General features: G+C 42.0%; 2 protein-coding genes across 3 annotated transcripts; both read right to left on the bottom strand.

Annotated features, from left to right (window-relative positions):
• Positions 1 to 20,643: 20,643 nt before the first annotated feature.
• On the bottom strand, positions 20,644 to 149,935 carry CATSPERB (cation channel sperm associated auxiliary subunit beta). Its single transcript, XM_065402639.1, has 26 exons — positions 149,851 to 149,935; positions 147,753 to 147,850; positions 145,698 to 145,850; positions 144,281 to 144,341; positions 142,226 to 142,321; positions 139,153 to 139,302; positions 78,710 to 78,802; positions 77,613 to 77,731; positions 74,762 to 74,794; positions 74,098 to 74,164; positions 70,840 to 70,886; positions 69,901 to 70,053; positions 68,755 to 68,907; positions 67,978 to 68,122; positions 67,336 to 67,487; positions 65,861 to 66,015; positions 64,220 to 64,413; positions 56,757 to 57,116; positions 52,861 to 53,000; positions 49,715 to 49,912; positions 45,799 to 45,909; positions 35,329 to 35,439; positions 33,844 to 33,982; positions 29,900 to 30,000; positions 27,457 to 27,531; positions 20,644 to 20,853 (listed from the first exon to the last, which is right to left on the bottom strand). The coding sequence occupies exons 1-26, from the start codon at positions 149,933 to 149,935 to the stop codon at positions 20,644 to 20,646; spliced, it is 3,399 nt and encodes a 1,132-aa protein (XP_065258711.1).
• A 32,807-nt stretch (positions 149,936 to 182,742) lies between these two features.
• On the bottom strand, positions 182,743 to 203,841 carry TC2N (tandem C2 domains, nuclear). 2 transcript variants are annotated; one of them, XM_065404212.1, is made up of 11 exons: positions 203,775 to 203,841; positions 202,913 to 203,143; positions 199,030 to 199,197; positions 195,465 to 195,556; positions 194,787 to 194,862; positions 192,997 to 193,097; positions 191,735 to 191,851; positions 188,621 to 188,812; positions 186,999 to 187,113; positions 186,312 to 186,511; positions 182,743 to 182,853 (listed from the first exon to the last, which is right to left on the bottom strand). In XM_065404212.1, exons 1-11 carry the CDS (start codon positions 203,839 to 203,841, stop codon positions 182,743 to 182,745), a joined length of 1,470 nt encoding a protein of 489 aa, XP_065260284.1. The 2 variants fall into 2 exon arrangements, with proteins under 2 accessions (XP_065260284.1, XP_065260285.1); XM_065404213.1 differs by lacking the exon at positions 188,621 to 188,812.
• Positions 203,842 to 242,215: the final 38,374 nt, after the last annotated feature.

The raw sequence follows: 242,215 nt of genomic DNA, 5'->3' as shown, positions 1-242,215 counted from the left end.
GTACAAAAAGTTAAACAGCTTCTGGTACAACGGCTGTTGGATTCACCAGACAGAGATGCAATCCAACAATTGCAGTAACAAACAGACGCTGTTGATTCTCTGCTGCTGTCAACATCAGAGCATATGTCTGACAGATTTTTTTTGAAGGCTGCATCAAAATTGAAAACAATATGCAAAAACACTAGAGCTGTGGGGACCTTATAGGCCCATCACTGTACTGGGAGAGTCTATTGCAAGACACATTCTAGCTACACATGGGAGCTCAATGTATTTTATTTTTTTATTAAATGGATGTTTGTATTTATTAATAAAATGCATTTTGCTGGGTCTAATGTGCCACAATCACAGACTAACAGGTTATCTCACCAATTAACAGTTACTCAGGAGGAGGTATCCAATCACCAGTATTTCCACATCACTGTCATACATTTTTGTTTGGCCCTTTATAGCTAACCACAAAATTTATATCCATATGTGAACTCTTCCAAAGTCCAGTTGTGGACATTTAGTTAGGGCCCACCTCTAGGTTTCAGCAGGGATCCAATTGTGGATTAGAGCTGGCTGTGACGATATCTCTGTCTACACTATGAAGACAAGCATGTTAAAAAAGCATCCATAGTATGGCTGAAACTGTACCAGAGACACAGTTGTGCCATAGTTCTCTTGACTAGTGAATATAATGTGTTATTTGTGTTTTGAGAACAATGTGTTGTGGATCTGTGCCCAGGGGAAATCCTGGAGCAGGTGCACAGAAATGCACACTACCTGTAAATGCGTAGGCCATCCCTGAAGGCACTTGTGTAGCCAGGTGTGGCACTGGAGTGGAGTTCCACCTTACTTCCCCTGATTAGTCATCAATAAGATCTGGACAAGGAAAAGCCAACACAAACTAACAAAATAGTACGTGTACGTCCCCTTTTAATAAGGTTTCAGGACAGGCACAATTACATGAAACAATGCATAACGTCCTCACCCTGGTTCAGAGCTCTCACACGAAGTATTAGAATCTAATCAGACTAGTCTCCTGAAACACAAATGGCCTCCTGCTGCAACAAACATAACTTCTACTTCCTTCTCTCTTGCCCAGCTTCCTGTTTAAATAGCCAATCCCCATGGCAGGGCAGGGCTTCCTTAATTACACCCAGGCTATCCACCTTCTATAACCTCCACTTTGATAGAAGGCTTGAAGCTCGCACAATGCCACAAATATACAGGGATGGTCTGGGAGGCACAGGGGCCAGTCTAACCAAAGATGTGCTACTTCATTACCTGTCCCAAGCACCCTCTGTCAACAGGGCTTCTGTACAGAGTCCTGGCTGGAATTTGAAGTTGCTTTCCGCCAAAGGAAAATCTGAGGGAGAGCAGTGGTTATTTGCAATTTGCACCCCTTTGTGGCCATGGGAATAAATGTGGACCCAGGTTTATTTTATTATGGTTTCTTTGTTTCAGTTTTTGGCAATTACAGAATGGTATGCTCAAGCAGGCTCCACGTGGAGTCTATAAACCTTTAATTTCTTAACTTTTGTCTTAAGTTTCTTTATACCAGACTCTGTTGGGTTTTTTTAAATCACCCTTCCTGAGTCTGTGTCACTGCATTGCCTACTCTCACATTTGTTTTTTCGTGACGCCTCAGCTCCCAGATTCATGTGATTACATGAGAATCTCAATTTTATAAGTAAGTTTCTAGCCCTCATGATAGCAGAGAAAAGCTCAAAAATGTGACTAAAGACCAGCAGAGACCAGCAGAGGAGCTAGCAAATGGGAGTTTTGCAAGGGAGTTCTCCAGGTGAAGAAATAAATAATAAATTTGTTAGTCTCTAAGGTGCCACAAGTACTCCTGTTATTTCTCCAGGTGAAGGAGAAGCAACTATATGACCCTTGGGGTGAGTTTGTTGTCTCTTAGTTTGTTGTTTGAGAGCTTTCTGCTTGCCTGAAGCCTACAGTGTGGTCTGTTTGGGGGGAGGGCGTGGCTGAGCCTAGTGGCCTGTTAGGCAAGGCTGAGAATTACTTAATGAGGCTTTGATCTGTAATCCCTTTAGGATCGGTTAACCAGGGAGTGGGGCTACTCAGGGAAAACAGAGGGTTAAAATGCCAGCTCCTAAGTGACCAAAGGAGCTAGTGAACAGAAGCAGCAAACAGGATTTGTGAAAGAGTATAGAGAAGGAGCATGAGAGCCAGCTATACTTGATGTTCTTTAAACTTGGGCCAATATTCACCCCTCTTGAAACCCCCCCCAAAAACAACCCCTCCCCCAATAAAAGCTTCAGGAGTAAAAATAATGCAGGTAGAAGCCCAGCAGCAGAGCTGGGCTATCTAGCTTATTGTACTGAACACAGCATGCATGATTACCTACCTTGTGGACAGGTGGTGTATGAGTGCACTCGGTGCAAGCAGCTCATGGACCTCAGGGACGAAGTATGGGCTCTTGAGACCGGAGTGACTGAACTGGAGGAGCTAAGGGAAACAGAGAGGTACATAGACAAGACTTTCTGGGACACAATAGAATGGTCCCACCCCCAGTCTGACAGCCTCTGTGCTGTTGAGGAGGATGAAAGTCTTTGGGAAGGAGAACATCAAGCTGGAGTGGAGAGAAATGATCACATAGTTGGCACCCTCCTACCAAATGATGCCATGGTATCCTCTCACACTGAGGATACCTCTCCAGGGGAGGGAACCCCAGTTATTAGTAATGGGGGATTTGATCATCAGAAATACAGATAGTTGGGTTAGTGATGACTGGGAGAACCAGATGGTAAATTGCCTTCTGGGTGCAAAAGTTGTAGATCTCTCTTGAGTAATTTAGACAAACTTATGTGCAGTGCTGGGGAGGAGCTGATAGACGTGGTACATATAGGTACCAATGACATAGGGAAAGATATTTGAAGAGAGGGGTCCTGCAGGCTAAATATAAATCTAGGTAAGAAATTAAAGACCAGAACCTCCATGGTAGTATTCTCTGAAATGCTTCCAGTTCAACGCACAGGGCCAGTTAGACAGGCAGAATTGCAGAGTCTAACTGTAGGAAGGAGGGTTTTAGGTTAGGAACCAGGGAACCTTTTGGGAAAGGAGGAGCCTATACAGGAAGGATGGGCTCCTCCTAAACCAAAATAGAGCCAGATTGCTGGCATGTAAAATTAAAAAGATCACAGAAGAATTTTTAAACTAAGGGCTGGGGGAAAGCCAACAGGTGTGGAGGAGCACACAGTTTGAACAGAGACGTCCCTTAGGGTAGGATCTATTAATGAGGATTTTCTATATCCTAGAAAGAGGAAAGGATAGAAGTTGATCAAGTACAGGTAGGAACTGAAAAGAAACAGTCAAATGAAAAAAAGAGTACCATTCAGTTATATCACATGAAGGCAGACAAATAAATATTGACAAATTTTATAAGTGCTTGTATACAAACGCTAGAAGTCTAAATACTAACTTGAACAATAACTTGAGTGCTTGATATTAAATGAGGATATTGATATAATGGGCATCACAGAAACTTGGTGGAATGATGATAATCAGTGGGACACAGTAATACAACGATACAAAATACATAGCAATCACAGAGTAGGTCATGCTGGTGGGGGAGTGGCATTATATGTGAAAGCAAGCATAAAGTCAAATATTGGAAAAATTTTCAAAGAATCAAACTGTACCACAAGATAGAAATTCCACACTTAAATAATAAGAAGATAGCAGTAGGAATAAACTACCAACCATTTGGCCAGGATGGCGATGGTGATTGTGAAATGCTCAGGGAGATTAGAGAGGCTATAAAAATAGAAAACTCAATAATAATGGCATAGGTGCCGACTCCGTGGGTGCTCCGGGGCTGGAGCAGCCCCGGGGAAAAATTAGTGGGTGCTCTGCACCCACCAGCAGCCAAGCTCCCCTCACCCTCTGCCCCACCTCCTCCTCCTCCTCCTCCCCTCTCCTGAGCGCGCTGCGTCACCGCTCCTCCACCTACCTCCCAGTGTTTCCTGCCCGGCCACCACCAAACAGCTGTTTGGCAGTGTTAGCACACTCTGAGAGGGCGGGGAGGAGTGGGAATGTCAAGTGCTCAGGGGAGGAGGCAGGGAAAAGGCGGGGCTGGGGCGGGGATTTGGGGAAGGAGTTTGAATATTGGCAGGGAGGGGGCGGAGACTTTGATGAAGGGGTTGGAATGGGGGCAGGGAAGTGTGGGAAGAGGCGGAATGGGGGTGGAGACGGGGTGGGTTTGAACACCCACGGGAAAGAGGGGAAGTCAACGCCTATGATAATGGGGGATTTCAACTATCCCCATGTTGACTGGGTACATGTCACCTGAGGATGAGATGCAGAAATACAATTTCTAGACATCATTAATGATTACTTCTTGGAGCAACTAGTCCTGGAACCTACAAGGGGAGAGGCAATTCTCTATTTAGTTCTAAGTGGAGCACAGGATGTGGTATAAGAGGTGAATATAGCTGAGCCGTTCACTAATGGCAACCATAATGTAGTTAAATTTAACGTCCTTGATGGGGTGTGAATACCAAAGACCACCACCACACTAGCATTTAACTTCAGAAAAGGGGAACTACACAAAAATGAGGAAGCCAGTTAAATGGAAACTAACAAAACTGAAATGCCTGCAAGCTGCATGGAAACTATTTAAACACATCATAATAGAGGCTCAAATATAATGTATGCCCCAAATTTAAAAAAATAGTAAGAGGACCAAAAAAAAAAAAAGTCACCATAGCTAAACACAGAATAAAAGAGGTGATTAAAGCCAAAAAGGCGTTCTTTAAAAATTGGAAGTCAAATCCTACTGTAGAAAATAGAAAGGAGCATAAACTCTGGCAAGTCAAGTGTAAAAGTATAATTAGGCAGGCCAAAAAAGAACGTGAAGAGCAACTAGCAAAAGACACATAAACTAACAGCAAAAAATTTAAGGACATCAGAAGCAGGAAGCCTGCCAATAATTAGTGGGGCCACTATACGACCGAGATGCTAAAGGAGTGCTCAAGGAAAATAAGGCCATTGTGGAGAAGCTAAACAAATTCTTTGCATCTGTTTTCACTGCAGAGGATGTGAGGGAGATTCCCACCCCTGAGCCATTCTTTTTCTAGGTGAAACAGCTAAGAAACTGTACCAGACTGAGATGTCAATAGAGGTGGTTTTGGAACAAATTAATAAATTAAACAGTAATAAGTCACCAGGACCAGATAGTGTGCACTCAAGAATTCTGAAGGAACTGAAATATAAAGTTGCATAACTATGGTGTGTAACATATAGGTTAAATCAGCTTCTGTACCAGATGACTGGAAGTTAGCTAATGTGATGCCAATTTTTTTTAAAAAGGCTCCAGAGACAATCCTGGCAATTACAAGCCACTAAACCAAACTTCAGTACCAGGCAAATTGGTTGAAATATAGTAAAGAAGAGAATGATCAGACACATAGATGAACACAATATGTTGGAGTTTAGTCAACACAGCTATTATAAAGGGAAATCATGCCTCACCAATCTATTAGAATTCTTCAAGGGGGGTCAGCAAATATGTGGGCAAGGGTGATCCAGTGGATATAGTGTACTTGGACTTTCAGAAAGCCTTTGAAAAGGTCCCTCACCAAAGACTCTACGCAAAAGAAGCTGTCATGGGATAAGAGGGAAGGTCCCCTCATGGATGAGCAACTGGTTAAAAGACAGGAAACAAAGGGTAGGAATAAATGGTCAGTTTTCAGAATGGAGAGAGGTAAATAGCGGTGTCCCCCAAGGATCGGTACTGGGATCAGTGCTGTTTGACATATTCATAAATGATCTGGAAATAGGGTTAAACAGTCAGGTGGCAAAATTTGCAGACAATACAAAATTACTCAAGATTGCAGTCTACTTTGGACTTAACTAAGAGTTTCAAAGGGATCTAACAAAACTAGGTGACTGGGCAACACAATGGCAGATGAAATTTAATGTTGATAAATGCAAAGCAACACACATTGGAAAATAATCTCAATTATACACAGGGCCGGCTCTAGGGTTTTTGCTTCCCCAAGCAAAAAATTTTTTGGCTGCCCCGCCCCCCAGCCCGGGGCTCTCTCTCTCCCCCCACCCCCCAACTGCACCCTCCTGCAGCCCCAGCCCTGGGTCACTGGTAACTCACTCCCAAGGTGGGTCATTCAGCAGGAATTTTGGATGTGCACAGAACACAGACAGGATTGGTTCCCATATGGTTACAGAACTGCAGTAAAGTAGAACAATTTTCAGCTTGTGTGATTGAAGGATATCTGGATGCATATTATAAGACTGTCCTACATAAATGAGGAAAAGTTGAGGTGCCTTTATTCTTTTGTTCCATTCTTTGTTTCTATGGGGAATTTGCCAATGCAATATCACTGTCTTCCTTTTAAACAAATAAAACTAAAAGCAATGGCTGTTGAAAATAGCAATTCCAGTCCTAATAACCACTGGGAAGCATTTCTTGCTCAATTTATTCTACTTTTTCTACAGCAAGTTACAGTGGATCAGTATATTTGATTTGGGAGAAATGAAGTAACAGCTGCCCAAATTGAGCTTGAGCACTCCTGAATTTTGAGGGTGTTCAAATCTGGAAGGCAGGTGCTAGATTCCCTTTCTGAATATTAGCTAAATCTGGAAAAGAAAAGTCAATTTCTGCTTCCATGGCTCAGAAGTGTAAATCCTCCTACGTGCCTGGTACTGTATCTAAAGCTGCCCAGGTCCTAGTAGAGCCTCCCCTCCCTTACTTTTCATTTTAAATTCAAGTCGGATCCACGTACCTCCCTTGCTAGGCTTCAGATAGAGAGGTGCACTGTCCATTTAGTCCACCCAATTCTTTCTTTGGGGGAGAGCCTAGGGCTGGGGCAGCAGGACGTGGGGGGGGGGGCGGCAGAGCTGGGGCGGCAGGGGGTGCAGGTGTGTGTGGGGGAGAAGAGCCCAAGGCTGGGGCAGCAGGGGGGTGCGGGTGGGGGGAGAGCCCAGGGCTGGGGCAGCAGGTGGGTGCAGGTGGGGGCCAGAGCTGGGGCAGCAGGGGGTGTGGGCGGGGGAGAGTCCAGGGCTGGGGCAACACGGGGGTGCAGGGGGAGCCCAGGGCTGGGGTTGGGGGCGGCAAAAAACCTAGAGCTGGCTCTGTCCCTACCATTCACAGCAAGCTGCAGCATGAGGTTTCAGTTCCACACTCCTTCCCCCTCCCTTTCCTGTTAATTGCAGCCAAGGGAATGCTGGGAAATGTAGTTCTTTCCCTGCTCCAGGCAGGGATCTAACCAAGGAACTACAGCTCCCAGGGCCCCCTGTTGGTTCTCAGCTCCCATGCTGGATTCTTGCGCCCCTGCAAATTTGCCGCCCCAAGCAACTGCTTGCTTTGCTGGTGCCTAGAGCCAGCCCTGATTATACATACAAAATGATGTGGTCTAAGTTAGCTGTTACCACTCAACAAAGAGATTGTGGAGTCATTGTGGTAGTTCTCTGAAAACATCTGCTCAATGTGCAGCGGCAGTCAAAAAAGCTAACAATGTTAGGAACCATTAGGAAAGGGAAAGATAAGAAGACAGAAAATATCATAATGCCCCTATATAAATCCAATGCTCACACTTTGAATACTGTGTGCAATTCTGGTCGCCGCATCTCAAAAAAGTTATACTAGAAATGGAAAAGATACAGAGGAGGGCAACAAAAATGATTAAGGGTATGGAACAGCTTCCATATGAGGTGAGATTAAAAAGACTGGGCCCGTTCATCTTAGAAAAGAGATGACTAAGAAGTGATATGACAGAGATCTGTAAAGTCATGAATGGTGTGAAGAAAGTGTTATTTACCTCTTCACAGAACATGAGAAACAGGTGTCACCAAATTAAATGAATAGGCAGCAGGTTTAAAACAAACAAAAGGAAGTACTTCTTCACACAATGCAGTCAACCCATGGAACTCATTGCTAGTGGATGTTGTGAAGACCAAAAATATAACTGGGTTAAAAAAAGAATTAGATAAGCCAATGGTGGTTAAGTCCATCAATGGCCATTATCCAAGATGCTCAGGGATGCAACCTCATGCTCTGGGTGTCTCTATGTCTCTGACTGCCAGATGCTGGGACTGGACAACAGGGGAATTATTGCATGATCCATCACCTGTTTTTTCATTCCCTCTGAAGCATCTGGCATTGATCGCTGTCAGAAGGCAGGATACTGAGCTAGATGGACCATTGGTGTGACCCAATATGGCCATTCTTAGGTTCTAAAAAGCACCCAAAGTATCTCATGATGTTTAGGCCAATCTCATGATTTTGGGTACTGTCTCATGATTTTTGAATGCTTGGGGTTGGCAGTATTGGTGCCATAGTAAAAGTAAAGAAAAGACACAGAGCTGATACAAAACTAAAAATTTGTTTTGTATTAGAAAGAAGGAAGGAGAACAGTTCCCTGTGGTTCAGTCTGAAAAACAACTAATTCAACCAAGATGATTAATTATACAAGTTAAAAGATAGACAGATATGGGATGCCGCATAACCACTACCCACCCCAAAAGACACATATCTGAAACTGGTGTATGTGGGATGTTCAGGCGTCTCTGGAGGAGCACTTTAAGCCATCCAGCATGCTGATATACATAAGTTATAATTAGTACATCAATGAAAGAGCATAGTGTGGGCTCCTTCCCCAGGTCTCATCTGAAACAGCCTTGAGGAAGGACACTTACCTTCCTATAGTTTTTAGCCATCTGGTAGTCATCCCCTGTCTTCACAAGCAGCTCCACTGGAACTAGGTGGAGAGGCAGGATGGGGAAAACTGGCTGGACACCATAGAAGGAACCAGTGGCCTGTCCCTCTGGCAGAGATGAGCCCATACTACATCTCCTAATATAGGATGCTAGAAGGGAGGGAGAAAAAAAAAAAAAAGATAGTAAGGCAATATACAGAACACTGAAAAGTACATATAAGGTGAGAACAAATGACACAACAGACCAAAGGAACCACAGAGTAATAGGCAGGATCTCCCCAAACACTATCACCCTCATGCCATGCCCAGAGGCAAGGCATATAGAATCATAGGACTGGAAGGGACCTTGAGAAGTCATCTAGTCCAGTCCCTTGCCTCATGGCAGGACTAAGTATTATTGACCATTCCTGACAGGTGTTTGTCTAACTTGCCCTTAAAAATCTCCAATAATGGAGATTCCACAACCTCCCTAGGCAATTTGTTCCAATGCTCAACTACTCTGAACAGTTAGGAAGTTTGTCCTAATGTCCAACTTAAATGTCCCTTGCTGCAATTTAAGCCCATTACTCCTTGTCTTATCCTCTGAGGATAAGAACAACAACAATTTTTCTCCGTCCTTGTTATAACAACCTTTTACATATTTGAAAACTGTTATGTCCTCTCTCGGTCTTCTCTTTTCCAAACTAAACAAACCCATTTTTTTTCAATCTTCCCTCATAGGCAGGGCCGCCCGGGGGGTGACGGGGGGAGGGCGCAAGTGGGGCAATTTGCCCTGGGCCCCGCAGGGGCCCCCACGAGAGTTTTTCGGGGCCCCTGGAGCGGGGTCCTTCACTCACTCCGGGGGCCCCGGAAAACTCTCGCGGGGCCCGGGGGGTCCTTCTGCCCCGGGACCTGCCGCCGAAGTGCCGGGTCTTCGGCAGCAATTCAGCGGCGGGGGCCCCCTGCCACCGAAGACCCCAGGCCCCCTGAATCCTCTGGGCGGCCCTGCTCATAGGTCATGTTTTCTAGACCTTTAATCATTTTTGTTGCTCTTCTCTGGACTTTCTCCAATTTGTCCACATCCTTCCTGAAATGTAGCACCCGGAACTGGACACAATATTCCAGTTGAGGCCTAATCAGCATGGAGTAGAGCGGAAGAATTACTTCTCGTGTCTTGCTTACAACACTTCTGCTAATACGTCCCAGAATGATGTTTGCTTTTTTTGCAACAGTGTTACACTGTTGACACATAAGCAATATATCTAACAGCATTGGCAATTGCCATGTAGGACTGGACCATTTGAGATCCAGGAGAGATCAAACGTACAAATAGGAACTGGTATACTCTACAGACCTGTGGAAATGTGCAACTAAACCAGGGAGCAGAGCAAGGTAGGAAAATAAGCCAAAGGTTTACCCCATTTCCTGAGACTGGGGTGCTGGATACTAGGAAAGACAGCATAGAGGTGGGATGGTGTGGAGAATGGGGAGTAGCGGAAGATGTGAGAAAATTAACATGAACAAGGTGCAGGTTGCTATTTGTGTTACTGTAGCACCTAGGAGCCCCAGTCATGGACCAGGACCCCATTGTGCTTGGCTCTGTAAAACACAGGACAAAGACAGTCCAAGCTCTAGAGAGTTTACAATCTAAGTAGAAGACAAGAGACACTAGATAGATACAGATATGCAGATGAGGGAGCACAAGGAAACAACAGAGCAATGTTGGTCAAGTCTGACAGGCAGTGGGCTCAGCATAACAATGGCCTAGCCATTGTCAAATTTTTTGTAGGCATCTCACCAAATCCCTACTTAAAACTCTCCTTTGAAGGTGATAATGAGTTCGTTTTGTGGATATTTACACGGAGATCCTCCGAAGTATCAGGGGTGTCCTAGAAGAAAGTAGAAAGGTGCTTGTTTGAAAATTTAACAAATGGGTAATGGAGACTGGCATCATGAACTGATCGGAGGCAGGAGTTGACATCTCAGTAGTCAATAAGAGATGATAAATAGCATGGAGAATGACTGTTGTGGGTCTTGAAAGTGAAGATAAGCTACTTACATTTAATGCAATAGAGAAGAGAAGAGGGAGCCAGTGGAAGGATTTGAAGAGAAGAGTGACATGGTCAAAGAGATGAGCTAGAGAATGATCTTTGCAGAATGGACATGAGCATTCATCAAGGCCAGAGATCAAGATACAAGATTATGAAAACTTGGATGAGAGTTTTAGCTGTGTGAATAGATAGGAAAGGAAATATTTCTGAGATGTTTTGCCAAAAGAATTGGCAAGATTTAGAAATAGCCTGGATGTAAGGACCTAGAGAGAGGTCCAAGTCAAAGATGATGCCCAGGTTACAGGCCTGAGTGACAGGCAGGATGATGATGTTGTCCAGAGTGATCAAGAAAAGAGGTGGAAGGAAGGCTTTGGGGGGAAAGATTTAAGAGCTCTATTTTAGCTATGCTGAGCTTGAGCTGATGGTTAGACATCCATAAGGAGATGTCAGAGAGGCAGGCCAAGTTTTTAGTTTTGACCAGGAGACAGGTTACTCTCATTGCCAGGGCAGCAAATCTCAAATGAGATAAGAACTGGCTAACTGACATATCAAATAGTAGTTATCAATAGGGAATCATTATTGAATGTGGTGTTTCTAGGGGGGTTCTGCAGGGATCATTACTAAGCCTAAGGTTATTCAACATTTTTATCAATGATCTGGAAGTAAATTTAAACTCATGGTGTATAAAATTTGTGGCTGTCACAAAGATTGGCAGCGTGGTAAATAATGATGCGGCCAGAGCAGTCATATAGAGTAATGTGGATCACTTGTTAATCTGGGACCATATAAATAAAATGCATTTTTGTACAGCGTCATACATTTAGGAACAAAGAATGCAGGTCATACTAACAGAATGGGGGACTGTACCCTGGAAAACAGTGTCTCTTAGACTACAATACTAGTGACTGTACATGTCTCCATGTGCATTGTTGTGCCATAGCGCTCTCTCTCACACACACACACACACACACCCCTAAATCCCTGAAGCATGAGTCTGCAGGCGAGTACAGGATGAGGAAGCTAGCATGCCTGAGGGTGTGGGTATGCACGTGCCTCCACTGTAGCATGGACCTGTACCCATGGTACAGTGTAGTGTGTGGACGGGGCAAGATCCACATCCCAAGTTTCAGTATTCCTCCAGACCCATTCCTACAATGCAGTGAACCTTTTCTGCTTGACCCTTACCACATCTATATAAAAGCCTTGTGACTCTGTTACCAGTGGTAGTAGCAAACTGGGCTGACCACTTCAGAACAGTTTTCTGCTGCACTCTTTTGATGAGTACAGGTGAACATAGATCATGTTCTGATTGCAGCCGCATTGTCTGCCAAGCATACCTGGGCGTGGATCACAATGTGCGGTTAGACTACACCATCCTCTAGGACTTCTCCCAGAGCAGCAGGAACATTCACCTGAGCTGGGAGATTTCAAGGAGGCAGGAATTTACAGCAGCCCCTGGTAGGCAAAAGATGTAATTGCAGTGCCTCCACAACAGAATCTATTATTCGGGGGGGGGAGGGAAGGGGAAGAAGAGAATCTGCAGGGGACATGAATTCTGCACTTGCGCAGTTGCGCTAAATTCTCCCAGGAGTACAACATGCATCTTGGCCTTTAGCAGTATGATCATGTTTTTCCCCCACAGTGCATGTGATTCTTTTATTAAAAAGTGGTGAGGGGGCAGGGGGAGGGCATGGGCCCCTGATTCCAGCACAGGAGAGCTCATTCAGACCCTGCTTACACATTACTACAGGTATCTTACTATTATTAACCTCTGCTCCTTCCTAGGGGACTGCAGAAGTCGGAGACTGAAGGAGAGTGTAACAGTCACATTCCTGAACTGCTAAAAAGTATCAATATTGAGGCCTTTGGCAACACAGCTATGTTGCATGGAAGGATTTATTAGCTTCCCTCAAAGGAAATAAAAATGTAATGCTACCCTTGCCTTTGAATTGGCAGGAATTTCCACTGCCAAATGAAAACCATTTCTGCAAGGAGGGCAGGAGCAGCACCCCAGAGACAGATGAAGGAGGACCCTGGAGGTCCTGCCCAGTGGCATGGACAGGAGAAATCAGGAGCAGTTTGAGTTCCTCAAGGCTTGGGAGTATGAGACTCTTCGGCAGGAGAAGGCACTGATGAACCAGTTCCTGAAGCAGGATGCATGCCTCAAGGAATGGAATCAAGCCCTGATGTAGTCACTCATTCAGCTGGTAGCCAAACGAATTTGGGGCCCCACCAGCCAGTGCCACTGTGCCTCTCTGGGAACTGGCGCCATCTCCTTCTCCTCCTGCTACTTCTCCTTCAGCTGCTCCCCAGGGCTCTGTGGAGGTGGAGGACACAACCTCTTGAGTGATAGGGAGGATCCTTCAGGACTCCTGGCACAACACCCTCTACCAGCACCTGAAACCCCTTACAGGGGAACCCCCCTGAGCACGCAGGAGAGGAACAATGAGCCTGTGGCACTCCCTGAAACCCAGCTTGTGTCTGCCTCTCTAACTCCACACAGGAGATGTCCCTGCCTGGACAATTTTCCACTGCCATTCCCAGGAGTATGGGGAGGGGGAGGGAAAGGACAAGGAGACAGGTTCACCAACAATAATGGGTGCACATTGCTCAGGGAGCCTGGCCCATTGTTTTTGGATTTGCAGTTCTGTCAAGATTCCCCCCCCCCTTTAATGTTCCATGTGTCACTTGTAACATTACTGTTCCCTTGACTTGTGTGTAGGCCCTCCTTTCTAGTATGATCAGTGGGCTATTTTCTCCAGATTTGGCATTGGGCCCAAAAATACACAGCACATGACTGACTTCCATAAATCACTGCAGCCCTAACACTGCAAAGAATTCCCTCTCTCCCCCATGCCCGCTCCCTGGGCCCTAAATATCATAATTTTAAAAAGCCCACCAGCAGAATATGAAAAGTAAAGTGTGATCAGAATGCTGGATACTTTCACTAGCAACAGAATAAAACATATAGGAAAAGTTTACATACATATCTTTGTGGCTTGGTTAATATATTAATTTAGTATACAGAAAAAGGAAACAATTAAATTAACAGTAAAGACATCAGACACCAAACAGTGCTTAAATGGCCCCTCCCTCCCCCAAACTCCAACAAACCTTGACCACTTTAAACATTGGGCGTAGTCAGGCATAACAGCTGATAGCCTTGCCTATAGCATTTATCAGCGAATGGTGAAAAGAAATATTCTGAAGCCCCTCACAACCACTTACAGAACTGTTTTTAAAGTGGTTTACAACTAATTGACTGCTCTTGATAAGGAACTTCTTAACAGAGGTGTTGCCATAATTGTGCAATGTTTTGTATTATGTTAATAGAACTGTGTCAGCACTCTCCGCACACAAACACATGGCTAAAGGTGTTAACCTTGAGGAGGTGCCCTCACACAATTGCCTATGGTCAATAGGTACAGAACGTTGGCTGTAGGAGATCAAAACCTACAAAAATGTATGTTGGCTCGCAACTCTATGCAAGTGTTCTCTAGTGCTTTAAAAGTGGCTCCACAGGGTGAGATAGTGACTTCTGCCTCTGCTGAGGGCACTATTTCCCTCCCTGTTGTTTCAGGATGTGAGACTGTATTGCATCCTGGATTTCACTTGCCCAACAGGAACCAGGACTAGTGTTCACATGGATGGAATCCAGTTGTTAGTATAAGCTTTGCAAACTAGTTCTGTCCTGTCACTGTGCAGGTGTGGCAGAAGCACCCTAAAAGTGTGTGTGTGGGGGGGGGACCATAGGCGCCTGAACGATGGCCATGACTCTGGAGGCCCTGCCCCACTCCTCCTTCCTGAGCCCCTACCCCACCCCTTCTTCTTGAGCTGCCACTCGCTTCTCTCCACACCCTCCCCCTATTGCTCACCCTTATGACCAGTAAAGGGTGGGGGCATGGCCCTTCTGGTCCTATGCCTACTCCATACTGAAGTATTTCCCTTCACATATGTCTTGAGGGGTACAGCATGTCACAATTATGCAAAGGGCATTGGCCACAATGGCATCCAGACAGGTATGCAGACATTGTCAATGAGCTTTCAGCTGCCCAAATGCACACTCTATGACCATTCTGCAGCTACTCAGTCTGTAACCAAATTCCCTTTTTGTTGGATCACTGATGTTGGGGTTTTGTTACATTAGCCAAGTTAGAAGTGGGTATACGGGGTTCCCCAAATTAACTGCTGGTACAGAAATACCTTAGAGAATCATGTGGTTTCTGGGGAATTAAATCTCTTCTTCCCTTCTCAAGTACAATTCCACTCTCTTGAGAACCCTGGCATCATAAACCTTTCCTGTTTGTCCAGCATTGGTGTTCACAAACCTACCTGTCACCATTCCAGTCTGACCCAGCTCAGCCCCTTGCGGGCAGGCACAGTGTTGCAGACAAGCCCTTACCCTGACCAAGGGGAAAATCAAGTATCAATAAGTCCAAATAGCCAGATAAGTGCTAAAGAGGCCCTTGTTGTGGAGGGTCTAATTTATTAGCAAAAAAGCCAATGCAGAACATAAACAAAACTTTCACCCCAACATCCCAGTGGGGTGACCAGGTCATTCTTAGTCCATGTTCCTCACCTGAGTCACATTCACCTCTACCCATGCTCTTCCTCCCTGGTTCCAGCCTCTACCCGTGGCATTAGGTCTCTTGCCCCTACTAGAGTAATGTTCTTCTCTGGAATCTGGGTTCCAGGGAGGTCTATCCTCTGCAACTCTTCTCCAGGGACAAGCCAGGCTGGGCTTGGAGGCATGAATGGTAAAGCCTTCTGTCTCGGAAGCTCCCCTCTCCAGGAGCTACTCTTACAGACTCCCCAGCCTGACAGGTTCCCCAGAGAGTTTACCTTCTAGGTATTCAGCCCTCTGGCTCAGGTTCCTCTTGAGAGCTCCTCTCTATGGGAGCCTCTTGTCTCCCTCTGGAGTTTCTCTAAATGAGCTTGGGTAACCATTATTAGATCCAGGTGCTTATTTACTAATCAGCCACCAGGGCAGTCAATTATCCTACAACAAGAGTATAGACTACTTGTGTGCTCCAGAACTAGCAGTTCCAAGAAACATTCATTGCTTCTCCAAACTGGGTCCCAACATGACATTTGAACACAAGGGATGAATTTGGCTCTTTGGTAACTTCAGGGATTGACATGGATGTTCCCTATGGATTTTAACAGGCCTCCATTATTGTTTCACTATTTATACTATTCACTTAAGTCATGTAAATATGTAAATATTAGAAAATTGCTAGTAAATGAGGTTACATGGATCATGAAAATAAAAGCTTATTAGAATGTTAAATCATTCTCAGAAATAAAACTTTTCCAAAATGTTACTACACATATGATTTCTGTTTACAGAACTTTGAATCACTTATTTATATTGCCTTGGACTGTTGCAGCTACATTTGAAAAATGCCTAACTTTCCATGAGTGATTAACTTTTTCTTATAGTATAGTTGCTTATTTGATAGGTTATTCCATGCCTTTATGCAAATACACATCCACAATGTCTCATCTTTGAACTTTGAGTAGAACTTTTAGAAGCACTCAGTGTTGGCCTAAATTTGCTCCCATTACAATTTACACACTCAAAATGCTGTAAAACATTAACTATTTATGCCTCAAAACAGCCTGTGAGGTTGGTAGGTAATTATCACTATTTTAAAGATAGTAAAAGCTACTGGGGAAACTGAGGAAGAGATAGGTTATTTGACTTGCTCAAGGTCCCACAGCAAGTCAGGGCATGTCTACACTGACAAAGTTACAGCGCCGGCAGTTACAGCACCTCTCAGAGAGTGCCGAAGGAACACCGCTGTTGTGTTCACACTGACAACTGCCTGCGCAATAGTGTGTTCACACTTGTGGCGCTATTCGGAGTGGTGGACTCGGGGCAGCTATCCCACAGAGCGCCTCTTTCTCTTTTGCTGCTAAGACTTGTGGAAAGGCAGAAGGGGTCATGGGGCATCCTGGGTCCTGTCCCAATACTCCATGATGCATTGCTTCATATCCCAGCAATCCCTGTGCTTCCATCCGCATTTGGCGCCATCTTTCAACAGTTTGTGTACTGCGCGCCCTGCCCTGCCTCTTTTTGGCTGCAAAAATGGATCCCAAGCTGTTGACAAGAATGCTGTTTGCACTGACCAACATGTCACGAGTGGCAGTGGAGTTATTCCTTAAACTACAAAGGCAAGAGGAGTGCGACATTGATCTTGCCACGCGTAGTAGCTATGACACGAGATTTCTTGTGGCATTCATGGAGGTGCTGACAATTGTGGAACACCACTTTTGGGCTCGGGAAACAAGCACTGAGTGGTGGGATCACATCGTGATGCACATCTGTGGGGACAAGCAGTTGCTGCAGAACTTTCACATGAGAAAAGCCACATTCATGGGACTGTGTGATGAACGCGCACCAGCCCACCTAGCCACCGAGTACATTAATCGCAAGGGGTATTTCTCAATGTTTCTCCAGGCACTTGTGGATCACTGTGGACGTTTCACAGCCATTAACGCAGGCTGGTCCGGAAAGGTGCATGACACATGCATCTTTAGAAACACTGGCTTGTTCAAGAAGCTGTAAGCAAGGACTTTCTTCCCAGACCAGAAGATCACCATGGGGGAAATAGAAATGCCCATTGTGATTCTGGGAGACCCTGCCTACCCCTTAATGCCGTAGGTCATGAAGTCATACACGGGGCAACTTGACAGCAGCAAGGAGCGGTTCAACAACAGGCTAAGCAAGTGCAGAATGATTGTGGAGTGTGCATTCGGCCATTTAAAAGCCTGCTGGTGATGCCTGTATGGGAAGCTGGACATGGCCGATGATAATATTCCTATGCTTATGCTTCCTATGTGTGCTGTGCATGCCATAATATTTGTGAAGGGAAGGGTGAAAGGTTCACTCAGGGCTGGACCGCAGAGGGTCAGAGCCTGGCGGCCAAGTTTGAACAGGCGAAGACCAGGGCTATTAGAAGGGCACAGCACGGGGCCATAAGGATCAGGGATGCTTTAGGCAGCAATTTGAAGCTGAAAGCCACTAATATTTGTTGCTATACTTGGGATTGCAGTGCTTGTAATGCTAGGAGGTGATTGGTGCACGTGATGCAAGAAGGGGCCTTAACATAGCTGTATGTATGTTGCTTTGCAGTGCTCTTTTTGCTTTCACTTAATAGAATAAAGATTGCTTTCAAACAAACACAATTCTTTTATTGAAAGATAACCAGAGGAGAGAGTCAAATGAAAAAAATCATCAGCAGGGAGAGGAATGGGGGAAGGGGGGGACTGGAAGGAATGGGGGAATGGAAGGTCTCAAGAGGAGGAGGGGTCCCAAGATAGCTACAGATTTGTGTATGTCCAGGGATCATACCCAACCTTCTCCTTTGGAGTATGATGCAGCGGGTGCTGTACTTCAGCAGGGCCAAACTGCAGAGGGATGGGTGTTGAGTGCAGTGGGTAGTGGGATTCCACACTGCTGGACTGTGAGGAGGGAGGAGAGGAATGCTGTGGGTAGAGAGTGGAGCCAGGAGGTTGATAAGAGTGTGTTGGCAGTGGGTGGGGGGAGGGTGCATGGGAAAGTTTTGCGACAGCAGCTGCAGGAGAGGGTGGGCGCGGGGCTGCTCAGTTTGAAGAGCTAGTATCTCCTGTACCGTGTCCGCTTGGCGCTCCATAACTGTTAAGAGCCGCTCTATGGCTTCTTTCTGGTGTGCCGCATTCTTGTTTCGTTCCCTCTGACAATACCCAGGTGCAGTACTGTGGCCTACTGTATTTGGAAAATCTTTAAGGAAAGCATGCAAGATTGTTTCAGACCCATGGTTTACTTTTCCCCCAAAACTGGATAAACATACAAAACCTGCCAAGTAAAATCATTTACCATATACATATATGGAACTTCCATAATATTAAGCATTACACTCAGCTCTTTGAGCAAGGAAGCACATTGTGTCATTCTCCAGCTAACTCATCAGGCTAATATATTGAGTACTGATGGTCTTCTTTTAGGTTAATTTAAGGAGATCCCTCCTCAACCAGACCTCTACTGTAACCTAACATGCCCTGACCTCCCTCATTACCTCCAAATATACTATCTTCTCCCCTCTTCTAAATGCCTTCATGTATTGTCATACCAGCTCCTTCTAGTTCCCTTTTCTTATCTCCCACTTCCTTGTAGTGCACATCGCAACTAGGGCTGACTGGAAATTCCATTTTGAAAAAAAATTCAAGATTTCAACATTTGTTTTTGTTCCACATCAGAATGAAAATGAGACCTTTCAAAAAAATTTCACAAAAAACTATGACAGACCCACCCCAGAATAGCTCATAACCATTCCAGATGAGTTGTCTCATGCCAGGTGAGCCAATAACCATAGCTGGGGTGATACCAACCCCAGAATATCCAATAACCATCCCAAGGGTGTGCCCTAATCACTGGTCTATAGCCTCAATCTCTCACCCACTGGAGTTGTTCCACTTTATATTAATGATATAAAGGGGGGGGGGCAGGGAGAGGGAGAGAGAGCATTCATGCAAGGGAGAACATTGTCTCTATAGCCCAGTGATGAGGATACTCAACAGGTGTGTGGGAGATCCCAGTCCAAGTCCCTGCCGTGAATTAGGCAGAGCACGGACTTGAACGTAGATCTCCAACAATCCAACTGAGTGTCCTAATCACTGAACAATTGGATATTATGGAGGTGGGGTGTGTGCATGCCTCTCTTGATTGAAATTCTATCCTTGACAAATGTTTTGTTGAAACCAATATGTTTCCACAAAAAGTTTTTGGTTTTGACAAATTGGATTTTCCTATGAAAAATGTTTTTTGTCAAAAAATTCCCAACTAGTTCTAATCCCAGCCTTCTTTCTCTCTCCCTATTTTAAAAATTATGTTGTTGGATCCAGCTTTTCTTCTACTGAGCTCCATGAATCCACTTTAAAACTCAAACACCTAAATTTTATATTGCACTCTAAAGTATATTCAAGCTCCAATACTCAAGATTTAAAGTGAAAGTGATCAAGTCCCGCTGGAGAAATAGGTGAACCACATATTAGATTTTATTGAATAGATAAAAGTAACAAAATGCCAGAAACTTGTGAGGATTCTCAAAAATAATGAACTTTAGCTATGAATCTTGAAGGAATCTTTATTCACCCACTACTGGTAGTTACTCACCCACTACAGGTTTTATTTTTTCAGTTTTAGGAGTGCGTTTAGTGCTCATAACAATAAGGACCAACAAAATCTTGAGACTTGGATAGTGCAGACAGGATTATGCTGCAAGCTGCAGCAACATGCAGGGCATGCACACAACAAGCACATCCAACCACTGGATGGAAGAACACTAATTAGCCAAGTCTGTTCTTGTGTCTGCCCTTTAATAGCCAAATACAACAAGTTTGAGTAATTTATACAGGTTGAACCTCTCTAGTCTGGTACCCTCGGGACCTGAGAATTTGCTGAACCACGGGAGGTCAATATTGTAGTGAGCGGGTCTCTTTTTATTTTTATTTCGCCGAGGTGAATAAACGGAACAACATTTGCAACGCTGCCTAGCCAAGGCTTACCAGCACTCTTCATAACAAAGTGTAAGTGTTGTTACACACTTTTACTGTATTGGCATTCTCACTTATGTTAAGTAGTACCTTATTACAAATGAATTTCTTTACAACATCTGAAAACAGTTTCCTAATAAAATAATTTGAAAATGAATAGATTTTCCTGTAGATTTCAATACATACATTTACAAAGAAACCAAATTCTGATGGAAAAATTACATATGTAAAAATATCAATGAAGGAAGATAGATAACATAACAATATTAAATAGGAAATTACTTTCAGCGAACGTCTTGGGAAATGTAGGTAAGAGATAGATTTAATAAAGGGGGATGGAATAACTTGCTATTGGGTGTCACCTTGTATTTCATTTAGAAGTGTGGTTGTCCAACCTAGGAAGAAGTAGAAGTAACAGTTGCTGAGGTTTCAGACACCGATACTTTGTTCTTTTTCCTCACTTTACTTTTCACTTTGTTCCATATGTTTATTTCATACATTTGCATCATAAATATGACAAAGATGATGCCTCCTACTAATACAGCTGTTATTGTGCTAACAAGATATTGTCCTGGGAAGGCCAAAGGAGCATCATCAACATAAATCTGCAACAGAAAACATTTAACATATCCTTATATTGTCTTAGTCTAACTACTAAAATACTATATCAAAGTTTTAACATGTCCTATTTATTATTTGTTAATACTGTTAGTGTGCTCAACAAAGAGAAAGAAAAGGGAGATTCTGTTCCCTGGGAGCTGACAATCATAGGACCCCGTTCTGCTCCATTGAAATCTGCAGAAGTTTTGCCATTGCTTCAATGGGACCAATGTTGGGGATTAAATTAGACAACTAAACAGTTCAGATATAATATTTTGGACTATATAAAAGTGGTCTAACTTCAGATTATGCACATGCCTTCTTACTTTGATGTATTAACAAACCCGGATAGGCTTCACAGAAGGTTTACTGGGTCTGATTCATTCCTGGCATGACTCCACAAAAGAAGTTATACCAGGGATGAGTTTGGTTAGTATACTCTAGACTATCATTTTTTGTGAAGCATTATTTTGCATTTGTTATGCTCAGGACAGTCTTTTGTACGATATAAAAGGAAATACTTTTCTCCTACAGAGAACACTGATTTTAGATATTATTTTAAGGACCATAATGTCCTTTAATGCAGTGATTTTCAAACTGCGGGTCGCGACCCAGTACTGGGTTGTGGAATATAAGGCACTGGGTCACGGAGGCTCTGGTCAGCACCACCGACTGGGCTGTTAAAAGTCCCATCAGCGGTGCTGCTTGGCTAAGGCAGGCTAGTTCCTACCTGTTCTGACACCGCACTGTGCCCTGGAAGTGGTCAGCAGCAGGTCCGGCTCCTAGGCAGGGGGCCATGGGGCTCCATACGCTACCCCTGCCCCGAGAACTGGCTCCGCACTCCCATTGGCCGGTTCCTGGACAATGGGAGCTGGGGGGCGGGGGGGCGGTGTCTGCAGGTGAGAGCTGCGCGGAGCCACTTGTGGGCCTCTGCCTAGGAGTCGGACCTGCTGCTGGCCGCTTATGAGGTGCAGTGCAGTCTGCAGTGCTAGGACAGGCAGGAAGCCTGCCATAGCACCCCCACTGCACTGCTGACCAGGAGCCGCCCGAGGTAAGCCCGCGCCCCAACCCCATGCCCCAGCCCTGTGGCCCCCCCACCCAGAACCCCTTCCTGCACCCCAAACCCCTCATCCCTGGCCCCACCCCAGAGCCTGCACCCCCAGCCCAGATCCCTAACCCCCTCCCACACCCTAACCCCCTGCCCCAGCCCAGAGCCCCCTCCCACACCCTGAACCCCTCATTCCTGGCCCCAGCTCGCAGCCCTCACCCCCACACCCCAACCCCCTGCCCCAGCCCTGAGACCCTCCCACACCCCAAACCCCTCATCCCCAGCTCCATTGGGTCATGGGCATCAACAATTTTCTTCAACTGGGTCGCCAGAGAAAAAGTTTCAAAACCACTGTTTTAATGAAAGCAATTTGCCATGGCTATGGCTGTAAATATATTCTAGCAATTGCTTCAGTGAAATAAGAGTCCACACTTTAAAAAAAAAAAACCCAGCAATTCTTTTACATAAAACTCCATGCTTTCAACCTTTCACTAGTTAGTTAATGTTTGTTAAGATCTTTGAAGTTGTGAAACAGTGTCTTAAACAAGTATAATATTTCTTTACACTCATCTCTCATAAAAATGGTTTCCTTGGCTAAATATTACATTATCTCTTCCTTCATCATCAGCTTCCTCTTAGAAATTCTGCTTAGCCTATGATTCATCTTGACCAGCTACACAGAGGTAAAATTACATCTTGACATGACTACACTAGGACTTTACAATGTGTTACCTATCTTGCTGTAAAAAAAAATACCTATTTTTCCAACATGTCATTGATGCCTATCAAATCCTAACTATAATTCTTAAAGATATAAAAGCTGTTGCTATCTAATCTGACCACCTAAGTATTTCTAACACACTCATGACCATAATATCCAAGCACAAATGTATGGTTAGTAAATATAATCTTTCTTTCCGGGTTTTCCATCACTGAAATTGCTTTGGTTCTCTAAGCAGCTGCATTGGAAGACCGGCAAAACTGCCCTAAAAACTTAGTTCTTAATCAAGCAGTGCCATGAACTGAACTGCGTTAGGAACATAGCAACAGATTGTACTCATGATCTGAAACCCTCTCTGCTTTGCCCTTTCTTCCTGACTGTCACCACCATCACCAGCCTCCTCATTGCTCACTAACCTAAGGGTCATCTTTGATTCCTTCCTTTCTCTTGACCCGCACATCAAGGCTATGTTCAAACCCTGCCACTTCTGCCTCCATCACATTTCCAAAATCTGAACATTTCTTTCTGCGCTAATGCTCTGACCCAGGCTCTGAGCATCTTCCATGTTCACTACTGCAACCTCTTTTTCTCTGGCCTCCCTCATACTCAAATCAGCCCCCACCCCTCCCCAGTCTGTACAAAAAGCAACTGCTAATGTCCATCTTCCTTGGCCATGGCTTTGACCACATCATCATCCCTTCTTTGGATCCTTCCTACCATGAGGCTCTCACTTACAGGGGTGCTGGAACAATTTGTATAGTGCGGGTGCTGAGAGCCATTGAACCAAACTGTAAACCCTGTCTATGATGGAAACCACTTCAAGCCAGGGGGTGCAGCAGCACCCCCAGCACTCCTAGTTCCAGCACCTATGCTCACTTAGGGTATGTCTACACTTACCCGGTAGTTCGGCGGCGAGCAATCGAACTTCTGGGTTCGACTTATCGCGTCTTGTCTGGACGCGATAAGTCGAACCAGGAAGTGCTCGCCGTCGACTGCGGTACTCCAGCTAGACGAGAGGAGTACCGCGGAGTCGACGGGGGAGCCTGCCTGCCGCGTGTGGACCGAGGTAAGATCGAACTAAGGTACTTCGAACTTCAGCTACGTTATTCACGTAGCTGAAGTTGCGTACCTTAGTTCGATTTGGGGGGTTAGTGTAGACCAAGCCTGAGCCACTGTATCAAGTTCAAGTTTCTTGTTCTTCCTTTCAAGACCAGTTATGGATCTCCCTCTCCCTACCTATCTGCTCTGATCTCGGATTGCATCACTCCCTGCCTCATCTGCTCTTCCAGTGATGCCAGCTTCAAGGTCTCATATTCAGCTTCTCAGACAGATGTCTATACACTTTCTTCCACTTTGTTCTTTAAACAGGGAATGCTCTTCCTAAGCTGATTCATAAAGCCACTACTCATCCCTTCTTACAAATCTCTCTCCTAGACCCATCTCTGTCACAACACCTACAACAAATATTCCAGCATAGAACAGCCAGGTTGAAAGCTGGAGGGGAGGCACAGTGAGAAGATGGAGTGGGGAAATGTATTTTTGTAAATAAAAACAATTATGTAGAAGTTACAGAAACATAGAAGTGTAGCACTGGAAGGGACCTCAAGAGGTCATCTAGTCCAGTCCCCTGCCCTCAAGCCAGGACTAAGTAATAACTAGACAATTTCTGATGGGTATTTGTCTAAACTGTTCTTAAAAACCTCCAGTGATGGAGATTCCATAACCTCCCTTGGCAATTTGTTCCAGTGCTTAACTACCCTGACAGTTAGGAAGTTTTTCCTAATGTCTACCTAAACTGCCCTTGCTGCAATTTAAGCCTATTGCTTCTTGTTCTATCCTCAGAGATTAACTAGAACATTTTTTTCACCCTCTGCCTTGTAACCTTTTATGCACTTGAAAACTGTTATCATGTCCCCCCCCTCAGTTTTCCCTTTTCTGGACTAAACAAACCCATTTTTGTCAATCTTTCCTCATAGGTCATGTTTTCTAGATCTTTAATAATTTTTTCTCTCCTATGTACTTTCTCCAATTTGTCCATATCTTTCCTGAAATGTGGCACCCAGAACTGGACACAATACTCCAGTTGAGGCCTTATCAGCACGGAGTAGAGCAGAAGAATTACTTCTTGTGTCTTGCTTACAACATTCCTGCTAATACATCCCAGAATGATGTTTGCTTTTTTTGCAACAGTGTTGCACAGTTGACTCATATTTAGCTTGTGATCTACTATAACCTCAGATTCCTTTCCTAGCTAGTCATTTCCCATCTTGTATGTGTGCAATTGATTGTTCCTTCCTAAATGGAGTACTTTGCATTTGTCCTTATTGAATTTCATCCTATTTACTTCAGGCCATTTCTCCATTGTCCAGATCATTTTGAATTTTAATCCTATCCTCCAAAGCAGTTGCAACCCCTCCCATCTTGGCATCATCCACAAACTTTACAAGTGTACTGTCTATGCCATTATCTAAATCATTAATGAAGACATTGAACAGAACTGGACCCAGTGGGACCTGATTTGACATGGGCTTCCAGATTGACTGTGAACCACTGATAACTACTCTCTGGGAATGGTTGTCCTACTAGTTATGCACTCACCTTATAGTAGATCTATCTAGATTGCATTTCCCTAGTTTGTTTATGAGAAGGTCATGCGAGACAGTATCGAAAGCCTTACTAAAATCAAGATATACCACATCTACCGCTTCCCCCCATCCACAAGGCTTGTTACCCTGTCAAAGAAAGCTATTGGGTTGGTTTTACATTATTTGTTCTTGACAAATCCATGCTGACAGTTCCTTATCACCTTATTATTTTCTAGGTGTTTGCAAATTGATTGCTTGATTATTTTCTCCATTATCTTTCCAGTTAAATTAAGTTGACTGGTCTGTAATTCTCTGGGTTGTTCTTATTCCCCCTTTTATAGACTGGCACTATATTTGCCTTCTTCCAGTCCTCTGGAATCTCTCTCATCTCATGAGTTTTCAAAGATAATTGCTAATGGCTCAGATATCTTATCAGTTAGCTCCTTGAGCATGCTAAGATGTATTTCCTCAGGCTCTGGTGACTTTAAGACATCTAACTTGTCTAAGTAATGTGTAACTTGTTCTTTCCCTGCAAGTGGGAATGTAACCCATGTGCCTAACAGGGAGATATCTCTTTAAGAGACTCATTGGGGGAGGTAGAAGTGAGTTGTGTCTGGATCATTGTTGCTCAGCAGATTTAGCACTCCACATCCAGAAGCTTCTGGATTTGGGTGTGGAAGTTTTGGGTATGCTCCAATAGGTTCCATGTTGCTGGGGTCAGATTCCATGAGGGCAAGCAGTCAAGGCAGCTGCTTTACAAAGGGCCATGTCCCCTGTATGAGTTGAGAGAAGCTGAGGCCAGGAGCAGAAAGCAGGTGGTTGTCCCTAACTCTGAAGCATTTTGCAGCAGGTTAGTGATATTGTTAACCCTCTAAAAGGGAAGCATGGGCAATGTCAATTACAGCAAATTTTATTTATATTGTATAGAAAATTAATTATTGCAAATTGGGAGGGAAAATAACTTCTACTTTAGTTGTATGCTTTGAATGTTGTTTTGATTTTCGCTGAACTGTTCTAGTTAAATTGTCTCAACTAATATGATTCACCAACTTTTCTTTAAATGTAGTAATGGGGAAAGAGTCATTTATATTTTGTTATTCTCAGTTTTGTATTTTCTTGTAACAGGGTATTCTTTAAATCTATACACTTAACTGAGTGATTGGTTAATCAGTTAGCTGACTGGTTAACAGTGATTTCAGCAGAAGAAGAGTCTGCATGGATTCCAACTGAATCTTCCTATAAGCAAGTGTAGGGGTGTATAGATTTGTTGATCAAAAACTCTAACTGAGATTTAGGTGAACTAAACCTAAGCTTTTGGGGACTGAACTGTTCAGCTCTCAATTTGTTTTCTTTATTTATATTTATGTATAACTGTGAAGATAATGTCTGTGGATTATAAAATAGCCATGTTATGCTGTAAAAATTATATTATAAAATCTTACTATAAAGAAACAAAGTTATTTAATTAAATTCATTTCTTTAGTTCCTTTTGGGACTTGAATGTGGGGAGGTTGACCCTGTGCAATCTTTGCTGAAAATCCTTAGAGACTGAACTCTGGGTCTCCAGCTACTTTTCTATGGGAGTTGGGGTTTTTAGGCATTGAAGAAGGGCAATGAAGTAAACTCTGACCCACCCAAAGGTTACAGGAAGGGGACTGGAGATTGTATTAATTTGCATTCATTAACTTTCCATGCCTTTTGTAATCCCTTTTGAAGTGTGAATTCTGGGAATGGGTAGGCCAGGCACCATACTGACCAGAGAGCCAGGACAGAGCTGCAGGAGTCCCAGACCTGCTGCAGAGAAGTAGTGGCTTAGTACGGATGGGACAGTGTTCCCATTTGATACTTGCTTTCTTCCTCTGGCTTAGGACCACCAAAAGTGGAACGGCCAGCTATATAAGGAAGCTGAAACTCACTTTTTATTGCCAGTATCCACTTCCTGTTAATTTGCTCAGTCACTTGGAAACTGGTCATCCTCAGCTGCCATCGTGCAACTCCTATATACCTCCTCTGGAGAGCTGCAAGGCCCAGAAACTTCCACAAAATGCTGTGGAAATTTTGGACTCTGGGACACATCTGAGGAAGACCAGTTGTGTGAATGGCAGAATGTGGGGGGCAGTATCCCAGTTCTACAAAATGTGTAAATCCAAGTTTAGCAAGTACACCTTTTGTGATAGCTCTTGTCTTTCATTTGAAATGCTGTGATCATTTTTTTAAAGTGACATTTGTTGAAATTATGGGCTATTTACTGTACCTGAAATTCATCAAGTAGATTACAAAAGGAGACTCCAGGAATAGTTGCTACCCTGAAATGAAAAAGCTCAGACCCCTGTGAAAACAAAACAAAATAGCATTGATGGATCTCTTGTTTTAAGAACAAAATTTGTTTAATTAAAGAAAATACATATTGAAGGCCCCGTTGAGCAGAAACATGCACAGAAAGCATTTTCAACTGGTTCCTTGAAACTTTTTTGCAGTTTTGCATGCAAAGTTGGCAAAAGTAAGAGCAACTAGTGAGGGACAAACCTATCTTGCTTGCAGATGCAGTAAGGCAGGGGATTAATTGGGGCCATCAGTGGGCTGACAATCTTCCTTTAACAGTGTATTATTTCTTGATTGTGGTGTGCATCAATGTAAAATTGACATGGGGTGGGGAGCAGACCATGAGGAGAGCCACTGCAAACTGCATGTTTTCTCCATAGGTTGCTCCTAAAATCTGGAGGGTCATCTTCATTTCCCTCATTATCAGAGAAGACTCAGCAGCAGGACAGCATGGGGGCAAAGGGAACAGAATACTCTTGCCTACTTCCAATTCCACTTCAGAACAGCTGATGTGGAAATCAAAAGACTGGGTATTTTCCAATCCCATTAGCACGCTAGGACAAATTAGAGTGTTTTTTACATTTTGAAGGGGCAGAGGACATGCATTCTACTGCTCCAAAACATGCAGAGCAGATTGCTCTCAGAAAGTGGCATCTCTAAGTAGATTTACTAGGAAATGGGGCCATAACTGGTCCCCTGAATACCTCACTAGGAGATGCCAATGTTGGTTTCTGCTTCCATAAATGGCCTAGTTTTGAAAGGGCAATCTAACTTCTGAAAGAAGTTAAGTGAAAAACCAAGTGCTAATCTTAGCCCCAGTATAAATGGCCATACATTCATTGGAGTTACACCTGGGCTGAATTTGGCCCATACTCTTTTATACAGAAGAAAAGTGTAGGACTCTCCCAAACGCACCAAAGTCTTTCAAAATTTAATTTTTAATCTGTGCTTAATATTATTTTAATATTTTTATTGAAAACTTTAGAAGAAAGCAAAAAAGCTAAAATACGCAAAGCATATTTTTAATAAAATGCTACTGCATTTTAATAAAATTATTTAAAAAAGCATTTTGGAAGAAAGGGCTGCTAGAGTACTAGGCAGGAGAGCTGTTTGAGAATTTTTCATTAGAATGATTTTTCAACTGAAAACAAAAATAAAAAGTTATGCCAATATTTTTGATTTTCCATAGAAAAAATGAAATGACTTTTTTTGGACTCAGTTTAACCAGAATTAGAATATTTTGTTTACTGAACTGCCCCAAAACATTTAACTTCAGATCAGTTAATAAAAGATATAAACTGCATTTCCCTAGCACATAGCCTTATGGGAGTTGTAGACTGATTCCCTGGAAGACTACATCTCCCACAATGCAATGTGGATTCAGCTCACCAAGCTAGGGAAATGAATTTAATGTTGATCTGACTTGAGAGAAGCTTTCGGGTCATTTCAACAAAACAAAATGAAACATTTAGATTTCAGAAATGTCAAAATGTTTTGATTCTATCAAAAATGAAAAATGTTGAAATGAAACATTTTGAAGTTTCTGTAGTGAAAATTTTCAGAATTTCCATTCAGCAAAAAAAAAAAAAAAAAAAAAAAAAAAAAAAAAATAGGATGAAACTGAAATTTCTATTTCAGGATTAAAACAAATGTTTTCAAAATTTTAAGGCCAGAAGGGACTGCTGTGATCATTTTGTTTGACCTCTTGCATAATACAAGTCATAGAACTTCCCCCAAAATTTCTTATGGGATGGAACTGAAATTCCAAATTTTGCTCAGCTCTAATATGCAGTTTTGATATTTAAAAGTTTAGGCAAAATATTTAAAAGTGGCTTTGAAAGACTGTACCCAGAATTTTGTATACCAGGAGCAATTTAGAGGCTTACTAAAACTGCTTAGAAAACAATCTATGGATAGATTAGATTAGATAGATATAATAGATTAGATTGATAGATCAAATATGCCCTTATTTAGTAATCAGTATTTTTTCCAAAGGAACATCTTGGTGACTGCATATACAACAGGCTGGTGAAATAAGTGATGGTAAGGTCTTGAACAAAACTTATAAAGTAACATAGTCAAAAGGATCATATGTGAAACAACTACCAAATACTTTCTTTACTATTTAAAGGATCAGCACCTTTAAAGGCTACATATGGTATGGTCATAAGGTATAAAAGACAGTTTATCCAGATTATAGATGGGTCTGATCTATGAACGGGTGTGCTTGGATCTGGGTTTTATACGGAAAGGAAGTTTGGATTCAGATCAGAACTGCCTCAGAGTTGAATGGTGTTTGGATATGTAGTTTCGATTCATGCCCATTTTTGTCCAAAATATTTATTTTTATCTGAAATTAAAAAAAAACAACTTACATATATGTTTAGGGCTAGGGCTTCTGGATTATACAGTGTAATGTTGAGTTTATCAGCTAAATACGCTCTCATTTTTAACATGCTTGGTGTTTCATTGGTACCTGTAAAACAGTAGAGTTATTCCATTTTTTCTTTCCCCCACATTTTTTAAATAATTCCATTTTCTATATTACGGGTAATATAGGTTCTATGACTCACAGACAGACAAGGGAAGAGGAGTGTTTTAGCCCATTTAGTCTAAAGGCCTATCTCTGAGAGATGGTCAGAGCTTCCTGTGAGATGCTAAGTACCATGAACTTCCATTAAAGAAAATGGGAGCTAGGGGCACTCAGTACTATGAGAGGTGCTCAGAATCTTGTAGGATCCAGCCTTTATGTATCTCTCACCTATCCTTGAGTTTCTGAGCATCACAGAGAAAGGATAATTAGGACAATTTTTGCCTTCTTGTTTAAAAAAAAAAAAAAAGTCTCCCTTTTCTTGAAAAATTTCCCTGCATCCACAGAAACATACAGACTGGGGACTCCAATTATACAGTATTACAGAAAGCAAAATAAAGGAACATACACCTCTACCCCGATATAACGCTGTCCTCGGGAGCCAAAAAATCTTACCGCGTTATACGGGAAACCACGTTATATCGAACTTGCTTTGATCCACCAGAGCACGCAGCCCCGCCCCCCTGGAGCGCTTTACCACGTTATATCTGAATTCGTGTTATATCGGGTCACGTTATATCGGGGTAGAAGTGTACTTTAAGGTTGCTGTGGCAGATAGTGTAACTGCATGCAGTACCTTTGGGGACCTTATTGTATTAAGTTTACAAATGTTTATGTATCATTGTAGGCCAAAGATTGTATGCAATTCCATGGGACAAGGTTATCAGAGCTCCTCCAGGAACTCAGAATAGGGGTGGGGTGGGGTGAGGTGTGTGTGTGATCACTACAGTCCCACAGATTGTAAACAGCTCCAGAGGAGTACTCTCTAATGGGGTGGTTTACAAATACTGGTTTAGGGCTGAGTTTAAAAAGACTTGTGTGTGTCTCTTGCATTTGATTCAAAAAAATGGTCAGGACCTTAGGTCCTAGAGAGGACCCCAGCCCTTGCTGAAAAGTTGGAAAGACTTTGGCTTACTAGTGCTCATAAGATTTCTAGTTGATTTCTGGAATGTTTAGTGCATGTTTAAATCTGTTCATTGATTTTTGTTATATGTTTTCTCTGTGATGCTTTTGGCTAAGAATAAATGTACTTTGCTTTGGAAGAGCTGTGTGGTCACTGGTAAAAACATTGTCCTTGGACAATGCTGGCCATTAGGTGACCTGGCCTGCTGGGGATATTACAGTGGATGGCATGGGCTGTGCAGCCTTAAAACCCCTTGTCAGGAGGGAGAAAGAGGCACCGGTCTCCACCTAAGAGATGTGATGGCTGGGAGCCTGAAATCTTAAGTGGGTGCTCTCGAGGGACCATGGAGGGGAAATACAGGTGCAGTTATCCTGAAACTCTGACAGTTGCTACAGATGACAACTTCAAACTAAAGGGCTTTACACTTTATTACTTATATAGGCTAAGCTGTGTACCCAATGAGAGCAGCATATTAAGCTGCTAGGATATGTGTTCCGCCATAAAGATTCCTCTACCTGCAGCACCAAATGGGAACTCTGAGGGGCGGATTTTCCTCTCACTTACATAGTGGAAATCAGGTTTTCAGATTTTCACCAAAATCAATAGGGTTCTGCCCTCTGAGGGCTACAGCATTCCCTGAAATGTTGCAATGCTCTTATCTTATGCGGTATCACAACCCTTCAAACCAAAGTGTATGTGATTGCTAAGGACCCAGCAGGATTGTCTGCTGAAACAGATGTGGAAGTGGCAGGAATGCAGTCTCTATCTTGAACCTCAATGACCTGGCCTCCTAGAGCACCACCCTCTGAGGACTTCAAAGTGCTTTCCAGGCCTGAGGGGATTCCCTCTAGGCCAACAGGAGACAAAGGAAAATAAGATTCATTACAGACAGTTCCTGCTACTTTGAGCCCCTCCTGCTCCTCAGTCTGTCCCTGACCTCCCCATCACTCAGACTTGCAATCTCCATGCTGCCTTTTACTTCATCGTGCCACCTAGGGGTAGGCTGCTATTGAATCCCCTCTGTTCTCCATCCCCACCCATCAACCTCTGCTCCCTGCCTTGGTCATCTCTTCATTTGACTCCTGCATAGGGTTACCAGATAGCAACTGTGAAAAAATGGGACAGGGAGTGGGGGATAATAGGTGCCTATATAAGAAAAAGTCCCAAAAAACAGGACTGTCCCTTTAAAAACGGGACATCTGGTCACCCTACTCCTGCGGCCCTCTCTTCTCTGGCCTCAGTACCTCTCCTCTTGCTCCCCTCAGCTTAGCTAAAATGCTGCTGCTAAAATTATCTTCTTCCCTTGCCACTCTGCTCATGTCACTCATTTTTTTAGCTCCCTGCACTGCCCCCCCTGACACTTCTGCATCAAGATCAGACTTCTCTTCACCTGCTAGGCCCTACCCAGCTCCACTCCCTCTTGCATCTCCTCCTGCTCCCCCCTCACTCACCCAAGACTCTCTCACCTCCCCTTTGTATCCACCCCATCACCTTTATTCCCCATTCTGTGCAGAAGTATGTCCGTAGTCCCATATATCATGTGACTGCCCCTCCTCCTTTTTCATCCTCCTCCCCAGAGCTCACTTCTTCCAACAGTGCCTCTGGAGAGATTCTTACATACAATGTTACAGACAAGCAAGAAGAAATGCAAGAGAGTTGAGTGTAACGTGAGTCACCTAATATTTCTCTCAATTTCTTTTTATTTATAATATGGTGCCTCAATTTTAATGAATAAAAATATTATTTTTGTTGCTCCACAGGTTTTCATGCTTCTTGATAGACAAAGAGAAAAATATGGTTCCTGCCTTGAGGAGGTTAGAAAATAAATTATACTGATACCCCAATGAATAAAAACAAATCATAGTGAAAGTAGGAAAGCAAGAGAAATAACAGAAAACAAGGGAAAGGGAATAATATTCTTGCAGGAGCATTATTTTATTATTTATATACAACTGTTCTTAAGCAATGCTCAGAAAGGAGGTTGGTTCCCAGGTATTTTGCTACTATATATGGCCCAAACAGAAATGATTTAATGGCGATTTTGTTCAATCGTTTCTTTTAGAAATGGTTATGGATTAACCCAGGCAGCTAATATGTTTGATTACACTCTGCGTCCTAATTTGGACAAATTTAAATCCTTCTGTTCTAATATTATGATGCTAATTTTTATTTGATTACAATAGCTCTCAGAGAACCAAATCAGGATCAGGACCCATTGGACGAGGCTCTGTACAAATACACTTAAAGCCAGCGTCCCTTCCTTGAACAGCTTGCATCATTTTTAAATTTGAAGATCCATGGGTGAAATCCTATCTACTGTGAATTTTGCCATTGACTTCTATTGGGCCAAAAATTCAATAGCTCCAACCCTGCAGTACCTCGTGCAAGTAAAACTCCCATAGTCTTCAATGTGTCTGTGGAAGGAGACTGCCCAATTGGGTCCTATGCGACATTTTAAATGTTAGGGGGTTGAATCTGCTCCCATTTAACTCAATGGTAAATGAGTGGAAAGAGCCAGCAAACCAGCCTGGCTGGGGTTTTACATTTTCTTCTTGCATCTTTTACTCTGTCTTTTGAACAGTGAAATCAGACAACGCTCAGTATCACAACCCTCTGCTGTCCTACTTGGCCACTGAGACAGATCTGGTACATACATCAGGGTCTAAACAGGAGTCCTCGCCTGGATCCGTTAAGAAAATAGATGAGAAAGGAAAGGTAAACTTCCAGCAGAAATGCCCATTTAGAGAGGTCTTACAGATCTTAACATTTGTTCCTCGTCTTGTCTGTTATCAAAAAGAACTTTTCTGCAAATCCTCTATCCATACCTGCAACTTCCCAGTTTGTCCTATGGTTAACCTCTGTGACTGTGACAAAAAAAGGAGATGCCAGTGGTGTATATTCATTCTCACTGTCAACTCTGAAATGGACTGGAAGTCTTGTAGCTGGATATTTCATCCTCAAAGCCTAAAATTGAAGTTGTATATTGCTATTTAGTTACATTTAAAATAAAAGATTGTTTTGCTTCTTTAATTCACTCATTAAATATTGAAGCCTCACTGTGATGGGGGTGTCTATCCCATACAGATGAACAAAGGTTAATAGGCATCTGAGAGCTCAATTAGCCCACTCTGATGCACCTGAAGGATGTGTCAGAGTTGATTTGTTATTAGACCCAGCTGGGGATAAGTGGATAAAAGAAGGAACTGAAAGCTAGAGGGGAGGATCCCAGACAGAGAAACCAGGAGAGAAAAGGTAGTGAGTTCTCTGTCTGGGAAGGGCCTGGGGAAAGCAGATGGAAGAAAGCTACAGGGATGGAATTAATCCCAGTGGTGGGCCCTGGAAAGGCAACATGGCACAGAGGAGTCCTGAAGGCAGGACCGGCTCTAGGCACCAGCAAACCAAGCACGTGCTTGGGGTGGCACAATTCCAGGGGCGGCATTCTGGGAGGGGTTTTTTTTTTTGCTTCGGCAGTTGCGTTCTCTGAGTTTTTTTGTTTTTGTTTTTTGTTTTGCTTTGGCAGTTACGGTCTCGGAGGTTTTTGGTTTTTTTGCTTGGGGCGGCAAAAAACCTAGAGCCGGCCCTGCTTGAGGGAGTGGTGTTCAAGCAGAGAAAGGAGGAGCTGGGAAGGCCTAGAGAGAAGCTAGAGGCCTGGTTAAACAGAGGAGAAGCTGTGTGGGGATGCTGGGAAGTAGCACAGGAGGAATCAGAGATAGGATGGGCCCAGGGAAATAGCAGCATGTCTGAAGAAGACCGAGCTACTTAAGACAGGGTCCTCTAGGCCAGAACATAGAGCTGAAGGTGTGCTTGAGTTCTCCAATCAGCCCTGAGGAAAGCATGTACAAGCCTGATACAAGCACTGTTTAGCCCAGGGTTGGGCTGAAGATGGATCCTCAAGAAAGAACTAAATAGTAGCCCAAGAGGGGGCAAAACGATAATTTGTATTGCAACAGTTTTGGACTTTCAGTTGTACTTTTGTTACACCAGATGGGGTGCAATTAAAATGTGACTTGGCCAGAGGATGAATTGCGAGATGAGACCACCACAGGACCAGAATGACTGTTGGCAGGGGATCACTAGAGCAGAAAGAGCTGCTACATCATGCCCAGCTAGGAGGGGGAGTGTTAACAGTGAGTCAACTCTTCCACACTCACATACCTAGAATGATGAGCTGGGATGTCTCCTTCAGAGTCAGATTTTTTGCCCCCGTTTAAATTCTTACTCAAGTCAGGAGAGTTGCCTAGACATAGCTAAGAGCAGAATTCAGTCTTAATAAAAATTTATTTTCAAGCTTGTCTTGTTACAGTTCTCACCTTCTCCTTGCAATCTGAGAAAGCAACAAAAAAGGAAAGTTTCTTGTTGTCATCGCAGTTACATTCTGCTCGAGTTGACTTGTTAGCACACTGCTTATAGGCTCCAGAATTCTGTAGAAAGGACATAAAAACAGTTTACCTCACTTTCCTACCTAAATTCTGAAAACAAGATTTATTTATTTTTTAAAAGAAAGAACATGAGTAAACAAATGCAATTATTTAATTTGCATTTATCAGAGAGATTTAAAATGTAAATGTGTGATTTGCTAAAGACTAATCTGGGTATTAGAGAAGGTCAAAATTCAGAATTTCCATTCTGTGGGAAATTCTGAGGTTGCAAAATATGGTTCCATTTCATGTGCTTTTGAAAAAACCAAAATCTCAGAATTTTCCCTGAAATGCAATATTCCAAAAATATTTAATTAATGCTTAATTTAATCTTGACCGTATCATTTTGACTTTTATGTTACATTATATAAACTAGAGCTGTTCAGGAAGCTGAATTTCAATTTTGTGAATGTTTTTGAGTTTGGGGGGAAATTTTTTTTTCTATACTAAAACAAAAAGCCAAAATTTCCCCGAAACTGAAATCCCATGATATTTTATTTCAGAAACATTGAAAAAATGAGTTACTTACCTGTGCCATAACTATTGTTTTTCTAGATGTGGGGGCAGATGTGTATTCCACTCAGATGTGCACTCCACTCAGATGTGCACATGCCCAGCGTGCTGAAGACCGAGAACTTTGTGCATGTGCCCTCATGCCTTTTTTTCTGGTCCCTCCCAAGGCTATTTAAGGGTGGAACTGCCCTGACCCTCCTCAGTTCCTTTGCACTGGAAGGGATAGAGAATATGCCATGGAATACATATCTGCATCTGCATCTCAAAGATGAACAGTTACAGTCAAGTAACTAACCGTTTTTTCTTCTTCAAGTGGTTGCAGACATGTATTCTGCTCATGTGACTCACAAGCAGTAATAGAAGGGGGTGGGACTCAGAGGCTATTTAAACAGCAACTGTAGAACTGACTTTCCAAAATTTGTATCCAGCCTAGATGCAGTCATAATAGTGTAGTATAGTGTTTGGTAAAGGTATGCACAGAAGACCAGGTAGTGACCCAGCAAATGTCCAATATGGAAACGTCACTGACAAACGTGACTGAAGCCGCTTGGTTTCTTGTGAAGATGTGGTCCATTGAGACACAGAGGCCCCTTGGCAAAGGATCCTCTCTTCTTTGAAAACAACTCTTGTCTCAGGCCTGACAAACTCACTACTCCAAACACATGTCTTGAAGAGTATTTATCCATAGGGGTAACCTGTAAGGCATCGACAGATAGCTTGTAACAAGGCCTATAATCATTGAGTATGTATGGGTAATATTTAAGGGAAAATGTAACTATATGGAAAGTATGGTCTTGGAGTGAAGTTAGTTACCAAGGGATAAAAATATATCTTGGTGATGGCACATTCGAACAGGCGGGAGTTGTCACCCCTCCCTGGCTAGCCAGTGATGCAAGGCAACTATCTAATTTTGGGATGGAGCAAGGCTACCAATGGAAAACTATCAGAGACAATGGTAAACAATTGAAACCAGCGAGATGTAAAAAAGGAACATTACAACAGACAGGGGATCACATTGCCTATGAGTAGGGACAAAAGACAGTTTCAGTATAACACAGAATAGGAAGAGGCACTCTGGATCCATTCACTGAGGAAATATCTTGTGGAGCTGGGGTGTTTTCATGAAAGACTGGATCCTGGTTCTTGTAAAGCTAGCCAGTTTTGAACTCTGGAGTTTTCTGGCAATTTATCTATAAATTTAGACATGGCGTTCCAATTTAGGAAGTCATATTTCAATAACAATGCCTGCTGATTACCAATGTGCATCTGTAATGACAAGGTAGAATAAATATTCCTTCCCATTAAATCTAACCCTTTAGTCGCCTTATCTTCAGGCGTCAGCTTGAATCTCTCTTGTCTCAACCTCCCATTTGCAGCCATTATGAGGAGAGAGTTTGGGATGGAATGGGAGTAGAAACTCTCAAAGTTTTGCATAGGGACATAGTATTGCTTATCCATATGCTTTGTGTGTTTCAAAAGAGCTTCATTTACAGGGAGAGCTCCTGCAGCTAATGGTTGGAGAATGTCCACCAACTTATGGGTATTCTCCTGAGCAAACTCTGTCTAAATGCCCAAGGCTGTAGTCATTCGCCTCAGCAGATAAGACTTGATAAGACTTACAGTCTTGAGTAACAGAAGAAGACAAATCCAACATTGTGGAATCATCCAGTGAGGAAGAGGAGGAAGGAAGAAGAGCCAGTGGAATCTCCTGTAGCAAAGCTTGCTCCTGCAATACTGGTTCAGACTGTAATAGCTTAGAGGGAGCAATGAGTATGAGTCTCCAGTCTAGCTGGGTCGGGAAGTGAGACAATAGGAGGATTCAATGATCTTGCTCTGCAATGAGCAGAGGATTGGGTCTTTGAAGATTGAGAAGCATCCCAAAGTTCACCCTCACTGCAATAGAGGAGACTAATGAGCTCTTCTGGGCTTGTTCAGCACTAACTAGGCACACCTGTAAGGCTTGCTGTGCCTGGAGAGGAGGAGCTTAAAAAGGGAAAACAAGAGAAAGACATTATAAACAACTTGAAGTGGAGTCTGATGGGAACTCAGGGGAGCCACATGGGCCCCCAGCCCCTACCACTACTGTGGGAATAGTGCTGGTTCCGGTAACGATAGTGATTCCCTGGAGGCCTCAAAGACTTTCAAGATTGGTACTTGAAGGACAGAGAGAGGCAGTAGATGACCTTGAGCTCGAACGCAAGGAATCTTCGAAATAGTCTGATGACAACGGAGGAGCCAGCCCTGGTGGAGTCAGCAAGCGCCCATACTTGACTGCGGTTCAAAACGTGGGCCACATTGGTATTAAAGATGGTATGGTAACCAGCGCTTTGAGTACCAGTAGGGATACTGAGGCTGCACAGACAGTTGGCACTGGAACAAATGTTAGTATTGAACCTGTAGATCTGGTCTGCACTGAAACTGCACAAGGCAACATTGCCATCAGTGCCAAAGGGATCTCTTTGTACCAGTAAAAGGAACTGATTTTGCCTCTGCACACTGATTTTTAAGCAGTGCTGAAGGCAGCACTGGCAACAGCGCACAATCTGAAATCAGTTCAGGCAGTCCTGAGGCTGCAGAAGAAATCACCACAGCTGAATGCTTGTATAAAAGGAGAGCCAGCGACAGAGAGGCAGAGCAAATCTGAAGGTGTTCGATAAGCCCATGGAAGAAGGAAAGATAGCTAACAGGAAATTTTTCTTTACTTTCCTGTTTGAACTCTCCCAGGATTGGAGCTAGGAAACAAAAGCAGAGACATCCTAGGAACAATTTGGGTTAGCCCTAAAAGAAATAACCACCCAAAGCAGTGCAGACCAAAGCAAGTTCATTTTCATCATCTGAGTCAGATGCCACCAGCAGAAGGTTGATTTTCTTTTTTGGTAGTTTGGGTTCTGTAGTTTCTGCATCAGAGTGTTGCAGCATTATCTCCCATAAATGTAAACAAACTTGTTTGTCTGAGTAATTGGCTGAACAAGAAGTAGGACTGAGTGGACTTGTAGGCTTTAAAGTTTTGCATTGTTTTATTTTTGAGTGTAGTTATGTAACAAAAAGAAATCAACATGGGTAAGTTGCACTTTCACGATAAAGAGATTGCACTATGGTACTTGTATGAGGTGAACTGAAAAATACAATTTCTTTCGTTTGCCATTTTTACAGTGCAAACATTTGTAATGAAAAATAATATAAAGTGAGTACTGTCAACTTTGTATACTGTGTTGTACTTGAAATCAATATATTTGAAAATGTGGAAAAACATCCAAAAATATTAAATACATTTCAATTGGTATTCTGTTCTTTAACAGTGTGATTTAACTCAAAAAAATTAATCGCGATTAATTTTTTTGAGTTAATCGCGTGAGTTAACTGTGATTAATAGACAGCCCTACTTTATAGCATGGGATACAGACATTACAAGATTAATGCATGAAGCAATTAACAAGCATTTTAGAGTCTAAATACATTTGTACAAATTTAATACCGGTCTTGAATAATACTAACATACACGCGAGTTGGTCGGATTCCAGCTATGAATTTGTCAGTGCTCAGCTGACACCTACAGCCTTGGCAAGAGCTGGCACCAGTGCTACCAGCATCACACTAATTAACTAAATAGTAAGAGTACTACTACTACTACCACTATCTATAACTATTTATAGGCATTCACAGAGAAAGCCACTGACACACCAAAATGTGACCACGCTGAATGCTATGACTCAAGCTGTGGGGATTGAGAAGGACCTGAGGAGAGCTGGGGCAGTGTCACCCTTATATAACCTTGAGAAGGACCAAAAGGAGGTATGAGGGTGCTTGTGCCACCTGACAGGTACTGCTAAGCAAAGTTCTCCCTTTTTGGCGTGCTGGGCACATGCACACCTGAGTGGAATACATCTCTGCAACCACTTGAAGAAGAGCATAGTGTTTCCAAAACAAAATATATTCCCCTAGAATCCCCCACTGCAGTGAAGCTGGGAATGCTGGAAGGTCTGGTAGCGGCTACTGAAATAAATATGATCCTTGTCAGTTTCACTTCTGCTCACCATTGAATAGAAGCTGTGAAATTGACCAGACCTGTCTTCAAGTTAATGAGAGAGAGAGAGAGAGAGAGAGAGAGAGAGAGAGAGAGACCCCCACTCCCACCCTACAATATCCAATAGACCACTAGTTGGGCACTCACATGGGATGTGGGAATCCCATGTTCAAGCCCCTGTTCCAAAGCAGGCAGAGCAGGGACTTGAACCACATCCTACATGAGTGCCGCAACCACCTGGCTACTCTGGGATGGGTCTCTTCCTCCATTCACTCTCACCTCATTTTTCACCAGAACTTCCATCCTGGATCTGAAAAACCTTCCCCAAAAAAGTTTAATCAAAATGGATATTTCTGAGGAATTGACATTTTCCATTTAAAAAGTCTCCAGCAGCTCTAGTGCCAGTCAGTTTCCATTGTCCTTCCTCTCTATTGTTGCAGAATCCACAGTTGTACACTGCCGTTTCCATCAAAGTATACTGCGTAGACTGTCGGTCCTTCATCAGTTGAAACTGAGCCAATCACAATAAGTCTTCCAATCTTCTCTTGCTCTGGCCATCCTTTGCCATGCTTGTCCATATCTCCTTTTTAGGAAATCATCCCACCTCTTTGGAGGCTGACCGCGTGGCCGTTTCTGTTCTCGCGGATACCACTTGGATATAGCTGCGGGCCATCTGTTGTCGCTGAATTAGGCCACATGTCCCGCCCATCGCATTTTGCTGAACCTGCTTTCAACAACAACGTCTTGCACTCCAGACTGCTGCCTAATTATTTCATTGGGGATATGATCACGGAGCGAAATGCCCAAAAATGTTCGTTCCATCACCCTCTGTGTGACAGATAGTTGATGTTCTTCAATCTTTGTCAGCGACCATGTTTTGCTGCCATATAACATTGCTGGAAGCATGATCGAGTTGAAAAGATTCGCACAAGTTGTTTTGCTGATCTTTCCTTGGAGGATGTCCTTGATGTCATTGAATGCGCACCATCCAGCTTTTTTCTGTGTGACAGTTCGCCTTTCTGATCGTGTCGCATGTTGACTTCCTGACCCAGATAAACGTATTTATCAGCCTCTTGGATTTGGCTCTCCTCCAAGAGTTATTTGGGTTTTTGGCAGAACATCTGATCTCATGTATTTTGCTTTCTACCGATTCATTTTTAATCCGACTTGACTACTTTTCGCATTCAGTTCTTTAAGCATTCTCTCAAGCTGGGCTGTATTTTCGGTTATCGGCACTATATCATCTGCGAACCTGAGATGGTTTAGCCGCTCGCCGTTGATATTAATCCCACCTTTCAAGTCTGCTCGTCGAAAAACCGATTCAAGACAGGCTGTGAATAATTTTGGTGAAACTGTATCTCCTTGTTTCACACCTTTCTCGATGGAGATTCGGAGGGGAGTATCAAACAGCGATATGTCTGTGCTGCAGCCAGAGTTTGCGTCCTTTAGTAATGTGATATATTTCGCGCTGATGCCTTGTTCTGAAAGAGCTTCAAAGACGGTGTTAGTCTGTAAGCTGTCGAATGCCTTCTCGTTGTCCATGAAGGCAATGCACAAAGGGAGCTTATATTCCCTTCTACGCTCTAGTAGTTGGTTTAGAGTGAAGAGGTGGTCTATCGTGTGATAATTCCTTCAAAAGCCAGCCTGCTCTCTAGGCTGCTGTTCATCCAGGTTTTGCGACAGTCGATTTATTATTATTTTAGTGAACAATTTATAGATATGCGAAAGCAGGCAGATCGAGCGATAGTTCTTTAGATTTTCTCGATTGCCTTTCTTATGCAGCAAGATGGTATTGGACTCTTTCCAACTGGACGGTATCATCTGGATTTCCAGGTAGTGGCTGAACCTTTGGGCGAGAGCTTTCCAAAGTTCCTGACCTCCTGTCTTAAGCACTTCTGCTGTCAGACCCTCCTTACCTGGAGCCTTCCCCTCTGTCATTTGATGGACTGTATGACGGACTTCGCTAATGAGAACCGGAAGTATGTGTTAATCGGTTTCTTGAAGTGATGGCATTGGGATGTCTATACAGGATGCAAACAGCTGGGTATAGAAATCCCTGCAGATTGCCTCCATCTCTGTTCGATCGGTTACTGATTCTCCGTCCCTGTTCTTCAATGCCGATAATGATGACCTGTACAATGCCAATTCCTGTTTGCATTTTTTGAGACTTTTACAATCTTCAGCAGCCTTTAGGAGCTTTTTGGTTAGAAATTTCTCGAAGTCTTCCTTCAACTTACTTCGTATGAGCTTGCAGAGAAGGGGGGAGGGATAGCTCAGTGGTTTGAGCATTGGCCTGCTAAACCCAGGGTTGTGAGTTCAATCCTTGAGGGGGCCACTTGGGGATCTGGGGCAAAATCAGTACTTGGTCCTGCTAGTGAAGGCAGGGGGCTGGACTCGATAACCTTTCAAGGTCCCTTCCAGTTCTAGGAGATGGGATATCTCCATTAAAAAAAAAAAAAAAAAAAAAAAAAAAAAAAAAAGAAGGGAGTACTCGAGCCTGTCACTACCATTTCTTTTCATTTTTCTCCTCTTCTCCAATAAAGTCTTTGTATTCTCTGAGATTCTTCCGCTAGCTCTTCTTGGTCTTTCACGTTCAGCTGAGTCTCTTCAGTCTCTTACTGAAGTTCTCATAATCATCATCGCAGTCGTTCAGGAGGCTCCAATCTTCTCTAGAAATGTTTTCCTTCAGGATTGCCTCGTCGAAAGCTGCCGGTTGGTGCCTTCTGTTCGCCATACACAGCGCCTTTTTCTCCACCTTCACAGTGAACATGAGACTGGCTCTCAGTAGGCAATGATCGCTACCGATATTGAATGATGGCACTACTGAAATATCCTGCACCATGCATCGTCTATCGATCAGAAAGTAATCGATTTCATTTTTTGTCTTTGCGTTTGGTGCAATCCAGGTCCATCTTCTGTTGGCCTCCTTTTGGAACCAGGTGTTACCAATGAACTTTCTCCTCATCTCTGTCAATATAGCTAGTCATTCTCCTCGCGCATTTCATTCTCTGATACCGCACCTTCCTATGAACTTTTCGCCCTCTCTCCCTCTTCCAACCTTGGCATTAAAATCTCCCATCACAATTGTATATGTGGAACTCTGAACAAGGGTTTCCTCCTTCCACATAATCATCTTTGCATGCACTTGTGGGAGCATAGATCTGGATGATTTTGAGGGTACTATTTCGGTTCAGTCGGAGGTAAAGCACCCTGATACGCGATGACTTCAAATGGCATGAGACAATTTTCGAAGACCATTCCTTGTTTATGATGAATCCGACTCCTCCAACTGTCCTCGTGCCTTCTCCTTTTCCTAGAATGACCGTGCTTCTATCCCTCCAGCTGACCTCCATCTCCTTCTTTCATCGTGTTTCGCAAACACCCAGCACATTGCAGGCTGTTTTTGCCTTTTCCTCCATGAGATGGTTTATCGATTCCTCATAGACTCATAGACTTTAAGGTCAGAAGGGACCAATATGATCATCTAGTCTGACCTCCCGCATGATGCAGGCCACAAAAGCTGACCCACCCACTCCTGGAATAATTCTCTCCCTTGACTCAGCTGTTGAAGTCCCCAAATCATGATTTGAAGACTTCAAGTCGCAGAGAATCCTCCAGCCAGCGACCCCTGCCCCATGCTGCGGAGGAAGGCGAAAAACCTCCAGGGCCTTTGCCAATCTACCCTGGAGGAAAATTCCTTCCCGACCCCAAATATGGCGATCAGCAGAACCCCGAGCATGCGGGCAAGATTCTCCAGCCAGACCCGCATCGACCATTGATACTAATTACCTGCGATGGCACGTTATTGACCTATTGACTAAAATCACATTATCCCATCAAACCATCCCCTCCATAAATTTATCAAGCTTAATCTTAAAGCCAGAGAGATCTTTCGCCCCCACCATTTCCCTCGGAAGGCTGTTCCAGAACTTCACCCCTCTGACGGTTAGAAACCGTCGTCTAATTTCAAGCCTAAACTTCCCGACGGCCAGTTTATATCCATTCGTTCTCGTGTCCACATTAGTACTGAGCTGAAATAATTCCTCTCCCTCCCTGGTATTTATCCCTCTGATATATTTAAAGAGAGCAATCATATCCCCTCTCAGCCTTCTTTTGGTTAGGGTAAACAAACCAAGATCCTCGAGTCTCCTTTCATACGACAGGTTTTCCATTCCTCGGATCATCCTAGTGGCCCTTCTCTGCACCCGTTCCAGTTTGAGTTCATCCTTTTTAAACATGGGAGACCAGAACTGCACACAGTACTCTAAATGAGGTCTCACCAGCGCCTTGTATAACGGAAGCAGCACCTCCTTATCCCTACTAGAAATACCTCGCCTAATGCATCCCAAGACTGCATTAGCTTTTTTCATGGCCACGTCACATTGCCGACACATAGTCATCCTGCGATCAACCAGGACTCCGAGGTCCTTCTCCTCCTCCGTTACTTCTAACCGATGCGTCCCCAGCTTATAACTAAAATTCTTGTTAGTCATCCCTAAATGCATCACCTTACACTTTTCATTATTAAATTTCATCCTATTACTATTACTCCAGTTTACAAGGTCATCCAAGTCTCCCTGCAGGATATCCCGATCTTTCTCCGAATTGGCAATACCTCCCAACTTTGTGTCATCTGCAAACTTTATCAGCCCACTTCTACATTCGGTTCCGAGGTCAGTAATAAATAGATTAAATAAAATCGGACCCAAAACTGAACCTTGAGGAACTCCACTGGTCACCTCCCTCCAACCTGACAGTTCACCTTTCAGTACGACCCGCTGCAGTCTCCCCTTTAACCAGTTCTTTATCCACCTCTGGATTTTCATATCGATCCCCATCTTTTCCAATTTAACCAATAATTCCTCATGAGGTACCGTATCAAACGCTTTACTGAAATCGAGGTATATTAGATCCACCGCATTTCCTTTATCTAAAAAATCTGTTACCTTCTCAAAGAAGGAGATCAGGTTGGTTTGGCACGATCTCCCTTTCGTAAAGCCATGTTGTAATTTGTCCCAATTGCCATTGACCTCAAGGTCCTTAACTACTTTCTCCTTCAAAATTTTTTCCAAGACCTTGCATATTACAGATGTTAAACTAACAGACCTGTAGTTACCCGGGTCACTTTTTTTCCCCTTCTTGAAAATAGCTATTAGCTTTTCTCCAGTCCAACGGTACCACCCCCGAGTTTACAGATTCATTAAAAATTATCGCTAACGGGCTTGCAATTTCTCGCGCCAGTTCCTTTAATATTCTCGGATGAAGATCACCCGGTCCGCCCGATTTAGTCCCGTTAAGCTGTTCGAGTTTGGCTTCTACCTCGGATACGGTAATGTCAACCCCCCCTCCTTTATTCCCCTCTGTCACACTGCCTCTATTCCTAAGCCCTTCATTAGCCTCATTAAAGACCGATGCAAAATATTCGTTTAGACATTGTGCCATGCCTAGATTATCCTTAATCTCCACTCCATCTACCGTCTTCAGCGGTCCCACTTCTTTCTTTGTTTTCTTCCTATTCGTCAGTGTTCTGCAGTTATAAGTGCATACTGAGAGAGTTGTCAGGTTTCCCTTTGGCAACCTGGCATCTGAGATTCTTTGCAGCCTCTCATCGTTTGAATCCCTCACTGCCTCCGGAGTGGGGATTGAGGGACAGGCCGAGAACTGAGACTTGGTTTTCCATGTTGTTTTAGCCATTGTTTTCAGTCACCCGCTGGCTGGGCTGTCAGTGGCGTGTTTACCTCCTCAACTTAGCTAGCTTACAGCCTCAGAAAACACGCATGATCCCAGAACATTCAGCAGCAGTGAAATGATTACAGAAGACTTACTTTTGATCCAGCAAAATAATCTCTTATTCTAGGTTTGCTGGGGTCAGCATTATAAAAGTTATCAGTGAGTGGAACAGCTATTCCCAGTTTAGATGGAGGCCTGTAGTTTACCTGTATATAATACAACAGAAGAGAAATGGATATGCAATAAATACACATTCAGATGTAGTCAAAAGGATGATACAAGAATTTCTTAATGTCAGAATAACTGGCAGAAGAAATGTATATGGTATTAATACCATAGAGGATGCAAAACAGACCTGTTCATTTATTTTTTATCACATTTCTATGTCCACTGTTGTCCCAAATGGAAAAGTATCTATCTCCTTAAAATATATGTATTATAATGTTTAATAAAATGAATTATAAACCAATTGGACACAATTTTCAAACATGGGCATCTAAATGGAACATTCAGATCCTATATTTGAATGTTTAAATTGACACATATGCATACACATTTGACATGTCTATATGCTGATCCTAGTAAGGGATTTGGTTGTCTTATTTAGGCATCTATGTTTGAAATATGGGTCTAACAATATGCAAAGTTTTGTATATTTTGTATCTTAAATACAATTAAGATATTACAGAATTGTCCAATATTAAGTCTGATCTAGAACATTTCACATGATTAAAAAGCCATGTTAGAAAATGAACCATTCAATCATATGAATTGGCAATGTGTATAAGATAACCAATGTTAAGAAAGAGGTATTCAATGATCAAGTTAATAATATCATAACTCGGTTTTCTGTCTTGCCCCCATCCCTGCTTCCAATCCCATTTCAGAGCTCCTGTATCTGTGGGGTTTAGGAATCTTGAGAGAAAAAAACAAAATATTCTGGAGGACAGTAGTAGCCTTGAAATCATGAATTAACATGTAGTGAGAGGATTTTTATGATTAGAATGTTAAAAGCAATTATTATAACCTATTTAGAAAACATTGAGTGGGCAAAAGGGGAGGGGAGTGGTTCTGTATGCCAAAAATGGCATTACCTGTTTCCAAGTCACTGACAACTTGGAAAAAAATGCTCTTGAATGCTTAGAGATCAATGTCCTAACAGATGATAATGCACAAGACAGGATAATAATTGGTGTCTGCTTCAGACCACCAAATCACACTAGAGAACAGGATGACCTACTCCTGTAGTGCCTATCTACAAAGTGTCAGGAAAAAAGCTGTGAGGTCATGGGGAACTTCAATTTGAGTGACATGTTGGACGTCTCATGCTGCCAGTACTAAAACATCCTTGGAATTTCTAAATATTATAGATGACAATTGCTTAACTCAAACAATGTTGCATCCAACATGGGGGAATTCTATATTAGCCCTCATCTTGACAAATAAACAGGGATTGATTACAGAACTAAAAATTAATGGAAGCTTTGGTACAAGTGATCATAACTTGATCATATTTGTAATATGCAACAGAAAAAAAGTCCAAATCAGTAATACTTTGTGCTTGAAAAGGAGCAGTTTCACAAAGCTGAAAATAATTATGAACCAAATCAGCAGGGAGGAAGAATTTAATCAGAAAAAACAATGATAATTGGGAATTGTTTAAGAACAATTATATATTATATCTTAGACAATTCCAAATTATCATTGTTTTTTCTGATTAAATTTTTCCTCCCAGCTGATATATAACAAATGGAAGAAAAAAGAAGTCAATAGTAATAAATATAAATCAGAATCTAAGAATTGTAGACAACTGAATTGAAAAAATTGTAGAAGCCAAGGGACACAAGGAGAAATTTATGGCCAGCAGAGTTAAAGACAATAATAAAGTAAGTTTTTTTTAGTAAAAAAACTTCTTCTTAAGAACAAAAAGAAACCTAACAATGGTATTAGTCCATTACTAGATGGAAATGATACAATTATTAATAATAATGCACAAAAGACAGAAGTATTCAATATATATTTCTGTTCAGTATTTGGGGAAAAGCAGATGATGATGTCATATCATATGATGATGATGATGATGATAACAATGACACTATTTCCATTCCACTAGCATCTCAGGAAGATGTTAGACAGTAGCTATTAGAGTTAGATATTTTAAAATCAGCAGACAACTTGCACTGAAGAGTTTTAAAAGTCCTGGCGGGGGAACTTCCTGGATGGTAAATGTTGATTTTCAATAAGTTTTGGAACACTGGGGAATTGGCAGAAGAAAGCTAACATTATGCCAATATTTAAAAAGAGTAAATTGGGATGACCTGGATAATTATAAGCCTGTCAGTCTGACATCAGTCCCAGGCAAGATAATGGAGTGGCTGATATAGGACTTCACTGATAAAGAATTAAAGGAGGGTAATATAATTAATGCCAGTCAACATGGGTTTATGGAAAACAGATCTTTTCAAACTAATTTGATATCTTTTTTAAAAAATGAGATTACAAGTTTGATTGATAAAGGTAATTGTGTAGATGAAATATACTTAGATTTCTGCAAAACATTTGAGATGATACCATGTGATTCTTTGTTTAAAAAGAACAGAATGTTATAAAATTAACAAGGCACACATTAAAAGGATTTAAAATTGGTGGATTGATAGATCTCAAAATGTAACAGTAAATGGGGAACCATCATCAAATGGACGTCTAATGGGGCTGATTCTAGTGGGGGAATCAGTTCTTGGCCCTATGCTATTTAACATTTTTATCAATGACCTGGAAGAAAACATAAAATCATCACTGATAAAATTTGCAGATGACACAGAGATTGGGGGAGTGGTAATTAATGAAGAGGACAGTTCACTGATAAAGAGCAACCTGGATCATGTGGCAAACTGAGTGCAAGCAAAAAATATGAGTTTTAATATGGCTAAATGTGAATGTATACATCTAGGAACAATGAATGTTGGACATACAAGATGGGGGACTCTATCCTAGGAAGCAGTGACTCTGAAAATATATTGGGGTCATGGTAGATAATCAGCCAAACATATGTCCCCAATGCGATGCTGTAGCCAAAAAGGCTAATGCAGTCCTGGTATGCATAAAACATGGGAATCTCGAGTAAGAGTAAAGAGGTTATTTTACCTCTGTATTTGGCACTGGTGTGACCCCTGCAGGAATACTGTCTCCAGTTCTGGTGTCCACAATTCAAGAGGGACATTGATAAATTGGAGAGAGTTCAGAGAAGAGCCATGAGAATGATTAAGGGATTAGAAAACATGCTTTACAGTGGTAGATTCAAGGAGTTCAATATATTTAGCTTAACAAAGAGAAGGTTAAGGGTGACTTGATCACAGTCTGTAAGTATCTACATGGTTAATAAATATTTGAAAATGGGCTCTTCAGTCTAGCAGACAAAAGGTATAACATGATTCAACGGCTCGACATTGAAGCTAGACAAATTCAGAATGGAAATAAGGTGTAGAAGTTTTTGAAGTGAGAATAATTAATCATTGGAACATCTTACCAAGGGTCATGGTGAATTCTCCATCACTGGCAATTTTTAAATCAAATTTGGATGTTTTATAAAAATATATGCCCTAATTCATCAGTAATTATTTTGGAGGCGTTCTGTGGCCTGTTATACAGGAGGTGAGACTTGATGATCACAGTGGTCCCTTCTGGCCTTGGACTCTACAAACATTTTGATTTACTTAGCCTAAACATACTAAATACTGATGGCATATTTGTAACAAAATATAATAATTTTTGATCCAACTTTCAAGCCCTGGCCTCTAATTTTACACACACATTTTTGTGCACAACTAAATCATCTACAAAAATATGTTGTCACCAGTTTATGTATTCACTTCCTCAACTTTTGTGTGCAAATAAGCATGCTTCCACTTTTTCTTGTGAAATCAGTGTCTCCTACAAAAGTGGAGGAACAAAATGGGAGGCTGAACATTACTCCCTTTGAATATAGATTTGCTGACTATTTAGCTTTCTTACCGGCAACTGTTTTAAGAGTTTGAAACCATATGGGTCTGTTGGGTCCCCATGCAGCCAACTCTGGGCAGAGATTGAAACCGGAGAAATGTAGTGCATTGATTTACTGTATGAACAGCCACTCTTCAGTGTTAGCACAATTGTTGACACACCACAAACAAGTGATGCTTTTGTGAGAATGACAGCTATTGAAGATTTACCCTGTGGAAGTTCATATGGTAAAAATAAATGAGTACATCCAAAACATATACAATATACCATTACAATGAACATAGCAAATAAAGCTAGAAATGGCCTATAGCTCATACAGTCTTCTTCAGGAATGGTCTGTACCATTAGACACAGCAGTGCTTCATAATTTGTTCTGATTGGTTGGGTGGGTGGAGTTAAAGGGAAAAATTTTAACCTATATGACTTGATACCATTTATCTGGAGACTTTTGTATTAATTTCGATGGAATATATGGGGCCAAAAAGTCAAAGCTGTTAACATGACCCACTCACCATTCAACATTAAACAGTTTTAAACAAGGTTCAGGATTTGGTATACAGAGACCTCAGGCTGCTTAGTACCAGGGCAAACACATTACAAATCTTTTTTAACCTTTTATTAAAAATACAGAAACAGAAGAGAAAATAGTTAAAGCATTTGAAATGTAAAGTATTAAATAAAGGTTTCCTTTTAACATCTCTTGTTCCCTTTCCCTTTAGTGGGGGAGAATCTTTAGAAGGAACCCCACCTCTACCACCCTTGTCTGACAGTCTCTTAGATGGAATTAAAGATGGTAATAATTGTCCTTTTGGAGAAAAGAAGAACTTAGTTGTGATGGGCTGGAGCTGTTGTTAAAGTCCAAACCCCTTTCCTAGGAGACAAAACATGACAAACACACACAAGAGGGAAGAGAAAATAACAGTCAAGATGGAAAATGCAGCTTCTGTCCCTGGTGTAGAATCTCACTTGCAATCACACTGCTGAAGAAACAATCTTTTCAGCCACTTAGAAACCTGGCATATTTGTTCCAGCACAGGGCAATGTAGGATATTGCTTTTAACTGCCTTTCTAATCACAAGCTTATAGCAAAGTTGCAAAATATATAGTCCCAACTGGTAAACCAAATTCTTATTAAACAGGAGAAAAGACACAATGCTCCAGATGTGGCCTCACCAGTGCCGAATAGAGGGGAATAATCACTTCCCTCGATCTGCTGGCAATGCTCCTACTAATGCAGCCCAATATGCCGACCTTAATAAGGCTTCTTTAAAATACAGCCAGCTTTCCTGGACTCCTTTCTCCCTCATATTAGCCTCCCAGGGGATCCTGCCCATCAGTTCCCTAAGGGAGTCAAAGTCTGCTTTTTAGAAGTCCAGGTCTGTATTTTGCTACTCTCCTTTCTTCCTTTTGTGAGGATCCTGAACTCAACCATCTGATGGTCACTGGTGCCCAGGTTGCCACCTGCTTCTACTTCTCTTACCAATTCTTCCCTGTTTGTAAGCAGCAGGTCAAGAGGAGAACGGCCCTGGTTGGTTCCTCCAGTAGTTGCACCAGGAAATTGTGCAATTACAATTACAGGTACAATTATGCAGTCAGCAATTATTGTGTTCACTTCTATCCATCTGAATTCCCTCCCTGAATCTTATTTTTTTGAAGAACCCCAAAAGGGATGATAGGTGAAATAGCCCATCTCTGAATTATTTGTCCAATAGGACTAATTTCCGACACATCAATTTTGGTTCATTGATTTCTGGTCCCACACTTCTCTTGGATACCAGGCATGATCTTAATAAAGTCCCTGACTTAGATCAGTAGGCCTTTTTGTTTGGACTAATTCAGTCTGTCTCCCTTCTGCACCTTTCCCATCAATATTTGTATAGCTTATTGTGACAGTTTATGAACTTGCACTCATTTCTCACAGTTGAGCTCACAATTGTGATAAATTTATATGCTTAATTACCACAACAGCTGCCTCTCTCTACACGTAATAGGACTATGGTTGTGATCAGCAGGGTACTCAAGCTACCTATTTTAGATGGGAAGGGGAAGGGTGGGGGAGGTGATGGCAGGACATGCTCTGTGAGATGTCCTTGACTCAGGAATTCACTCTTCCACTTAATCTACCACAGCCCACACTTGTTAATTTTCTGGTCATAACGTAAAGGCCATTTTAAAAAAAACCAGGATACTTTGGGGAAGTGGGTGAATTAAGGATTATGACATGATAAAAGAGGGGATGTTCTGATTAACAGAATTAATGTGGGTACATACAGCATATGAACTTGTGTAGACAAGTCATTATTTCACTAGTGCTGATTTTATTTTTATGTGCTTTTGTCATGCTTGTGAAAGAGCCCACAGCAATGGAAGGGGGGGGGGGGGTGAAAGAAAAACTTTGCAAAGGGGTAATTTTTCCCTGAGTTGCTCCATATTACCTGACAAACACTGACTTTACCCCAACACCAAACACACTGAAAGGAAAAAAAGAGACTGTCAAGGTGAAACCTGGTGGGTAACTCTCCCATCATTAATCTAAGATTTCCATGCTCTGGCATGGCAGTGTCACTTCCCCATGGGGCATTCACACTAATATTAATCAGCTCCAAAGCCTACATTCTGATCTCCATTAATTTTTTATGCCTCATAGGCAATATGCTCATGTAGACCCACATACAGACAACTAGAATAACAAGGTCTCTGCCCTGAGGAAGTTAGAAAATAAACTGCATTGATAATGAATAATATGAATGCATAACAAATTACACTGAGGGTAGAGATGTGAGGGAGAACAGAAACAAGTGAAAAGGAATATGGCCCTTGGAAGTAATTTTACATTATATATACTAGATAGATAGATAGATTCTTGAGCCATACTCATTCCATAGGTGGAACTCGCAGTGACATGTATGAGAACTTTACACAAGGACTGAGGGTCAACAGGCAATAGATATTCACAAAATTTTGATCAAATGTTGAAAATGTTTCATAGCAAAGTCCTTTAACAAAGATATTCTACATGACCCAGTCACTACATAAGTGTAAATTCTCTCAATGTATAATCATCTGCTCTGCCCCCCTTTATCATAATTCTGCTAAATAAAAAATGAAAGATACTATTGTAGGAGCCAGTATGTTACTCACTACTTGTCTGCTCTTACTTGTTTGTAAAAATTGTTAGTAACAGAGAATTCCACCGTGTAACTATCAGTGTCATCCCAGTAATCATTTGTCTTCACTTTAAATAGGGATGGATTTCCAACTGTTAGCTTCATTAGTGGCATGTGAAAGATTGGATAGGCTGTGAAATCAAGCACAGAAATGAAGATCATAATTACTTGGAGCCATGTGCTCCTTTACTATAGGAAAAACTCAAGTGAGGAACAATTAAGCACAAGACTCAAAGTTTGAACTCAGAGTTGCCATCTAATGCTCCACTCAAAGGGAAAAGATGTGTGTCCATATGGAGTGAACAGGGAAGAGTTATCTCCTACTCACAGCTCTGAATGCCCTCCTCCTCAATGTTAGTAGTCGCTTCTTAGTTTGGCCGAACAGGTTAGTTGACCTGTTACTGTAATGTGTCCTTACACAGATGAGTGCAGATTTTTGTGGGAACCATATCTGAGAATTTCCTGAGTTTTTCCTCTCTGGCCTTCCTACATCTCATCTTATCCCACTCTTTCCAGTCTGTGCTGCTGTTAAAATCATTTTCCCATCTCACCACTCGATCACGTCACTCCCGTTGTCTTTGAATCAGACATGCTCTCACAATCTAGCTTCTCGCCCTCATTCTCAGTGCTCTGCACAATTCTATGCTGGCCTGTATCTCAGCTCTCATTTCTCACCAATATTGTTACCCTCAGCAATGCAGCTTTGGTATGCCTCACCCACCTTGGCCTTTGCACCTTTTTCCATGCCACCTCTTTTGCTTAGAATATCATGCATCCTGTTGTTCTCCAAACAATCATTCTTCATTCCATTTCTTTGTTAAAAGAAAATTCTGCCACAAAGCTTACCAACACTAATCCATCAATGGTGTGTGTGTGTGTGTGTGTGTGTGTGTGTGTGTGTGTGTGAGAGAGAGAGAGAGAGAGAAAAGGAAGAAGAACTCTGCATCACTTTGAAATTTGACCATCCTGTGCTAATATATTCTGCTAATATATTGCACTATGATGGGATTTTCAAACGTGCCTAAGGAATTTAGGAGCACAAGTCTCATTAAATTTCCAGTGGGACCTGTATTTATATCTCTCTGAGTGCTTTGGAAAATCCCATCAGATGTGTATGAACTGTTATGTAGCCCTAATTTAGGATGCAAAATCCTTGCCTAGGTACTGTGCTGCTCTTTGTTTTGTACATCATCAACCACACTATCATATAGTTAAAATTTTCAACCTGGGATTGAAATGCAGATTTAGGGTCAAATTCTGCTATCAAATACACCCATGCAACTACATTCACTTACATTGGCATATATGGGAGAGATCTATACCGGGGATTCTGATAGTTATCTTTTTAAATGTCTTGACCCTGCAAACATTTACACATGTGAGAAACTTGACTTATGTGAGGACACTCACTGAAGTCAAGGAGACTCTTCACATGATTGAAGCTACTTCATGAGCAGGAACAAGTCCTAAAGTACTGACACTAATTTTCTAACACTCTCACCAACACTTAATTTTCTTTGATTCTTACTGGGTGTCACAAAGCAGTTAGTCCCTGAGGATAGACTAGGCCCAGCTCCCTTGCACCAAGCAGGTGAGTTCAGTGTAGCCAGTTAAAGAGGGCTGAGCCAACTCAGTACCTATAAAGGGTTGGTAGTGGGCAGGAAGAGGAGGGATTGATTGACACAGGCTGTGCCTGGGGAGGGAGAGCCACACTGGAATACAGCTAACTCCTGGTAGGTCCCCTGGAACAAAGTGGGGGTTGGTGCTCAGGGAGACAGCCCTGAGGCTGCTCAGAACTGAGAACCTGCCAGAGGGCCCTGAGAGGGGTGGAGCAGAAACCTGAAAGCAAGGACTGAGTTAAAATTGTTTTTCTCTTTATTTGATGGCTTCTGTTAAGAAAGTAAACCTCCTTGCAAGACAATGGGCATGGCAGCATATATTTTGGAGGTGGGGAGAAGCCTGGCCCAGTGACACTGGTGATTAACACACAAGTGGAAAAAGTACTCATACTGTACTGTTTACATGAAAAACTGTGTTTAATCATTGTGGCCCCTGGCACTTCCTGTTCTCTTTCCTGTTATTATTTTATTCCATTGGTTTGATTTAGTCATACATTTATTTTTGCCCAACTATTTTAAAAGTAGGGTCCAAAAGTCAGGGTATCATCTAGTGCTTATATGTAATTGAAAAATCAATGAAAACACATTTTAAAAGAAAAAATTCAGCTTCACCTTTGCATTAAATTTCTTCAACCGTATTTCTCCAAGCACGCCAAAAGCTACTTGCCTTTGCTAAGAACAGAGGGCAAGACACAAAGTTCACTGAAGTCAATGGAAAGACTCCCATTGACTTAATGAAATTTGGATCACGCCTTAAGTCTATAGTGTGACGTTGCACTCCATATGCTTTATGAAAATATGTTTATGAATGTGAATATAATGTAACTGGAATATGCTTTATACAAATGGTCTCTTGTAAGGCATCATTACAAAGCTTATGATCTACCGAGTGTGTTCATCCTATTTGTATGCATGTATCATTCTTGTATCTGAAGCTAGAAATATGCAAAGTTTAGGCCATTAATGGTGGTTTATAATCTTGATGGCTCCCATTGACTATGACAATTGGTTGTAAATGGTTTATTTACCTGCATGCCTTCCTGGGTATGTGTGGGCCAGCCTTTGGGTAATGAAGAATGAGGTCTCACAGGGACATGTGACTATGTCAAGCTGATAATGAAATTCATCTTAAATTGGGTACTTTTCCATTTAGAAGGAGGGGTGGGGACCCAGAGAGACAGAAGATTCCCACTTTGTGCCAAAGCTATAAAAGGGGGTGGAGCAGGACAAAGGGAGAGCCAGTCATGAGAAAACCCCTAGTTAACACTTAAGATGTCTGCTGGAACTAACAGGACTGTACCAGATGAAAGGATTGGGCCCAGACTAGGAAGAAGTCTAATCTGTGAAAGAAGCTTATTGGAACATCTGAGGGTGAGATATTACCTGTAATCAGTTTCTTAATGTATTAGGCTTAGACTTGAATGTTTTTGCTTTATTTTGCTTGGTAACTTACTTTGTTCTTTCTGTTATCTGGAATCACTTAAATCCTACTTTTTATACTTAATAAAATCACTTTTGTTTATTAGTAAACCCAAACAGCTGTGCATCTCTCTCTATCAGTGTTATAGAGGGTGGGCAATTTATGAGTTTACACTGCATATGCTTTATACAGAGTAAAACGGATTTATTTGGGGTTTGGATCCCATTGGGAGCTGGGTGTCTGGGTGCTGGAGTCAAGTAACCTGCAGAGTTGTTTTCACTTAAAACCTGCATCTTTGGGGGTGTGGCGCAGACCCTGTGTCTGTGCTGCAGCAGGCTAGTGTGTCTGGCTCAACAAGGCAGGGTTCTGGAGTCCCAAGCTGGCAGGGAAAACAGGCTCAGAGGTAATTTCAGCACATCAGGTGACAGTCCCAAGGGGGTCTCTGTGACCGAACCCGTCACCTATAGCAAGTTTGAAGTTTTAAAATTAACCTAGTTATGAGTGCAAAGAGAAACCATCTGTCAAAATGTTGTAAATGTTACAATGGCCATACTAAGGAGCTTGGTTTTGGGTGTGAGGAGAGAGTGAAGGTAAGTAGAATATGGTTCAAAAATTTCCTTTTGTCCAAAAACAACCATGTATAATTTCAGTTTATAATTCCAGCAAGTGGCAGGGGCTTGAAATGTAGGACATCGTCTTCATTGGAGTTACTCCAAATTTACATCTAACTGAAATCAGTATCTGGCCATTATCATGTAAAATTCAACCAAACCAGCCTAATAGCTATTTTATGTTTTGTGTTCAGACTATAGAGCTCAAGAAATAAAACAAAATTCAAAATGTCTCACCTAGATTAACAGGGGTTACTCTGAATCCAAAATTGAAGGTTTCGGTAAGATCCAGGTATTTAATGGCATTCAGTGGTAGATTATCAAGCTCTCGTACCCAGTATCTACAGGTGTCTACTATAATCTTCCATTTTCTTCCATTCTTAGTGCCAAAGTCATACACAAACCACATGCCTGAGGCAAAGATTTCGTTGAAAGGCACTCTCTCAGGCATGGTAGCATCTGCCAAAGCATTCAGACTATCTAGAACTTCAACAATCAGGAAGCTGCTAAAGCCAGGAATCACCACAGTCTTCTCAATATCAGAAGGTTTAAATACATTAGGACCTGAAGAAACAACCTTCACCGAACTATTATAATCTAAATTAAGAAAACAGAATAATTACATTTTCTGTTCAATAATTTTTAGTATGCAAATCTAGGATCAGATTATGGCACCCTTACTAAAATTGAGCAGTACCTTATTCCTTCACTGGTGTGACCACATGTAAATTAACATATTATTCAGTGTGAATCATGGTGTCAGAATCTGGCTCATAATTACAATAAAGAATGCTCATAAGTAACAGTTTAGAAATAAAAACTCATATTGGATTTCAAACATTTGTGTTTGTTGTAACTGCGATACATTTTATTAAACATAGGCTCTGATCCTGTGAAATGCCGTGTGCCTCCTCTTACCATGACATAAGAGCTGCACCTCCAGCTCTACTCTAACACGGGATTTTGATTCTGAGGAAACCCTCAGGTAGTTGCTTGAGCCAGATTTACAGCTGCTTTGTGCACAGCAGCAGGAGGCAGCATCCAGCCCTAGGTTTACAGAAGGGCATTTTTGGGTGGGTGAATTTGCAGCTTTCAGTATTGATACAAATGACCATTTCTGGAATAAGTTTAAGGGTGGCAATACACTCTCTTTCAGTGGCACCATTTCAATTGCTTATAATTTATTTGTATATAAAATTTCTTTAAATATGTCATAGTCATTTTTCCTCTGGGAAAACTAAGTCCATGGCATTTCTTAAAACAAACAAACAAGCAAACAAACCATTTTGAGTGGAGTTCAAGCTAGATTCCACTGAAAGATTATATATCTATATAAAAAAAACGGACACTTTTTTTATGCTTGTATAACTCCAGGACAGCTCATCTGAACTGATTGTAAATTTCCCGTTTCAGCCTGAGGCTGAGAAAAAAACATGTGGAGTTACAGACTCAAAGGAAGTGTTTAGAGGGAGTGAAAATTGGGGTTTAGAATACAATGGCTTTTCAAAATATGTTAACGGTGGTTGTAATATTGCTCATTTGGCTACTCTGAAAGAAAAATGAGGAAGTCTGCAAACAACTCAGAATTCTCAGCACGTTTGTGCTTCCAACACTCTCTCCCGCCACTCTTTTTATCACTTGTCTCCTTAGATCTTCAAGGTTTAGATATCTTCATATGTGTTTGTATATCATCTAGCACTATGGGGCCTTTGGACACTATGTAATATAAGCATTATATATGAATATTTCTTAGTAATAATTAACAATGAAGCAAGAGAAAATTGTCTCAAATTTGTTAAAACAGTCCTGATTTCATTGTTTAATAATTATAATATATGGAGATATACCTATCTCAGAGAACTGGAAGGGACCCTGAAAGGTTATTGAGTCTGGCCCCCTGCCTTCACTAGCAGGACCATGTACTGATTTTGCCCTGGATCCCTAAGTGGCCCCCTTAAGGACTGAACTCACAACCCTGGGCTTAGCAAGCCAATGCTCAAACCAGTGAGCTATCCTTCCCCCCAATTGGTATATATACTTTTGTTCTTCTTGAGTGATGCACATGTGCATACCATGTCTGAGTCCCAACAGCTTTTACCATCACCAGTGCCTAAGAAAAGGCAAAAGAAGCAGGGGAGATCGTTGGCACTGAAGTCTATTAGGCATGGGGATAAGAGTAGAGTGCAGTCTAAGTCTAAGTACTCCTCTGCTTCGGTACCGCAGAAGATGGAACCATTGATTCTGGCACCTAGGTGGGTGACGTCAAGTCCGAAGCCAGAAGGAACTCCTTCACATCTGTGGCACCACACCACATACTGACACTATCTCAGTACCGGCCATGCTAGAGGCATTTGTGGTTGCCAGGGATCTCCTGACCCAGTCAGTGCCAATATCGCCAGCAGTACAAGAGCCAATGCTATTGGTGCTGGTGGACACAAGAGAACCAGCAGGATCATTACAGAGCTCGGTACCATGCCAGCCTCATGTACCCCTGACAGCTCTTACTTTGGTACCGTGAATGATAAAACCCTTGATGTTCACTTCTCTATGGACCTCTCCTCTGCACCAATTGCTGGCACCATCTGGAATGGCACCTCTATGGTCAGCAAAAGGAGAGTCATCTTTTTCCAAATCGGAGGCTGGGTCTTACATTTCCCATTCTCAGAGCTGCTCCTGCTCCCCCTCCTCTAGATGTTTCCACCCTTCCTTGCTACATGGGTCCTGAATTCTCCAAGTTAAAGGATTTGGCCCTAAACAGTAAGCTCTTTGGGGCAGGGACTATCATTTATTTTGTATTTATACAGTGCCTGGCACAAAGTAGCTCAGTGAGGTTATTGCCTTTAGGTGCTACCACAATATAAATGTTAAGTCATAATAAACCTATATAATTGTCCCCCAACTTTTCTATAGAAGACAGATATGTAATGAAGAAGTAAGTTGATCAGAGAAGGCAGATGGAATTTAAAAGTTGATAACTCGAAATAAAAGTGAAACTAGCAAGTTTTAAATTAAATTTTTAAATCATATTAACTAGAAATACCACTAAGTATTAGAGACCATTACCTGTATGGAGTTTTGGGGCAGAGAATAGAGTAATGCAATTTGAAATCATCACCTGTCTGATATTCAAACATTTAAGATTTTGGAAAAGAAAGATGATGTTATTTACCTGTACAGTAACTGGAGTTCTTCAAGGTGCGTTGTCTCTATGGGTGTTCTGCTTCAGATATGCATGCACCCAATATGCTTGTGATCGGAGATTTTTGCCAGCAATAACTGTTTGGTCCACACATGCATCCTAGTTATCTTTGTACACCATTCCAAGGGTATTAAGGGCAGTGTGGCAGGACCAATCGCCACTCCATCACAGTACCCAGCATAAGCTAGGGACTCTGAAGCAGAGGTGAAGGAAGATGGGTAGTAGAACATCAACAGGGATAACACATCTTAAAGACCACCAGTTACTGTACAGGTAAACTCTCTGAGCAATTGTCCCTGTGGGTTTTCCACTGTAAGTGCCTCCCAAGCAATAAACTAATTATGGAGCTGGGTGTTCAGCATCCTATCTAGTTCAGATGAAGTACTGCCCTGCCAAAAGAGGATTCCAATCCAGAAGTCTCTAGACTTCTAGCCTAATGCCTTGAGAAGGTGTGAATAGAGCCCCAAATAACCTCTTTACAAATATCTATAATAGAGATACTTTTCAACAAGGCTGCAGATGTAGACCGAAGTCTAGTGGAGTGAGCTCTAAGAATAGTCTGGGGGGAGGGGTCTAATGTCATGATTTTATAGCATGTTCTTATTCACTCTGAAACCCACTTCAGTAACACTGGTCTACAATTTTTGAGAAGTCGTCTGCTTCAGAGATAAAATGTGCTATTTATTATGTATTTTGATGTGCTGAATTCAAATATGACAATTAAAACAACCGATTGGCTACTGTTTCTAAGATATTTAAGTTTTTACATTTTATGTCTATGTATATTGTGTAGATAGTAGAGTTTTAATCATAAATTGTAAACCTAGGTCTTTTCATGTGTTTATGGTTGCTTTACATGATAATATTTCACCTGTCCTGTTTATGTAACACTTTAAAAATCAGCAAAAGGGTTATATAAATAAAATTTATTATGAAACAAAAGGCAAAAAACTATTATGTACATAGTTTAGTCCTATTCAGTGTCTACTCGGCGCTTCTTGGCTTGTCTCTTGTCTTCATTAAATGGAGCATCTCTTGTCACTGTCCAGCAATAGTCTGCAAGCATTGATGGGCTCCATTTGCCCTGATAGCGTTTCTCCATTGTTGCAATGTCCTGGTGAAATCGCTTGCTGTGCTCGTCGCTCACTGCTCTGCAGTTCGGTGGAAAAAAATCTAGATGAGAGTGCAAAAAATGTATCTTTAGTGACATGTTGCAACCAAGGCTTTTGTACGCCTTGAGGAGGTTTTCCACCAACAACCTGTAGTTGTCTGCCTTGTTGTTTCCGAGAAAATTTATTGCCACTAACTGGAAGGCTTTCCATGCCGTCTTTTCCTTGCCACGCAGTGCACGGTCAAATGCATCATCTCGAAGAAGTTCACAAATCTGAGGACCAACAAAGACACCTTCCTTTATCTTAGCTTCACTTAACCTTGGAAATTTTCCACAGAGGTACTTGAAAGCTGCTTGTGTTTTGTCAATGGCCTTGACAAAGTTCTTCATCAGACCCAGCTTGATGTGTAAGGGTGGTAACAAAATCTTCCTTGATTCAACAAGTGGTGGATGCTGACCACTTTTCCTCCCAGACTCCAATGACTGTCGGAGTGGCCAATCTTTCTTGATGTAGTGGGAATCTCTTGCACGACTATCCCATTCGCAGAGAAAACAGCAGTACTTTGTGTATCCAGTCTGCAGACCAAGCAAGAGAGCAACAACCTTCAAATCGCCACAAAGCTGCCACTGATGTTGGTCATAGTTTATGCACCTCAAAAGTTGTTTCATGTTGTCATAGGTTTCCTTCATATGGACTGCATGACCAACTGGAATTGATGGCAAAACATTGCCATTATGCAGTAAAACAGCTTTAAGACTCGTCTTCGATGAATCAATGAACAGTCTCCATTCATCTGGATCGTGAACGATGTTGAGGGCTGCCATCACACCATCGATGTTGTTGCAGGCTACAAGATCACCTTCCATGAAGAAGAATGGGAAAAGATCCTTTTGACGGTCACGGAACATGGAAACCCTAACATCACCTGCCAGGAGATTCCACTGCTGTAGTCTGGAGCCCAACAGCTCTGCCTTACTGTTGGGTAGTTCCAAATCCCTGACAAGGTCATTCAGTTCACCTTGTGTTATGAGGTGTGGTTCAGAGGAGGAGGATGGGAGAAAATGTGGGTCCTGTGACATTGATGGTTCAGGACCAGAAGTTTCATCCTCTTCCTCGTCTGACTCAAGTGAGAATGATTCTGGTGCATCAGGAACCGGCAGTCCTTCTCCGTGGGGTACTGGGCGTATAGCTGATGGAATGTTTGGATAATGCACAGTCCACTTTTTCTTCTTTGACACACCTTTCCCAACTGGAGGCACCATGCAGAAGTAACAATTGCTGGTATGATCTGTTGGCTCTCTCCAAATCATTGGCACTGCAAAAGGCATAGATTTCCTTTTCCTGTTCAACCAATGGCGAAGATTTGTTGCACAAGTGTTGCAGCATATGTGTGGGGCCCACCTCTTGTCCTGATCTCCAATTTTGCAGCCAAAATAAAGGTGATAGGTTTCTTAACCATAGTGGTTATACTGCGCTTTTGTGATGCAAAAGTCACTTCACCACAAACATAGCAGAAGTTATCTGCACTGTTCACACAAGTACGAGGCATCTCTGCTCACTTTGGCTAAACAGAAATGTGTCCCTTTGCAAAATCAAACACTGACAAATAAGAGAGCACGACACTGTATGATTTCTAGAGCTGATATAGGGCAATTTGTTTAGCAGAGTGATGTAAGCTTCGTTATGATTGCATCATCCATGACTTCTAGGAATAACATGATGCAATTCATATCATGTATGACGCAATACCAGCTTCAGATTGCATCATTCATTGTTTTGCCTAAAAAGCAAGTACTGTCCAAACCCAGTCATAGATTTATTCATAGATCCAGTCAAAGATGTATTTTAGTCATTTCTGGTTTAAATTGAGATCCCTTCCCTTTATAACTCACTTATCCTCCGCCATTCCCAAGTCAAGGGTCGTATATACTGACCCAATAGCATATCTTGAAAACTAGAGCCAATCAACAATTTTAAGCATCATTTTCGTTCTCAGTGACCCAGAATTAGTAAAGTTTGACTACATTTATTTCAGAAGCATTTTGGCTGTAGAGCAGTGTAATCTGAGTAGAAACAGGGGCACCTTTCTGCAAATGAAATAAAGAGCATCCGGGAGGTTCTTAAGGACTTTAGTCTTTGGAGATAAAAGGCTAATACTCTCTACTGAGTGAAATCTTGCTTCTTCAAGATTGGCATGAAATTTAAGGTAAACTATTGGTAATTGAATGTCCTAATTAAGGTAGAATTTGGATACTATTTCATCTTAGCTGACATAGTAGCTACTAAGAAAGATGTCTTCACTGCAAATGTAGGAAAGAACATCTTGCTAAAGGCTTAAACAGGGGCCTCAAGTGCTATAAGGACCAAATTTTGATCCCAAAGTGGATCCCAATAGGTAGAAAAAGTTTCAGTAACCACTTGATAAACCTATGTCATTGGGCGAGGGGAAAAAAAAAACAACAACCAAGAAACCTTCTAATGGAGGGGAAAGCTGCTAATAGCTGCCAAATGCACTCTAATGGAACTCAGTGACAGCCCCCTATTTTTTAGGAATAAGTAATCTAAAACAGGAGATAGCTGTGACTCAAGAGGAAGCAGACCAAATGTAGAACCTCTTCCATTTTCCATATGTCCTTCTTGTAGAAGGTTTTCTGCTGTGGGTGGGATTGTGCATCCCTATCCTGCCTGGACACCCAAGATACCCTTTCTGACTGATATTCTGGGGGAGGGACTCCTAGAAAAATAAGGTTGTGTGTTCTCATCTGTATGTTGTGAATCTGATAAAAGACAACAAATTCAAAAGTGGAGCATGCAGTAGAAGGTGGAGTAATTTGTGGTAAGGTCTAAGCTCTGGTCAGTACTGAAGATTCAGTTGGTTTTGATGACAGTCTTGTGACTCATATTGACAGGTGCATGTCTCCTGACAAAAGAAGGGATTCCAATTCCTCTGGTACTAGGAGATCCTGGGGTAGAATAAATCTATCTGGTGCTGGTGTCAATTGAGGAGAAGGCACTTGCTACATTAATCCTACACGGAAAGAAGTAGCTGGTACTGGTAGTGGAATCATTGATTTAGCCAATACTGAATAACTCTTCAGAACCGACCACTTTGCTGGTGCCCAGGACTTGCTTGCTTGTCAAAGTAAAGACAAAGCACTCAGAGAAGAATTTGAGATATCTAGCCATGGAGAAATAGAAAAGAAATTCAGTTTTACACTTTTGGAGAACTAACCCCACTGAAATGTGAATTCCTTTATCTGCAGGTTAAATATAGTGTACATTCAGACAGCTAGAATGGGGATTTTTTTTTGTAAAAGGTCATATAAGAGGTTATTTTCCAAAAAAAAGGACCTCATTACTGTACAGAATCAATGATATCTGTAACTTACATTCAGAAACAAGCTGAAGCTTAACTCTGGTGGTGTTTGACGCCTGCAAAATACTTAAAGAATTATCTATAAAGAAGCTTTTATCTTCAGATTCAAAGGGAAACCTCTCCAGAACGTCTACGATGACAGAGGATAAATATTGTGGAGGATATTCATGATGGAAAACATTGACTATTGTAGCTGATCCGCTTGGCCTACATGGGCAGGAAGCATATATTTGTTATTACATTAGACAATTCGCTAATTAAAGAATTTACACATGCTTAAGTCCAACCCTATTCACAACAGTACTTAAAGAACATACGTAAATCCAATTGACTTCAATAGGATTTAAGCATAAGTTTAGACAGTCAAGCATATGTTTAAACACCATTCCTGAATGGATATGCTTTCATGAACTAAGGTGCTAGTCAGGTCCATTAGAGTAGAAATTACCCATGTCTGTCTCCAACACAAAGCCAGAACAGTTGGACTGTGTACAATGTTGGGTGCGAGTAGCAGAGATAGAATTCACTTCCTAACCTGCAGGCAGGCTATGGCGCTTCAGTGCAACCCCTCTAAAGTTGATATTCCAGACCATGGACCACAAAAGCAGACACTGCCACTCTGTTCCTTTTCTACTATGTTCCTGCCTCTGGAGGACTTAGCGCAGAGGCTCTCTTACGATGGTAGCTGTTTTCAATCACCATGTTGTTTTAACACACATGGTGCTAAAAATGCTGCCAGAGCCAGAGAAACATCTACACTAGAGTTCCCAATGGTCCCAGCACCACTGCAGCTGAACTGGTCTTAGAAATGGTAGGAATTTTTTGTATCAAGTCCATAGTATAGACAAAGCTTGAAGTAAATTCTTGGTGCATCAGAAAGCTGCAGCTGAAAAAAATCAATCCAGATGCAAAGGGAAAGAAGAGTGAAAGAGGCTGTATTGATGATTTCTACTGTTATTTCTGAAGAAAGACAGGTGACTGCTGGCAAGGGTAGAGTGGGGAAGCTTGATTTGCTGCAGAGCTCAAAGCATATTTAAAACATAACTGCTGATTGACACCGTTGATTAGCTTCTTTACCTATGCAGCCCTTTGCCTGTCTGCTGATACAAGCAAAGAATTGTAGTGGTGGCGGTTTGTGTCAGGTGAGTGCCTGTTCACTAGTACTGCCACAATGTCCTTCACACAGCAATCAGAAGGTAAGATTTAACCCATTAGACAGAGAAACTGTCTCTAACGTTGCTCCATTGGACAATTAGAGGTCAATGTTTGCTGCTAGCCATCTGGCAAAGAAAGGCTTTCTGAAGGCCACTGAGCATCTATTGGACTTCAGTGCAAGCTTTGCTTGCAGTACACCAAGACTGGACCCATCCTTTGCAGAATGGAAAAAGTAAAAATTGACAGAAAAATCTATATCCAGCTAAAATCTGCCCTTGGTTATACCCTGGTAACACTATTGAAGCCAATAGATTTGCAAAGTATGATTGAGGGCAGCTCTTTGCCCAATGTTTCCACGTTCCTAAAATGGTATTTAAAACATTTTAATAAAATACAAACTATGAAAAAAGTATTTAGCAATGCTCTTTTAAATGATTAAAACATGAAAATATTGAATGCTCTTTGATACTAATAATATAGCAAGAGTTCATCTATTTACCGATATTGTAACACCTTCCCTTTGTGCAGACCATAAAATCTTGACTTTTGAATACTTCTTGATTTTCCATTCAATGGGATATGTTCAAAAAATACCATTTGCTGTTCAGTAATGTATTGTGGCGACAATGGGCCATCAAAACCTATGTCGTCCTCCTAGAATGAAGGGAAAATGTTGGTGGTTATCCTTTTTCTTTTTATTCTTCTTTGCCTAAACAATGTAAAATATAAAATTGTGCTGATGCCTTGAAAACTGATTAAAGACAAATTAGTAAAATAAGGACATTTCAAATAATCTGTTTCTTCCCCCCACATAAAATGTTACAAATGTTTTCTAACACCTACAGGACTCTCTAAATATAGAGACCACCCTATTAAAAAGGGAACAGTAACCAAGCTTAAGAGAGTATTTGAGGTACAGCAGTTATTTCCTCGGCTAAGTAAAGGGAAAACTGCAGCATCTGAGATGTGTAACTGTTGGCAAATGTTTTTAAATGGCAACAAAAGTATTTCTTTTGAGTTTACTGATTTTTTTTTAAATAGTAAGAAAAAAAACCCCAGTAAGTATAAGGACTATATTATTGGACAATTACTTGTTACCCATTTGATTTAACAGGTATTATACCAACTTCTTACTGCATCGTTATTAGCACCTATGGACCAGGGTCACATTTCCTGGAATATTTATAATTGAAATGTGACTATTTTTTTAGGTTAGCCACGTTATGCTTAGGCCCATAGACTGATCAGATTTTACCTATGTGACTAAACTCCACTCAACCTCCCACTTCTTATTCCTGCATCATGCGCTTCTCTCTATTACTGTGAAAGAAAGTTCATTTCCTCAATCCTTCTCTTCTTTTGGTATTATTCAGTACATTATTCTGTCTCCTCATATGCTTGGGAATTGCTCTGCTCACTTAATTAAAATGTTACTATTTAAACTCAAATTCTGCAAAGCATTGAGAAATAATTTGCATAGAAGATACTATATAAAAAGAAATACCATTTACCAGCACCCGCTCTATGTGTGAGCAGCACTGGGTGATTCAGCTCTCTTCCATTTAAGGTGAAATCCACTCGTGTGTGAAGGGCACACTCAAAGCCTTCTGCTCTATTCAAGCATAGCATTGCACCATCTGCTAGTGGGGAAAGGCCTGTGCAAACCTGTGCTGAACCCAAATAGGAGGGTCAGACGATGATGTTTGAGGTGGAATGGAGAGATGGACTACTGGATCCACACTTAATTGTGTTCAGCATAAAAGTGAAGAAAGGTCTGTGACTTATTCCAGGTCCTGGACTAGAAATACCCAAATAGGGGCTGCACAGCAGCTTTGCAGCTTGTCCAAAGGCTGAGGGTGGATTCCATCCACTTCCTCGCAGGAAACCCAATTTCCTTGAACTTTGTGCCTGGGGAGGCAGGAGGGGTTTTAAAAGTATTCTACAAGAGTTTGATAATTTTGTTATACAACTAACCTGTATTAGCGTGATAACATCAAGCAGGTGTATTTCCAGACTATCAGAGACTGATTCATTCAGAGAAATTATATTTAAAGACCCCAAGTGGTCATAGTACAAATTGAAAACATTGTGTGCTGATGTCGTAAGCTTGGCATATCTTTCTAAACCTACAGAGAAAGAACATAGGACAAGATGTTGAAAATAGGTCACCTGCACAAGCAAAACTTGGTAGCATAGTGAGTTTAGGTTTATTGCAATAGGGCTGAAGGCTGCTGTTGACTTCCGAGGGAGCTGTGATGGCTCAGGATGAGGCCTCTGTTTTTAAAAATCTCTGAAGAAACAAGCTTATGGTAAGTTAATAAATAAAAATGGTTTATAACAAAATCACAAACAAATGTAATTGAATGATTATCTCCTAAGGCACATACTATTTAAGGTCCTGATCCTGCACTGAGCACTGTGTCCATTATTGTCAAAGAGGCTCTGCCTGGGTCAAGGGATCCATGCATACATGCTCATTGCAGGCTCAAAGCCCACGTACTGTAAAATAATGGTAACAAAGAACTAGATTTAATTGTTTTTCCCAGAGCATGGTTAGCAAAGCAGCTGCCGTGGGTCAGTTCCTAACCACTGCAGAACTAATTCTGAATTCCTCACCTGCCTTAGTAAAGAAGATGTTTCCCTTGTCCGTCACAAATGCAATTGAGTGACTATAAACACACGTATTTGTTTTTATAATTATTTCATTCTCCAGAGTGATTAACAACATAAAAGTGTTGCCTCCATCATCAGAAAACCAGACCTATGGAAAAGAAACAATTGTGACTGTTGAACTGCTATCTGCATTCATAGCTTGCTCACAGAGTATTATAGAGACAGAATCTTTTTCAAATTAACATTTGCTGGAAATAATCAAAGTAAACACCCCAGCCTCACAGTTATAAAAATGCAATACATTTTATTGCACACATACATAAGTATTACAGAAATACCAGGCTGTCCCAAAATCTACAACTTGATGTTTTTAGAAAATAACCCCTATCTGGCAATACGTTTCCCTGTAACTAAAATTTGTTCATAATTAACTATAATTCACTTCTTGAGTATTTCCTCTCTCCTCCACCCCCCAGAATTAGGCCTACCCTTACTTAAGATGAGCAGTACCTCACTCCACAAAGTCACACTTGATTTAAATGAGACCATTCACAGACTCTGTTCAGTGGTAGCAAGCACTGCAGAATGAGGCCCTGTGAGAAGTCATTTCTTCCCACAGTTAGAAAATGCATGACAGTTTCTCATTTTGATCTTGCTTCTGCTGAAGTCGATAGGAGTTTTACAAAATTTCATCAAGAAGGATAGAACTGGACCTTTCATTCCTAAAAATCACCATTAAAATTATACTTCACTTCCATATATATTCCCATAGATGCACACCTGGCTTCCATAAACATAGAGAAAGTGACTTCCTGGGTGAAAAAACATTCCAAAAGGCAAAAACGTAGGGTCTGGAAACCAGAATACTGGAAATTTTGTTTTCCTGTTCAATTTGTGGTCTGTTAACTTGTACACCGAGACCATTTCTTTATTCTAAAGAGAAAAAAATATTAACTATAGACAGGTAAGATTTTTGCACAGTCATTAAACCACTAGCATACAGAATATCATAAGAGACAGAATGTACAGCACATTTAAGTGGTTATAAATTTATGTCTGGCAAGTGACAGTAATACACAGAACTTAGAGAGAGAAACCTGCACATTATTGTGTAACTGGGCACAAATTTTTGCTTTTCATTGACCGGTCAAATAGAAACATTCCCTAATTTCTAGTAATTGAAGGAAAAGACTTTTGTGGCATTTAGAAAAGATGGAAACTTAAGTTCTGAAGAGGGGAAAAGGGGTTGTGAATAAAGCAGAGGACTGGGAACCAGGAGAGCTGGGTTTTGTTTCCAGCTGTGCTACAAAACATCCTGGGAACTGCAATTAAATGTTTGATTTTCCTCGTCAAAATATAGTTGCTCATGAAGAGCCATTTGCACAGATAACCTTTTTTCAGTGCAAGGCACCTAAAGAAGGACCCTTTTATATACAGAAATAAAGGAGAAATATACCATTACTACTTCACACTTCTGTAGCACATTCCATGCAAAGATTTCAAAAAGCACCTGCAAACACTAGGGTGAAGTTCATCCTTGTGCAGAAGTCCAACACCAAGCCAATGCACCACTTCCACCCAACACAGGCCTTGCTCTGGACTTCAGCACAGGGGAGAATGTCACTGTAGATTAATACATTTTTATTATCCTCATTTTACAGATGGGGAAACTAATGCACTGAAAGGTGAAGTGATTTGCCCAAAAAGCAAACCAGTGAAAGAGTCAGGGATAGAACTCAGATCTCCTAAGTTTCAGTTCCCCTCCTCTAATACTCACTGATACTGTTTGGCATCCTTTATCCAAAAACCATTGTCTTGAACAGAACAACAGAATGGCATGGAAGGGTGGGCAATTTAATTTAAATTATAAATTAAAGTTCAGATGTGCTAAGCGGCAGAAATTATGCCTGGGGTTCCATACTGTACCTGAACAGTTATAAGACCTATTCCAGTGTTCTGCTGATAGTCAATAAGAAATGCCACTACTCGTCTAGAAAGTGTCTTTCCACCATGAAATCTATGGGGCAAGCAACTGTACCATTCTGTGTATGGATCATTACTATAGAAACAGGTAGATACCTAAGAGGAAGGAAATATGTGATTAGGAACTCAATATGGTGAAAGTTTGAATGGGTTTGTATGTAGTGTATCATAAGCTTGGTTTCAGAACAGAATGGAGGACCAGATCCTCAGCTGGTGTAAACTGGCTCAGCTCCATTGACTTCAATGAAATGCTTGTGAGCATGAGACTAACAAAACTGCACAAGCATTCACACAAATCCCTTCAGCAAGACCAAACTCAGTCTTACTCGGGTTCTGGGTTTCTTCTTTTGGGCAGAAATTGACAACTATCTGGAATCAAGCCAACCTCTATGTTGGATTTGTGATATGGACAAATGGGAACTAGTAAGTAAGTGGAAGTTAATGAGAATTTTCCTGGAGTATTAAGGAAGCAGCTCAAGTAAACAATTGCAACTTTAGGCCCTTTAATCTGCAACTAGATCCATGTAGATAGCCCTTTGTGTCCATGTGGAGCCTAATTGACTTTAGTGGGATCCACATTGGTGCTGGGGCCGCCAATGTTACCCAATGGAAGTATCAACAGGGTCATAGTATGAGCTAAATGGTATTGCATATTAATTTGGAAAGCAATTTTAAAGCTAGGAAACTAACTAGGGGACATATAGCATGCCAACTTTTTACTAATAAGCTATAACATCAAGACTTTACATGTTCAGACAGAAAAATGGCAAAGAAATAGGAAGTTAAAAAATATTGACTGATATCAGTGGGAATACTGTTGCATTAGTACTGCAGTTACGATCAACCAATGCAAACCTTACCTGGTTTACTGCATTACCATACCTGGCTTAATGTCTTATCTTTGTTGAACGAGAGGCTAATGTAATCCACTAGGGAAAAAACAAAGGTATTATCTAAACATCAAAGTCAGCACGTAATAGCTGTAATACAGTTTTATAAAAAGACCAATATGGTTTCATCTTTATGGGACAGATTTCCCAGAATTGGGGCCAATTCTTCAGAATAGCTCAGTACCCAACATGCTCAGCACTTTTGAAAATAAAGGCTTATATCAGCTCATATAATGTATATATATCATATATATATAAATTTTATACTCCCTCCCTCACACACACCAACTCTGTTCCTTATACAGAGGGGGAACCTGTACAAGCTGATTTGGGTTTCGGCAGGTTGGAAAGGGAACGATCACCTCTTTGGTATGTGCCACATTTCATCCAACCCTATAGAGACCTTTTCATGGGTTCTCTTTAGGGTTCCGGTTCCACTTGATTCTCCATCCCACCAGAGTCTAGGTAAGTTACGTTGTGTCCCCCTCCACCATTTGAAAATCCCCTTCAGGGTTCTGTTCAAATAACATCTTTGGTTGAGGGAACTCCTAGAAGACTGCTGGGAGTTTGGCTCAGCACTAGTGGAGAGACAGGAAGCCTTTAAGTGGCAGTCCCTCTCCGCAGGAGGATTCTTCAAAATCTGTGAGTTTAAGGATTAGAGCAGTAAAATAAAGAAATCAATATTTTTTAGATATGAAAAGTACTTTTTAGTCGAAGGATAACTGGAAAAGGCTATACATGAAAAAGTGAAAAGCTCTCTGTTGCAAAGCTAGAATCTCCTGCAGCTAAGCCTTCATTATACCAAGTCAGAACAGGAAATGGCTGAAAGGTCAGAAAGCACTGCAAAAAGGCAGTTAGCTACATGGGGAACAATTTTAGGAAAATTGTTTCTTTCATTTCCCCTTAATGAAGAGGTTTGGAGGGGAGGTGGATCTACAAGAAGATATATGTACAGTAGAACCTCAGAGTTTCGAACACCTCAGGAAAGGAGGTTGTTTGTAAATCTGAAATGTTCGCAACTCTGAACAAAATGTTATGGTTGTTCTTTCATTGACTTAATACAGCTTTGAAACTTTACTATGCAGAAGAAAAATGCTGCTTTTAACTATCTTAATTTAAATGAAACAAGCACAGAAACAGTTTCCTTACCTTGTCAAATTTTTTTTTTAACTTTCCTTTTTTTTTAATTTAGTAGTTTACGTTTATCACAATACTGTACCGTATTTACTTTTTTGTTGTTGTCTCTGCTGCTGCCTGATTGCATACTTCCAGTTCCAAATGAGGTGTGTGGTTGACTGGTCAGTTTGTAACTCTGGTGTTCGTAATTCTGAGGTTCTACTGTATTCTGTTCCATACCTCCTGTTTTAATCCTTTGCCCCCACTCCCCTCTCTTACACTAAAGTGGTCCACAGAATGAATAAAAGGAGAACCACTAATCTGGGAAATTATAACCAATTGAGCAAACGAGTAAAGTAAATGACAAATTTGAGATATGGACAAGCAAATCTTCCTTACTCTATAGACTGCATTTACACGGAACAGAGTTTGTGAACTGGATTTGTGGAATGCTGATTTCAATCTGCCTGTCTAAAGTAGCTACTGTGCACCCACATACAAGTACAAATGAAAATTAAGAACATAAAAAATATCCATTGGTGTTAAAAAACTCTTTTACCCCATATGCTCATGCGAAGGATGGGAGATGAGGAGACCTCTTGTAAGTGTTTACACAAATACACCTGTAAATAATTTAAACCTGTGTGTAACTGTCTGGGTTAAATTCTTGCTAAGAATTGTCATCCTAACCTGGAGCCGGGTTTCAGAGCAGCCACTATGTGGCCATTACAGCAGTGTCTGGGTTATAAGTAATCAAATTTAAAGAGCCCAGAGGACCCCCCTCTATCCTTAGGTTCAAAGTTACAGCAAACAGAGGTAAACACCCTAGCAAAAGGTACATTTACAAGTTGAGAAAACAAAGATAAAACTAACACGCCTTGCCTGGCTGTTTACTTACAAGTCTGAAATATGAGAGATTTGTTCAGAAAGATTTGGAGAGCATGGATTGATGTCTGGTCCCTCTCAGTCCCAAGAGCCAACTCCCACCAAAACAAAGAGCACAAACAAAAGCCTTCCCCCCACCAAGATTTGAAAGTATCTTGTCCCCTTATTGGTCCTTTGGGTCAGGTGTCAGCCAGGTTACCTGAGCTTCTTAACCCTTTACAGGTAAAAGAATTTTGGAGTCTCTGGCCAGGAGGGATTTTATAGTATTGTACACAGGAGGGCTATTGCCCTTCCCTTTATAGTTATGACAGGAGCTGTGACCTCAGCTAATCCATAAAGGCAATGATACATCCAAAGATCCATTTAGAAAGTCTGTGAGTGGAGACAGGTGCTCCCTCAGACCTATTTGCAATAGAAACAAAGAGCCTAGGGGACCTCCTCAATGGCCTAGTTCTATCCAAGTAAAAAGCTAATGTCCTCTTAACATTTAGTGCATGAAAAGCAGACTACTGTGTAGACTGTGGCTTAGGAAAAAAAAAAGGTGAATAGTTTGGATGATATGAAATTCAGAGGATCCTTTAGGTAAGAACTTTGGATGAGGTCATAAAGATTACTTTGTTCTCCAAGGAAAAGGTAAGGGAGCATCGGCCATTAGAGACACCCCCACCCCAACCTTTAGAGCAGAAGTGATGGCCACCAAGAAGGCAGCCTTCATAGACAGATGTAGTAGCGAGCACATAGCTAATGGCTCAAAGGATTGTTTCATGAGACAGTTGGGCTGAGATCCCAAAGCTATGTAGAGGCTCTAATCTGCAGAAAAAGATTGATAAATCCTTTTAGGAATCTCGCTGTTGTTGAATGAGAAAATCTCCAATTAATGGTTCAGACACACATGCGCACCTAAAGTGGAACATCCACAGGGACACCACTTAAAGAAGAACCAGCACTTCTACTGTTTTTTAGCGTTTTTCATGGGTACAAAAGTTGTGGGAGAATGGTTGTGGGATCAGCCCCTAAACTAAAGACACTTTTAAGGCTGGGATTTTCAGAAGATCCTATGGGAGTCTGGTGCCCAAATTCCATGGAAATTGAGTGGGATATGAGTGCCTAACTCCCTTAGGCTCCTGTGAAAACCCCAAGTTAAGTGATTAACCCGAACACAACTCAGTTCATAACTATGCTTTACTTTTTTTCCCCTTTTCTCCCTCCGTTTCATAGATTTAAAAATTTTCACATCTGAACTTCTCACCTTCATAGCTCTCTGCGTTAGCTAGACATTGCACATTATACCATACATTTGCGCTGAAATAATCATCCTATGAGAAACAGAGGGAAATACATAATTAAAATAATTGCATCCGTTTGTGATGTAATTTTTCTGTACATAAATAATAGCTTAGTTTGCATTAAAGAATCCTGCAAAGACACTGGAGGGTACAAGGAGGGTTGGGCTTGATCAATAATGTAGATAAGAATAAATACAGGTTGATGGGGAAAGAGGAGTTGGAGAATACAGCCACTTCCTGAATCTCCAAGTCAGGAATAAGCAAGGCCTGAACATAAAGCTGTTGGAGGTGTAATTTTTCAAACAACATGTGAAACCAAAGCCTTGATAAAGTGGTAGTCATTAAAAGATCCCATGATAATGCTACTCAGTGTCTACAGCCAAGTTCAAATCTGAGAAAGTAAATTGTGCTTGCCTACAATTCCCTCTGCTTTATTATTCTTAGTAGGCTGGCCTAACTTAAAATGTTTTTGTGAACTGTTAGGCAATTGTGGTGTTCTAACCCAGAAATTTAAAATATTTCTGTTGGGTTTTTTTAAATATTAATTCACTGGTGTAATGTGATCTCGTATTGTGAACATGTAAAACAAACAGAAAATTAAGAAAACTGCTTTTCCAAGATTCTCACCCTTTCAAAGCCACAGAAGCTTGGTTTGGTGAACTAGGGAAAAAAGAAAGCAAAAAATTAGTAATACTAGTATGTGATCATGTAATTAAAGATTATCATAATACATGTGCACCAGGGGATTAAATTAAGGTTGCACACACACAGCCTTAATTTTGGTATTTACTAAATGTTGAATGCTTGACTTTGCAACTTAATAATGTTCTTTTAGCATAGTTTTTTTGCATATAATATACATATTAAAATCAATAGGGGAGGGCATTTCTTGGCAATTCATGAACAATAATATTAAGCATATTCAATTTCTGCAGCCAGTCATTAACAATCAAGAAATGCTTTTCCTATCAGTTATTAAATATGTTCATGATTAACAGAAATGACAGATGGGTTTGAGCTCCAGAGTTCAGATCCCAATTTGGTTTTGAATTTCTTCAAGTTATTGGGACATTTGAATCCATGGTTTTGATTCAGGCCTATCTCCAATATAAACTCATTGAAAATCACTGGCTATCCAGTCTGCAATAACAAGTTGTAGAAACATGTACAGTACAAATTATTTAAAAGTTAATAGGATTTGTTTTGACAACTTGTAATTAGGAGTTTTTAGTTATATAAATATTTTAGTTACAGTCAGTCTAATTTTATTCTCATAGCTTCATTTTGTAAGTATATAGAAGCACATGGAGCCAAATTCTGTTCGCAGCTACACCCGCACAAATCTCTATTGATTTGCTCATGTGTAAATAAGGGCAAAATTTGGCTAGTGACACGTACTTTGAGCTTTAAACAAGGTAAATTAGTAATCACATCAGGCCAAATCATTAAATCTTAATCCATAAATCCTTACTCAGACAAAATTACCATTTAGTGAGTGAGTGTGACCCTCAGAACCGCCAACGCCAACTGACAAAGAGTTCGCTGTTCTGTAACAGTAACTCCTATCAAACCTGATGCATTCACTACACCTAACACACTGCTTTCGTGGTATTAATCCATAAATAGGGTCGTTTAAGGTATTAAATGAAAGCCAGTGACATACTTGTCATTAATATCATTGTGAAATGTATGTACTGACACTGTATAAGGAGTTATGTATACATACTGAAGATATATTGTAAAGTCTGTAACAAGGCAGAGTTGACAAATGGGTTTTCTGCCAGACGAAGCATGCCTATTCACCTATCCCTGTCTCTGATGTAAATTAAGCATGGTGAGGCAAATACATTCCAAGTCATCAGAGACCTGTGAAGTCAACAGAAAAGGAGCACACAGGAAAATGAACAATGGGTGAGAAGTGTTTTATCTGGGGTTGCACTTCAAAAGAATACACTTCAAAGGTTTACTGGATGATATCTGGGGGAAAGGGACAGCTTTTTATCCATCACTGAGGGAGCAAAAAGGACAGCACATTTTGCATTCATAAAAAGTGGATCCCAGCCGTGCTGGGTGGTGGTGCTGGGAAGTTGTTTTAGGTGAGAACCTAATTCAGACAAGGATTTGAGCCTGTTAACATTAAGTTTAGACTCTAAGAAGCATCTTATACATCTGTTTCCAATATTCTTACTCTCTACTCATTTGAATCTTTGAATCTCTGTTCTTTGTGAATAAACTTATTCTTGTTTTTATTATAAATACATCTCAGTGCTGTGTTATTAAGCAAAGTCTCAGTTGAATCAAACAAGCTGATGTGTACTGTATATAGTTCCCTTTGGTGACAGCGAACCTGGTAATTTCTGAAAGCATTCAGTGATGGGGCTGAACACTGCAGGGGTTGCTTTTAGAGGGGCTGAGAAGCTGGAGGTCTACCTTTTGTTACCTGCAAGGCAAAGTAAGGGCTGGTAGAGCTCTAAGGAGATTGTTTGAGTAGCTAACAGACTGGTGGTGTCAGGAGCAGACAACCAATTCAGGACAAGCACATCTCTCTCACTGAGGCAGGGGTGGGGGTAACAAGGTGACTCTTAGTCCTGGACACCCTGAGAAAGCATCGTAGTATGGAGTTAAAAACAGAAGATTTCAGAATTTGGTCCACTGTAAGCAGTTAGGGACATAATGAAATAAGTTGCTTATAGAGAGTATATGTGTGTGACTAAAAAGATTGAGCCTGCAAGTAAGAATTAATATCTTTCACTTCAATGGAACTATTCACATGCTTAAAGATAAGCATGTGCTTAAGTGCTTTTCTGGATGAAGACCAGAAGGCTCAGCATCCTGCAGCATCAAGTTCTAAGTGATCAACCAACCTTCCACTTACCACTAGTGCTGATCAAATGAATTGGCCTTGCCACGGTACTTGTGGCACAGCCAATCATTTGCAAAGATGGATCCAATCCTTTTGCTATGGTGGCAAAGCAACTCTGGTGAACCCATCCATATGTGGGTTTCAGAACATATAAGTTAGCAAGTCTATTGAAAACCCTGCCTTCAGACTAATAGAGTAAAGGAACTTCTTGTATGGATAGTTTAAATTAGATGAACCAAAAGATCTCTTCTGGCATTAAAGTTTATTAATCTAATAAATAGTTAAAAGGAGCATGACTAAATGTGCTACATTTCTCACAAAACATTTTTACAACAAGATTACTCTACAAATTAACTATTATGCTATGGGACAGTTGTATGTCCTTATTCTGAATTTTAACAATCCTGAATCTTCCTTTATTCCCAATTTCCTAATCTCATGTTAAAAGGCTGAGAAAAAGGTAATCCCGCTAGTCACACAAATTAAAATCTTCCTTACTATATTTTCATGAGGACTTCTCCAAAAATAACTGCACAATTGTGCAAACTTTTATTTGTCTTACGCTTTGCAAATATGCCTTAAAAAGTTACTTAATTTATAAGTAAACTCACATACATTTAAAATCCTTCCAGTTGGATAGCGTAGATCTTGACTGATAAAAAGGCCCAATGTAGTGAGGATTATTAAATGATTATTCGTTAAGATTATATTCACAAGTGAAAGGCCAGCACAGTCTTATGGAAGAGAAAAAACAGCATTATGAATAATCACTGCTTTGTTTGTTTTGTGCATTCACACATGTGTCATGACTATAGTCTACACGCAAGCCAAAGAATCACTTAGCCATTCAGAACATTTGTGGGTATCATTACAAGTGCTTGGTCCCCCTCTGGATTCAGCATATAAAATTAGAGACATTTTTACAAATCATGTATGTTTTAGAATTTGACACGAACGCCATTTAGCTAGCCAGCCTGAACCTGAAAATAAGGCCAAAAGGATAGGTAGTGTGGAATTAGGATTGTTTTTTTGCTGCTTCAGAATAGCTTCACAAACCATACATCTTTCTTCCCATAGGAACTGATGATTCCTTTTGCCTTTCACGTTATAGCACGGACTCTTTAAGAGCTTCCTAGGTCAGCTCAGCACTCACCCAGTACTTAAGTACTTCTCATCTTACAAAGGACTGGAAAATAGCCCTTTCCAGAGCACACTTTCCACTCCAGTTAGCTTGTAGGGACCACCATGACAACTCTGTAATGTCCTTTTCTTCAATCTGACAGGGTTCAAAGCACTACCTGTGATATTTACCTTTTCTCTTGTCTGGATTGAGAATGTGGTCAAGCAAGGGACCAAGACTGTTTCAAATTAGTTTCTACCACTTGCCACTGATCTAAGCAAGCCTTCCTTCTCTATGCATGCCTGCTATGGATTTATAAATTTTGGTTTTATTATTATTTCTTAAGCTTTTTGGTTTTATTATTGACAATTACATACACATTATGCTATATTTTGATATAATTCAAGATGATCTCTACTGACCTCAAGGGGAGCAAATGTGGGTAGAAATGGGTCAGGGCATCCCACCACGGTTCTGTCAACACAAGTCTAAGTGCAGACTTGAGTCTCTCACATGACAGTGTAATGAATGTACCACCCAAGCAACCAAGAACACTGCACTTGTTAAATTATTAAGAAGAAGAAGGAATTACCATCGTCTAGGAGACTACATAGGCTGTCTGTCATATTGAACCACTCTGTATCTCGAGATATAAATCCAGAATGGGTAACTCCTAAATAAATTCCTACGAATAAAACAAAAAGAAGATTTATATAGCAATGAAAGGAAAAATGACAATCTAAAAGCAGATGTCTCACAATTTGTAAAAGTATTTTCTGGTACAATCATATGAGGCCAAATCCTATACTCTTCATTCTGGAAAAACTCCCACTGACTTCATAGGATTGACTGTAGGGTTGGAAATGCTGTCTTCTATTGATCACTTCAATACAGAAGCTTCTGTGTAACTTTTGAGTGAATGAGAACTGAGTAAGGACTCCGGGATCTGGCTACAGATATCAGAGATGTTTGAAACTCCATTGTCTTTGGTTTTGAACCACTTTTCGGAGCTTTTAACTTGAATTTTGGGTCTGAAACCCCAACATCAAAAATAAAGCTCAGTTGAAACTGCCAAGTTTTACCTGTTTTCATACTGTGATTGGGAAACCACAATAAGTTTCAGATGTTGACTTTCCAAATCAATCAGTACCACAGAGTTTTGATATGAAACCATATCTGATTTGATAGTTTTGATATGAAACCATGCCATAAATGAGACTCATATTTTATTTTGAAATGGAGACTAGAACTCATTTTAAGGATTTGCAGACTTTTTAGAAACAAATAAAAATCACAGCTCAGTCTGTATTAAATGCTGTCTGTGCTCAATGCACCTGACCAGATGAAGGTCCAGACTTACAGTGGTGCAGATTTCTTCCCTGATTTTAACTAAGCACATCTTGCTTTTGAGGGTTATTGTTGAAAGTTCAGGAAGCATTTCAATGGAATGAGAGTAGTCATTCAGCACAGAGATAAAAAGGGAAGAAGGAAGGGTGTATCTAACAAGAGTGAAAGATGTACACATTGAGTTTGTCATGAATTATTGAAGTGCCTGGTCCCTTAAAAGCCAGTTTTACCATTCACTTTTATGGGATCAGGTTTTTCCTCAGCTGAGTTTGACCACTGTCAGTGTTTGTGATGAAAGCTTGGAACAGCTACAATAGATATTTCAATGGGAATTCCTATCAGGTGTCTCAGTCTGTATTTCAAGCACTGTGTTATGATTTCATTGAAATTAATGACTGAGAAACTGCAAAAAGTTTCAGATAGTGTTTTTGTTACCCAAAACTCTGAAAACGAATGTGTAAATCTTAACAAAACAGGCTTTATTGGAGTTCTAGTAGATCATCTGGTTCTGAAATGCTGTGACATTAATGATTGTGGTCATGAGATTTTCTTTTCCCGTCCTGGCCAAAAAGCAGGAAGTGCAGAGGAGTATGGAAAGTTTTAAAAAGAAAAAAAATTGCAAAGAAATTATAGATTTGGTTTAGTTTTAGTTTTGGGAGAAGTTTCAGGCTTTGCTACCTCATGAAATAAAAAGTTATTTACCCTACAATAACTGGCTCTTCAAGATGTGGTGTCCATATATATTCCACTTTTTGAGCACATGCACCAAACTGCACTCTAGATGGATTCTTTTGACCAGCATTGTCTGTTGGGGGGTCTATGCCCTATATATCCTTATGCCTCTGACTGAAGAGTGGTGTTGCCCCATCCCATCCCTCAGATTCTTTGCCCCATGAAATCTTGAGGTTAACAGACTCTATAGCACCGAGTATGGGGGAGAGGTTGAGGCAGATTGTGGAATGCATTTAGTCTAATCTATATATAGGGACATGTATTGAATAACCACAGCTACTGTAGCGTAAGCAATTGTTTCTCCTTTGTTGCTTGTGTATATACAGTATATATTTCACTGCTAGTGACTCACAAGCAGTGATCTAAATTATAGAAGGTAAGTACTCAGAGTCTACCTAAATGATGACCATAGGACAACTCTGCCAAAGTCTGCATCAGGTCTGGATGTTCCATGACAGAACAGTGTTGGATGAATATGAGAACTAAAGGCCATGTTTATTACTCTATAAAGTCTATGATTGGTATATTGCTCAGAGAGGCAACAGAAGTTGCTTGTGCTCTCATAGAGTGGGCTATGACCCTTAATGGTGGGATTACAGAAGCCAACTCATAGCAAGGTTTGATACAGACCAAAATCCAGTTCGAGAGTCTTGGAGTAGAAAAGACCTGGTCCTTAACCCTATCTCTGTATGCTATGAATAGTCTGGGGGATGCTCTGAGTGGCCTCGTTCTCTCTGTGTGTAATAAGAGGCCATCTAATGTATGCAGTTTTGCCTCACCTTTTTTCAAACGTGGGTTTGTAAAGAATATTGGAAGGTGAATAACCCGACTTAAATGGAAATCACAGATCACTCTTGGTAGAATTTTTGGGTGAGGTCTTAATGATGTCTTGTCTGAATGAAAGGCTGTATATGAGGGCCTGCCATTAAATCTTGTAATTCCCCCATCTTCCTACTTGATGATATTGCTACCAGGAAATCTGATTTAACAGAAGGATGAAACAAAGAGCAAGTGGCCTTGGGTTCAGGTAGAGGTCACATCAGCCCTGCTATGACTATATTTACAACCAAGAGAAGGATAGGTTCTCTAACCGGGGGGGGGGGGGGAGAAGAGGGAGGGAGGATTAGACCCTCATAAGCCCCTTTAAGAATCTAGACATGATGGGACGATATAATGTAGCATATCCATGAATTGGAAGGTGGAGTGATCACATAGCTGCTAGACGAACAAGCTCATTGATAGTCCTGAATTCTTTAATTCCAGAAGATAGTGTAGAATCTCAGTTCTGAAAGGTGATAATTAAGTCCTGACAGGCCCATTTTATAAATCTCTTCCACATAGCAGAACGTGGGTGCCTGGTAAAGTCTTTTCTACTATAGATAAGGTTGTCCTGGGCCTCAAACAAACATGCTCTGATGCTGTCAACCAACTAACATCCATGCCGCAAGATAGAAAGTGCATGGATTGGAAGGCAGGACTTGGCCACAATACTGAGAATTAGGTCTGGTAGTAGAACTAAGTGTATCAGTATTTAGATGGAGAGGTTTCTGAGACCTGAATACCAAAACTGCCTTGGCAACCATGATTATCTTGATCGAGACCTGCTTGAGCTTCCTGAAAATTCTTGGTTTTAATGGAATTTTGGGGGATGTGTAGCAAAAGTCCAAGGACCATGGCATCAGGATTGCTTCTGAAATGGATCCCAGGCTTTGCCCCCCATCTGGAGCAGAAGCCATGATAATTCCTGTTCTCTCTGATGGCAAGAAACCGACTTGAGGAATTTGGTTAAAATCACATTGTCATCTATGGGCCATGTATGGTTGTCTGCTGAGGCAATATGCAATCATGTTCTGTATTCCTGGTAGATGCAACTGCCCTCATGGTGATTTCATAGTAATTACGTAAGTTCCAAAGTAGTGCAGGCTTTTGACATAGTGAAGTGGATCTTCCTTCATACTTGCTAGTTTATATAAAACATGGCTGCAGTAGTTGTCTGTCATGACTTTTATAGTGAGGCTCTTGAGGGTTGAAAGGAAAACTGAGCATGCTTGACAAATGACTCAACTCCAAGACATTTATGTGGAGCTTCTCCTCTTGAGGAGTCCATAAACTCTGTGTTTATAGTCATCCAGATGGGCTCTCCGAAGGTGGAAGCATCAATCACCAGCCTTAGATGGAAGAGGAGGGAGAATGGAACCTCACTGCAGACTTTTGTTGGATCCATTCACCATTTTAATGATGACTGGAGTCATGGTGGAAAACGTACAGCATGGCAAGTTGATGTTTGCTTGGCTGATATACAGACTTCAATGACCCTTGCATACAGTACTGGGGAAGTTTGGCATGCTGAGCCATGCCGAAGAGAAGAATGAGGGGGGATTTGATAGCTGCTTTCAAATACCTGAAAGGGGGTTCCAAAGAGGATGGCTCTAGACTGTTCTCAGTGGTAGCAGATGACTGAACAAGGAGTAATGGTCTCAAGTTGCAGTGGGGGAGGTTTAGATTGGATATTAGGAAAAACTTTTTCACTAGGAGGGTGGTAAAGCACTGGAATGGGTTACCTAGGGAGGTGGTGCAATCTCCTTCCTTAGAGGTTTTTAAGGTCAGGCTTGACAAAGCCCTGGCTGGGATGATTTAGTTGGGGATTGGTCCTGCTTTGAGCAGGGGGTTGGACTAGATGATCTCCTGAGGTCCCTTCCAACCCTGATATTCTATGATTCTACGAAGGTGCAGGAAGCCATGTGGCCCAGCAGTCTGAGGCAAGTTCTTACTGATGTCCTGGGGTGAACTCTTAGATGGTAACATAGGTCTAAAATGGCTTGGAATCTCTATGGTGGCATTCTCAGAAATGCTCCCAGTTCCACGCGCAGGGCCAGGTAGGCAGGCAGAGCTTCAGAGTCTCAATGCGTGGATGAGACGATGGTGTAGAGAGGAGGGGTTTACATTCATTAGGAACTGGGGAAACTTCTGGAATGGGGAGAGCCTATACAGGAAGGATGGGCTCCACCTAAACCAAAGGGGAACCAGACTGCTGGCACTAAACATTAAAAAGGTTGTAGAGCAGTTTTTAAACTAGGAGATGGGGGAAAGCCGACTGCTGCAGAGGAGCATGTGGATCGGACAGAGACTTCTCTTAGGGGAGAGTCTAATGATAGACAATCTCCAGGTTATAGTCAGAGCAGAGGATGGAAGAGGATAAAGTAGGGGCCAGATCAGATGATAAACATTCACATAAAAAAGAATCTGACACATCAGAAAAGGGCAGACAAATAAACAGTGACAAGTTTTTTAAGTGCTTGTACACAAATGCTAGAAGTCTAAATAATAAGATGGGTGAACTAGAGTGCCTTGTGATAAAGGAGGATATTGATATAATAGGCATCACAGAAACCTGGTGGACTGAGAGCAATCAATGGGACACAATCATTCCGGGGTACAAAATATATCGGAAGGACAGAACAGGTCATGCGGGGGGGAGGGAGGGAGTGGCACTACATGTGAAAGAAAATGTACAATCAAATGAAGTAAAAATCTTAAGCAAATCCGCATGTTCCATAGAATCTCTATGGATAGAAATTTCATGCTCTAATAAGAATATAACATTAGGGATCTATTATCAACCACCTGACCAGGACGGTGATAGTGATGATGAAATGCTACGGGAAATTAGAGAGGCTATCAAAATTAAGAACTCAATAATAGTGGGGGATTTCAATTATCCCCATATTGACTGGGAACATTTCACTTCAGGACAAAATGCAGAGATAAAATTTCTCGATACTTTAAATGACTGCTTCATGGAGCAGCTGGTACGGGAACCCACAAGGGGAGAGGCAACTCTAGATTTAGTCCCGAGTGGAGCGCAGGAGCTGGTCCAAGAGGTAACTATAGCAGGACCGCTTGGAAATAGTGACCATAATACAATAGCATTCAACATCCCTGTGGTGGGAAGAACATCTCAACAGTCCAACACTGTGGCATTTAATTTGAAAAGGGGGAACTATGCAAAAATGAGGGGGTTAGTTAAACAGAAGTTAAAAAGTACAGTGACTAAAGTGAAATCCCTGCAAGCCGCGTGGGCGCTTTTTAAAGACACCATAATAGAGGCCCAACTTCAATGTATACCCCAAATTAAGAAACACAGTAAAAGAACTAAAAAAGAGCCACCGTGGCTTAACAACCATGTAAAAGAAGCAGTGAGAGATAAAAAGACTTCCTTTAAAAAGTGGAAGTGAAATCCTAGTGAGGCAAATAGAAAGGAGCATAAACGCTGCCAAATTAAGTGCAAGAATGTAATAAGAAAAGCCAAAGAGGAGTTTGAAGAACGGCTAGCCAAAAACTCCAAAGGTAATAACAAAATGTTTTTTAAGTACATTAGAAGCAGGAAGCCTGCTAAACAACCAGTGGGGCCCCTTGATCAAGATACAAAAGTAGCGCTTAAAGACGATAAAGTCATTGCGGAGAAACTAAATGGATTCTTTGCTTCAGTCTTCACGGCTGAGGATGTTAGGGAGATTCCCAAACCTGAGCTGGCTTTTGTAGGTGACAAATCTGAGGAACTGTCACAGATTGAAGTGTCATGAGAGGAGGTTTTGGAATTAATTGATAAACTTAACATTAACAAGTCACCGTGACCAGATGGCATTCACCCAAGAGTTCTGAAAGAACTCAAATGTGAAGTTGCGGAACTGTTAACTAAGGTTTGTAACCTGTCCTTTAAATCAGCTTCTGTACCCAATGACTGGAAGTTAGCTAATGTAATGCCAATATTTAAAAAGGGCTCTAGAGGTGATCCCGGCAACTACAGACCGGTAAGTCTAACATCTGTACCAGGCAAATTAGTCGAAACAATAAAGAATAAAATTGTCCGACACATAGAAAAACAAACTGTTGAGCAATAGTCAACATGGTTTCTGTAAAGGGAAATCGTGTCTTACTAATCTATTAGAATTCTTTGAAGGGGTCAACAAACATGTGGACAAGGGGGATCCAGTGGACATAGTGTACTTAGATTTCCAGAAAGCCTTTGACAAGGTCCCTCACCAAAGGCTCTTATGTAAATTAAGCTGCAATGGGATAAAAGGGAAGGTCCTTTCATGGATTGAGAACTGGTTAAAAGATAGGGAACAAAGGGTAGGAATTAATGGTAAATTCTCAGAATGGAGAGGGGTAACTAGTGGTGTTCCCCAAGGGTCAGTCCTCGGACCGATCCTATTCAACTTATTCATAAATGATCTGGAGAAAGGGGTAAACAGTGAGGTGGCAAAGTTTGCAGATGATACTAAACTGCTAAAGATAGCTAAGACCAAAGCAGACTGTGAAGAACTTCAAAAAGATCTCACAAAACTAAGTGATTGGGCAACAAAATGGCAAATGAAATTTAATGTGGATAAATGTAAAGTAATGCACATTGGAAAAAATAACCCCAACTATACATACAATATGATGGGGGCTAATTTAGCTACAACAAGTCAGGAAAAAGATCTTGGAGTCATCGTGGATAGTTCTCTGAAAATGTCCACGCAGTGTGCAGAGGCGGTCAAAAAAGCAAACAGGATGTTAGGAATAATTAAAAAGGGGATAGAGAATAAGACTGAGAATATATTATTGCTCTTATATAAATCAATGGTACGCCCACATCTCGAATACTGCGTACAGATGTGGTCTCCTCATCTCAAAAAAGATATACTGGCACTAGAAAAGGTTCAGAAAAGGGCAACTAAAATGATTAAGGGTTTGGAACGGGTCCCATATGAGGAGAGATTAAAGAGGCTAGGACTCTTCAGGTTGGAAAAGAGGAGACTAAGGCCTGGTCTACACTAACCCCCAAATTCGAACTAAGGTACGCAACTTCAGCTACGTGAATAACGTAGCTGAAGTCGATATACCTTAGTTCGAACTCACCGCGGTTCAGACGCGGTCCATACGCGGCAGGCAGGCTCCCCGTCGACTCCGCAGTACTCCTCTCGCCGAGCTGGAGTACCGCAGTCGACAGCGAGCGCTTCTGGGATCGATTTATCGCGTCCAGACCAGACACGATAAATCGAACCCGGAACTTCGATTGCCAGCCGTCGAACTACCGCGGTAGTGTAGACCTGGCCTAAGGGGGGATATGATAGAGGTATATAAAATCATGAGTGATGTGGAGAAAGCGGATAAGGAAAAGTTATTTACTTATTCCCATAATACAAGAACTAGGGGTCATCAAATGAAATTAATAGGCAGCAGGTTTAAAACAAATAAAAGGAAGTTCTTCTTCACGCAGCGCACAGTCAACTTGTGGAACTCCTTACCTGAGAAGGTTGTGAAGGCTACGACTATAACAGAGTTTAAAAGAGAACTGGATAAATTCATGGTGGTTAAGTCCATTAATGGCTAGTAGCCAGGACGGGTAAGGAATGGTGTCCCTAGCCTCTGTCTGTCAGAGGGTGGAGATGGATGGCAGGAGAGAGATCACCTGATCATTGCCTGTTAGGTAAACTCCCTCTGGGGCACCTGGCATTGGCCACTGTCGGTAGACAGGATACTGGGCTAGATGGACCTTTGGTCTGACCCGGTACAGCCTTTCTTATGTTCTTATGTTCTCTGATGGTAGATAAGCCACCATTGTTGTGGAGTAGAGACTGGCTCTTATGAGGTCTATATTTTTTCCAGTCACTATTGATTTGTCTTTGTTTATTTCCAGTCCAAAGAGAGATGCAGTTTGCTGAATGGAGCCCACAACTTGCTGGTATAATTTCCCATGAATAAGTCAATCATCCAGGTATGGGAACACTTGAATTGATAGATTTCTGAGGGAAGCTGCCACTACCATGAAGCACTCTGTGAAAACTGGGTGCTGCTGACATGATGATTGGAATACTCTGTACTAGTTATGATATATCTTTGGTGGGCTAGGTGAATCATGGTATGAAAATAGGCATCCTGAAGATCAAGAACAGGATATTAATTGATCAGATGAAGGGATGAGATAATAGAGGCAAGGGACACCATCCTGAACTTGAGCTTTTGGATGAAGGTGTTTGGTTGCCTCAGGACCAGAATAGGTTGTAAACTTTCTTTTTTGGAGGAATATGAAAATAATGAGACTAAAAATCCTGTCCCCTATACTCTCGAGGAACTTCTAGTACTACTGCAAGACTGAGAAGTAATTGCACCTCTTGAAATACCGTGCTGTCATGAGACGGGTACTTGAATAGGGACAGGGAATGTGGGTGAGGGTCTGCAACTGGATGGATGAGCCCACCTGTGACAGGGTGCATAAACCCTGCAACAGGCAAGGAGGAGTTAAAAAGCAGCTTTGGGTGCAGGAAGCCCTGCCAAGTCCCTACAAGGCATGCCAGTCTTGGAGGAGGAGCCTTAAAAAGGGAAACACCCAGTTCAGAAGGGCCCAGCCTGATGAGATGGGCAGACCTCTCACCCTCAGCTCCCACAGAGGAGCACAGCAAAGAACCATGCTACCTTTGGTTACCCATGAGCACAGAGAGGAGGACAGACAGCAGAAGGATCTTGGCTAGACAAAGGAGCTGGTCCTGTAGTTCATTTCTGTTAGTTTAGTCTCCTTTCCTTTGTAACCTTGACACCTGGGATTAGGGGCTTGACACCAAGGCAAACATCTGCTGAGAATACAAGAGACCTTTTGCATGAAGCATATTCCAGTTACATTATATTTAACTCATTAGCATATTTTCATAAAATCATAGAGAGTGCAACATCACACAATGGATTTGGCCTGATGTGAGGGGTTCTCTCCAGATGCTGTTTTTAAACCGGTCTCAGAAAATAGCTCACGAACAAGAGAAGCGGCTAATCAAACCTGAGAGTGACAAATGGTGAACACTTGGGTTTCTGGAATGGCAAAGAACCCTTACCATGGGCTTGGGTGCCATGGTAAGGGTTCTCTAAGAGACGGAAAGCATCACCAAGTTAAGGGCTCCAGAGAAACTGGCCAATATTTTCAAACTTTAGGATGCCTGAATTTCAGCCCCTAAACCCACTTTTAAGCAACTAACTAAAAGTGACCTGATTTCCATAGGTGCTGAGCACTCAAAACTCCTAGTGAAATCAACAGGAGCTGTGGGTGCTCAGCTCCTCTTCAAATCAGGCCACTTATAAGTTATTTAGGTGCCTAATTTAAGGCATCTAATTTTCAAAATGTAACCAAAGCCTATTTCATGCCGTTACAGGATGAGTTTTGCTAATAGCAGATATCACTGACTAAAAATCCAACACAAACGGTGAATCAATGGGAACGATGTCATAAAAGGATGACATATCCCCTCTGGCTTGGGTAACAAATGAAGTAGCTGCCCATTGGTTCTCAGACAACCAATCAGAAAGTATGTTTTCTCTGTCTGCACTGAGGTTATAAAAGGCTGCAGGCTCAGACAGGGTCAGCATACTACTGTGGTGATTTCAAGAGGTGGCTTAGCCAAGCCACACTTTCTCAGGCCAGTCATAATCAGGCCAGACCAGGAAGAAATCAAAGAAGGCAAAATAAGAGAGAGAAAACCAAGTGAACAGAGCCAGGAACAGAAGGAAAGAGAGTCAGGCAAGCCAAGCAAAGAAAGACACAGGCAAGTGGAGCCAAGCAAGGAAACATCCACTGAAGCCAAGCAAGTCAAGAAAAAAGCTAGGCAGGCCAATTCCTGAGTAAAGACTCAGGTAAACCAAGCAGAGAAAACAAAAGAAAGCCAAGAAAGTCAAGCCAAGTGTTGCTGGAACACTAGAAGTCTGCAACATGTCTGAGACTGAGTCTGAGTCTGAGCACTCTGGTGAGACCTCAACCGCAAAAGACCCTAAGGCCAAAATCACCCGTTCTTCCCGGGCTGGGCTGCAGTTCTCTGTCAGTCGCATAGACAGATTGCTCCGCAAAGGACAATTTGCAGACCGTATTGGAGCTGGAGCCCCAGTATATATGGCCGCGGTGCTTCAATAAGTGACTCATGAGATTGTGGATATTGCTGGGGAAGTCGCTGCACGCAGCAAGAAGCGTCGGATTTCCCCACGGCACTTGCAGGTGGCCATTCACAGCGACTCAGAGCTCAAGAAACTGCTGGGAGGTGTCACAGTCTCTCAGGGCGGAGTCCTGCACTTAAATCAGCCTGTGGTTTTACCTTCCAAGAAGAGGAATGGCAGGAGAGCCATCAAGAGAAGGATTGCCCCTGCTCCTGTCCCTGTTAAGTGAGAACAGAGCAAAGGGGAGACTGCCACCCCAGATTTGGGAGAAATGACATTAACTTGATTGCAAGGCTCTTTTCAAATGCATCAGTATGGTCTAATAAAAGCAGTTAAAATGCCTGGTCTTCTTTTGTGAATTAATTTCCTCTTTTACTATCCTACCATTTTAAGGGATCATTCAGTTGGTCAGGTAGCTGCATTGATAATATGGTATAAAAGCCTAGGAAGATAGAACTCAATCATTTCATTAAGAAATTTACATCAGAAATTGTCTAAATGGTGTCAAGTATCAGAGGGGTAGCCGTGTTAGTCTGGATCTGTAAAAAGCGACAAAGAGTCCTGTGGCACCTTATAGACCAACAGACGTATTGGAGCATAAATGTCTAAATCGTGTAGATTCTGGGAGGTGATTTCTGTGTTTTTTTCAGGCATTTCCCCAATAGATTGAAGATTAGGGACATTTTTCCCCATAGTGAAGTTGATGTGTATTGCATGTTTTGTGAAAACAGAAAAAAGAACAAACTCATGACAGAAAAATTTAATCCATTACACATGAAGGACAAAGCCTATGGGCCTGGTTTTTCTTTTTGTTTTGTTTTGTTTTGTTATTTTTTAGTTACCCCATTATAAAACCATTGACTCGTTTAGAGGAATATCAGATTTATACAGTATAAGTGATACTAGAATCAGGCTTTCTGAAATTATTAAATACCTGGAGGGGTTCACCTAAACGTTGATCACCTTTTTAAAGGGAAAACATGACCCACTTGCCAGCACACAGGTATACAGGGAGACTTACAAGTAAAAGAGAGCCATCTGCAGACGATTGTCCTGGTTAATGGGAGTCATCAAGATTCCAAACCACCATTAATGGCCCACACTTTGCATAATTACAATAGGCCCTCAGAGTTATATTTCATATTTCTAGTTTCAGATACATGAGTGGTACATTTATACAACTAGGATGACCACACTCAGTAGATGATAAGCTTTGTAATGATACCTTACAAGAGACCTTTTGCATGAAGCATATTCCAGTTACATTATATTTAACTCATTAGCATATTTTCATAAAATCATAGAGAGTGCAACATCACACAATGGATTTGGCCTGATGTGAGGGGTTCTCTCCAGATGCTGTTTTTAAACCGGTCTCAGAAAATAGCTCACGAACAAGAGAAGCGGCTAATCAAACCTGAGAGTGACAAATGGTGAACACTTGGGTTTCTGGAATAGCAAAGAACCCTTACCATGGGCTTGGGTGCCATGAGGGTTCTCTAAGAGACGGGAAGCATCACCAAGTTAAGGGCTCCAGAGAAACTGGCCAATATTTTCAAACATTAGGATGCCTGAATTTCAGCCCCTAAACCCACTTTTAAGCAACTAACTAAAAGTGACCTGATTTCCATAGGTGCTGAGCACTCAAAACTCCTAGTGAAATCAACAGGAGCTGTGGGTGCTCAGCTCCTCTTCAAATCAGGCCACTTATAAGTTATTTAGGTGCCTAATTTAAGGCATCTAATTTTCAAAATGTAACCAAAGCCTATTTCATGCCGTTACAGGATGAGTTTTGCTAATAGCAGATATCACTGACTAAAAATCCAACACAAACAGTGAATCAATGGGAATGATGTCATAAAAGGATGACATATCCCCTCTGGCTTGGGTAACAAATGAAGTAGCTGCCCATTGGTTCTCAGACAACCAATCAGAAAGTATGTTTTCTCTGTCTGCACTGAGGTTATAAAAGGCTGCAGGCTCAGACAGGGTCAGCATACTACTGTGGTGATTTCAAGAGGTGGCTTAGCCAAGCCACACTTTCTCAGGCCAGTCATAATCAGGCCAGACCAGGAAGAAATCAAAGAAGGCAAAATAAGAGAGAGAAAACCAAGTGAACAGAGCCAGGAACAGAAGGAAAGAGAGTCAGGCAAGCCAAGCAAAGAAAGACACAGGCAAGTGGAGCCAAGCAAGGAAACATCCACTGAAGCCAAGCAAGTCAAGAAAAAAGCTAGGCAGGCCAATTCCTGAGTAAAGACTCAGGTAAACCAAGCAGAGAAAACAAAAGAAAGCCAAGAAAGTCAAGCCAAGTGTTGCTGGAACACTAGAAGTCTGCAACATGTCTGAGACTGAGTCTGAGCACTCTGGTGAGACCTCAACCGCAAAAGACCCTAAGGCCAAAATCACCCGTTCTTCCCGGGCTGGGCTGCAGTTCTCTGTCAGTCGCATAGACAGATTGCTCCGCAAAGGACAATTTGCAGACCGTATTGGAGCTGGAGCCCCAGTATATATGGCCGCGGTGCTTCAATAAGTGGCTCATGAGATTGTGGATATTGCTGGGGAAGTCGCTGCACGCAGCAAGAAGCGTCGGATTTCCCCACGGCACTTGCAGGTGGCCATTCACAGCGACTCAGAGCTCAAGAAACTGCTGGGAGGTGTCACCGTCTCTCAGGGCGGAGTCCTGCACTTAAATCAGCCTGTGGTTTTACCTTCCAAGAAGAGGAATGGCAGGAGAGCCATCAAGAGAAGGATTGCCCCTGCTCCTGTCCCTGTTAAGTGAGAACAGAGCAAAGGGGAGACTGCCACCCCAGATTTGGGAGAAATGACATTAACTTGATTGCAAGGCTCTTTTCAAATGCATCAGTATGGTCTAATAAAAGCAGTTAAAATGCCTGGTCTTCTTTTGTGAATTAATTTCCTCTTTTACTATCCTACCATTTTAAGGGATCATTCAGTTGGTCAGGTAGCTGCATTGATAATATGGTATAAAAGCCTAGGAAGATAGAACTCAATCATTTCATTAAGAAATTTACATCAGAAATTGTCTAAATGGTGTCAAGTATCAGAGGGGTAGCCGTGTTAGTCTGGATCTGTAAAAAGCGACAAAGAGTCCTGTGGCACCTTATAGACCAACAGACGTATTGGAGCATAAATGTCTAAATCGTGTAGATTCTGGGAGGTGATTTCTGTGTTTTTTTCAGGCATTTCCCCAATAGATTGAAGATTAGGGACATTTTTCCCCATAGTGAAGTTGATGTGTATTGCATGTTTTGTGAAAACAGAAAAAAGAACAAACTCATGACAGAAAAATTTAATCCATTACACATGAAGGATAAAGCCTATGGGCCTGGTTTTTCTTTTTGTTTTGTTTTGTTATTTTTTAGTTACCCCATTATAAAACCATTGACTCGTTTAGAGGAATATCAGATTTATACAGTATAAGTGATACTAGAATCAGGCTTTCTGAAATTATTAAATACCTGGAGGGGTTCACCTAAACGTTGATCACCTTTTTAAAGGGAAAACATGACCCACTTGCCAGCACACAGGTATACAGGGAGACTTACAAGTAAAAGAGAGCCATCTGCAGACGATTGTCCTGGTTAATGGGAGTCATCAAGATTCCAAACCACCATTAATGGCCCACACTTTGCATAATTACAATAGGCCCTCAGAGTTATATTTCATATTTCTAGTTTCAGATACATGAGTGGTACATTTATACAACTAGGATGACCACACTCAGTAGATGATAAGCTTTGTAATGATACCTTACAAGAGACCTTTTGCATGAAGCATATTCCAGTTACATTATATTTAACTCATTAGCATATTTTCATAAAATCATAGAGAGTGCAACATCACACAATGGATTTGGCCTGATGTGAGGGGTTCTCTCCAGATGCTGTTTTTAAACCGGTCTCAGAAAATAGCTCACGATCAAGAGAAGCGGCTAATCAAACCTGAGAGTGACAAATGGTGAACACTTGGGTTTCTGGAATGGCAAAGAACCCTTACCATGGGCTTGGGTGCCATGAGGGTTCTCTAAGAGACGGGAAGCATCACCAAGTTAAGGGCTCCAGAGAAACTGGCCAATATTTTCAAACTTTAGGATGCCTGAATTTCAGCCCCTAAACCCACTTTTAAGCAACTAACTAAAAGTGACCTGATTTCCATAGGTGCTGAGCACTCAAAACTCCTAGTGAAATCAACAGGAGCTGTGGGTGCTCAGCTCCTCTTCAAATCAGGCCACTTATAAGTTATTTAGGTGCCTAATTTAAGGCATCTAATTTTCAAAATGTAACCAAAGCCTATTTCATGCCGTTACAGGATGAGTTTTGCTAATAGCAGATATCACTGACTAAAAATCCAACACAAACAGTGAATCAATGGGAATGATGTCATAAAAGGATGACATATCCCCTCTGGCTTGGGTAACAAATGAAGTAGCTGCCCATTGGTTCTCAGACAACCAATCAGAAAGTATGTTTTCTCTGTCTGCACTGAGGTTATAAAAGGCTGCAGGCTCAGACAGGGTCAGCATACTACTGTGGTGATTTCAAGAGGTGGCTTAGCCAAGCCACACTTTCTCAGGCCAGTCATAATCAGGCCAGACCAGGAAGAAATCAAAGAAGGCAAAATAAGAGAGAGAAAACCAAGTGAACAGAGCCAGGAACAGAAGGAAAGAGAGTCAGGCAAGCCAAGCAAAGAAAGACACAGGCAAGTGGAGCCAAGCAAGGAAACATCCACTGAAGCCAAGCAAGTCAAGAAAAAAGCTAGGCAGGCCAATTCCTGAGTAAAGACTCAGGTAAACCAAGCAGAGAAAACAAAAGAAAGCCAAGAAAGTCAAGCCAAGTGTTGCTGGAACACTAGAAGTCTGCAACATGTCTGAGACTGAGTCTGAGTCTGAGCACTCTGGTGAGACCTCAACCGCAAAAGACCCTAAGGCCAAAATCACCCGTTCTTCCCGGGCTGGGCTGCAGTTCTCTGTCAGTCGCATAGACAGATTGCTCCGCAAAGGACAATTTGCAGACCGTATTGGAGCTGGAGCCCCAGTATATATGGCCGCGGTGCTTCAATAAGTGACTCATGAGATTGTGGATATTGCTGGGGAAGTCGCTGCACGCAGCAAGAAGCGTCGGATTTCCCCACGGCACTTGCAGGTGGCCATTCACAGCGACTCAGAGCTCAAGAAACTGCTGGGAGGTGTCACAGTCTCTCAGGGCGGAGTCCTGCACTTAAATCAGCCTGTGGTTTTACCTTCCAAGAAGAGGAATGGCAGGAGAGCCATCAAGAGAAGGATTGCCCCTGCTCCTGTCCCTGTTAAGTGAGAACAGAGCAAAGGGGAGACTGCCACCCCAGATTTGGGAGAAATGACATTAACTTGATTGCAAGGCTCTTTTCAAATGCATCAGTATGGTCTAATAAAAGCAGTTAAAATGCCTGGTCTTCTTTTGTGAATTAATTTCCTCTTTTACTATCCTACCATTTTAAGGGATCATTCAGTTGGTCAGGTAGCTGCATTGATAATATGGTATAAAAGCCTAGGAAGATAGAACTCAATCATTTCATTAAGAAATTTACATCAGAAATTGTCTAAATGGTGTCAAGTATCAGAGGGGTAGCCGTGTTAGTCTGGATCTGTAAAAAGCGACAAAGAGTCCTGTGGCACCTTATAGACCAACAGACGTATTGGAGCATAAATGTCTAAATCGTGTAGATTCTGGGAGGTGATTTCTGTGTTTTTTTCAGGCATTTCCCCAATAGATTGAAGATTAGGGACATTTTTCCCCATAGTGAAGTTGATGTGTATTGCATGTTTTGTGAAAACAGAAAAAAGAACAAACTCATGACAGAAAAATTTAATCCATTACACATGAAGGACAAAGCCTATGGGCCTGGTTTTTCTTTTTGTTTTGTTTTGTTTTGTTATTTTTTAGTTACCCCATTATAAAACCATTGACTCGTTTAGAGGAATATCAGATTTATACAGTATAAGTGATACTAGAATCAGGCTTTCTGAAATTATTAAATACCTGGAGGGGTTCACCTAAACGTTGATCACCTTTTTAAAGGGAAAACATGACCCACTTGCCAGCACACAGGTATACAGGGAGACTTACAAGTAAAAGAGAGCCATCTGCAGACGATTGTCCTGGTTAATGGGAGTCATCAAGATTCCAAACCACCATTAATGGCCCACACTTTGCATAATTACAATAGGCCCTCAGAGTTATATTTCATTTTTCTAGTTTCAGATACATGAGTGGTACATTTATACAACTAGGATGACCACACTCAGTAGATGATAAGCTTTGTAATGATACCTTACAAGAGACCTTTTGCATGAAGCATATTCCAGTTACATTATATTTAACTCATTAGCATATTTTCATAAAATCATAGAGAGTGCAACATCACACAATGGATTTGGCCTGATGTGAGGGGTTCTCTCCAGATGCTGTTTTTAAACCGGTCTCAGAAAATAGCTCACGAACAAGAGAAGCGGCTAATCAAACCTGAGAGTGACAAATGGTGAACACTTGGGTTTCTGGAATAGCAAAGAACCCTTACCATGGGCTTGGGTGCCATGAGGGTTCTCTAAGAGACGGGAAGCATCACCAAGTTAAGGGCTCCAGAGAAACTGGCCAATATTTTCAAACATTAGGATGCCTGAATTTCAGCCCCTAAACCCACTTTTAAGCAACTAACTAAAAGTGACCTGATTTCCATAGGTGCTGAGCACTCAAAACTCCTAGTGAAATCAACAGGAGCTGTGGGTGCTCAGCTCCTCTTCAAATCAGGCCACTTATAAGTTATTTAGGTGCCTAATTTAAGGCATCTAATTTTCAAAATGTAACCAAAGCCTATTTCATGCCGTTACAGGATGAGTTTTGCTAATAGCAGATATCACTGACTAAAAATCCAACACAAACAGTGAATCAATGGGAATGATGTCATAAAAGGATGACATATCCCCTCTGGCTTGGGTAACAAATGAAGTAGCTGCCCATTGGTTCTCAGACAACCAATCAGAAAGTATGTTTTCTCTGTCTGCACTGAGGTTATAAAAGGCTGCAGGCTCAGACAGGGTCAGCATACTACTGTGGTGATTTCAAGAGGTGGCTTAGCCAAGCCACACTTTCTCAGGCCAGTCATAATCAGGCCAGACCAGGAAGAAATCAAAGAAGGCAAAATAAGAGAGAGAAAACCAAGTGAACAGAGCCAGGAACAGAAGGAAAGAGAGTCAGGCAAGCCAAGCAAAGAAAGACACAGGCAAGTGGAGCCAAGCAAGGAAACATCCACTGAAGCCAAGCAAGTCAAGAAAAAAGCTAGGCAGGCCAATTCCTGAGTAAAGACTCAGGTAAACCAAGCAGAGAAAACAAAAGAAAGCCAAGAAAGTCAAGCCAAGTGTTGCTGGAACACTAGAAGTCTGCAACATGTCTGAGACTGAGTCTGAGCACTCTGGTGAGACCTCAACCGCAAAAGACCCTAAGGCCAAAATCACCCGTTCTTCCCGGGCTGGGCTGCAGTTCTCTGTCAGTCGCATAGACAGATTGCTCCGCAAAGGACAATTTGCAGACCGTATTGGAGCTGGAGCCCCAGTATATATGGCCGCGGTGCTTCAATAAGTGGCTCATGAGATTGTGGATATTGCTGGGGAAGTCGCTGCACGCAGCAAGAAGCGTCGGATTTCCCCACGGCACTTGCAGGTGGCCATTCACAGCGACTCAGAGCTCAAGAAACTGCTGGGAGGTGTCACCGTCTCTCAGGGCGGAGTCCTGCACTTAAATCAGCCTGTGGTTTTACCTTCCAAGAAGAGGAATGGCAGGAGAGCCATCAAGAGAAGGATTGCCCCTGCTCCTGTCCCTGTTAAGTGAGAACAGAGCAAAGGGGAGACTGCCACCCCAGATTTGGGAGAAATGACATTAACTTGATTGCAAGGCTCTTTTCAAATGCATCAGTATGGTCTAATAAAAGCAGTTAAAATGCCTGGTCTTCTTTTGTGAATTAATTTCCTCTTTTACTATCCTACCATTTTAAGGGATCATTCAGTTGGTCAGGTAGCTGCATTGATAATATGGTATAAAAGCCTAGGAAGATAGAACTCAATCATTTCATTAAGAAATTTACATCAGAAATTGTCTAAATGGTGTCAAGTATCAGAGGGGTAGCCGTGTTAGTCTGGATCTGTAAAAAGCGACAAAGAGTCCTGTGGCACCTTATAGACCAACAGACGTATTGGAGCATAAATGTCTAAATCGTGTAGATTCTGGGAGGTGATTTCTGTGTTTTTTTCAGGCATTTCCCCAATAGATTGAAGATTAGGGACATTTTTCCCCATAGTGAAGTTGATGTGTATTGCATGTTTTGTGAAAACAGAAAAAAGAACAAACTCATGACAGAAAAATTTAATCCATTACACATGAAGGATAAAGCCTATGGGCCTGGTTTTTCTTTTTGTTTTGTTTTGTTATTTTTTAGTTACCCCATTATAAAACCATTGACTCGTTTAGAGGAATATCAGATTTATACAGTATAAGTGATACTAGAATCAGGCTTTCTGAAATTATTAAATACCTGGAGGGGTTCACCTAAACGTTGATCACCTTTTTAAAGGGAAAACATGACCCACTTGCCAGCACACAGGTATACAGGGAGACTTACAAGTAAAAGAGAGCCATCTGCAGACGATTGTCCTGGTTAATGGGAGTCATCAAGATTCCAAACCACCATTAATGGCCCACACTTTGCATAATTACAATAGGCCCTCAGAGTTATATTTCATATTTCTAGTTTCAGATACATGAGTGGTACATTTATACAACTAGGATGACCACACTCAGTAGATGATAAGCTTTGTAATGATACCTTACAAGAGACCTTTTGCATGAAGCATATTCCAGTTACATTATATTTAACTCATTAGCATATTTTCATAAAATCATAGAGAGTGCAACATCACACAATGGATTTGGCCTGATGTGAGGGGTTCTCTCCAGATGCTGTTTTTAAACCGGTCTCAGAAAATAGCTCACGATCAAGAGAAGCGGCTAATCAAACCTGAGAGTGACAAATGGTGAACACTTGGGTTTCTGGAATGGCAAAGAACCCTTACCATGGGCTTGGGTGCCATGAGGGTTCTCTAAGAGACGGGAAGCATCACCAAGTTAAGGGCTCCAGAGAAACTGGCCAATATTTTCAAACTTTAGGATGCCTGAATTTCAGCCCCTAAACCCACTTTTAAGCAACTAACTAAAAGTGACCTGATTTCCATAGGTGCTGAGCACTCAAAACTCCTAGTGAAATCAACAGGAGCTGTGGGTGCTCAGCTCCTCTTCAAATCAGGCCACTTATAAGTTATTTAGGTGCCTAATTTAAGGCATCTAATTTTCAAAATGTAACCAAAGCCTATTTCATGCCGTTACAGGATGAGTTTTGCTAATAGCAGATATCACTGACTAAAAATCCAACACAAACAGTGAATCAATGGGAATGATGTCATAAAAGGATGACATATCCCCTCTGGCTTGGGTAACAAATGAAGTAGCTGCCCATTGGTTCTCAGACAACCAATCAGAAAGTATGTTTTCTCTGTCTGCACTGAGGTTATAAAAGGCTGCAGGCTCAGACAGGGTCAGCATACTACTGTGGTGATTTCAAGAGGTGGCTTAGCCAAGCCACACTTTCTCAGGCCAGTCATAATCAGGCCAGACCAGGAAGAAATCAAAGAAGGCAAAATAAGAGAGAGAAAACCAAGTGAACAGAGCCAGGAACAGAAGGAAAGAGAGTCAGGCAAGCCAAGCAAAGAAAGACACAGGCAAGTGGAGCCAAGCAAGGAAACATCCACTGAAGCCAAGCAAGTCAAGAAAAAAGCTAGGCAGGCCAATTCCTGAGTAAAGACTCAGGTAAACCAAGCAGAGAAAACAAAAGAAAGCCAAGAAAGTCAAGCCAAGTGTTGCTGGAACACTAGAAGTCTGCAACATGTCTGAGACTGAGTCTGAGCACTCTGGTGAGACCTCAACCGCAAAAGACCCTAAGGCCAAAATCACCCGTTCTTCCCGGGCTGGGCTGCAGTTCTCTGTCAGTCGCATAGACAGATTGCTCCGCAAAGGACAATTTGCAGACCGTATTGGAGCTGGAGCCCCAGTATATATGGCCGCGGTGCTTCAATAAGTGGCTCATGAGATTGTGGATATTGCTGGGGAAGTCGCTGCACGCAGCAAGAAGCGTCGGATTTCCCCACGGCACTTGCAGGTGGCCATTCACAGCGACTCAGAGCTCAAGAAACTGCTGGGAGGTGTCACCGTCTCTCAGGGCGGAGTCCTGCACTTAAATCAGCCTGTGGTTTTACCTTCCAAGAAGAGGAATGGCAGGAGAGCCATCAAGAGAAGGATTGCCCCTGCTCCTGTCCCTGTTAAGTGAGAACAGAGCAAAGGGGAGACTGCCACCCCAGATTTGGGAGAAATGACATTAACTTGATTGCAAGGCTCTTTTCAAATGCATCAGTATGGTCTAATAAAAGCAGTTAAAATGCCTGGTCTTCTTTTGTGAATTAATTTCCTCTTTTACTATCCTACCATTTTAAGGGATCATTCAGTTGGTCAGGTAGCTGCATTGATAATATGGTATAAAAGCCTAGGAAGATAGAACTCAATCATTTCATTAAGAAATTTACATCAGAAATTGTCTAAATGGTGTCAAGTATCAGAGGGGTAGCCGTGTTAGTCTGGATCTGTAAAAAGCGACAAAGAGTCCTGTGGCACCTTATAGACCAACAGACGTATTGGAGCATAAATGTCTAAATCGTGTAGATTCTGGGAGGTGATTTCTGTGTTTTTTTCAGGCATTTCCCCAATAGATTGAAGATTAGGGACATTTTTCCCCATAGTGAAGTTGATGTGTATTGCATGTTTTGTGAAAACAGAAAAAAGAACAAACTCATGACAGAAAAATTTAATCCATTACACATGAAGGATAAAGCCTATGGGCCTGGTTTTTCTTTTTGTTTTGTTTTGTTTTGTTATTTTTTAGTTACCCCATTATAAAACCATTGACTCGTTTAGAGGAATATCAGATTTATACAGTATAAGTGATACTAGAATCAGGCTTTCTGAAATTATTAAATACCTGGAGGGGTTCACCTAAACTTTGATCACCTTTTTAAAGGGAAAACATGACCCACTTGCCAGCACACAGGTATACAGGGAGACTTACAAGTAAAAGAGAGCCATCTGCAGACGATTGTCCTGGTTAATGGGAGTCATCAAGATTCCAAACCACCATTAATGGCCCACACTTTGCATAATTACAATAGGCCCTCAGAGTTATATTTCATTTTTCTAGTTTCAGATACATGAGTGGTACATTTATACAACTAGGATGACCACACTCAGTAGATGATAAGCTTTGTAATGATACCTTACAAGAGACCTTTTGCATGAAGCATATTCCAGTTACGTTATATTTAACTCATTAGCATATTTTCATAAAATCATAGAGAGTGCAACATCACACAATGGATTTGGCCTGATGTGAGGGGTTCTCTCCAGATGCTGTTTTTAAACCGGTCTCAGAAAATAGCTCACGATCAAGAGAAGCGGCTAATCAAACCTGAGAGTGACAAATGGTGAACACTTGGGTTTCTGGAATGGCAAAGAACCCTTACCATGGGCTTGGGTGCCATGAGGGTTCTCTAAGAGACGGGAAGCATCACCAAGTTAAGGGCTCCAGAGAAACTGGCCAATATTTTCAAACTTTAGGATGCCTGAATTTCAGCCCCTAAACCCACTTTTAAGCAACTAACTGAAAGTGACCTGATTTCCATAGGTGCTGAGCACTCAAAACTCCTAGTGAAATCAACAGGAGCTGTGGGTGCTCAGCTCCTCTTCAAATCAGGCCACTTATAAGTTATTTAGGTGCCTAATTTAAGGCATCTAATTTTCAAAATGTAACCAAAGCCTATTTCATGCCGTTACAGGATGAGTTTTGCTAATAGCAGATATCACTGACTAAAAATCCAACACAAACAGTGAATCAATGGGAATGATGTCATAAAAGGATGACATATCCCCTCTGGCTTGGGTAACAAATGAAGTAGCTGCCCATTGGTTCTCAGACAACCAATCAGAAAGTATGTTTTCTCTGTCTGCACTGAGGTTATAAAAGGCTGCAGGCTCAGACAGGGTCAGCATACTACTGTGGTGATTTCAAGAGGTGGCTTAGCCAAGCCACACTTTCTCAGGCCAGTCATAATCAGGCCAGACCAGGAAGAAATCAAAGAAGGCAAAATAAGAGAGAGAAAACCAAGTGAACAGAGCCAGGAACAGAAGGAAAGAGAGTCAGGCAAGCCAAGCAAAGAAAGACACAGGCAAGTGGAGCCAAGCAAGGAAACATCCACTGAAGCCAAGCAAGTCAAGAAAAAAGCTAGGCAGGCCAATTCCTGAGTAAAGACTCAGGTAAACCAAGCAGAGAAAACAAAAGAAAGCCAAGAAAGTCAAGCCAAGTGTTGCTGGAACACTAGAAGTCTGCAACATGTCTGAGACTGAGTCTGAGCACTCTGGTGAGACCTCAACCGCAAAAGACCCTAAGGCCAAAATCACCCGTTCTTCCCGGGCTGGGCTGCAGTTCTCTGTCAGTCGCATAGACAGATTGCTCCGCAAAGGACAATTTGCAGACCGTATTGGAGCTGGAGCCCCAGTATATATGGCCGCGGTGCTTCAATAAGTGACTCATGAGATTGTGGATATTGCTGGGGAAGTCGCTGCACGCAGCAAGAAGCGTCGGATTTCCCCACGGCACTTGCAGGTGGCCATTCACAGCGACTCAGAGCTCAAGAAACTGCTGGGAGGTGTCACCGTCTCTCAGGGCGGAGTCCTGCACTTAAATCAGCCTGTGGTTTTACCTTCCAAGAAGAGGAATGGCAGGAGAGCCATCAAGAGAAGGATTGCCCCTGCTCCTGTCCCTGTTAAGTGAGAACAGAGCAAAGGGGAGACTGCCACCCCAGATTTGGGAGAAATGACATTAACTTGATTGCATGGCTCTTTTCAAATGCATCAGTATGGTCTAATAAAAGCAGTTAAAATGCCTGGTCTTCTTTTGTGAATTAATTTCCTCTTTTACTATCCTACCATTTTAAGGGATCATTCAGTTGGTCAGGTAGCTGCATTGATAATATGGTATAAAAGCCTAGGAAGATAGAACTCAATCATTTCATTAAGAAATTTACATCAGAAATTGTCTAAATGGTGTCAAGTATCAGAGGGGTAGCCGTGTTAGTCTGGATCTGTAAAAAGCGACAAAGAGTCCTGTGGCACCTTATAGACCAACAGACGTATTGGAGCATAAATGTCTAAATCGTGTAGATTCTGGGAGGTGATTTCTGTGTTTTTTTCAGGCATTTCCCCAATAGATTGAAGATTAGGGACATTTTTCCCCATAGTGAAGTTGATGTGTATTGCATGTTTTGTGAAAACAGAAAAAAGAACAAACTCATGACAGAAAAATTTAATCCATTACACATGAAGGATAAAGCCTATGGGCCTGGTTTTTCTTTTTGTTTTGTTTTGTTTTGTTTTGTTATTTTTTAGTTACCCCATTATAAAACCATTGACTCGTTTAGAGGAATATCAGATTTATACAGTATAAGTGATACTAGAATCAGGCTTTCTGAAATTATTAAATACCTGGAGGGGTTCACCTAAACTTTGATCACCTTTTTAAAGGGAAAACATGACCCACTTGCCAGCACACAGGTATACAGGGAGACTTACAAGTAAAAGAGAGCCATCTGCAGACGATTGTCCTGGTTAATGGGAGTCATCAAGATTCCAAACCACCATTAATGGCCCACACTTTGCATAATTACAATAGGCCCTCAGAGTTATATTTCATATTTCTAGTTTCAGATACATGAGTGGTACATTTATACAACTAGGATGACCACACTCAGTAGATGATAAGCTTTGTAATGATACCTTACAAGAGACCTTTTGCATGAAGCATATTCCAGTTACATTATATTTAACTCATTAGCATATTTTCATAAAATCATAGAGAGTGCAACATCACACAATGGATTTGGCCTGATGTGAGGGGTTCTCTCCAGATGCTGTTTTTAAACCGGTCTCAGAAAATAGCTCACGATCAAGAGAAGCGGCTAATCAAACCTGAGAGTGACAAATGGTGAACACTTGGGTTTCTGGAATGGCAAAGAACCCTTACCATGGGCTTGGGTGCCATGAGGGTTCTCTAAGAGACGGGAAGCATCACCAAGTTAAGGGCTCCAGAGAAACTGGCCAATATTTTCAAACTTTAGGATGCCTGAATTTCAGCCCCTAAACCCACTTTTAAGCAACTAACTGAAAGTGACCTGATTTCCATAGGTGCTGAGCACTCAAAACTCCTAGTGAAATCAACAGGAGCTGTGGGTGCTCAGCTCCTCTTCAAATCAGGCCACTTATAAGTTATTTAGGTGCCTAATTTAAGGCATCTAATTTTCAAAATGTAACCAAAGCCTATTTCATGCCGTTACAGGATGAGTTTTGCTAATAGCAGATATCACTGACTAAAAATCCAACACAAACAGTGAATCAATGGGAATGATGTCATAAAAGGATGACATATCCCCTCTGGCTTGGGTAACAAATGAAGTAGCTGCCCATTGGTTCTCAGACAACCAATCAGAAAGTATGTTTTCTCTGTCTGCACTGAGGTTATAAAAGGCTGCAGGCTCAGACAGGGTCAGCATACTACTGTGGTGATTTCAAGAGGTGGCTTAGCCAAGCCACACTTTCTCAGGCCAGTCATAATCAGGCCAGACCAGGAAGAAATCAAAGAAGGCAAAATAAGAGAGAGAAAACCAAGTGAACAGAGCCAGGAACAGAAGGAAAGAGAGTCAGGCAAGCCAAGCAAAGAAAGACACAGGCAAGTGGAGCCAAGCAAGGAAACATCCACTGAAGCCAAGCAAGTCAAGAAAAAAGCTAGGCAGGCCAATTCCTGAGTAAAGACTCAGGTAAACCAAGCAGAGAAAACAAAAGAAAGCCAAGAAAGTCAAGCCAAGTGTTGCTGGAACACTAGAAGTCTGCAACATGTCTGAGACTGAGTCTGAGCACTCTGGTGAGACCTCAACCGCAAAAGACCCTAAGGCCAAAATCACCCGTTCTTCCCGGGCTGGGCTGCAGTTCTCTGTCAGTCGCATAGACAGATTGCTCCGCAAAGGACAATTTGCAGACCGTATTGGAGCTGGAGCCCCAGTATATATGGCCGCGGTGCTTCAATAAGTGACTCATGAGATTGTGGATATTGCTGGGGAAGTCGCTGCACGCAGCAAGAAGCGTCGGATTTCCCCACGGCACTTGCAGGTGGCCATTCACAGCGACTCAGAGCTCAAGAAACTGCTGGGAGGTGTCACCGTCTCTCAGGGCGGAGTCCTGCACTTAAATCAGCCTGTGGTTTTACCTTCCAAGAAGAGGAATGGCAGGAGAGCCATCAAGAGAAGGATTGCCCCTGCTCCTGTCCCTGTTAAGTGAGAACAGAGCAAAGGGGAGACTGCCACCCCAGATTTGGGAGAAATGACATTAACTTGATTGCAAGGCTCTTTTCAAATGCATCAGTATGGTCTAATAAAAGCAGTTAAAATGCCTGGTCTTCTTTTGTGAATTAATTTCCTCTTTTACTATCCTACCATTTTAAGGGATCATTCAGTTGGTCAGGTAGCTGCATTGATAATATGGTATAAAAGCCTAGGAAGATAGAACTCAATCATTTCATTAAGAAATTTACATCAGAAATTGTCTAAATGGTGTCAAGTATCAGAGGGGTAGCCGTGTTAGTCTGGATCTGTAAAAAGCGACAAAGAGTCCTGTGGCACCTTATAGACCAACAGACGTATTGGAGCATAAATGTCTAAATCGTGTAGATTCTGGGAGGTGATTTCTGTGTTTTTTTCAGGCATTTCCCCAATAGATTGAAGATTAGGGACATTTTTCCCCATAGTGAAGTTGATGTGTATTGCATGTTTTGTGAAAACAGAAAAAAGAACAAACTCATGACAGAAAAATTTAATCCATTACACATGAAGGATAAAGCCTATGGGCCTGGTTTTTCTTTTTGTTTTGTTTTGTTTTGTTATTTTTTAGTTACCCCATTATAAAACCATTGACTCGTTTAGAGGAATATCAGATTTATACAGTATAAGTGATACTAGAATCAGGCTTTCTGAAATTATTAAATACCTGGAGGGGTTCACCTAAACTTTGATCACCTTTTTAAAGGGAAAACATGACCCACTTGCCAGCACACAGGTATACAGGGAGACTTACAAGTAAAAGAGAGCCATCTGCAGACGATTGTCCTGGTTAATGGGAGTCATCAAGATTCCAAACCACCATTAATGGCCCACACTTTGCATAATTACAATAGGCCCTCAGAGTTATATTTCATATTTCTAGTTTCAGATACATGAGTGGTACATTTATACAACTAGGATGACCACACTCAGTAGATGATAAGCTTTGTAATGATACCTTACAAGAGACCTTTTGCATGAAGCATATTCCAGTTACATTATATTTAACTCATTAGCATATTTTCATAAAATCATAGAGAGTGCAACATCACACAATGGATTTGGCCTGATGTGAGGGGTTCTCTCCAGATGCTGTTTTTAAACCGGTCTCAGAAAATAGCTCACGATCAAGAGAAGCGGCTAATCAAACCTGAGAGTGACAAATGGTGAACACTTGGGTTTCTGGAATGGCAAAGAACCCTTACCATGGGCTTGGGTGCCATGAGGGTTCTCTAAGAGACGGGAAGCATCACCAAGTTAAGGGCTCCAGAGAAACTGGCCAATATTTTCAAACTTTAGGATGCCTGAATTTCAGCCCCTAAACCCACTTTTAAGCAACTAACTGAAAGTGACCTGATTTCCATAGGTGCTGAGCACTCAAAACTCCTAGTGAAATCAACAGGAGCTGTGGGTGCTCAGCTCCTCTTCAAATCAGGCCACTTATAAGTTATTTAGGTGCCTAATTTAAGGCATCTAATTTTCAAAATGTAACCAAAGCCTATTTCATGCCGTTACAGGATGAGTTTTGCTAATAGCAGATATCACTGACTAAAAATCCAACACAAACAGTGAATCAATGGGAATGATGTCATAAAAGGATGACATATCCCCTCTGGCTTGGGTAACAAATGAAGTAGCTGCCCATTGGTTCTCAGACAACCAATCAGAAAGTATGTTTTCTCTGTCTGCACTGAGGTTATAAAAGGCTGCAGGCTCAGACAGGGTCAGCATACTACTGTGGTGATTTCAAGAGGTGGCTTAGCCAAGCCACACTTTCTCAGGCCAGTCATAATCAGGCCAGACCAGGAAGAAATCAAAGAAGGCAAAATAAGAGAGAGAAAACCAAGTGAACAGAGCCAGGAACAGAAGGAAAGAGAGTCAGGCAAGCCAAGCAAAGAAAGACACAGGCAAGTGGAGCCAAGCAAGGAAACATCCACTGAAGCCAAGCAAGTCAAGAAAAAAGCTAGGCAGGCCAATTCCTGAGTAAAGACTCAGGTAAACCAAGCAGAGAAAACAAAAGAAAGCCAAGAAAGTCAAGCCAAGTGTTGCTGGAACACTAGAAGTCTGCAACATGTCTGAGACTGAGTCTGAGCACTCTGGTGAGACCTCAACCGCAAAAGACCCTAAGGCCAAAATCACCCGTTCTTCCCGGGCTGGGCTGCAGTTCTCTGTCAGTCGCATAGACAGATTGCTCCGCAAAGGACAATTTGCAGACCGTATTGGAGCTGGAGCCCCAGTATATATGGCCGCGGTGCTTCAATAAGTGGCTCATGAGATTGTGGATATTGCTGGGGAAGTCGCTGCACGCAGCAAGAAGCGTCGGATTTCCCCACGGCACTTGCAGGTGGCCATTCACAGCGACTCAGAGCTCAAGAAACTGCTGGGAGGTGTCACCGTCTCTCAGGGCGGAGTCCTGCACTTAAATCAGCCTGTGGTTTTACCTTCCAAGAAGAGGAATGGCAGGAGAGCCATCAAGAGAAGGATTGCCCCTGCTCCTGTCCCTGTTAAGTGAGAACAGAGCAAAGGGGAGACTGCCACCCCAGATTTGGGAGAAATGACATTAACTTGATTGCAAGGCTCTTTTCAAATGCATCAGTATGGTCTAATAAAAGCAGTTAAAATGCCTGGTCTTCTTTTGTGAATTAATTTCCTCTTTTACTATCCTACCATTTTAAGGGATCATTCAGTTGGTCAGGTAGCTGCATTGATAATATGGTATAAAAGCCTAGGAAGATAGAACTCAATCATTTCATTAAGAAATTTACATCAGAAATTGTCTAAATGGTGTCAAGTATCAGAGGGGTAGCCGTGTTAGTCTGGATCTGTAAAAAGCGACAAAGAGTCCTGTGGCACCTTATAGACCAACAGACGTATTGGAGCATAAATGTCTAAATCGTGTAGATTCTGGGAGGTGATTTCTGTGTTTTTTTCAGGCATTTCCCCAATAGATTGAAGATTAGGGACATTTTTCCCCATAGTGAAGTTGATGTGTATTGCATGTTTTGTGAAAACAGAAAAAAGAACAAACTCATGACAGAAAAATTTAATCCATTACACATGAAGGATAAAGCCTATGGGCCTGGTTTTTCTTTTTGTTTTGTTTTGTTTTGTTATTTTTTAGTTACCCCATTATAAAACCATTGACTCGTTTAGAGGAATATCAGATTTATACAGTATAAGTGATACTAGAATCAGGCTTTCTGAAATTATTAAATACCTGGAGGGGTTCACCTAAACTTTGATCACCTTTTTAAAGGGAAAACATGACCCACTTGCCAGCACACAGGTATACAGGGAGACTTACAAGTAAAAGAGAGCCATCTGCAGACGATTGTCCTGGTTAATGGGAGTCATCAAGATTCCAAACCACCATTAATGGCCCACACTTTGCATAATTACAATAGGCCCTCAGAGTTATATTTCATTTTTCTAGTTTCAGATACATGAGTGGTACATTTATACAACTAGGATGACCACACTCAGTAGATGATAAGCTTTGTAATGATACCTTACAAGAGACCTTTTGCATGAAGCATATTCCAGTTACGTTATATGTAACTCATTAGCATATTTTCATAAAATCATAGAGAGTGCAACATCACACAATGGATTTGGCCTGATGTGAGGGGTTCTCTCCAGATGCTGTTTTTAAACCGGTCTCAGAAAATAGCTCACGATCAAGAGAAGCGGCTAATCAAACCTGAGAGTGACAAATGGTGAACACTTGGGTTTCTGGAATGGCAAAGAACCCTTACCATGGGCTTGGGTGCCATGAGGGTTCTCTAAGAGACGGGAAGCATCACCAAGTTAAGGGCTCCAGAGAAACTGGCCAATATTTTCAAACTTTAGGATGCCTGAATTTCAGCCCCTAAACCCACTTTTAAGCAACTAACTGAAAGTGACCTGATTTCCATAGGTGCTGAGCACTCAAAACTCCTAGTGAAATCAACAGGAGCTGTGGGTGCTCAGCTCCTCTTCAAATCAGGCCACTTATAAGTTATTTAGGTGCCTAATTTAAGGCATCTAATTTTCAAAATGTAACCAAAGCCTATTTCATGCCGTTACAGGATGAGTTTTGCTAATAGCAGATATCACTGACTAAAAATCCAACACAAACAGTGAATCAATGGGAATGATGTCATAAAAGGATGACATATCCCCTCTGGCTTGGGTAACAAATGAAGTAGCTGCCCATTGGTTCTCAGACAACCAATCAGAAAGTATGTTTTCTCTGTCTGCACTGAGGTTATAAAAGGCTGCAGGCTCAGACAGGGTCAGCATACTACTGTGGTGATTTCAAGAGGTGGCTTAGCCAAGCCACACTTTCTCAGGCCAGTCATAATCAGGCCAGACCAGGAAGAAATCAAAGAAGGCAAAATAAGAGAGAGAAAACCAAGTGAACAGAGCCAGGAACAGAAGGAAAGAGAGTCAGGCAAGCCAAGCAAAGAAAGACACAGGCAAGTGGAGCCAAGCAAGGAAACATCCACTGAAGCCAAGCAAGTCAAGAAAAAAGCTAGGCAGGCCAATTCCTGAGTAAAGACTCAGGTAAACCAAGCAGAGAAAACAAAAGAAAGCCAAGAAAGTCAAGCCAAGTGTTGCTGGAACACTAGAAGTCTGCAACATGTCTGAGACTGAGTCTGAGCACTCTGGTGAGACCTCAACCGCAAAAGACCCTAAGGCCAAAATCACCCGTTCTTCCCGGGCTGGGCTGCAGTTCTCTGTCAGTCGCATAGACAGATTGCTCCGCAAAGGACAATTTGCAGACCGTATTGGAGCTGGAGCCCCAGTATATATGGCCGCGGTGCTTCAATAAGTGACTCATGAGATTGTGGATATTGCTGGGGAAGTCGCTGCACGCAGCAAGAAGCGTCGGATTTCCCCACGGCACTTGCAGGTGGCCATTCACAGCGACTCAGAGCTCAAGAAACTGCTGGGAGGTGTCACCGTCTCTCAGGGCGGAGTCCTGCACTTAAATCAGCCTGTGGTTTTACCTTCCAAGAAGAGGAATGGCAGGAGAGCCATCAAGAGAAGGATTGCCCCTGCTCCTGTCCCTGTTAAGTGAGAACAGAGCAAAGGGGAGACTGCCACCCCAGATTTGGGAGAAATGACATTAACTTGATTGCAAGGCTCTTTTCAAATGCATCAGTATGGTCTAATAAAAGCAGTTAAAATGCCTGGTCTTCTTTTGTGAATTAATTTCCTCTTTTACTATCCTACCATTTTAAGGGATCATTCAGTTGGTCAGGTAGCTGCATTGATAATATGGTATAAAAGCCTAGGAAGATAGAACTCAATCATTTCATTAAGAAATTTACATCAGAAATTGTCTAAATGGTGTCAAGTATCAGAGGGGTAGCCGTGTTAGTCTGGATCTGTAAAAAGCGACAAAGAGTCCTGTGGCACCTTATAGACCAACAGACGTATTGGAGCATAAATGTCTAAATCGTGTAGATTCTGGGAGGTGATTTCTGTGTTTTTTTCAGGCATTTCCCCAATAGATTGAAGATTAGGGACATTTTTCCCCATAGTGAAGTTGATGTGTATTGCATGTTTTGTGAAAACAGAAAAAAGAACAAACTCATGACAGAAAAATTTAATCCATTACACATGAAGGATAAAGCCTATGGGCCTGGTTTTTCTTTTTGTTTTGTTTTGTTTTGTTTTGTTATTTTTTAGTTACCCCATTATAAAACCATTGACTCGTTTAGAGGAATATCAGATTTATACAGTATAAGTGATACTAGAATCAGGCTTTCTGAAATTATTAAATACCTGGAGGGGTTCACCTAAACTTTGATCACCTTTTTAAAGGGAAAACATGACCCACTTGCCAGCACACAGGTATACAGGGAGACTTACAAGTAAAAGAGAGCCATCTGCAGACGATTGTCCTGGTTAATGGGAGTCATCAAGATTCCAAACCACCATTAATGGCCCACACTTTGCATAATTACAATAGGCCCTCAGAGTTATATTTCATATTTCTAGTTTCAGATACATGAGTGGTACATTTATACAACTAGGATGACCACACTCAGTAGATGATAAGCTTTGTAATGATACCTTACAAGAGACCTTTTGCATGAAGCATATTCCAGTTACATTATATTTAACTCATTAGCATATTTTCATAAAATCATAGAGAGTGCAACATCACACAATGGATTTGGCCTGATGTGAGGGGTTCTCTCCAGATGCTGTTTTTAAACCGGTCTCAGAAAATAGCTCACGATCAAGAGAAGCGGCTAATCAAACCTGAGAGTGACAAATGGTGAACACTTGGGTTTCTGGAATGGCAAAGAACCCTTACCATGGGCTTGGGTGCCATGAGGGTTCTCTAAGAGACGGGAAGCATCACCAAGTTAAGGGCTCCAGAGAAACTGGCCAATATTTTCAAACTTTAGGATGCCTGAATTTCAGCCCCTAAACCCACTTTTAAGCAACTAACTGAAAGTGACCTGATTTCCATAGGTGCTGAGCACTCAAAACTCCTAGTGAAATCAACAGGAGCTGTGGGTGCTCAGCTCCTCTTCAAATCAGGCCACTTATAAGTTATTTAGGTGCCTAATTTAAGGCATCTAATTTTCAAAATGTAACCAAAGCCTATTTCATGCCGTTACAGGATGAGTTTTGCTAATAGCAGATATCACTGACTAAAAATCCAACACAAACAGTGAATCAATGGGAATGATGTCATAAAAGGATGACATATCCCCTCTGGCTTGGGTAACAAATGAAGTAGCTGCCCATTGGTTCTCAGACAACCAATCAGAAAGTATGTTTTCTCTGTCTGCACTGAGGTTATAAAAGGCTGCAGGCTCAGACAGGGTCAGCATACTACTGTGGTGATTTCAAGAGGTGGCTTAGCCAAGCCACACTTTCTCAGGCCAGTCATAATCAGGCCAGACCAGGAAGAAATCAAAGAAGGCAAAATAAGAGAGAGAAAACCAAGTGAACAGAGCCAGGAACAGAAGGAAAGAGAGTCAGGCAAGCCAAGCAAAGAAAGACACAGGCAAGTGGAGCCAAGCAAGGAAACATCCACTGAAGCCAAGCAAGTCAAGAAAAAAGCTAGGCAGGCCAATTCCTGAGTAAAGACTCAGGTAAACCAAGCAGAGAAAACAAAAGAAAGCCAAGAAAGTCAAGCCAAGTGTTGCTGGAACACTAGAAGTCTGCAACATGTCTGAGACTGAGTCTGAGCACTCTGGTGAGACCTCAACCGCAAAAGACCCTAAGGCCAAAATCACCCGTTCTTCCCGGGCTGGGCTGCAGTTCTCTGTCAGTCGCATAGACAGATTGCTCCGCAAAGGACAATTTGCAGACCGTATTGGAGCTGGAGCCCCAGTATATATGGCCGCGGTGCTTCAATAAGTGACTCATGAGATTGTGGATATTGCTGGGGAAGTCGCTGCACGCAGCAAGAAGCGTCGGATTTCCCCACGGCACTTGCAGGTGGCCATTCACAGCGACTCAGAGCTCAAGAAACTGCTGGGAGGTGTCACCGTCTCTCAGGGCGGAGTCCTGCACTTAAATCAGCCTGTGGTTTTACCTTCCAAGAAGAGGAATGGCAGGAGAGCCATCAAGAGAAGGATTGCCCCTGCTCCTGTCCCTGTTAAGTGAGAACAGAGCAAAGGGGAGACTGCCACCCCAGATTTGGGAGAAATGACATTAACTTGATTGCAAGGCTCTTTTCAAATGCATCAGTATGGTCTAATAAAAGCAGTTAAAATGCCTGGTCTTCTTTTGTGAATTAATTTCCTCTTTTACTATCCTACCATTTTAAGGGATCATTCAGTTGGTCAGGTAGCTGCATTGATAATATGGTATAAAAGCCTAGGAAGATAGAACTCAATCATTTCATTAAGAAATTTACATCAGAAATTGTCTAAATGGTGTCAAGTATCAGAGGGGTAGCCGTGTTAGTCTGGATCTGTAAAAAGCGACAAAGAGTCCTGTGGCACCTTATAGACCAACAGACGTATTGGAGCATAAATGTCTAAATCGTGTAGATTCTGGGAGGTGATTTCTGTGTTTTTTTCAGGCATTTCCCCAATAGATTGAAGATTAGGGACATTTTTCCCCATAGTGAAGTTGATGTGTATTGCATGTTTTGTGAAAACAGAAAAAAGAACAAACTCATGACAGAAAAATTTAATCCATTACACATGAAGGATAAAGCCTATGGGCCTGGTTTTTCTTTTTGTTTTGTTTTGTTTTGTTTTGTTATTTTTTAGTTACCCCATTATAAAACCATTGACTCGTTTAGAGGAATATCAGATTTATACAGTATAAGTGATACTAGAATCAGGCTTTCTGAAATTATTAAATACCTGGAGGGGTTCACCTAAACTTTGATCACCTTTTTAAAGGGAAAACATGACCCACTTGCCAGCACACAGGTATACAGGGAGACTTACAAGTAAAAGAGAGCCATCTGCAGACGATTGTCCTGGTTAATGGGAGTCATCAAGATTCCAAACCACCATTAATGGCCCACACTTTGCATAATTACAATAGGCCCTCAGAGTTATATTTCATATTTCTAGTTTCAGATACATGAGTGGTACATTTATACAACTAGGATGACCACACTCAGTAGATGATAAGCTTTGTAATGATACCTTACAAGAGACCTTTTGCATGAAGCATATTCCAGTTACATTATATTTAACTCATTAGCATATTTTCATAAAATCATAGAGAGTGCAACATCACACAATGGATTTGGCCTGATGTGAGGGGTTCTCTCCAGATGCTGTTTTTAAACCGGTCTCAGAAAATAGCTCACGATCAAGAGAAGCGGCTAATCAAACCTGAGAGTGACAAATGGTGAACACTTGGGTTTCTGGAATGGCAAAGAACCCTTACCATGGGCTTGGGTGCCATGAGGGTTCTCTAAGAGACGGGAAGCATCACCAAGTTAAGGGCTCCAGAGAAACTGGCCAATATTTTCAAACTTTAGGATGCCTGAATTTCAGCCCCTAAACCCACTTTTAAGCAACTAACTGAAAGTGACCTGATTTCCATAGGTGCTGAGCACTCAAAACTCCTAGTGAAATCAACAGGAGCTGTGGGTGCTCAGCTCCTCTTCAAATCAGGCCACTTATAAGTTATTTAGGTGCCTAATTTAAGGCATCTAATTTTCAAAATGTAACCAAAGCCTATTTCATGCCGTTACAGGATGAGTTTTGCTAATAGCAGATATCACTGACTAAAAATCCAACACAAACAGTGAATCAATGGGAATGATGTCATAAAAGGATGACATATCCCCTCTGGCTTGGGTAACAAATGAAGTAGCTGCCCATTGGTTCTCAGACAACCAATCAGAAAGTATGTTTTCTCTGTCTGCACTGAGGTTATAAAAGGCTGCAGGCTCAGACAGGGTCAGCATACTACTGTGGTGATTTCAAGAGGTGGCTTAGCCAAGCCACACTTTCTCAGGCCAGTCATAATCAGGCCAGACCAGGAAGAAATCAAAGAAGGCAAAATAAGAGAGAGAAAACCAAGTGAACAGAGCCAGGAACAGAAGGAAAGAGAGTCAGGCAAGCCAAGCAAAGAAAGACACAGGCAAGTGGAGCCAAGCAAGGAAACATCCACTGAAGCCAAGCAAGTCAAGAAAAAAGCTAGGCAGGCCAATTCCTGAGTAAAGACTCAGGTAAACCAAGCAGAGAAAACAAAAGAAAGCCAAGAAAGTCAAGCCAAGTGTTGCTGGAACACTAGAAGTCTGCAACATGTCTGAGACTGAGTCTGAGCACTCTGGTGAGACCTCAACCGCAAAAGACCCTAAGGCCAAAATCACCCGTTCTTCCCGGGCTGGGCTGCAGTTCTCTGTCAGTCGCATAGACAGATTGCTCCGCAAAGGACAATTTGCAGACCGTATTGGAGCTGGAGCCCCAGTATATATGGCCGCGGTGCTTCAATAAGTGACTCATGAGATTGTGGATATTGCTGGGGAAGTCGCTGCACGCAGCAAGAAGCGTCGGATTTCCCCACGGCACTTGCAGGTGGCCATTCACAGCGACTCAGAGCTCAAGAAACTGCTGGGAGGTGTCACCGTCTCTCAGGGCGGAGTCCTGCACTTAAATCAGCCTGTGGTTTTACCTTCCAAGAAGAGGAATGGCAGGAGAGCCATCAAGAGAAGGATTGCCCCTGCTCCTGTCCCTGTTAAGTGAGAACAGAGCAAAGGGGAGACTGCCACCCCAGATTTGGGAGAAATGACATTAACTTGATTGCAAGGCTCTTTTCAAATGCATCAGTATGGTCTAATAAAAGCAGTTAAAATGCCTGGTCTTCTTTTGTGAATTAATTTCCTCTTTTACTATCCTACCATTTTAAGGGATCATTCAGTTGGTCAGGTAGCTGCATTGATAATATGGTATAAAAGCCTAGGAAGATAGAACTCAATCATTTCATTAAGAAATTTACATCAGAAATTGTCTAAATGGTGTCAAGTATCAGAGGGGTAGCCGTGTTAGTCTGGATCTGTAAAAAGCGACAAAGAGTCCTGTGGCACCTTATAGACCAACAGACGTATTGGAGCATAAATGTCTAAATCGTGTAGATTCTGGGAGGTGATTTCTGTGTTTTTTTCAGGCATTTCCCCAATAGATTGAAGATTAGGGACATTTTTCCCCATAGTGAAGTTGATGTGTATTGCATGTTTTGTGAAAACAGAAAAAAGAACAAACTCATGACAGAAAAATTTAATCCATTACACATGAAGGATAAAGCCTATGGGCCTGGTTTTTCTTTTTGTTTTGTTTTGTTTTGTTTTGTTATTTTTTAGTTACCCCATTATAAAACCATTGACTCGTTTAGAGGAATATCAGATTTATACAGTATAAGTGATACTAGAATCAGGCTTTCTGAAATTATTAAATACCTGGAGGGGTTCACCTAAACTTTGATCACCTTTTTAAAGGGAAAACATGACCCACTTGCCAGCACACAGGTATACAGGGAGACTTACAAGTAAAAGAGAGCCATCTGCAGACGATTGTCCTGGTTAATGGGAGTCATCAAGATTCCAAACCACCATTAATGGCCCACACTTTGCATAATTACAATAGGCCCTCAGAGTTATATTTCATATTTCTAGTTTCAGATACATGAGTGGTACATTTATACAACTAGGATGACCACACTCAGTAGATGATAAGCTTTGTAATGATACCTTACAAGAGACCTTTTGCATGAAGCATATTCCAGTTACATTATATTTAACTCATTAGCATATTTTCATAAAATCATAGAGAGTGCAACATCACACAATGGATTTGGCCTGATGTGAGGGGTTCTCTCCAGATGCTGTTTTTAAACCGGTCTCAGAAAATAGCTCACGATCAAGAGAAGCGGCTAATCAAACCTGAGAGTGACAAATGGTGAACACTTGGGTTTCTGGAATGGCAAAGAACCCTTACCATGGGCTTGGGTGCCATGAGGGTTCTCTAAGAGACGGGAAGCATCACCAAGTTAAGGGCTCCAGAGAAACTGGCCAATATTTTCAAACTTTAGGATGCCTGAATTTCAGCCCCTAAACCCACTTTTAAGCAACTAACTGAAAGTGACCTGATTTCCATAGGTGCTGAGCACTCAAAACTCCTAGTGAAATCAACAGGAGCTGTGGGTGCTCAGCTCCTCTTCAAATCAGGCCACTTATAAGTTATTTAGGTGCCTAATTTAAGGCATCTAATTTTCAAAATGTAACCAAAGCCTATTTCATGCCGTTACAGGATGAGTTTTGCTAATAGCAGATATCACTGACTCAAAATCCAACACAAACAGTGAATCAATGGGAATGATGTCATAAAAGGATGACATATCCCCTCTGGCTTGGGTAACAAATGAAGTAGCTGCCCATTGGTTCTCAGACAACCAATCAGAAAGTATGTTTTCTCTGTCTGCACTGAGGTTATAAAAGGCTGCAGGCTCAGACAGGGTCAGCATACTACTGTGGTGATTTCAAGAGGTGGCTTAGCCAAGCCACACTTTCTCAGGCCAGTCATAATCAGGCCAGACCAGGAAGAAATCAAAGAAGGCAAAATAAGAGAGAGAAAACCAAGTGAACAGAGCCAGGAACAGAAGGAAAGAGAGTCAGGCAAGCCAAGCAAAGAAAGACACAGGCAAGTGGAGCCAAGCAAGGAAACATCCACTGAAGCCAAGCAAGTCAAGAAAAAAGCTAGGCAGGCCAATTCCTGAGTAAAGACTCAGGTAAACCAAGCAGAGAAAACAAAAGAAAGCCAAGAAAGTCAAGCCAAGTGTTGCTGGAACACTAGAAGTCTGCAACATGTCTGAGACTGAGTCTGAGCACTCTGGTGAGACCTCAACCGCAAAAGACCCTAAGGCCAAAATCACCCGTTCTTCCCGGGCTGGGCTGCAGTTCTCTGTCAGTCGCATAGACAGATTGCTCCGCAAAGGACAATTTGCAGACCGTATTGGAGCTGGAGCCCCAGTATATATGGCCGCGGTGCTTCAATAAGTGGCTCATGAGATTGTGGATATTGCTGGGGAAGTCGCTGCACGCAGCAAGAAGCGTCGGATTTCCCCACGGCACTTGCAGGTGGCCATTCACAGCGACTCAGAGCTCAAGAAACTGCTGGGAGGTGTCACCGTCTCTCAGGGCGGAGTCCTGCACTTAAATCAGCCTGTGGTTTTACCTTCCAAGAAGAGGAATGGCAGGAGAGCCATCAAGAGAAGGATTGCCCCTGCTCCTGTCCCTGTTAAGTGAGAACAGAGCAAAGGGGAGACTGCCACCCCAGATTTGGGAGAAATGACATTAACTTGATTGCAAGGCTCTTTTCAAATGCATCAGTATGGTCTAATAAAAGCAGTTAAAATGCCTGGTCTTCTTTTGTGAATTAATTTCCTCTTTTACTATCCTACCATTTTAAGGGATCATTCAGTTGGTCAGGTAGCTGCATTGATAATATGGTATAAAAGCCTAGGAAGATAGAACTCAATCATTTCATTAAGAAATTTACATCAGAAATTGTCTAAATGGTGTCAAGTATCAGAGGGGTAGCCGTGTTAGTCTGGATCTGTAAAAAGCGACAAAGAGTCCTGTGGCACCTTATAGACCAACAGACGTATTGGAGCATAAATGTCTAAATCGTGTAGATTCTGGGAGGTGATTTCTGTGTTTTTTTCAGGCATTTCCCCAATAGATTGAAGATTAGGGACATTTTTCCCCATAGTGAAGTTGATGTGTATTGCATGTTTTGTGAAAACAGAAAAAAGAACAAACTCATGACAGAAAAATTTAATCCATTACACATGAAGGATAAAGCCTATGGGCCTGGTTTTTCTTTTTGTTTTGTTTTGTTTTGTTATTTTTTAGTTACCCCATTATAAAACCATTGACTCGTTTAGAGGAATATCAGATTTATACAGTATAAGTGATACTAGAATCAGGCTTTCTGAAATTATTAAATACCTGGAGGGGTTCACCTAAACGTTGATCACCTTTTTAAAGGGAAAACATGACCCACTTGCCAGCACACAGGTATACAGGGAGACTTACAAGTAAAAGAGAGCCATCTGCAGACGATTGTCCTGGTTAATGGGAGTCATCAAGATTCCAAACCACCATTAATGGCCCACACTTTGCATAATTACAATAGGCCCTCAGAGTTATATTTCATATTTCTAGTTTCAGATACATGAGTGGTACATTTATACAACTAGGATGACCACACTCAGTAGATGATAAGCTTTGTAATGATACCTTACAAGAGACCTTTTGCATGAAGCATATTCCAGTTACATTATATTTAACTCATTAGCATATTTTCATAAAATCATAGAGCGTGCAACATCACACAATGGATTTGGCCTGATGTGAGGGGTTCTCTCCAGATGCTGTTTTTAAACCGGTCTCAGAAAATAGCTCACGATCAAGAGAAGCGGCTAATCAAACCTGAGAGTGACAAATGGTGAACACTTGGGTTTCTGGAATGGCAAAGAACCCTTACCATGGGCTTGGGTGCCATGAGGGTTCTCTAAGAGACGGGAAGCATCACCAAGTTAAGGGCTCCAGAGAAACTGGCCAATATTTTCAAACTTTAGGATGCCTGAATTTCAGCCCCTAAACCCACTTTTAAGCAACTAACTAAAAGTGACCTGATTTCCATAGGTGCTGAGCACTCAAAACTCCTAGTGAAATCAACAGGAGCTGTGGGTGCTCAGCTCCTCTTCAAATCAGGCCACTTATAAGTTATTTAGGTGCCTAATTTAAGGCATCTAATTTTCAAAATGTAACCAAAGCCTATTTCATGCCGTTACAGGATGAGTTTTGCTAATAGCAGATATCACTGACTCAAAATCCAACACAAACAGTGAATCAATGGGAATGATGTCATAAAAGGATGACATATCCCCTCTGGCTTGGGTAACAAATGAAGTAGCTGCCCATTGGTTCTCAGACAACCAATCAGAAAGTATGTTTTCTCTGTCTGCACTGAGGTTATAAAAGGCTGCAGGCTCAGACAGGGTCAGCATACTACTGTGGTGATTTCAAGAGGTGGCTTAGCCAAGCCACACTTTCTCAGGCCAGTCATAATCAGGCCAGACCAGGAAGAAATCAAAGAAGGCAAAATAAGAGAGAGAAAACCAAGTGAACAGAGCCAGGAACAGAAGGAAAGAGAGTCAGGCAAGCCAAGCAAAGAAAGACACAGGCAAGTGGAGCCAAGCAAGGAAACATCCACTGAAGCCAAGCAAGTCAAGAAAAAAGCTAGGCAGGCCAATTCCTGAGTAAAGACTCAGGTAAACCAAGCAGAGAAAACAAAAGAAAGCCAAGAAAGTCAAGCCAAGTGTTGCTGGAACACTAGAAGTCTGCAACATGTCTGAGACTGAGTCTGAGCACTCTGGTGAGACCTCAACCGCAAAAGACCCTAAGGCCAAAATCACCCGTTCTTCCCGGGCTGGGCTGCAGTTCTCTGTCAGTCGCATAGACAGATTGCTCCGCAAAGGACAATTTGCAGACCGTATTGGAGCTGGAGCCCCAGTATATATGGCCGCGGTGCTTCAATAAGTGGCTCATGAGATTGTGGATATTGCTGGGGAAGTCGCTGCACGCAGCAAGAAGCGTCGGATTTCCCCACGGCACTTGCAGGTGGCCATTCACAGCGACTCAGAGCTCAAGAAACTGCTGGGAGGTGTCACCGTCTCTCAGGGCGGAGTCCTGCACTTAAATCAGCCTGTGGTTTTACCTTCCAAGAAGAGGAATGGCAGGAGAGCCATCAAGAGAAGGATTGCCCCTGCTCCTGTCCCTGTTAAGTGAGAACAGAGCAAAGGGGAGACTGCCACCCCAGATTTGGGAGAAATGACATTAACTTGATTGCAAGGCTCTTTTCAAATGCATCAGTATGGTCTAATAAAAGCAGTTAAAATGCCTGGTCTTCTTTTGTGAATTAATTTCCTCTTTTACTATCCTACCATTTTAAGGGATCATTCAGTTGGTCAGGTAGCTGCATTGATAATATGGTATAAAAGCCTAGGAAGATAGAACTCAATCATTTCATTAAGAAATTTACATCAGAAATTGTCTAAATGGTGTCAAGTATCAGAGGGGTAGCCGTGTTAGTCTGGATCTGTAAAAAGCGACAAAGAGTCCTGTGGCACCTTATAGACCAACAGACGTATTGGAGCATAAATGTCTAAATCGTGTAGATTCTGGGAGGTGATTTCTGTGTTTTTTTCAGGCATTTCCCCAATAGATTGAAGATTAGGGACATTTTTCCCCATAGTGAAGTTGATGTGTATTGCATGTTTTGTGAAAACAGAAAAAAGAACAAACTCATGACAGAAAAATTTAATCCATTACACATGAAGGATAAAGCCTATGGGCCTGGTTTTTCTTTTTGTTTTGTTTTGTTATTTTTTAGTTACCCCATTATAAAACCATTGACTCGTTTAGAGGAATATCAGATTTATACAGTATAAGTGATACTAGAATCAGGCTTTCTGAAATTATTAAATACCTGGAGGGGTTCACCTAAACTTTGATCACCTTTTTAAAGGGAAAACATGACCCACTTGCCAGCACACAGGTATACAGGGAGACTTACAAGTAAAAGAGAGCCATCTGCAGACGATTGTCCTGGTTAATGGGAGTCATCAAGATTCCAAACCACCATTAATGGCCCACACTTTGCATAATTACAATAGGCCCTCAGAGTTATATTTCATATTTCTAGTTTCAGATACATGAGTGGTACATTTATACAACTAGGATGACCACACTCAGTAGATGATAAGCTTTGTAATGATACCTTACAAGAGACCTTTTGCATGAAGCATATTCCAGTTACGTTATATTTAACTCATTAGCATATTTTCATAAAATCATAGAGAGTGCAACATCACACAATGGATTTGGCCTGATGTGAGGGGTTCTCTCCAGATGCTGTTTTTAAACCGGTCTCAGAAAATAGCTCACGATCAAGAGAAGCGGCTAATCAAACCTGAGAGTGACAAATGGTGAACACTTGGGTTTCTGGAATGGCAAAGAACCCTTACCATGGGCTTGGGTGCCATGAGGGTTCTCTAAGAGACGGGAAGCATCACCAAGTTAAGGGCTCCAGAGAAACTGGCCAATATTTTCAAACTTTAGGATGCCTGAATTTCAGCCCCTAAACCCACTTTTAAGCAACTAACTAAAAGTGACCTGATTTCCATAGGTGCTGAGCACTCAAAACTCCTAGTGAAATCAACAGGAGCTGTGGGTGCTCAGCTCCTCTTCAAATCAGGCCACTTATAAGTTATTTAGGTGCCTAATTTAAGGCATCTAATTTTCAAAATGTAACCAAAGCCTATTTCATGCCGTTACAGGATGAGTTTTGCTAATAGCAGATATCACTGACTAAAAATCCAACACAAACAGTGAATCAATGGGAATGATGTCATAAAAGGATGACATATCCCCTCTGGCTTGGGTAACAAATGAAGTAGCTGCCCATTGGTTCTCAGACAACCAATCAGAAAGTATGTTTTCTCTGTCTGCACTGAGGTTATAAAAGGCTGCAGGCTCAGACAGGGTCAGCATACTACTGTGGTGATTTCAAGAGGTGGCTTAGCCAAGCCACACTTTCTCAGGCCAGTCATAATCAGGCCAGACCAGGAAGAAATCAAAGAAGGCAAAATAAGAGAGAGAAAACCAAGTGAACAGAGCCAGGAACAGAAGGAAAGAGAGTCAGGCAAGCCAAGCAAAGAAAGACACAGGCAAGTGGAGCCAAGCAAGGAAACATCCACTGAAGCCAAGCAAGTCAAGAAAAAAGCTAGGCAGGCCAATTCCTGAGTAAAGACTCAGGTAAACCAAGCAGAGAAAACAAAAGAAAGCCAAGAAAGTCAAGCCAAGTGTTGCTGGAACACTAGAAGTCTGCAACATGTCTGAGACTGAGTCTGAGCACTCTGGTGAGACCTCAACCGCAAAAGACCCTAAGGCCAAAATCACCCGTTCTTCCCGGGCTGGGCTGCAGTTCTCTGTCAGTCGCATAGACAGATTGCTCCGCAAAGGACAATTTGCAGACCGTATTGGAGCTGGAGCCCCAGTATATATGGCCGCGGTGCTTCAATAAGTGGCTCATGAGATTGTGGATATTGCTGGGGAAGTCGCTGCACGCAGCAAGAAGCGTCGGATTTCCCCACGGCACTTGCAGGTGGCCATTCACAGCGACTCAGAGCTCAAGAAACTGCTGGGAGGTGTCACCGTCTCTCAGGGCGGAGTCCTGCACTTAAATCAGCCTGTGGTTTTACCTTCCAAGAAGAGGAATGGCAGGAGAGCCATCAAGAGAAGGATTGCCCCTGCTCCTGTCCCTGTTAAGTGAGAACAGAGCAAAGGGGAGACTGCCACCCCAGATTTGGGAGAAATGACATTAACTTGATTGCAAGGCTCTTTTCAAATGCATCAGTATGGTCTAATAAAAGCAGTTAAAATGCCTGGTCTTCTTTTGTGAATTAATTTCCTCTTTTACTATCCTACCATTTTAAGGGATCATTCAGTTGGTCAGGTAGCTGCATTGATAATATGGTATAAAAGCCTAGGAAGATAGAACTCAATCATTTCATTAAGAAATTTACATCAGAAATTGTCTAAATGGTGTCAAGTATCAGAGGGGTAGCCGTGTTAGTCTGGATCTGTAAAAAGCGACAAAGAGTCCTGTGGCACCTTATAGACCAACAGACGTATTGGAGCATAAATGTCTAAATCGTGTAGATTCTGGGAGGTGATTTCTGTGTTTTTTTCAGGCATTTCCCCAATAGATTGAAGATTAGGGACATTTTTCCCCATAGTGAAGTTGATGTGTATTGCATGTTTTGTGAAAACAGAAAAAAGAACAAACTCATGACAGAAAAATTTAATCCATTACACATGAAGGATAAAGCCTATGGGCCTGGTTTTTCTTTTTGTTTTGTTTTGTTTTGTTGTTATTTTTTAGTTACCCCATTATAAAACCATTGACTCGTTTAGAGGAATATCAGATTTATACAGTATAAGTGATACTAGAATCAGGCTTTCTGAAATTATTAAATACCTGGAGGGGTTCACCTAAACTTTGATCACCTTTTTAAAGGGAAAACATGACCCACTTGCCAGCACACAGGTATACAGGGAGACTTACAAGTAAAAGAGAGCCATCTGCAGACGATTGTCCTGGTTAATGGGAGTCATCAAGATTCCAAACCACCATTAATGGCCCACACTTTGCATAATTACAATAGGCCCTCAGAGTTATATTTCATATTTCTAGTTTCAGATACATGAGTGGTACATTTATACAACTAGGATGACCACACTCAGTAGATGATAAGCTTTGTAATGATACCTTACAAGAGACCTTTTGCATGAAGCATATTCCAGTTACATTATATTTAACTCATTAGCATATTTTCATAAAATCATAGAGAGTGCAACATCACACAATGGATTTGGCCTGATGTGAGGGGTTCTCTCCAGATGCTGTTTTTAAACCGGTCTCAGAAAATAGCTCACGATCAAGAGAAGCGGCTAATCAAACCTGAGAGTGACAAATGGTGAACACTTGGGTTTCTGGAATGGCAAAGAACCCTTACCATGGGCTTGGGTGCCATGAGGGTTCTCTAAGAGACGGGAAGCATCACCAAGTTAAGGGCTCCAGAGAAACTGGCCAATATTTTCAAACTTTAGGATGCCTGAATTTCAGCCCCTAAACCCACTTTTAAGCAACTAACTAAAAGTGACCTGATTTCCATAGGTGCTGAGCACTCAAAACTCCTAGTGAAATCAACAGGAGCTGTGGGTGCTCAGCTCCTCTTCAAATCAGGCCACTTATAAGTTATTTAGGTGCCTAATTTAAGGCATCTAATTTTCAAAATGTAACCAAAGCCTATTTCATGCCGTTACAGGATGAGTTTTGCTAATAGCAGATATCACTGACTAAAAATCCAACACAAACAGTGAATCAATGGGAATGATGTCATAAAAGGATGACATATCCCCTCTGGCTTGGGTAACAAATGAAGTAGCTGCCCATTGGTTCTCAGACAACCAATCAGAAAGTATGTTTTCTCTGTCTGCACTGAGGTTATAAAAGGCTGCAGGCTCAGACAGGGTCAGCATACTACTGTGGTGATTTCAAGAGGTGGCTTAGCCAAGCCACACTTTCTCAGGCCAGTCATAATCAGGCCAGACCAGGAAGAAATCAAAGAAGGCAAAATAAGAGAGAGAAAACCAAGTGAACAGAGCCAGGAACAGAAGGAAAGAGAGTCAGGCAAGCCAAGCAAAGAAAGACACAGGCAAGTGGAGCCAAGCAAGGAAACATCCACTGAAGCCAAGCAAGTCAAGAAAAAAGCTAGGCAGGCCAATTCCTGAGTAAAGACTCAGGTAAACCAAGCAGAGAAAACAAAAGAAAGCCAAGAAAGTCAAGCCAAGTGTTGCTGGAACACTAGAAGTCTGCAACATGTCTGAGACTGAGTCTGAGCACTCTGGTGAGACCTCAACCGCAAAAGACCCTAAGGCCAAAATCACCCGTTCTTCCCGGGCTGGGCTGCAGTTCTCTGTCAGTCGCATAGACAGATTGCTCCGCAAAGGACAATTTGCAGACCGTATTGGAGCTGGAGCCCCAGTATATATGGCCGCGGTGCTTCAATAAGTGGCTCATGAGATTGTGGATATTGCTGGGGAAGTCGCTGCACGCAGCAAGAAGCGTCGGATTTCCCCACGGCACTTGCAGGTGGCCATTCACAGCGACTCAGAGCTCAAGAAACTGCTGGGAGGTGTCACCGTCTCTCAGGGCGGAGTCCTGCACTTAAATCAGCCTGTGGTTTTACCTTCCAAGAAGAGGAATGGCAGGAGAGCCATCAAGAGAAGGATTGCCCCTGCTCCTGTCCCTGTTAAGTGAGAACAGAGCAAAGGGGAGACTGCCACCCCAGATTTGGGAGAAATGACATTAACTTGATTGCAAGGCTCTTTTCAAATGCATCAGTATGGTCTAATAAAAGCAGTTAAAATGCCTGGTCTTCTTTTGTGAATTAATTTCCTCTTTTACTATCCTACCATTTTAAGGGATCATTCAGTTGGTCAGGTAGCTGCATTGATAATATGGTATAAAAGCCTAGGAAGATAGAACTCAATCATTTCATTAAGAAATTTACATCAGAAATTGTCTAAATGGTGTCAAGTATCAGAGGGGTAGCCGTGTTAGTCTGGATCTGTAAAAAGCGACAAAGAGTCCTGTGGCACCTTATAGACCAACAGACGTATTGGAGCATAAATGTCTAAATCGTGTAGATTCTGGGAGGTGATTTCTGTGTTTTTTTCAGGCATTTCCCCAATAGATTGAAGATTAGGGACATTTTTCCCCATAGTGAAGTTGATGTGTATTGCATGTTTTGTGAAAACAGAAAAAAGAACAAACTCATGACAGAAAAATTTAATCCATTACACATGAAGGATAAAGCCTATGGGCCTGGTTTTTCTTTTTGTTTTGTTTTGTTTTGTTATTTTTTAGTTACCCCATTATAAAACCATTGACTCGTTTAGAGGAATATCAGATTTATACAGTATAAGTGATACTAGAATCAGGCTTTCTGAAATTATTAAATACCTGGAGGGGTTCACCTAAACGTTGATCACCTTTTTAAAGGGAAAACATGACCCACTTGCCAGCACACAGGTATACAGGGAGACTTACAAGTAAAAGAGAGCCATCTGCAGACGATTGTCCTGGTTAATGGGAGTCATCAAGATTCCAAACCACCATTAATGGCCCACACTTTGCATAATTACAATAGGCCCTCAGAGTTATATTTCATATTTCTAGTTTCAGATACATGAGTGGTACATTTATACAACTAGGATGACCACACTCAGTAGATGATAAGCTTTGTAATGATACCTTACAAGAGACCTTTTGCATGAAGCATATTCCAGTTACATTATATTTAACTCATTAGCATATTTTCATAAAATCATAGAGAGTGCAACATCACACAATGGATTTGGCCTGATGTGAGGGGTTCTCTCCAGATGCTGTTTTTAAACCGGTCTCAGAAAATAGCTCACGATCAAGAGAAGCGGCTAATCAAACCTGAGAGTGACAAATGGTGAACACTTGGGTTTCTGGAATGGCAAAGAACCCTTACCATGGGCTTGGGTGCCATGAGGGTTCTCTAAGAGACGGGAAGCATCACCAAGTTAAGGGCTCCAGAGAAACTGGCCAATATTTTCAAACTTTAGGATGCCTGAATTTCAGCCCCTAAACCCACTTTTAAGCAACTAACGAAAAGTGACCTGATTTCCATAGGTGCTGAGCACTCAAAACTCCTAGTGAAATCAACAGGAGCTGTGGGTGCTCAGCTCCTCTTCAAATCAGGCCACTTATAAGTTATTTAGGTGCCTAATTTAAGGCATCTATTTTCAAAATGTAACCAAAGCCTATTTCATGCCGTTACAGGATGAGTTTTGCTAATAGCAGATATCACTGACTAAAAATCCAACACAAACAGTGAATCAATGGGAATGATGTCATAAAAGGATGACATATCCCCTCTGGCTTGGGTAACAAATGAAGTAGCTGCCCATTGGTTCTCAGACAACCAATCAGAAAGTATGTTTTCTCTGTCTGCACTGAGGTTATAAAAGGCTGCAGGCTCAGACAGGGTCAGCATACTACTGTGGTGATTTCAAGAGGTGGCTTAGCCAAGCCACACTTTCTCAGGCCAGTCATAATCAGGCCAGACCAGGAAGAAATCAAAGAAGGCAAAATAAGAGAGAGAAAACCAAGTGAACAGAGCCAGGAACAGAAGGAAAGAGAGTCAGGCAAGCCAAGCAAAGAAAGACACAGGCAAGTGGAGCCAAGCAAGGAAACATCCACTGAAGCCAAGCAAGTCAAGAAAAAAGCTAGGCAGGCCAATTCCTGAGTAAAGACTCAGGTAAACCAAGCAGAGAAAACAAAAGAAAGCCAAGAAAGTCAAGCCAAGTGTTGCTGGAACACTAGAAGTCTGCAACATGTCTGAGACTGAGTCTGAGCACTCTGGTGAGACCTCAACCGCAAAAGACCCTAAGGCCAAAATCACCCGTTCTTCCCGGGCTGGGCTGCAGTTCTCTGTCAGTCGCATAGACAGATTGCTCCGCAAAGGACAATTTGCAGACCGTATTGGAGCTGGAGCCCCAGTATATATGGCCGCGGTGCTTCAATAAGTGACTCATGAGATTGTGGATATTGCTGGGGAAGTCGCTGCACGCAGCAAGAAGCGTCGGATTTCCCCACGGCACTTGCAGGTGGCCATTCACAGCGACTCAGAGCTCAAGAAACTGCTGGGAGGTGTCACCGTCTCTCAGGGCGGAGTCCTGCACTTAAATCAGCCTGTGGTTTTACCTTCCAAGAAGAGGAATGGCAGGAGAGCCATCAAGAGAAGGATTGCCCCTGCTCCTGTCCCTGTTAAGTGAGAACAGAGCAAAGGGGAGACTGCCACCCCAGATTTGGGAGAAATGACATTAACTTGATTGCAAGGCTCTTTTCAAATGCATCAGTATGGTCTAATAAAAGCAGTTAAAATGCCTGGTCTTCTTTTGTGAATTAATTTCCTCTTTTACTATCCTACCATTTTAAGGGATCATTCAGTTGGTCAGGTAGCTGCATTGATAATATGGTATAAAAGCCTAGGAAGATAGAACTCAATCATTTCATTAAGAAATTTACATCAGAAATTGTCTAAATGGTGTCAAGTATCAGAGGGGTAGCCGTGTTAGTCTGGATCTGTAAAAAGCGACAAAGAGTCCTGTGGCACCTTATAGACCAACAGACGTATTGGAGCATAAATGTCTAAATCGTGTAGATTCTGGGAGGTGATTTCTGTGTTTTTTTCAGGCATTTCCCCAATAGATTGAAGATTAGGGACATTTTTCCCCATAGTGAAGTTGATGTGTATTGCATGTTTTGTGAAAACAGAAAAAAGAACAAACTCATGACAGAAAAATTTAATCCATTACACATGAAGGATAAAGCCTATGGGCCTGGTTTTTCTTTTTGTTTTGTTTTGTTTTGTTATTTTTTAGTTACCCCATTATAAAACCATTGACTCGTTTAGAGGAATATCAGATTTATACAGTATAAGTGATACTAGAATCAGGCTTTCTGAAATTATTAAATACCTGGAGGGGTTCACCTAAACTTTGATCACCTTTTTAAAGGGAAAACATGACCCACTTGCCAGCACACAGGTATACAGGGAGACTTACAAGTAAAAGAGAGCCATCTGCAGACGATTGTCCTGGTTAATGGGAGTCATCAAGATTCCAAACCACCATTAATGGCCCACACTTTGCATAATTACAATAGGCCCTCAGAGTTATATTTCATATTTCTAGTTTCAGATACATGAGTGGTACATTTATACAACTAGGATGACCACACTCAGTAGATGATAAGCTTTGTAATGATACCTTACAAGAGACCTTTTGCATGAAGCATATTCCAGTTACATTATATTTAACTCATTAGCATATTTTCATAAAATCATAGAGAGTGCAACATCACACAATGGATTTGGCCTGATGTGAGGGGTTCTCTCCAGATGCTGTTTTTAAACCGGTCTCAGAAAATAGCTCACGATCAAGAGAAGCGGCTAATCAAACCTGAGAGTGACAAATGGTGAACACTTGGGTTTCTGGAATGGCAAAGAACCCTTACCATGGGCTTGGGTGCCATGAGGGTTCTCTAAGAGACGGGAAGCATCACCAAGTTAAGGGCTCCAGAGAAACTGGCCAATATTTTCAAACTTTAGGATGCCTGAATTTCAGCCCCTAAACCCACTTTTAAGCAACTAACTGAAAGTGACCTGATTTCCATAGGTGCTGAGCACTCAAAACTCCTAGTGAAATCAACAGGAGCTGTGGGTGCTCAGCTCCTCTTCAAATCAGGCCACTTATAAGTTATTTAGGTGCCTAATTTAAGGCATCTAATTTTCAAAATGTAACCAAAGCCTATTTCATGCCGTTACAGGATGAGTTTTGCTAATAGCAGATATCACTGACTAAAAATCCAACACAAACAGTGAATCAATGGGAATGATGTCATAAAAGGATGACATATCCCCTCTGGCTTGGGTAACAAATGAAGTAGCTGCCCATTGGTTCTCAGACAACCAATCAGAAAGTATGTTTTCTCTGTCTGCACTGAGGTTATAAAAGGCTGCAGGCTCAGACAGGGTCAGCATACTACTGTGGTGATTTCAAGAGGTGGCTTAGCCAAGCCACACTTTCTCAGGCCAGTCATAATCAGGCCAGACCAGGAAGAAATCAAAGAAGGCAAAATAAGAGAGAGAAAACCAAGTGAACAGAGCCAGGAACAGAAGGAAAGAGAGTCAGGCAAGCCAAGCAAAGAAAGACACAGGCAAGTGGAGCCAAGCAAGGAAACATCCACTGAAGCCAAGCAAGTCAAGAAAAAAGCTAGGCAGGCCAATTCCTGAGTAAAGACTCAGGTAAACCAAGCAGAGAAAACAAAAGAAAGCCAAGAAAGTCAAGCCAAGTGTTGCTGGAACACTAGAAGTCTGCAACATGTCTGAGACTGAGTCTGAGCACTCTGGTGAGACCTCAACCGCAAAAGACCCTAAGGCCAAAATCACCCGTTCTTCCCGGGCTGGGCTGCAGTTCTCTGTCAGTCGCATAGACAGATTGCTCCGCAAAGGACAATTTGCAGACCGTATTGGAGCTGGAGCCCCAGTATATATGGCCGCGGTGCTTCAATAAGTGGCTCATGAGATTGTGGATATTGCTGGGGAAGTCGCTGCACGCAGCAAGAAGCGTCGGATTTCCCCACGGCACTTGCAGGTGGCCATTCACAGCGACTCAGAGCTCAAGAAACTGCTGGGAGGTGTCACCGTCTCTCAGGGCGGAGTCCTGCACTTAAATCAGCCTGTGGTTTTACCTTCCAAGAAGAGGAATGGCAGGAGAGCCATCAAGAGAAGGATTGCCCCTGCTCCTGTCCCTGTTAAGTGAGAACAGAGCAAAGGGGAGACTGCCACCCCAGATTTGGGAGAAATGACATTAACTTGATTGCAAGGCTCTTTTCAAATGCATCAGTATGGTCTAATAAAAGCAGTTAAAATGCCTGGTCTTCTTTTGTGAATTAATTTCCTCTTTTACTATCCTACCATTTTAAGGGATCATTCAGTTGGTCAGGTAGCTGCATTGATAATATGGTATAAAAGCCTAGGAAGATTGAGTTCTATCATTTCATTAAGAAATTTACATCAGAAATTGTCTAAATGGTGTCAAGTATCAGAGGGGTAGCCGTGTTAGTCTGGATCTGTAAAAAGCGACAAAGAGTCCTGTGGCACCTTATAGACCAACAGACGTATTGGAGCATAAATGTCTAAATCGTGTAGATTCTGGGAGGTGATTTCTGTGTTTTTTTCAGGCATTTCCCCAATAGATTGAAGATTAGGGACATTTTTCCCCATAGTGAAGTTGATGTGTATTGCATGTTTTGTGAAAACAGACAAAAGAACAAACTCATGACAGAAAAATTTAATCCATTACACATGAAGGATAAAGCCTATGGGCCTGGTTTTTCTTTTTGTTTTGTTTTGTTTTGTTATTTTTTAGTTACCCCATTATAAAACCATTGACTCGTTTAGAGGAATATCAGATTTATACAGTATAAGTGATACTAGAATCAGGCTTTCTGAAATTATTAAATACCTGGAGGGGTTCACCTAAACTTTGATCACCTTTTTAAAGGGAAAACATGACCCACTTGCCAGCACACAGGTATACAGGGAGACTTACAAGTAAAAGAGAGCCATCTGCAGACGATTGTCCTGGTTAATGGGAGTCATCAAGATTCCAAACCACCATTAATGGCCCACACTTTGCATAATTACAATAGGCCCTCAGAGTTATATTTCATATTTCTAGTTTCAGATACATGAGTGGTACATTTATACAACTAGGATGACCACACTCAGTAGATGATAAGCTTTGTAATGATACCTTACAAGAGACCTTTTGCATGAAGCATATTCCAGTTACATTATATTTAACTCATTAGCATATTTTCATAAAATCATAGAGAGTGCAACATCACACAATGGATTTGGCCTGATGTGAGGGGTTCTCTCCAGATGCTGTTTTTAAACCGGTCTCAGAAAATAGCTCACGATCAAGAGAAGCGGCTAATCAAACCTGAGAGTGACAAATGGTGAACACTTGGGTTTCTGGAATGGCAAAGAACCCTTACCATGGGCTTGGGTGCCATGAGGGTTCTCTAAGAGACGGGAAGCATCACCAAGTTAAGGGCTCCAGAGAAACTGGCCAATATTTTCAAACTTTAGGATGCCTGAATTTCAGCCCCTAAACCCACTTTTAAGCAACTAACTAAAAGTGACCTGATTTCCATAGGTGCTGAGCACTCAAAACTCCTGGTGAAATCAACAGGAGCTGTGGGTGCTCAGCTCCTCTTCAAATCAGGCCACTTATAAGTTATTTAGGTGCCTAATTTAAGGCATCTAATTTTCAAAATGTAACCAAAGCCTATTTCATGCCGTTACAGGATGAGTTTTGCTAATAGCAGATATCACTGACTAAAAATCCAACACAAACAGTGAATCAATGGGAATGATGTCATAAAAGGATGACATATCCCCTCTGGCTTGGGTAACAAATGAAGTAGCTGCCCATTGGTTCTCAGACAACCAATCAGAAAGTATGTTTTCTCTGTCTGCACTGAGGTTATAAAAGGCTGCAGGTTCAGACAGGGTCAGCATACTACTGTGGTGATTTCAAGAGGTGGCTTAGCCAAGCCACACTTTCTCAGGCCAGTCATAATCAGGCCAGACCAGGAAGAAATCAAAGAAGGCAAAATAAGAGAGAGAGAAAACCAAGTGAACAGAGCCAGGAACAGAAGGAAAGAGAGTCAGGCAAGCCAAGCAAAGAAAGACACAGGCAAGTGGAGCCAAGCAAGGAAACATCCACTGAAGCCAAGCAAGTCAAGAAAAAAGCTAGGCAGGCCAATTCCTGAGTAAAGACTCAGGTAAACCAAGCAGAGAAAACAAAAGAAAGCCAAGAAAGTCAAGCCAAGTGTTGCTGGAACACTAGAAGTCTGCAACATGTCTGAGACTGAGTCTGAGCACTCTGGTGAGACCTCAACCGCAAAAGACCCTAAGGCCAAAATCACCCGTTCTTCCCGGGCTGGGCTGCAGTTCTCTGTCAGTCGCATAGACAGATTGCTCCGCAAAGGACAATTTGCAGACCGTATTGGAGCTGGAGCCCCAGTATATATGGCCGCGGTGCTTCAATAAGTGGCTCATGAGATTGTGGATATTGCTGGGGAAGTCGCTGCACGCAGCAAGAAGCGTCGGATTTCCCCACGGCACTTGCAGGTGGCCATTCACAGCGACTCAGAGCTCAAGAAACTGCTGGGAGGTGTCACCGTCTCTCAGGGCGGAGTCCTGCACTTAAATCAGCCTGTGGTTTTACCTTCCAAGAAGAGGAATGGCAGGAGAGCCATCAAGAGAAGGATTGCCCCTGCTCCTGTCCCTGTTAAGTGAGAACAGAGCAAAGGGGAGACTGCCACCCCAGATTTGGGAGAAATGACATTAACTTGATTGCAAGGCTCTTTTCAAATGCATCAGTATGGTCTAATAAAAGCAGTTAAAATGCCTGGTCTTCTTTTGTGAATTAATTTCCTCTTTTACTATCCTACCATTTTAAGGGATCATTCAGTTGGTCAGGTAGCTGCATTGATAATATGGTATAAAAGCCTAGGAAGATAGAACTCAATCATTTCATTAAGAAATTTACATCAGAAATTGTCTAAATGGTGTCAAGTATCAGAGGGGTAGCCGTGTTAGTCTGGATCTGTAAAAAGCGACAAAGAGTCCTGTGGCACCTTATAGACCAACAGACGTATTGGAGCATAAATGTCTAAATCGTGTAGATTCTGGGAGGTGATTTCTGTGTTTTTTTCAGGCATTTCCCCAATAGATTGAAGATTAGGGACATTTTTCCCCATAGTGAAGTTGATGTGTATTGCATGTTTTGTGAAAACAGAAAAAAGAACAAACTCATGACAGAAAATTTTTTCTTGACTGAAGCCAAGCAAGTCAAGAAAAAATCTAGGCAGGCCAATTCCTGAGTAAAGACTCATGTAAACCAAGCAGAGAAAACAAAAGCAATTCAATAAAGTCAAACCAGCCAGGTCACTTAAAAGTTCTAGCCCTTCTGGGATAACAAAGGCTCCACTATAAATCCAAATAAAGCCAAACTAATAATTTTTCTGCCCCTCTGAGCTACTCTAAAATCTTCTGCTTTTGCCCCTACTCTTGCAAAATTCCTTCTATTCTTCTTCTTCTTTCCCAGAAGTATTCCTCCACTGTCTCCTTTCCCCATGGACTCTGGCAGAGAGTTCATGGACCTCAGAGGTCACCCTGCTCCTTACAGGAACCTAACTTGCTTCCTGTGGGTCTCTTCCAGCCTGACCTCCCCAGGCCCTTCCCAGAGCAGAAACTCCCTTTGCTTCTCTCTTCCCTTAGACTGAGTACACAGCTCTGATTAGGCAGTCCTCTCTTGATCCCCTGCAGATGGGTTTAAGTCTCCATCCCACTCTGCTGGGACACAGCTTTCTGGTCACAGGCAAAGCTGAGCCCAGTATGCTTTAAAAGGTCAGCCAGCCTATGAAAACCCCAAACACAAGGTGCCAGAAGGTCTACTGGGCCTGGACCTGGGCTGTTGACCTAGTGTGAGGTCCTGGGAATACTGAGTGAAAACCCTTGTTTACCCAAAAGGGCTGAGACCAAATGTAAGCTAGTCAGAGGGCTGAGCCACATTGCAAAGACTACCCAGTCTCTCTCATTTAGAAGGTAGACGTTGAGTAATTTTTCTTTCCAAACAAGTCCAATTTTTTGGGCTGTGGTTTTCAGAGTAGATCTTTGACACTGATGTGTCCTCTGATTGGCTGCTGCAACTCCCAGAAATGAATATAAAATTTCTCAAATCCTAATTGAGAGAATGTGATAGCAGAAGTCTGCTCTCTTCGATGTTGGAACCAGAGAATCAGGCATCTGCAAAGACCTCACCAAGGTATTAAAAGTCTATCATTTACTGGTAAAGTTAGACATCCAGGAGTTGTCGTTTGGAGAATGTCCAGGACTTTGTGTGATTTTTCTTGAGCCACCTCAACAGCAATTTCCAACGTATTGTCAATTCTCCTCAAAAGGTCCTGGAATGTTTTGTCATCATCTGGGGTGGCACTTGATAACTCAGGCATTAATGCCTCATCCAGACTTAATGAGGACAAATGTATAGGGGCCGGATGGTCTCCAATCTAGGAATCCTCATCCAAAGCTCAGACAGTGAGATCAGGTAATGAAGGCATAGGCTGGGCTGATGATGTATACCCCTTTTGAGGTGCACAATTGGGTCTAGCCCAGGTCTTTTTGTTCAAGTTATTCCCCACAGAATTCAATATGGCCAAAGGTACTGGTAAGCATAAGGGACTGGTAGCCAAGGAAGAGAGCTCCACGGAGTGGTGTCCATTCCTATGCCTATGATAATAGGAATCAACCCTAGAATCTCTCCCACGGGTAAATGTTCCTGAGTACCTTGACCTTAGCAATTTAGCTGATGAAGGCTCTCTATTGTCGTCAGACTAGAAGAGGAAAAAGAATACTCCTCTTTAAGAGGAGAGGCAGTACCAGTAGGCTTGTGTGGAGCCACCACAGAATGTGTTTTAGTTCACAGAGAATGCACTCGGTACCATAGTTGGGACAGTGGCCAGTACTGGCAATGGTGACTTTACCACTGGTAACAGGGGGGAGTCCGCTACTGAGGAGACTGATAGGTCTTTGGATGCTAAGTAAATCTTTGGTACTAAATATGACAGTGCCTATGATAAGCAAGCTGCCATTGCCAGTACTGGGGTAGAGGATACCGGAAGAGTCAGTACTGGGGACATCAGTACCAGATGCCTTGGCACTGAGGCGTCATTATCAGGTGATCTCTTCAGCACCAAAGATGAAGGTCCTGAGATAAAGTGACTGGTGCCTGAATGAGCACTGGTCAAACCTTTTTTTGTCTCATGAGCTATCCTTGGCCTCTGATGCTCAAGAAGATTAATGGGCCTTAGAAGTAGAAGGACCCAGAGAAGGAGATCTGTCTTTTTTCCCTAAAAGCTCCTTCTTCCCACTGCCATCCAATGTTTTACTAGAGGAAGAGAACAAATCCTTCAGCACAGGAACATCAGAGACACAAGTGGAAGAGGCAGCAGGAGCACATTCAGATGAGAGTGCTCAGATGTTTCTGTTCCTGGAAACCCAGGATCCATGATCAGAGGAAGAATGCATCATTCTCTCCATCAGAAAAAGTTTTAGCTGAGCTTCCCTGGCTTTTTGGTTGTCTTTGAACGTGACTTACAGCTGGCACATCTCTCCCGTGATGTGCCCTTCCCTTAGACACAATAGCATCTAGGATGCCCATAGTTTAAAGGCACTATGGCCTTATACAAAGGGCAATTCTTAAAGCCTGGGGTTTATGATCAAACAAAGTGACTGAACTCAGTGCTGAAAGTACCTCCCCCAAGCAAAATAAAACTAGTTTCCTCACAAAGAGATGAAAGGAAATGCTATAAAAAGACAAAAACTATACTAATCACTAAGTATGTGCTATCAGACTACCTACGACTATTCACATATACAGAAAAAGGCCACACAACTCAAAAAAAGCTCGGACACTGCAAGTTCTGACTGACTTGTAGCCACAGATGGTGAGAAGGAACAGAGGGGTGGAACAACTCTTTATGCCCTCAGTTGGAGGCATGAAGACACATAGGGTGCAAGTGCGGTCCCAACAGACACTGCTGAGCAAAAAAATTCATCTTGACAACCAACACTGGAATATATGGAGGATACTTGCTGGAGGATTCTCTGCACCTTGAGGTCTTTAAACCACGATTTGAGAACTTCAATAACTCAGACATAGGTTAGGGGTTTGTTACAGGAGTGGGTGGGTGAGATTCTGTGTCCTGCGTTGTGCAGGAGGTCAGACTAGATGATCATAATGGTCCCTTCTGACCTTAAAGTCTAGAAGTCTATGAGTCTATATGCAGATAAGCAAGTGCAAAACCACCTCTCATCTCCTACCACTTGTGAGACTACCTGTTTCCATGCTTCTTCCTATGCCTGAAACAGATTCCCTGATCTAGTATGCCTTGCAAATTCACCTTCCTCCAAATCCCTATTCAAAATGCATTTATTTCAGCCAGGGCCGGCTCTAGCTTTTTTGCCGCCCCAGGCAAAAAAAAAGGCGGCCGGACTGCCGAAGCAAAAAAAAAAAAAAAAAAACGGCAGCCGCAGGGAGCGCGTGGAGGGTGGTCAAGGTGGCTTGCAGGGGGGTGAAGGGCAGCACCCGCCTGCTCCCTCCGCCCGTGGGCAGCCCTCCGGCCTTGGGGTGCCTCTCCTGGCGGAGCCCCTGGGGGCTGCAGGAGGTGTTGGCTCAGCCTCTCCTTTAAAGGCGGCTCGGCCGGGCCGGGCTCAGAGTGGCGCGGGAGGCGGAGGCCGGTGCAGGCGGCGGGGAGTGGCGCGTCCCGGGGAGCCCGGCGGCACAGTGAGCGGTGGGGATCGCTAGTTCGTGCCCCTGCAGGGCTGGGCTGGCTGCCCCAAAATTGGCCAGAATGCCGCCCCTTACAATGTGCCGCCCCAGGCACATGCTTTCTCGTCTGGTGCCTGGAGCCGGCCCTGATTTCAGCAAGGCTTTCACTCATCCCTGCTCTCAGACCTCTCTTCATAATCCTTTCATCTACTCTATATTATAGTTTGACCACAATGGACTGAATCTTGAAGTCTCTACTCAGTCAAAACTCCCATGTATGCCAAAAGGAGTTTGATTTGAGTAAAAATGGAGTAAAAAGCGAGTAGTAACTTCAGGATTCAGGCCAATATGTATTTAAAAAAACATGCACCATGGAATTGCTAAGAAGTGTCAGGATAGGCAGGCAGGCAGGCATCTGGCGGTCACTGGAGCAGGAGCAGTCTGTCAGAACTACCAGGCTGCTGGGAGTATCCCCAACAAGGTAGTGATGTTGAGCAGACTGGGGTGGCTACTTTCATTAGCAGCCTCTATACCTGCCTTGCTGTCACCTAGTTAGACCCTGGCTTGTTGATTGGCTGGACCCTTAGGACTCACAGATAATTATCTCAGATGACTTGTGAGGTTCAGAACATGCAGGCACAGGGATGATTCATCAGACTCAGAACACTCATCACAAGAAGTGAGCAAAGACAATTTTTAAAATTGCTCAATCATTTTGCTTTTCTGTTGCTTCCCTTCCCTCCTGTCCTACCTCTATTTTGTTCATTTGGATTCTAAAATCTTTGGGTCTGTGAATTTATCATTTTACATGTCTATAAAGCACCTTTGATACCAATGGTGCTATATAAATAGTAAATAAATAAAACCATTTTGTCCGTCTCTAAAATGGATTAACATTTGGTTTGGTAGCTCTTCCCATGATGGTGTGACAGACCAGATTACCCATAAACTCTGCTGCTTTTTCCAACAGATATAGCTAAACAATAGTAAGTTACTGAATATCTCTATCTTTACTTTGGTTTTTGTTTTACAAGATTACTGTTAAGCAAGTTTGTGCTGGTTGTACTTTTCAGCATTTCCTACATCTACCATTAGATGGCAGTGCTCACTTTTATTTGCATCTCAGTCCTAGTCTGTCTGAGATATTAAAGCCAATTTCACCATACTGTACAACAGAGTATAAGCCTTGGTCTACACTGGGGGGGGGCAGGGAATCGATCTAAGTTACGCAACTTCAGCTACATGAATAACGTAGCTGAAGTCAACGTACTTAGATCGACTTACCGTGGTGTCTTTACCATGGTGAGTTGACTGCTGCCGCTCCCCCGTCGACTCTGCCTGCACCTCTCGCGGCGCTGGAGTACAGGAGTCAGCGGGAGAGCGCTCGATGGTCGATTTATCGCATCTAGACTAGATGCGACAAATAGTGTAGACATACCCTCAGAGTGATTGTCTAAATGTGACCAAGTTTATCAGGACCAAAAGACATCTAATAATAGAAGGTCATACTAAAAATCAACCAATGGTCCATCCTCCAGCAGGGGTTCATTGCTGGCTTCTTCAGGGGAAGGTTTAAAACCTTCATAATTCAACTAAGTGTGCAACACTACCCTATTGGGAATTATTTTCCTGAACCCAAATGATGATCAGAATATATCTGGAAGCATGATACATTAGACGGGGTACTGGACTGGGGGACAACTTTGGTTTTATTTCCAACTCTACCATCAACTTGCTAAGTGATTGTGGTCAAGTTACATCACTCCTCAGTGCCTCAGATCATTTTTACAGCCGGGAATCTGAGGCACTGAGACCCACAAGTAATTTATGTATTGCGTAAAAAAGCATGTCAGAGTGCCCTCTTCTGGGAATGAGCAAAACAAAAGTGGCCAATTAAGACTTTTCTATACCATTCATTAGGTCAGGTGACAATCCTATTTCCTTCTTTCTCCTCTAAACAGTGCTGGCCTTTAAATCTCTCTGAATGTCTCAGATAATTTCAGTTGCTTTTTTCCAGACCTCTTCTCTTTCTGCTTTGCCTTTTTGAAATGAAGGGATGCACCCTAAATTCAACAGTCAAAGTGAGGAGGTATCACTGATTTGCATAACGGAAATATAGTATTTTTGGGAGGTTTCTTTTTTCACCTTTTGGCTGGGATTGCACACTGGGCCAGACAATGTCACTGACCTGTCTAATTTTGGAAGGGAGGGTACAGATGTTTACATAAGGTAATGCGAGAGGTTCTATTTATTTCAGAACCAGGGAGAGTATGTGAATAGTACAAACTGTTTGAGCCAACTTACGTTGCCTTGCACTGGTCTACAGATTTATGGTGAATATATTCAAATACACAGATACACAACTTACCATGTACCGTATCGTTGCATATAAGAGCAATTACTGCCACATCATTAGCACAGGGGCATTTTGACACTGTGATATTTATTACATCGGGTATTAGAACATCAATTTCAGTAGAGCCTATTGGTTTGCCAAGATGCCACTGAAGAAGAGGCTCTGCGGAAGAAAAAAGTCTAGATGTTTAAAATATACAAAGCATGAATACACTGCATGTTTATTTAACCATCCTTGCCACTTGTCCTATATATTTCATGGATAAACAGAAGACAAATATAATTGGTTATAAGAGACTAAGTAAGAAATGAACCTAAAGTGGCTTCACATTTTGGAGTGCAATAGAGAAAGAATGTGCACGTGGACGAGCGCATATGTAAGGGCTTGCCTACACTACAGAGGTACAGCTCCGGCACTGCAGCTGTGCTATTGTAGGGTAGACACTTGTTACAGTGTTACAGAAGGGATTTTCCCTCTCACTAGAGTAAATCCACCCCTATGAGAGGCGGTAGCCAGGTTGATGGAAGAATTCATTCATTGACCTAGTGGTGTCTACACTGGGGCTTAGGTTCAGCTTAACTATGTCTCTCAAGGGTGTTAAAATTTTTTGGTATTTTAGGTGTAGACCACTAAGATGAAGGATGCCATTGAAATACAAAACATGTTAATCACATGAAAAAGAAAGTGCAATGGCAAAAAGTACTTGCATGTAGCTTAGTGGAGAATGCATATCCTGCTGCTTAAAATAAAATTATGCACACAAAACAATTTAAAAGAACATTATTGAGATTGCAAAGTCAAACAATCAAGAGTTAAGAAATACCAGAATTAAGGTTGCAACCTTATTTTAGCCCCCTTGTGTCTATGCATTATGACAGTCTTTAATTGAATGCTCACATACTATTTTTTCCACACCCGGTTCCAGTCTCCTTTCCCAGCCAATACCAGTTCCCCCTCTTCTCACCCCACAATTCCTTGACCCCACAGCTTTCTTGCCCAGCCAGGCCCAATTGTCCCCTCCTGACTCCTCATCCAATCTGTCTCCCCAACCCTACATGGGCTCTCAGTTCTAGTCTCCATCCCGGGGTTCTTCATCCAATCTGTCGCTCCTCATCTCAGTCTCCATCTAGCCAATCCCATTTCTCTCCCTACATCCCAACTCCTTGTCAGAACTCTATCCTCCTTCCTCAATCCCTCTTCCTCCCCCACTGATTCCTACTCCCAGTCTCCCCTTCCCCCAGCTTCTTGTCCAACCTCAGTATACCCCTACCCCAGCCAAATGGCTCCCAGCCTCCCCTCCTGTTTCCCTCACTGGCTCCCAGTCTCCCTCCTCCAACTACCATTCCTAGGCTCCTTGCCCAACCAGTCCTACCCTCCCCTCCCAAAATCTGGTCTCCCCATCTTCTCTCTCAGTCAGTTCTAGTCTCCCCTTCTGACTCCTCCTCAGTTTCTCGCCCCTCTTTAGCTCCAGTCTCTCCAGACTTCCTGTCCAATCTACTCCTTTCCCTCCCCCTGCTCTAGATTTTGTCCCCTCCGCATTCAGATAAGATGGCTTCTTCCCCCACACTACCTGGGTGTGGGGGGGAGGTGTTACTGAGAGCACAGGAGAGACGAGCTCTGTAAGCTCACTTCCATTACATAGCCCCACCCAGGACTGGAATAGAGAGTCCTTCTGAGCCTCTGAAATGAGGCATACTCATTTACTCCGCCGGGATGGTGTATGTATAGTGTGTTCAGCATTAGGAGCTGTGAGGGGATGGCACATGCTCAGGGAGGATGGAATCTCTAGATCCGAACTGTTAAAAGTCCAGAAATCTCTACTGAGTATGTGCAAACTGCGATTTTTCAAAGGTTTATAACTTGGTGTGACAGGATGCTATCAGCAGCACCCTGATTATTGACATTACAGACCTAGCTGAGGGCAATTACACACTTTCTGGGGATTGTAAGCACCTGGCTGACAATCACTGAGCTAACAAGGTAACTGGGGAGAATGTAAGGGGAGGATCAGGAAGCAAGGGGAACTCAAGGGCAGTGCAAGAGGAGCTCAGCTCAGAAGGAAGCTCAGAGGGTGAGCCAGGGCTGGGGAGTGAGGGCTGCAGGGAAGCCGGTCTTTGCTATCAGCCTGTGTTGCATATTCTTGTGAAGAAAGAGGGAAATAAATTCACACCTTGGTGAAAGATAAACGGCATGGTGTACGTTTGAGATTATGAACCATCTGAACTGGCCAGGCAGTGAGGTTCACCAGGTAGTGACGGAGACACCCTGTGACACTTGGCCAAATTCAAGTAGATTTTCACAGGGTCAGGAAAAAGCACAAGGGGTTGGCCTGACACAAAGGCTACTCCCATGCCAAATTTTAAGTCTCTGTTCCAAAGCAGGGGGGCTCTCAGATCATTTCAAAGTATTTTTTAATGGAGAAAAACATATTTTCCTCTTAGCCTCGTTCTTGGAAACAGCTGAACTATATTGGCTGAAATAAAATAAAAAAAAAAAATCAGCCTGAGGCAGACACCAGGCATAGAAAACTTCAGCCCAAACCACTGAAATTTCACAAAGTTCTAAGCAACTGAAAACAGGAGATTTTTCATGGGAAGTATGGGCAACCTTAATTAGGCAGTGTTGCCAATAATAACCATGTTACAAGACAATAGACTTGATAAAGAAATTAGGAAGGCTCTTTAGCTTGCTCTACAGAAGGGACATAGTTTTCTAATAAAATTAACTGAAAAAGGTGCACTGATCATCTTGTTATATCTTTCCACAGACAGAACTTTTTAGATGAACTCTGTCCTGTACTGAGGTTGTACAATAACTATATGAATATGATTAAGGCATTAAGGCAATTTAGCATGTGTAGAAGAAATTGATTTTTAAAGAATTTTTTTCAATTTTCCCCTAATGGTGTCACTACAGGGCAGAGTTAAGGTTATTTGTGTGCCTTAGCAGTATGTTTCCATATCTTAAAATGTTTAGATTTAAGTGTAAGCTTAACTCAGACTAATATCATCCTTAACTGCATTTTAACAGGGTATTTTTTTAAAAAAAAATTCTACATGATTCTCTCTTTCTAAATGTATCTTACCTCTAAAAATATCTAGTAGTGTTCCTTCAGTAGTAAACATATTTAATCTATGATGCATGGTGAATCTTACAAACCATTCCTCTATTGGAGCAATATCTGGTTGAACATAAAGTGAATACAAATGGACAGCATTTAGAATCTTCTAAAAACACAACAGAAAAGTGATTCGCACAGAAGGTTCTTTGTTCATACTTCAGTCTGCCTTCATACAATGGTTTTCCCATAACTTGAATCCACCCAAACTGAATAACTTCCCATGACATTCCTGTTTATAAAAAGAACCAAACAATTCTGAAGCTTTATTCAGTGAAAACACTCACTGAAGTCAATGGGAAGGTTTCTTAAATAAGTGCTGAATAAAATTGAGTAAAGTGCATCAGGATCTGGCCCAAAGACTATTCGTTATGTGACTTCATTTCTCAACATTTCACATAGCAAGGTGACATAATACAGAGAATATATAAGATGAAGTATATTTGGATTTTTAAAAAGCTAAAGATACAGTGTCTCATTGATTCCTAGTCAAAATATTTATCTGCATTGTCTTGGATACAAACACTGCCGCACAGAGTGAAAAATTGCTGAAGGACCACCAACTAGGAAACTGCTAATATAGCTGTGGGTCTATCTAGTCTGACATGGGTTTATTTAACATCTTTAAATAAGTGGAAGTGGGAGTAAACCAAATAATGAAATTAACAGATTATATTAATCTGTTAATCTAGGGGGGGAGGGATAGCTCAGTGGTTTGAGCATTGGCCTGCTAAACCCAGGGTTGTGAGTTCAATCCTTGAGGGGGCCACCTAGGGATCTAGGGCAAAATCAGTACTTGGTCCTGCTAGTGAAGGCAGGGAGCTGGACTCGATGACCTTTCAAGGTCCCTTCCAGTTCTAGGAGATTGGATATTAGGAGGAACTGTGAACAACAGTGACAGCAGAGAAATATTCCTAGATATGTTAGAAAGGAGGACAGAACATAACAAAAAGTTTCAGATTGGGAAAGTGAAAACCAATACAGAGGAGGAAAACCAATATGAAAAACAGATACACAAGGCAGGGAATGAACATGGAAAGCCGTAACTCTATAAGAAACAGAGGTGATAGTGGAAAACAAACAGGAGTTTCCAATGCAATATGCCAGTGTAATTTTGTCTACGAAGTCATGAAATCTCAACCAGGGAGAAGATAGTCATTGGCAAAGGTTATTCAAAAATAGGTGCCTAAAATTAGGCACCTAAATAACTCTGGCCTGATTTGTTAAGTGATGAGCACCTTCAGCTGTCACTGAAATTCATTCAGAATTGCATAACTCAGTATCAAAAAGATATTAAAAATTAAATGAAGGTGAAGAAAATAAAAATTACTAGATTTGTAAGGAAAGATTAACAAGGCTAACTATTTACAGAATGGGTCAGAGATTACTATATGAGGACATGATCTACAAGTATATGAGGGGGGCCAAGAATGAAAAGGACTTATATAGGGTGGTACAAAGCAGCGGTGTAGCTAGGACAGAAAAACTAGGTGGGCCCTGGATTTCGGGTGGGCAGGCAATGATGGAAGGGTGTTGGGAGGGTGATGGGAGGGGAGGGGAACAGGAAGGACCGGGGGGCGCAGGAGGGATTCCATGCCCTGGAGGGGGGGAGGGAGGGATAGTTGGCATGAAGGGGAGGGACCACAGAAGGGATCCAGTGCCCTGGGGAGGAGGGCAGGAGGGATGGGGGAGTCTGCCTCCCCCCACTCCCTTTCCTGCTCAGCAGGCACCTGGGGCACACAGGCTGTGGGGTGAGCCCATAAGGCGGGAGAGCCCACTGGGGCTCAAGCTCCGCCCGCCCCTCCCAACCCCAGCTCAGTGTCATGTCCCCCTCCTGCCGGTGCCGCGTGCTGCTGTCCCAGTCTCTGGACCCAGGGCTAGCCCCGCCCCCTCCCCCCATGAGGCAAAGAGCAGGTAAACCTAGTAGTAATGGGATGAAATTAAGAAGAGTAAAACTTCAGTTGAAGTTGAGGGAGAACATGGCGATAGTGATATGTATGTAACTAAAAATATAGTTTTTACCTGTATTATATGTAATATTTCTTCTGGGGATATCAATAGTCCAGGTAGACTGATTTTCTTCCTTTCATTAAAAAAAAAAAAAAAAAATCAATGAAATATTTTATTTCTCTGTGATTCTAAGTCACACATTTTATTTTGCCCTTTTTCCCATTATTTTCAAAGAGTGTCAAAACTTTGGGTTAAATCATCTGTGATTAAATGGAAGCACTGCAATCACACAAGCTGCTGTCAGAGTCTCTCTTTTACGGTACTTATTCATTACAATCCACACTTTATATCTCTATGTGGATGATGGATAAAACTCATTGAAAAGAATAAGCATGATTCCATTCCTCACCGTGAAGCCATGGCAGAGTGAGCTTGGCCCCACGAGTAATTACCCAGGGTTCCAGGTGGGCTTGTAAAGCCCATGCTGAAGCATGCACTGCTATGGCTTCCCTGCTCCAGTACCCAAGTTAGCAAGATTAAAACTAGCTCAGGTATGTCAGCTCGCGCTGCAGTCACCCCCTGGGGTTACAGTATAGTGGTACAACTTGTGTGTATAGCTAAGGCCTCATTTAAAGCTCTGGGGATGGCTTGAATAGGTAGCCACAGCAGGACTAGCATTCAGATCTGATTCAAGACTGCTGAAATTTCAGACAGACATTCTCATCAATTGATGTCCCCAAAATGGAAGAAATAAGATTGTGTCATACTTATTCTGGGTTGTAACCCACTATTCTGAAATGCCTGCAAAGCCTGAACAAAGTGTGGGGGAAAAGGGTGGCATCCAGAACCTGTTTCTTCTGGGTTTAGCGCTTTAATTCCTACCTGCCATTAAAATGGTGCATTCGGAATAGCTTGAAACTTTGAAAGGTTGCAGCACTTACTTTCTCTGTGCAGATAAGGCTCTGGCATTCCATCCAGATCCCAACCCAGTGCATTTCCTTCTCAATTGGTTTGCAGCTTGCTAGTCTTTTGACTTGCTGGCCTGTAGCTAGCTCTTCTAGCTTCTCCTGAATGCTGCTTTGCCTCCTGTTCCTCTGCCCATGCCGCCCTATGGTGCCGCCTCTCTCCACCTACCTCTCACATTCCATTCTTACTTCTCCAAATTCCGCACCTCATCTCTCAGAAATAGCTCAAGCCACCACTCACCTGACCTGACCGCTCAGCTGCTACTACCATTTCTCCCTGCTTCATTCCTGAACTATAAAAAAGTATCAGGAATGAAGGGGTTACACTGGACTCAACCTTATTTAAGTGCAGTTCTTCTGTATTTGTATCTAATTCTGACAGAAATGCAAAGGTAATCCAACAGCCTGGTAGGAAGGAAAAAGGGTTAAGTGAGAGGAACAGGCTAAAATTGCTTTTTTACACTGACCAGTGCTTGCCAAATTACTGCTTATCGAACATGCATTGAAAAAGAACAAAATGTTACCAGTTTCATTCTGAAGTAGAAGATCCCAGAATAGGTACTATTGAAGATCTGAATGCTGGGAGCAAGCCCTGATGAGGTATATCGCAGAAGAAGCTTTTTTCTGTTCTCCAAAGTATCCTCCTGATTTACATTATATAAATGACAGCTGATTTTCTTTGAGGAGGAAAAAACCCACAAACTTTTAGCAGGGGAACACCTTTCTTCCCCCAACATGCTTCAGTTACCAAAATGATCAAACATTCAACAGGCCATTTTAGGTGGATTAATTAGTGGGATTTGATTGCACATATCAATTTGCTCTGCAAATAAACATATTGTAACAAATCCATGACCAGCTAGGGCTTCACAGTTATCACTACAATGCACATTACAGCCATGCTGAACTTCAAGTCAACTGTGGGCATGGGAATAAGATCCTCTAGTTCCAGAAGCACAGTCCCCTGCCACTTGAGCTGAAGGAGAATCTTCATTAATAGTTATCAGGACAGGGTCAGTTGAGAAGTTCGGATTCTGTCAGTAGAGGTAATTACAATGTAATTAAACACAAAACCCTATATTATTACAACTTTAATTTTCAAAATGTGGCCTCTATCTATCTGTGTGAAAGCAACTTCACATGCACCATCACTTCTATATGTAAGTTTTACACACTACAGCTATCATTTTTATGCACTAACTGTAAAAGGAAAACAAATTTGTGCAAGCAAGTCTGAACAATCAGGGTCATCCAAATGTACAGGCAAATGATCAAAGTGATACAAGTGATAGTGTGCAAAAACTACAATTGCAAATGACTGCAGGTGCACAATTACACACCTATAAAGTACAGGCTTGAGTTTAAACATCAAGATCTGGCTGTAAGATTTTGAAATCTGGAAAGCTTGCCATTGATGCATGAGACAGAACAGAATGCAGTTCTGCAGTCAAGTAGCCTTTGCAGCTGCAATAGTAGAAAATGCATATTTGCCTATGAAATACAATTGCATACGACTCCAAATATATTTTAAAAAGAGGTACTGTGTATGTGCAGTATACCAATGTGCCATTTTTAGTGTCACATTGGTGACTGTGACGGGGCGGCTGCCCCTCACTGGCAGAAAAGGGGTTAAAAGCAGCCCTACGGAGGCTGCACCGGAGGCAGCCAATTAGAAAGGGGCGGAGAGGAATAGCCAGTCATAGTCCTGCAGGCCCATATAAGAAGGGCTGCAGACAGGGGAGCTAGAGAGAGCTACGGGCTGGCTGCTAGAGTCTGGAGGCTGAGGCCTTGCGGTAAGGGCAAAAGAGGGTGCTGGAGCTGCATGGGAAGCGGCCCTGGGACAATGGACTGCAGTTGCAACTGAGGGAAGTGGCTAGATGGAGATTGCAGGTCCCCCGGAAGGGGAGAACCCAGAGTGTGGAGCAGCTGGAGGGCAGTGTCATGAAGAGGACACCGCGGTCCTGGGAGTGACATGGGTCCAAGAGCAGAGGTGACGGTGGGAGAGACACCACCAGAAGAGGGTGCAGAACTAATTCCCAAGACAGCCAGTAGGAGGCGCCGCAGTGGTGAGTTCCACCCCATCACAGTGACCAAAGCTTGTGACCGAATAATCTGGATATTCTTCATATATCCATTCTTCATCGGAAGGAATAGCTCTACTGGGATAATTCCAGTCTATTGTTAAATATATCCATTAGTAAAAGTAAGCCAATGAAGAAATATCCAGATTATTTGGTCACTGAGATGTTAGGTAAAAAAGCAGTAATCCATTGCAAATCTAGGGAAAATTACCTTTTTGAATGATACCAGATCATTGCAGTCTTCAAGGTAACAAATTAGATTTGAGAGTTGACCTATGGCATTGAGGTCATCATTCAATCAATCTAATGAGAATTATTTCACTTTTAATGAAGTCCTTATTATACATGACAGGTTTACACATATGGTAATACCTTCAACTCCTAAGAGGAATTAATTCACAGTCCTCGAATTATAATAAAATAGTAAACCACAGTGCTGTACTTTTTGTCTATATGCATTGAACAATTACAAATATAAAGCTTACCTTGGGAACTTACCAAATTTTGTGAACCAAGGTACAATTTAATGACCTTGGGCTTTGGGCTTGCATCATCTAATGGTTCAGTATAGCAAGAGAAACTTGAATTCTCCTTCACTGAGGGAGACAAAAATATAGTTTAATCATTGAAATATCCTTTGTAGAAATGTCTGTTAAAGCTAAACATTAATTTTGGAAAGGAAAAAGGTAATGTACTAACTTGTACTAGGTATAAGGAAAATTAGCAAACACATTGAAAAAATTACACTCATCTATCAGGACCTGACCATAGAATCATAGAAATGTAGGACTGGAAGGGACCTTGATATGTCATCTAGTCCAGATGAGCTGAGACAGGACCAAGTAAACGTAGACCAGCCCTGACAATTGTTTGTCCAACCCGTTCTTAAAAACCTCTAATGACAGAGATTCCACAACTTCCCAAGGTAATGTGTTGGAGTGCTTAACTACCCTGACAGGAAGTTATTCCTAACGTCTAATCTTTGGTGCAATTTAAGCCCATTACTTGTCCTGTCCTCAGTGGTTAAGGAGAACAATTTCTCACCCACTTCTTTATAACAACCTCTCACATACTTGAAAATTGTTATCACGTCTCCCCTCATTCCTCTCTTCTCCTGACTAAACAAACCCCGTTTTTTCAGTTTTTCCTCTTAAATCATGTTTCTTAGACCTTTAATCATTTTTGTTGCTCTCCTCTGGACTTTCTCCAATATGTTCACATCTTTCCCAAAGCGTGATGCCCAGAATTGGACACAATACTCCAGTTGAATATCAGTGCTGAGTAGAGTGGAAGAATTACTTCTCCCATCTTGCTTACAAGACTCCTGCTAATACATCCCAGAATGATATTCACTTTTTTTACAACAATATTACATTGTTGACTCATATTTAGTTTGTGGTCCACTATAACGCAAGTAACCTCATGTGACTATTAAAAGCAATCTTTAAGGCTCTATCTAGTTCCTGACAAATTCCAGGGTGCCTGCTGATTTTCAGGTATGAATTAGAAAAAGTTCTACAGAGCTCTTTTTGTCTGGCATTTCTACAACACTCCCCACAAGGGTATCTGAATGATGAACATGGTAAATTAAATCTGCATATTTTTGCCCATAATGGACATTCATATTGGGTTCTACTCTTTGCCAATCTAGGAGCTCTGCTTGGTTAGGCTGTGAGTGTGTGTGAGAGTCCAAGGGCACTGATTTCGAATGAAATACCAGAGGCTACTAGACTGAGCCAAAGTCTGACTGCTTTGAAAGGATACGTCCAGATGCATCTTTTTACAAAAGCTTTCCTATTATAATGAACCACCACGAAATACTCACAACCCAACCAAGCAGGTATTATTTGGAATCTCTCACTAGCCATTGTTCTGGGCATTATCTGTCTTCTTCCAGCAGAATACAGTTTTCTCAGAGTGTTGTGGGTAGCTAGGTATTTTGTAATGAAGCTGGGTTGTGATCCATTGATGGCTTTGTAGAACAATGCTAAAACCTAGAAATTGGCATTGAAAACAAATTGGGAGGGAGAGGGGAATGCAGAAATCTGTCGTGTGATCTCAATGGCTTCTTCTGCTGAAAAGACAGGCTGCTTCATTCTGCACAAGCTGGATGTTCTGTATTACTTCCACCTTCAACTCTAGGAGCAATGTTACATTAATTAGATTGGATGTGACAAATGCATGGATTGCTGTTGTCAAGTCTTCATCTTGAAGGAATATGCATAGTCTTCTAGCAAGCTGAAGGTGGAAGAAAGCATCTCACCTGTGTCAGTATCTGGGCATCCAGTGTGAGTGATGACTACTGGTATTATATAATCTATGTAAGGCGCTCAAATGCTGTAGTGATCAGCATGGGAAAGAGATCAAATGAGATTGAACAAAAGAATGGTTTGGCCCAATATGCATAAAAATGTTATGGTACCTCGCCACATGATACAAGACAGTGCTTTGTAAGTCATCATGGGCCTATGGTATTGATAATTTCAATATTACCACTTTACATCTCTGAATGTGAATCCGTAACTATTCTCCTGCACTGACTACCAGTAAGTTAACATATCTGAAAGCCCCCCGATAGAGCTATATCACAACTTGCCTTCCACATTATAAGTGATTCCTGAAGATAGATTAGGCATCTTTAAAATTGCTCCAACTGCAATATATAAAACCAGTGAGTCCATCTGTTTAAACAAAACAACACAACCACCCTCATTTTATAATCTTAACAATATATTATGGGAATCTTATATCAGTTCTACAGAAACTGAGGCCATTTCACAAAAAATTATGCTAGAGACTTGCAAGACTCTTGGCTTCTACTCCCTTCTCTATCACTGGCTTTTTGCCTGACCTTGAGCAACTCACTTGACTTCTCTGTGCCATACTTTTCGTTATTTGGATTACGCTACCCATCCTGCAATGTCCCACAATGCAATTCTCTCTTGTAGAGAGAATGCTGCAGAACAGGCAGTGCTAACTAGTAGTTAGGGTCTATGTTTAACTTTTGCCACTGACTAGCTGTGTGACCTTGGGCAAATCACTTTGCCTCTCTGTGCCTCAGTTTTCCCAGCTGTAGAATGGGAACTCTCAGGGGCATTGTGAGAACTAATATTTATAAACCACTTTGAGACCCTGGGATAGAAGGTGTTATATAAAATATACAGCATTTAACTATCAGGATTTCCCAACTCTTAATAATTCCCTTTGATGTCTTAATCTTTTCTTCGTCATGCTGTCCCCATTTGGCTCACTTTATTCTTGTTTTTTTGTATATTCAAGACACTTCATTTCCTCGGAGTGCAGCTCTAAAACAGCGAGCAAAATAGACCCAGTCCTCTCTTCCCCCGACCCCACACTGGTCTCTTCACCATTGCTTCCCCATCTGCATGGCTGTGCTGTAATGCCTATCTTCCGCAGCAGCCAATCAGCAGTTCCTTAACCCGGGACTCGCTTCAGGATTCTGAAGGATGGCAGTTGGCCTTTCCAACTGTCCCCTCAGATAAACGAGCGGCAGCCCTTCTGCTCCATGCTTCCATGAGCAGCAGGCATAGGGCTCTCAGAAGTCCCTGCCAGTGAGAACTGTAGTGCAGATCCCTGACTGGCATGGGGCCATTATGTTCACCCCCTTTCACATAATTGACAACAGGCTTGTCTTAATTAATGTCTTTATTACTGAGTTAACAGGGAGCACAGGCTAATCTACACATTGGTTCTTATCCTGTAACACAGGCTGCTCCTGCACCAGGCCAGGAGCTGTTTCTTTCTGTTCATAATTAAAACAGACACACTGCATGACAAAGAGAGAGCTAAAAACTTAAGACAAAATTCTGCTCTTGGATCCACACGATGGCTCTCTCGACTGATACTCTGTTCTCTCTGCCTGCTCAAAGCCCCTTACTCTGCTCCAAGAGACTCTTGAATTAAAGAAAGCAAAATTCCTCACTGGGGAGGAAGGACAACTACAGATAGATTGGGATCACTAAGAAAGGAGTGAATCAATATTAAATCATCCCCTCCCCAGTCCACACAAGAAGGGGGATTGAAAGAGACCAGATGAGTTTTAAATAACTTGATATGAGGTATGGAATTTCCTGATCTGCTCATGAAAGTTACTGAGTTCATAGGGTGATTTCTTACACCTCTTATCAAATGGGAATCACTAAAAGTGAAATGCAAACACAAAGTCTCTCACATTATATATTTTTCCTCTAAACATGCCACCTTTCTGTAAAGGTGCCCATCTTTATTCTTGTATGGTTGGAGAGCAGAGACCACAACATCAGTGTGAGCACTTAAATCAATGATCAGGGCCAGCTCCAGTGTTTTTGCCACCCCAAGTGGCAAAAAAACAACAACAAGCCACGATTGGCTTTATAAGCAATTGCACATGCTGCAGCAGCTACTTCAAAGGATGATGAGTCCCTTGACAGGGAAGGGTAACCTGGTGCAGGGAATGGCATCAGGCTCTGCAGACTTGAATACATCTAACTTATCCAAATAAGTTGCTAATGCGTTCTTCCCCTATTTTGGGTTGCGGTTCAGTCCCCCTTGTTATTAATATTAATTGGGTTGACTATCTAGTTACCTTTGACATTTTTATTGCTCTTATTCTTCAGGCAGTACTGTACTCTGCAGAGTATTATTGTGTCTCTGCCTTCTCTGATTAGGATTTAAATCTTCTTTTCTAATTCAAGCACTGTTCCCTACACTTCTGGTCCCAGATAAGGAAAAATAAAAAGGAAAACAAACTATCAGCCCCACCTGGGCTCAGTATATAGTCCTGGTACTTTAGGGAAGTGTCTCTAGCCCCTTTTGGTGGGAGCCTGGGGGGATAGGTCTGTACTCCTCTCCAGCCTTCTGAGTTGGGTTGCTGCCTTTTCAACCCGGTCTCCAGTTGGAGCATGAGCTGCAGGGTTGGAGGGGTGGGGCTAGCTGGCCCAGTAGTTCCCTTTAACCCCTTCCATCCCAGTGTGGGGTTTGTATACCTCAACACAGCCAGGTAAATTGATTTATGTAAAAATTTTTCCAAAAAGTTTACTCTGCAACTAACTCTGGTACATCAACCATTGACTTCTTTTGTGCTACCCCAGAATAAGTATACTGATCACATCATATTAAAACTACTGTATACAATGGGATTTCCTTTAAGTTTAGAGTTTGTGGGCACTCAAATTGTCTCCTTGGAATAGAGAACAATAGCAGATGACTCTTCTCTCACGCTTAGATTGTAAACTCTTTTGGACAGAAACTTTTTCTTCTGGTTATCCTGTCTCATGAATATTTTCAAGAATTAAAAAAAAGTTTTCCCATCCCAAATCTGGAAAGTCAAAATCTTGAGAATGTTCATGATTGAAAACTGAAAATAGAGTTCAGTTTGGGTCAATGTTTTGTTTTGATAATTGCAAAACATTTTGCTTCTATTTTGAACATTTTTCTTTTTTCCTTTAATTTTTTCCAAAACATTTTTTCAGTCTATTTAATTTAATTTCAAAACAAAATCAGTTTGAATTGGAAAACTGGAATTTTTCATTTAGGAAGCATCAAAGCAAAAGGTTTAGACAATTTTGGTACTTTTTCTTCGAGTTGGGAGATTCATTGAAACCAACCCTGTTTCAAAAACAGACAGATTTGCATTTTTTGATAAAAATGATTCGCTGAAAACTTCCCAACCAATTCAATAACACAGTTATGTTTTTAGATTGTAAATTCCTTGGGCAATACAAATAATGCCATAGTTAATTAAACAAAAAATTCTGAATGCAGAGTGGATGCCCTTAAATTTAAGAGTGCTTTTTTTCAGGGAAGCACAGGAATTCTTCAAAACAAAATCAGAAATGGGCCTGAAATGGAACAATGGGTCCAAAAACTCTGATCCTGATCCAAGTCAGAATTTAATTTCTCCTGCTCTCTCTTCTATGAGCCAAACTGGAACACTGTCTCCAAACATCTCCCAACTTTGGGATTACCTGAACTTTGTGTATCAGACCCTCCAAGACTGATACACATCTCAAACCTCTTTTCCCACCAGAATGATGATTAAACAAAGATTTCTTTGGGGACCGGTCTTCTCAGACATAAATCCAGTTGTAGATATTATGGATCAAGAGAGACTGATTGTTGCTAGCCTATTTCACCTATTCATAGTAGAGAAACCAGCTTCCCCAACCTGATCAAATCTTGAAGACACGCACCTGTACTGGAATTCCACAGCCAGAGCTAGGAGGCTAATTTTTGTGTCATTTAATCTCCATTACAAGAGGCTATAAGGCTCTGTCTTGCACTGCTGGGACTGTTTTATTTAGTCTAACACCTCCTACCACAAGAGGTCTTGGATTTCAGCTCTGGCAGTCCCTATCATAATTCCAATACTAAGTAGCTTAGACAAGAGTTAAGTTTCCCTGCTGTTCTCTACAGCAGCCACTGTGTAGCAGTAGAACACAACTATTTTTCCTCCCCACTAGAAGGCGAACATTTCAACAGACAGTCTCATACATGGGGCAGTGCTCAAACTTTCTCCTAGATTATAAGCCTTTGCCAGCAGGAACCATCTTTTGTGTGTGGGGTGGGGAAGTGGGGTTCCTAGCATAATGGGATCCTGATTCAGGCATCTGTGCACTCCCACAATAAATACATTACAGACAGTACTACTAAGAAAACAGGTACACCATGAGAAGGCAAATAAAATAGCGTGAAGGAGGGTGAAGAAAATAGATTTATGCTGCTGCTTGGCTAGGTTAGTGCACACGTCTTAAGCATTACACCAGGGAAGACGGGGAAGGGGTTGTTGTAGGCTTATGGCTATAGTTTATACAAAACTTTATTAAAGAAGTGTGTTTCAAGAAGGACCTGGAGAAGGAAGATCGAGCCAGGAAGGTGGTTCTAGGCATGGAGGCTGCGTGAATTGAAGGTGGACATGTCAGAAGGGGCTGGTCAGCCAGGCAAAACTCAAAAATGGCTTGAAAAAATAAAATTAAATGCAATCCTCTCCAAAGAGGGCAGCAGATAAAACATGGGGAAGTCCAGGCTAATGTAATGCGTAAAATTAAGTGCTGAGGCCGAAAAAAAAACCCCAAAAGACCATTCTCTCAGCAACATAAAAGCTGGCGATCCACAGACATTACAGCAAGAAACAAGTCTTGAGAACGAGCATTTTAATCATCATTTAAAATAAAATGTTGCACATGATCATCAGAGATATAAGAAAAGCACTTTGTTTTGTAAATAAGTCCTGGTCAATGTTCTTTTTGCGGATACAGACTAACACGGCTGCTACTCTGAAACCTGTCTAAATAATAATTAAATTCTACTCTCTGTATTGTGGGAGGGCCTAGATGCCCCAGCCGTGGATCAAGGACTCGTTGTGCTAGGCACTTTGTAGACACATATAAAGAGAAGCTGGTCCCTGCCCCAAAGTATATGATGAGAAACAACAGGTAGTTATAACAAACAGATGTGGAGGAATACAAGGAAACAGTGAGACAATTATGACTGGTGTAGTAAGCAGTGGTCACAGTACACTAGCTTTGGCATTAACTCCCCCCTACGGCCATTTCACCAAAATACACTTCAGAACTAAACCAGGCTGTGGTTGGAGAATAGTGTTAAGCGCAGCCTTGTGAAATACTCATAATGAAATGCGAAACCAGGCAAAATCACCAAGGTTTGGCGTTTTCCTGCAAACACGAAACTCATATAAGTTTGCAAACAGCCTGCAAATTGAGTACACAGGAGTTTATTTATTTATTTTTGAAACTGTGTAAAGGACACGGCAAGATGTGGCTGTTCAGCTTCGTGTTTTGGAGCTTTCAGTAGTAGATTGACACCTTACCTCTGGGTTGGAGTATGAGGAGATGGATTCTGTCCTACCAACTTGTGCATTGTTTCAATAGTGAGAACTCTTCAATCTCTCTGAGTAAAAAAAGTCACTTAGTGCACTAAGCCATCTGATTTGACTCTGCAAACCTTTTAAGCACATGCTTAACTTTAAGCATGTGATTAGTTGCAATGAAGCCAATGGGGCTACTCATATGCTTAAAGTCATTTGCTAAACTGGGGCCGGAGAGCTGACCCTTTTACGGGATGAGTTCCCTGTTTTATGCTAGCAGTTCCTCACTTTCATGAGCAACAAATTCACACCCATCCCATGCCTTTTTAAAATGTGCAGTAGTTTCCAAGTAAGAGTGACAAGTTAAACAGGTAATAAAACTGGGTAATAGAGCAATGAGAAATCAGTGGGACAGCAGAAGTACTGAGAAAACTGATAAGCAGCTCAACTAAAATTATTACTTACACAAAAAAGTGTAAAAATCCACAAATATTGGGCCTGATCCCACATTTCTTGTTACACCCAAATCTCCTGTTGAACACTAAAGGAGAGTTTCAGCTGTGCATGGAATGTGGAATCAGGCCCTTATTGTACAAAGAACAGAGTATTTTGCAAGTGGAATAAATGAAAACACTTAAGAAGAGAGAAATATTATCCAAGTTAACTTCTCCATAGGAATCTCTGTTCATTTGGCTTTTCTTCATGTCTTCTAAACTGTCAGACTGTTTTGATCTGCATTGTACAGTGCAAAGCACAGACAGTTAAGTTAATAAATGACCATCAGTTATATGGCCTAACTAAAAGTGCAACTTTTATTCTTACTCATTTATAATATTATACTATATTCCACAATTTTGTGGCTAGAGAAATTGTAACAGGATCTATTCATTGCTGCAAAATCACTTATTTAAAAATAAAACAAATTTCTAGTCCTTAAGGCTCTGAAGAAAATCATGAAAAATTACTTGCCCCGTAAACTCTGACTCTGAAAATGAAAGATGACAATATTAATTGTCTTGTAGTCCTATTGGTCCCAGGATATTAGAGAGACAAGGTGGGTAAGGTAATATCTATTATTAGACCAAATTCTGTTGGTGAAAGAGACAAGCTTTCAACTTACACAGCAGAAGTTGGTCCAATAAAAGATACTACCTCACCTACCTTGTCTCTCTAATATAAATGTCAACACTTAACTGTTCCACTGCTGTTCATTTTAGCAGCTATATCCATCAAGTGTGCCTATCCCTAGCCTGACCTGCCTCCCCTGGTGGGGAATCTATTATCAAAATGACTCTCAGATATCCCTGTGATGTTATTCATTTTTAAAACTCCCATTTTTAAATTTAAATGCTGCTGCAGAATTTGCAGTGCATCTCACCAGAATGCAGTGTCTGAAGTGTCCCTAGTCTCTGTTTGCCACAAGATGGGAATGGGCAACGGGATGGATCACTTGATGGTTGCCCTGTTCTGTTCATTCCTTCTGTGACTGGATCCCTGTGGTGCAGCCTGGGACTGCTGTGTCCCCTTAACTCTCCGACCTAGGTTCTCTCTCACAATGCTTTGCTAGTGACAAACAGCAAGCCCCTCCAGGCACTGTTATCACTCAGCACAACCACATGTGGAGCCCTACACACAGCTAGATTGCATGAATGCTCCCAGAGCCACTCCTGAATCACACAGAGAAAGGCATCAACCAAATCCCCCCAGCTCCCAGCCTTGTACCTCAGGAATATACCATTTATTAATTGGTACACCAGCCTTTGTAAACCTGAGCAAACACCCTTACCAAACATGTCAGGCAAACTCACCGGTAAAGATAAACAGTTAAACAAATTTATTGACTACAAAAGATAGATTTTAAGAGATATGCAAAAAGTCAGAGTTAGTTACCAAAAGAAAATAAAACATAAGCACGCAGTCTAAACTCTCAACCCTATTAGACTGGGCAACATCTAGATTAAGCAGTTTTTTCTCACCCCACATAAATGCAGTTCATAGTATACAGGTTTCACTCCTGAAACCTGGGCCAGTCCCCTCTATTGGAGTCTTCAGTCTTCTGAGTGTCCTTGTTGCTTGCAGCATAGGTGGGGAAGGAGAAAGGCCAAGCATGTGGCCACTGTTCTGTTTTATACCTTTAGTCCATGTGCTTGGAGAACACAAGTCCAGGCATGTCTGGTGGGCACTGCAGAGTCACAAGGTGAAGCAATACCCTGGTGTGTCTCCTGTGAGTGAGTCACTGAATTGTACCTTCTCTGCTGGAGATGTCTGTTCAGCACCCACCCAGGTGTTGGTTACCTCCCTTGATATGGTCTCTGGAAAGCTAGTATCTTGGCGCCTCCCAAACCCACAGCGTATTTTAGTGACAACCATACAACACATTCTCATAACTTCATATGCATTAATGATATAAATATTTAGATAGAAAAATGATTTTCAGCAGATCATAATCTTTCCCTGGATATCTCACATGGCCTGCTATATATGCAATATCACAATTATATATAAATGAGGAATATGGGGGTTACAGGATGCTCCCCCAAGGTATAGAATATCACACATTCTGAAGCACCTGGCATTGGCCACTATCGGAAGACAGGATACTGGGCTAAATGGACCATTGGTCTGACCCAGTATGGCCATTCTTATGTTCTTGTTGCAAAATATAGATCCAATTTGCTTCTGATACAGGGGACCTTGGTCATGGTTTCTCTGACATGTAATAAAAAGCTAAGCTGTACTTGTTTAAAAAAAAAAAAAAAAAAAAAAACAGAGAGCCTAATATTTTGGGGGAATGTCTGTCTGAAATACTTAGAGAGAGATTAAACAACACCCAGTAAGAAATATATAAATAAAAAGTATCATATTAAGGCCCATTAAACATCTATCATCAAATGTGGGGAGTCTCTCAGGCAGATGTTCTGTCATGAATTATTATTTGTTTGGACCAGAGTCAAGTGACTCTAGAGGTTACCGTAAGTCTGCTCTTTCCAGATGAAGCCAGATGTTGAGTGTGAATTACTGGTAGATGAAGAGGACAGTGTAAAATGAGGGTAAGACTATTTGTTTACGATTCATAAATGGATATTCTGAGGATTAGATCATGTTTGTACATTGCTTAAAATTTATGTAGTACTTTACATCTTCAAAAATATCATTATAAGACAAACAGACCCTGAGCTAGTGGGTTTTTAAACTATTAAAATTAGTTGTCAATTGGAGGAACTGTTAGCTGAAAATATTGGCACCAATCCTGAAAGATGCCAAGTCCTCTCAACTCTAACACTTCAGAAGGGATTTCCTTTCAATGAAAAGCTTAAAATGTACAAATGAGGGCCATTTACAACCTCAGAGAAGGCAATATCTAAAGAAAGAGTAAGGATGATGGGACCGGAGAGTGGGAGGGAGATGATGCTCATTATTTCTACTGCAATTTGTAAGGCTGGCTGGAAATCCCACCCATTGATGGAAAAATTTGACTTTTTATAATAATAATAACGATAATTAAAAAAAAAAAAACCCCAAGATGTGACAATTTTCAGCCACAACCCAAAAAACCCAACCTTTCATCCAAAATAAAAAAAATTAAATTCAGATATGTTATCATGGTGCCTCGTAGTTCAGATACCTCATGTCCCCATTCTCCTCTATGACCTGGGATCCCTGGCCGGGCTACAACTACCAAGATATACCACATGACCTGCTGAAGTGTATCCTGGGAGATGTAGTCTGGCTGGGAAACCCTGCCCATTGAGGAGAGTGATAAACCCAAATTACAACTCCTGTAATGCATCACATTGGCAATTCCAAATAGAAAATGTTCAGGTTTTGGCCAAAAATAAAAAACATTATAGTTTTGGGGTATTTGGTTATTCAATTAAAAGTTGAATTTTTCCACAGAAAGGCAACTTCCACAAAAAAAATTGCATTTAGTCAAAAACCCAATTTTCTGGCCAAAAAACCCAACATTTTCATCAGACAACTTTCCACCAACTCAAGCAATTATATTCCCAGACAAAAACTACATTGAGATACAGGTAGGTTGAGCATATAGGTCAATAATTTAGGGTAAAATCTATTATAGGAATGAGGAATGATATAATAATCAGAAAACCAAGCATTATCAATCCGGAGTTAAGGTTAAACTTAAAAGAAATCCAAACATGTTAAAGAGATAGTGATTTGGGGTGCCCATTTGAGATGATCTGACACTTTAAAGGAGTCTGTGATTCAGAAAAAGCTGAATAGCCATGTTCTGAAAAATCAGGCCCTTTATAGTGTCTTAAGTTGGGACCCAAAATCACTAACCATTTTTGAAATTATTGACTCCTATATATATTTTACACAGACACCCCCCATATATTCATATAAGACACACAAAAAAACTGTTAAAACATTAAAGGTTGAAAAGTCAAGCACTCAAAAGTTAGGAAATGTCAGAATTAAAGTTACCTGGGCAACCTTAATTTGTGCCCTTGTGCATATGCATATGATACAGTCTTTAATTACATGATCACATTCTAGTGTTTCTACAGGACTCCTGCCTTATTCAGTGCATAGGATGGACAGTGCTCATTTAATAAGCAACTACTCAATATTTTGTTTTATCCTCATTTTTCCACATGTGGCATCATGCCTTATTTATTGCACACTATTCACCCCTTCCTCGTGGGATTTTCTCTGGCACCCATCAGTATAGTATCTGAATGCTTCAGAAACAATTTATCTTCATAAATCCCCTGTGAGGTGACAATGTTATTATCCTAATTTTACAGATGGGTAGAGAAACAGAAATTAGAGTCAAAGGCATCACAAATTTTGGGTGCCTAATGTGAGATACCTAGGACCTGTTTTTTTTTTTTTTTTTTTAGAGTACTTAGTATTACATTCAACATTCAGCTCCCATTGACATCAGATGGAGTTGTGAGAATGCTTAGCGCTTCTGCAAATCAGACCCTCATGGTCTGAAGTCAAACACACATAAAATGAGGAACATACAATTAATGACCACCTTTGAAAAGTCTGGTTTAAGTGATTTGGCTGGCATCACATAGGAACAGTGTGGCAGAGTCAAGGTTAGAATCCAGTTTCCCAGAGCAGCATTTAACTACCTTAACCATCACACCATATTTTCTTCTTTCTGCAGTCCCCTGCCTCATTCACCACACAGCTTCCATCTTACGCAATAAACAAAGCAAGGGGTCAGTCAGACAGTCTCCTTCACTACACAACCTTGATCCATCCCAAAAGCAGGTCTACACTGTGTACTGAAGGAGGTGAAGGGCCTGTGGGGGAAAAAAAAAATAGTATGTGATCACGTAACTAAAGATATTATAATGCACATGGGCAACCTCAATTCTTGTATTTCCTAACTTTTGAGTGCTTGACTTTGCAACCTTAACGTTCTTCTAACATTTTTCCTGTGAAATGTCCTAGATTTTTGTAAAAGCAAACTGAAAAACACAAGAATTCCAGCATGTGGCATCTTATTCCAGCATGTGGCATCTTACATGGGTCATCAGCAGGGTTTGAACTTTTAGATCCAAGGCACAGACCTCTGCTTGAGATTTTGAGCTAATGGGGAAAATGTTAGGAATAGTAGGTTGTCGTCCTCTATGTGGACCAGCACTAGTGGGGGATGGGGCACACACTTTGCCACTGGGTTTCACAGGTATTTGCTCACAGCAGAGGAATGGAGAGACTCAGGCATCTTGGGGTCCACTCCAGGCTCTAGTGGGGAGTGTGCTCTAGTTAACACAGACCTTTTGCCCATTTTCCCCAATTCTGACTCTTTTTATTCCACCCCCTCCAATTTGTCCCTGTCCTAGGCTGGTCTCTTCCCCACACCAGCTTCCTGTCCCAGCCACCCAGTCCTATTCCCCTCCTTCAGTCTCTTGTCTTTCCTTTTCCAATCCCAGACTTTTTGCCCAGCCAGTTCTATTTCTCCCCAGCTGCTTCTCAGACTTCTCTCTTCTCCTACCCCTCTGCCCCATTCCCCTCCACTGGTTCCTGATCCCATTCTCCCTGACCAGCCAGGCCCAATTTCCTCCCTCCAACGGTCAGTCATAGTTTCTCTCCTTAGGGTTGCCAACCCTTCCGGATTGTTCTGGAGTCTCCAGGAATTAACGATTAATCTTTAAGTAAAGACTGTCATGTGATGAAACCTCCAGGAATACATTCAACCAAAATTGACAACCCTATCTCTTCCTCTCCTTCCACCCCAATCTCATCAGACTCCTTTTCCAAATCTACTTCTTTCCCTTTCCTTTGGTCTGGCTTTTGTCCCCTCTGCATTTGAATCGGATGGCTTCCTTCTCCATATGCCTGGGTGCCAGCAGGGATGGCAGATCATTGAAATCACAGGGCCAACAGGCTCCTTATTCTCAGTGCCTGGCCCTTAACAGGAGCAGCTGGTAGCAGCAATTACAGGGCAAGTCCTGCTTCGCGTCTGTATCCCTGGTTTGGAGCATATTCAGTTGCTCATGTGCAGTCTGGTCAGCAGAGGGGATGGAGCATGCTCAGAAAAGATGGACGTTGGAGATTTTAAGCTGTTAAAAGCTAAGAAGTGTCTAGGCATGTGCAAATTGTGATTTTTCAAAAGTTTATAACTTGTCAAAATTGGGACAGATTTTTGCGGGATGGCAAAAGGCACATCCATGATACAAAGGTCACCCCCCATTTACCGATTTTCAAGTCCTTACTCTAAAATAGAGGGCCCTTCAACATTTCAAGTAAAAGGTCTCTTTTTTTTTTTTTTTTTTTTTTTTAAAAACATGAGCAAAACAATGTATTTTTTCCTGGCCTTATTCTTGGAATCAGCTGAACTGTTTGGCTGAAATCTTCCAAAACAAATTCAGCCTGAGGCAGACACCCAGCAAGGAAAATTTTAGCCTCGCCCATAAAAATTTAGCAAAGTTATGAGCAACTGAGAACAGGGTCTTAAAATGGGAAGTGTCAGGCAACCTTAATAATAGGAAACACTACCAGCCCCACCTATAACTTCATTTTATAAATACACACGGAGCTTCGTAACAGAGAATCCTATAGTCTGACATGTGCAGTATACCAGAGATGCACGTGTGTGTGTAAACACAGAAGTTACATGACAAACCTCAGTCTCCTTTGAAGCATATTTAACTGTTGTATCAGGGGATAATGGTTTCACTAATTCACACCTATATTACATTTTCCCATCTTAAAAATTTCATTGTGTTATAAATCTGAGGGTTGTTTTTTTTTAAAAAACAATTCTAATACAAAATTGCACCTTTCAACAAGGACCCTCCTCCTCTGAATTCTACATTGCTGAGCATACTGACAATTCTAAAAGATTCATAATCACTGACTGAATAGTGAAGGCAATACTTGTTTACTGAAGGACCCTACCCTGAGTCCTAACACTTGCCTGAGCTCTAAGCCAACTATTTCAAAAAGCAGCTTCACTTGCAATCAGTGTTTTGTTAAAAATCCCTTTCTCTGTTCATATCTAAACGTTATTTACATAAAAAATCCCAGCCCTTGACAAGATGGACAATAAATACAGAAGTAAATCTTTTAAAATCTGTACTGTTTTCTTAGCTTCACACAGTGCTTTTCATCTTAAAGATTGCTAAAAGTACTCACTACATATATGCCCAAACACATACAAAAACTGAAGTTTGCTTTTTGTGCCAAATTCACTCAGTTATATGTCAATGAAATTACTAAAGAGACACCAAAGTAACAAAGAGCAGATTTGGCATTTTGAACCTAAATAAATATAAGCATGCAAAGGCAGAGGGCCCTAAATTGTTAGAAAATAAAATTTTGAACCAAAATCTCGTGACTACTCAGTATCCATTTTCATCAGGTCCTGCAAAAAGACTCTCAGCTGTTGCCTTGCTGAATAATTTTGCATTGGTAAAGCACAACCAAAGCTCTTTACAACCTTTTATTTCAAGAAAGGGATATATAGGAATAACCGACAACTAATGAAATACAGCCACCCCGATGTGACTCTCAGTTGTTTAGCAGCACCCTGCAACACTACACAATAGCTTAAGACGGGAAGTGAAGATTGCGGTACCAAAATGAAATAGCAGGAGAAATTTACAAATGTCAAAATGTAATTATTACAGTTGGAATTTGTCCAGAACATAGAGTTTAAAGCAGTTTGATAAGTACTAAATGTCTGATAAGTCCTTTTCATTCATGGTTCATATAAAACAAAAACTAGTTCTTATTTAGTATAGTAACTAAAGATAAAAAGGAGTCACGTGATTTTTATGGCTGGTTTCATGTTTAAGTTGATAAAAGTTCCAAGTGTACGTACATCTGTGAGAGGATCCGGGATTATTCATGAGGCAGGTGCTTGAATGACGTTGCAGTTAACATTTGGCATCACCTTCTCGTTGGTCAAATCCTTTCACACCCTTCTTAAACAAAGAGCTGGCACTAGACTGCACTATATTGCATAACTAGCCGAGATTATGTATTTTCAGAAAATCCCGTGCCAGCAGGAAGCTCTGTAAAGGAAAAAGGTTTCCGTATGTCAGTAAGGTGCAATAAAAGATCATCACTGAGTCAACACAGACACTCTAGGCCTAGCCCTGCAGCCCTTGGACTTGGGGCAGTCAGGGATGGCTCCCAGATGAGCCAGTGGAAGTTTTGCCTGAATTAAGACCACAGTATCAGACCTTAAAAGTTATGTATAAAACAGACATTCAGGCTAGGTCAACAAGGGTTTTAAAATTCAAGAACATTCAACCAACATTAAAAAGGAAATAATAAATGCGTAATAAATATTAGGCATTAAAATCTAAATTGCCTCAATACCACTGTGCCATGGGGCTGGCAGAGTTTTCAGCTCCATGTTACTGTAAGTACAATAAAAACACCATGTTTCAACACAAGCTGTTTTTTGAAATTCACTTTATGAAAATGTTCCTGTTGATTATAGGACTTGCATTTAAAAAAAAAAAAAATCTTAAATTTCAGGGCATAAATTACCAGAGAATGACACTTTGAACTTTAATAAGCCAGTGCAGAAACAGGTTTAAATTTACCACCAATTCAACACACTAAAACAACTCACATTTTTCTCACTCCTGCTTTGAATTCAGAACAATTGTTTTTATTATTGTCTGTATTGTGTTCCACATTATTAACTTAGTCTCCATGAGTAAATAGTTGCAATCCCCACAGAGATGCATAATACCAGAGATTTCAGATTCCTGCTGTTAAGTGAAAGAAGAAAATGATAGTGGTGTGGGTGGAGACACCCTCTCAAAGGAAAAAAAAGAAAGCATTCTCACCGATTTCTATCCAGTCCTGGATGTGTCCAGGAGGCAGCCAGAACTCACGCTGCTGGAACAAATCCCCCTTCAATTGCATACCACTGCAGCTTTTCTGTGGACACAGTTATCCTCTTTTATTAAACATCTTTGTCATCAGCTAAGCAGATGGGGAGGGATAGAGTCAGTGGAAATCAATACAAAATCCTCCAAAGCAAGTTCAAAGTGACATTGAATAAATGCTTTAAAAAACTTTCACTAGCTCTTTGGAGATACATAGTAATGCAGGAGTGGCCTGAAAATACATTCCTTGCACACCCCAAACTCCCTCTGAAATCAAGGAAGGAGGGGGGAGGGACAAAGAAGACAGGATAGGGCCCAAGAATAAGAAAGTCAGTAGAGTTCAATTTTAAAAACTTTCATCCATTTCTTTTATGATGCAAAGCTAAACATCTTATGTGGACCAGACCCAGACCATGAGGAATTAGTGGATGAGGCACAGTATGCAGAGCCTGGGTCTTGCATACTCTACACCTATATACTATGGTAATAGTGGCATTAAAGTTACTTAACAGACTGATAATTACTTGTCTTGAGCAGAATGTAAATTCCCAAAGGAAGGATTTTAGAGGTTTTATTCTTTAAAAGTGAGTTTTTGTGGCATTCAGGTTACACCAACATATTTGCATTGCTTAGCTGTTTAAACACTAACAAGAGAGAGGGGTGAAGACAGTTTAAAGGTAGAAACAGACTCTCTAGGTGACGTTTATTTGTGAACAGCAGGCACAGATGGACTTGGTGTTGCCTTTATTTTAATGCACAGAGATAAGGCTAACAGCTGCATTCTTCCCTGCATTGACATACCATACAAAGATCTCAGGCTTCCGGATTTTCTGGTTTAAATTATTCCCAAAAGGATTTACAATATTTACATATGTATTTAAAGAGCTGATGTATTTCTAAAGTACTTTCCTGTTTTCTGTGGATTTTTCAGTTTCAAAGTAATGCATGTGACTAACATTAAGGCAGGAATAGCCGTACCTATTTAAAACAGCATTTGATGAAACAGCATAAGTTTTACAGAAAAGTGGTAAAGAATTTCCCTGCTAATTAGAGCCTAGGGAATACAACATGGAAGAGAGAGTCAGAAAGTCCTGCATTCTACTCCAACTTCTGATACTGACCTACTATATGGCCTTAGACTGTCCTAAACAAGAGTTTGAAATTAGGTACCTAAACCCATATAGACACCTCAGTGAATGGTCTGATTTGCAGATCTGAAGATCCCATAACATTTTACCTGATTAACACAATTTTAAAGGTTGCAGTTTGCTTTACTTTCCTGTTGAAAGTGCTTTTCATCATCTGGATGGTCTTTTAAACATTGGATATGTTCCCTTCAAATATTTATAGTGACCCATACAGAGCCCCCAGGGTAGTACACAGTACCAATATCTGGAAAGGGGCAAGGGAGAAGGGATAGAGTAAAGAAAATTTGCAATAGTAGATTCTCCTGTTGGCATATCCACCTCCCTAAGAGGCAGTATGTAGGTTGACAGAAGAATTCTTCTGTCAATCTAGCGCTGTCTACACCGTGATTAAAATCGACTTAACTCTGCCATTCAGACATGTTGATTTTTCACACCCCTGTAGTTATGAACGTAGTTATGCCAGCCTACTATTCTAGTGTGGACCAGGCCTAAAGGGGACTGGGAAAATTGCTGCAAACAGAACATTTTGGGTTGAGCTACTGAAAGCAATGGTTTTGTAGAATCTGTGATGAAAGTGAAATCCTCCCTTATTAGATCAAGCTGTAATGCTTTATTATGTGTTAAAGTCATTTAGGTTCTGACTAAGAGCTGAGAGACACCCTCTAATATTGATTTTTTCCTCATGTTGTGAAGTACTGTTTTGTTAACTAAATAAAAGAATTTAAACCATCCCATGCTGAGTAGGAGTGTGATGTGCAACACAGAATTAGGTAGGGCAAAGGCAGGTGGGAAAAAATGAAGGTACGTTCTTTGCTTTGAAGTATGTTTATTTCCTCTGCTGAAAATGAGAGTTTTGAACATGGTGCTCCATAGATTTAGTGTTTTACCGTTTTTCCTTTGCTTTCCTACATCCTTACTGTAGATTTCAGCAATAAGATTAATTTATCAATAGATAAATATGGAAATATTGCTGCATTTTTAAAGTAGTATGGTTTAAATAGATGTGCAGTCTATTTACTCAACCTGGATATTCTTCCATCATTCTAGCTGCATCTACACCAGGAATTAGATCGGCTTAACTCTGGGGCTTGACACCACTGAGCAACATAGCTAGGTTGAGCTAAATTTTAAGTGTACACCAGGACTTAGATAAAGCTAAGGGCCACATTGCTTTGCTTCCAGGCTGTGTCTGCTTGGGTTTTATCTCTGGGCGCTCTCTCTGTCCCTGCGCGTCACTTCTTGTGCTGTCTGTTCCACATACCCATCCAGACAATACTCATTTAAGCCCCTCTGCCCAGCAGTGCAAATGCCTGGGCAGACTTCATAATGCTTTGTTTCAGGTGGGGCTTCTTAACTATTTCTTAAGGCAGTCTTAAATGAAGCACACATTCACACCCATCAGTTTCAATGCGGTTTAACTGAACCCATGACAAGGTTCAACCAACTCACAATAATATTTTACAACATTGGAGTAGACTGATAGACTTCACATCTGACCAATCTTACATCCATGGGCAGTGGGTGACCCGCCGGCTCGGGGAAGCTAGCCCCTGGCCGGCCCCACCCCCCATCCCCGCTAGAGCCCAGAGTTTCCCCCAACCCTTGAGCGCCGGGCGAGCAGCTCCACAGTCTTTCCTTTCCTCCCCTCCCCCCCCCCGAGCACCAGGTGGCACAGCCCCAGCACCCTGGTGGCCCCCTAGCGCTGGGTGGCCCCAGTCACCCCAAGTCCTGGCCTGGCCGGCCGCGGCCACCCTAGCCCTATGCATAGTACCAACCAGCACACTCCCTTTAAGAGGAGCAGCCAGCCTGCCTGGTCTGGGGCCAAGGGGGAAGAGCAAGCAGGACAAGAGGGGGCCTTCCAGACAGAGCGTGTGCAGGGCCATGCTGGGCTGCTTGGGGGAGGTATAGCCTCCCCCAGCCTACGATACACGCTGCCCATGCTTACATCACACTTTATTTGGCTCATTGCAGTTAAATGGACAGTGCAATGTCAAATTGAATTGCAAACTCAGGTTTTGGAACAAACTTCCACAAAACCTACCAGTGATAAAAAGGCTTCATTTAAAGGGAAATTCCATTTAAACAATTATTGAACAAATAAACATGCTCCTGTGTCACAGACTGTACCCTTATATTCACCACTTTTACAAGACTCTGATAAATTTTGTACAAAGTATGCCTTGTGAGGTATCCTTTGAAAACCCAATCTACTGAGCACGAGTATCCTGGTAAAATGTGGGTAGCAACACTACATGTAAAGTTATAAGATTTTACGGTATGACATTGAGACATGTTCCAAGTTTAGAAAAGCAGGCACAGACCAGTTCCTCAGAGACAAAAGGTTAGCCATTACCTCAGCGAGTTGTCAGCATAATCAAATGGATTATTATTGGGTTGAGCAGGAAGAAGGGTGTGAGCGAGAAATTTACATCTTGGCAGTCAGACTTGCTATCGCCTGAACCACAGCTAGAGATGATTCTCAAAGAAGAGAAATGCTATAACAAGGGAGAACAGAGAACACAAGTCACCGCTGTCCCCTCATCTCTACTCACGGCATCCAAAATGTTTGAAAGACAAAAGAAGAATCATTGAACTGGGAGAGTGGTCCTGGCTGAGAGATCCAGCCAGACTGCTGTAAGCATATAGTGAGAGAAATCTTTGCTTTGAGTTCACTTAGCTTGATAAATTAGGTATTAGTTTTACATTTTATTTCTTTGTAACCAATTCTTTTATGCCTCATTATTTGTAATCATTTAAAAATCTATCTGTAGTTACTAAACTTGTTTTATCTAAGCAAGTCTGTTTGGATTGAAATGCTTGGGAACCTCCACTGAGAAACAGGGTTTGTGAATACCATTTTCTACTAATGAAATGATAGACTTGCTATGAGCTTGTAGTACACAGAACGAAAGAGCTGGGCAGTACAAGATGCACATTTCTGGGGACAAGTCTGGGACTGGGAATTTGCTGATGTCGCTCTGTAATATGATTCAGGAGTGGCTGGCTAGAAGCACTCATATATTCAGCTGGGAGTGATTTTGCATGCTAGAGGCTGTGTGTGAGCAGACCGGGAATGGTTGTTCTCACTGCCAAACAGTGTAAAAGGCATCCCAGACTGGAGAGTGAGAGGGGGGACAGCTGTTCAACAGTCCAGATTGTACCCTGGGCAATGTCACACCCAGTAGCCCAAACACTGCAACATTTTGTTCATGTATGAAGAAAAGTGTAATTCACTCAAAAAAGTAAACTTGACTAGTCTATTTGCATTGATTGAGCTCAGAGAAATGCAAGAGTTTAACAAACAGCATAAATAGTGAAAAATAAACATTTAAAAATGCTTGCCGTTTTAATGATCTAAACTGTTTAATAACAGGTTAGGACTTTTAAACTTTTTTTTTTAAAATAGTACAAATGTCACAATATGTGTAGTATTTACTGTAATTCCAAATAATTATGTATTTTATTGGTAGATTTTTTTCACGTGGCATTTATCTGAGCACTTCTCAATGAATTTAGCCTCACAACATCCCTGTGAGTCCACAAAGATTCAGTGGTTTTCCCCAAATCACAAAAAATAGAACAGAGCCAAGACTAAAACCTTGGGGTTTTGTGTTCCAGTACCTTACCCACAAGGCCATCCTTCAACTAACAAAGAACAAAGGGGTCAGCCTGCAGCTCACTGACACCCGAGTTCTGTCAGTCAGAAGAAATTATCGAAGTATCTCACTAAACAGTTGACAAAGGTTACAATACATCACCCCCAACAAGAAATCTTGTTCAGCAAGTTAAAAAAAAAAAAAAAAAAGAATGAGGTTTATTAAGTGATCATAAAACCATATTCTAACTACTAGTATTTAAAATATCCAGCTCAGATAGTTCATGGAGCTTCATGGGAAAGGGAAAAGAGAAGAATAATCAGCATCTATTTGAAACATTTGCCATGCATCTCCTTCCTCATACTTATAACTTTGAAGCTGCACTTTCATCCCATAATATCCACTTCTGAGCTTCAAATGCAGCCTTGCTGGGTAAGGAATGGTGACTCTTGTATCCATTGCTGTAACCATGGTAATCACTGTAACCGAAGACTGTTGTTTCTATGATTTGAGAGCTCATTCATCTCTATAGGTCCAGATTCTGAGCTAAATTGCCATAGCCCTGTTGAAGTGAAGTCCAATTTATATCAACTGTGATCTAGCTCAGAGTCAAATTTCTCACTTACATGTTCTGCCAGAAGCTGATGTGTTGATGAAGGGGGCAAGGTTGATACTCTGGCTGCTTTTGTAGACCACTTTGATCTGGTCATACAGCTGGCCATTTGCAAATAATTATCAAACTTTTCCCAGCGGATATAAGAAAGTTATCACCCCAATGACTTACTATTTGGCAGGTTAGAGGTAGTAGTAATAGCTGGACATATTTGACTACCCCTGGCCTGTCAGGTGACTAATGCAGAGGTGCAATTGTGGGGAGGAGAAAGAGGGTGCTGAGGAAATAAAGTAGCTGAGAATCAGAAGGTGCTGAGTACTGTTCAGGCTGTTTTGAGCTGGGTGAGAATGTCAGCATCTGCTATATCTCAGAAAGGTGTTTGGAGAGTTACATGGACAATAAAGGAAATGTAACAGATTCTGTGTTTTGTGAGCTTTGGCTTTGAAAACAAAGTTAATACCATACGTCCTTTAATTATAACCTGCTTTGAAATCAATCATATAAAAAGGGATATAGTTTGCTCAAGAAATTCCCCCCCTAGAGAATAAACACTGCATGGCCCATAAATGCCTGGTGTGGATGGAGGCAGCAAAGTCTAGTGGGTTAGAACACAGGACTGGGCCTCAGAAGACCCAGGTTTTATTCCCAACTGCAGCCCAACTTAATGTGAGAGCTTGGGCAAGTCACTTAATGTCTCCAAGATTCAGTTTCTTCATCTGTACATTGAGGAGGAGAATATACTTATCCTCATTTTTTGCATTTTCTCTGTAAGAGTGCAACTATCCCATTTCATACTTTTCTTTTGTAGGGGCATTGAGGCATTCCTTTATCTACAAAGATGTATCAGCTTACTGTTGAAAACTGGGAGTATTTCATCATAATGTCAAGCACATGATGCACCTTCACCATCCATGATTCCCAGTATCTATATATGCTGCACTTAAAAACTTGATTTTCAAGTAGTTCCAGTTTCTTATTGCATTCTCACTTCAGTCCATCATCAGGTACTTTGAGAAAGGTCTTGTAGTAAAAGACGTGTCCCAGGCCTGCATTTTTTTTTTTTTTTTTTGGCAAGATCCCAATGAGATGCAGTCTATGTGCTCTGAAAACAAACAACATTGCCTCAAGCTACACAGATATGACAGGCAGAACTTCTGAGGTTCTGTACTGATCCAAGGGCAAGTCTTGAAGCTGTGGTAAAAAGTTAACACTCTGGCTTGTATAACAGATATAGTTATGAATTTTCAAGTCAACTCGTACTTGACTAGTCAAGGGATGGTTTCCACAGGCTAGGGAGGAAGGGAGCATAGCTGAAAATGGACTGCAAATTGGAGAGTGCCAAACAAAGACTATACTTCAGCAGAAGAGCTTGCATTTGAATTCTGTCTATGCAGCCATCTTTTAATATAGATACACACTAGACTGGAGAGGACTGGATTGCCCTGCACTTTTCATCTCAGTTCACTGGTTCATGTGAGGCATAGGTTGGTAGCAAAGAAAAGTTGTTACCATTGGCTAGCTGTGGACCTTAAAGAATTCTCAGATCAGATAAGAGTGCATGTGATGGTGCCATTCTTGTGAATGCTGCCACTGGCCATTATATTACCTATCAAACTTAGCAAGCATTTCTTACAAGCCAACATAAATTAACTCTCCACATCTAGTAAGATTTGAGATTATCACAGAGGGGTTATTTTTATGAGAAAAGTTCAAATCCACTGTGACAAGCTTTGAAGTTCACAGATGCTTTAGGCACCTCCTCATCCATAATATAAGACTAGATAACTGTCATTATCTTCCTTGGTAAAATGCTTTGAGATTGATGCATAAGTGTTATAAGAGTTACAGTATTATTCAATATTTCTGCCCACTGGCCATTATAAAATAGGTGCGACAATCAGCAAGACTCTGGAAGGATGTATCCTAGTTTCTAACCACCACTGAACATTCACATTCAGCTAATTCAGTCCAATCTAATGAAGAGCAGAAAGTGATGTCATCTGCCATTTTTTTGTTTTATAGATGCCAAGAAAAGCACCAAAATGAAGCATCAGGAAGTACGTGGGATTTAACAAAGCTGAGAAATTATTGAAAGTTCCTAAATAAACAGCTAAAAATCACCAACACTAAATCACTGCAATAAAAGACTGTCAATAGTTACCAGTATGTTGCACTGTTTTCAGAAACAAACCCTTGTTTTTGTTCCTGCACTAATTTCCCTCCAACCTGCACCTCTTTTTTGCAGGACAAGAAAGGCAAGAAAGCAACTAGGTTTGCCTTGTTCCCGTGTCACTGATTCCACATCTGATTTGGGGAACGATGTGAAGTATTCCTCTAGTGCTACAAACTAGCAGGACAAAGTCCATTCTTTTGTCATGGTAGTGATAAACGCTGGCTACAAATCAGGAAAAGTTGGATTCCTAGCATACTTATTTTAAAAGTAGTCCCCAAATATTTCATGCTTTGAGTTCTCACTGCACAGAAATCTATGAGTCACATGCTACTCCTACGTGGACTTCCTTATGTAGATGCCAGGAAACACCATAAGAGCTTCTCCCTGATTTTCCCCTGGGGGTACAAGAAGCAGCGTGATTGCTCCTTCCTCAGCACACCTGGCAGGGGTTCAACCTTCTAAGTTAATAACTAGCCCAAGAAGCATGTGGATTTGGGGACATTGCTGTACATGGAACACAACTGCCTGGAGGCTCTGGGCCTCAGCACAGTTCCTTTAATGTTCCCTTCTAGTATAGCAACATGTGTCTTGGAAATCAAGCTACCATGCATTCCTATTATCAGTGGCAGGAAAAAAAAAATCTTGGTGGAGAGGGAGATTTGCAGATACACAGGATCAGTTATTGCAGGTCACTGCAGCTGTTACTTGCAGGTGGGTTTGAGACTGGAACTCATTATGGACTCTTAAGTAGTGTGCCATAGAGACCAGCTGCTCCTCAGCTCCCCAAACCTGCAAAGATATTGACCAAATGGTGGAAGTTAAGAGACGAGCAAGAGAAATGATCCAGGGACTGAGCGTGATCAACGGAGAATGGGGGGCAGGAAGAGGAGGAATGTGCACAAAAGAGTCTACAAATAATTTAAAGCAAGGAAAGAGATTACATAGCTCTAGCAGTAATAGGACCTAATCCAAAGGCCATTGAAGTCAGTGGAAAGCAGTAATAGGACCTAATCCAAAGGCCATTGAGTTCAATAAGCTTTAGAATCACCCTCTTAGGAAGACACTGATATCTATAGGACATCTAATATTCTCCCAAGGAAAGAGATGGAAGCACCATGACTTCAGTGTTTTAAACAAAAAAAATAGACAAGGCACTTTTCCATGGACTGTAGGGATCTAAATCTGCACTGAAATGGAGATTGAGCAGGTATTTAATATGCCCATTGTCTGTAAAATTGTATATCTTATGTACATCTATAGAAATATGGTTGAAGACAGAAGCCCTTCTACAGTCTTCTCTATGTAAAAAATTATGGGAGACATGTTATTTTAGGAGCTAAATTATATTATAGTGATGCTGTGATACCTAAAATAGCCTTCGGGACCAATCCTGCTTTCATTGAATGTAATGGAAGTTGTGTCAAGGATTTTGATGGGATATGGACTGGGGTCTCAATGTAAGCTAGGTAAAAGAATGTAAGCCATCTAAAGCAATGTTTGTAGAACATAGTGCATGGGAAAAAAAACATTGCTAAGAGCAGCACCAAGCATTACATCATGTACAGGGTTGTATTTACATTATGCTGTAATTTTACAGCAGAAGCTGGAAAAACAAGGAAGGTGACTCTCAGCATAAATCATGCTGGACAGGCTTTCCACAACCTCCCCACATGTAGTTAAGCAATGTATATTTTGCCAGACTAAAAGCAACTAGGAGGACACCCTCACTCCCGGTTTGTAATCAACCATACATTCTGGCTGCAAAACAAACTCATAATTCAGAGCTAAAGCTATGTGTGTCAGACTGAAATGTCAAGTTAAGCAGCATGTGTATTTATTTTAATGTTTAGAAATTACTTCGTTACATACACGTGTTGCCAGCAAACAAAGGAGCTGGTGTTATCAAATGGATTTTCCAGGACAGAACATTACAAACTATTATTGCCCTAATTATAAAACACAATCACTTAAGGAGTTGAGGGTTTTTTTAACTATATTATGACTTATAAGCTCAATACAACATTCAACCATCTTTAAAATAAGAATCTTGCATTGTTTTCTCAAAGGAACACCATCAAATTGAAATCTAGAGAGTTAAGTGCATTTTCATGGGCCTGGTCTAGATGCAAGTCTACATCAACTAAACGTTATTTTAAACTGTTTTAGTGAAACTGGTGCAACTTTATGTATGTACATTCTTAAAAGTCTGTTTAAACCTGGTTTATAGCCAGTGTTCAACTGAAAAGTGTGCCCAGGCAGGTGTCTGTGCCTGTTCAACTACGTCTGTTTTCAAACTGATTTAAGTTGTACTGGTGCAACCTCTGAGTTAAGACAAGGCCATGCACTTGTAACCCACTGGTCAATGCATGCTACAGATCTCCCTCTATGCTGATCCACAGAGGGAATGAGCTCATGTCTGGGAACCAAGCTACTGTGGACCTCAGATCCTTTGGATGAACTTCCTTTGTCCAAAAGAAGTATGTGTGTGTAAACATGTCCCTGTGTGTGTAAACATGTCCCTATCTATCAAATCCACCGAGGATATGGGTCTGTTAGAGTGACAGCTACCAATCCTTGGCTCCTTATCTCTGTGAGTAAGGGCAATTTCCTGGACAAACCTTAGTGAAGGAAGTTAAACCTTGTTGAATGTAGTTTAAGTATTTTGGGAGCTGGTTGTATTAAAAATGCAAATGTTTACATACTATTGTGGGATATATGGAAGTACTTTTGGAGGAAGACAGGATTAATGCGATATTTGGGGTATTGTGAACTTCAAAAAAGACTATGTTGAACAACGTAGCAGACAACGGTCCTTTTGGGACTGTGTGTGTGAAGTGGAATTATTAGGAAATACTGGGTTTTGGGGTGGGTGGGGGGTGGGAGAATTGCAAACCCCCACTTATGAACAGCCTTTGAAGGAGGAGACCTTTTGTCTGCTGATCACCTGTTACATAAGGATAGTTCAAAGACTCACACTGGATTCTCCAGGGACCAACAGACAAAGAAAGGACTTCTGAATAAGTAGCCCGAATTTAAACTGATTCAGGGCCTTCTTTCTGATACAGTAGATGAACAGGACCATGGAGGGTCCCAATCCTTAGGGAAGGTTTGGAAGGACTTTGGCCTGCAGAGGCCCTCATAAAACTGGGTTCTTCTTCTGAGCAAAGGATGTGATGAACTTGAAATCACAGGAAAACCCTTGGGTGGGGTTTTGAAGGACTGCTCCTCCCAGAGCCCATGTTGGAGGGGGTGATCTCTGGTAAGCTTATTAGCATGCATGCAAGTTCTTTTACTGTTTTCAGCATGTTTTCTCTGTAGTGCTTTCACCTTAATAAAATAGGCTTGAATAGGAAATGATGTTTGGTACCTTATAACTGTAGCAATCTCACTGTGTACCATCTCTAAGGAGAGAAGTGAAACAGGTCAGCTGAGGCAGACTCTCTTTAGCACAGTGAAGGCAGGGAACTGATCAGCCCAAGATACCCCATTCAGGAGGGAGAGACACAGGTCTCCACCCAAGAAAGGCAACAGCTGACACCTGAGAGCAGGTTTTCCTCCTGGACTACAGAGAGGGGCACTGTTGATAAACTAAGCTGTGGAGGTCCCCTGGTGTGTCTTCCAAGTCCTCTTCCCATTGTTTGTGGTTTTGCAATTACATTTTGAAAAGTGTTTCTCTCCCCTTTGTTGCTGTGAGAGAATCAAACTAACATATAGGAGAAATGGACTATTCAGGAGAAATGGTGAAAGTGACTATACACCACCTACTGCCAAATGCACAAAGTAAGTTAACTGAAATAAAGAGAAATATTTTCTCTAGCCTTTTCAGCGATAGCCAGCTTGGGTGTTACTTGTAACCAAAGTAGTTTTAAAATGTTCATACGCAAGAGTGATTTCTTTAGATTGCCCCTTTAAAGAAAGCTCTTTGCTACATTTTCCCTTTTCCTCCATCTTTTTTGGATGGTCAGAAGTAGACATCAAGTGTACATGTGACTTCACTAACTGGTGTCAGAAGATTGCTCCTAAAGTGATGGCTATTTTTCCACTATTACAGTTTTACAGGTGAAATCCTGGCCCCCATTGAGGTCAGTGGGAGATTTGCAAGGGGATCAGGGTCTCATACAAGTCCTGATAGCATGGCAGCTACCAGCTCTTGGGGGAAAAAAAAAAAAAAAAAAAAGGATTCTGGAGTTAAGCAGCAGGATTTCTTACCATAGGTGCTGGAACTAGCAGGGTGAGGGGGTGCTGCTGCACCCCATCTTGAAGTGGTTTCCATTATATACAGGGTTTTCAGTTTGGTTCAATGGCTCTCCAAACCCCCACTATAAAATTGTTGCAGAACCCTCTCTCTTACACGACAGGTAGTCACACAGCTGTCAGTAATTGGTTGTGTTCAGGGCCGGTGCAAGCATTTAGGTGACCTAGGCGGTCGCCTAGGGCACTAGGATTTGGGGGGCGCCATTTTCTTCGGCAGCGACCGCAGCGGCCGGATCTTCGGCTGCCCCGGTCGCTGCCGGCATTTAGGCGGAGGGAACTGGGGCAGTGGAGCGCAGGGAGGGCCTCCTGCAGCAAGGGGGCGGCGGCACGCAGGGGAACTCCCCGTCCCAGCTCACCCCTGCCCCACCTCCTCCCCGAGCACGCCGTGGCTGCTTCACTTCTCCCGCCTCCCAGGCTTGTGGCGCCTAAGTTGATTGGCGCCGCAAGCCTGGGAGACGGGAGAAGTGAAGCAGCCACGGCGTGCTCGGGGAGGAGGCGGGGCAGGGGTGAGCTGGGGCTGGGGGGGTGCCTCAGGGTGGGGGGTGGGGAGCTGCCACAGAGGGGGCGCCTCAGGGCGGGGGCTCGGAGACAGGGGGGTGGGGGCGTGCAAGGTGGAAGTTTCGCCTAGGGCACGAAACATCTTTCCACCGGCCCTGGTTGTGTTCACCTTAACTTCTTTACAATATACAAGACAAGCTGAGGAAGAGAATCTATTAAAAAAAACCCATTAGGGATTAATTTCTTTTGCATGTGATTTAGAGCATTCTCCTGCAAAGCAGTGCTTAATTTGTGCCGGGGCTTCCCAGGGCTGAGTCTGGGCTTGGCAGTTCATAACGCTGGCACCTCAGGGCTTGCTGAGTCAGTTGTGAAAGTAAAATAATTGCTTGAGCCCCAGCACCTCTTTCATTACAAATTGCTGCAAAGAGCCAAAGCTTTCAGGAGAAGTTACCTGGGGTGTTCAGCTGCTCTCTTAACATTGCAATAACTTGTACATGCTTTTGAGGCCCATGTGTGGATGAAGACAGAGGACTAACTCCTGCTTACACTGAAATTAATAGTAGTTTTATTGCTGATTTCAGTGGGAGGAAATTCAGGATCTAGGTCAGGCCCAGAGCCACAAAAATTTTGCTCAACTCCCCTAGTGTACATCAAGCCTTTCTACACAGACTCTTCCTTGTGGTCCTGACCACACCCTCAGTCTCTGATCTCCCATCCCCATGCTGCCTCCCTAAACAGACTGCCCATCTAGTCTACATTGCCGATGGAGTCCTTCATCAGCCACCTCCCAGTTGATTCATGGTTTATCATGGGTTAGCTGCTGCTGCATCTGCTCCAAGGACCTTGCCTGAATCCCCCCCATCTGAGAACTGAGTTATTGGCATTTACAATACTACAATTTGCTGCCTTTTTTGTTTTAACAGGAAACACTCAAAAAAAAATCCACTTCAGGGTGTTATGTCCCCTGGGTAAAATACTTCTCCCCTCTCCAAGTATCCAGTCAGCACCACACTCTTCTCCCATTCCCAACAATAAAAATCAACTCCATACTTCCAAATCCATCAGTCCCTCCCTACCCCAATCCTCTGTTCCAGTACCTTCCAACCCACTGTATTCTTTCCCCTTCCCAGCACCTCATAGAAGCTCTTGTAGGCAACTCCCTTACTTGGTAGCTGTTCCTTGAGACCATCAGCAGTGTTGTCAGGTGGGTCATCCTGCAGTCTCTGGCTTGCGTTGGGTGAGCAGCTGTCTTACCTGGTTGCATCCAGATCATCACATAGCCAGGGGGAAAGATTCTTGGGGTTACACTCCCAATTCAGCTGACCTATTTTACACAAAAAAGAGCAAGCAAGAGAGAGAGAAAAGATCTTTCACCCCTTTCTCCTCCCCCACTTTCCTAATGCAAAGGAATCATACAGCTCTAGATTCCTTTCAATCTTATTAATCAGTTTGCATTGATTATATTTTCTAGGCTACCTTGGCAATGAAGAGAGATCAAGTTCTAATTTTAAATGAGTGATCTTCCTTTACAGAGCCGCAAACAAGTAGTCCTTTAACATAGGACTCATGTGAAGCCCCTCCAGTTTGTCAGTGGGAAAAAAATACTGAAGCTGGAAAATATTAATTGCTGTATGTGGTCAGTGGTGTCTTCTTTCTAGATGGTAGAAAACCTTGTCATCTAATTTCTCTCTCTCTCTCACACACACACACACACACACACACCCCTACCCCCACCCACCTCCTTCTGAACATTATGGTTTCAAGAAACTTGCAGAGAGTCCTCTTTACCCTATAAAGAAGTAGTATTATATTGTGCTACAAAAGGGAGTCAGATAATTGCTTTTACACACTATCCTTTTGTGCTTGAAGCTTAGATTGGACAGTCTTACAACAGATCAAGGAAGCCCAAAAAGGCATGTGTAACATGGCTAAAATTTTCCTACTTTCCATGTACAAAGACCAGAGTAGAACAAAGCACCACTGAACGGAAATGTATAAAGCAGTTGACAGCACAGGGAAGCTTCATCTAGAAACAGGTTAGTACATAGGGTACTGATTGTCAATGTCAGGGCTTCTGAGTGCCTATAACTGCCATAAAGTTTAATTAGGGCTGTGGGTGCTCAACTGCTTTTATTATATATATATATATATATATATATATATATATATATATATATATATATATATATATATATATATATATATATATAAAAATAAAACCAAGACCCACAATAAGCTTTTGCGCCCCCCCCCCCTTTTTTTTATTTTTTTTAAAAAATTTTTAGGTGTTCTTGGATCTTCATTCTATAGCTAAGAAGCACATCTATGCTAAGGGTCTGGAAGCAGTTGAGGACGTAGTCAAGAAATTGTGTTGAGAAGGGGTAGAGAGATGGTGTTTCCATGCATTTTAGTTAGTTTCTGAGTCTTGCCAAGTCAATTCCACATAGATGATGCTGTAAAACCTCTTCTCCATGATGGTTAAGTGACTTCAGAGAAGTAACGTTCCTTAAGGTCAACAGTGGAGTTCACTGCTCCGTTCATCTTTCTAGCTACTAAGAATGTTATGCAACTGTTACACAATAGTACGAAGAGCCTTAAGTACAGCTCTTTAAAGCTCTGGGTCATTTTGTGTGAGCCAAGGGAATCAGTACATTCTGCATAGACACTTACGCTACTGCTGTGATAGCTGAGCACCTGCTCAAAAATGCAGAGACCATGCACAACTGCAGTTTTAATGTAAATACCCCTTTTTAATTAAAAACCTCAACCCCCTCACAAATTACCAAGCTGAAAGGAGCTTGGTAGAGAAAAATGTAGGAACTGTAGTGGAGTATGGAGGACTAGGTAAGCATTAGAGAAACCAACAACAACAACAACATTAAAATCAGATGTAATAACACACTTCTGTTTATTACCTATGTATTTGGAATAAAATGTTAACATAAAGGTATATATTAAAATGTCAACATAGCAAGAAGGGAACATGACCAGTTATGTTTTAAACAAGGCTCAGTGTCTGAAGACAACCATAACTAATTTTAAACACTACTAATTCTCCTCTTTAGAGAAGACTTTGTAATAAATTGTGGCTTTCAAAATGTTGGAACATTCCTTGCCCTTCTCCTTCCCTCCCCCATTAGTAGTGCTGACCAGGACTGCATGAAGCAACAGATACTCAGCACTGCTGCTTACAATACTTTTGTTATCATGAAAGGAGATGCATCGGACATATTAAAATAGAGAGATTACAGAAAGATCAGTGAAGGCCAGATCCTGTTCTCACTGAAGTCAGCAGGCCAAATTGATCAGACATAAATCAGTACTATAACCTAGGATGAGTTGGGCCCCATGGGAATTTTGCAATTGACATCAACAGGAGCAGGATTCAATATTTGTCTCCTAACGGTGAGGATCCAGGGCTAAAATATTAAAATCTTGTTTTAGTTGTTTTCTGGAGCTGGTGAAAAAAGTGGAAATACACACACAAAATCGTTGCATTCTCCCCCATTTGTTTTTTGTTCAAACGTCAATGAAAATTTGCTGAAATTTGAAAAGTTTCAGCCAACAATATAGCTGGCCTTTCCAGTTTTTTCACATTTCATGAAAATCCTCCCCCGCATCAAACTGTAAACAAACATTACAGGACTGTCTTTACAAGGTGTGTGTTCTTCCATTAGGTTATTTTCTCTGGCCCTCAGCTGTTCCTTCCCACAGCCTCTCTCTCCTCTAAGAAGAGCATATTCCAAAAATATTCTCATTCAAATCCAAATATGCAAACCCATCATGTGTGAGTGGATTTGAAGTTAACCAATAGGGTAAACTCATTTTGTCTGTCTATATAGAGTAGCAGACAGTGTCTGTGCACTCTGTATAGGTAGCGAATAAAGAATTGGTAAGGGATGAGTGATCGTGTAAATACGTATTTACAGATTTATTTTTTAACATTCCAAAAGTTACAGGAGCGCAAAAAGGTTGTGGGTTTTAGATGTCTGTATATTATACATGCAGCTTATTTATCAAATTAAAGCCCAGAGTGAAAATTATTATTCTTCATAAACAGCTATGTGAAGATATGGAATGAAAAGAAGCTAGGTTTAGCTATGGTGTGCCAAGGTGGCACCACAAAAAATAAATAAATATTGGTGCCATTTGCACTGAAGATAAACCTCAAATTGTTACTCTTCAGATTCTTATAGCTGTACTAAAATTCTCTCTCACTTTCGGCCTACCTCTTAAATAAAACCCGAGTCCTATGGTGTGCTATGTTCTAATGAACATTTTATAAGCACAGCTATATCAGTAAATATTTGCTTGTTCCACAGTACAGGTTAGTCTGGCTTTCGAAAAATGTAAGTAAACACTACAGCATCGTTGATTAGATAGGAAGTGGTTTATGGTTTTAAAAAATACAAATGAAGAAATTTATCCACAAATACTGGCCCCAATCCCAGGCCTTGCTCTGGCCACTTTTCCCCATTCCACCAGCACAAAGCAGCCCTAAAGCAAACAGATCCAGCCCCTGAAGTACCTCGCCTGCATAGGGAGATCCTTGGGTGGCACAGAGTAGCCATAGTAACTCTTACAGCACTATTCCACTCCCTGTGTCAAAATAGCAGAGGCAGCTGGGAGGAAAAAGAGGGTCTGTGCCCCACCACTATCCCTGGCTGCTGTAATGGCCCTTTGTGGCTGCTGCCAACTGGCACAAGGCAGAGCAGTCTTTGGGCTCTGACTACTGCTTGGAGTGACCCCAGGATCCCTGTGCGTTCCCCACTCCTTAGCTGTGCTAAGTGCTCCAAGGCCACAGCTGAGGCTCTACCCCCCTGAAGTTTGCTCATTTGTAGAGATGTTCATTTCATTCCGTTCAAATGGAGTCAATACTCATGCGACCCCCTCGATCTTAATGAATGGTCCCCAAAAGGGAAGTACGTACGTGGGCAGACTCCCACTGATGTCAATGTGAGCCTGCCCAACTAAAGGCTTCACATGTAGACCCAAGACAGAGAACAATGGGGAAAAAATCAGAATCAAGTTTCTGCTTTCAGAGACTTGATACCAACATTGTTACAGAATCTGCAAGGGAAAAAAAAATGTTTGTTGCCTCTTTTACTTAAAAAAGTAGAGGGGGGGGAAAAAAAAAGGCCTAAAAGGGGTTTATTTATTTTTTAAATTCTGCTGCTTTTGTGTTGTCTTTGAAATATCAGGAATATCATGTCTTCATTTCCCTGGTTTTGTGACAGTCTCAGGAGGATGGGAAAATTCTCAACCCTTAATGGAAGTGTTGTGATGTTGCATCTTTTCTCCTGTTTATTCAGGAGTTACTTAGAAAAAATGCGTCTGACGAAGTGGGTATTCACCCACGAAAGCTTATGCTGCAATACATCTGTTAGTCTATAAGGTGCCACAGGACACTCTGTTGCTTTTTAGAAAAAATAGTTATAAACAGTCTGAACAAACAACACTTTCCCTTTTAGTCTGATTTCATTTGCTTGGTATCAAAGATATAATCCTGCCAGTTCTCCAGTCATCTATAGACATTTCCAGGGGAGATGAGAACTGCGTTTCTATTGTTACTTAAAAAGTTCAGAGAAATCCTTTTGGAAAAAACCCAAAACAAAACCAAAAATACACACAAAACCCCTTTCAAGCCTTCTATAAAGAAGTTTAAAATGCAAAAGGACATGAGTTCAATTCCACACACCCCCTTTTAAAATAGGCTTTAAATTTACATAAACACTATATTATATAATCCTTCTTGGAAAAACTACAGCAACAACAGTTCACTTCTCAAGGTGGTGTTTTACTTCAGTGTACAGTTTCACTAATTCCCACCTGTTATCATACCAGTATTTTGCCAGCAGTACTCTGTGAAAGCTCTGATCCCTTTTCCTTTTGGCTTATTCCAGTTAACAATATGTGATGCAAGTCCAGACTCCCTGAAACATTCAAGTAGACAGTATTTTCCCTCTTCTTATCTGTATTAGTTCATTTTAGGAGTGCAAGAGTTTCTTGTAGCAAGTCCATATCAGTACTGAATTGATCTCTGACATCTTCAGGATGGATTTATGTTATGCCATTTAATGACTACCTTTTCGGGGTTTGCGATTGTATCTCTCCACTGATCTGCTGCTTCACTACTATTGCTATTAGAGCTTAGCCAGACCTGTGGTAAGAAAAGAAAAAAAACAAAACACCACAGCTGAGTTGTCATACAGATCACATTACTGGCAGCCTCAGCCAATCCCCTCAACATTACTTCTAACCAGTGCATACATATAATGAAAGCTAGCATGTATTGCAGAGTATAATAAAAATCTGTCAAAGTTAGTATGGTCTGGCCCAGGGCTGGGAGCACAGGGTGTTAAAACACTCAGTTCAATTTCTGTCCCGGACAGTGACTAGGAGTTTGGTGGACTCATCATAGGCAACATACATATCTCCACTGTGCAACACACAGCCAGTTGAGCATCGTTTGCGATCTCTGAATTCCATGGGTGCTGCAAGTCAACACTCAGGGGGAGTCTCAGAACTCATTAGGACTCGGAATGGCTCTACAGAACTTGCACAATGCATTTAAATTCACAATTAAAAAACAGATATGGCCTAACTGTGCATTCCACTGAACTTAATGGACTTCTTGCCCGAATGACCAGGTGAGTGAGGTAATCTCTTTTATTGGACCAACTTCTGGTGGTGATGAAAGACTAAGAGACAAGCTTTCAAGCTACACAGAGCTCTTCTTCAGGTCTGGGAAAGGAACTCAGCAAGTCTCAACTAAAGGCAAGGTGGAACAGATTGTTTAGCATAAGTGGTTAACACATAGTCTAAAAGGCCATTCCAGGTGAAGTGGCCAGAACAACATTTGAAGGAATGTGCCCATACCATGTATAATCATGCGAGAAAAATCAGTTTGTCAGCAGTGCTCAAGTAATAGACGGCAGATACAAACTGAGGAAATAAAGTGCAGAGAAAAGGAGGAAGTTTCGGTCTAATCATTTCCCTCCCACACCCCCGCCCTTCCATTAACAAAAGTTATTGGGACAAACAGAACTCTATCAATATTTATGAAGGCTTTTCATTCTTTTCTCCGTGCTTCAGAGGACCAATCTTGCTAATACAAATCCCAATGATTAAAATGTGATTTTTTGTCAAAATACACTATGCATGCACAATCTTGGCTCTCAGGGCAGTCAGTGGGAATTTTGCCAGCCAGAGGACTGAAGGATTGGGTCACCAAATAAAGATCACCAAATAAATTCCTTTATGCATTAAAATAGTCATGCTTATGATCAAAGACATACCTACAAACAGCACAGTCTAAGCTTTAAGTTGTCTTCTGAGAATGTCATCCAATTAAATATCACGTTCTCTAAAGAATGAAGTTACTGGATTCAGCTATATTCATCTTTTTCCAGCTCTACAGCCAATTGCTCGCAGTACATTTTCCCTATGGCCATGTTTTGTGTCTGCCTGTGTTATATAGCAATGTCTGCCTGTTTCAGCCTAAACCAGACTTTCCAAATCAGCTCTAAAGAGCAGAGGTAGTGCACTTTTCTTTTTCTTCAACCCCCCCCCCCCCAGTTTTATTATTAAAAGCAGCCCCACAAATCAAGATGAAGTGACAAAGCTTGATAACTGCAGCATCATGTTGGTATTGGAGTAAATACACGTTGTTATTTACTCCAAATTAAAATAGCTAGAAAGCACAAGCCTATTTTTTCCTTTTTTAGTATAGTTTTACTAACAGGATCACAATGAGATCCAGCACAAGTGTGGAATGCTGCTCTATCCAGCATGGAGAAGCTCACCTTACGATCACTCATGCTAGGATATGGCCTCCATAGCACTTACAGCTCTCCAGTAACTGTGCACGTTTCTAATATCATAAGCACAAGGTATATTGATACAATGGTATACGGATACAATGGTAAGTTACATGTTTACTGTGATAAAGAGCATAGGACCTCAGTGGGATGTGGACATTATAAAGGTAGTGAGGCTCTCAAAAACCCCCAGACATTTTGGGGTTCTAAAATTTAGGTGCATGTGTTATTTTATGGCTCTCAGAGAGACAACTACCACTACCTAGCATTGAGGGCTCTGGAACAGATCAGACAGCACTGAGAGTGGGTTATCAAGACCGACCTGTGGTCCACTAGAGAAAGAATGGAGGACAGAAGAGACAGGAAGTTGGGAGAGGAGATTTTAAAAAGCCAAACTAAAAACTCTTGGTTAGTAAAATAAATGTAGCCACACGGTACTTTCAGGAAGATGCAATGGAAACCACCAACTTTACCATAAAAGAAAATATTGCATTCCCCTCAAGCATTTTATCTAACAGACAAACAAATATCATTATGAGGTTCAAGATAACAACGGAATTGTGATTAGGTCTTGTGTACTCAGAACTGTGCTAGTTTCAACATCCATTGCAATAGATTCCTGAGCTTCCTGTTTCCCTTTCAGGTACTTGAGAGGGAAGCAAAGGTAACATTTAATGTTCTAATGGTAGGGGACGGGAGGGGAGGCAGTCATTTAAGCTCTTGACATTTCCTTCTCTGCATACTTGCCTGAGCACTGCAAGCTGATACACCCTCTTTTTGTAGAAGCTATTCAGAGCTGCAGTGCTCCTGTGAATGCCAGATTTGCTTTACTTTAGAAAGTCTAAGGGCTGGTCTACACTAACCCCCCCACTTCGGACTAAGGTACGCAAATTCAGCTACGTTAATAACGTAGCTGAATTCGAAGTACCTTAGTCCGAAGTTACCGCGGTCCAGACGCGGCAGGAAGGCTCCCCCGTCGATGCTGCGTACTCCGCTCGCCGAGCTGGAGTACCAGCGTCGAAGGCGAGCACTTCCGGGATCGATCCGGGGCACTTCCGGGATCGATCCGGGATCGATTTATCGCGTCTTAACCAGACGCGATAAATCGAACTCAGAAAATCGATTGCTTACATCCGGACCCGGATGTAAGTGAAGACGTACCCTAAGCTATTGTCTACACTACCGACCTTACAGTGGCACAGCTGCGCTGCTGTAAGATCTCCTGTGTAAATGCTCTATGCCAGTGGGAGAGAGCTCTCCCATGAGCTTAATTAAACCACCCGTAATGAGCGACGGTAGCTATGTTGGCGGGAGAGCGTCTCCAGCCGACATAGCGCTGTTCACACCGGCACTTTTGTCAGTGAAACTTTTGTGGGTTAGGAGGGTGTTTTTTTCCCCACACCTCTGACTGACAAAAGATCGACAAAGCTTTAGTCAGTTAGGTATTCAGCAAGGAGGAGTGAGTGAGTGAGTGGTATTTCACATGGTGGGACTCTGGGGGAAGAATAATCAATCAATGAGCCCAATCCTGTGAGGTACAAAGTGCATTCTGAGGGGCAATGAGCACCCTCAACTACCACTGCATGGGCACTGTAGGAGCACAGCACCACTCAGGAGATGCTCAGTTCCTTGTAGGACAGGGCCCAAAGCTGCTACTGGCTGTTTATTGAACTAAAATGGTCGACATTCAGAGATTACATAACTTAGTAGCTAAGCAGTGATCCTGGTGAGTAAATTTTTAACCTCTGGATTTATGCTAGTTACCAGTGGTTGGGGGTGGGAAAGAATAAAAACCAACCTGTCCCAGGAAGTGTTTTCTTCTCACTGAGGTCCTGCTGTAGAGTTTGATGAGAAAATTAATTCCTTGTTCATTCGGGCTAACTGGAAAAATCATCGTTTCGCCCCACTTCACTTGGCCATTGGTGGGTTTCAATAGACGAGTCTTTTTCTTATAAATCAACCCTTCTGTACTAAACATTGAAACCTTCACAAAGAAATCTAGGATAAAGGAAAAATGTGTGACACGCAAAGGGGTTAGTGCACTAAAATCTGACAAGAGCCATGTGTGTAGTTTATATTCTAATAATTACCTAAAAGCTGGGCCAATTGTGTTCATATTTACTTAAACATTGCAATAACCATACAATAGCTTTCATTAAAATCACACATGCCTAATACATTCCATAACATTGAACTGATTAACACAGAATCCAAATGGCAAGGGCAGGCTAATGCTCTTGCATGTCAGAATTAATATTAGGACAAAAGAAAACCCCAAACATACCAACATAGCATCAAACCAAACAACAAATTTAATCTAGTCTGACATCTATGGAAACGAATCTTGGCAATGGAAATCTACTGTGCTATGTAATATTAGCTCGAGGTTTGTGCGGAATGCTATGAATTGCCAGGTCATTCAAGCAGTACTCTACCTGTTACAAATGCTTCTAGACAGGAGGTATGAGACAGCTGATGTACTTACTTAAAGAGAGCGGTGTGGATGAGCTTGGGAGGCTTTGGGCTTCAAGAATCTGTAACTGAATCCTGCTGTTTATTGCTTGAAAACAGGTTCCTATTTGAAGTTCTGCTTTGCACACCTATAAAAATAAGAATGTTGCTTTAATATCTGGATTAAGTTGCATATAAACTCATGAAACACATGAATTTACTTATATGGATATTGAAATAGAAACCAGATTTATTCCACATGCACCCAAAACGTGCTTTGGTGACCCTTTCCTCATGCATTTCTGTATACTGAGGTATAGACAGATAAATATCACTTTATTCCATAAATACCCTGACACTTACCCAATGTGATTATGGATGACCAGAGGCTTTGGAGTTTTACTATGTAAAATGTATTTGTTCCATAAATAAACATAGTGTAAATGTAATAAGATCTCTGAGTTTAATGAACACTACACAAATGAAATGCTCAGGACAAACTTTAAGACCTGTTGGAGTATCTTAGAAAGCTCTATAAAAAATAATGCTTATGATTATACATTATTTCCAGTATCTCTCTCCCTATTTTGAATTATTAGGATGGAACTTCATGAACACAATCTGGAAGCAAAATTTAGATTTTTGTAACCAGGCAAGCCTCAGGAGTTGGCTCTTTGTGGGGCTGCTTGTGTTTAAGAGTTCATCTGAATCCTACCACTAATTATTTAATGCTCTCTGATGTCACACACAGAGGATTATAGATTCAGGTGAAGAATGAGGAGCATTTATGGTTATTCAATAACAATATCTACACATGGCAAGTATCATTTACATTGGAACATTACGGATTTATTCAGATGCAGTTTGCTTCCAAATTCATTAATTCAAATTTGATTTATAGAAAGTATTAGCATCTGCGCACATTTTCATGGCAAACATATTAGGGGGAAAACCCCACAACGAAAATTAAGATGATCCTGCTGTTGTGACACACGCAGTTCTGTAACAACTGCCATACTGTGGGTGTGTCACTGCACTGGGCTTGGGAATAGACAGTAAAACAAACCTTTTATTACATTTCTCAAAAGATAGCTTTACTGTAGTTTCTGATTTAGTTGGTCCTATAAATTAACCCAGGTTATTATTCTTTCCTGTAACACTTAGCAACCACCTGCTGTTTATTGCTCAGTTAACTGCCTGAATTATTGCTCCAGAGCATGCAGCTTGAATACAAACACAGTTAAATGGTTAAAACATCAATAAAGAGCAAGTAATACTACTTAGTACTTTTAATCCATAAGAATTCAGGCCGTCTACTTTGTGTGAACAATAAAGATCTGAGGGCTGAGAATTTGTCATTGGTCAAAAATTTCCCCAGTTGCCACAGTGTGTGTTCTGTGTAACAGCTGGTTGCAGCCCTTCGCCCCAGAAGCAGCTGAGTTTCAGGAGCTTAGTTATAAAGTGTACAGTTGTAAAGTCTTTTGGAATGAAATACAAAGTGCAGGAAGATATTAATTATAACACTCATATTTCCAGAATTAACCTTACACTTGTGATTTTACTTTTCTTCCCATTAATTTTCAGCTCTCTTTCTAGTGTATGTGATAACACTAGCTACCATGGTGTATGGTGCATAACTAGCGATCAGTCACTTACTGAAACTTTGGAAGGAGGCATTATATCCAACCAATGATCGGATTCCTGTGAATTGAGCTCTCGTAGTGGCAGGGCACACTCTCCGATTGTTTTCTTCCGGGGAGTCGGAGTTTGGATTTTAAACACTAGTCTTACAGTCTGCAGAATTTGCAATTTGATAGTAAACACAAAGGTTTCCATGAATTCAATGTCCTAGAAGAAAGGACACATATGTAATACAACAGTACAATCAAAACAATGAAGAGCCCTATACAGCATGAAACCCAGGGGGGAAAATGTTTTAAGTCTTACAAAAGGTGTAATTGGAAATATTCTTAGGCTGTCTTCATTGCCTATAGAGGTGTGTTTTTATATCTAGATAACTAACATGGACTAGCTATCTCGGGTGAAATCCTAGTAGAGAGAACGCTCTGTACTTTTTACTGCAGTGTAACTAGGCAAGGTCAACTGCACAGGAGAGACCAATCGTGTGATACACTGCAGTAAAAACTACGTTCACCAAGTCTCACTGTAAAATTCTAGGAGACAATTAAAACTCCTTGGTTATCTCATTGTAAAAACACACCTTTTTTGGCAGTGAAGACATAGCCTTACAAAGTTCTCAGTCAGGACATTCTCTGCCTGGTGCTGATTGGCTGTTTGCACCAACCCCTCCCACCCTCTCTCATTCTTTTCACTTCAGCCTCAATCCACCTGCCCTCCACACTCCCCTCTCTGCCCCACCTGTCTTTACCATCTCTGATGACTTTCTATATAGCTAATCCCCTCCTTACCAACCCCCCAAAAGGAATTCAACAACAAAACCAAACAAAAAAATTGTGGCACCAACATGGGTGTTTACAAACCATTCCTCTGCTTGTATGTTACACCTCTGGCTCCTTCTGGGTGTCTGACCTCTCTTTTAAACTATGAATCCTTCAGGACAGGGACTACCTACTACTCTGCCTATCCAGTACCCAGCACAGTGGGGTCCCATTCTCAGTTGGCCTCTAGACAGTACCACAACATATCATTATGCTCTCACAGAAGTCAGTAGGAGTTTGGGGATTGGCTTCCACAAAGTAGGCCCCTAACTTTAGGATTTCTATCCCCTTTGCACAAGCAAGGTGAATCTAGGCCTGTCTTTTTCCCATTTAGCCCTCCTGACAGGTCGAAGTGGACGCTCAGTCATTAATCAGCCAGTAGGACCCCGACACATGAGAAATGCAGAGTAAAATTTAAGGCACCAAATGATACAGTCCCCAATTCATATTTGTACAAAGAAGCAGAGAGAAGGGAACTCAGAAAAAGGGTTAAATTGCACATTTCTCTAGAAGGGTTGGGAGGATCTAGACGTGTTGGGTAACATTTCAGACTGTGCCACTTTCTCCCTTCACGCCCAATTTTAATAATCAAATATCACCAAAGATAGTCATGGTGAGAGAGGCAAGCTTTTGAGCTTACACAGAGCACTTCTTCAGGTCTGGGGAAAGTACTCAGTGTCACAGCTACATATAAGGTGGAACAGATTGTTTAACATAAGTAGTTAACACATATTTCAAGGGAGCATTCCAGGTGAAGTAGCCCGTTAACACACCTCCAATCATAAGGGAGAAAGGAAGGGGGTGGGAAGGAACGTGGGGTAGGGGGGAGTTGCTAGTGGATTATAGGTTGTTGTAATAAGCCCTAAATCCAGCATCTCTGTTCAGTTCATGATTTTTAGTGTCTAGCAGAGTTATGAATTTAAGTTCCAAGTCTCATCTTTTGAAAGTGGTGTGCAGGTTTCCTTTGTGCTTGTCTCTCTCACCAACAGAAGTTGGTCCAATAAAATACTCCTGGGGGAATTCTGCGCCAAAAAATCAAAAATTCTGCTCACAATATTTTAAAATTCTGCATATTTCATTTGTCAAACTAACGCAATATAATCACGCCGGTTTCAATTATTTTGGTAATTTATTTAAACTACAATACAATGGATGGAGAATGGGAGGAAATCCCCAAACCTCCTTGGCGTAATAGTAATGTAGCTAGGTTTGACCCTTTACTTCTAATTATTAGTCAACAAATATATGCAGCCACATGCTCAGTGTTACATCATAGGCAACTGAAGAGCAAGTGAGGGCTAGGCAATCAAACTCACAATTTATATTGGCTACTGACCATCTCCAGAAAGGTCAGTAGCAAACAGTTCATGGAGCACATTTTGATAGGAAATTTTTTCAGTACAAAAATTTAGACCAGTTCTAATCAATAAAAGCACCATAAGCATTTATAAGGCCATACTATCCTTTACAATAAGGCTCCTTTACACCACTCTGGCAATGTAAAGGAGCCTTATAACTTTTACACCTGTTTTATACTCTTGGGGGAATTCACTAAGAAGGAAGGCTGCTACATTCTGCTCTGCCTGAGGGGATAGAGCCTACCCCATCCCTACGTCCCCCACACCTACCCCTCCACATGGAGTGTGCCGCAATAGCAAGCACTCTCTCACACACATGACTGCCCAGCCTCCTTCCCTCCTCCCCGGTGGTGGTTTACGTCTCCACCGGCTGCTCTAGGTGCCTGAACCGATGTGCCTGCACTGCCGGGGAAGGGTACATGACTACTCTTGTGGCTTCCCTTTGCTTCCCTGTCAGAAGTCATTTTTCTGCATGGAAGCAAAGAAATCTGCGGATAACAAGAATTCTGCATGTGCGCAGTGGCACAGAATTCTCCCAGGAGTAAATAAAAGCTATTACCTCACCCACCTTCTCTCTCTAATATCCTAGGACTGACATGGCTACGACAACACTGCCTACGAAGATAATCAGGTCTTGCTCCTCCACTTCCCCCCAATACTAGTTCATATTTTCCAAAGTGTACTGTTAATTGAGCAGGGCCTCAACAACTCTGCTGTTTTTCAGCATTTTCTACACCTGCAAAAAGCGGGTGGGTGAAAGAGAGAGGAATGGCGAGAGAAACAAGATTTGTCCCTTTTTTTAAACTTCTTAGAAGCCTATAGTGATAATTTCCTGACACTAAACAATTCTTATGGAAAATCTGGTGCAAAGAAAATGAATGAAGTAGAAACAGGATCAAAATAATTTACGTTTGCAGAAAAAAATGTATTGATGTTTTTCTGCCACCACTTACATTGGAACCTTCTTTGGCTGAAGATTTGAACTGCACTGGCTTAGGCAACATCAGAATTCCTTTGACAGAAATATAAGGATTTTCTCCACAACTAGAAGGCCAGCTCAGATCTTTGCACTACGACATTGAAAACAGAGAGTCACTTTAGATAGCATAAGCCCCTAGCTTTAGGCTAACACAGAAGCATGCATTCTTGTTTACTGTATGGCATAAGGAAAAAGCTTCAGGATATATTTTTAAGGTAAATCAGAGCACGTGTGATGTCCATGTTGCTTTAGAATTTAATTTTTGAAGTATTTGATAATCAATTTCTGCAGCAAGGTAGAATAGTTATCCAGGAAACTTTAGTGAATTAATTATATGGCATTACAGTAGTAGTCAGTCAGGAAAATACCCCTGAGGCACTGTGTATTGTTCCATGCAAAGTTGCAGGGACCCTGGCTATTCAAAATTCCACTACCGCAAAATCATTCACAGTTAATGGAATTGTGTAAACACTTGCTGCACACGCAAACAGAAAAGCCACAAGAAGTTACATCCCAAAATATACCGGTGTTGTGGTTTTGCCACTGAAGTACTGGCAGAATTAAACATAGCTTTGCTCTTGAAATAAGATGCAGTGAAGCAATCACACAGGGCCTGATTCTGCCACTCTTGCACACTACCTTACTCCACAAGCAGTCATACTATCCAGCATGACTAACCATGGCTAAGGCTACGTTTTAGGTATTTTTAGTAAAAGTCACAGGCAGTAAACTAAAAGTCACGGCCCGTGATCTGTCCATGACGTGTACTATATACCTCTGACTAAATCTTGGGGGGAGGATGGGAAGGGGGCAGGGATTAGTGATTAAAACAGTAAGAATCCAGGAGGAGACGACATCTTGAAAGCAGCATGTAAAGGTGTATCACAGTTAGGCCAAACGGAGGGTATATTTTGATACTTCAGTTTTGAGATTGTTTTACAGAAGCAAAGAGTCCAATCTAGCTGGGAGAACGGATACCACAGATTACTAAGTACACCTCTACCCCGATATAACGCGGCCCGATATAACATGAATTCGGATATAACGCAGTAAAGCAGCGCTCCGGGGGGGCGGGGCTGTGCACTCCGGCGGATCAAAGCAAGTTCGATACAACGCGGTTTCACCTATAACGCAGTAAGATTTTTTGGCTCCCAAGGACAGCATTATATCAGGGTAGAGGTGTACAATAAAGTCGCCATTTGAGTCAGTTATATAAGCCCAGCAATATTCTCTTACATGCAAGATTGTGATCCAGATCTGTTCTGCAGAAGGAACATAACACAGTTTCACATTCATTCTTCCAAAGTCTCGTTCATCACCTGATAACGTAATGGTATCTGGGGAAAAAGCCAACAAGTCTTTTTAAAAGCCTTGCAATATCTTAGAGCCCATTCTGAAAAGCTGGGACGCTGTTCAGTTTTGTGACCCGCATATTTTAAAGCTCTCTCAAACTGAGTTTGAAATATCTCAGCTCAGATTTTAAGGCCAGGAGGGACCAATAGAGCTTCAATTGGACCCCCTGTATAATACAGGGCATTAAATGTCACCCATTCGCTCTGTATTTAGCCTAATAATGTATATTTGATTAAAACATATCCTCCAGAAATGCATCCAGTATTGATTTGAAACCATCAAGAGATGGAGACTCCACCACTTATCTTGGGAGTCTGTACCAGTGGTTAACCACCTTCACTGTTAAATCTGTGCCTTATTTCTAACTTGAATTTGTCTAGCTTCTGCTTTCAGCCATTGGTTCTTGTTATGCCTTTTTCTGCTAGGCTAAAGAGACATTTACTAGCTGGTATTTTCTCCCCATCAATGTACTTATACATAAGGCTAAGATTTTTGTCTCAAAAATATTTTTAGTGAAAAAGTCATGGACAGGTCACAGGTAATAAAGACAAATTCACAGAAGTCCATGACCTGCTGCTGACTTTTATTAAAAATATCTGTGACAAAATGGGGAGGTAGAAGGCTCCAGCACCCATCGCTGCTGGGGCTCTGGGGTCCCCCACTTTTCACGGTGGCCAGGGAGCTGCGCGTGGGGGGCCCCCCGGTTGACAGCTCCAGCCCCACCACCCAAGGACTGCAGTCACAGAGGTCTCTGGAAATCAGGGATTCAGTGACTTCTGCAACCTCCATGACAAAATTGCAGCCTTTAATTACACTGTAATTAAATCACTTCTCAATCTTTTACATAAACTAAACAAATTGGGCTCTCACTATAAAGGCATTTTCTCCAGTCCTCAAATCATTTCTGTGGCTCTTTTCTGCACCCTCTCCAGGTTTTCACCATCCTTTTTCAAAATGTTTACACCAGAACTGTATGCAGTATTCCACTATCCGTCTCAATAATAACAGTGGTATTGGATTGCAAGTTTCTCCATTAGAAAAGAAGGAGAAAGGACCAGAGCTATTACCATACTTCCCTTTCCCCCTCCCCCACACAGAGTTAACAAGCCAGTTAATTAGGATATTAGTCAACTCAGGGTGGGATTTTCCTGAGCACTGAAACTTGTGCTCCTATGGGTATATCTATACTGTATATCACAGGGTGCAACTACAGCTTGAGCTGACATACCCGAGTTAGCTTTAATCTAGCTAACTCAGATCCTGGAGCAGTGAAACTGTGGCAACACATGCTTCAACAGAGGCTGTACAAGCACGCCTGGACCTCTGGGTAATTACTCACGGGGCTAGCCCAGGCTGAAGCTTGTGCTGCCACAGCTTCGCCGATCTAGCTAGCTTTAATCACACAAGCTGCAATTACGGCATCTCCATATCTTGGGTCACTAAGGTGCTCTTAAAAATCCCATGTTCAATCTCTTTCAATAGGAAAGCTGCAGATGGAGGACTGAGTAAAGTAGGCATCTTACACGTCAAGTTACAAACTACCCACCAATTGTTTTGCTCCTCAATACCAGTCCATAAAATCACTGTCTGCAGTAATACAGTGTAATATTTTAGATAGCACCGTGTGAAGGAAATTATTCCATTGCTGGTTTCAAAAAACAAACAATTATTACCCAGGCTCCTGTTACTGCCTTGCGAATCCTTCTTCGAGGAGGTACTACTGGGTACACTGGAGACTGAATCATATCTCTGCAAAGAAAATGGCTCTTTAGTCAGAGCAGTGAGTGTGACAAAGAGCCCAGCAAGTTCTGATCATAAAAGATGGGACACACTGATAATTGGGAAGATGTAAATTGAAGTTCTCTCATTCCTTACTAACCCCTTGAAGCTGGTAGTGCAGAATTCCTTGGTGGTGGGATTTAACATAAAATGCATTCACAGTTAGCATTGATTTTTTTTCCCCCTACTGATGCATGAAGGTTCTGTCCTATTTGCATAAATGGGAGTTAGTAAGATCTTTATTTCCTGCTGCACCAATGGAAAACTAACCCCTTACATCACCCCACTGTCCAGTTTTATATTTTGCAAGGGAAGTGCAAAACAGGGAACCACAGTTGCTTATACTTTTCTGATAACCAACTGACTCAAATGTCCCAACTATACTGTGGGGAAGAAGGGAGGGATTAGGAAAGAACCTAGTGAAATTATTTACGATTTTGAACTTTTTCCTCAAGCTCTTCCACTGCACATCAGAATGGCCCTTAAATGTTTACTCTTGAAATGTGATGGTATCAGGCACAGGTACAAAAGAAAATGAGTTCTGGGTGTAGCCTAAATTATTAAAAACTCACCTGGATGACACGATGGGGTGGATTTGTGAGATCAAACAGCGAATGGCTTAAACCAGGTGATCCAGGAAGTGTGCTACTCCTTAAATCACAAACTGAAACAGAAAGGAACAAACATATTTACTTTGAACAGCAGGAACAACTAACATGTTTACTGGCAGGAAAAGAAAAGAAGAGAAAGTAGTTCTTAGTAAATGCCAGATTCAAAGCCAAGTTAATGTTTGTCCATCCCTAAACTTGCTTATTTCATCCAGTCTCGAGCCAAACAATTATAAGTTTGAAAACATTCATAACCATTTAGGTGCATATGGATGTTCTGCATGGTAGAGCACACACACATGTACTCCAGAGCCAGACCCAAATCACTGCATTTTTTAATATATTAACTACAGAGTTACACATTGTAACTGCAAAGGGCATGAAAAATAACTTTCGTAGGGATATTAATTACAGCATATAATACACTTTGCTACAAAACAAAGTCTAGGTTAGTGACAGTTCATACCTGGAGCGGGAAAAAAACTTGTCTGTGGCTTTTGCTGAACAAGTTAAAATAACCCTTAAAAGATAGTTCATTAAAAGTGCCTAGGGGGTGGGACCAATCATGAAAAATTGCAACACTGTTTCCATTTTGAAAGGTTAAGACCCAGCTCCCTTTCATTTTTAAAAATCAGCATTTTTACCAAAAAGGGGTACTGAAAATGGAGTTTTGATTGAGTCAGTGATTTATGAATTTTGTTTTGGGGAGGGAAAAAAAGCCCATTGCTGGATGAGAAAGAGCCGGTCATCGTTTTTCAAATGAAAAGCTATTTATAACTTAAGAATAAATCACGAAGAAAGAGACATAAGGAAATGAGAATTTCCAAAAGTTTTTGCAGCTTTTATTTTACTGTTAAATTCAAGAAGCCATTAGGTGCTCAGCAAATCCAGTCAGGCTACGTGCACAAGGGTGCACAGTTCACACTGTAAGCAATAAGGAAGTGCAAGAGTTAAGGTTTCAGCAGCAAAGTTGACACTGCTGCATTACACACAATTTTATAAGATCAAACTGCAATATACAGAACTACATATATAACCAGAAAAAGGGAAATGATAGATGCCTTAGAAATACCTATGTGCCAAATACCAAACTGACATCCTCTTCTGCCTCCTTATTTCTTCATGCGCTTCTCTCTCCTCAATGGCAGGAAGTAGCATTGCTTATGGAATGTCTTAGGAAAGAGATGGGTCTTATCTTTAGAGCTGGTCAGGCTTGGGGTTCAAGCTGACCTCCTTAGTTAAGGTTTTCCACAACAAGGGTCTCATCACCAAGAGTGCTTTGTCTTCTGCACCAAGGAGTCTTATCCTTGGCTGTGCCTGCTGCAGTCTCTCTGTAGGTCATAGTTGTGTTGCTGGGTCACAGATGGGAAACTGGTCTCAACTGTCCAGTTCCTAGTGAGTTTTGTAGATTAGAATTAGGACTATAAAGTCAGTCTGGAGGCCATAGTGGCACAGAGAACCAGTGAGGTAATTTATCATTAACCTTTCTTGCTAAATGAGCAGACTGCTGCATAGTGCAGTTTTCATGTTGCATCTACATTTAACTTCAGGTAGATCGAGTTGCAATAGTTTAACTGGGAGGTGACAAAAGTGTATTATATCACAATAGCAAGGTCCTCATTTGAGAGCTGGCTAGCTGGAGATGGTTGAAGACAGTACTCATCACTGTTGGCATCTTTTTTTGCCCAGAAGCCATGCAGAGTGGCTGTGCACCAGCCAAATACCCCAACATTGATAACAGAAAATACACCTTAACATGGGTGAGTTACTGTCACTGTTTTTCAGAAGCTTTTCAACTCCATCCCAACGTCACTGTTCAAGAGGCCTGAAAATACCTCTAACTCCACCATGTTGACTAATCTCCAATTTTAAACCTACTAGAAGGCCACTTGCCACACTGGTTTCCTTACTGCCTGGTCTGTATTTTCCAGTATTTCAAGAGATTTCCATTATTCGCAGTTCAAAAGGAGGACACAATGAAAATGTGGATGTTGTCGTTTTCAGTTGCCTCCTCACTACCTCCCAAAGGAAATAATCAATTTTGCTTAGTATGAGCGGTCATGACAGAGTAATGCTCTTCCCGAGAGGGAGAAAGAGAGGCAAAAAGGAAAAAATAGTTCTGACTTGGCTTGGAGGAGGGAGGAGAAAGCAGTAACAGTATTCAGATACATTTTAGTGAAGATCTGTGGGTCTGGGATCACTTCCAAATTATCTTTCTTTGTTTGCAAGAGAGAGACAGGACTTCTGGTCTGTTTACAAAATCTTATACAGAAATACTGTGTTACAGAAACATGCAAGCCTTGAAACATAGTTTTGATGTAATGGAAGCAAATGAGCGGAGGCAAGCCCATAACTTGATTTAATACAAGGTGAAAATATATTTACTGAAATATAATCCATATGCAAAACAGAGGAACTCTCAGACTATTGGGAAACTGTTATCCAATTGTTTACTCTTCTAGCTAAAGAAAAGGATTACAAATCAGTTGGAAGTTTTGAAGATGGCATATTTACAGTATGTTTCTAGTACAGCTGGTTGACATTTTTCAGATGAATAGACTGACAAAAAAGAGTGGCTTTTTCCAAAACAAAAAATGTTCACAAAAAATTGGTAACCACAACTTAAAATTTTGTGAAATTTCATTTTATAAAAAACAAAAATTTTGATTAACCCATTTTCAAAACTGCTTATTTTGAACCCTATGAAATGAAAAAAATAAATAAATCAAAAATAAATTCTCTTCTACATTTTTTAAACCAGTTCTAGTTTTAAGTTCACAAGCATGCAACACAGTGGCACTTCTACATGCTGCAGCACAGCAGGCTTAGGAGAGTACCAGCTAGATTTTGAAAGAGGTGACAGAAACTTGCAAAGGAAAAGTGTATATAAAGTCATTAATAATGCAGTTCTCATGTTTCATCTATACATAAACTTCAGGTAGATCGAGTTGCAATAGTTTAACGGGGAGGTGACAAAGTGGGATATCACAATAGCAAGGTCCTCATTTGAGAAGAAGGGCAGAGTCTCCTGGTTAGCTGGAAATGGTTAATGACAGTACTCATCACTGTTGGCATCTTTTATTGGGGCAATGTCTGTTAGTGAAAGGGAGAAGTTTTCAGGCTTACATAGAGCTCTTCTTCAGCTCTGTGTAAGCTCGAAAGCTTGTCTCTTTCACCAACAGAAGTTGCTCCAATAATAAATAGTCTCAACTCTTTCACTTAAGTGTCTAGTGAACAATAGTACTTGCTCTCAGGTTTATTAATATTAAGATCAAGTGTCAAATATTTTCTTAGTGTGTACCAAAGATTGTATATGGGGTCTTTTAGGCTATGAAGAGGAAAGAAGCAAGCAGAGTTGTTGGGAACAAGGAGGAGGAGCCCGTATCGCATGACCAGCTAGTTCTGTGGCCAACAGACCACAGTTTGGGAATTGCTGTATTCAGACATACCTTCCATATTCCCAATGGGTGCTCTCTTCTGCATTTAAACTTTCTGGTCAGAAAGGAAAGAGAACAGGATGAGTTCTTACCTGATCCATATAATCTCACATCTGATTTTTCTGGGAAGCGCCTAGTCAGATCCGGTGAAATATTCTGCTGCCTATAGAATGGATTATACACCACGTCACCATGGGGCCCCTGCTGGTATATATTGGAAAGTTCTGCTTTCCTGTCACCAACAAAGGCTCTGGCAGATCCTGTGAAGCACAACATAAGCCACGTGTAAGAGTCTTAGCAGTTAATGAATGTATTGCCACGGTTCATGAAGCAGGCAACATGCCTTTCAACAGGTTGTGTCAGATTTCAGCACTCTTAGGAATTACTGGCACCAAAATGAAACTGTACATTGAGAAGTCATGCACACACACCCCTTGGAGTTCCTTAATATAAACCTAACCTGATTTATATATAGATAGTTCCAAAGACAGAGAGCAAGACAAATATTCACAGGAAACTGGGCCATGTGTGCAGAGAACCTGTGCTTCCACATTGGCTCTATCCCAGTGGGGCATCTCACTTTGCTATAGTAGCCCCAGAACCTTCAGGAGGGTCTAGGAAGAAGAGAGAATATAGCCTGTGGCTGTGTATACTCTTCGCTTAATTTCAATAGGATACCTATCAGTACAGAGAAGTAAAATGACTTGCCCAAGATCACTCACTCATTGGCTGAGTCAGGAATAGACCATAGAATCCCTGTCTCCCACCTGCATGCTCAGTCCATTAGACCATAGCTGCCCTACTTTTCTTTCCTCTTCTTCTAATGAGTTCAGGCAAAATATTAAGGTCTTGGTAAACAGAACAATAACACAGATTGACATCATTTCATTTTATTTATCTGAAGCCCCCCATCCATTCCTCTAGATGGTGTCAGAATGAATAAAAATAGAGAATAACTAAAAATCCTATATAACAAAAAAATGATCATTCAGGAATTCAAGTGTGATGGAAGCACTAACACCAGAAAGTTAAATTAGTTCAGAGCATTCAGCCATTTAGATGAATATTAATATTAACATATGGGGTCAAAAACTGATATTTCCTTTCGCTAGCTTAGCTTCTCATGTAAGACCACGAGACAAACTGTTGCAAGCCTTGCAAAGAAAATTTGCCAGAGCATAATCACTTTCAGTAAAGATGCAAGCAGCAATTCTGAGAGCATGTCCTGTTTAAAGAAAGGAAAATACACAATCACACATACAGAAAATGGTGTTGCATTAAAAGCAGAGTTTGGACTGTTATGGCTGAAAACCAGGTACTCTAATGGTTCTCTTTAACATACTAGTGCTTTAGTTAGTGTTACATTGTAGTGAAGAAGGAATTGCAGCACATTTCTCTAAATTCAATAAATCTTCCTAAAAAAAGTACAGTTTGCCTTTAACACAAATAGCTTTCACAACTCTTAAAAGCTATTTGTCCTTCCCAAATATAAATATACATTTTCACTGCTATGAATGAACATAATCATTTCAGAAAGACACAGCTTCTTATCTGCTGTAAGAATTATACTTAAGTAGGGAGGGATAGCTGAGTGGTTTGAGCATTGGCTGCTAAACCCAGGGTTGTGAGTTCAATCCTTGAGGGGGCCATTTAGGGATCTGGAGCAAAATCAGTACTTGGTCCTGCTAGCGAAGGCAAGCGGGCTGGACTCAATGACCTTTCAAGGTCCCGTCCAGTTCTATGAGATAGGTATATCTCCATATATTTATTTATATTAAATGCTTACTCATGAGGCATATTTGAGAAGAGACACTTTTCTTATCACCTATAGCACATCTCTGAGCTCTCCAGAAAACAATGATCCCAGATTCCAATGAACAAAAGTCACCTGATAGTAGCATGATGTATAGTTAAAAAAAGTCTAAAGGTCTACACTTTTGCAAAAGCATGATGCTTACAAAATAAGAAATTTGGTTGTTGAACATACAAAGCAATCAAAGCTGAGTAAAAGTATTGTTTTATAGTGGACCATGTATTATTACAACTGAATAATTGAGGTGTTTTCCTGCACACACACACACACACACACACACCCCCACACACCAGTAGCTTCCTGCTTATGCCCAGAGTGGCCCTCAAAAGTGCGGCTAGTCGAAAAGCACTGGTATTCTCTGTTGACAAAACGTCATAGCAACTAGCCATTTTCAAAATACAAAATGTTTTGACAGTGCAACTGTGAAAGATATGATAACCCCATGCAGTATCTTTGGGGACCACTGCATTACATTTATGAATGGTTTATATAGGATTGTGTTCTTCTCCAGTGGCGAGCAAACTTTCCCTTATCGTTAACGGAATCTGTCCACGCCACCCCTCCATTACCGCACAGTCAAGGCTTCCTCAGCAGCCAGCCTGCACTCCTAGGGCAGGACCAATACCTGCCCCTCCCCCCTCGGGTTTCCAGGGTGGAGGAAGGTGCACGTGACGGTCTCTGGGGGCGGAGCCAGCACTGGGCCCAGAGGCTGACAGGAGCAGAAATCGGTGCAACACCCTGACCCACAGGCTGGGTGGCCCGCTGAGGTGAGTCAGGGTGGAGATAGCACTCCCTCCCTGTCCCTGGTGGGGGCTGGTGCAGGCCCCGCCACACAGGGCTAGCCCGAGCTGCCTGGTGCCGCCGCTTGCCCCCCGAATGTTCCTTCATGCCCCACAGTTTGCACACCACTGTTCTACTTCATGGGGGAGGGTTATCACAGCTCCTCCAGGTACAGGGTGAGGAAGGCTGTGATTAAGGCAAGTTGCCAAGACTGAACAGTACCAGAGAGGTACTTCCCCCACATGTGGTTTACATATACTCGTTCAGACTGGGTTCTCCAACAACTAGGAGACAAGTAATGTGCTTTTGGTATAAAAAGCTGAATTTAAACAGACTTCCTGATCCAACAAATAGATCTGCGCTTTCTTCCAATTCTGCTGAAAGGTTGGAAGGCCATTTGCCTACTGAACTCTCCACATGGAAGATGGGCGATTCCTGGCATGTTTAGTAGGTATATAGGACATTTTAAGGTTTTCTCTGTGCGCTTGTGTCATTAAAATTCATATGCTTGCTTTGGAGAGCTGTGTGGTAACTCATAAATGCTGGCCTACACTGGTCATTGTCCTTGGAGAGAAAGCCACAGAGTCACTACTGCTGCCGGGGGGTCTCAGCACCCCATTCCTTACATGGGAAGTTTGGCTGGTGTGGATGTCTTAGGCCTTTTCTGGTCTCCAAGACCTTACAAAACTGCCTTTTCACATTGCTTTTTTGCAGGTAACTTGTTTTCCTCCAGGTGTCCTTCTCTACTCTGAGTGAAGCTTGAGACTTGGGGGCTTTGTTGATTGATGTCAACGTTGAACATTTCTCATCTTGCAGAATGAGTGGGGTCCATACTGTGAAAGTGTTCCTCAAAGCAGCTCTTGTGGAGGGCAAGAGAGCAGTGACTGAGGAAAAGGCAGGAGACTGGGCTTCTGGAGAAATTCTTAATCTCAGAATCTGCCATGAATATTTACAGAAGGGGCGTTCAGCATCTTTGGTTTCTCCAAGATGTAACAATGGCTGAACAGCAGTTTCTGGGACCTATATATTATTATTAACTATTAACTAATTTCTTGATGCATGGATTTTTACTAAGAAGGTTAAAAAAAAAAAAAAAAAAAAGCCTAAATAAAACGCCAAACCCTCATTTTGCTATAATGCCAGGATAAAATTAGTTTAAACATTAGAAACAGAGAGACTGTCTAAAACCAAAATTCCTGGACCTATCTTCAAATTTTGGTTAGGCAGTGAGGTTGGGAAGCATTGGAATCCAAACCAGCATCTGGAGACTGGTCTGATTTACATCGGTTGGGCACAGACTTAATTAAAATATCTAATGAAATGGTGTCATTTTTCTGCTGGGTTTTTTTGGCACTATTTCACCATTGTGATTTTTAATTTACCTTGAATTTCCCCAACGTGCGACGAACTGCCAAGGTTCTTGGGTTGAATGTAAGCTAGTTTAAGCTGAGGGAGCACAAATGGGACCTCCCTGCCATCCGATGGCAGTTTCGCAAGGAGATAATCCTCGGAACAGCCAACTTGACGCTTAACTGACACAGAAGACAATGGAGGTTTCTCCACAATGCTTTGCCTGTTTTCAGCTGCAGCTTCAGATTCCTTCTCCATGGAAACTGTTAAAAAAATAAAGTAATAAGTGCATTCAGTCTGAAGAGATCTTTTGGGTTTAACAGGATCAAGGATTCACAGGGTTTCCTTACTGTCATTGCATATAGGAGCAGCACTGGAAAGTTTACTGATTCTGGAAGCATTTGTCCCAAAATGTGTTGCCACCCAGACTTTATTGTAATAAGCACCTTGCTTTCACTTCAGTTCTTACAAGACTTCACCATACAGTGCATCATGATCCAGTAAGAAAAGTGATTAATACACTATACCAATTGAAAGCTGTGATTACAAGCTTCCAGAAAGTAGAGCGCTGAATTCTAGCCTTTGTTATTTGAGAGAGATAAGACCTTTACATGACCTTGGTGTAACAATGGGTTTTGTTTTTGCTGGTATTCCAGGGCCAAATACAACAAGCAGCAGACTTTGTACAATTGTCATTTTCAGTCTCCGATTAATAATGTTAATCAGCATATGCTAACTTTCAAATCGAGGCTATAGTTTGGATGCTGTAAAATAATTCAAGTTAATCCAAAAGAAGTGGATGATTTAACATTTTATCCCCGGGAAGTGTTATTAATGAAGCTTCTATATCAAAACTATTAACCTGCATGTTTATTATTATGGTGTGGAACTCACAGTCATTCTTTTCCTTCTCCACGTAGAAACACCCTTTGCAGCAGTTCTTTAGGCATTCTTTTGCCATAGCTTCTAATGTTTCAACTTAAGTGAAACACAAACAAGGCTCCAACGCAGAAGTCAACCCTGAAAAAACACACAACATGAGAGTAGCAGAAATTAAAATGCAACACCATTATTTTAAAATTACTGCCACATCACATCCTGAGGCCAACACCACTGACTTCAATGGGAGCAAGAGCAGCAGCATTAGGTTTATCGTATTTTAACTAGTTTTTCTTATACATAAAGCATGGAGGTGGAGAAAAGTATCATAAGATTTGGTGTTTCTAAGGCTGGGACACTGAAGATAAACAAAATGCTTCTTTTCAAGAGTGCAAATGCTCTCCTCACATTCATATGAGCCACTAAGCTCCACAGAGTTTATTAGCATTAGTCAAGTCAGTTACAAGATGTTTCTTTTATCCAACTTCCTTTGTTCACATAGTCCTTTTATTGTCCAATATTTTCACACACAATTTTACATTACTCAGTGTAAATTCCATGTTTTACATATTGACGTGATATTTATGCATGATACCAAAAATTACTTTTTCCATGGAACTACTGCTTTCTCAGGTTGTTTATGTATCAAATGGAAGACCGATTTCATATACAACTGTGTCCGCCACACATACAGAAGAGTGGAAATTGCTGACAGCTTCTAGCAAACTAAGTGGAGAGGAATAAAAGCAAACCTATAACAGTCGGTTAACATTAAAAGTACTTTATGACAGTAATAAATGGCCTCTTATTTAAATGTCTCTTTTACTCATATGCTTATAATCTCTTTTCAGAGAGACAAACAGCTGCACTGCCTCCTGTCCCACATTCTAGCTGCCTTATTATTTACACACATCTCTCAAATGTGCATTTCTTTACAGAAGATAGTGAAGACACAATCCCCTCCCTTTGGAGCTACAAGATGAGGTCAAACAGAACATGGAGACAAGCAGAAGAGGTGGGAAAGACAACAAAGAGAAAAGATGGGAGTTATACGAAAACAGACTTATGGTTGGGTATCTTAGTCACAGGAAATTATGCTGAACATTTTCATGCTCCAGTATAGAGACTACTCCCATGTGTGCTTTGAACAGTTTGGTCTTTTTTTTTTTTTTTTTGGGTATGCAAAGAGACAGCTAGGGAGCACCACACACTTTGATCAAATGATTTTATTGCTAAATGTCAATTCTATTAATAAATACGGTTTCTATTAGATGCCACCCAATATTCCAATAAATTCCTTCTGGAGCCATTGTAAATTGTATACATTTCATCCAAGTAAGAAAAAACACACAGGCATTTTGCCATGTGAGACTTTTCTTTCAACTGTACCTATCAGTGGGAAATAAGTGACCAATGGGTACCTAATTATACTAATGACAAGCATAGCATATATGTTTTAATTTGTTAGCCATGATCATGCATAACCCACAAGTGGCTTCACCTAGAAGGCTGTGAATACATGAGTTCAAGATGGCAATGTAAGTGAAAAGTAAATGGAAATGCCCTCTCTCTAGATAAAGGTTTGTCATTATTACAATTGCTGCATAATAGGTCCAGAATGGCTAACTGCAAATGGATATTGCTTCACCAACTCTCTCTCTCAACTGGGAGCTGTGCTGGTGAACTGACTAAAGGGAAATACGTGTCCCATATAGCCCTCTTGCTTTTAGTTTCAGGTGTTTGAAACCCTAGTAAGTCACAAAAGTGAATGTTCCACCAGTGTGGCAAGAGCCTATGGTAATTTTAATTTACTTTAACTTCTCTGAAGGGTTGTGGTTATTTTCAGAAATGAAGCTGGGGACCACAACTGCATCTAATATGGTTTCTTATCTATTTCCCTTCATGCTCAAGATCTCACTGTGGGCCGAGTTAAACACCAGTAGCCCAGTGATTATATATTCAAATATGGTAACTATTATTGGCTCAGAAGCAGCCTGAATATGGGACATATTTTGCTGAAAGACAGAATGCTACCCAGGAAACTGCTCCTTTGGAAAAGGAGTTACGGGATCTTTAACTTTCAACGATAGGCAGGACCTTGGTTTAATATCCCATTCCAAAGAGGACACTTCTCATTGAGCATTAAGGAAGTGATATATACTGTAGGAAGTGGCCTCAGAATCATTAATGAGCTCATTTTACCATGTGGGATTTGAATCTACAATCTTCAGACGTGAGAACACTACCAATGGATTACACCAATAGATTTTCTGCACATCAATTAAAAAGATATACAGTATAAGAATTTAACTGTTTATCTGGTTGATGAAGGGAAGCAAGATGCTATACAACACCAAATCTGATGGACTGCCCCTACCGCTCAGGCCCATACCACCTCTTGGCTAAGCATTGTGGAATTAGAGGTTTACTTTACTGATTTTCCTTCCCAGTTTTTATCCGTACGCAACTGGAGCCTATATTCTTTTCTCTTTTTCACAGTATTTAAACTGGGCTTGTAACAGCTGCTAAGTTTGCTCTAACCCAGCGGTGTGAAAACTATGGCCCGTGGGCCACATCCGGCCTGTGGGACCATCCTGCCCGGCCATTGAGCCCCCGGCCGGGGATGCTAGCCCCCGGCCGGGGATGCTAGCCCCCGGCCCCTCCCCCACTATCCACCCTCCCCCGCAGCCTCAGCTTGCCGTGCCACCAGCGCTCTGGGCGGCAGGGGTGCGAGCTCCTGCCGGGCAGCGTGGCGGCTTGGCTGGCTCTGGACGGGCAGTGCGGCTGCCAGTCCTGCTGCTCTGAGCGGCATGGTAAGGGGGCAGGGAGCGGGGGGGTTGGAGAAGGGGCAGGGGACAGGGAGCAGGGGGTCGTTGGATAGGGTGGAGGTTCTGGGAGGGGCGGCGGTCAGGGGACGGGGAGGTTGGATAGGCGTGGGAGTCCTGGGGGCCTGTCAGGGGGCAGGGGTGTGGATGGGGGTTGGGGCAGTCAGGGGGCATTGAATAGGGGCTGGGGTGCCGTGGGGCAGTTAGGGGTGGGGGGTCCTGGGAGGGGTCAGTCAGGGGACAATGAGCAGGAGGGGGTTGGATGGGTCAGGGGCTCTGAGGGGGGCAGTCAGGGGCCGGGAAGTGGGAGGGGGCAGATGGGGATGGGGGCCAGGCTGTTTGGGGGGGGAGGGGGCGCAGCCTTCCCTACCCGGCCCTCCATACAGTTTCAGAACCCCGATGTGGCCCTCAGGCCAAAGAGTTTGCCCACCCCTGCTCTAACCTCTGGAACAATGGTACCTAAGACTTGATGACACTTTGCTTGGGCATAACATTTTCTATCTTAGAATGACCAGGTTGAATTTATCACCACCACTAGCACAGAGACCAAAAGTCTTTTGGAACTGCCCCAGGCTTCCAAGGGCAGGAAAAACTAATTTTCCACACATGTACCAGAAAAAGTTCAGTACATAACAGATCTACTAACTCATACGCCTAACATTACTGAGCAGGACGCACTGTGATACAGATATAGTTATGCCCATTCATTACCCCAATAACAAAATTACCTCCTTTTCACCACTGTGCTGAGTCCCTTGCTTGGGAGGAAGGACATAAGCATTGTTTTAATGGACTTAAGATACTACTATTATTATAATTTCTGCATCCTAGGCAGATTTTTGTTTTAAATAAAAGCAGGCCACATTCTGTTAAAATTAAAACAAACTATGACTTTATCATTTGATTAATGAAAACAGGAGGTCAAGTCCAGTGTGGGACCAGCCACACATTTCTATACTGTAAGTATGTATAAGAGTAATTCATCATCTACTGTACAGAAACAAACATGCTCAGATAATGCTATTTACACATTAATGTTTTACTGGCAGAGAAATATCAATGGCAAGCTGCAGAGTATATAGACACGTACTTAATGTCTACATCACAGCATTAGTTTAAATTAGACTTTTTTAAAAAAGAAAGTTCCCAGAGCAAATGGGTAACTAAAAGCCATATTTGTGCTAGCATTGTGTGTGTTAAAGAACATAATGGTTTCAAAGCAGGTGGCATGTTTTGGATGCAGTTTTGAAGCCTCTGCTTGTGCCACAAGCACATTACAGAAGCATGTTGAAGGCTTGCTGAGGGACTAATCATCTAAAACATGGTTTTGACTTATGTTGCTTAGCATGTCTGACATGGTTCCTGTGTGATAAAATGGATGCTCTAAAAAACTACTTTTTAAAGCTAACCGTGAACAACAAAATACCCTGAATATAGCGAAAGGCTTTACTCTCAAATTCAAATGTTACAGCCCCTTGTTTCCACTTTAGAAACTAAATAGCAGTTAAAATAATTCAGAATAATTTATCCACCAGTCCGCAGTGCACTTAGCTTCTCACTCCTACATTTTCAAAGAGTCATATAGGATTAGCCACACAACTGCCACTGATTTTATGCATCTAGTAGTAGTGAAGTTATGTGGGATAGAGATTTGTTAACAGGTTCCAGCACTGCCAACTCCCACAATTTTATCAGGACTTTAGCAATTCTGGCATGTTTTTAACTTCTCATGAAAACCTGATCAAAAGCTGCCAACTCATGAATCTTCTCTTATTCAGAATTGAAAATATCTTATGTTACTGCCCATGGGGCTGAGGACAGCAATATGGCCGATACTTCCCTACAGTCTGTGTGCACATGGAAGTGAGGCTGCCTGAGAAAGTTGGCTGAGATCTCCCACTGTTTTCAGTGAGATTTAAGCAATGCCCATAGGCAAAATTGCTGCCACTCCAGGGTTCATAGGGCTAGACAGGACACACCGGGGCTGTGAGGAGCAGTAGAGATTCTGAAAGGAAGATGGGGAGAATGAAGGGGGCTGATCATGGAATTGCAGGAGAATGGTGGGGGCAGAGAATAGTGATGGTGATCTGCCACGGAGCCCTACCTTCATGTATGGTCCTAGAGCAGAGAGGGGGACCTGGGGCAGTAGAATGGGGGAAGGGTGATGCTGGTGGATCCTGGATGGAGAAGTCCCAGACAGTAATAGAAAATGGATGTCTGTTCCCTCTCATAGGGATGAGGGCAGGAGTCACCACCTGAGCAGCTAGGGAGAGGTGTATATTTGGGTTTGTACTAAAGGTTGACTTTTCAACCTGAAATTCCCACACACGCAGTGGCAGAGGAATAGAGAGGAGTTAAAAAGTCAAAAGAGACTAAAAAACACACAAGGATTTGTTTGTTTAAAAATATCTTGTGATTTTTTGGGGCAAGTCTCAATTTTAGAGGGTTCTGACTCATGATTTTGGTTCTCATAAGATTGGCAATACTGAAGTTCTGTTTTATACACTATTTAATAAAAAAATCCTGCTGGGGAGTAGTATAGGCCTGTCCTTTAGGTTCCAATAATTATCAAGTACTGCATGATTTAGGTGCTGGCTCTAAAAGAGGAAGGATTCTGTAAACCAGAACCCTTTGCTCAGACATCTAGTTACAAATTTTCAGAACAGTGCCTCACTACTATACTCACATATAAATGAGGGCCAATCTATATGTAGCCCCAATTGAAAGAAACACTTATAAAATAGCAAAAATATATGTTAAGCACACATGAGAGATTGATGTCCCACTGCACCAAAGAAAGGCTGTGTCAGCATCAGGAATCCTGCCCTGCTTTATCTTCCAGTCACTGAGGCTGGGGCCCCATTTTGTTAGGTCTATACATACATACATACATACAGTCCCTGCTGCGAAGAGCTTACAGTGTAAAAATGGACAAGACAGACAAAGAGGATGGAGGAAAGGAAGAGTTGTTATCCCCAATTTACAGATGAGGGACAGAGAAATTAAGTGACTTGCCCAAGAGTCACACAGGAAGACCGTAGCAGAGCAGAAACCGAACCTGAACCCAGCTCTCCCGAGTGCCAATCCAGTGCTTTATCCACAAAGCCCAATCTTTCCTCACACCACATCTCAATATGAATTTGACTCTAGTAAGCTTTATCTTCCCCGATCATCCAACAGTTGGATAATCCAATATAACTCAGTGATAATACTCTAACAAAACAAAGTGAAAGTCCAATTATTCCCCTAATAACATGGAAGACAAGATGAAAGAATCGTTTAAAAAAACACCACACACACAATCCAGAGAATTAAATCACTGCTATTTTAATTTATTTAGCCCGGAGAAGATAATTACCTTAATGATTTCCAGGTTTCTCAGATAGAAATTTTAAATGAGTTAAATCAGATAAACTGGATATCAAAGACTTTACTCCCAGATGCTTTCAGAATAATTGCAAGACATGAGACACAAATGTTTGGACAGAGATGCAAATATTTTCAACAACTCATTAAATAAACTAAACAGGATCGGAAATAGCTGAATGTAGTATAAATATTCAAGTCTGGAAATGGTCTCAAAGAAATGTCAGACTTGTTACTGTCCCATGATGCAAATCTATTGTTTAAAAAAATTAGAGCTAAAATAGCTTGTTTATTTAATAATACCACTGCTTTTTGGAGGTGGACATGTGTTTTTAAATGAAGATAAAAGTGAAATATTCTGATCCCTGACTGGATCTGCCATACTGCAGTTTCCCAAAGGATTACATTTAGAGGACACACCAAAACAAACAATTATGAGATTTATTTCTAGCCTGAAATACATACAACTCATTCCCAGACTTCCATTCCACAAGTACATTACAGCACCACTGCAAATAGTAACGTGTCCTGACAAAATGGGAAGTATTCAGCAAAATAACTAGGAGGAGGAATGGTCAGTACCTATTAGCCATCTGGGGACAAATGCTCAGCTGACATAGGTGGTCATAGCTCCACTGACTTCATTGGCACTGGGAGCATTTATGCCAGCTGACCATCTGCCCCTTGAACAGTGCCACTTTGGACTTTACCACTCCCTCACCAGGTACTGATCACTCAAGCCTCTGTTTTCTCTGCTGGCTGGATCTCAATCCTAGGAGATCCAGTCCACTTTAAGTCTTGTAAATCCTGCAAAGAGCATAGCTATAACACCACACATCACTGGAGGTCTAACAAAACACACTACAGCAAAAACTCCTTCCACTGCAGGCTGGAAAGGCTCCCTCAGACACTCCGTGCATGTCTTAGCAGGACCAACTGGTTGCAGCCGAATGTCGGGTGGGTTGTTGGGAGTAGCGGCGTAAGTGACGCTGGGCTGGGGAGACCATGCCATTGGAAAGGGAAGGCTCCCACATTAAAATATCAAGAAACTGGAGGAGCAGAGCAAATGGTTGAGAAATTTGCCTTCAGACAAAGGTGTTTTGCAACAGTAGCAGCAAGGTAAGCACACGTATTTGTCGTTCACTACATCTATAAGCCAAAGTGAGCGTGTGGTTAAAAAACAGTCCATTTTTTCATTTCTGTAGCGAGGCTTGGCTGGTTCAGACCATACAGGTAGAATATGCTGTCACTTCGGGTAGATCTAAACTTGACTTTTTAATTGTGTACGAACAATTGTTAATAGGCCAGACACAAACATTTGTTCCTAGTTGAGTTTAACCCTAGGCAGCAGAAGGTTGTTTGAGTAGGAACAAACACTTGTGTCCAAGTTACCATTACTCAATTCTAGTGAATTCAAGTTAAACAAGTAAAAATTTAAGTGATTAGACTACTGAATTATGCTGGTAGAAGTTACTATGTATGTAACTACAGCCTGGTAGAGAGGGATGCTGGCAGGTTTGCCTAGAGTAGCAGAACCCCTACAGCCAGTAATGCTTATAGCAAGCTAGTGGTACATTACAATATCTACGCACCAAGGACCCTATTCTTCCCTACATAGATATAACTTAAGAGCGTGGAAACCCTGGGAGTTTGCATACAGAGTCTCTTTCCAATTCTTCTGTCTTTTGGGAAAATGCAGGGAGGGCATTTGTTCCCATCCCCAGAAGGAGACAGGAGATGTAGCCCCTCAAACCAATGGATCTTGGAAGAGATGCCAAAAGGGTTAGAGTAGAAATAGAAAAGTTCCCGAGAAGGGCAATGAAAATTATTACGGGCAGACAGACTTCCATGTGAGGAAGAGACAAATAAGAGGCAATGTGACCAAGTATTACATCATGAACAGAGTAAATCTGGCTTTGCTATTAAGCCTCTCATAATACAAGAAACAAGATGACACACCATAAAAGAATAAATTTCCAACTGATAAAAAGTTGTGGAATTTTTAATATACACACACACAAAGCTATGATGGACTCTCACAAAACAGTACTGAGGCAAAGAGCATAGCAGGGTTTTAAAAAATCCCATATAAATATGAGTAATAAAAATACAGTTACACAGGGTAAGAGAAAATGGCATGCTGCAAACAAACCACTAACTGCCTGGGGCTAGGAAGAAATGTCCCACTTGCTTAGGTTATTGCATAATGGTCCAGTGTGGGGGCTTTATACCTTCACGTAAAGCATCTGGTACTAGCAATGGTCAGAGACAGGATACAGGACTAGATGGAATACTGGTCGGCAGCAGCATGGCAGTATCCATGTTCCTCAATGCCTCTCTTGTATTGAGGATGCCCTGACATTGGGAATGAATGTCCTGGACTGTGAGATGTAGATCTGATCTGCTAGATCAGAGTCACTGCAGGATATGAGACTTTGTCTTCACTACCCGCCGTTCCGGCGGGTAGCAATCGGTCTATCGGGGATTGACTTACCGCGTCTAGTGAAGACGCGATAAAATCGATCCCTGATCGCTCTGCCGTCGACTCCGGAAATCCACCACGGCAAGAGGCGGCAGCTGAGTCGGCGGCAGGGGTCGACTTTCCCCCATCCTCACAGCCAGGTAAGCCGACCTAAAATACACAACTTCAGCTACGGTATTCACGTAGCTGAAGTTGCGTATCTTAGGTCGGACCCCCGCTGTAGTGTAGACCTAGCCTGAGTAACATTGAAGTCAGCAGGAGTTATATCCTGTAATGAGGAAAACTGGGGCCCCTGGCTACCTCAGCCTTTGATCTTCTGGAAGTGCTGCTTTGGTGCTTGCTGAGCAGCTGCTAGGATATAGACAACTACATATTTGTATCAGATGCTTAAGTGCCAGCCGCTGTGATGAGTCAACCAGAGCCATCTCACAACCTCGGGGTCAGAGGAGGAAGGAGGCTGAAGTTTAAAACTACATTTAAAATACACTACTCATAACATCCATTTTAAAGTTAAAATGTCCGAGATTTTTTCTTATGTGTATTCACTACTTTAATTGGATCCATAGAACGGAGGGAACATTCTTATTTCGTTTAGTTTTCAAGACTGGTGGGAGCAAGAAGAAACTGATGCAGGGTGGGAGGGTCCATAGAGTTCCCAGTGCTTTTTCTTTTGAGCCTGACAAGTGGCTCCTTCTGGGGCCTGACCACAAAAGATATTTTCTCCTTCTGTGCATACAAGTAGTTGGATTTCCCAGGTTGCGCAGCAGGACATAGCTTTGATAGTCTTCAGCATGCCCACCATTCTGTTTCTCTTCTTAATCAGCATGCAGCCCACCCGTCATATTTCCACTGGCGAGTCCTCTGCTTGAAACTTGCGCACACACACAAACAAAACAAAATAAACAAAAGAACACCACATCAACAACACTTCTCCAGGCACCAGACTTTCCTCTCCAGAATGCTTCCCAATCATAATGAGGATAACCCTCACCTACAATAGAATCATGGATTTTAAGGCCAAAGGGACCATTGCGACCATCTAGTCTGACCCTCTATATAATACAAGTCAGAGAATTACATCCAGTTATTCCTGCATCAAGTGCAGTATATGACTGAACTAGGGCAAGTCCTGCAGCAAGATGGAGTCTTTATATCAAGACTGGACAACAGAATCAACCATTGGAACAGATAATCAAGGAATGTGGTAAATTACCTTCACTGTTGAAAGTTTTCAGTTTGAAATATTTCTATCTTTAAACTTCCAGCCATTGGATCTTTTATGCCTTTGCCCACTAGATTAACAGAAATCTTAAATATCAGATATCTTCTCCCCACATAGGCACTTATAGACCAAATAACCTCCTAGCCTTCTCTTTGATAAATAGATTGAGCTCCTTAGGTCTCCCACAGTAAGTCCTCCATGTAAATTTAAACCTACAATTGGGAGAATAACTGATTTTGTTTGGTTTGCTGGCAGTGCCCTATTTAAAAATATATATTTGGTTCAACCCAAACCAAATCCAAAAATTGCAATAAAAAAAAAAAAAGTGAATTGAACACTCACCTGGGCTGTGGAAGACTTGGGTTCAACTCCCCCCCTCTGCCTGATGTGGAGAAGGGATTTAAACTTGGGTCTCCCATTTTGTAGGAGAGCACCCCAGCCATAGGGCTAGGGGATATTCTGGCAGAGAGCTCCCTCCAACTCTCCTGTTGAAGCTGTTCCACTGTGTGTAAATAGAGTCATTGGAGCATTGACTTGAACGTGGGTTTCCCCACATCCTAGGTGACTGTCCTAACCACCAGGCTAGAGAGTCATTTTCACTCTCGTTCCCTAGCCCAATGACCCCATTGCCATTATGAATGATCTCCAATCTTCCCCATCCCTCCATTAACAGCCTCAGACAGAACCTTCAGATTCAGATAGAGCTGACTGCTATGTTCACCAGGGGAAGACAGCCACAGCTAAAATTAAACTAAACTTTAAAATGTATTCGTGACCAACAGATTTGTCCTGCATTTTGTTGCTAGCATTCAGGATGTGTCTAGAAAGTACTGCTAAGCAGGTTGCCAGCCAAGGTGGAGGAAGAGCATCAGCTCAGGAAGCAGTCTTTAGTTGGGGAATAATATACAAATAAACTCTATGTTGCTATTGTGCAATAGAGCTAATAATAGGCAATCAAAAATCACAGGCCAAATACAGATACTACAGTTCCCTGTGCTGCAGAAACCATTTCAGGTTTTCTAGCATCCCAGTTCTTAACAGTCAAACCTAGAGGCCTCATTTACAATGTCCACATCATTCCAGATGGATAATGTCACACAATAGTTTGTCCAGCAATGCAACAAAAGCAGAAATGTTCTTAAAAGAAAGTCTTCTGTGGAATCCTCGAATGGGAGACTCTTGATGACCCTACTCTGAGCAAATCTCTAGTGCAGTGGTTTTCAACCTTTCCAGAGACCTGTTACCCCTTTCAGGAGTCTGATTTGTCTTGCATACCTCCAAGTTTCACCTCACTTAAAAACTATTTGCTTACAAAATCAAACAAAAATACAAAAGCTTCACAGAACACTTTCTGGAAAATTGCTTGCTTTCTCCTTTTTACCATATTATAAAATAAATCAATTGGAATATAAATAGCGTACTTACATTTCAGTGTATAGTATATAGAGCAGTATAAACAAGTAATTGTATGAAATTTTAGTTTGTACTGACTTCACTAGTGCTTTTTATATAGTCTGTTGTAAAACTAGGCAAATATCTAGATGAGTTGATATACCCCCTGGAAGACCTGTGCGTACTCCCATGGGTACACACACGCTGGTTGAGAACCACTGCTCTAAGGCACTGTGTACATGAAGATGTTACATTGGATTAGTTTGTTCACTCTAGAAACAGTGAACTAACTATATTGAACTGAACTCTCACCGCTTTGTTATGCTGGTTTAAAGTACTTCCCTTATGAATCACTGTGTACACCGCTCTATGCTTGTTTAAATTAACCATGAAGCATTCTGGGCAGATATCCCGTGGTACAACGTTCTGCCACTCAGCTGTGTACAGTGGTATTCTTGCAGTGCGCTGTGGGATGCCTACTAGAACTTAAGGAATTCTGGGACCTAGTATCAAACTCCCATCATTCCTCTCCTGGCATCTGTATTTTGCCAGTGCCATTTTCGCATTGCTGTCAGGCAGCATGGAAGACATGCACTGTGATCAGGATGATTTTTTTTCCCTCCTCAATTTCCTCAAACTTTATCAGCAGAGTTATAAAAAAAAAAACCATTTATAAGTTTCATAGGTAACAGATAACACTGCTTGAGCTTAAAAAATAACCAAGAACATAGTGCAAACACAAAACCAATGGAACTGTGGCACGCTCAAAGTGTAGCATGCTCACACGCTCAAAGTGTAGCATGCTCACACGCTCAAAGTGTAGCATGCTCACACGCTCAAAGTGTAGCATGCTCACACGCTCAAAGTGTAGCATGCTCACACGCTCAAAGTGTAGCATGCTCACACGCTCCTGTAAACTATTTTTAGTTTCAGGGGGTGGATTGCAGTGGGAAGAACCTGAAATTTAGTTGCTTGAAAGGGTGATCCCAGTATGGCATGCTCCCCATAGCTTGCAGGACAGTGCTAGGATCAGGCGCTGTGCTTGACCTTTGTAACAGAAGGTGCTGCACCGCAGCTACTGCCTCTGCATCACATTTTCCAGGACCACACACTCCCTTTTGAGCCTCTGAGTGTGCTCCAGGAAGCCATTCCCTTCACACTTCTGGGCTTCCCAGCCCTCTGCTGGGCTGCAGTCATTCATCCTTTGAACACTGCCTCTTGCCTTTTTCTCCTTCTGAGGATGGTCCCTCTCTCAGCAAGTAATAAGTCCCCTGTATGTGCAAGCTGGGGCATTGCAGGTGCTGAGGGAAGTCAGAAAAAGCCCAAGTATTTATCTTCCCAATCCTAGGTGCTGTGCCAGCACTGATAAAGGGCTGCTTTTCCCACCATTTGGGGATGCCATTCCCACCTCCTCTTCCCATACTGGGGTTTGCTTTGAGACAATATTGTGTTTTCCAAGTTTCCCCTGCCTTGTATAGCGCTGTAAAAATGTTGGGTGGGCAGAGGCAGGCTAGTAGTTACATGTGCACTTCTGCAGGCTGTCATATGTCCCTCTGAGACAAATTCCCCAGGAGACACAGAAGGGTCTTATTCAAAAAGGCAATGGGCAAACCAGAAAGCTACACAGCCCTGTTATTGGCTAGGAGGGTGATGCTCCAATTGCTGCAGGAGTAGAAGGAGGGAAACACTAGCTATATACAGGTGTCCCAGCAGAGGTGCATTGCCTTCTGTCTTAGGAATGTATATAGCCCCTATCACAATAGTATTGAATGCCTCAACACCCCTTTGGAGGTAGAGGATTATTCTTATTCCCATTTCACAGATGGGAAACTGAGACGCAGAGAAGCTAAGTGACTTGGCCAAGGTCACATGGGAAGTCTGTGGTGGGGCAGGGAACTGAATTAGTGTGCCTCAAATCCTAGACTAGGGTGCTAACCATTGGACCATCCAACCTCTCCATCCTTCCATGTAATTTGTGCGCACCAAGAGAGCACTGTCGGTGTCTTAAATTCTCTTTATGACACTCTCCCCTCAGTATAAGGTGCACTGCCAAATATATAAAACTGCAGTAATTCTTCTGAACCCAAGAGTTCCAGATAGCCAGGAATGAATGCCTTGTGGCTTAAAATGTCTACGCATTCTGAAATATCTTTGAAGGCTGGTTGGGGGAATTTCTCATGTTAACTAAAAGCTGAGGGCATTTACAGAACTTTGAGCCAAGCTACTTTGTCTATTGCCGTTTCTCTGACTGTATCTGCCAGGCAAAGCATTTGATTTTTAATCACCATGGTGCTGATAGCTTGAGTGGCAACAGGGGGTCCACAACAGCAAGCAGCTCAGGAAGGGGACTTGGGGGTGGCAAGTGTGGCCAGTGATTGTGGGATCAGATACTACAGGGAACTAAAACTTGATAGTGTTGATTCTCTGGTGTAGATGCCAGCTTGAGCACAGTTGGGGTGGGGGGTTAAAATGCCAAGCAGCTGGAGAGAGGCTCCCAGCTCCATCGAACATAGTGGTGGACAGCTGGTGCGCAGAAAAGGTTGTTTTGTAATACAGCCCATAATACTGACTGCTACAGCTCCCCTTTGCAGCATTTTCAGGCTGGCTGCTGGTAGAGCTCTGTTCCACTGCATGGGGTTCCCGTGTAATCTCTGAATCTGCTGGGGTCACACAGTTCTTGCCTGCCCAGAAAAAAAAAATCCCTCCTACTTGGATCCCCTGGGTTTTAGGGCAGTCAAAAGCACCTGCCGTGGATTTTGGTTGCTTTCTGGAAAGCTTTCCATCACATCATTTTTGTGTTGTGGCGGTGGCATGAGCATCCCTTCGAAAAATGCAATTCCAGGTACTAACATTATGGGCAGGCAGTGGGAGCATTACTAGAAGTCTTGTTCTGGTCCTTTGCCTTGTGCTGGTGGCTCCTGGGCTTTGAATCAGCACTGGCCCCACCTCCAGGAACATTCCCTCAGAAAGCATCTGGTAGATGTCTGCATTCTGGTGACTGCTCCAGATTGGACTGAACATGCAGCTCTTCAAAGAGGGCAGTCAATTCCAGGAGCTTTGCAAAGGTCTACATGGAAGCAGGGACGGGGGAGCATAGCTGCTATACGACTAGGTGTGTGACCTGGTATCCATAAGGGTTATACCTGGTTAAGTGCTAATGTAACCCACACACCTCCTGGGCGTAGTGTTCTGTCCCATCTAGTGGCACCAAGACCACTTAGAGAGAGAAAATGAGTCTGCTCTGCAGCCTTAGCTAACAGCCAGTTGGCTTTTAGTGCATGCAGTAGAGCAGGGGTCAGCAACCTTTCAGAAGTGGTGTGCCGAGTCTTCATTTATTCACTCTGATTTAAGGTTTCATGTGTCAGTAATACATTTTAACGTTTTTAGAAGGTCTCTTTCTATAAGTCTATAATATATAACGAAACTATTGTATGTAAAGTAAGGTTTTAAAAAAAGTTTAAGAAGCTTCCTTTAAAAATTAAATTAAAATGCAGAGCCCCCCGGACCGGTGGCGAGGACCCGGGCAGTGTGAGTGCCACTGAAAATCAGCTCACGTGCTCCCTTTGGCACGTGTGCCATAGGTTGCTTACCCCTGCAGTAGAGGCTCATGCACTAAATTCCAGAGGTCCCTGGTTCGATCCTGTCCGCTGATAACCAGGGTCTGTCAGCATTACACTAACATTTAATCAGAGAGAGGACACCCAATTACGACGACTCTGGAGCAGTGGAGGGCACACAGGCAGGCTGATTGAGGTGTGACGCAGGGCAGTGTAGGATAGCATTGGGAAGACTGCCAGCAGTGGAATAGTTAGGAAAGGGACCACATGTACCTTAAATGAACAAACTCAGTGCAAAAGTAGAGTTACTCCTGTTCCAAGAGGGATTACTTGCTGCAGCCTAAGACACCAAAGAATTTTCTTAACTGTTTTCCCCCCCATCCCCAATGTGTTGGCACTGTGAAGCAAACAAACTACAGTTACTCTGATGTAACATCCATGTGCAGACAAAGGAAGCTGGTTTGTTGATAACAGAAATATGGTTCACTGTGGTTCTACTATTCATTTCACTGGCTCCTGTGCTGAGGGGCCATATAGATATAGCTGAACTACCACAGCAGCCTGTGAACGGGGTTTTGCCTGCAGCAGAATACCCAACACCTCTTGACTACCGTGCTTGGCCAACAGTAACTTGTTCAGACGTCTCCGCCCTTACAAAGAAGATCTACGTACACGTTTCCCTCCAGGTGGGCCTTTAACTGAACTCTGCAGGTTGAGCACTTGTGTACTCTAGCTTTAGCTCTATGGGTTTAGCAGCTGCTTCGTCAGGCACAGAGCTCAAATACTGGGGAAGGCAGATAAAACCCCTCACCCGCCCACCCCAAACCAATACATCTGTGCACAGAGCCCAGGAACAGACCACCAGCACAGTAATAAGGCACAAAGTAAAACTGAATTGCTGCTGGCTACTTCCCTGAAGAAAAATAAAGTTGAGCAAGTGTGCGTTTCAACCTTTGCAGCTGTAGGAACAATTGCCTCTGCTCTTAAGACACCCCTCAGAGAAGGGGGAACTAAACTTTGGCAGGAGAACACTATGGGCAGTTGTTCCTGTGACATGGCCCCAAATGACAACTCTGCTTTGACCCACACACCCCTCCCCCGCACCCCAATAGTCACAAGAATGGAGGCAATCTTCCCCTGATGCTGGGCCAGTGTGCTTTGGAGAGACAAAAATTAACGGAAAAAAGTGAAAGAGCATCTTAAGCCAAGACTTTTTTAAAAGCCCCTTGGAGGAAAACATTGCAGCAACAGGAGCCTCCAGTGAGTTGAGCAGCTGTTTGCTGGTGTCTAAATCACTTTCTTTTTTTAAGTTAGCATTACAGTCTTGCACCTGCAGTTCTTAAATACAGTCATCATCCAAGTCCTAGTAACCAGAGGATTAATATAGTTTAAAAAGGGCCAAAAGCATAATATCCATAAATCTCAACCAATTCTTCACATGCAAGATTAGCTCAAATATAAAGGAAAGGACATTATAAAGTGGTCCCATGATAACGCTTAAGACCTATTTTTTTAATATACTGAAACATGCACGCCCCAACCATGGCCTGTAATAGCGGTTAGAGGTACTATAGCCATGTGCCTAACACAGCATTAGGCAAGTACCACTGCAATTATGTATTGATAACATTGTTCCTGAGAGCTGGATATATGTTCACTGACTTGGACAAGAAAGGACAGTGAAATAAGTTGTGGAGATGGTTAATGCAAATGAATGAATCCATTATGTTGGCTAGCATGATCATTCAGATTCAGATGGGGGCTGGCAATGAAAGAAAACTGAGAATGAAACTTCTGCAAGAACAACATGACTTTTAGTGAAAATGTGGCAGTAGTTCCAACATAAGAGGCTTCATCCATTCTAACCCAGCAGACTATTGACTTTATTTATCCTAGTCATCAATGGTTACTTTATAATCTACACCTCTACCCCGATATAATGCTGTCCTCAGGAGCCCCTCCCCCCACAAAACAAAAAAACAAACCAAAAAACCCACACTTACTGTGTTATAGGTGAAACCGCATTATATCAAACTTGCTTTGATCTGCCGGAGCGCGCAGCCCCCCCCCCCCCCCGGAGCGCTGCTTTACTGCATTGTATCCGAATTCGTGTTACATCAGGTTGCGTTATATCGGGGTAGAGGTGTAGTTTAAGTATAAGGGGTTTACTTTATCTAACATGTTCTAAATTTATTGTGATTCCAAGATGTTTTTGTACCCAGAAGTCTCTCTCCTCTTTCTTACGTGAGATGGAAGAAGAGTAGCGAGAGAATAGAACTATCAGGTATTTTGCTATGCCTTTGATACTTGAAGAACTTCCCACTCAAGTCAATGGAAGTTGTGAGCCCTCAGCACCTCTCATGAACAGATAATTGATTACCAATGTCTACAACTGATACTTTGCCAGCTGAAGTTACACAGAACTACCTTTATCCCACTAGCAAAAGTGACAAAGATTGAATGAAGTTATAAAAACCAATGCCCTGATCCAGCAAACATTTATGCATGTCTAACTTTACACACATGAACAGTCTCATACGTAAAGTTAAGCACAAACAGTTTATTTTCCTTGCACAGGAACCTTGTATATATCAGCATGGAATGATAATCCGCACTCTAATATTTTTAGATTTTGTATGTATATAAACCTAATGCACGCACATGTCAATTCACATTTCAATCAGCTCTTAATATTTACATTTTTAAATACCAACAAACCAAGTGGTTACAGTTAAAGGCTGGCCCCAATCAGAATTTCTCCAACACCTTCTCCTAACTCTGTTCTCAGTCACTCTTAGGGAACACTTCTTGCAATAGCCAGGCACAGCATGAATTACAGAGCACATTGCTGTTGCAGTGTGGGTTTACCATAATGTAGTTCTTGTGAAACCTGTAGAGCTAAACTTTAGTCTTCAGATTAGTGATTATATAAAGGGGGAGGGGTGGAATTAACTCAATTGTTTCTAGAACCCAACCATTGACTGTGGGGATTGTCAGACACTCCTTCAAAATAAGCGCTTTATCAGTTATATAGCTACATTGCCATCTCACTCCTGCAATTTGCCAAAGAGAGCAGGCTGGCTGCATCTGGCAAAGAGAAGGCAATATCACAATATAATGCCCTGGATACTTTCCCTAATGTTAGAGTGCAAGAATACAAGACATGGGGTTGTTGCTCGTATGGGCCTGTGGTTTTCATTTTTAGGCCTCTGAAGGACAGAGCAACATCATTCACTAACAGGGAGTAGTTTTTTGTTTTAAAGCGAGCACGTGCTCAGAAGACCTCTGCCCGGGTTTTCAGACTGGGTAAAGTAACCAAGCACATGCTGCTGCTAGCCCCTTACAGAGGGGTCATGTTTCAGTTAGGGGCTTCGGCTGCACTTTTTAGTTACGTTTAGTGCAACGGGAAAACCCTTCTAACCCGTGGAGGGTTAGAAGGGCCGTGGCGAGGCTGGGACAAGCTGACCGCGGGAGAGCCCAGAACTTTACCCCGTGGGACTTTAGAGCCTCCTCAAACAGACCAGCAAGATCCCCGCGTCAGGCAAGACTGCACCAAAAATCCCAATGAGACGGGCTCCCCCGGGCAGCGGCCGCGCCGCCGGGGACTGGGCTGGTTACCTCGGCAATCTCCCCCGGGGCAGGGCGGCTCCTCATCCTCCTCCCGGCGGGCGGCGTCCGGCGCAGCTGAGCGGCCCCGCTGGAGACACCTGACTCCTCCCCAGGGCGCCGGGGCCAGGCAGAGGCTGGGGGCTAGCTGCTGTGTGAGACTCACCGCCAACTTCTCCCCGCCTCACAGGGGCCGGGGCTTGGCAAACCCGCTGCGGAGCTTCCTCTGGGCGGGCAGGACACTTGGGAGCTGGGTGCTAGGCTCTCTCGCCATGCTGCAGAGCGGACGGCGCTTGCACCTGCTCTCCCCCCAGCCTCCGCGGCACACAGCTGGCTCTAGCCCTCAATACCCACTGTCTGTCCTCTCCCACCTGCACACAGCTGGCTCTAGCATTCAGTGCCTAGCGTCTGTCCCCTGCACACAGCTGGCTTTAGGACTCAATGCCCAGCACTGATCCCCCAGCCTCCTCTGCACAGCTGGCTCTAGGCACCCAGCTCCTGGACCTTGCCCCAGCTACCTGTAGGCTCAGTGCGGTTCCCTCCCAGCTACAGCCTCTCCCCGACCTTCTTGTACACAGCTGGCTCTAAGCTTTTATTGCCAGGGCTTCCCTCGCCTGCCCCCGTAACACAGCTGGTGCTGGGCTCAGCCGCTCCCCGCCTGTCTCCCCCTGAAAGCGATTCTGGTGCCGCAGCTCTCTGCCCTCTTCACTTGTCTCCCCAGGCACTGGCTTCCTTACCTGCCCAGCGCTCTTCTTGACACCGGCTGCAGCAGCCTTTCCCTTGGGTCCTAACGCCTGACAAGTCCAGGGCTGCCAGCGGGGGAGTTTCCAAGCCTGCAGTCCCAGCCCGCTGTAAATCTCAGGTGTCCTCCCTCAGTGGAGCGGTTCCCCTTGCTCAGTGATTGATCGCTCTTGTTAGGAGAGGAGGGAGCTGGTTCCCCTGGTAACTTCCCGTCTGCGAGGCTGACCGCAGCTCCTCACAGGTGTAGCTGCTTACGGGATTTCTCAGAAGGGCAAAACTCAGGAAACATTTCATTAAATTAACTTCCCCGTTACTGTGGTACGTAGGTGCCCATCCTGCTCCCATTGAAGTCAATGGCAACATTCCCGATGAACGAATTGGGACTGGGATTAGGCCCTTATTATCAGGATTGGGCCCACATACTATGATGCTGAGTGCAATAAAACCTCTGTAGAAGAGACTATTTAGGGAGGGGTAAATTATTATTTATATTGGTATAATGCCCAGAGGCCCCAGTCAGGAAACAGCTCCCCATTGTGCCCTAAAGCCCCCCAGTCTTCACAATCTATATAGTGAAGCAATTCAGAATTTTCCCCAAGAACATTTGCTCATTTCTAGACTCAATCACTAACTGAACGTTTCCTGAGATTCCAAAATGTTTACATAGGTTCAGTGTTTAGGTAGGTCCTCTCTTTCCCCCACTTCCCCTTCCTCCCTTCCAGTTCTGGCAAAGATCAAAACCAGAAATGACAAAATCCCTTGAGAGAGGCTCTACTTGTGGCATTTTCAGCTATAGAAATGGAAAATAGAGACACCAGGCACTCCGGATTTCCAGTGCAATTCTGCAGAACCTATAATTTTGGAAAGTTAAAAAAAAGTCTCCAAATTTTGAGTGCTCAAACTAAATGCACCTGAACTATAGCGCTTTTGAGGTTTCCCCAGTTCTAGAATATTTAAAATTCATATTGTCACAGATCTGATGCTAACTACGAATCATGGCTGTCACCATATTATGTGGCATGGCCACATGAAACTTCAGAGCCTCAACTCTTCCTACTCCAAAAGCATAGGCTCTTAATCTCGGTCACTAGTACAGAGCCAACCCCCACGTGGTTGAGCAGCCCTTATTCTCTCCAGCAGAGGGCACACTAGCTAGTCTGCTACAATATTTTAAAGACATAAAAGTAATTTGCTACTATTTCTAAAACATCTATTTGTCTGAAGCTTACTTTAAATAAATCTTTCAAGGCATCACTTTACATTTAATTGATTTTAACAATATATTTTTACTGTTCATGACAACAGTTGATTTCATAGATTCCAAGGCCAGAAGGGACCATTGTGATCATCTAGCCTGACCTCCTGTGTAACACAGGCCATGGAACTTCCCAAAATAATTTCTAGAGCAGATCTTTTAAAAAAACATCCAATCTTGATTTTAAAATTGTCACTGATGAAGACTCCACCATGATCCTTAATAAGTTGTTACAATGATTATTTACTCTCATTGTTTCTCCTTTTTTCCAGTTAGAATTTCTGTAGCTTCAACTTCAACTTCCAGCCACTGGATCACGTTATACCTTTGTGTGCTAGATTGAAGAGCCTATTATTAGATAGTTGTTCCCCATATAGGTATTTATCGTCGTTGGCAATCCCTCAAGGTCGAGGATGATCTCTTTCACAGGTTTTATTTTTCATGGGTCCTTTGGTGACTGAAGAGTCCGATTCTTGTGCCACAGGCTCATTGGCAGACACTGCAGGTGGTGTTGGAAGATACGGTTGGGCCGCGATTGCTGCATGACTGTTGTTTTTCTTTTCTTTTCTGGTGTTTTTCTGAGACCAGGGCAAGGCGATTTTCCTCAAAAGTAGATGTTCCCTCTCTGATAAGTCTTCGCCAGTTACCCCTATCCTGGGGTGCTGTCTCCCAGTGTGCGGTGTCGATGCCACATCTCTTGATGTTTACCTTGAGGGTGTCTTTAAAGCGTTTCTTTTGGCCTCCTCGTTTCCTTTCTCCTTTGGTGAGTTGGGCATATAGCAGTTGTTTTGGTAAGCGTACATCAGCATCTATTCCTTGTCCAGCTTTCAGGATTTAAAACTAGGGCTCTGCGGGGGGACACAGCAAAGGGTGCCTGGCCCAGGTCTGTGCTTAGCGATTAAAGAAAGCTGTCTTATCCATAGCCTTCTGAGAGAGAAAAGTGTCCAGCAGGCAAGGTATTTAAACAGCAGAATATAAATTCTTCTCAGCCAGAGCCTGTAAGGAGTTAATACACCTTCCTTGCAGCCAACTTCTGTAGCCAGAGTCTTTCAATTCCATAAAAACTTCTTCAGACAGACCCTGTCCCTTGAGTTCTCATTGGGAGGAACCCCAAACTGCGTCCCTCCATCCTGCCTGTCCTAATGAAGAATAATCTCCGCTGGATTCCACCTTTTCCACCCCAGTGCAACCTTTGCAATTTAACAGACAACGGGCTTCCCTTCTCTGCTCATTGAGAGTTTAAACCTTTTCTCCCGCAGACACAGGGTGTGGGTCATACCCTTCATTATATAGAGCTGTTATAATTCAACCAGCAGCGATTACATTTGAGTTTCCTTTTTTCAAGTATATATTTAATTTAATACTTTTCTGACATTTCTCATTGAGATTTCTAGTTACTATTTGCAATGGCTGCCAGATATTCAATACTGCAATGCTTTTGCAACACAAATCTAATAGATTTATATAGATATAGATAGTGTATCTAAAGTGTTTCTAGGGAGCACAGAACATCAAATAATTAAGTAGGAAGATTCACCAGAATTGTTCATAGCAGTCTCTTTGCTTTGCCTCCCCCGGTTCAGCAGCCTTGATTAACTATGTCTTTGGGGTGGTTTGTTTTGTCTTCTTGTTCTAATTCCTTGCCTTTGGTTATAGCAAGAAAACTTTTATGAAAAACTATAAAACATGCTCTGAAAATAAGCCAAGTTGGGCTCAGTCTTTTTGATGCTGGTATGTCACCCCACTACTGAAGGCTCTTGACAAAAAAACCCTTATCTCTGTCTCTCAAGAGTTTTACCCTGGGCTCTGTGTTCTGACACATGGAAGTTCAGCTGTACTGATGTGTTGTGCTTGGCAGGGTTGTTTCTGAGGTAGCTGGGCCTTCTTCAAGCCCTCAAATTGGCATTGGCCAGGAACTGGATGGGATGTGAAGGGCAGGGTATGTGGGACAGTGATGTGATTTGTTCTCAAGGCTGGACACTGAGTTCTGGGTAAGCTGGAGATTCCATCTTGCTTCCATCTTCAGCCCTAGAGAATGACAAACATATGGGTCACTGTGGGGAAATAATCATCTGAGAGGAACAGGTGCAGTTTCTTGGCAAGAAGGAGATGGAAGAAGGCATTTCTTGACATTGTTTCTGCCTGGGCATCCAGGATTAGTGATGACACTAGGAAGACCATGAGACGTCATACCATCTTGATTAATGGAGGATAGGTTGATGGAGAGGTCAGTGCCACGGTTCTGGCACTGCTCAACAATATCATTTCAGTCTTCTTTGGCTTCAGTATGAGCCAGCTGCTCTTCATCTTGGCACTGATCTTGTGTAGGCTTTGTGATGCCATTGTCATATCTACTGACAAGGAGATGGAACTAGATACGATCAGCATATGGTTGACAACAGAGCCCATGGCATCACAGGACCTCTTCAAGGCATCTTAAGTCTATGAGAATGTGCCAGGCAGAGGGTCTCTGACTTTAAGACCTAATACACTACATCCAAGAATCACAGTGGGGTCCTGGTCCACCTCTAGGGCTCCTAGGCACTATAGCACTATAGTAATACAAACAGTCAATAATAGTGGGCATACCACCTTTGTCATTTTAATCAGTATAGTTAAAATAGTTTCTTATTCTGATATTATGCTATAAACCAACCTATGCACCACATGACTGTGCTACCTGTACTACAATTTGCAACCACTATACAAGGGGAATGGAGAACCAAGCAGGAGGTTGTAATCTGCAGCTCACAGGAGGAAACTTTTGAAACCGGAGATATCTTTGACGTTGTCTTTATTTCAGTGCAAATCATAGTACAGTTGGACTCTGTTCAATAGTAAGGTTACAATTGTTCCCAATACTTGAATGCTTAGGGAAAAAACAGGAAAGACCTGTTCCAGGAAAGATTATATCATTGAAAACTGCCCATAAGAACACCTGATTCTGCTATACTTTTATTTTTTAAAAATAATTTCCATGGCATCACATTAACAAACATAAAAGCTCATGAACTCTGGTATCTGAAGCAAATGTGTTTGACATCTGGCACATATTCCTCCTGTGGGATGGATTGTGCAGAGCTTTATTGAATATTAAGAATGAATTACAAAATATTAGTGTAACCTAGTAAAAAGTTATTTTATTTTTTAAACCAGGGACATAACAGATCTCACAGAGCTACTTTACTTAGGGTGACTCAAAGTTATGTTAAGGAACAATAGCTATAAACAAAGAAGTCTTTGTGTTTTTAAGTAGTGCAGTCATAATTAGTTTGGTAATAGCGGCCCCGATTCAGGAGAGCACTTAAGTAGTACATGCATAATCAAGGCTTAAAAAGAACTGTACTCTCCCTAACATCTGAATCTTGCAAGAAATACAAATGCTGGAGGTTGCTACTGAAGGAGAAAAAGAAAAGGAGAAGCTAAAGAAATAAATGCACAATACTCTCAAAGAGGGAGCAGCGTCTATTCAAGGTGGAAGCCTACCAAGAGTTTTACTACAGCCATGCCATGTTGCAGTATGGGGCCAGATCCTCAGCTGGTGTAAAACAGGATCAGTGGTGGATTACCATATGGGGCCGGTGCCCAGAGGCCCTGGACAATTGGAGGGTCCCCTCCGCAAGCCAGAACTCTGCCCCCCACTTGCTCCTCCTCTCCCTCCTACCGGGGCCCCGCCCTGCTCCTCCTCTTCTCCTTGAGGCCCCGCCCCCTGGCCAAGCCGGACCAGGTGAGCACAGAGCATATTCCTCCTGTGCAAAGCTGCCCCCCCAGAGCCCCTCTCTCCCATGTGGAGCTGCCCTCCTGAATCACTCTCCTTCCCCCTCCCTCCCACACGGAGCTGCCCCCCCCCCATTTTACACATGGGTATAGTGAAACACACAGAGGTTAAGTGAATTGCCTACAGTCAAGCACAAAGTGAATCAAGTATCACTGCTAGTTAGAGAACTCAAGTATCCTGACTCCCAGTCTTCAACACTTACCAACAGATATTGTTTTAATAAAAAAAACCTCATGTCTCAGCTATTACAATATTTGGCACTTTGGCAGAGTTCTCTGGCATAATGCTGTATAATGTGTACAGACAGCTGCAGCTGTCCACACTCACTCACCTGAAAGTACAGGCTCCAGAACTACTGCCACAAGTGTCAGCAAGGTTATTAATGCAAAACCAAACCATTTATTGACAAGATGACATCTTTAAGATAGCCACATTTTTAGTGCCTTGAACCATTTATTTTCATTCATATTTATTTCTGTGCAGCCCGGGCAGCTGTGGGGAGCCCCAGACCCTCCATCTGTCCGGGGCAAGGAGCTGGGGTGCCCGAGAGCAGCCCCCGGCCCATGTCCCTGCCCTCCAGGGCCCGTTGTCCAGGACAGGTGGAGGGTCCAGGGCTCCCCACAGCAGCCCAGGCTCCCTGGGCAGCTCTTACCATGGCCTGACTTCCAGCCAGGCCAGGAGGCAGGGCCATGGGGGAAGGGGAGGAGCAGGGGGTGGGGCCTTGTGGGGTGTGTGTGGAGGGACCCCCAATGTTCTTTGTGTCCAGGGCCCCAATAAATCTTAATCCATTTCTGATCAGGATAGCTCCATTTTAATTCCATTTCCAATTTCAATAGAGCTATGCTGATTTCTATCAGCTGAGGAGCTGGTCTATGACTGTGTCATCTTTTACAGGTTATGCAGGATTGGAGCTGGGCAATATTTAGCTGAGAGCCCTATCCAAACCCTCAAGGAAAATCCAGAGTGGTGTAGGAAGTGGTGGTAGTGATTCGGTAGGTAGACTCTTACCATTGAGTCGATACTAAACCAATAATCCATTCTTCTTCATCAACAAATTAATATTTATAGTACAGTAGCACCTAGAATTCTCAGTCAAGTGAGGGATCTATTGTACTAGGTGCTGTACGTGACAGGTATGGCAAAATCCTGGACAAACTGTATGTAATTAAGTTAAACTCTTTTGAATTAAGTTGAAGTATCTTAGGACTTCACTATATTAAAAATGCAAATATTTATGTATTATTGTGGAATTATCTGCAGTGTCTCTATGCCTTGCTGGGGAATAACGGAGTGTGTATAGGGACAGAATTGTGTAGCTTGGTAATACCTTGGTTAGGAGGGGCTGAGAGAGACAGGTGTCTCCACCCAAGAGAGGTGACAGAAGACTGAGTGTGGATGTCCTTGCCGGACCATAAAAGGCAAATACAGGGGCAGTTGCCCTGAATTATGACATCGTACAGACATATAACAAAACAGTCCCTGCCCCAAAGAGCTTACAATCAAGTATACAAGAAATAACATATAGATGAGCCAAAACAGGGGAGCATGTGGGGTGAGAGGACAGGGTAAGAAACATCACTGGGTATTTTATCACAGATTACCCGTGTGTGCAATTCTTAGGCAATAGGAAACAGCAATCAGTAGATATTCTACTCTTTGTACAAAACTGCTGTTGATATCACCAGGAATTCCATGCCAGGAATGAGGATAGACTATAGCCCATAGTGGAATGTATCCTCACCTTGATGGGCAGGGTTTTACAACTCCCATTAAGCTGAATGCATAAATCCATGCTCCGTGAGATGAGTGTGTATATGTCTACACAGATCACATCAGTGACTAAACAGAGCAGGATGTCTTCCATTTATGTGTAACTTGATCTCATAACTTGAGCTGCATTATCAATTATATTCCAAACCAGTGTTAGCATAAACACTAAAAGCTTCAAATTACAAAGCATTTATTCTTGAAAGTATTTGATTGACAGAGTAATTCCAAACAACTGGAGGCATCAGTAATAACTACACATATATTGCAGGGAAAGGTAGCTATATTTGGTATTTATTTATGCTCTGATAGGAAGCATTCATATTTATCATGAAGGCTGGTCCTTTGCTAACTTTGAAACACCCATCCATTTAAAAGTATTGCTATATTTTCAGGAGTCACCATTGCTTTAATTCCTTAACACCATAAGAGCCACATATGTGGTAGCAAGGCATTCTGGGGTGAAGAGTTAATCATTTCACTGCAGCTCAGGGATTAACATCACATTAAAAACACATGTATATGTATCCAAGTGACAGGATGAAAAATGACCAGTGCTGGTGAAAGGTACATTCACTCAAGCAGACAAGGATGTGTTCACGGCCTATTCAAGGACTAAGTAAACTTTACTGCACACTTCTCAGTCAATGCACTGATTGCTCCCCAAGTGCTCTCGGTTAAAACAACACAGTGGCTGTGTAATCTTCAAATCTATCATTAACATGCAAAGGTCACGCAGACTTTGCTTTGAACCCTGTTTCAGTGGAACTTGGCGATCATCTTGTAATGATATTGGGACTGAATTATGGAAGAAGCGTGGGAGGGAGAGATATTTAAAGGTAGAATGGGAAATGAGACACCGAGAAGATCCTTACTACTCATCTTATTCTTGTATAGCACCTTTCATCCAAAAATGCTTATAAAGCATTTTGAAGTCCTCTTGGATGAAAGGTGCTATACAAGAATAAGATGAGTAGTAAGGATCTTCTCGGTGTCTCATTTCCCATTCTACCTTTAAATATCTCTCCCTCCCACGCTTCTTCCATAATTCATTATAAACTATGGGATAGATTGGGAACTTCTTACTCGGGCTGGTGAGCAGTTACTCACATGAGTCGTCCAAATGAAGGCAATAGTATTAACGGTGTGAGAAACTGCTCCCTAGTACAAATATGGGATTCACAATCTGGCTTTATAGAATTAAGTCCCCCAGCCACTGATAGGCCCCTGGGTACTGAAATGGAGGAAGGGGTTAACAGCATTCAGTAACACCAGACACACAGGAGGGGAGGAATGCCTACTGCCATTGAAAGTGCAGGGGGAAATTTAGGTAGGTAGAATGCAATTTTCCAACTGGGATTTAGTCAGGAAAGTTGGGTTAATACCCCTATTAGGAAAAATACAACAGGAAATGTAGTGACTACAGATTGCCAGGACCTCAGTTTTACACCTTAGCCAAAAGACAACATGTCCAGCAGTGCAGTGGCTCAGTACTGACAGAGAGAAGAGTACAACCTCTTCTTCTATTATCCAGACTTCCACAGCCCTTGTGGGTTTTCCCTGAAAAAAACAACCCCATCTGCTTTGCCCGTGAGATCATATAAAAAGGGTCAGTGGAACAGCCCCTAGCAGAGGACAACCCTTGGCCATAGAAATAGATTATCCTTGTGCTGTAAATAGGCCAAAGGAGGGGGCAGTAGTGCTATATACAAACCCAGAAGACAGTGACACTGCAGTGATTATAACAACACTGACCTTAAAAGCACACAAGGAAACAGCTAGAGAGAGGCCACCCTGTTCAAAGCTGTGAGCCTGAAGTCAGGCTTTTAAAGCCATATTCAGACACCTAAATGAAACTGACTTGCTTTCCACACAAGCCCCTTTTCTATGGCAGTGTATGTGAGCTGCAGCGGCTCAGCAGGTTTAATAATCAGGCCATTTCTATTTAGATGCCCCAATAGGGCTGTCAGAGCCTGATTTTATGCTCCCGGTTTGAAGATTTTGGCCATGGACCATAGAACAGTGCTAACAACATTTAGCATGGGTAGGTTTATTGGGACGTTTGGTTCTGCTCAAGTGTTTCTAACCAGTATTCCTGCCCTTGGGCTCCTTTCCCCTTCCCATCAACTACTGTACCATGCTCTTTCAATATCACTTGATTCAGAGTTTGCAGTGCAGTGACTTCAGTGCACTAGTGACATTGTTAAAGAGCAACATAGCTGTCAATTTGTATTTGAAACAGCTAAAGATCCTTATCAGTGCCGTGAATAGCTTGTAAGTCAACATATTCCCAATGAATGCCAAATTGACATGGCACGCATTACTGCAGTCAGCCGGAGGAGATATTTGGTGAGAGGCAGGAAAAGCAACACTATGACCCAGAGTCATTTAGCCCCTAGACAAAGGAAATACAGTCAATGACTCAACTGCCTTTGGAATTTACTGTAATAAACAATGGGAGAACATTCCACCTGAAAGAAAACAAATTAGAGATAAACCTGTCATGCAGAAAAACTGGAAATACTTTCTTGTATTAGAGCCATAAGCCATGTAGTGCATGTGGGGATGAAAACTAACAACTGGTTATCGATTTAGTGATGAGGAAATCCCCCTGGAACGTATGGCCACCAGACTGAGTTGTCTGATTTAGATCACATTAAGTTATTTGTTGCAAAGGCTAGTTCACCCTGCAAAGCTAAGTGTGAAATTCTGACCTCAGCAGCTACATGTGCACTCTATACCTTCCCTCAAAGGCAAAGAGCCAGATTGTTGGGACAGCATGGAGTGATACTACCCCAGGGCCCAGGAAAGTACATCACCTCTGCACCAGGCAGCAGCAGCATACCACACGTGAGAGGGTGCAGCGTGCACTCTCCTTTAGAGTGGGCTAGCTATGCTTGCCATGTGTTGGGACAGGGCCTGGCTAGGGCCCCATGGGAACTAGCTGGAAGCGGTGCCTGCATTCAGAAAAGTGCAGGGGAGTATAAGTGATCCCGTACTTTGATGGGCAGTTCGAGGAGGAGGAAGGCCACTTGTGCCCATCTCTCTCCCTGCACACCTGCTGAAGCGTTAATCTGGCTTAACATGAGCCTTAACAGACACAAAAAATAGTGGGAGAATAAGCTAAGACACATGCACACAAAAGCTAGTTGCAGTCTAGATGGACGTTCAAACTGTGAATCAATGCAACAAAATTAACTAGAAACTTCTAGTTTCTTAAGAATGAAATTTTAATTATTCATGACATTCACTAATCATGGCTTGTTATCTAGTACCACATGGCATATTTAAAGGAACACTGATGTATAGCTATGATACTATATATTTTATAACAGCACTTATGCCTGATAGATGTAATGATCTCAAACTCACTCAATTTCCTTTGTAAAGAGATTCCCTCCAAATGGAATCAAAACTACCACTTAGAAAACATATCACATTCAGAGCAATGGTCACAACATAGTTTCATTTAATTATAGTTTTATTGGAAATGTATTTTTATTAAAAAAAAAAAAGCTTTAAGAACAGTCCCTCATTGGCATATCCAATATAAATCCTTCACAAGCTGCAAAACAGTACACGAATTAGACTCTTTTTCAGATACAAATGAAGTAAGGGTTTGTACGTTAAAGGGTCATGAGGAACAGTGAAGCCATCTATTTTAAATTACAGTTCTCTCTTTTGATACAACCTAGGGTTACAAAACATAGCATGTGTTTAGCAATCTGGAAAGCCTGCACGTAAGGTTTAGGGAAATGACTGTTTAAACAGAAGCAGAAGTTTAATGGAACAGCTGCTGAGCTAGGCAGTGAATCTGTCCCTACAGCTATCACTAATTACATTAAACACTGTTATACCTTTGCTATTTTGGAAGCCCTGCCTGCCTTTTAGTATTAATTATTAGATGGTAGGTTGAAGCAGCAGTAGGATAAGCAAGAGACTTTGAAAACCTTAAACAAAAGTAATTGAACATTTTCCTGCCTTTTTAAGGCCTGAACAGAGCTTCCTTCTGCCAAAGTTCCTAAAGGGACAGGAAAAAGGTGTTCAGGCTGAGTGGCAAGAGGCCAATCCCCACTATTCTTCCAGGATTTTGGCTTCTTCCTTTCATTCCTGAAAGCTTATATATCCACCCCTCAGGCAATCAGCTCCTCTGTGTTCTTGTGGTGAGCACATGCACTTAATCCCTTTTGGTATAAGACAAGGGTGATTGGATGTTTGGGGAGGTGATCCCCTGCTTTCCAGAATCAGAGTGGGATCCCTTCATCCTACAGCTATATACAGCACACACACATTTTTCTAAAGAGATTGTGTCTCTTTGGGTGTTTATCTATGGCAGCTGCAGAGATGCTATAGACACGGATTTAAAGGTGATGCTTTTTTAGGAAGCACTGAGACTCCCAAACCAGCAAGAGACAGTCAAAATTTCAGGAGAGAAGCAACTTGCTAGAACCACAAAGTGTTGGTTACCTTGAAAGCCAGTTTTCTTTATCCTCTTCGTAAAATCATGTTCTATAAGCAGATTGCTGATTGGGCAATCAATTCGGAGTTAACACTTTCCCCATGAGAGAAAGGATCTGCAGCTTAACATCACAGTAACTGCAGGGAGAACAAAACAGCTGACAGGGCAGTGCCATGCCTGTGTTTCCAGAGGAAACAGAAGAATGTCGAGAGCTTGCTGTACAAACAGTGGTCTGGGCAGCAGTGACCGGTTTAGCATGGGCTCTGCTGCACTCATAGAAATCATGAAACCAAGGTTGCAGAGACAGGTAAAAACACACTTCTCCTACTCCAGTGGGGCGGGGCGGCAATGCCTGGGTAATGGAGCGAGTCCGCCCCACACTCACCCTGCAGCAGCAGCTCCTGTCCCACAGGTCTGGGCCTGGCTCCCCACTCCAGGCATTGTGACCTGGCGCATGGGTTGCAGAGGGAGAAAGTGTGAGGTAATTTACAGTTAGGGATACAGCAAAGGGAAAGAGATGAAAGCCTCCCAAAGGAGACTATTTTATGCCATCAGGAAATATAGTTGGTAGGGGTGTCTTATGAGATGGAGCATTTTCTAGAAACCCCATTTTTACCCAGCCTGACTCTGATAATTATTTTTATGCATTAATATTAACTTGTTTGCATCAAGGGGGATCTAAATTGGGCCAAATCCATCCCTGATGTGACTCCTGTGATATCAGTGGAGTTCACACTAGGGATTAACTTGGCCCATGGGTATCCATTATACAAATAGACATCCAAATTCTAATTGGTACATCCTAAGAATAGATATAACTCCTCCCCTCCTCCCACCAGTAATATGTGCATTACTAGATGGAAATGTAAAATTATCAATAATAATGCAAAAAGGCAGAAGTGTTCAATAAATATCTCTGTTCTGTATTTGGGGGGAAACTTGTATCATACAATAACACACTTTCCATTCCACCAGTATCTCAGGAGGATACAAAACAGCAGAGTTAGACATTTTAAAATCAGCAGGTCCAGATAACTTGCACTCAAAGAGTTTTTTAAAAGAGCTGTCTGAGGAGCTTGCTGGACCATTAATGTTGATTTTCAATAAATCTTCTGGAACTTCCCTGGTGTTGGAAGAAAGCTAATGTTGTGCCAATATTTAAAAAGGGTAAGCAGGATGACCCGGTAATTATAGGACTGTCAGTATGACATTCATCCCAGGCAAGATAATGGAGCAGCTGATACAGGACTCCATTAATAAGGATTTAAAGGAGGGTAATGTAATCTCAAGTTAGTTTGATAGGGATCTATTTTCCATAAACCCATGTTGATTGACAGTAATTATAAGTTTGGTTGATTAAGGTAAGTGTTTATGTAATTTGACTTGGTACCTCATGATATTTTGATTAAAAACCTAGATTGATACAAAATTAACATGGCACACATTAAATGGCTTAAAAACTCGCTAACTGAAAGCTCTCAAAATGTAATTGTATATGAGGAACCATCATCAAACAGGGTTTCTGGGGCGATCCTGCAGGGATCAGCACTTGAACCTACCCCATTTAACATTTTTACCAATGACCTGGAAGAAATCATCAAATCATCACTGATAAAATTGGCAGATAACACAAAAATTGGGGGGTGGTAAATAAGAAAGAGGATAGGTCACTGATATAGAGCATCCTGGATTGCTTGGTAAATTGGGCTCAAGCAAACAATGTGTTTTAATATGGCCAAATATAAATGTATACAAAGAATGTAGGCCACACTTACAGGATGGGGGATTCTCTCCTAGGAAGCAGTGACTCTGAAGGAGATTTGGGGCTCATGGCAGACAGTCACCTGAACATGAGCTCCCAGGGACACACTGTAGCCAAAAGTACTAATGAGATCCTGGGATGCATAAACAGGGGAAATCTTGAGTAAGCAGAGAGTTTACTTTACTTCAGCAGTTGGCACTGCGGTGACTGCTTCTGGAATACCATCTCCAGTTCTGGTGTCCACAAATCAGGAAGGATGTTGATAAATTGGAGAGGGTTCAGAGAAGAACCATAAGAATGATTAAGGGATTAGAGAACGTCTTATAGTGATTGAACAATTTGAGTCTATCTATTTAGCTTAACAAAGAGAAGATAAAGACTGATCAAATCAAAGTATCTACATGGGAAACAAATATTTGATAGTGGGCTCTTCAGTCTAGCAGAGAAAGGTATAACACATTCCGATGCTGGACGCTGAAGCTAGACAAATACAGAAGGAAATAAGGTGTAATTTTTTAACAGTGAAGGTAATTATCCATTGGAACAATTTACCATGGATTATGCTGGATTCTCCATCGCTGGCAATTTTTAAATCTAGATTGGATGTTTTCTAAAAGATCTGCAGTAGGAATTATTTTGGGGGAGTTCTCTGGCCTGCGTTATACAAGAGATCAGAGTAGATGTCGTCAATGGCCCCTTCTGGCCTTGGGATCTATGAGTATTCTGGTCAAGACCCCTATTCATACAAAAAGTAGGAATAATATACATAGGGATGAGGTGAGAAGAGAAGCCATTGCTGGATTAGGGGTATCCACATATAAACACTGGGGCAGGGGTGCCCAGGGTGGGCTGTGGCTGGGGGTAGGTCACTCAGGCCGCAGAGAGAAATCCCTATGGAGAGGGTGAGATGGCCAAGCCCCTACCTCCACTCTGCTACCCCACTCAGCCCCAGCAGGAGGGCAGAGTATCCAAGCATAAACTCTCCAGGACCCCTATGTACCACATGTCATAACGACCTGTGATATTGCAGAGGGCAACCCTGTTAGGGCTGGCCAGTATCTGCCCCAAGCTCCTACAGCTGGCCTTAAGTTTGATGGCACATGATTCTATGCAGAGCAAGCCACAATTTGACTCACAATATACAGCAGCAATATGTGGCGTAATCAAGCTATTTATATATACTCATTTGGGATGATCAAACACTGCTCAGTCATCTCTCTTCACCTTGCACTCTTTAGTTATGGGTATTTCCAGATGTATATACACACACCATAGGAAGATCCTCTGTTGGTGTAATTTGTCATAGCTCTATTGAAGTCAATGGAGCTATGCCAATTTATACTAGCTGAGGATCTGCCTGTAGACAGACTTATTTGCCTTTGTACAACATTCTGCACTTAACTATAGCAAGAATGAATCATCTGGCAGAATTAAACAACATACAAGCAAGATTCATTTCTTTTCCATGTTGCTGAGCTGTGAATTTCTTTCAACAGGTTTTTAACACGGATAGATACTACAGAGACAAAGTGCAACAGGAAATCCTAGAGACAGACTAGATTTGGGAACCATTGAACAGTGATACTGTTGTTCTGTCCATTTTTAGCTAGAGAAGACTGGATTTATTGATTGCACTGATGCTAATGATGCACCTAAGACATAATGAAAGATCAAGCTAGGCTTGGGAACAGGACCTAGGGCTACATCTGAACAGAGGGACAAGTCTTTCAAGAGAGAGTCAGAGAAGGCTAAAGCTGAATGTAGACTCCCATGTTGAGAACTAACAATCCTGACTTATGCATGAGCTAAGTCCTGAGAGATGCTGAAATCTCAACTCTTAGCAACCTTGGGTGTTCAGACCCTCTAGGGGCAAGTTACTGTGTGGCAAACCAGGGTGTGAATCTACAGCCCACAGCTTGCGCAGTAACATCGTGCATGGACATTGCTACAGAACATTTGAAAGTCCTGGAGTATGGCTTGGCTTACCATACTTTGAAGTCAGGGTCGGCTTTAGGAAGTGCGGGGCCTGATTTGAATAGTTTAGACGGGGCCCGCCACCAAAATGCCGCTGAAGACCTGGAGCGAGTGAAGGACCCGCTGCCGAAGTGCCGCCGAAGACCCGGAGCGCAGGGCCCTCTTAGGCACGGGGCCCAATTTGGGGGAATCGGCCTAAAGCCAGCCCTCTTTGAAGTAGTAGCACATCAAGCCACGCTCCAGGAATTTCAGAGCAACATCCACACAGGATGTTACTGTGCAGCAAGCTGTTGTACTATAGATTCTCACCGCGGCTTACTGCGCAGTAACTTGCTGTGTAGACAAACCCTGAGCATTTGGTTTCATCTAAGTTAGAGGACTGATAAATAGGTCAGTGTCAATTTTATTCAGTTAAAAATCCATGAAGCCTGGCCTGTGATTGTGTATTCATCCCCTTGTAGGGGGATGGTCTAGAAATACTTAGTCCTGCCATGAGTTCAGGGGACTGAACTAGATGACCTCTCAAAGTCTCTTCCAATCCTATGATTCTACAACAGTTGTACAGGAAGCAGAATGGGAACTATGCCCAAACAAACCCTCATTTTAAAAAAAAGTTCAGGTTGAAAGTATGTTTCAGTGGAAGTCAGTTAATAGAAAATAACATCCCATTTGCTGCATAAAAAGTATACCCCTAAGAAGATCCCCAAGTTAAACAGTCTGGAAATAAACCATTAGAGGATCCAGTCAGTTCCCCACTACCATATCATCCTTCACCACCCATCTTCATTTGTCATCCTACCACCTCTACCCATTTGTGGGAATAGATTTCCCGTTTGGTTTGTTCTGTAGTGAAGATTACTATTCTTTATTTGTATTACAGTATTTCCAGGGTATGTCTACACTCCAATTAGACACCTGTGGCTGGCTTGTTCCCACTGACTCAGGCTCACGGGGCTCGGGCTATTTAATTGCAATGCAGACGTTCGGACTCAGGCTGCAGCCCAAGCTCTGGGACCCTCCCACCCTGCAGGGTCCTAGAGCCTGAACATCTACACCACAGTTGAACAGCCCCTTAGCCCAAGCCAGCTGCATGGGTCACCCATACCCCTAGAGGCCCCTACAGAGATTATGAGAGGGGTAGCCGTGTTAGTCTGAATCTGTAAAAAGCAACAGAGGGTCCTGTGGCACCTTTAAGACTAACAGAAGTATTGGGAGCATAAGCTTTCGTGGGTAAGAACCTCACTTCTTCAGATGCAAGTTCGGAAGTGAGGTTCTTACCCACGAAAGCTTATGCTCCCAATACTTCTGTTAGTCTTAAAGGTGCCACAGGACCCTCTGTTGCTTTTTACAGAGATTATGTTATACACTACAATCACAGGGTGGAAGGGGAAAGAGATGCAAAGTGACTTACCCAAGGTCACACAGCAGGTGAGCGGCAGAGCCAGAAACAGACCTCGGGTCGCCTGACTTCCAGTCTAGTGCCATATTCATTAGACAATGTGTGCTGCCAGCTCTATACTGTTGATTAGATCTATTGTTTATTAAATGCCCAGTAAATAGAGATATGTCAGAGTTCTATATACTTCCCCCCAGCATGATGTGGTGGGGGACTAGAAGACTAATTGTATGACTAAGACTAGAATTATGGCTCTGGTTAGTGTTAGAGAAAGTTTGGAGCTGTAGGGGGTGGCAGAGCAGGGCTTCTCCCCAGTGTAACAAGCACTCATAGCGACGCCCACACTTGCTTTAGGCCCAGTTTACTGTTCAAACTGAAGCAAACAAGAAGTTCCTCCCACTGTCCTATGGTTTCACAGCCTCCCCTCCCAGGCGTCTTTAGTAATGCTGCTTCCTACTACTCCATCCAGCTCCCTGCTCAGCCAGTCCTCATTCAGCCAGCTCTGGTGCTCTTTTGGAAAAGCAACTCCAGGATAACCTTCCTGAGTACATGGCCCATTGCTCTAAGGGTCTACTAGAGACATTAGCACCACTCCTCTACAGTTCCTCATTCCAGGCATAGCCTGTCATGCCTCCTCTCCCTGCCCTCTGACAGGTCTTTTATAGCCCCAGATTTAGCTCTATCCCATTTAATTATCTCAACTGGACACACCTGCTCTGCTGACAGGGCCTAGTTACCTTGCGACACAGGGTTATGTAAGTGTTTGCAGAGCTTGAAAGTTTGCATTTTTAACCATCTGAATCTATATTATGTGAAAACTAACATGTGTGAGAACTGCTATAACCTGTGCTTGTGTACTAGTATATTGGAAATGGATCCTTTGAATAGAAAATGTGGGGGCATTAGATGTTGTAATCGTCTAGTAATTTGTTATTTTGAGGTTGGTATATAGTTTGGCAAGGTTCAGGTTGGCTGGGGTGATAGCAAGTGATGGAAGACTTTATGGCAGAGGAGAAGTGGCTGATTTTCATGGCTTCCAGACATTTTCACATTTTTTTAAGGCACAAAGTGTTTGTGTTGAAAGTGTAATATTGTTTTATGGGCATTCCTGGGCTCTGCTGAATCACGCTTTCAACCTTAAATCTCTTTCAATAAATGTTTTGTTATGGAATTCCTCTGGTGTTTTCATGTGCTTTAATGAATGCCAAAGGCTAGATTAAGTTCGCATAGGGTGGCCCAGAAGAAGAGACCTGCTCCAAGAAATTATATAAGGACCAACAAAGTGGGGTTCCTCTCCAGTGGGTGATATGGGGTGTGGGCTATATTGGTGGGCTAAGGGATTAGTGGAGGGAGAAGGAGAGGAGAGGGATTTTGCTACATAGAAAACTATAAGCATTAAAGTTTCATAACAGACAGCATTAAGAGTTTAAAGTCTTTAATGCAAGACTGCCTTTCCCTGTCCTGCTCCCAGATCCCTTGTTTCTCACTTTTTACCTTCCCCTGTCACCTGTCAGTGCTTCTCTATCCTGCCCTCCAAACCATATGCCTCCAATCACCTGCCCTCCCCTTTCCTCCAAGACTGAGGAATGTGATGCTTGGACCCCTTTTGAGCTTCAGTCCCTGTTGATACTTCTCTTTATACTCCTTCTCTAGCTACTCCAGGACAGCTGCCTGACCACATGTCTCCCTGACATCCCACCTTTTATTTCTGGTTCAGCACAGCCTGGCAGAACCCAGCAGGGTTGTTATATAATCATATAAAGGGTTATATATGTTGGTCTGTAGACATGTGAAAACAGCTCTGTCCCAGCGTGTCACACACTGCAGCTGAGGTAACAGGAAAAGATAAAATAATAAAGAAACAAAATACAGTGTCCTGATACTTTAAGGCACACTCCGCTCTGCAGGGCCGGCACCAGGGTTTTTGCCGCCCCAAGCAGCGCAAAAAAAAAAAAAAAAGCCGCGATCGCGATCTGCGGCGGCAATTCGGCGGGAGGTCCTTCGCTCCGAGTGGGAGTGAGGGACCGTCCGCCGAATTGCCGCCGAATAGCTGGACGTGCCGCCCCTCTCCGGAGTGGCCGCCCCAAGCACCTGGTTGGTAAGCTGGTGCCTGGAGCCGGCCCTGCCGCTCTGTGCAAAGCATTTCTCTGCTCTGCTCCAAAGTATCAGGGCTTTCTTCATGCTGATTAAAAATAAAGAGCAACCTGGTAAACAAAGGGTACTTCTGCTGGGGAAAATAAAAAACAGTCCTGAATTTGCAAAGCCTATTATAAGCAAGATAGTCAGTTTCTCCGTTCCTTCATGCAATCCGTGCCTGAGAGCTTCCTGAGCCTGCAGTCCTCCTCTTTACATCCCTACACTAATGAAGCTCTAGTATATTGCTTCCCAGCCTACCATAACGTGGGAGTACAAACACCTCATTCCAAGCTGTTTCACATTATATATCTTTGTTAATCCCCTATTAGCCCTCTGAGAAACACTGAGCCATTTGTCCTCAGACAGGCCTGCAAAATTTAGCCTTTGTTGGCCAAGCCATTTGGGAGGTAAGATTAGCCAATGGAAACAACCTGGAAACATTGTAAATAGTCAACAAGAGAAAAACTTACAAAAAACACATCAGGGTGAAATCCTGACCCATTGAAGTCAATGGCAAAACTCCCCTTGATTTCAACCAGGCCAAGATTTTACCCCACAACTTTAAAAATTCATCTTCTAATTTCCCCCCCAAAACTTTTCAGAAAAATTCTATTCTGGGAAGAGCTTTGGCATATGTAATTTTAGGGGGATTATTTTCTTTTGGAGGAAATTGGGTTTAGCAAAATTGAATATTGGGGTTACAATGGGAAATTAGCTCTGGCCATAACCACAGAACTA

The sequence above is a fragment of the Emys orbicularis genome, chromosome 4, assembly GCF_028017835.1.
Source record: "Emys orbicularis isolate rEmyOrb1 chromosome 4, rEmyOrb1.hap1, whole genome shotgun sequence".
NCBI lineage: Eukaryota > Metazoa > Chordata > Testudines > Emydidae > Emys > Emys orbicularis.
The sequence above is the reverse complement of the archived record's forward strand: the minus strand, read 5'-3'. Positions and strand labels throughout refer to the sequence as shown.

Coding starts and splice junctions, on each gene's coding strand:
- CATSPERB (XM_065402639.1), bottom strand. CDS start 149,935: ATGGACTCACTGGTTTTATATATTGCAGTTGGAGCAATTTTAAAGATG. Junction 74,165..74,761: donor GCTTCTGTGGCTTTGAAAGG/GTGAGAATCTTG, acceptor TGTTTCTCATAG/GATGATTATTTCAGCGCAAA. Junction 68,908..69,900: donor TAGGTCTTATAACTGTTCAG/GTACAGTATGGA, acceptor TTTTCTCTTTAG/AATAAAGAAATGGTCTCGGT.
- TC2N (XM_065404212.1), bottom strand. CDS start 203,841: ATGGCAAAAGAATGCCTAAAGAACTGCTGCAAAGGGTGTTTCTACGTG. Junction 203,144..203,774: donor GGAGAAGGAAAAGAATGACT/GTGAGTTCCACA, acceptor TTTTTTTAACAG/TTTCCATGGAGAAGGAATCT. Junction 193,098..194,786: donor AGGCAGTAACAGGAGCCTGG/GTAATAATTGTT, acceptor CTTTTTCCCCAG/ATACCATTACGTTATCAGGT.